The sequence below is a fragment of the Bufo bufo genome, chromosome 1 (genome assembly GCF_905171765.1).
Source record: "Bufo bufo chromosome 1, aBufBuf1.1, whole genome shotgun sequence".
Lineage (NCBI taxonomy): Eukaryota > Metazoa > Chordata > Amphibia > Anura > Bufonidae > Bufo > Bufo bufo.
In genome coordinates, this window is record NC_053389.1 from 549,219,425 (window position 1) to 549,507,782 (window position 288,358).

Here is a 288,358-nt window from a genome sequence, read left to right on the forward strand (position 1 = left end):
CAAAACTGAACCGTTTTGGTCAGATTTTGAGATCCTCTGCCAGATTTCAAAACCTGAAACCAAAACGCATAAGTAAAAGTAGCCTTTGAACAAAAGTCTAACATTTAACCAGCACATGGAACAGTATTGCAACTTAATTTGTTTATTTTGCTACTTAGGCTTTTATAAATGAAGTATTAAAGGATATCACAGAGTGTTCGTTAAATTCTGAAGTCCAGCTGGCTGGCCTGAGACTGGTGATCAATATGTGAGTCACCAATAAGTACCATGAAAAGATGGAAGATTCAATTCAAAATCTACTCAATTTACTAGACAAAGGAAATGACACCACCAAGGTATGGTTTATCCCCATTAACCCCTGAAAGGGAATTTCTCACCTCCCCTGAGCTCTATAAAGTGCGGTGCTACATAAATAGTACTGCCACGACTAACTCCAGATGGCTAAGTTATATGTCCATGCTCAGCCCTGTCCAACCCTCCTGCAAACCAAGGCTGCAGTATATTGAAAGGACTCCTCCCGGAGTCCTCTCCAGTATGTTTGCATGCTCATGAGTCCTCACAGTGGACATGCAAGTTAGTGATCTGGAGTCAGGAGTGGCAGTGCTATTCATGTAGTACTGCACTTTATAGGGCTTGGGGTAGGTGACAGAGTCACTTTAAGGACACAGCCAATTTTCGCTTTTGCACTTTCCTTTTTTCCTCCGCAGTTTCCAAGAGCTATAACTTCCCACATTCTCTGTTTATATGGCTTTTTTTTTTTTTGTGGGGGGAAAAGTAGTATTTTTTTTATGGCACCATTTAATTTACCATAGCTTGTATTAGATAATGGGGGAAAATAATTCTTTGTGGGGTGAAACTGGAAAAAAACGCAATTCCACCTTATTTTTGGAGATTTTGTGTTTAGTGCCATTCACTGGGTGCTAAAAATTACATGATAAACTTATTCTGTGGGTCAGTACTTTTACAGCAATAACAAATTTCTATAGTGTCTATTATATTTTACACATGGGATTTAATCAGGTGTAAAATTGAATACCATATATGAATTGATCATAATGTAATCCAGTCACATCCATGAATGTAGGAATCATGATGTATTAGGATTGGTTCAGGTATCTAATATATAACTATTAAGCCTATTATATTTTACTACATGAAGAAAATTAGAAATTTAAATCTGAAAGCCATAACTTTTTCACAAAGGTACAGAGCTGTATGATGGCTATTTTTATTTAGTTAATATTGGTACCATTTTGGGGTACATACAACTTTTTGATAATTTTTTCATGAATTGCTAGCAGTCTGCGGTAAGGATACCGAGGGGTGTTACCAGTTGGGGGTGTGTACCTACACAGTCTGACAATGGCAGCACTGACTGGATAGAGTCTGTGCAGGTACACACCCCCAACTGGTTACCACCCCTCTGTACCCTTACTGCAGACTGCTAGCAATTCATTCATAACTTTTAGTAGAAATAATAGAGGAATGGCACAACATAGAGCCATAAGAATAGATGCTCAAGAATTGTTATACATTAGGAATGCATGAGGCTATTAAATCAGGCATATCAGGAGTTGCAAAAGGTCCTCTTTAATTAACATTCACCATGTGTCTACTTTATGTATGCTTCATTTTGTAAATTTCATTTTATTTATTTTTTGGACATTGGAAGGCTTAAAATTCTAGAAGCAATTTTAAAACTTTTCAAAAAGATTTCCAAAACGAATATTTTTAAAATTCAGGAATGCATGAAGCTATTAAACCAGGCATATCAGCAGAGGTAACAGGTCCTCTTTAATAACTATTTTACATCATTTTGTCTTAAAGTAGAAAAATGAAAATGTTGAAAATTTCAAATTTTTCCTCAATTTCTTTGTTGGTGTGTTTTTTGATTTTTTTTGACAAATAAAGGTAAAAAATATTTATTTACATTTACTACTAACATGAAGTATAACATATCACGAAAAATCATTTTCAGGAAGGCTTGGATAAGTAAAAACATTCCAAAGTTCTTACCACATAAAGGGACACATATTAAATTTGCAAAAAGGCTTGGTAAGAAAGGTGACAATTGGCTGTATCTGCAAGGGGTTAAAGAATTATCCTGTTATAACAAGTCATCCCCTCTCCACAGGTCAGACCCCCACCGACTATGAGAACCCCTTAACATGAAATGAATATAGAGGCTGGTCAACCATTCATTCTGTATGGGACTGTTGGAAATGGCTGAGCAATGTACTTGTCTGTTTCCGGCAGTCCTAAACAGCTAGCCACTACATTCATTTTGGGGTATCCCAGAAGTCGGATCCTCACCAATTTAATAGTTATCCTCTATCCTGTGCTATAACCGGAATACCCATGTAAATATAAATTACATATAAAATATTGGTGCCTGTCTTGGATTGTGATCTTTTAGTTTATCAGGTATTTCTGTATTTCCCCCATAAGATACACACATTAAAACTTCTTGTGATCATGTCTGCAAATCCTTTGATGACTAGACATGTCCTTGCAAGTAAGGTAAGATTTATTTTGTCTGTTGTGTTCTCTACACTTCAGGGTGCCATCCTTTCCTTAAACTTACATCACACTGACCCATACAATTCAACGAGGCAATACACAATTCCTTTTTTTCTTTTCATGGATCATTTTTGTGAACAAGAGTAACCCTTTCTGTTTTTTCCATGTGATAAAAAAACATCTGCACGGAATTATCCATTTTTTTTAAGGATCTGTTTTTGCTGATAAATCTGGTGCAAGGTTGGCATGTACTCCCAGATGTACACACTGATGTGCCCATAGACTTTAATGATCAGTAAGCTATTTGATTAGGAATAAGTGAAAAGACGTATTAGAGATAAAAGATAATGTAGGAGTAGTTATTTGGAGGATTTGTACCAAAAGTAGTGCAAATGCAAAGCAGAGTAGTAGCCTATGCAAACCAATCAGATTCCAGATATATACAGTACAGACCAAAAGTTTGGACACACCTTCTCATTCAAAGAGTTTTCTTTATTTTCATGACTATGAAAATTGTAGATTCACACTGAAGGCATCAAAACTATGAATTAACACATGTGGAATTATATACATAACATCAGTTGCGTTGAGGAGAAGTCAGGTGGATACACAGCTGATAGTCCTACTGAATAGACTGTTAGAATTTGTATTTTGACAAGAAAAAAGCAGCTAAGTAACGAAAAACGAGCGGCCATCATTACTTTAAGAAATGAAAGTCAGTCAGTCCGAAAAATTGGGAAAACTTTGAAAGTAAGGGCTATTTGACCATGAAGGAGAGTGATGGGGTGCTGCGCCAGATGACCTGGCCTCCACAGTCACCGGACCTGAACCCAATCGAGATGGTTTGGGGTGAGCTGGACCGCAGAGTGAAGGCAAAAGGGCCAACAAGTGCTAAGCATCTCTGGGAACTCCTTCAAGACCGTTGGAAGACCATTTCAGGGGACTCTCTCTTGAAGCTCATCAAGAGAATGCCAAGAGTGTGCAAAGCAGTAATTAAAGCAAAAGGTGGCTACTTTGAAGAACCTAGAATATGACATATTTTCAGTTGTTTCACACTTTTTTGTTATGTATATAATTCCACATGTGTTAATTCATAGTTTTGATGCCTTCATAGTCATGAAAATAAAGAAAACTCTTTGAATGAGGAGATGTGTCCAAACTTTTGGTCTGTACTGTATATTATTTTACAGGTCCTTTGGCAGTGACCTGATTGGTTGTCATTGGCAAATACTCAACTTTGCAGCAGATTTGTTATATCTCCCCTTTTTGTCTTCTTCCTCACGTAATTACCGTGTATTAGTGCCCCATGCCACTAGATATCGGCTTAGATATCCACACCATCCATTTAGAAATATGGAGGTGCAATCACCTCCACAGAATAACAGGGGCTCATTGTGCACTTTCTCTCACTGACTGATTACGGAGCTGTTATCCTTAACCCTTTTATCACTGGGGGATGTTTTAGACATTTATTCCCCAAATTTCACAGTTTTGTAATGCAGCATTATAAAGGTTTAGACAATACTGTTTATCCCCAATCTTATAAAGAAATCGGTGGCCTGGGATAATAATTGCTAGTTGGGGTTATAATTAGGGTTGACACCTTCCCAACAAAATATACTGACCAAGTTAAGCCACACCCCAAACGGGGCGAGGTTGTCGGGTCATGGCTCAACACGGGGTGTTAAGTCGCTGTCATACTGTGGCTCCCATTAGTGCCCCCTAGTAATATTAATACCCCCATTAGTGCAACCCAGAATTAATAATGCCCCCATTAGTGCAACCCAGAATTAATAATGCTCCATTAGTGCCCCCCCAGTAATAGTAATGCCCCCCCAAATTTATGTGCCCCAGAATGAATAATGCCGCCATTAGTACCACCCAGTAATGGTAATGCCCCCATTAGTGAACTCCAGAATTAATGCTCCCCATTAGTGCCCCCGAGTAAGAGTAATGGCCCATTAGTGCGCTCCAGAATGAATAATGCCCCCATTAGTGCGCCCCAGAATTAATGCTGCTCATCAGTGTCCCCCAGTAAGAGTAATGGCCCATTAGTGCGCCCCTTAATGAATAATGCCCCATTAGTGCATCCCAGAGTTAATAATGCCTCCATTAGTGCCCCATAGTAGGAGTAATGCCCCCATTAGTGCCCCCTTCTTTACTTCTGAAAAATAAAAATAAATAAAAGCACTCACCTTCTCTATTTTCTTGCGCTGTGGGGAACACTCACTGCTCACTGGAAGCTCAGGACAGGACCTGCACTCCATCGTGAAGACGTCTCGCAGGTCCTGTCCTCCAGTCAGCAGCAAGTGTTCCCTGCAGTGTGAGCAAATGGAGGAGGTGAGTTTCTTTTTCTTTGCACAAGTGGGGGAGGTAAAGGCTGCACTGATGAGCGCTCCACAATGGAAGCTCTCATTAGTAACTGGCCTTGTAGAAAAATTACCGGCAATAAGAAAAATATTACCGGCACCGTCAGGGCCACTAAAATACCGGCCTTGACAGAGAGATACCGGCTGGGTGGCAACCCTAGTTATAATACATGAATGTATTAATGCATAATTACCTGATGCTCACACAAAATGGATTTGTCATGTTAGAGGGTTGTGCACTTCACTTCTGGGGTATTTTATCTATATTTACATTCATTTATTAGCTACGTCATGCTATACTTTGGGGCTTAGGGAACACATGATGTCTGTTCACTGCATGTCCCCATAAGCAGATCTGAGAGCAGGGATACAATGGTTCCAGTCCATTAAGCCTCATTCACACGTCAGTGATTGTGAGCCAAAAGCAGGATTGGAGCCTCCACAGACATAAGGTATAATGGAGAGATCTGTACCTGTTCTGTGTTTAGAGCCGCTCCTGGTTTTGGCTCACAATCACTGATGGAAATCACTGACCGAACACTGATGTGTGAATCAGGCATAAGATCTTTTATCAGTCATCTGTATACACGGACATGCAGAGAAGGCAAATTGGGAGAAACTCCATATGATCTTAAAATTAGACAGCTCTAAACTAGAGCAGGCAGGAGGTGCACCAAACTTCTCACAGTGGCTCACTCAGTATGATAGCTTTGTGACATCTTACCAGTAATGGGAGACACTTAATTATGACTTACTTCAGACCAATATGTTGCACCAAAATCTTAGTGCAGTTTGGTACATTTAAAGATTCCTAAGCCATGCCTCCTTCTAGACACTTAGGGTAGGTTCACACAGTTTTTTAGAGGATGTCTTGGGACAGATTTTCCTGTTTTGTTTTTTAGCCAAAGACAGAAGTGGATCCAGGAGAAAGGTGAAGTAATCCTTTTGTTATTTCTGATTCCTTTTTAATCCACTTCTGGCTTTGCCTAAAAAACTTACAGGAAAACCCACCTCAAAACCTTCTCCAAAAACAGTTTGAACCAACCCTTAACTATGTAAGGAGGTGCAAAAACACATAGGAGATGATTCATATATGATACATCTCTGTTTAACTGATCCGGTAGAGGAACAGCCTGCTGGAGTTCACCAGATCTGAAACTGCCAAACCCCATTGACTATAATGGGATCTGGCTGCTTTCTTGCATAAGTGCCGGCTTCGGCTGGAGAGAAAGTCCTGCATGCACTGCTTTGTCCATCAGAAACCGGAACATATGCCAGAAAGCGGCCAGATCACCCTTGAATACGATTGGTCAATAAGGTCTGGCACTGCATGGCCGTAGCAAGCTGGATCAGTTAAACTCAGATGTAAATAAGTCCTAATCCGGCACAAGGTATATACACCAGTTGATTTACTTCAAATAGAAGTATTCTAGTGCAATTACCTTAATCTCCTCCAGTGTCTTCTCTACATGTCTTCTAGTCTCGGACATATGGAAGCCCTGCAGCTTCTGCTTGGGAACACAGCACTCATTATGAGCGATGTGTTGAGGGGTTGTTACCAGCATGGGACTAATAGATTCAGCTACCTATTACAGTCCAGGGTTGGCTTCTCGGCATGACAATCTGATCCTGCCAATTGCACAGTGCCCTCAAACAGGGGATGTAAGTAACTGACTAAGGCCCCTGAACTATGGCGGACAGATATCCAGCAAAGTTCATGATCCACTCATAGTTGTAAGAGGATAATAATTGTATCTGGAGCAATAATGATCTGATCTCTTTGCAGGCACCATCATTGTTCCTGTCGCTCTTTGATGGCAGCATTAATAGGGATGTACTCATAAGAGCCCTGAGTTTTACAGCAAATCTTTCTGAGAACCTGGCTAAAGAGCAGCAGTATGATGGCCCCCGTCACCTTAAAGAAGACTCCATCTATGCAGTTCTGTTTAAGGATCCAGCAGTACTCCAAAGAAATCTTGTACCATTATTAATCTTCCCCGACATGGAAATAAAAGAAGAAGCCTATAGATGTATTAGAAGTACTGAAACATTACTAATGTAACGCAGGAAAAGTTCTTCGCTTTTTATCTTCAGTAATAAACTTGTTAGACCTGAAGTGGTGGAAGTGTTAGCATTATCCACTAATGGTACTACATGTCAGCCTCGACAAATACGGAGGTGCAAACACCTTCGCACAATAACCTTGGCTCATTGGGCACCTTCTCCACCCTGAGGCCTCGTCCACATTTCCATGTCAGTGACACATCCATGAAAAAAGTGTACGTGTGTCATCCATGAAGATGTCCATGAAGGATCAGTGATTGGTCCGTGTGTCCGTTTTTTACTATCCGTGTGTCATCCATAATTTACTGATGTTGCTCAGCTAAAAATCAATTTCCAAAGAATGTCCTACCAGTCTTCAGTGAAAAATGGACCCATAGATTCTTCCAGGCATGCTTGGTGCACATCACGGATTTAAGTAGTGCATGTCTCATTTTTTTTAAATTTTTTTTACTGATCCGTGGTCAGTAAAAAAAATAATAGCAATGGAACGAGGCGCAGACATAGTGGAGTGCGTCTTGACTTAGGGGGAAGACCGCAGGCTAGGAAAGGGTTACTGGTTGGAAGTGTGTTGGGGGTCAGGTTCAGGTGAATGGGGAGGAGTAGCAAGTTCGCGGGCAGTATATAGGTTGGGGGTGGAGTTTGTGAGTCAGTTGCCAGTGTAAGTTGGAGTGTTTAGGGCCAGGATGTCGTCGCTGGAGGAGCTATTGGAAGCGGTCCGGGCTGAAGTTCAGGTGCATGGAGCTGAGCGCTTGCAGCAGACCATCCAGGCTGCGCTGATCCCCCCTTCTACGGCGGCCTTACCGGCGCGTCCACACAGGACCAGGAGGTCGGGTCCCCCAGAGCGCCTGAGTCCGGAGCCTACGCCGTGGGTACGTCGTCGCCTCAGAGGCCCCCTTATGACCCCTCCGCTGCAGTCTGTGGAGCCTGTGCCCGGTCCGGCGCCCAGACGCAGTGGGAGGAGTGTATCGGCGCGGAGCAGGTCAGCGGGAGAAGGGCGGGATGGTTCTGGCCCAGTCTCCCAGGCGGCGAGAGGAAGGGAGCGCAGACAGGCGGGTGTCTCCTCACAGGTGCGGCGTGGTGAGGAGCGAACCCAGGCGGCCTTACCGTTGGAGAGGAGGAGCAGCGCGGTCGGGCGGTCCGATAATCGGGGCCTTGTATCGGTCAGAGAAGAGAGGTCTTCTGCGCCGCGGCCGGCGACTTCCGGTCGGCGGCAGGCCAGCGCTGGAAGCAGGGAGAAGCTGAGATGAACAAGCGTGCGTCGCGCCCCCTGGCGGTGGGGCGGCGACATTGCGGCATCGCAGGGAATGTGGCTGGGGCTCAGTCTCCTGGCATCGTGTCGCTTGATGCGGCTCACAGCCCTCCTGCTGTGGGGCCTGTAATTATGATGGGTGGCAGAAGAGACATTATGCGGCCTTGTGATGAGGCCAGTGCGGCAGTCAATTTAGCGGGAGACGGTCAACTGCAGCTGCAGGGTGACGGGGAGCTGTCACCACTGGAAGAGGGAGAAGTCGGCTCAAACGAAGAATTGGCGGCAGGCGCTGTGGACTTTCCTCTGGAGGACGACGCAGTGCCGGGCAGGATGGACGCACTACTGAGGACACCTGGGAGGAGTGCTGCGGCTGCCGGAGAAGCTATCCGGGGACGGCCAGGTGAGAGATCGATGGGTCAGAACATTGTTGGGGGAGGTGGGGTTGATGCTTCTCATAATGCGGGGGGTTCTGATGTTTTAGTGCGGGATGTGTTGTCAGGCATGATGTCATTGTTGTCACGGCTGGGTACGGGATCTGCTGCGTCCCCGGTGCCAGTCTGGGCTCCGTCGCAGGCGGGGTTGTTGGAACAGGGGCTGGTGCGGGGTTTATTGGGGGCAGTTGAAGATCGTGCAGCGGCTAGTACCCAGGGATCTGGGGCGGTTGCGGGTGTTAGGGGAGACATGGGTGATGGCGTTCGGCTGGCGGATGCCGCAAAAGGGGAGATTTATGTATGTTTTGAGGGGCCGCTGGGGGCTCACTTGAAGCAGGAGGTGAAGGATAAGATATGGAGGGATGAATACGTGGAAATCTTTTCACTGCTTCCATTGGAGAAATTTAATTTAGATAGGGGAAAGCCAGACGAAAGTAAGAAGGAGGAGGAAGAGAGGAGGCGGTATAGGCTTATCCCGCGTACCTTTCAAAACTGGCTGCAGGCCTTTGCAATTCTGGCTAGCGTGGTTGGGGAAAAGGCGCCGGAGCACTGCTCCGCACTCTTTTGCTATATGGATGCTATTGGTGAGGCGCATCGGACGTATGGGGGTGTTGCGTGGCTTAGGTATGACGAGCAGTTCCGGCAGCGGAAGGCGGTCAGGCCTAGCATTCGTTGGGACCATAAAGACATTGGTCTGTGGATGCGGTTGATGGCGGCACCTAGGATGGGCCCTCAGCCCTTTCGGGGAACGGCCGGGGGCACCTCGGCCTCGGAGTCACATGGGGGTAATAGGAAGGGATGTTGCTGGCAATACAACGAAGGGCATTGCAGGTTCTTGTCGGATTGCCGGTACAAGCATGAGTGCTCCGGTTGTGGCGGCTCCCATAGTTTGTCGCGATGTTTCAAGCGTGGCAAGGGTAAGGGACCCGAGGTTGTGCAGAAGAGGGGTGACGCCGGTGAGGGTGGAAGAGATGGTGCCCTATTTAAAGAAGTATCCAGATAAGGAGGTAGCGCAGTTGTTGTTGGCTGGGTTTACGGAGGGTTTTGTTATTCCGTGTGGTTTGGTAGGGCCAAAACGGGCACTCCGGAATTTGTCATCTGCGCTGCGCCATCCGGCAGTTGTGAGGAGTAAGATTGATGGGGAGGTCTCTGCCGGAAGGGTCGTGGGTCCTTTTTCTGTGTGCCCGTTGCCGGATTTGTGGGTTTCCCCTTTGGGCTTAGTCCCTAAGAAGGAGCCTAATAAGTTTCGGCTTATCCATCACTTGTCCTATCCGTTAGGGGGGTCAGTGAATGATGGTATAGCGGATGAGTTGTGTTCCGTTTCGTACACGTCTTTTGATGAGGCAGTACGGTGGGTCCGGCGTTTTGGGCAAGGCGCCCTGCTTGCGAAAACGGACATTGAGGCTGCTTTTCGTTTGCTGCCTATTCATCCCGATAGCGTGCATTTACTTGGTTTTCAGTGGGATGGCATTTATTACGTTGATTGTTGTTTGCCGATGGGTTGTGCGATATCGTGTTCATTGTTTGAATCGTTTAGTTCTTTTCTGGAATGGGTGGTAAAACAGGAGGCTGGATGGAGTTCGGTTTTGCACTACCTGGATGATTTCTTGTTTTTGGGTCCGGCTGGGTCCAGAGTGTGTGCTGTTTTATTACATACCATGGAAAGGGTGGCTGCGCGCTTCGGTATTCCGCTGGCTGCGGATAAGACGGAAGGCCCTTCCACGGTGATAAAGTTTTTGGGTATCGAGATTGATAGTGTGGCTATGGAATGTCGTTTGCCTGAGAACAAGGTGTCGGATTTGTTGGATGAGGTTGTGCTCTTGCGGAAGGCGAAGAAGGTTCAGCTTAAGCGGGTTCAATCGGTTTTGGGTAAATTGAACTTCGCGTGTCGCATCCTGCCGATGGGGCGGGTTTTTTGTCGTCGTTTGGCGCTTGCGACTGCGGGGGTTACTGCCCCATTTTACTACTTGCGTTTGCCAGCAGCAGTGAAGGATGATTTGGCGGTATGGGAGACATTCCTGTCAGAGTACAATGGGTGGTCTATGTGGATGGAGGCAGTAATTAGTAATGTGGATTTGGAATTGTTCTCTGATGCATCAGGTTCGTGTGGATATGGTGTTTTTTGCAGGGGACAATGGAGTGCGGGGGCGTGGCCGGCTGAATGGAGGGAGGCGGGTTTTCTTACGAACTTGGCGTTGTTGGAGCTTTTTCCTATTGTTTTGGCTACGGAGTTGTGGGGGGACTGGCTCAGGAATCGGCGTGTTCGCTTTTACTGTGACAATATGGGTGTGGTGCAGGCGATCAATAGCCAAACGGCGAACTCGCCTCCGGTGTTGAATTTACTGAGGCATCTTGTATTGCGGGGTTTCCAGTTGAATGCATGTTTTGTTGCGGTTCATGTTCCTGGAGTGGAGAACTCACTCGCCGATTCCCTTTCTCGTTTTCAGTGGGATCGTTTCCGCAGTTTGGCGCCGGGTGCCGAGTTACAGGGGTTGCCTTGCCCCCAGTGGCTCTGGAGCGTGGCCTTGGGGTATCGGCAGGCTTGATTAGGCAGTCTCTTAGTGGAGGTACGTGGTCGGCTTATTCATCAGTGTGGGCGTTGTGGGAGGAGTTGATCGAGCAGGTAGGTGGTAGTAGTTCAGTAGAGGATTTTAAGACGTTATTGGTTTTTTGGGTAGGTCAGTCTTATGCAGCGGGTTTGTCATTTTCGGTGGCATCTAAGAGGGTGGCGGCTGTCGCCTTCTGGTTGCGCTTGCGTGGACTGGCTGACGTGTCTAAATGTTTTATGGTGCGGCAAGCTTTAAAGGGTTACCGTCGTTGTGCGTTGCGAAAGGATAGTGGTAGGCCAGTTTCGTTTAGTGTGTTGCAGATGCTATGGAGGGTGGCTGAGTCCGTTTGTGTGTCGGCATATGAAGTGTGTTTGTTTAGGGCTGCCTTTGCGTTGGCCTTTTTCGGGGCTTTTCGTATATCGGAATTGGTGGCAGCGAGTCGCATGGGCGGTGGTGGTTTGTTGTGGGAGGATGTTTGGATTGTAGACGGTGCTTTGAGATGTATGCTTCGTAAGTCTAAGACTGATCAGGAGGGTAAGGGTGTGGTCTTGTGGCTTAGGCCGTTATTGGGGTCAGTTTTTTGTCCTGTGCATTGTGTGAAGGAGTTTTTGGAGCTGCGTCCTGGCGGTGCGGGTGCGTTGCTGGTTCATAGGGACGGTTCGCGGTTGTCGCGTTTCCAATTTGTGGCTGTCTTCAGGAAATGTTTGTCTGCCGCGGGTCTTTCGGCTAAGGATTTTGCATCTCACTCATTCAGGATTGGCGCTGCGACCGAGGCTTCCAGGTGGGGTTTGGGGGAGGAGGTTATAAAACGTATCGGGGCGCTGGGAGTCCGATTGTTTTCGGTCATATGTTAGGCCTCATCTGTTATAATGTTGCAATGTGGAGTTAGTCGGTGTCTGTTCTCTATTGATTGGGAGTTTGCAGTGCTATTTTGACTCGGTTTGTTTTTTACAGGGGCGGCGCCTTGCTTGGCATGGATTTTCGGGCATTCGTATGTCTACTGGGGGGCCTTACGAGCGGATGTGCGGTGGAACGGTCGTCAATTGGGTTTTCCGATGGAGGATTTGCTGGTCAGGTGGATTGGTTTAAGGGGGCTTCTTTGGGGGCGCGTTTTGCCCGAGATCCATACCAATGTACTGTTAGATCGCCCGCCTGATATCTTAGTTCTTCATGCGGGGGGTAATGATTTGGGGGTTCGGCGGTCCCGTGATGTGATACGGGATATCAAGTTAGACGTTTTGCGTTTGATGTCGGATTTTCCGGATTTGCTGGTGGTGTGGTCAGAGGTGGTTGCGAGGAGCAGTTGGCGGTTTGCCAGGTCGGTGGAGAGGCTCAATAAAGCGCGGGCCAAGTTGAACAAAGAGGTGGGTCGTTTTGTTCGCAGACAGGGTGGTCTGGTGGTTCGACATCAGGAATTGGAGGCTGCATCGCCTCAATTTTTGAGACCCGATGGTGTGCATCTTAATGATGTGGGGATTGATATGTGGGCGTTAGGCATTCAGGAGGGTCTGGAAACGGCCCTGAGGGTGTGGCGGGACGCCCACAGGTGAGGTGTCATCGGTGGTCGTCTGTGGCTGATTGATATGGGATCCTGGGGGAGCAATACAATGGTTTAAGAGATGCAGGACATGTTGGAGCCTGTGTCTCATGTGGATGGTGATTGCCGAGGATGGGGCTCCTGTTTGGGCTAAAAGGCCTACAGGAGGAGATACATGGATACTTCAAGGATTTGGTGCCCTTGGGTCGGTGAGTGCGGCCAAGGGTAACCTTGAAGTATAAGGAGAGATGTTTAAGGAAGATACCGCTTGTTTGGGTTGCCCTCCAGGATCCTTGTTACGGTACAGTGGCTCATAAGGTTGAAGTATGTGTTAAAATGCTTGTTAGTATTATTGTTATTATTATTATTGTGTGTGTATAATAAAGTTGGCCGTAATGGTCATTTTACCAAACCAAGAAGGTTTCTGTGTGGTTATTGGAAAGGAAGGGGTTTGGTAAGGCCAGCCGGAGGATAATTCTTCCATCCTAGTAAGTCATACTGAAATGTGACAGACACATTTAAATCAATGGGTACGTGTGCTGTCCATGGAAAATGTCAGTGAAAAACAGAAATGTGAGCGAGGCCTGTATTCTGTATACAGAACTGACATATGAAGGTGGAATGACAATGTGGTTCCCCTTTTAATGACTGTGAGGGGCAGACTATGCTATTCTGCCTGCTGGGCAACACAAAGTTAAAATGTAAGCTAAACACCAGTGTGAACACAGCCTCCTTGACAGTTTAGAATAAAAAAAAACACGAAAGTCCCACATGATGATAGATAGGATTTATTAGAACAGTTTTAGCATACAAAGATAATTTTTCTCCACACTTGCTCAGTCAGCAGCTAGTAATTTGGTTGGAATGACTAATAACAGTATGCAAAATATTAATAATCCACATGACCAAACTTGTAAAATAAAATAGGATTTATACACCAGCCAGGTACAGCTTTGGGATAGACTTCATTTAGAAGAGGACCTGTTAGCAGGATCAACCCTATAAAACCAGGCATACTGATTGGTAGGGCTGACCCTGCTTCTTCTAACAAGGTTTGACAAGTAATACGTGGAGATTTTGGTGCGGAAACTGAGAAATCTCCACGGTAATTCTGTTTGGAAGCCAACACCCGTGTGCAGGTAGCCTAAGGCCCCCTGCCCACGTTGTGGAATATGTGAGGTTTTTCTGCACAGAAAAACCTCGGCGTATTAATATTACCAGCAAAGTGTATGAAATTACACAAATCTTATGTACACTTTGCAGATTTTTGTCATGCGGAAATTGACCTGCGTTGTGGTTTTCAAATTTAATAGGATGTCAATTATGTTTGTGGTTTTAGCTGCGGATTTCACCCTTTTCAATGGAAAGATGAGATCTGTGGTAAAACCGCATCATCAAGACCGATCCAAAAATGCTGTTAAGACATTGCGGATTTTGGAGTGGATATGCTGCAGAAATGCACACAGATCCTCACGCAAATGTGTGCGTTCACCCGCACTCGTCTGCAGGTAGCCTCACTGTGGTGCATAGCCCCTATGGGCTACGAGAGGGCGCTGTTAGCTGACCCTGTCGGTCATAGGGAGGGGGATGGAGAAAGTGAGGTTAGGACCTCGACAAGCAATTAGCAAGACTTGTTTTTCATTATTTCTTTATAACTTTCTCTATTACTTCAGTATCGTACATTCAGCCATGTCCATGTTTTTTTTACATACATTCTAATACTACCAAACTTTCCGATCAATCAATAATCTATACATACATTAGTCTGTATTTGCACATTTTTTTCTCCTTTAGAAAGGAGCTTCCATTCTACAGGGACTTGTTATTTATTATCTTTACAGTTGATATACATGAGCTGCCGGCCGGCCTAGGCACTGCTAGGATAGCCTGAAATACCTTTCTGTATGGACAAGACCCTGCACACTGTACACTGCCCACTACTAATAAAGGCCGGTAGTCTACGGAGCTGACCCTTATTACCAATACCAATCTGCATTTATGATGCAACATCAAAAACTAAAGAAAAATGGTTGAATGAACTTAGTTTTATTTGTATTTTACATTTTTGTTTCAACTAATAAGGGACAGGTACCCTTTAAAGAGAACCTGTAACTTCTCTTGGCATGTCTGTTTCTGGTGCATCTTTTCCCATGACAATGTTGTGTAGTTCCTCTACTATTCCTATCTGCAACAGGATTTTACCAGTTGGGGGTGTTTCTTGTCACTGGCAGCACTGACTGAATAGTGTCACTGTGCAGGGGCACATCTCCAACTGGTAACACCCATCTAGACCTTTACTGCAGACTGCTAGCAATTCCTTCATGAACTAGTAGGAATAATAAAGGAATGGCACAACACGGTCATGAGAATAGATGCTCCAGAATAGTTTTTTACATGGGAAATGCAAGTAGTTGCAGGAGAGGTGACAGGTCCGCTTTATAATATTTCCAACATCTAAGCACGTTAGACCATGCGCTTAGATATGTCATATGTACCTGCATTGTAGGAAGGCAGTGACCAACAGTTGTGCAGGCAAACAAAAGATTTACCTGGCAAACCTTAAAGGATGTAAAAATAACGTAAAACCAGATAAGAATTAATCACACTTTATTTCAGAGGAAAGAGCGCACTAGTTAAATATCATTTTGAGGTAGAGGAAAGCTTAGATTCAGTAGTATCATTTTCATTGCTTACCCTGCGCTCATGTCTGTAAACCATCCTAATATATCAGAGGGATGTATTAAGACTTGTGTTTCTAATACCACTCTATATAAGAAAGTATATATATACAGTACAGACCAATAGTTTGGACACACCTTCTCATTCAAAGAGTTTTCTTTATTTTCATGACTATGAAGGCATCAAAACTAAGAATTAACACATGTGGAATTATATACATAACAAACAAGTGTGAAAGTTCTTCAAAGTAGCCACCTTTTGCTTTGATTACTACTTTGCACACTCTTGGCATTCTCTTGATGAGCTTCAAGAGGTAGTCCCATGAAATGGTTTTCACTTCACAGGTGTGCCCTGTCAGGTTTAATAAGTGGGATTTCTTGCCTTATAAATGGGGTTGGGACCATCAGTGGCGTTGAGAAGTCAGGTGGATACACAGCTGATAGTCCTACTGAATAGACTGTTAGAATTTGTATTATGGCAAGAAAAAAGCAGCTAAGTAAAGAAAAACGAGTGGCCATCATTACTTTAAGAAATGAAGGTCAGTCAGTCAGCCGAAAAATTGGGAAAACTTTGAAAGTAAGGGCTATTTGACCATGAAGGAGAGTGATGGGGTGCTGCGCCAGATGACCTGGCCTCTAAAGTCACCGGACCTGAACCCAATCGAGATGGTTTGGGGTGAGCTGGACCGCCGAGTGAAGGCAAAAGGGCCAACAAGTGCTAAGCATCTCTGGGAACTCCTTCAAGACTGTTGGAAGACCATTTCAGGGGACTACCTCTTGAAGCTCATCAAGAGAATGCCAAGAGTGTGCAAAGCAGTAATCAAAGCAAAAGGTGGCTACTTTGAAGAACCTAGAATATGACATATTTTCAGTTGTTTCACACTTTTTTGTTATGTATATAATTCCACATGTGTTAATTCATAGTTTTGATGCCTTCATAGTCATGAAAATAAAGAAAACTCTTTGAATGAGAAGGTCTGTCCAAACTTTTGGTCTGTACTGTATATATATAAGAAATAATGCACCAGCATTATTAGAGGCACATAATAAATCTAGAGCATCCTCTTCTGGAGGGCTGTGTGCCAGGAAATGAAGCTACACCAGCGAGGAGCTCGGCTTCTTTTTCTGGCACATATATTGGTAAATGTATGCGGCCTCATAGGTCTGAGAAGCTTTGTGCACCTATCTAAAACAGACTACACAGACTACTGGAAGATGAGAAAGATCCTAATTTTATCTATTTGGATATATTACAACATGTAAAGGGTTTTTCTGAGATATTTCAACTATTCTCTGAATAGGTCACCAGTATCTGATCGGTGGGGGTCCGACGCCTGGGACCCCTGCTGATCAGCTGTTTGAGAAGGCACTTTTATCATAGGGCTGGCCGTTGTGTTCCACATTTTGTGGCCGGTATCCGTGTTTTGTAGATTTGTAGTTTGTGAACCGCAAAAACGGATATGGTCGTCTGAATGAGCCCTTACAGTGTGAATAGGGCCTAAAGGTACATTTACATGACAGTGATAAAAATGCCCATTTTCTTTCTGTCTATTCATTTTGTTTGGCCGTTATTAACGGCCATTAAAAATGGTTGAATTTCATGTTTAACATCACAACTAGAGATGAGCGAATTTCATGTTATGAAATTCGTTCACACTTCGTTTGATGGTAAAAGCAGAATTGCATTATGGTTTCCGTTACTATGGACTATAACGCAATTTTATGACGGAATGCAAAACGGAATGCCTTTAGAGGCAGGAGAGGACTCCCCTGCATAACGGAAATAGGACGGATCCGTTTTGCAGCCCATAGACTTCTATTATGACGGAATGAATAACGAAATGCCTCTAAAGGCATTCCATTATGCATTCCGTCATAGAATTGCATTATGGTCCGTGGTGAGGGAATCCATAACACAATTCTGCTTTTACCACCAAAGCGTGAACGAATTTCAAAATATGAAATTTGCGCATCTCTAATCCCAACCCCTGAAGTGCCCTCATAATGCCCCCCAGTATAATTAATTCCCCAGTATGGTGCAGTGTAGGAATAATGCCCTCCTTCATGGCTCCTATTCTGCTTATGCAGAAAAAATAAAAATTGTGGGTCACTCGCTCCTCACTGCAGACAGCAGGACTTGACACTCCCTGTGTGATCATGTGAGGTCACAGTGGATGAGGTGAGTATTAATTTTTTTCATTTGAACCCCTGAAAGATGCTTTTTTTTCCCCCTTCTTTTTTACACAGTGTACCCGTTTTTAATGGCAGTTAAAAATGGGTCCATTGATTTCAATGTGGTCCGTCTGGCTATGAAAACAGGAAAAAAAAAAGAAAAAAAAAAAGACATGCCCTATTTTTACATCGACCACTATTTACTGGCCATTAAAAAATGGCCTCACAGACTTTAATTAGTTCTGAAAACGAGTGTGTTACAAAAGAGGTATCACAAGACAAGTACCTGTTAGGCTGGGTTCAGACCTGAGCGTTTTACAGCGCGTTCCTACGCGCTGTAAAACGCCCGACGCTCAAAAAAGTTCTTGAGCTTCTTTGGGGCGTTTTGTCGCGCGTTCCCGTACATAGACTTAGCGGGAACGCGCGACAATAGGCGTTCGCTTGTTCCGGAGCCGCGTATGTCAGACGCCGTAGAATCGCGCATACAGAGCGCGACATCCCGAACGCTCAGGTCTGAACCCAGCCTTAGGGACCAGTTTGTTCACTTCAAAACTGTGTACCAGTAAAACTTGTTCTGTTCATTGAAATGAAAGAGAAATACAGTGCTATTCTGAAGTAGGCGCCCTAGTTAGAGCTGCATTGAGCTCTAGCGGATATATACAGGTACAGTACGGATGATGTCAAGATTACAGCTCCGCTGCAGTAGTATGAGGGTAAAATAGCACAATACAGCTAAACAATGTACATGCTGCATGTGAGCACAGGCAATAACGTACAGTACATGTCACAGAAGGTTCTGTTCTAGAAAAGGCACAATTCTTTTAAAAAAAGTTTAGTCAGAAAGCAATATGCACACAGCTAATGTGCTAGACCAGAGTAAAATGGTTGGAAGACCATGGTTAAGAAATCAAATTATAATTTTTTTTTTATTATTCAAGTAAATCAATGGTTAACTAAATTGATCGATCCCATGTCAGTGTCTAAATACACTTTGGTGTAGGCCATTGGGAAAAAGTATAGCCAAAATCTTCTTAGGATAAAAAACTGCGTCTCAATACAAATCATTTCAGTCGGGTCTTCACTTATCCTTCATTATCACGGTCTGTGTTCAGGAGTCTGGAGTCTCCATGGTTCATGACAAAGAAGTCTTCTGAAGTAAGGCCGTACTGCTCGAGGGCTTCTTTTAGTTTTATTGGCGGGTCCAGGTAATGCTACAAGGGCAGACAAACACTTATTACAAATTTGTTTGCATATATCTAAAATTATGAAAAAGTAAGAGAGAATGTGAATATGTAATAACCTAACTCAGAAACCCCCCATAATAATGCCGTAGTAATCTGATCTGAATCTGTGGATTTACATGCAGAATTAGGGGGCATTCATGCGACTACATGTAATTTGCTGACCACAAAACGCCCGTGTGTCTTCCACATGCTTTCCACATCCGTATGTCCATTCCGCAAAGGATAAAACATGTACTATTCGTGGCTGAAAATGCGGACCACGGGCCCATTGAAGTCACTGGGGGACATTTATCAATAATGGCGTCATTTGCGCCAAAAAAAATACCAACATTACAAATCAAAAGTGGCGATTTGTTTCACCTCATATATCAAAAGGTGTACACCACTTTTAAAATGTGACTTTTTAAAAAATATAAACTTGATTATCCATCTATTTCTCTCGATTTGTGACATTTTAATGCCAATGGCACTAAAATGCGACATTTGAAGCATATTTGCGACATTTCCAATGGTAAAATGAGACTTTTGTCTTAGACTCGGGACGTTTTAGTTATTGTTTTGTTTTTTAATGTGAATTTCCTGATAAAACCCTGTTGTTTGGCTCATTTATATTAGATAAAAATAAATGCATCCTGTTTTATTACTTACCTATCACTTGCTCCCACGATGAGTTGGTTTTACTTTCCATAAATGCAACTTTTTGACAAAAAGTCACATCTTTATGCCATAAACGCGACTTTTTACACAAAACACCACCACATAAGCTGTCTTAATTGTCCACAACAATTTGAGCCATTTCTGCTGATAAGAGGATGATAAATGAGGCGTAATATGCGCCACTTTGTTAGCCCTGCTCACTTTGACATTTATAACTCATTTCTGGCGTGACGCATTCTTTATGGTGAAAATTCGGGAGAAAACTGTTGATATATTTGGCGCCAATCAAAATGCCATTCTTTTGGCGCACTTTACACCATAATTTTGGCGCAACATGCTTAGTAAATGAGTCTGCATAAAAAAGGGATGCAACATGAATATCATACGTATTTTGCAGACTGCAAAATGCAAAGTTGTGTGAATCTACCCTCAATAAAAAAAAAAGAGAGAAATCTAAAAAGGATTGGCAATGCTCTGCATTTAAAATGTTTGCATCAGGTCTAAAAATAAAAGCAGATTTTTTCACTTGATTTCCAGTGTGAACATTTCCTTACCAAATATATACATCCATTCTACAATGTGCTAACCCAGCTTTCGAGTGCTTGCACAGGGCTGTAATAGTGGCAGGAGGCATCCCCTTTAAGGCTTCATTGTGGATGATGACACTGCAGGCATGATGATACCGGGGATGACAATCACTGCATTGGGGAAATCAACCAGGACTGAGTCATCTAGGAGTCAAGGCTGATTGTTAGGGACATGAGCTGGTGGGGCCCCTGTAGAACATCAGTGCAAAGGATGAGAGCACGGCGGGAGGTGACGTCACAAAGTGTGTCAACCTATATGTTAAGCGTCTAGACCTAAAGCTGTCAGAAAATATGAAAGCTACCCCTCTGGCAAGGGGGTTGCACATGCTAGAGGCATGGCTCCATTGGATTGTGAGGCCATGGAGGAAGGCATCATTGTGTTGCCAGGGATAAGGGCAGCTGGACATCTTAAGGGTGGTGATAACACAAGAGGCAACACCAGAGTCCAAATCATGTCACAGGTGAGGGGTGTAATGAGTTTATCACACAGGGTGTGAGTCCTAGGAATTCATCACTGGGGTCTGCTGATGCCAGCCATGCTGCCTTTTGCCTCCTCCATAAGGTGATGTAGCACGATTTGTAGACTAGGGTTGTCATAATATCCAAATTTTGATTTGATTTCGATACCATAAAAAAGTATTGTGAAACTCAATACCATTCGATACCACGTGAAAAATATAAAACACCAAAAAAGTTGCGTGCATTCCGCATTTTATGGAACATCCGACTTGTGATAGAACAGTCCTATCCTATTTTTTGGGGGGACAAGGTGACCAAAAAATGGCGAATCGCAGTTTTGTTTTTTGTTTTTTTTGTTATGGCGTTCACCGCATAGGAGATATTTTAATAGCTTGGACTTTTCGAACGTGGCAATATGTAATATGTTTATTTATTTATTGTTTATATATTTATATGTAAAATTGGGAAAGGGGGTGATTTAAACTTAATATTTTGGTGTTTTTTATTTTTTTTATTTAAAGGATAACTGTCACATTTAGACCCTAATTTCAATTTTCATATATGTAGTTACTAATAACATGATATTCCAGAATCAGTTACTATTAGACTGACTTACCCCATATTTAATAAGATTCAGCCCTTGGCAACCAGTCTGCATAAAAATGTAATTTCACTATTCAGTTAAGATGGCCGCCACTGCCCTCACCCTGAGGCTAATCCCGCCTGCCCTCACTAGCCAGTAACAATAGCCCCCCAAAAGTGTCAGTAACCAGAGCCCTCCCCCCTAAAGGGTTAATCTCCTGCAGCACAAAGGGGTCCTCTTACCACATGTTGCTTTCATTTATACACTGAGCAGATGGCAGATCTCCCTTCCCTGTTGTGCGCTGCTTCGACTCTACTTCTCCAGCTCTGCTGAGTGAGGGAGCGTCTGCCAAGCGCAAGGACAGGGAGAAGTGCACACAGCCCAGGCACTGTTATCAGCTGCTGGGGAGGACCTGGCTTTAATCATTTACCTACAGTCCCTGGCTGTCAGTAATCTGACCTTGCAGGCTGTGTGCTTCTGAGTCCTCCGTCCTTCAACACAGAGGACAGACCTGCATAGCAACCTGATTTTAACCGTCCTTCAACACAGAGGACAGATCTGCATAGCAACCTGATTTTAACCACCTGCCATCTGGGCCATTTGCCCCCTTCCTGACCAGGCCAAATTTTGCAAAACTGACATATCTCACTTTATGTGGTAATAACTTTGGAACGCCTTTATTTATCCAAGTCATTCAGAGACTGTTTTCTCGTGACACATTGTACTTCATGATAGTCATAAATTTGAGTCAAAATATTTCACCTTTATTTATGAAAAAATCCCAAATTTACCCAAAAATTAAATTTCGATTTCTCTGCTTTTAAAACAGAAAGTGATACCTCATAAAATATTTATTACTTAACATTCCCCATATGTCTACTTTATGTTGGCATCATTTTGGAAATGTAATTTTATTTTTTTAGGACGTAAGAAGGCTTAGAAGTTTAGAAGCAATTCTTCAAATTTTTAAGAAAATTGCCAAAACCCACTTTTTAAGGACCAGTTCAGGTCTGAAGTCACTTTGTGGGGCCTACATAGTGGATACCCCCATAAATGACCCCATTGTAGAAACTACACCCCTCAAGGTATTCAAAACCGATTTTACAAACTTTGTTAACCCTTTAGGCGTTCCACAAGAATTAAAAGAAAATGGAGATCAAATTTTTAAATTTCACTTTTTGGGCAGATTTTCCATTTTAATAAATTTTTTTCTTTAACACATCGATGGTTAACAGCCAAACAAAACTCAATATTTATTACACAGATTCTGCGTTTTACAGAAACACCCCACATGTGGTCATAAACTGCTGTATGGGAACACGGCAGGGCGCAGAAGAAAAGGAACTCCACATGGTTTTTAGATGCCATGTCCCATTTGAAGCCCCCTGATGCACCCTTACAGTAGAAACTCCCAAGAAGTGACCCCATTTTGGAAACTAGGGGATAAGGTGCCAGTTTTAGTAGTACTATTTTTGGGTACATATGATTTTTTGATCATTCATTATAACACTTTATGGGGCAAGGTGACAAAAAAATTGGTTGTTTTAGCACAGTTTCTATTTATTTATTTTTACAGCGTTCACCTGAGGGGTTCAGTCAAGTGACATTTTTATAGAGCAGATTGTTACGGACGTGGCGATACCTAATATGTATACTTTTTCTCATTTATTAAAGTTTTACACAATAATAGCATTTTTGAAACAAAAAAATAATGTTTTAATGTGTCCATGTTCTGAGAGCTATAGTTTTTTTATTTTTTGAGAGATTTTCTTATGTAGGGGCTCATTTTTTGCGGGATGAGGTGACGGTTTTATTGGTACTATTTTGTGGGACATACGCGTTTTTGATCACTTGGTGTTGCACCTTTTGTGATGCAAGGTGACAAAAATTGCTTGTTTTGACACAGTTTTTTTTTTTTACGGTGTTCAACTGAGGGGTTAGCTCATGTGATATTTTTATAGAGCTGGTTTTTACAGACGCGGCAATACCAAATATGTCTATTTTATTTTATTTTTTCTATTTTTAACTTTTTTTTTTCATTCCTTACTTGGGGACTTTTTTTTTTTTTACATGTGAAACTTTTTTTTTTTTTCCAACCTTTTATTTTATTTTTTATTATTTTACACTTTTAGTCCCCCATAAGGTCATACAAGACCTCTGGGGGACATTTACTTCACTTTTTTTTTTTTTTTTCAATGTTGATTTCTCCTGTAACTGGGGCTGACATAGTAGCCCCAGTTACAGAAGAAATGCACCCCCCCAGAGAGGCTGTACAGCGTAATTCTGCGCTGTACAGCCTCAGAGCAGGGCTGATCGAGGTCTCTGAAAGACCTCACACAGCTCCTGCACTCTCCGGTCTCGGTGGTCACATGATCGCCGGGCCGGAACAGGAAGCGCATAGCGCTTCCTGCTCTGCATACACAGCGCTCGGTGAGCGCTGTGTATGCAGCGATCCAGAAGGCAGGGACACCTGGGAACTGTCCCTGCCTTCTCTCTGGGTTGCCCTGCTGTCACTGACAGCGGGCAACTTGATCAGCAGCTGCACGATTAGCGTGCAGCTGCTATTTCTGAACGGACGTTTTAAAACGTGCTTTCAGAAATAGAGATCCACCCATAGGACGTTTATATCCTATGGGCGGACGTAAAGTGGTTAAGCAAAGGTAAAAGTAGGCAGTAGAGGGAACTAAACTGTTGAATTAAGGGGAAATTGAATACACAGTGAAAAGTTTAAATAGGGCCACCAAGGAGATATTAATCACCACAATCCAATACTCCATAAAAAAAAAAAAAAGACAGTTATCCTTTAATAACTATTTCCCCCCTTAGGGACTAGAACCTGGGGTATTTTAATCCCTTGTCCTATTCACCCTAATAGAGCTATATTAGTGTGAATAGGACTTCACACTCTGCCTGCTGCCCTGTGCATAGTGCACACAGCAGCAGGGAGATTACCATGGCAGCCAGGGCTTCAGCCATGGCTGCCATGGTAACCGATCAGAGCCCCGCGATTACACTGCTGGGGTTCCGATCGGAAGCTGCCACTGGCAGGCAAATCTATAGACGGTGCAGGAATTTAAATGAATAAAAGACAATTTATACAGAATCTTTCCCACAAAACTATATATCAATCTGCTTAGCTACTTCTCTATAACATGTTGTCCACCAATCAAAACCGTGTTCAACAGAATAGGGTGGGCCAATGTCACTTGCTTTTGCGACTTCATATGTGGAAGTTGACAGAAACATTCTTAAAGGCTAAGGACACCTTTGGGGGGCATTTTGCGCTAAAATCTATTTTTTTCCATCGTCTTTAAAACTTTTGAGCCCCTTTTTTTGTAGAGCCTTTACATTCTCTAGTAGCATGCTCTGTGTTCCGTCAGGCAGCTTAGTTGATGTCCCCTTATCAGTCATCTCATAAACGCTCATTATAGCTCAATGTGGCTTAAAATAAGCTATTGGTAATTTAGAGATGAGGCTTATTAGATGACCGGCGCAAAGTGAAAGTACGATTCTCACAGCTAGGCAGAAGTTATCGCTTTATGACAAATCTGCTAAATATTTTTAGCAAAAGCCAATTGAAAAAATGATTTTAAGGGCCCTTTCACACCTGCGTTCTTTTCTTCCGGCATAGAGTTCCGTCGTCGGGGCTCTATGCCGGAAGAATCCTGATCAGTTTTATCCTAATGCATTCTGAATGGAAAGAAATCTGTTCAGGATGCATCAGGATGTCTTCAGTTCCGGACCGGAACGTTTTTTGGCCGGAGAAAATACCGCAGCATGCTGCGCTTTTTGCTCCGGCCAAAAATCCTGAACACTTGCTGCAAGGCCGGATCCGGAATTAATGCCCATTGAAAGGCATTAATCCGGATCCGGCCTTAAGCTAAACGTCGTTTCGGCGCATTGCCGGATCCGACGTTTAGCTTTTTCTGAATGGTTACCATGGCTCCCAGGACGCTAAAGTCCTGGCAACCATGGTAAAGTGTAGTGGGGAGCGGGGGAGCAGTATACTTACCGTCCGTGCGGCTCCCCGGGCGCTCCAGAGTGACGTCAGGGCGCCCCACGCGCATGGATGACGTGATCACATGGACACGTCATCCATGCACATGGGGCACCCTGACGTCATTCTGGAGCGCCCCGGGAGCCGCACGGACTGTAAGTATACTGCTCCCCCGCTCCCCACTACTACTACGGCAACCAGGACTTTAATAGCGTCCTGGCTGCCATAGTAACACTGAACGCATTTTGAAGACGGATCCGTCTTCAAATGCTGTCAGTTCACTTGCGTTTTTCCGGATCTGGCGTCTAATTCCGGCAAATGGAGTACACGCCGGATCCGGACAACGCAAGTGTGAAAGAGCCCTAAGCCCAGTAAAATGCAATCATAAAAAATATTTACCCCCGAAGGTGTACATAGCGTTTAAGTCTACAGCCTATGGGCATTTTGATTTTCGATGCAATTGTATGGCAATTCAATTTAGAATGACAAATATAGGCTAGGACAAACCTCGTTTGCTAAAGCAAAAGTTCCCCAGTGAATTCCAACAGATTTCTTGGCACGAACATCAGCATGGACTCTTACTGCGTCTTCTGGGTCAATGTGCTGGCTTTTCATAAACCACCTAAAAAAAACAAAAAACAAAAAAAAATATTTCACAACTGCACTGGAGGCTCTGTTTGGGGCTTCAGTCACAGGTTCCGCAAAAATAGGGGAGAGAAAAGTCCTGCATGTTGCAGTCAGTTCTACGTCACTTGTACATCTTCTCTGTAGTGTACATGAGATATGCCTCACTGTCTATGACAATGAAGTGTCAACATTTTTTTCCAGCAAAGAAGAAATCCAACATGCCATGAACAGACAGAGATTAGAAAAATAAAAATGACAAGTTGTACAGAATGTTTTCCCACAAAACACTATATCAATCTGCTCAGCTCCTCCTGCTCTATAACATGTTGCATGCAGATTAGATGCCATGTTCAATGTGGCAGGTTTGGGGTATGGAATGGGAAAGCTCCTGGCACATACACTAAATATATCCATAGACCCCATTCACTCAGCATGTGCCAAATGCTTGTTGTTTGCCAGGCTGGTATACCTCAAATGGAAGGCTCTAGGGTGGCTAATAGTAGCATGGAAGGCCAGGAAATATTGGTTTACAATCCACTGAATAATGGAAGCAATGGCATGACTATAGGGAATGCAGAGGTGCCAGTCGCACCTGAGGGGGCCTAAAGACCCCTGACACATCAAAATTGTAATTTTGCTTTGGTAGCTAGGGGGCCTAATTACATATAAATGCTATGTGTGGACCTCAGCAAGTGAAAACAGTTATATAAAGATAACACTTAGTCCTAAAGTAAATGACTAGACATCAGGTATTCTCCAGAGAATTTACTGAGCACGAGTATCCACATTTACATTGGATGGGCACACTTTCCAGTCCTCCCTCCCTCTTTAAGCCTGCCAGCAAAGGTCACGCCCATGCTTTAAAGAGGCTCTGTCACCCGGTTTCAAGCCTACCCTACCAGGCATATATCCTGGTGGGGCCGATGACGCAGACAAAACCCACACCTTTATTTCTCATGTATGGCCGAAAAAGCAACATTAAAAAAATATGCAAATGAGGAATTCTAGCACTGGGAGGCGGGCTTATGCCTTCCGAGCACTGCTTCTGTGACGCCCCCGTTCCTTGCAAATGCCGGCCTTCTGCACCTAATCACACCCCCATGTGCATTGATTGACAGCACGCACTAGACCCACTGGTCTAGCGCTGATATCATGCACCTGTGCACTCGCTTCCATGATGGCGAGTGCGCACTGTACATACACACAAGACGGGAAGGAAAAGATCCAGTGCGCTTGCGCCGGCGCGGATGTGAGTGCGCAGGCGCGGGATATCAGCGCTAGACCGGCAAGTCTTGCGCTGTCAATCAAAGGACATGGGGGTGTGATTAGGTGCAGAAGGCCGGCATTAGCAAGGAACGGGGACGTCGCAGAAGCAGTGCTCGGAAGGCATAAGCCCGCCTCCCAGTGCTAGAATTCCTCTTTAATGAAGCACCATAGGGACATTTATCTTTTACGGTTGATTTTGTGTCATTTTCAAGTATGTCTTTGCTTTTTGTGTCTGCGCCACATTTTTGAAATAGCGCACCTTAATATATTTGGCATGACTGCAATGTGGTTTACACCTATATATGTAAAAGTAGACCAGGGGGAGTATGGTGTAGGTTGTGATGTTTTTGCAACATAAATGTAGTCTAAATCAGGTGAAAACCCATTCACTTGTCATAAACATAGAACACTGTGGAAAGTGGTGTCAAGTGGCGTGAAAGAGGCAAACGGCACAAAATTTACAAAATGACATGCAACAAATATTCACCAAAAAGAGCCATAAATCTAATAGCAAATGCCCCCCCATGTATATTTAGAAACCTGGCTTTAGCATTGAACGCCATACCTTGGTTCATAGGCTCCAATAGGAATTGCCGCTACGTCAAAAGGACCAAATCTTTTTCCAATCTGTTCAAATGCAGCACAATAGCCAGTATCTCCTGCAAAATAAAACCTATTTGAGGGTCCAAGTACAGACCAGCTTCCCCAGAGAACTTTGTTGTCATCAAACGGTGTCCTCTTGCACCAGTGTTGACATGGGGTAAAAACAAAGGTCACTTCATCATGCCCAGGAACACAATTTTGTTCCCACCAGTCCAGTTCAATTACATTTTCGCAGCCACAGCTCTGCATCCAGGTCAAGAGACCCAAGGGAACAAACCATCTCAACTCAGTACCAAACCGGGCATTCAGGCCCAGTACAGTGCCGTAATCCAGGTGATCATAGTGATTGTGGCTTATCACAACGGCATCTATTTTGGGAAGCTGCTCTATAGTGCACGGTGGCCCTCGAAACCGTTTGGGACCTGCAAAGCTAAACGGAGAGGCTCTCTCACTGAAGACGGGATCAGTAAGAAATACCAAATCATCCATTTCCACCATGACAGACGCATGGCCCAGCCAAGTGATCCTTATGCCATTTTCTGTTTTGCCAGTAAGCTCAGGGTGCTGTACAAAATAGGGTTCAATAACAGGAAGTTCCCGGTCAAGTTCCTAAAAAGAAAAAAAGATTCACATATTTAAATGTATTCAAAATGATGCAAAACATCACATCTAAAATACTATGCTAAACCCATATATTTGAAGAATTAAAAGTACAGAAGAATTTTAAGGGGTTATGTGTAGTGTTGAGCGAACTTCTGTTTTAAGTTCGGCGTCTAAAGTTCGGCTTCCGGTTAGCGAAGAATCCCGATATGGATTCCGAATTCCGTTGTGGTCCGTGGTAGCGGAATCAATAATCGGCCATTATTGATTCCGCTACCACGGACCACAACGGAATTCGGAATCCATATCGGGATTCTTCGCTAACCGGAAGCCAAACTTTAGACGCCGAACTTAAAACAGAAGTTCGCTCAACACTAGTTATGTGGAACACAAGTGGCCGGTATCCACAAGTGTTTTGCGGTCTGCAAAACATGGTCATGTGAATGTACCCTAAAGGAGAAGTTCCAAATTTAAAGGGGCTGTCCAGCCATTAATATTGATGAGCTATCGTCAGGATAGGTAATGAATATCAGATTGGCGAGGGTGTGACACCCGAAATCCCCGCCGATCAGCTATTTGAAGAGGGGGCTGGGCTCCATGCGAGCGCCGCTTCCTGTCCATTACCCTGCACTGTATTTCGGAATAGCAGTGTTAGGCCTCATGCACACGGCCGTATGTATTTTGCGGTCCGCATAAAACGGATCTACAAAAAATACGGATGACATCCGTGTGCATTCTGTATTTTGCGGACCGGAACAACTGGCCCCTAACAGATCAGTCCTATCCTTGTCCGTAATGCGGAGAATAATAGGACATGTTCTATTTTTTTGCGGAACGGAAATACGGACATACGGAAATGGAATGCACACGGAGTACCTTCTGTTTTTTTTGCAAACCCATTGAAATGAATGGTTCCGTATATGGTCCACAAAAAAAAACGGAACAGACACAGAATGAAAATACATTTGTGTGCATGAGGCCTGACACAAGTACCCGCTCCATTCAAGTGCTTGTAATTGCACTACACCACCGCTTCACAGGAGACGAGTCGTAGTGTGATGACCAAGAAGTGGAGCTTGCATTTAGCACTGCCTCGTCTCACAACTAATTGGCGGGGGTGCCGGGTTTCAGACCCCCACTAACAGATATTGATGACCTATCCTGATGGCTGGTCATCAATATTAACGGCTGCACAACCCCTATAATTCCTTACTGCTATGTTAAAGGGGTTATCCCACAAAAAGCATGGCAGCAACGTTGACGTTACTAGCTGTGTCCACTAAACAATGGACAGAGTTGTCTAGTTCCACCGTTGACTTCTGATGCCAGAGGTACAGCAAAACAGCTGATTGTGAGTGATGCAGGGTGTTGAACCCTCGCCAATCTGTTATTAAATGGCTTCTGTCACCCCACTAAACAGTTTTTTTTTTTTTTGGTTACTTAGAATGCCTATAATGCGATTTTTGCATACATACTGTAATTAATCATTTCTGTTCAGCAGATTTTGTTAAAAACGTAGTTTTAAAATATGCAAATTAACTTGCTACCAGCAAGTAGGGCGGCTACTTGCTGGTAGCAGCCGCATCCTCCTATCCTAAAGACACCCCCTCCGCATGCTGATTGACAGGGCCAACGGACGGGATCGTCCTCTGGCTGGTCCTGTCTGCTATCAAGATCTCGCGCCGTAACGGTATTCAGTCGGCGCAGGCGCACTGAGAGGCGGACGCTCGCTCGGCCGCTCCATCCTCAATGCGCCTGCGCCGATGACGTCACATCTACAATGTTTAGTGGGGTGACAGAAGCCCTTTAAAGGCCTATCCTGAGGATAGCCCATCAATATGAAAATCCTGGACAACACCTTTAAGGAATGAGAGAGGCTGTAACATGATTCACCAAATAGAGAAAGACATGGAGGCAATGCCTACATTGTGAGAAACACCTGCCTTAAAACGGTATTCAAACACTTTTGGACAGCCCCCCTTCCCTGCCGAACATTAGCACACATGACCCCTGTCCATTCTAGAAGTTAGCAAGTGGGAACTGGAATGCAGTAGAGGGAGTTGGAACAGTGTATCAGGGAGCAGGTAACAATGCTTCCCTCCATAGGTCCGCTGGACAATATCTTTAACCTCCTAACAGTCATGTTAAAATTGGAAATACCCTCCCAAAAATGTCACTTTTTTATTGTAGATTTGTAATGTGTGTCTGCAGTAAATGTTGTTGGCGCACAACTCCAGGGTCACTAATGCATTTTTAACCCCTTAGTGACCATTAATTTTAGCCTTACAGACCAAAAATATTTTCTCCCATTGTGTTCTAGCAGTCATAACTTTTTAAATTTTTCTTCTAAATTTTTTATTTTGTGGGATGAGTTGTAGGTTTTTTAGGAACCATTTTTGGGGTATATAGTGTGTTAAATAAGTATTTATTTATTTTTTTAGGTGGAAAGATAAAAAAAATAGCATTTATTTTGTGAAATTTATTTATGGCTTTCACCGTGTGGTAAAAATAAAAATTTTATTATGTGGGTCTGTACACTGATTATAATACCACATCACATCTATGCTTTTTTACAGTTTTTTCTCTCCTCCTGCAGCCTGTCAGCTTTATAGCTGCTCTCATTCTCCTCCAGACTGAAGGGGAGGGGGCAGCTGCTTTAGCTGTTCATATCTCTGGTCAGCTAGAGACATTCCAAGCTTTCAGACGATACCAGAATGACAGCAATCTGTTCAGTATATGGGAAGATATCACTGATAGAAATCAGGATGCAGTGAATGAAGGTGAAAGTGAAAGCAGGTTTTACCTGTAATTATTCCCAACTTGATTTCTGACAGTGATTTCTCTTGTTTGGCTGAAACTAATGCTGTCATTTTGGTCTTGTAAACAAGACCAGTTGCATGTTTCTAGCTGCTACCATTCAGGAGATATCAGCATCTAAAGGCAGCGCTCCCCCCTCCACTTTCTGCCCCAGCTCAGCTCAGGCAGAACAGGTAAGAACTTTTCCCACAGCCGGAGCTGGACTCAGGCAAAACAGTTAGGTGGTAAAGAGGACCTGTCATCACTCCTGATCTATCTGTTTTAGTAAATTATTGTATTCCACATGAAATGACAATTCTGGAGCATCTATTCTTATGACCTTATGTTGTGCTGTTCCTCTATTATTATTATTTGCTACAATTGTATCCAGTGGACATAATCCTCTAGGACAGTGGTCCCCAACCTTTTTTGCACCAAGGACCAGTTTCATGTAAGACAATTTTTCCAGGGACTGGGTGGGGTGGGGAGGCCGCGTCATGGGAGGGAGGGATTCCCTCCCTCCGTCTCCACTAATGTTGGCAACATGTACGCGTCGGGCGTGCATGTTGTCTGCGCTCCTCTCTCCTCTGCGGCCCGGCAACATATCTCCCAGGGCCCGGTCTTGGGCCGCGGCCCGGCGGTTGGGGACCGCTGCTCTATGAGATAAATACATCAGCAGCACAAATATCTTTCCTGAAAGTCAGCTGCAATGTATCAGTGTAGTGTAAAATGTGTCAGTCTGGAGTCCAGGCTGTTCAGTAACCCAGCATTGGATACAATCCTAACAAAAGTATTAGGAGAGTAAGGAATGGTGGTCAGTGATTCATCTGTGGTCAACATATAGGGCAACAGTGGCCAATGGTTGGACAAGTTTATGGAGGCATTACCTTTAAATTTGTGCACCCATTGGCCACTGCAGGTGGACATAGGAAATACCTCTTTTGAACTTGGCACACTGCTGTTGTCTTTCTCAGTTACAACCCATTTCATAACACTTCTAAGAGAAGGGCTCTTCCATGTGGGCCAAGGGTTGATGAATCTACCATTTTTACTCTTGATCGACTTGGTAACATCTTCTTCTAATCTGACATCCAGCTTGAAGCTCTTTCTTGAAGAATGAGAGGAGTCACTACTTCTGGAGCTGCGGGTTGAGTTCTGACGTTTCCGTACTGTCTCTTTTGGGTACTGGTTGGTGGAGGTTAAACCTTCATCGTCGTTGTGATCTCCTTCTAACACCTTCTGTAATCTAAGATGATACCGAGTAGTAAGTATACATGTTTAGCTGCCACCAGGGTGGATAAAAATCAATGATTTAAAAAAATAAAATAAAAAAAAATATGATTTTTTTAAATTTAAATTAGGGCTGCACGATATGGGAATTTTGTGTGATTGCGATTAGGGCCCTAAAAATTGCGATAACGATATGCGATATTTTAAGGGAATTGTGCTAGAGGTCTATTTGCTTGGATTTTCCCATATGAGCCGCTGACGCGGCTGGGTATGACATAGTTATAGGGGATCTGTGGATGGCACTGTTATGGGGGATCTGTGGATGATGCACTGTTGTGGGGGATCTGTGGATGGCACTGTTGTGGGGGATCTGTGGATGGCACTGTTGTGGGGGATCTGTGGATGGCACTGTTGTGGGGGATCTGTGGATGACGCTGTTGTGGGGGATCTGTGGATGACGCTGTGTTGTGGGGGATCTGTGGATGACGCTGTGTTGTGGGGGATCTGTGGATGACGCTGTGTTGTGGGGGATCTGTGGATGACGCTGTGTTGTGGGGGATCTGTGGATGACGCTGTGTTGTGGGGGATCTGTGGATGACGCTGTGTTGTGAGGGATCTGTGGATGACGCTGTGTTGTGGGGGATCTGTGGATGACGCTGTGTTGTGGGGGATCTGTGGATGACGCTGTGTTGTGGGGGATCTGTGGATGACGCTGTGTTGTGGGGGATCTGTGGATGACGCTGTGTTGTGGGGGATCTGTGGATGACGCTGTGTTGTGGGGGATCTGTGGATGACGCTGTGTTGTGGGGGATCTGTGGATGACGCTGTGTTGTGGGGGATCTGTGGATGACGCTGTGTTGTGGGGGATCTGTGGAGGACACTTATGTGGGGGATCTGTGGAGGACGCTGTTATGGGGGATCTGTGGAGGACGCTGTTATGGGGGATCTGTGGAGGACGCTGTTATGGGGGATCTGTGGAGGACACTGTTATGTGGGGGATCTGTGGAGGACGCTGTTATGGGGGATCTGTGGATGACGCTGTTATAGGGGATGTGTGCTATGATACATAGGGCCATGAGGGGGGGCCGCATAAGACATATAGCAACTTATGCTGGTCCCCCTCATGGCCCTATGTGTCCCCTCATGTGTCCTAAACTGCGCACATAACTGGCTTTGTGTGTAAAGTATTTTACTAGTGTGTAAAACAAGCTCTCTCCTATTGATAACATGGCCAGCCTCTGTACTCACTGTCACTATGAATGCACTACAGCGAGCGGCAGCGGCGCGTGACTGATGTCACTTAGTAACGCTCCTCCCACTTCAGGAAGCAGGAGCGTTACTAAGTGCCGGCCGGCCCGCTCGCTCGCTGCCGTTCGCTGCAGTGCATTCATCGTGAAAGTGAGTACAGAGGCTGGACCTGTTATCAATGGGAGAGAGATTGTTTCACACACTAGTAAAATACTTTACACACAAAGCCAGTTATGTGCGCGGGGCCCCTTCATATATAATCGCGGCATTTTCGGGCCAGCCAAATCGCCATATCGCATTTGCCGATTATCGCGATTCGATTATTTTTTCGATTTATCGTGCAGCCCTAATTTAAATCAGATTTTTTTTTTTATATAAAATGCTTTTTGAGGAAAATATATTACCATCCAAAGGTTATTCCATCATGAAATAAAGATTAGTTTTTTAATTATGTAGAATAAGGCTGTATATGTTTAATTTTTTTGGTAAATAAATTCCATTAGTCCATTCACAATTTCATGCTCTTCCAGAGGTTTTTGTAAGATTATTGGGCAGTTTCTCTGCCTACAAGATATTATCACAGATGCTTGGTTTACTTTTGCAGTTCTCAAAACTGAATTTGACTCAGCAGAGATCACATGCCTCTTCTTCACAGCAAAAATGTTATAACATGAACAGAGTTGAGAAAAATACCTTAATCCTAACTTCTACAAACCTATGAATACAGAATCAACCTAATCAAAGTAATATGAAAAGTTGTTATTCTACAAATCTTCATCTACTTGCATATTATAAGTTATACCAGCAAGAATTAGTCTTTATGTAGAAAACTATGATTTAAATCAAGCCTTACTGACTAGTGATTTAAATCAAATCCACCCTGGCTGCCACTAAAGGAATGATTGTTCTTTCTAATGCAAATAAATCATCTTAAATGTTTAGCATATCCTTTTTAAGAATCTTTACATGTAGCACCTCAACTTTTTTTTCATAGAATGGGTATAGTCCCTGTAACCAGGGACTATGACGCTCCTAACATGGCCAATCTGGAGGTTGTGTTGACATATTTTATTTAGTGGGAAGACACAATGGGTTCCCAACAAGACGTTGTGCATTGTCAGGTCTTGCCTACTACTAGCAGATGTGACATAGCTTCACACAAAACCTCCATCCCTATTAACATCAGTAACTTATCTCCTCCATGCTTTCTATTCATTCCATGGCAGATTGTGAACACATACGGTAGTAGGAGAACTGGAATGAGTATACAGATGTGAACTGCCATGTATAGTATTCATGCATTACAATGGCTTGAGGTGACACACTAGTACATGTAGAATAGATGAATAGTGAATGCCGCTTCAAAGAATTAGCAACAAGATTTCCTTTTCAGATAAGTGGGTATGCTTAAGCAAGATCAGGATTTACAACCCAAATATTACCGTTATCAGGCATTTTTAAATCTGTTTTCTACCCCTTCAGGCTCAACCTCTAATTGCCAGTTTTCCTAATATTCACCCGGACTCTGCACTGCACTTTGTCTCCCAGCCCACAATATGGTGTCTGCACCTAATGAATGAGTACTGGGTCCTGAATGAGAAGCCTCGTCACCCTTCCCCCACAGAATCACCCGATTTACTAATGTATATGCACAAAAAATCTTTCCAAAAAGTGGTGCAATTTGGTGCATCTAGGGCAGGCATCCTCAAACTGCGGCCCTCCAGCTGTTGTAAAACTACAACTCCCACAATGTCCTGCTGTAGACTGATACCTGTAGGCTGTTCGGGCACGCTGGGAGTTGTAGTTTTGCAACAGCTGGAGGGCCGCAGTTGAAGGATGCCTGATCTAGGGCCTCTATGTTTTTTCTCCTGTCATGTCTGAAAAGAGGTAGGGCTTAGCAGAAAATGGGTGGAGATTGATGGGAATGGGGGCGTGCCTAAGATGCACCATACTGCATAAAAAGTTTGGTGCAATTCTGTTGTAAAACTCTGTCTCAAAGTAAGAAAACCAATAGACTTGAAAAGGGTCTATCCCTGCAGCAGATTTATCGTTCAGCCTAAACCTCTGTGATAACTCTAGCCTGTCTAAGCGTACCCTATCTAAAGGCTTAGTAAATCTGGGCCAGTATCTCTCCCCTGTGTAGAGTGATCCCTCTGTGACAAACTCTAGTGCTTTTAAGTGAGTTCAGAATTACAGTTACAGAGCAGCCAAGTACACAGGGATTTTGAGGTCGCTAATAACAGAAAGACTTCATTTTAACAAGCTATATCACAAAGTTTGTTATCCTTGTGTGTACTATATACACCTTCAGAGGCAATTTTCTTTAATGATTGCATGTTACTCATTTTTGGCTAAAAATAATTTTTTCAATTGGCCTTTATTAAAAATATTGAGCCATTCTGTCAAAAAGGGTTAACTGTTTTTCTAGCGGTGTAACTGGTACTTTCACTTTGTGACATCATCTAATAAGCCTCATCTCTAAACTACTGAGAGGTCATAAACACATTAGAAGGATAAGAACTGAGCTATAATGAGTGTTTAGGAGGTCAGAGAGCAGAGATAAGGAGACCATCAGCAACTGGTCTGACGGAAAAGACAGAAAATCCAAAGGGTGCTACTAGAGCATCTCAACTCTCTACAGAATAAAGGGCTCCTTATTTTTAATAAAGACGAATTTTAAAAAATGCCCCCAAAAGGTGTACATAGCCTTCAAGGAGAAAAAAAAGGAAATGGAAGACAAATTTCCCCTTTTTCTGTCAGTTATATGCTAGTAACATTCTAGCCTTATCCCTTCTCCCACTGCATGAGTGATCTCACTATGGAGATATGTGGGAGCTTGGCTGCGAGTTGGATCTTAGCACCTTTCAGACCGTGTTCACACACCATAGGTAGTCTAGTGGTAGGACCCATGCCACACTGAGATACCTTGACGATGGTGCAAAAGGGCTCCGTTGTGTTCCTGACTGGAATACATTGGCTAAAGTCTCAGTTTTTAACATCAGCCTGAGGTTTAGCCAGTATTGTCAGTTGCATATCATTGTTGCACACCTTTTGCAGTGATTTATGTATTTGTATATATTCATCCACACATTATTCCATCTTGTGTAGGATGCCTTTGTGGTACATGTGGCCCGCTGCCGACATACTCCATTGTATGCATTTTTGCTGGGGATTGCTGCTAGCAATGGATCACATGCGGCGGAATTGCTCCCCTGGTTATAAACACGCTACAGTGTTTGGGTTTTTTGAGCACTTCCTCCCATTTAGGCCAGTTTATTTTAGTGATTTTGGTTATATCCATGGTATTCAGGTATCCACATGAAATACAACATTTTTAGAACTGGCTTAGTTGACCATAGCAACCAATCAGATTCCACCTTTCATTTTTGACAGCTCCTTTGGAAAATGAAAGGTGGAATCTGATTGGTTGCTATCGGCAACTAAGGCTACTTTCACACCTGCGTTCAGTGCGGATCCGTCTTGTATCTGCACAGACGGATCTGCACCAATAATGCAAACGCTTAGATCTGTTCAAAATGGATCTGTTTGCATTATTCATTTAAAAAAAAGTCTAAGTCAAAATGGATCCGTCTTGACTTACATCGAAAGTCAATGGGGGACGGAGCCGTTTTCAATTGCACCATATTGTGTGAGTGAAAACGGATCTGTCCCCATTGACTTACATTGTAAATCAGGACGGATCTGTTTGGCAGCGTTTTGATGTCACCCTCAAAAGCGGAACGGAGACCAAACGCAGCCAAACTGATGCATTCTGAACGGATCCGCTTGTGAGAGCCCTGAAACGGATCTTACAACGCACCCAGAAACGCCAGTGTGAAAGTAGCCTAAGCCAGTTCTACTTTACACCAGTTTGATAAATGACCCCGCATATAAAAGGAAAAATGACATTTCCCGTTTTTAGTATAGTCTTTATCTTCACAACTAGGAAATTCCAAGTAAACATTCAAGATTAACAAAGAAAAGTTACTGAGATGGCAGCATGCAAGGACTGAAAAAGGAAAGAAAAGATCCATTTACATGAAAACGTGAGAGCTGAGCTCAGCAAGCAAGACACCACCAGTATTCTCTGGACTGTTCTACAGAGGAATTTATCTGGAGTGCACAATAGACCTCCTATGAAACAAATGATCAGCCGGAGGTAAAGCAGCAGAGCTAAATACTGACGTTTTATTATCTGCATTACATAATGTGTGTAGAATTACGTATATATTTCATACATACAAAATAATAAGGACTCACAGAATGCCTGCAGTGATCAGAATGGACAATCTGTCTCCAAATCAAGACATTCAAAAGCATTTTAAAAAGATATGCACATAAATATCCTGATACCTACTGTAAAGCACAGAATACCCAATATAAAACAACTCCTTGCTACCCAACCTAGGGTACATTCTCCCTGGTATTTATTATGTAACTAATGTGAGTTTGGATAGATCATCAAAATGAAAACTTAAAAACATGAATGGGAAGTATTCCAGTATTTTAATATTCATGGTCTATCCTCAGGATGGGCCATCAATATCTGGGGTCCGACACCCTGCACCCCCCACCAATCTGCTGCATCAGAGTATCTCCGCCACACAAACTACACAGCTCTGTCTACTGTATAATGAATGGAGCTGGTAACCGCAGTGGTGATCACACTAAAGTAGATGGAAGCAGCACTGCAGTTACAGGCTCCCTTCACTATACAATGTACAATAGTCATGTAGATCCTGCGCTGCTCTGGAACAGGTGATCTATGGGGGATGCCGGGTTTCGAATCCCTGACAATCAGATAATGATGGCTTATTCTGAGGATTGCCCATCAATATTAAAATCCCGGACAACCCCTGTAAGCAAAGTAGGTGCTTAAATGAGTTGTCAAATAAGCTTATTTAGTGTATAATGAAGTTATATGACTTTCTAATATAATTGTAATTTTGCTATGAATTCGCTCATTAGTAAGGATGTAAAATAGTTATTTGTAGAGTAACCCGAGACCTACAGCAACCATGAGGCAGCGGCAGCCGTACAGAGTTGGCTGCAGCCCAGACAACCTCCTTCAAATTAGGGCTGAAACGATTACTCGATTGAATCTAGTAATTCAACACAAATAAGGCCTCTTTCACAAGGGCCTCCCAGATTTGCTCCGGATGCCTCGCGTGTGCATTGCGGGAAAACCGCGCGAGTAGGCACGCAATTGCAGTCAGTTTTGACTGCAATTGCGTTCCGATCTTCAGTATTTTCCGCGCGAGGGCAATGCGTTTTGCACGCACGTAAAAAAAAACTGAATGTGGTACCCAGACCCGAACTTCTTCACTGAAGTTCGGGTTTGGGTTAGGTGTTCTATTCATTTTATTATTGTCCCATATAACATAGTTATAAAGGAAAATAATAGCATTCTTAATACAGAATGCTTACTAAAATGTGGATTGAGGGGTTAAAAAATCTAAAAAATTAACTCACCTCATCCAATTGATCGCGCAGCAGGCATCGTCTTCTTGCTTCTTCTTTCAGGACCTGCAAAAGGACCGGTGATGTCATCAAAGGTCCTTTTGCAGGTCCTGAAAGAAGAAGCAAGAAGATGCCGACTGCACGATCAAGTGAATGAGGTGAGTTAATTTTTTTAAACCCTCAATCCACATTTTAGTAAGCATTCTGTATTAAGAATGCTATTATTTGCAAATGGGGTCCGGGGTTGCTTTCATCCCTATCAACTCCTAGCAACCATGCGTGAAAATCGCACCGCATCCGCACTTGCTTGCGATTTTCACGCAGACCCATTCATTTCTATGGGGCCTGCATTGCGTGAAAAACGCAGAATATAGAACATGCTGCGATTTTCACGCAACGTACAAGTGATGCGTGAAAATCACCACTCATCTGCACAGCCCCATTGAAGTGAATGGGTCCGGGTTCAGTACCTCATCACGCATTGCACCCGCGCGGAATTCTTGCCCGTGTGAAAGGGGCCTAAATCGTTTGTGTCATGTGACCACGGAGCGGGAGTGAAGCGCTTGCTATTACTCACCGCTCCGTGGTCACCCGCCGGCCCGTACCGAGCTGCACTGTATCCTGACACATGATCAGGTCATAGTACACGTAAGCGCACACTATGACCTGACGCTGGTGCAGAGAAAAAGAGGGAGGAGCTGTGGAGCGGTGTCTCCCTACAGGAAAGGTAAGTACTGGTGCTGGGGACATGGCTAGGAGGGGGGGAACATGGCTAGGAGGGGGAGATGGTGGCACTAGGGGGCAAGCTGGTGGCACTGGGGGGGGCAAGCTGGTGGCACCGGGGGGACAGCTGATGGCATTGGGGGGCAGCTGAAGGCACTGGGGGGGGAAGCTGATGAATTTTTATAAAGAAAAACGTTCTTTGAATTCGTTTTTCGTTATTAGAGTACTCGATTAATCGTTGGGTTAATCGATAGAATACTCGATTACAAAAATAGTCGATTGCTGCATCCCTACTTCAAATGGACAATCCATTTTTGTAAGGAGGAATAAGCTGATCACCGAGAGTATTGCTGCTGTCACCTGTGATAGCAGCGATCTGTTGTAATGTGCTGAGGGGTTAATGACGCATTAGGTGAAATCAGTAGTCTTGCCATGTCATACTAACAGTAGGTGAGCAGAGTTCTCCAGAAAGGGACTCTTTTTGTAACTGCTGTTCACAGATAAGGGAACATTCACACGCAGCAGATTTTGTTGAAGAATTTTCCGTGATTGAAAATCTGTTCTATTCACCTAAATGAGGCTTGCAGATCCATGTGCTTTACACCTAATTCTAATGAACGGAACTGATTTTCAGTTGCTGAAAACTCTGCAACAAGATCTTCTGCGTATGAAGGCACCCTATGGGCCCTGAATGTAGTAGATACCACTATAGCCTCATGCACGCGACCGAGTTTTGTGGTCCCCAAACCACGGATCCCAGCCATGTGCATGTCACCATTTTTTAAAATCCTGTAGAAATGTCCTATCCTTGTCCACAAAATGGAGAAGTATTGGACATGTTCTATTTTTTTGTGGGACAGCAGAATGGACAAATGGAAGCAGACAGCACACGGTGTGCTGTCCACATCTCTTTGGCAGCCCTATTGAAACGATCGGGTCCGCTTATGATCCGCAGATGGAAAATATGGTTCTGTGCATGAAGCCTAAGAATTCCCTCATAGACTATTTGAAAATTGGTTTTCCAAATCAGACAACAGCATTTAAGTATCTTTCCAGTGTGCATGGCAGCAGAATTTCCTGTATTTCTGCCCCTATTTTCTCTATATATCACAGCTGTCCTGTATGTGGGGTACATTTGAACAGCTGAGGTAAGTCCTGTTCACACTGATGAGAGACTGGTGTTCAGGATGCATTTTAGCTCACAAAGCATTGGCAAAAAATTTGATTTTGTTTTATTGCAAGTCGTGCTTGTTTTTATACCTCGTGGTTTTGTTTCATTTAGACCTCGTTCACATTTCCATTTTTGACATGTACTGTTCACATTTTCTGCGGACAGCGCACATACCCATTGATTTGAATTTGTCTGTTCACACATCAGTATTATTTTTAACCCTTAGAATACCGGAGTTTTATTCGTTTTTATTTTCCTTCCCTATTTTCCTTGAGCCACTTTTTTATATTTCCGGTCACATAGCTGTATGAGGTCTTATTTTTTTGCAGGACAGGTTGTACTTTCTACTGCCATCATTAATTATGGCATAAAATGTAGTGGGAAGCGGTAAAAAATATTCCAAATGGGTTTACGGGTTTTGTTCACACAGAGTTTTGTTTATGGCAGTACGATTACAACGATACCCCACATGTATAGGTTCTTTATGTCTAAATAGTGTAAAAAAAAAATATATAAAAACTTTGATACATTTTTTTTTTCACAACACCATATTCTGATCCCCATAACTTTTTTAGGGTACTTTCACACTAGCGTTTTTCTTTTCCAGCATAGAGTTCAGTCACAGGGGCTCTATACCGGAAAATAAATGATCAGTTTTATCCCCATGCATTCTGAATGGAGAGCAATCCGTTCAGGATGCATCAGGATGTCTTCAGTTCAGTCATTTTGACTGATCAGGCAAAAGAGAAAACCGTAGAATGCAACGGTTTTATCTCCGGCGAAAAAAAACTGAAGAAGACTTGCTTGAATCCCGGCATTTTTACCAATAGGAATATATTAGTGCCGGATCCGGCATTCGAAATACTGGAATGCCAGATCCGTCCTTACGGTCTGTGCATGCGCAGACCGGTAAAAATGTGAAAAAAGATACAAGACGGATCCGTATGTCCGCATGACAAGGAGAGACGGATCCGTTCTTGCAATGCATTTGTGAGACGGATCTGCATCTTAGCTGTTTAGGGGCTAATTTTTTTGCGGAAAAATCTGTAGTTTTTATTGATACAATTTTTCGGACTTTTTGATCACATTTTATAAAAAAAATTGGGGTAAGAGAAGCAATGAAAATTGACCCTTTTTCCGTTAAGCCATTCGCCTATTTTAATAGTATGGGCGTTTTCGGTCACGATGATACCCATGATATTTATATTTATTGTTATCTAGATATTTATTTTTTTTATATACGGAAAGGGGGGTGATTTAAATATTTATATTTTTTTTTTTTACTTTTTAAAAAAAAAATTGGTGAGGATTTTGCGGCTCATATATGAGCCTATAAATTATGTTTTTTAATTTTGGTCTATCAGAGATTTTTAAAATGCAATTTAAACTCAATTTTGCTCATTTCTTATCCTGGCCTGCCATCTGGTGGCCAAAATATGAATTGCAGCATGAACACTTTCAGCCTCATCAGCAAGGCTGAAAGTGTTCAGCGCTAGTACCGATGCCCCAATTGGCCACACTGGGCATCGGTAGGAAGCCCGGAAGCGCCCGGGTTTTTGTGCATTTACTACTACAATCCAGCGCCGGATTAATGACCGTGGGTCAGTAAAAAAAAATATCGGAGACATACACTACTTTGGTCTATGTTGCGAAGTCCATCCGTGTTGCATCCATTTTTCACTTAAGACTGATAGGAGAGGCTATGGAAATTAATTTTCAGCTGAGCAACATCCATGGATTACGGATGACACATGGAAGATAAAAACGGCACATTGATCCTCAATCGATGAAACACGTATGCTTTTTTTCACAGACTTGAAAAGGACACGGAAATGTGGATGAGCCTACAGGCGTGTGTGAATGAGCCCTAATTATACTGTGCTTCCCGCCCCCCCTCCACGGTGGATCAGTTTTCCATAAAAAGTGTTGTAGGAGCACATACTACCCCAGGAATACTCCTACCATCAGCACAGCTTCATGGCGTAGCTCTACTACTTTAGGGTCCATTCACACGTCCGTAAGTGTTTTGCGGATCCGCAAAACACGGACACCTGCAATGTGCGATCCGCAATTTGCAGATCCGCACATCACAGACACTATAATAGAAAATGCCTTTTCTGGTCCACAATTGCGGACAATAGGACATGTTCTATTTTTTCCAGGAACGAAATTGCGGATCCCGAAAAAACGGATCCCGAAAAAACGGATGCGGATCCAGGAAATGTGGATTTGCATCCATTCCAGCCCCATTGAAAGTGAATGGGTCCGCAAATTGCGGAACGAATGCGGACCCAAATTACGGACGTGTGAATGGACCATTATAATGAAACGGACCTAGCCAGTGGATTGGATCACTGCTGGTCCTGGCTGGGTGCAGTAAACATTGTTAGCTATTTTGGATAATGTCAGCAAAAGCAGTTCCCACCAAGCACTGGTGTCATACGTTAAGGGGGTTGTGTTGCAATACTTACAACTGTGTCAGCAGCTCCCTTTATAAGAGAACCTTTCTGCCTGGCCTTCTGACATAGGGCAAATCTGTGTCAACCCTTGTCCACCCGCTGGCGAGGGCATCTTCTTCTGGTTGATGCATGTCAACCACCCTGTGCTTACATATACTCATCTCAGGCTGCGTTGACATGTTTTTTTATTCTTTCAACAACAACAAAATCAAAGAAAAGGACGCAGCAGTTTTTGGGCATGGCCCAGGGATGCAGTCTAGTCTGTACACTGGTGCAATACTTCTGCCACATCTTTGACATCTTTTAATGGTAAACACTATCCAAACGGACTGAAATTTCACAATTTGTCACCATCCATAGCTGAACTTTTTAGTTATTTTGAAATTTTTGTTTTCTATGTTATGTTCTGGTTAAGTTTTCTACTCAACAGCCCGGTATGGGTTTCATGAGGCAAGGCTGATGTGTGGATCACCAGGAGTGAAAGCAGGAACATGGAATATACATTGTACTGCAGCTGTTATCTATCTGGATGTACACAGGTCAGGGACCGTTCAATGGTAAATACATCTTCTTATCAGTATGTCATCAAATGTTCCTAAAGGTAAAAACAGTAATAAGCTCAAGGACCTTTTACACGGGCTAACAATCGGGCGAACGAGCACTCAATGTGATCACTGCCCTGTGTGAACAAATGAGCAAATGTAAGGTTACGTGCCCGCAGCCTCTGATACGAACACAATATTCTGCTGTCATAGGACAACCCTTTTTAGGACATGCAGCAGAAACAACCACATTTAGACTTGATAAAATGCAGACATTTCTGCAACAAATGTTCTACAGTACATGAGAACATCCCCCAATAAGTCCATCGACACGGAGTATGAACAGGATAACGGAGGCGCTTCCTCCAACTTTAGAGAACTGGAGCTATGCAATCATTTTGGTATTTCTGTTTGCCCTTTGCGTTTGTAGAAAAATGAAAGGTCACCATTTCATTCAGAAAAAGAGTTAATCTAAAGTCTTGTGTACAAATTTGAGGCCTTATTCTGACAAGACCACTAATTAGGCTTCAAAACTTTCTACAAAGCCCAAGTCTAAGAAAACTGCCAGATTCAGGTCAGTAAGTCCTAAAATTCTATCATTTCTTCTGCCTCAGCTTCTGAATTTTACAACACATTTTATCATGAAACATTCCCAAATCTATGAATAATTTACAAAACCTGGCATCCAACAATCACAAACAATGACAGCAAAGCTACACAGGGGAATGACATACATGACTACCATGCGTTAGTTGCTGGTTTTTGATAATAGCTGTACAAAATATAAAACCGTACAGTACAGACGAGATGATTATTGGAGTTCTCTTTTGGATGTTTTACAAATATAAATGAATGTACTTTAATGATGATTAACTTCCGGCTTCATTCCGAGAAAGGCAGGGCACTCCTCCATGGCAAGCTTAAAGGGGTTTCCTGAGTGTTTAATACTGATGACCTATTCTCAGGATAGGTCATCAGTATCTAATCGGTAGGGGTCGGTCGCCTGGGACCCCCGTCAATCATCTGTCTGAGAAGGCACCGGCACTCGCAGCAGTGCAACCTTCTCTCAGCTTTTCTTAGGCCAATGACGACACGTTCATCAGTCACGTGGCCTAGGAGCAGCTCAGCTCCATAGAAGTGAATGGGGCTGAGCGCGATACCACAGCCGCTATACAATGTACGATGCTGTACTTGGTAAGCACGGAGAAGGCCGCGGAACTCACAGGAGCACTGGTCTCTTCTCAAACAGCTGATTGGCTGGGGACCCCCACCGATCCGATACTGATGACCTACCCTGAGTATTGCTCATCAGTAGTAAAATCCCGGAAAACCCCTTTAAAGGGGGCTAGTTTAAAAGATTAACCTGACAGCATCTCACTAATGTGTATGTGGGGGGAGATCTCTGCCCATATTGGAATGAACATGGAAGCAGGGGTATAAGAGGGTCAATATTTCACGTTGGATAGAAATAGTCTCCACACCATAGAAATTGTTTCCACATTTCAAAATCTCTATCTTTTATTTTATTTTGCATTGATATAGCTATAAGAGGACTTTTTTGTGTGTGTGCAACCTATATTTTGTAATGGGGACCTTTTCTTATAGGCAGTGCCAAGCACCTAGGGACACAGGAGTCTGGAGGATGGCCCTGAGCAGCTAGATGAATGATGTAGCACCCATGCCAGCTTCAGATTGCAGTGAGCATGAAGCATCGCCTTGACACTCACTTAGATGCCATGTTTACAGCAGCCACATGCTGCTGATGGTATGGGCTCACCTCCTGAGCTTGTGCTACCACTGTGCCATAATAGTATAGAAACATAGAATGTGTCAGCAGATAAGAACCATTTGGCCCATCTAGTCTGCCCAATATACTAAATACTATGGATAGCCCCTGGCCCTATCTTATATGAAGGATGGCCTTATGCCTATCCCATGCATGCTTAAACTCCTTCACTGTATTTGCAGCTACCACTTCTGCAGGAAGGCTATTCCATGCATCCACTACTCTCTCAGTAAAGTAATAATTCCTGATATTACTTTTAGACCTTTGCCCCTCTAATTTAAAACTATGTCCTCTTATAGCAGTTTTTCTTCTTTTAAATATTCTCTCCTCTTTCACCTTGTTGATTCCCTTTATGTATTTAAAAGTTTCTATCATATCCCCTCTGTCTCGTCTTTCTTCCAAGCTATACATGTTAAGGTCCTTTAATCTTTCCTGGTAAGTTTTATCCTGCATCCAGTTTAGTAGCTCTTCTCTGAACTCTCTCCAAAGTATCAATATCCTTCTGGAGATATGGTCTCCAGTACTGAGCACAATACTCCAAATGAGGTCTCACTAGTGCTGTGTTGAGTGGCATGAGCACCTCCCTCTTTCTACTGGTAATGCCTCTCCCTATACACCCAAGCATTCTGCTAGCATTTCCTGCTGCTCTATGACATTGTCTGCCTACCTTTAAGTCTTCTGAAATAATGACCCCTAAATCCCTTTCCTCAGATACTGAGGTTAGGACTGTATCACAGATTTTATATTCTGCTCTTGGGTTTTTACGCCCCAGGTGCATTATCTTGTACTTATCAACATTAAATTTTAGTTGCCAGATTTTTGACCATTCCTCTAGTTTTCCTAAGTCCTTTTCCATTTGGTGTATCCCTCCAGGAACATCAACCCTGTTACAAATCTTTGTGTCATCAGCAAAAAGACACACCTGTCACTACCAGAGCTTTGGGACGTTCTCACAGCTCTGTTTCTCCACCCCTGTGATGATGTCACTACTAGAGCTGGGAGGAGTTTTCTGTTTCCTTCCTCCCAGCTGTTCCTCCTCCGTTTGATTTCCCTGCCTTTATATTCCCCCTCCTCCTATTGTAGGTGTGGATTATATTTCTCATTTGGGTTGTAGCTCTTGCTTGAGTATCTTCCCTTGTATGCTATCCTTTCACTGGACCTGTGTTCTGCTGCAGCAAGTACTCCGGATATTGCCAGCCTGTCTTTGGATCCGTCTTCACTGCGGCTGCAGCCCTTCAGCTAAGTGTGCTGACATTGCTGTGTATCTGTGTGTTTTCTGACTGGATCCGAGGCGACCACAGTTCCCTCCATATACTGAGCAGGGCACCGGTGGCCGTGCCCCTTCCACTATTGTAGGGGTTACAGTGGTCATCAGTCTTAGGTACGCGGGCATGCCTCCTTCCACCATTTGGATCCGGGCATGGGCTTAGCAGCATAGGGAGAGCTTTTGAGGGTCTGATAGGGGTCACCCTTTATCCTCCCTAGTTTGGGTCCGGTCAGTAGCTCTATTTTCTGTGCATGCTCTTGTTGCTCACATACAGCCGTGACAACACCTTACCATCGAGGCCTTCTGCAATTTCGCTGATAAAGATGTTAAACAATATGTGTCCCAGAACAGATCCCTGAGGTACCCCACTGGTAACAAGACCATGGTCTGAATATGCTCCATTGACTACAACCCTCTGTTGTCTGTCCCTCAGTCACTGCCTAATCCATTCAACAATATGGGAGTCCAAGCACAAAGACTGCAATTTATTGATAAGCCTTCTATGTGGGACAGTATCAAAAGCCTTACTGAAGTCCAGATAAGCGATGTCTACTGCACCTCCGCCATCTATTATTTTAGTGACCCAATCAAAAAAATCAATAAGATTAGTTTGACATGATCTCCCTGAAGTAAACCCATGCTGTATTTTTATCTTTCAATCTATGGGATTTTAGATGTTCCACAATCCTCTCCTCAAGTATGGTTTCTCTTAATTTCCCCACTATTGATGTCAGGCTTACTGGCCTATAGTTGCCCGATTCCTCCCTACTACCTTTCTTGTGAATGGGCACAACATTTGCTAATTTCCAATCTTCTGGGACGACTCCTGTTACCAGTGATTGGTTAAATAAATCTGTTAATGGTTTTGCTAGTACACCGCTAAGCTCTTTTAATAGCTTTGGGTGTATCCCATCAGGCCCCTGTGACTTATTTGTATTAATTTTAGACAGCTGACTTAGAACCTCTTCCTCTGTAAAGACACATGCATCAAAAGATTCATTAATCTTCCTTCCTAACTGAGGTCCTTTTCCTTAATTTTCCTTTGTAAAAACTGAACAGAAGTATTCATTGAGGCAGTCAGCAATTTCTTTATCTTCTTCCATATACCTTCCTTCTTTTGTTTTTAATTTGGTAATTCCTTGTTTTAGTTTCCTTTTTTCATTTATGTATCTGAAGAATGTCTTATTGCCTTTTTTCACTGACTGAGCTAATTTCTCTTCTGCCTGTGCTTTAGAAGTTCTGATAACTTGCTTGGCCTCTCTCTGCCTAATCTTATAAATTTGCCTGTCATCCTCGTTTTTTTATATTTTTTTATAATTACTAAATGCTATCTTTTGTTTTTAATGATTTTACCACAGTGGTCTCTACCTTTTTTTGCTTTTACTGACAAGCCTAATGCAATTATCTGTTGCCTTCAATAGTGCCACTTTTAAGTAGTCCCATTTCTTCTGGACTCCATTGAAACTGTTCCAATCTGATAGGGACTCGTATCCCACTAATCTAATTTTAGAAAAGTCAGTTTTTCTAAAATCTAAAACTTTTGTTTTTTTGTGGTGTGACTCAGTCACTGTACTTATAGTAAACAACACTGACTGGTGAACACTAGATCCCAAGCTTTCCCCTACAGTAATATAAAATACCAAATTCCCAATTGTGAATACTAAATCTAAAATGGCCTCCTTCCGGGTTGGCTCCTCAACTACTTGCTGTAGAGATAATCCCAGTAGGGAATTTAGAATATCTGTACTCCAGGCAGAACTAGCTATTTTGGTTTTCCAGTTTACATCAGGAAGATTAAAGTCTCCCATAATGATAACTTCCCCTTTCAATGTCATTTTAGCTATTTCCTCAACTGGTAGATCATCTAATTCTTTGATTTGGCTAGGTGGTCTATATATCACATCTACACAAGTTACCTTATGATTATCAAGCTGCAACATAACCCAAACTGACTCTAAATTGGTCTCGCTAGCTTGTATTAAATTAGATTTTTTGCTATCTTTCAAATACAGGGCCACCCCTCCCCATTTCTTGCCTTCTCTGTCTTTCCTATATAGAGAGAACCCTGGTATTGTTACATCCCAGTCGTTACTCCCATTGAACCATGTCTCAGTAACAGCCACTAAATCTATATTCTCAGATGCCATTATAGACTCAAGTTCATTGATCTTATTCCCTAAACTGCAAGCATTTGTAGCAAGAATCTGAGCTTGTCATTTCTTAAACTATGTGCTATTGGCATCTTCTGGCATTGTTCCGGGGGGCAGTTGGGCTGCTGGATTATCACTCATTTGCCCCCCTTTCCTAGTTTAAATGCTCCTTAGAAAATACTTTGAACTGTTCACTGAGGACATTCGTTCCCTTGAGAGAAAGATGCAAACCATCTTTCTTGTACAGTTCTTTCCCATTCCAACGAGAGCTAACATCAGACACAAAGCCAAACCCTTGGTTCAGACACCATTCACCAAGCCATACATTGAATTCTTTAATTCTTCCTGTCATGCTGAAGGTTATGAACAGGCAAAACTGCAGAGAATGAAACAGTCGATGCAACCTCCCATATATCATTACCAAGTGTGTGAAAAGCTTCCTTCACCTTTGAAACCTCATTGCAAGCCAGATCATTTGTCCCAAGATGGACAATAAAATCCACCTCCCTTTCCTGCTTTGCTTGCCTAACAATATTAAGGATACGTTGTCTGTCCCTGCTAGCGGTAGCACCAGGGAGACATCTCACAAAACCATTTTCCTCAAACTTTACACCTCTTATGATAGAATCACCCACCAACAGCTGCTTACTATCAGTCCTCACCTTCTCCTTTTTGTCTTTGGCTGCAGTCTTGCACACTTTAGGCATAGTAGATGATTGTTCCTCACCCACTGTGCCTGAGCCATCCTCCATGTTGCTCTTGCGCTCTGAAAGTGCTGCAAATGAATTATGGAGAGCCACAGACTGTAGGACATGTCTTCTATCCACAACTCTCAGTCTACCAGAACCTGCAGTAACCAATCTTCCATTTCTAGGGGGCCTCTGTGGCAGTGGCATTGCAACACTCTCAGCCTGAGTTTGTTTAACAGCTAATTTACAAATCTCAGATTTAAAAAATGCAATTTTCTGCTGCATTATGGAGAGCTGTCTACAGATCAGACAGCATCCAAACCTCCGAAGAGTGGAACCTGAAATAAAAGCACAACAATTCCGGCACAGAAACAGGTCTGCCAAAACGTTATAACTAACCTGTCATTCATCTCACAAAGGTGCCCAAGGGGATGCTCATGTCTTCCAGATGCCGCCCGCACCCGCCGCCGTTAGTGCCCAGCTCCTCCTTTGCTGTCATCAGCGCCGCCTCAGAATCCTTTGCTACGCCTCCGGCTCTCCCTCACTCCCCCGTCCTTCTTCTCTAACATCCCGCGCGTGCGCACAAGCCTCTGACAGGCTGGCGCCAGTGTTCAGGTCATCGGGAGGTTGAGCGAAGTGCCGGCGCATGCGCACTTCGCTCCATGAAGCCGAACTGAGAAGTCCGCACGGGCGCATCAGGCACAGGCCTGTGTTCACGCGCGGGATGTTAGAGAAGAAGGAGGGGGGAGTGAGGGAGAGCCGGAGGCGTAGCAAGGATTCTGAGGCGGCGCTGATGACAGCAAAGGAGGAGCTGGGCACTAACGGCGGCGGGTGCGGGCGGCATCTGGAAGACATGAGCATCCCCTTGGGCACCTTTGTGAGATGAATGACAGGTTAGTTATAATGTTTTTTAGACAAAATGAGCCTACAGATTTCGGTTATAAGACCACATTATGAATCGCTAGAGCTCCATGAACATAACCATATTTTTAAATGGGGGGGTAAAAAACTGGTGACAGAATCCCTTTAATCACCCTATGCTCATTTGCAATCAGACAATAGCAAAAACCTGTCTAACAAATTCCTTACCTGTTTTGAAGCACAGTGTCTGATTAGCCACCAAAAACACAGCTGAAGTTCTGCTGTTCTGAAGCACAGTGTCTGAGTAGCCACCAAAAACACAGCTGAAGTTCTGCTACAGTGGAAAAGCTCCAAGTTAGTCTCCTGAATATCTCAGATGCACTTAGTAATGCTGCACTTTGAGAATGCTGCAAGCTATAATATATACTGTATGGCACAGTACAATGAGTCTCTTCTAACAGCAACATAATAGTACAGCCCTATGCAGGAAGTACCCTAGAAAATGCATTACCAAATATATCCCAGCAATTTCTCCCCCCATCTTCCTGCTTGGTCTGCAGTAGGATATAAACATTTTTAAGGCTAGGCTTATGCCGGGAATTCTCCGCACTGGCTGCTGGAAAGCGTCCAGATCTCCACCGGACCCCATTATACTTAATGGGGCCGGTGGGCATTCAATCTGCATTCCGGCAATGCCTACTGAAAATTTACACCGCAGGTGTGAAACTAACCTAAACCCCTTCGATACGGATTTCTGCAAGATAATTTTACAGATCATGTGAAAATGCTGCAGACTGACATACAGTGGGGATAGGGTTACTTCCTGTTTCTTTTTCATTTATTTCTAGGTTTAGTGTTCACTTAAAACAGCATCAGTCACCATGATCAACCTGGTAGGGTTGATCATGGTGAGTAAAATGAGCCCTCTATTGCTGCAAACAGATGTACCGTTGCAGCATAAGTATAACATTTATTTTTATGCAAATGAGGTGGAGTTGTGCTGCAAAAAAAAAAAACGCACCACAAAAATATACCTGCGGTTATGGCACGCTTTCTTCCAGTAAAGGGAAAACACAACCAAACTGAATCACAAAATAGAGTTACATTCATGTAAATCTGTTGTGTTTTCCATTTGCCACAAGAAAACTCACCATAAACACAGGTATATTGTTGCAAAAACCACATGCATTTTTTTGTGTGTTTTTATTTTTCCGCACCAAGAACACAGCACAGCTGCAACATGTAGCAGCAGCCTTAGGGCTGTATTGCACCAACAGTTTAGGCTACTTTCACACTGGCGTTTTGGTTTCCGTTTGTGAGATCCGTTCAGGGATCTCACAAGCGGTCCAAAACGGATCAGTTTTGCCCTAATGCATTCTGAATGGAAAAGGATCCACTCAGAATGCATCAGTTTGCGTCCATTCCGCTCTGGAGGCGGACACCAAAACGCTGTGTTTGGGTGTCCACCTGACGATGCAGAGGCAAACTGATCCGTCCTGGCACACAATGTAAGTCAATGGGGACGGATCCGTTTTCACTGACACAATAGAAAACTGATCCATCCCCCATTGACTTTCAATGGATCCGTTTTGGCAATGTTAAAGATAATACAAACTGATCCTTTCTGAATGGATGCATGCGGTTGTATTATCGGTGCGGATCAGTCTGTGCAGATCCATGACTGATACGCACCAAACGCGAGTGTAAAAGTACCCTTAACTGACAGATTTTCTGACCAGTTATTTGTGAGATGGCCGTTTACACACACAGACCTTTTGTTATACACACCAACTATTGGTCTGATTGGACAGAAATTGGTCAGATAATCTGTTTGTGTAATACAGCCCTTAGTATCATGAATTTCACCCTTGTAGTCAGTACAATTACTGGCATGCAGACAATCTTGTTATCAGAGCTCAATAGTCCACTTTACGCAATACCTAGATTAACACAAAACCCTCCAGGATTTGCCAGGATGCTGTAATTTAGTAGATTATCTTTACACACAGAACCATAGAGGACTATGGACACATCATCACTGGGTGCCACATAAATAACTCTGCTGTATGGGGATGAATGATCGTTACTGTGATTATCTGCCCCCATCCAGTTTTATTGTTGGCAGCACACCCTTGTTAACACAGGGCAATGTACCGCAGAAAAATGAAGAGATTGTGTGCCGCATAAACAATCGGATCAGCCAACAATTGTTTCCTTTTCTGAATGTTCATTCCCGAGAATCAGGCCAAGTTTTCAGCCTATGTAAGGGTATGAAACGTGGCAGTCATGTGGCGCTTGTGACATAGCCACGCTGCGTTCCAGTATCACTCGGCTGTACGGGCTGCAGCAGGCTCTAGTTAAACTAATGAGACCACACTGTTTCGTCCATCCACCGCTTTGACAATACAATACAGTACAATACAATACAGATCGACTAAACAGTGCGGTCTCGATTTAATTAGAGCCCACAGCAGCCCATACACAGTCCTAGGCACCTTGTGCACTGATTTTTTTATATAAATTTGGATCTGTCTGATAAGACAACAGAAATTCCAGAAATATGTTCATTGCCATGTGTCCTTGCAGCAAAGGAAAGCGGTGTTCACATTGTAATCGGAGGAATCCTCCATCAGAAATTCCTTCATATTTATCCGAAAAAAAAATTACGCAGCATGCTGCACTATTCCAAGTAATGTACCCTAAATCGCTGAATAATGTGCTGTCAGTGTAATCCCGGGGAGAAAACAAATACTACTAACAGTGGGCTGGGAACTCCTTGCAAAGATAAAAGTAACTTTTAATTACCGTAGATAATTAAGATAATAGATCAACAACTCTGCCTAAAATCCATGTTGGGTCAGAGGTATGATATAGGTGGAGGTCTGTAGTGGCTGGATGAGGTCAAAAAAATATCTGAAAGCTTAATGGCGGGTTGCTGATAGCCTATGTAAGCTTACCCTGATCGACCCTAGTCTTATCATGGGGATCATCTGGGTAGTCAGAGCACCCGCCCTGATAATAGCGACCCCCAGCCTCTGGAACCTTGGACCTAATCTTGTATGAGCCTACTAACTAATACACCCTCAGTCCTCCAACGCGTTTCGCCGTGATAAACAGCTCATCAGGGAGCGGCGTAGCGGGTAGTCAGTGTATGTAGTGGCGAGCGCTATGTGCGCTCGTTTTCCTTTTAAGCAAATGGCTCCACCCATCTCGGGGTTCGTCGGCGCTCATATCCAATAGCGTGCGGAGGGTTGGAACCAGCTAGGTCTGCACGGCTTTCACTCCACTCCGCACATGTTATGTAGGTCTGAGCGAGACAAGGGGCGGGATGGTTACCTAGGGGACAGAAAGACGCTTCCCCGACAGGTTTCTTTATACAGCGCATAGCGATCAATTGACACTACGGCTATATCGCACCTTGCACTACTTTAATGCAGTACAACAGGTGAAGTTCAGTTGATACATAGTGTGTATATATCTATACAGCGGCAGAAGGTAGTATTTTATGCAGAGAGCTAACGAAATGTACAGTTGAATATAACACAACATAATATAGCATATAGCACGATCCGTTCCGATCAAGTAACAACATGAGATGATATATGATGAATTCATATGCCCAATAGGGCATCAAAAATGGTTACATAATATCACAGGTAATACTGCCAAAAGACCATAATGTATATAATTCAAAAGTACACTATATATTAATTCTCTAAAAAGAAATCGGGTATATGAATAGTTTAAATAAATGGCTTAAAGGAAAGGACTTCATTCAAGCCGTAAGGGGTGAGACTTTTCAATGTAAAAATCCACCTTTAGGGTCCATTCACACGTCCGTAGTGTATTGCTGATCCGCAAATTGCGGATCCGCAATACACCTGGCCGGCACCCCCATAGAAATGCTCTATTTTCTTGCGAAGCTGCGGACCGGAAGATCGGGAAGGGGGGCGCTTCGGAAATGCGGAGAGCACATACTGTGCTCTCCGCATCTCTTCCAGCCCAACAGAGAATGAATGGGTCCGCACCCGTTCCGTACAATTGTGGAACGGGTGCGGACAACACTTGCGGACGTGTGAATGGAGCCCGATTCTGCTCTCAAAATAATGTTATCCCAATCACCCCCTTGTGCTTTCTGGGATACATGTTGAATTCCTATGAATTAGATGGATAGTGGATTTCCATCATGGATATGATTCACATGCCTGCCTTCAGAAGTATCTTTTTTGTTTAATATGTCATTAAAGTGGTCCCTTATTTTTTGCCTGAATTCTCTCTTAGTCTTGCCTATGTAGTCAAAAGGGCAGCTACATTTAGCTGGATAAATGACTCCACTCGTCTGAAGTCATGAATTTCATATTCGCAATTTGTGTATGTAGATCTAAACGTTTTAGTGACCAAAATTTGGACACAGGCAACACAGATGACACATCTAAACGTCCCTTTCGGACCCAGGAGTAAATTTGCATAAGACGGTGCACAAGTGCTCCCCATAGCAGTGCCCCTGAGCTGGTGGTAATAACAGCCATTGAACATAAAATGATTACGAGTCAAGTTGAATTCGAAGAGATCCAGAACAAACTCATTATGAGTTGCCAGAGCTATATCTCTGGTAACTAGAAAGCTTTTTACTGCTCCAAGTCCCAGTTGGTGACGAATGGAACTATAGAGTGATTCTACGTCTATTGACGCAAGAAGCATGTCATCAGCCATAGAGATTCCATCCAATCTAAGGAGCAGATCCAATGTATCCCTGATGTAGGATGGGAATGCTTCTACAAAGGTCACGGTCACAAGAAGAAGGGTATTATAACAATAGAAGAGCCTAAATTTATTAATAATCAACATACTACATCTATATTTTATTACTTACCAAAAGTGCATAAGTCAGAAACCCATCCGCCAGGGAGACCCATAATATAGGGTATCGGAAGCCTAACCTCTAATTTGTCAAAATATGTGGATGTTGTTTTACAAAATTATGTTCAAAAACTCCCAGCTTATTTGAAGGACACTAAACACATCCTACAAATTCTGGAGACTATAGAGTAGTAATTCTGAAACGATTCATCGATTAAATCAATGAATACGAGGCAAAAAAATCCTCAATGCAATTTCCCTGCATCAAGAAATCGTTTGAATCACATGACCACGGAGCGTGAGTGAAATGAAGCTTCTCACTCACCGCTCCGTGGCCTCCCGAGTCCCAACTCGGCAGGGCGCTGCAGGGCCATGCGTACAGCTGTGATTTGGCATGTATAAAGAGATATGAGAGGGAGGTGGGGGGATGGAGAGGGGTTAATGGGGGTACATGTGATTTGGCATGTATAAAGTTATTGGCGGGGGGGTTAATGGGGGCATCTGTGATTTGGCATGTATAAAGTTATTGGTTTGGAGAGGGGTTAGAGAGGACCTTTCACTAGAATAAAAAATGTAAACTAAGTATACAGACATGGAGAGCGGCGCCCAGGGATCTCCCTGCACTTACTATTATCCCTGGGCGCCGCTCCGTTCTCCCGGTATAGGCTCCGGTATCTTCATATGTTAGGCTCCACCCAGTGGAACCTGCCGGCGTCTCCTTCTCCCAGGCTGTAGCGCTGGCCAATCGCAGCGCTCAGCTCATAGCCTGAGAGAAAAAAATAACTCAGGCTATGAGCTTAGCACTGCGATTGGCCAGCGCTACAGCCTGGGAGAAGGAGACGCCGGCAGGTTCCACTGGGTGGAGCCGAACATATGAAGATACCGGAGGCTATACAGGGCGAATGGAGCGGCGCCCGGGGATAACAGTAAGTGCAGGGGATCCCTGGGCGCCGCTCTCCATGTCTGTATAGTTAGTTTACATTTTTTATTCTAGTGAAAGGTCCTCTTTAATGGGGACACCTGTGATTTGGCATGGAGGGGCTGATGGCAGCGCAATTATAGGGGCACTGGGGGGGACATGGAGTGGCTGCTGATCTGATGGCACTGGGGAAGTGGGGGACATGGCAATGGATGGCATGAGGGTCTGGCTCTGATTGCACTGCAGCAAGGGAGGGTGTGATCATGGTGGCATGGGGGTCTGATTGTGGGCTTGCGGCATGGGGGGTACTTATCTGTGGCTGAGATCTGTGAGTCTGATTTGGGGGGGGTGTAGTTGGATCTGATAATCTGTGTTCTGATGAAAATCAGATGTAATAAATAAAAATATTGTTTTTATAAAGCAATACGCTATTTTAAGGTTTTTCTTATTAGATTACTCAATTAAATCGTAAAAAAATATCAATAGAATACTCGATTACTAAAATATTTGTTTACTGCAGCCCTACTATATAGTGGAAATCTGACTACATTCTAGGCACTTTAGATGTCACATCTCTCTATACCATAATAGAAAAGAATAAAAAGGTAGGGAGGCGGCAGAATATTTTTTAAATAAAGAGAAAAATTACCACATGAACAAATCTAATTAATCGGGGAGTGCATAATGTTCATTTTAAATAATAATTATTTTAAATAGGAGTATACTTTTTATTTAAAAATGTGAAGGACCACGATAGGGACCAGATTCGCGCCGAGTTTCGCTAATATCTATATGGGGAGGTGGGAGGAGCTTGCCATTTACCCCAATGGCGTGCTCTGTGCGAATGTGGAATTTTTTATGGATATAAATAAAAATTACTTATTTACAATTACGCCTACTTTCAGTAAGAAGGAGGTAAATATTTAGGATTTAGCTATATTGATTCAGAATAGCCAAATACATACTCAAATGTATTACAAACCAACAGACAGTAACAGTTTTATCTCATTGGATAGTTGCCATTTACCAATATGGCTTATTAATATCCCCCGAAGCCAATATATCAGATTGAGGAGGAACTGTACGATGGTAGAACAATTTGAATTCTCTTCATAAGAAATTTGAAGAAAAAGGCTACAAAATGAAGGAATTAGAAAAAATAAAATAAGAAGTAAAACAGATTGATAGATTTTATATAAGGTGACCGTGGGTAATGAAAACGAAAGTAAGGAAAAGGATTAAATTGATTTCAAAGTTCCTATAATATTGCAATATAGTGAAAAGGAGAAGGTTTTTTAAAAAATAAAATAAAATGGAAAATGTCACTGGGACATTGTGAAGCAAGATAAGGTGATAGGGGAAAAACTATCCCAATATCCTAGGTTTATTTTTAAAAGCAAAAAATTTGGGGAATTTAGTAGCTCCCTCTATTAAAACTAACATGAATAGAAATCAAAAGATAATCAAAATAACAAAAAAATAAATAAAATAAAATCATAGTAAAAAGAAAGGCTTTTTGCCTATAAAATATGTAAAGAGTGTCCATTTTTTAAATGTAAAAAAACCATTACAGAATAAAAAATGCATTGAAAATTTACAAAATCAATAGTTACCTTACTTGTCATTCAAGTGGAGTTATTTATTATATCAGATGCCCCTGTGAGAAATTCTACGTGGGAAGAACAAATCGGACACTACAAATCAGAATAAGTGAGCATATAAGGAATATAAATAAAAAATTTGACGGTCACCCACATTCACGACATTACAGAGAAAAACATGGAGGGAAGTTTGGGGGTTCTACTTTTGGAGGTACTGAACAAATAAAATCAGATACAAGAGGGGTGGATTATATCAAACTCATGTCTAGAAACTAGAGTAAATGGATTTACAATTTGAATAGTCTAGCACCAACGGGACTGAACGAGGAGATAGAACTGTTTGCCTTTCAGTGAATGTATATTAGTATGGAAAAAGGAGAAATAATATACAGTGGGGCAAAAAAGTATTTAGTCAGCCACCAATTGTGCAAGTTCTCCTACTTAAAAAGATGAGAGAGGCTGGAATGTTTATCATAGGTACACTTCAACTATGAGAGACAGAATGGGGGGAAAGAATACAGGAAATTACATTGTAGGATTTCTAATAAAATAAGTATTTGGTCACCTACAAACAAGCAAGATTTCTGTCTCTCAAAGACCTGTAATTTCTTTAAGAGGCTCCTCTGTCCTCCACTCGTTACCTGTATTAATGGCACCTGTTTGAACTTGTCATCAGTATAAAAGACACCTGTCCACAACCTCAAACAGTCACACTCCAAACTCCACTATGGCCAAGACCAAAGAGCTGTCGAAGGACACCAGAAACAAAATTGTAGACCTGCACCAGGCTGGGAAGACTGAAACTGCAATAGGCAAACAGCTTGGTGTGAAGAAATCAACTGTGGGAGCAATTATTAGAAAATGGAAGACATACAAGACCACTGATAGTCCACCTCAATCTGGGGCTCCACGCAAGATCTCACCCCATGGGTTCAGAATGATCACAAGAACGGTGAGCAAAGATCCCAGAACCACACGGGGGACCTAGTGAATGACCTGCAGAGAGCTGGGACCAAAGTAACAAAGTGTCACGGGTAGAGTCACGGGAATCAAGATAGAGCGGAGGTGCACCCCCTGAGCTGCCACCAAGTCCCCTGTCCCTGCCTACTTGCACCACCCGCCCTAGGTGACGGAGCGCAACTGGGCGACAGTCCCTAACCTACTAAGTGCAAGCAGAGAGACAGCAGGTAAGAGGACAGCCACTGAGAAGTTACAATAAGCGTACAAGAGATAGAACAAAAAGGGAAGGCGAGGCGGGTCAACTAGCGAGGTCAGTCCAGGAGGTCACGTCAGAACAAGGGAGGAGGCAAAGACAAATCCGTAAACAAGCCGAGGTCAAAATCTGAGAGGTAGCGTCAAGGTACAGGGAGCAGGCAGAAGAGGTGTCAAGAGGCGGATCGAGGTTCAATTCCAGAGGTAGCTTAATAACAATAAAGTACACAGCCTATAGGACGAAAATCACAGGCAACCTATAGCCAGCAGGCCGCCTGTATTTATAGTGGGGAGTGAGGGTCATGGGACGTGGCCAGCGTCACATGACCGACAGACAGACAAGTCGAGCACCGAGTGATCAGCTCGGCGCTCAAGGCAGACCTAAGAGCAGGGAGCCTCCCAGCTAGCACAGCCGCCCCCGGGAACGAGGCCAAACACAGATCCTCGCTCCCGAAGCTAAGCAGCAGGTCTGCGGCTGATGGGAGACCGAGTGCGCCTTTGGCGCCCCGTTACACAAAGGCTACCATCAGTAACACACTACGCCGCCAGGGACTCAAATCCTGCAGTACCAGACGTGTTCCCCTGCTTGGTAAAAACTCAACTCGTTGTGTTTGGAGGAGAAAGAATGCTGAGTTGCATCCAAAGAACACCATACCTACTGTGAAGCATGGAGGTGGAAACATCATGCTTTGGGGCTGTTTTTCTGCAAAGGGACCAGGACGACTGATACATGTAAAGGAAAGAATGAATGGGGCCGTGTATCGTGAAAACCTCCTTCCATCAGCAAGGGCATTGAAGATGAAACGGCTCTTTAATCATGACAATGATCCCAAACACACTGCCCGGGCAACGAAGGAGTGGCTTCGTAAGAAGCATTTCAAGTTCCTGGAGTGGCCTAGCCAGTCTCCAGATCTCAACCCCATAGAAAACCTTTGGAGGAAGTTGAAAGTCCGTGTTGCCCAGCGACAGCCCCAAAACATCACTGCTCTAGAAGAGATCTGCATAGAGGAATGGGCCAAAATATCAGCAACAGTGTGTGAAAACCTTGTGAAGACTAAGGGCTCTTTCACACCTGCGTTATTGTCTTCCGGCATAGAGTTCCGTCGTCGGGGCTCTATGCCGGAAGAATCCTGATCAGGATTATCCTAATGCATTCTGAATGGAGAGAAATCCGTTCAGGATGCATCAGGATGTCTTCAGTTCCGGAACGGAACGTTTTTTGGCCGGAGAAAATACCGCAGCATGCTGCGCTTTTTGCTCCGGCCAAAAATCCGGAACACTTGCCGCAAGGCCGGATCCGGAATTAATGCCCATTGAAAGGCATTGATCCGGATCCGGCCTTAAGCTAAACGTCGTTTCGGCGCATTGCCGCATCCGACATTTAGCTTTTTCAGAGTGGTTACCATGGCTGCCGGGACGCTAAAGTCCTGACAGCCATGGTAAGTGTAGTGGGGAGCAGGGGAGCAGTGTACTTACCGTCCGTGCGGCTCCCCGGGCGCTCCAGAGTGACGTCAGGGCGCCCCAAGCTCATGGATCATGTGATCGCATGGATCACGTCATCCATGCGCATGGGGCGCTCTGACGTCATTCTGGAGCGCCCGGGGAGCCGCACGGACTGTAAGTATACCGCTCCCCCGCTCCCCACTACTACTATGGCAACCAGGACTTTAATAGCGTCCTGGGTGCCATAGTAACGCTGAACGCATTTGGAAGACGGTTCCGTCTTCAAATGCTTTCAGTACACTTGCGTTTTTCCGGATCCGGAGTGTAATTCCGGCAAGTGGAGTACACGCCGGATCCGGACAACGCAAGTGTGAAAGAGGCCTTACAGAAAACGTTTGACCTCTGTCATTGCCAACAAAGGGTATATGACAAAGTATTGAGATGAACTTTTGTTATTGACCAAATACTTATTTTTCACCATCATTTGCAAATAAGGCAGGACGGATCCGACAGGCTGTTTACGGATCCGACAGGCTGTTTACCCTGTCGGATCCGTCCTTCCGCTATTTCGCCGTGCCGCCGCTCCGTCCCCATCGACTAAAATGGGGACGGAGCTCCGGCACAGTACGGCAGTTCACGGTGAGAGGCCGCCGGACTAAAAAGTTGTACATGCAGGACTTTTAGTCCGGCGGCCTTTTGCCGTGCTGCGCCGGAGCTCCGCCCCCGTCCCCATTCTAGTCAATGGGGACGGAGCGGTGGTCCGTCGGCACGGCGAAATAGGGTCAACAGCATGTCGGATCCGTCCTGCCGCAAGTGTGAAAGTAGCCTAAATTCTTTAAAAATCTGACAATGTTATTTTCTGGAATTTTTTTTCTCATTATGTCTCTCATAGTTGAGGTATACCTATGATGAAAATTACAGGCCTCTCTCATCTTTTTAAGTGGGAGAACTTGCACAATTGGTGGCTGACTAAATACTTTTTTGCCCCACTGTATATATATATATATATATATATATATATATATATATATATACATATACACTGCTCAAAAAAATAAAGGGAACACTTAAACAACACAATGTAACTCCAAGTCAATCACACTTCTGTGAAATCAAACTGTCCACTTAGGAAGCAACACTGAGTGACAATCAATTTCACATGCTGTTGTGCAAATGGAATAGACAACAGGTGGAAATTATAGGCAATTAGCAAGACACCCCCAATAAAGGAGTGGTTCTGCAGGTGGTGACCACTTCTCAGTTCCTATGCTTCCTGGCTGATGTTTTGGTCACTTTTGAATGCTGGCGGTGCTTTCACTCTAGTGGTAGCATGAGACGGAGTCTACAACCCACACAAGTGGCTCAGGTAGTGCAGCTTATCCAGGATGGCACATCAATGCGAGCTGTGGCAAGAAGGTTTGCTGTGTCTGTCAGCGTAGTGTCCAGAGCATGGAGGCGCTACCAGGAGACAGGCCAGTACATCAGGAGATGTGGAGGAGGCCGTAGGAGGGCAACAACCCAGCAGCAGGACCGCTACCTCCGCCTTTGTGCAAGGAGGAACAGGAGGAGCACTGCCAGAGCCCTGCAAAATGACTCTCCAGCAGGCCACAAATGTGCATGTGTCTGCTCAAACGGTCAGAAACAGACTCCATGAGGGTGATATAAGGGCCCGACGTCCACAGGTGGGGGTTGTGCTTACAGCCCAACACCGTGCAGGACGTTTGGCATTTGCCAGAGAACACCAAGATTGGCAAATTCGCCACTGGCGCCCTGTGCTCTTCACAGATGAAAGCAGGTTCACACTGAGCACATGTGACAGACGTGACAGAGTCTGGAGACGCCGTGGAGAACGTTCTGCTGCCTGCAACATCCTCCAGCATGACCGGTTTGGCATTTGGTCAGTAATGGTGTGGGGTGGCATTTCTTTGGAGGGCCGCACAGCCCTCCATGTGCTCGCCAGAGGTAGCCTGACTGCCATTAGGTACCAAGATGAGATCCTCAGACCCCTTGTGAGACCATATGCTGGTGCGGTTGGCCCTGGGTTCCTCCTAATGCAAGACAATGCTAGACCTCATGTGGTTGGAGTGTGTCAGCAGTTCCTGCAAGACGAAGGCATTGATGCTATGGACTGGCCCGCCCGTTCCCCAGACCTGAATCCAATTGAACACATCTGGGACATCATGTCTCGCTCTATCCACCAACGTCACGTTGCACCACAGACTGTCCAGGAGTTGGCAGATGCTTTAGTCCAGGTCTGGGAGGAGATCCCTCAGGAGACCGTCCGCCACCTCATCAGGAGCATGCACAGGCGTTGTAGGGGGGGTCATACAGGCACGTGGAGCCACACACACTACTGAGCCTCATTTTGACTTGTTTTAAGGACATTACATTAAAGTTGGATCAGCCTGTAGTGTGTTTTTCCACTTTAATTTTGAGGGTGACTCCAAATCCAGACCTCCATGGGTTGAAAAATTTGATTTCCATTTTTTTATTTTTGTGTGATTTTGTTGTCAGCACATTCAACTATGTAAAGAACAAAGTATTTCAGAAGAATATTTAATTAACTCAGATCTAGGATGTGTTATTATTGTGTTCCCTTTATATTTTTGAGCAGTGTATATATATATATATGTATATATAAAAGGAAGAATACCGTGGCAAATACAGGATAGTAAGATATTTTATAGAAAGGTTAGTGCAACTATAAATTGATACTATTTTACCTTCTAATAAACATGTTACATAATGTGGGACAGCATATGTTGATACAGATAAGAGACATGGAGAGCGATTATGGGAGGCTTGTGTCAGAATATTAGTTTCCTATTTCAAAGGTGCTGGTTAGTATTACTATGGAGACGGACACCTATAAAACCTTAAGTTGCAAGAATCACACTTATCCCTGATGAAGGAATTCAAGTATTCCAAAACGCGTTGAAATGTGTGGACTCAGGAGGCATCCGTAGGTACGAGCGTATGACGTCACACTAAAGGCCCGTTCTCCTGTGAACAACAGTGCGGCTTCTCCTCGTGCGCCCGAGCTACCGGCCAGAGCCGTGCGCCTGGGAAGGAGGAAGTTGAAGATTGCGATATCCTCTATCTGTCTTTGCAACATTGAAACTGGAACCAATCGGAACAGGATTCAGACCATATCACCAACGGCAAGTACCGGTTGTGTTTCGTACATTTCTTAGATTTGTTTTATGTCAGCGTGGGTTCGGTTTCTTTGACTATTAGCTTTTTGCAACAGATAGGGTATTGGCAGTTAACCCTTGTAATCACGAACCAAGCAGCGATCTAATTAACACAGTGTGGATTTTGTGGCGGCAGCGCTGGTATTAATTAAAGGGGTTGTTCGGGTTCAGAGCTGAACCCGGACATACCCATATTTTCACCCAGGCTGACGCTGACGCTAAATCGCGCAGGGTACGGACTCTTTTGTTCGCAACACACTGCCGGGCGGAAGCTTCCGCCTGGCAGTGTGTTCGGTGACGTCATTGGCTCTGATGGACGAGCTTTAGCGCTGTCTTAGCCGTTTTATTGGCTAGGGCAGCGCTAAAGCCCGCCCATTACTGCAGGTGACATCAGCGGGCTTCCTGGCAGCCCCATGGAGAGCCCAGTACGTCACCGGAACTCTTGAAAATGCCTTTGCCCTGTGAGATTTAGCGCAGGGCAAAGGAGAGCATCAGAGCATGAACTGCTCCGATGCTTAAAGAGGACCTTTCACCGATTCTTACCCTATGAACTAAGTATACATACATGTGGAGCGGCGCCCGGGGATCTCTCTGCACTTACTATTATCCCCGGGCGCCGCTCCGTTCTCCTGCTATGTCCTCCGGTATCTCCGTTCCCTAAGTTATGGTAGGCGGAGTTATGGTAGGCGGAGCTCTGCGCTGCGATTGGCCAGCGCTAGGGCAGACTCCGCCTACCATAACTTAGGGACTGGTATCTCCGCCTACTATAACTTAGTGAGCGGAGATACCGGAGGGCATAACGGGAGAACGGAGCGGCGCCCGGGGATAATAGTAAGTGCAGTGAGATCCCCGGGCGCCGCTCTACATGTCTGTATAGTTAGTTCATAGGGTAAGAATCGGTGAAAGGTCCTCTTTAAGTAAGGAGGGGTGCCTGGGTGAAAATGGGCATATGTCCTGCTTCAGCTCTGAACCCGGATAACCCCTTTAACTAGTTATAGTAAGTTTACAGATAAGGTTTATTAGATGACTAGCACAAAGTGAAAGGCAGCATTGTTCCCCATCTAGATAAAAGTCCTATTCTTGTCTGCAAAATGGACAGGAATAGGACATTTTCAATTGTCTTTGCGAAGCCGAGGAACGGACTCCCGCCTGTGCTGTTGGCATGGTTTTGTGGCCCCATAGAGATGAATGGGTCTGCATCTATTCTGCAAAAAACGTGGATCAGAAGCAAACTGAAACCACAGAGAGTGCCACAGAATATCGGATTGTCACTTCTATGGTCAGATGTCTGCAGTGACATCTCCATCTGGTGAAGCAAGGATCCGACATGCAGAATTTCCATCTCATCCACATGGTTGCCCCCAAGAGAAGCAGCGCCAGAGGGGCCCGGTGGCCGCTTATCCCACTGTCCAGCACAGGAGTCAGGGGAAATAGCTGACAACTTCCAGCACTCACCTGTCCGCCTCCAGCCCGTCTCCCGCCATCCCCGGCTCCGCAGTCAGGAGGCCCCTTGGATCTGCAGCTCTTCTCTGGGGCGCAGGGCACAAGTCACTGCCGGGCCTGTTACTCTGAAGGAAGCTGTCAATGCGGTGCTTGCCGGTGACAGACACAGCGAGTAACTGCTGCCAGCTCCTCCTCACCACCATGTCACTGCGGCCCGCCCACCCTGGTCACCGGCCCCGGGGAGCGGCGGTTACTTGGAGCACCGGGTGTGACACAAGGTGCTGGGCCCAACCGGTAGTAGGAGGAGTCGGGCCACCACCACACGCATTGCATTTGCACAACATGGAGACTCCGAAATTCCACCTGTAAAACGCGTGCCTCCCACAGCGCCGCCCCTAGAGAATTGACTAAAACAGCTGCACTTGTGGTACACTGGCATAGTGACCCCATAATACAGCCGCAGTGCTTTCCACAGGGCTGCCCCTAGAGAAATGACTGGCTGCACTTGTGGTACACTGGCATAGTGACCCCATAATACAGCCGCAGTGCCTTCCACAGGGCTGCCCCTAGAGAAATGACTGGCTGCACTTGTGGTACACTGGCATAGTGACCCCATAATACAGCCGCAGTGCCTTCCACAGGGCCGCCCCTAGAGAAACGACTAGCTGCACTTGTGGTACACTGGCATAGTGACCCCATAATACAGCCACAGTGCCTACCACAGGGCTGCCCCTAGAGAAATGACTAGCTACACTTGTGGTACACTCGCATAGTGACCCCTAGAGAAACGACTAGCTGCACTTGTGGTACACTGGCATAGTGACCCCATAATACAGCCACAGTACCTTCCACAGGGCTGCCCCATGAGAAATGACTGGCTGCACTTGTGGTACACTCGCATAGTGACCCCTAGAGAAATGACTGGCTGCACTTGTGGTACACTGGCATAGTGACCCCATAATACAGCCGCAGTGCCTTCCACAGGGCTGCCCCTAGAGAAATGACTGGCTGCACTTGTGGTACACTCGCATAGTGACCCCTAGAGAAATGACTAGCTGCACTTGCGGTACACTGGCATAGTGACCCCATAATACAGCTGCAGTGCCTTTCACAGGGCTGCCCCTAGAGAAATGACTGGCTGCACTTGTGGTACACTGGCATAGTGACCCCATAATACAGCCGCAGTGCCTTCCACAGGGCTGCCCCATGAGAAATGACTGGCTGCACTTGTGGTACACTTGCATAGTGACCCCTAGAGAAACGACTAGCTGCACTTGTGGTACACTGGCATAGTGACCCCATAATACAGCCACAGTACCTTCCACAGGGCTGCCCCATGAGAAATGACTGGCTGCACTTGTGGTACACTCGCATAGTGACCCCTAGAGAAATGACTGGCTGCACTTGTGGTACACTGGCATAGTGACCCCATAATACAGCCGCAGTGCCTACCACAGGGCTGCCCCATGAGAAATGACTGGCTGCACTTGTGGTACACTCGCATAGTGACCCCTAGAGAAATGACTGGCTGCACTTGTGGTACATTGGCATAGTGACCCCATAATACAGCCGCAGTGCCTACCACAGGGCTGCCCCTAGAGAAATGACTAGCTGCACTTGTGGTACAGTCGCATAGTGACCCCATAATATAGCCACAGTGCCCACCACAAAGCTGAAGGTGGCTCACAAAAATGCCTTCTTGTTTCTTCCTAGTCCATTCATGAGGAAAATGTCCCCATAATAAAATGCATTGCAGTGAGTTACCCTGAGGTGACTACACATAGGCTAGGGCTACACGCAACATAAGTCGCGCAACATTTTTTGTAATGATAGTCAATGGTGTCTCACTGCGACAAAAAATTTAGTGACTGTTGCATCAAAGTCACAGTATGTCGCAGTGCAACAACATTGGCTGTCAGTACAATGTCGAGTGACACGTCGCTGTGTAGCTGTTCCCTTTATGTCGCCGTGGAGCCCTTGCTTAAGACTCAACATATATAATTGACATACAAAAGGCATCAAAGTGAGCACCCAAGGGTGTAGTTCAAAGGGTTAAATGACTTTGGGCCACTGACACTGCCACCACACAGAAGGAGATGCCCCACATCACATTCATTTAACCACAGCCTGACCCAAACTGGTATTGGGCAAAAAAAAATGGAAGCAAAGTGGGAAGATGGACACTTTGCACTGATTTAAATAAGTGGGGTTTTAAAGGGGTTATCCAAGACTGAACTTTTTTAACAGACCTCCTCAGAGTGGCCGGATGGGATTCATACTTTCCTATCCCCGACACTGGATTCCGGCTGCATCGGCAGGTCCTGGGTCTCTGGAAATCAACCTCCCGTTGAAGAGAGTCACATGACCACTGCAGCCAATCACTGGCCGCAGCAGTAAACTGTCACCCATGCAGTGCGTCATTGGTTCATGCACTGGTGACAGGTCACCACTGCTGCCAGTGATTGGCTGTAGTGGTCACATCACGCCCGTCAACAGGATGTTGATTCTCAGAGAACGGGACCTGCTGAAGTGGCTGTAAAGTGATGGAGTTGGAATTAGGTAAGGCCCCATGCACACGACCGTATGTATGGATCGGCAAAAAGAACGGATGACGTCCGTGTGCATTCCGTATTTTGCGGAACAGAACAACTGGCCCCTAATAGAACAGTCCTATCCTTGTCCGTAACGCGGACAATAATAGGACATGTTCTATTTTTTTGCGGAACAGAAATACGTAAACGGAATGCACACGGAGTACCTTCAGTTTTTTTTGCAGACCCATTGAAATTAATGTTTTCGTATATGGAAAAAACGGAACAGACACGGAATGAAATTATGTTTGTGTGCATGAGGCCTAAGTGTGAACCCCACCGCAGGTCCAGCTGCACTGAGGAGGTCTTTTAAACTTTTTAGTCTTGGATAACCCCTTTTAAATGACTGTGGGCCACTGATCTCACATTATTAGCAGAGGGTTGTCCACCTCATGGAATTCATTACAGGTCAACCAGGACCAAAGTAGTTCTGGGCATAAAAACTGGCATCGAAGTGAGCAGATGGACACGTTTTACTGATTTGAATAAATAAGGGCTTGTTCACATCTGAATTGGAGCCTCCGTTGCTGCTTCTGTCAAACAAACTGAACAAAAAATGTCCTGCAGAACTTTTTTGTCCAGAAAAAACAAGATCCCAAACGGAAACTGAACCGACTCTATTGTAGTCAATGGGGTATCTTCAGCTCCATTCACCTGTTATGTGCCTGATCCGACACGTCCGATATTTTCGTTGTTCTACTCCTTTAATGGAGTAGAACAAAGGAAACCAAGAACGGTGGTGTGAAAGTGCCTTCACAAGGGTTAAAGGGGTTGTCCGGGTTCAGAGCTGAACCAGGACATATGGCCATTTTCACCTAGGCGGCCCCCTTGACTTGAGCATCGGAGCAGTTCATGCTCCAATGCTCTCTTTTGCCCTGTGCTAAATCGCGCAGGGCAAAGGCATTTTCTGGAGTTCCGGTGACGAACCAGGCTCTCCATGGGGCTGCCAGGCGGAGACTTCCGCCCAGCAGTGAGCCCGGTGACGTCACCGGCACTGATGGGCAGGCTTTAACGCTGCCCCGCCCGGCAGTGTGTTCGCAGGGCAAAGGAGCGCCTCGGAGCATGAAATGCTCCGATGCTAACATCAGGGAGGCTGCCTGGGTTAAATTATGGGTATGTATGGGTTCAGCTCTGAACTCGGACAACCTCTTTAAATGGTTCTTGTGCCCAGAACCTGAGCTCAACTGAATATAAAGCGTTGTATCACCCTCGGCATGTCGGCAGTGTGAGATCAGTGCCATTTAAAAATACCAGTCAGGCTACGTTCACATCAGCACTATCACGTTCCATTGCTCTGGCGCAGAACGGAAATAACGGAAGTGCTGGATTCGGCACATAACTGTCAGGAACGGAGCCTACCAGATCCCATTGCTATAATGGGATCTGTTTGGCTTCTGTTCAGGAGTCCTTTTCTGTCCACTATTTTGGATGTACTCTATAGGTCTAGACTAGAGCTACACGGCGACAGTTGTCATGCGACTTCTGATCACACAAAAGTCATGTGACAATTTTTATAATGGTAGTCAATGATGTCGCACGACAGGATGGATTTTTGTGCGACTGTCGTGTCGCAGTGCGACACCATTGGCTACCATTACAAAATGTGCTGCAGTGTAGTTGTACCCTATATGTCGCAGTGTAGCCCTAGCCCAATGGAGCCTCCAATGCAGACGTGGACAAACACTTATTTATTCAGCTCAGCAAAAGACGTCTGTCTGCCCACTTTGATGCCAGTTCTTATGCTCAGAATTTGTTCGGCCAGGCTGGACTCAACTGCGTGTTGTTTGCCCTGTGAGATAAGAGACCCAAGGTCATTTAACCCTTCAGAGGGGTTGCGTCATCTGAGACATTGGTAGTCTATGTCTAGAATGTGGCCCCTAAAGTGAAGGGAAGCACATCACGGACGCATGGCGTGAGCGCCATTCACTTCTATGAGCTGGTGCTGGGCTATTATGGGAAATCCTATAGAAGTGATAGGAGGGCACGTCGTGCATGCACCCTGCACCTACACGTTAGGGGCCCGTTCTAGAGATAGGTGCTGGCCCCTGAAGTGACATTGGTGACATATCTTGGCCAGGTGAAACAACCCCTTTATTGATGATTTTTTTGCCAGTTATTTCTGTTTACACCTCAGGACAGCTCAATGAGGTAAGTTCTCCTTGTAATTCATGAATAAATACATATACACGTGCTGTATGTATATAGAGTAGCCTGCTCCACCCATAGACAGCACTCACGCCGCACATGACTGGAGCAGGAAAGTGCTTTTCCTCAATGACAGGGCAAGTTTCAGGGCGGAAGTTACGTCACGCATCAGCTTAGCGCAAACATGGCGGCGTCCGTGCTGAGACTCGGCAGATCTCTAGGGCGGAAAGTGATAGGCGGCGTGACAGACAGGTCACAGGTAAGGTAACCGACCGGGACACGTGACGCGCGCACTGACCGTACGCCTATTACTACTGAGCGCTGCTGCCCCTCGTACTGTATACACTCAGGGGATTCCGCCATAGACTTGCATGGCATGCTGCATGTGTGATGTGTGTCCCATCCACTACACAGGCGGACAGGACAGTGGCAGATCCCTGATAAGTCAGGAAGGATCCCAGATGTGAACAGAGCCTCTGTCACAGATTTCTCAATGTGTTTATCCTGTAAGGCACCATAGAAGTCAATAGGGTCGGTCAGGTGCCATTTGTGTCCATCATGTGACGGTTCTGTCACCGCTTGTATTCTGTTATTCTGCCCCAGTAGCAGAACAGAAAAATGGAGTTCCTAATGCAGCTTTATATGGTTGGCGATGATTTGGGCCTCATGCACACAACCGTATTTTCAGTTTGCATTTTTTTTTTTTGCAAATAGGATGCGGACCTATTAATTTCAAAGCTGCAGACAGCGCACCCCGTGCTGTCCGTATCTGTATGTCCATTCCACGGCTCGTACTTACCTAATGCTGTGACTACAGTACAGTAGACCCGCGGTCAAGCAGGAACTCGCAGCACCATAAATCATTATGATGCTGTGAGTTCAGCCTGGAAAATGCAGCCACCACATGGAGCGTGTTTTCTGGACCGAAAGCGCTAAGATCTATTTTATTTCTAGAAGGCTTTCTGTATTGTACGTTGTTGGATTAGGGTATGACACCCATGCCTCTGATAATGGTGCGATATCAGAGGAAAACAAACCAAAAAAATGATAAACGCTTCATTGCACATGTTCAGAAGGTTGTCACATCTCCTTCTCCACAACAAAGTGTGGCGAACAGAGTTCTCGAAGCCTGTCATGAGTCCTGCCCAGCCAGAGTGAGTGTCCCTCTCATCAGAAGCTTGCATCCAACTGGAAAGGACATAAGTGAGGAGCATTGTGAGTGGAGATCCGTTAGGCAGCTGCTCTAAAGCAATCGACATCAGTGAGCATGTAAGAGGAACTTACTGGCAGGGCAGACATTTTCATATTCTCTCTGATGACCCTTTCAGTTGGATGTAGGCTCCACTGAGTGCAGTGCTTTTAGTTTGGTATTGGCGTATACAGCATATTAAAATCCAAAGAAAAAAAAGAATTTTCATGTTTTGACACTTTTAGGCCTCATGCACACGACAGTATTTTTTCACGGTCCGCAAAACGGGGTTCCGTTGGTCGGTGATCCGTGACCGTTTTTTCGTCCGTGGGTCTTCCTTGATTTTTGGAGGATCCACGGACATGAAAAAAAAGTCGTTTTGGTGTCCGCCTGGCCGTGCGGAGCCAAACGGATCCGTCCTGACTTACAATGCAAGTCAATGGGGACGGATCCGTTTGACGTTGACACAATATGGTGCAATTGCAAACAGATCCATCCCCATTGACTTTCAATGTAAAGTCAGGAGTTAATATACCATAGGATCAGAGTTTTCTCCAATCCGATGGTATATTTTAACTTGAAGCGTCCCCATCACCATGGGAACGCCTCTATGTTAGAATATACCATCGGATTAGAGTTACATCGTGAAAACTCATATCCGACAGTATATTCTAACACAGAGGCGTTCCCATGGTGATGGGGACGTGGCCCCTCCCCCTCCCTCTATTGTATTATCATTGGTGGCCAGTGCTGCCCCCCCTCCCTCCCTTTATTGTATTATCATTGGTGGCCAGTGTGCGCCCCCCCTCTATTGTATTAATATCATTGGTGGCCAGTGTGCGGCCCCCCCCCCCCCCCCCTGATCATTGGTGGCAGTGGAGAGTTCCGATCGGAGTCCCAGTTTAATCGCTGGGGCTCCGATCGGTAACCATGGCAACCAGGACGCTACTGCAGTCCTGGTTGCCATGGTTACTTAGCAATATTAGAAGCATCATACTTACCTGCTGCGCTGTCTGTGACCGGCCGGGAGCTCCTCCTACTGGTAAGTGACAGGTCTGTGCGGCGCATTGCTTAATGATCTGTCACTTACCAGTAGGAGGAGCTCCCGGCCGGTCACAGACAGCGCAGCAGGTAAGTATGATGCTTCTAATATTGCTAAGTAACCATGGCAACCAGGACTGCAGTAGCGTCCTGGTTGCCATGGTTACCGATCGGAGCCCCAGCGATTAAACTGGGACTCCGATTGGAACTCTCCGCTGCCACCAATAATGGGGGGGGGAGAGGGGAGGCCGCACACTGGCCACTAATGATATTAATACCGGGGGGCGGGGGGGCACACTAGCCACCAATGAAAATATGATAATACAATAAAAGGGAGGGGGGGCACACTGGCCACCAATGATATTAATACAATAGAGGGGGGGGCGCACACTGGCCACCAATGATATTAATACAATAGAGGGAGGGGGGGGCCGCACTGGCCACCAATGATATTAATACAATAGCGGGAGGGGGGGGCCGCACTGGCCACCAATGAAATTTAAAACTGAGGAGGGAGGGGGGTCTGCCCCCTGCTGCCTGGCAGCCCCTGATCTCTTACAGGGGGCTATGATACGCACAATTAACCCCTTCAGGTGCGGCACCTGAGGGGTTAATTGTGCTGATCACGGCCCCCTGTAAGAGATCGGGTGCTGCCAGGCAGCAAGGGGCAGTCATGTACACAGTTCGTAGTATATTCTAACTAGAAGCGTCCCCATCACTATGGGAACGCCTCTGTGTTAGAATATACTGTCGGATATGAGTTTTCACGAAGTGAAAACTCAGCTCTGAAAAAGCTTTTATGCAGACGGATCTTCGGATCCGTCTGTATGAAAGGAGCTTACGGACACGGATCACGGACACGGATGCCAATCTTGTGTGCATCCGTGTTTTTTCACGGACCCATTGACTTGAATGGGTCCGTGAACCATTGTCCGTCAAAAAAATAGGACAGGTCATATTTTTTTGACGGACAGGATACACGGATCACGGAGGCGGATGACAAACGGTGCATTTTCAGAGTTTTCAACTGACCCATTGAAAGTCAATGGGTCTGCAGAAAATCACGGAAAACGGAACAACGGCCACGGGTGCACACAACGGTCGTGTGCATGAGGCCTTAAAGAGAGAGTTCAGAGTGTGACAAGGTTTCTGAGTGTGCATGTTTTGTAGGGAGTGACTGAGCCATATAAGTGGATGTCCACACATTTGGGGAGATCAGTGTGATCGCGGTATATGCTAGAAAGGTTCAGTTAGGTAAAATTTTACTGACACAGCGCCAGCACCTCTGGTCCTGGAGATGTCCTCCAGATCTGTCTGACACTGGAATTAGGTGTATTAAGTAAATAGGTTCACTTGAATGGAGCTTAGGCCACTGATACTAGTCGTGACGTCACTGGGCCTGCGGTAAACAGCGAGAAGGCTGCGGCGTTGCTGCCAGCGCCGCTGCCTTCTCAAACAGCTGATCGGCATGGGTCCCGAGTGTCGGACCCCCGCCGATCAGATACTGATGATCTATCCAGAGGATAGATCATCAGTTTAAAAAAACTGCAAAACCCCATTAACCACTTCAGCCCCCCAGCTTAAACACCCTTAGGCCACTTTTTACACTTCTGACCTACAGTACTTTCACCATTTATTGCTCGGTCATGCAACTTACCACCCAAATGAATTTTACCTCCTTTTCTTCTCACTAATAGAGCTTTCATTTGGTGGTATTTCATTGCTGCTGACATTTTTATTTTTTTTGTAAAAAAATGACATTTTTCACTTTCAGTTGTAAAATTTTGCAAAAAAAAAAACGACATCCATATATAAATTTTTCTCAAAATTTATTGTTCTACATGTCTTTGATAAAAAAAAAAAAAAAAGTTTGGGTAAAAAAAAAGTTTGGGTAAAAAAAAAATGGTTTGGGTAAAAGTTATAGCGTTTACAAACTATGGTACAAAAATGTGAATTTCCGCTTTTTGAAGCAGCTCTGACTTTCTGAGCACCTGTCATGTTTCCTGAGGTTCTACAATGGCCAGACAGTACAAACACCCCACAAATGACCCCATTTCGGAAAGTAGACACCCTAAGGTATTCGCTGATGGGCATAGTGAGTTCATAGAACTTTTTATTTTTTGTCACAAGTTAGCGGAAAATGATGATTTTTTCTTTTTTTTTTCTTACGAAGTCTCATATTCCACTAACTTGTGACAAAAAATAAAAACTTCCATGAACTCACTATGCCCATCACGAAATACCTTGGGGTGTCTTCTTTCCAAAATGGGGTCACTTGTGGGGTAGTTATACTGCCCTGGCATTTTAGGGGCCCAAATGCGTGCAAAGTAGTTTGAAATCAAAATCTGTAAAAAATGGCCGGTGAAATCCGAAAGGTGCTCTTTGGAATGTGGGCCCCTTTGCCCTCCAAGGCTGCAAAAAAGTGTCACACATCTGGTATTGCCGTACTCAGGAGAAGTTGGGCAATGTGTTTTGGGGTGTCATTTTACATATACCCATGCTGGTTAAGATAAATATCTCGGTCAAATGCCAACTTTGTATAAAAAAAAATGGGAAAAGTTGTCTTTTGCCAAGATATTTCTCTCACCCAGCATGGGTATATGTAAAAAGACACCCCAAAACACATTCCCCACCTTCTCCTGAGTACGGGGATACCAGATGTGTGACAATTTTTTTCAGCCTAGGTGGGCAAAGGGGCCCACATTCCAAAGAGCACCTTTCAGATTTCACCGGCCATTTTTTACAGATTTTGATTTCAAACCACTTCTCACGCATTCGGCCCCTAAAATGCCAGGGCAGTATAACTACCCCACAAGTGACCCCATTTTGGAAAGAAGACACCCCCAGGTATTTCGTGATGGGCATAGTGAGTTCATGGAAGTTTTTATTTTTTGTCACAAGTTAGTGGAATATGAGACTTTGTAAGAAAAAAAAAAAAAAAAATCTGCATTTTCCGCTAGCTTGTGACAAAAAATAAAAAATTCTAGGAACTCGCCATGCCCCTCACGGAATACCTTGGGGTGTTTTCTTTCCAAAATGGGGTCACTTGTGGGTAGTTATACTGCCCTGGCATTCTAGGGGCCCTAATGTGTGGTAAGTAGGTAAATGACCTGTGAAATCCGAAAGGTGCTCTTTGGAATGTGGGCCCCTTTGCCCACCTAGGCTGCAAAAAAGTGTCACACATGTGGTATCGCCGCATTCAGGAGAAGTTGGGCAATGTGTTTTGGGGTGTCTTTTTACATTTACCCATGCTGGATGAGATAAATATCTCGGCAAAAGACAACTTTTCCCATTTTTTTTATACAAAGTTGGCATTTGACCAAGATATTTATCTCACCCAGCATGGGTATATGTAAAATAACACCCCAAAACACATTGCCCAACTTCTCCTGAGTACGGCGATACCAGATGTGTGACACTTTTTTGCAGCCTAGATGCACAAAGGGGCCCACATTCCTTTTATGAGGGCATTTTTAGACATTTGGATCCCAGACTTCTTCTCACGCTTTAGGGCCCCTAAAATGCCAGGGCAGTATAAATACCCCACATGTGACCCCATTTTAGAAAGAAGACACCCCAAGGTATTCAATGAGGGGCATGGCGAGTTCATTGAATTTTTTTTTTTTTGGCACAAGTTAGCGGAAATTGATTTTTTTTTTTTTTTTTCTCACAAAAGTCTCCCTTTCCGCTAACTTGGGACAAAAATGTCAATCTTTCATGGACTCAATATGCCCCTCAGCGAATACCTTGGGGTGTCTTCTTTCCGAAATGGGGTCACATGTGGGGTATTTATACTGCCCTGGCATTCTAGGGGCCCTAAAGCGTGAGAAGAAGTCTGGAATATAAATGTCTAAAAGTTTTTACGCATTTGGATTCCGTGAGGGGTATGGTGAGTTCATGTGAGATTTTATTTTTTGACACAAGTTAGTGGAATATGAGACTTTGTAAGAAAAAAAATAAAAATTCTGCTAACTTGGGCCAAAAAAATGTCTGAATGGAGCCTTACAGGGGGGTGATCAATGACAGGGGGGTGATCAGGGAGTCTATATGGGGTGATCAGGGGTGAATAAGGGGTTAATAAGTGACGGGGGGTGTAGTGTAGTGTAGTGTGGTGCTTGGTGCTACTTATTACTGAGCTACCTGTGTCCTCTGGTGGTCGATCCAAACAAAAGGGACCACCAGAGGACCAGGTAGCAGGTATATTAGACGCTGTTATCAAAACAGCGTCTAATATACCTGTTAGGGGTTAAAAAAATCACATCTCCGGTCTGCCAGCGAACGATCGCCGCTGGCAGGCTGGAGATCCACTTGCTTACCTTCCGATCCTGTGAACGCGCGCGCCTGTGTGCGCGCGTTCACAGGAAATCTCGCGTCTCGCGAGATGACGCATATATGTGTGACTCTGCGCAGGGCTGCCACCTCCGGAACGCGTTAGGCGGTCCGGTGGTGGTTAAAGCGTTTTTGGGTGGTGTTATTACTTAATAATGTTCTCAGGTGAGGCTGTTTTGGAAAAATTGTTATATTTATCTAGTGTTTATTACATCTAGTGTTCTGTTCAGGAAGATATGTAATTTTTCTATATCATATTTCTGTGTGCAGCAAATACAGTTCGGTATAAAGAAATACCGATCTACCCAAGCAGCGACACAGGCAATACTGAATGTCCCAGAGACTAAGGTAACCACATTAGAAAATGGCCTTCGAGTTGCCTCTGAAGATTCTGGAATTTCTACCTGTACGGTGAGTTGTTTTCCTTCTTTCCACTCTCTTTCATTTACTTCTATGGGAGTTCCAAAAAGATACAAGTGAGCGTGCTTGGCTATTTCCAGAGTTCCCATAGAAGTGAATGGGCAGCGCACCGTGTAAGTGCGGCCACCTCTCCGTTCACCTCTCTGGGAATTACGGATATAGACGAGTCGGCCTGTGTGGTGAGTCCTCGTTTACTTTGGGGGCTCTGTTGTGGACATAGGTGGATCCCACACCTATTTGACGTTGGTGGCATATCCTAGCGATATGCCACCAGTGTGTTAGGTGATCCAACCCCTTGAAGAGAATGCAACATGTCATGCGTCTCATGTCCATCGCTATTAGATCCTACAGTTGAGATTGCATCGTAATCTGTACATATGATCAGGTCCTTGCCATCTTGGTGTAAAACTAATCTGATCTCTAGGGACTCAAAAAAATAAATGATTCTGGATGTTAGCGGTTCCACTGGTCACAGCTTTGGATAATAAAGTCAAATAAATTCTGGGCTTAAAGGCCAGCTAATAGATTTTCCAGGGAGGTAATATTAAAAGAAAAAAAAAGGACCGGAAATGGTTGAAAAAATAAATAAAATGATCATTACTTACCCTAAGGCCTCTTTCACACTACCGTATGGCTATTTCAGTGTTTTGCGGTCCGTTTTTCACGGATCCGTTGTTCGTTTTTTTTTTGTTTCCGTTGTGTTTCCGTTCCATTTGGCATATACAGTATACAGTAATTACATAGAAAAAATTGGGCTGGGCATAACTTTTTTCAATAGATGGTTCAGAAAAAACGGATACGGAAGACATACGGATGCATTTCCGTATGTGTTCAGTTTTTTTTGCAGACCCATTGACTTGAATGGAGCCACGGAACGTGATTTGCGGGCAATATTAGGACATGTTCTATCTTTCAACGGAACTGAAAAACGGAAATACGGAAACGGAATGCATATGGAGTACATTCAGTTTTTTTTGAGGAACCATTGAAATGAATGGTTCCGTATACGGAACGCAAAGAACAGCCAGCAAAACGGAAACAAAAAACGGTAGTGTGAAAGAGGCCTAACCAATCCCACAGTGTGATGACGGCCCTCCTGATATGGGTGAACTGTTTGTGGACATTAGAGAAGCTGTCTGGTCCTGGTGGTCTTCCCAATTTCAGCTATTTGATGGCAGAAAGTACTTCATCTGAAGAGGCGTTTGCAGGCTTGCAAGAGAGAAGGAAATTACAAATTTTTTCTTTTTATGCATCATTTTAATTAGGTTGGTATGTGGATTGATGCTGGAAGCAGATATGAAAATCAGATGAATAATGGGACTGCCCATTTCCTGGAGCACATGGCATTTAAGGTGAGACTGAAGAAATAAAAATCTTTGGAAAATGTTACAAGCTTTTATTTTTTCGAGGAAATAAAGCTGTAAAGATCGATATACTAAAGTACAGCATAGAAATTTGGGTAGTTGGCTCTGCGCTACTGAATGTTTCTATCAACTGCTAACAGAAGTGATTATTTTACTGACTATGTATTAGGGGATAATACACAGTCCAGTCACATTATTATGACCACCGTGTGCAGCATGGACAGCAGCTAGACGGGCTGGGAGGGACTCGGTAAGGTCCTGGTAGGTTGTCACAGGTATCTGGAGCCATGCTGACGGCAGTGCATCCCACCACTGCTGGAGGGTGCAGGGGAAGGATCCACAGTGCGAACACAACGACCGAGGTGGTCCCGCAGATGCTCAAGGGTTCAAGTCTAGGAAATTGGGGAGCCAGGGTAGTACTTGCAAGTCTTGGTCATGCTTTTCCAAAAGTTCCTATCTGCCCCAGGGAAGACAGTCAGCATGTATGGGGGTATGTGATCTGCAAGGATGGTTTCATACACAAATTGGTTGAAAGTACCTTCCACATGGATGAGTGGGCCCAGAGAATGCCAGGAAAACGTTCCCCAGTCCATAACGCTGCCACCACCACCTTGTGTTCTTCCAGCCATGGTTGCAGGGTGTTTGTTTTCTGATGTTACTCGCCTGACATGCCAAAGGCATATGATTAAGCGGAAAATGTGACTCATCGGAGAAGGCACCCCTTTGTTAATCAGTGGAGCTCCAATTCCGATACTGCTGCAAAAATTTAAGCCTTTTTCTGCTGATGCAACTTTGTTAGCAGAGGTGCAGTGACCATCCGTCTGCTTGGTGCTCCTTACGCAGTAGGGTTCGCTAAACTGTTGTCTTAGACAAACGGCTGGTTACTGCTTCATTTTGGTGGTGAGCTGCTCCACTGCAGCGTGTTCATCTGCCCTCACGGACGTTCACCTCTCACATCAATGGCACGTGGCGCTCCGCAGTTTTCCGCGTCATAAGATAAGATGCCTTTGTCACTGTACAATACAATGTTATACAATGTACAATACAATGAAATGTTGTTTGGAGCAATCCTAGATGCCATTGACAGAGGAAGAAGAACTGACATTTAAACTAAAGCATTACACTAGAAAAACAAAGCAAAACATTGCACTAGAAAGCAATACTATTCCCAGTTCACAGCATATATATATATATATATATATATATATATATATATATATATATATATACACACTGATCAGACACCACTGCAGACAAGAGATCATCATGGGTTCATGAATGCAGAAGTCACTTTCAGTCAGTGGTAGTTTCTATCCCTGTCATTTATTTATAATGGTGCCATTTGTCCATTCACGATACACTTTCACCACAGCAGCACGTGAACAGTGCCCAGTTTCAGAAATAACCGCCACCCTTGGCCCGCAAGCCAACAACCATCCACTCTGATAAATCGCTTCTTTTACCCATGGCCAGGGATATGTTTGCAGACAGCCTATCACACACCATATATACCCACCAAGCCAGCTCACGTGCGACTTCCTTCATGAGCTACGTGCTACCGACATCAAAAGTAGGAAGTGGTCATAATAAGGTGACTGGACTGTGCCGTTTAATAATTCCCTAAGAAACTTTGTAAAATACCTAAAATGTGTTTTTATTCTTTAAAAAGAAAGTGGTTATTTATGAGGACCTGTCGCCTCTCCTGACATGTCTTTTTTACTAATGTATACGCTTTGGAATAGCACACCGTATGTGGCTGCGGTGCGACTAAAAAGGGTTCTTCAACCCAATCAATACTCTAAATAGATTCAGTGCACACGCAACTTTGAGTTTGTAAGTTATGGCTCGTCAAGTGTTTACACATAATTCTTCATTATCCCAGCAGTAGGAATAAATAGTTGTTTCACAAATTATGTTTCTAAGATGAGGCACAATAACGACGTTTCGGTCGTAGTCTCATGTGCGTTTCCTTATGTAGCTGCACATACTGTTTTACTAAATACCTTTATTTCACATGTAATAACAGCTCTGGAGCATCTTTTCTAGGGATAAGCGAATCGACTTCGGATGAAACATCCCCAAGGCCCCCATTCCTCCTCCAGGTTTTTTTATGTGAATATCCCCCATGGAGGCCTACTTGCCTCCACCTGAGGCCTCAGTTTCGGCAGGTGCCCCTTTCCCGGGGAAGGGGGAGACTTCTGCTTATTGCCAGACTTTCTCTAATGGCTCAGTGTGTTATTCGGTTGTTTCCTAAGAATAATGCCCTAGTAATCTGGTGATTAACCAGCATGTGCATTTGGAAGCTAAGCAGGATGTGTTGTTGATGAGAGTCCAACCTGGTGTGGTAATTGCTCTAGCCCCACCAGCTGCCAAAGCTCCGCCCCCTGGCTTCTGATTAACCCCTTCCTTGCCTCAGTGCTACTGTGCTGAGGAAAGCGCTTCTGGGCTCTCTGCTGAGGCTTGCAGTGCTGGTTATTAGTACAGATGGATGTGGGTGCAGTTCCCTTAGGTCTGTTTGGTTAGAATTGAACTGTATGTATATAAAAAGAAAACCAAAAAAAAAAAAAACTATTTATATATTACCCTTGAAGCTATTTGGTCTGTCTGAGCCTAGTTCCCATGCCATTCTGTAGGCAGAATTTCTTTACCCTACTGCTGGATACATACATCCTATAGCGTAAGCGGAATCCTGGCGCTACGGCCGGATACCGCACTCCCTGTAGCTTGCCCTCTTTCTATAGGCGGAGGAATTGCACGTGCTCTGGATGCAGTGCAGCCTGAGGCATTACGCTCCTTACATAAAAGGCGGAGTAATTGCACGTACTCTGGATGCAGTACTGCCTGTAGCATACCCTCTAGGGCAGTGATGTCGAACCTTTTAGAGACCTAGTGCCCAAACTGCAACCCAAAACCCACTTATTTATCGCAAAGTGCCAACATGGCAAGTTAACCTGAATACTACAGTCCAATATAGTATATCTGCCATGTACTTTATCATTTAGCTATAATACCTGGCTACATTCACTGCCTGTGCTGTTCATAGTGCGCGCTGCGCTGGTGAATGGCAGGAAAAGTCTAAGGCATATTACAGGGCGTGGGTGCCCCCAGAGAGGGCTTTGAGTGCCGCCTCTGGCACCCGTGCCATAGGTTCGCCAACACTGCTCTAGGGTGTTTCATTTTGTAATGGAAAAAATAAAATGTTAAATTTGTGCAGACTTTGCTCAGTAATAGAAAAGCTATAAATTTCAGGAAGATTGGATAATATTTAGGGGTTGCACACTTTGAGCTTTTTTCAATGTTAATTACTTTTATTCGGAAAACTAGAAATCGCAAACTTAAAATAATATTAAAACTAGACACTAAGATTAATAGGTAGTATAATAGGCAAAACGTGTTATATTAATCAACTTTGAACGATGCAATCCCTTCTTTTGTTAGCTTGGTGATGACTTTTCTGTGATGCTTGACTACCTTCAACAAGAATTGTTTGTTTTTGTTGCTCGTCCCTGACTGATTCGTTAAACTTTTTTATCAGAGCAATTCCTCTTTCTGCGGTATCATTGACCACCTTAAGAGCATTCACATGGCTTCTTAGAGAATCATTGCAGTATTCTGTCACATCGTGGATCCCAAACAATTCAAAGAACATCTTTGTTTTATTAGTAATGAAATGGCTCAGGTCTTTTCCTTCAAAAACTAGGTTTTTACCCTCTAATCGTTTAATTTCCTTTTTTCTTTGCAGGTTTCGGTTTCTAAATTTTTTGTCATATTCTCCGTAAAGGGAACCTGTTACCGGGATTTTTGTCAAGGACAGGACTTCTCAGGTTAATTTGCATATGTATAAAATCTTTTTTTTTTTTTTTTACACAATAAAAGTACACAGAGCTATGGGGACTGGATATTGCGGATGTACTAGCGGCCATCTAGCAACCCATGTCCTCGGCTCTATACACCAAATCCAGGTGACAGGTTTCCCTTTAGCAGCTTGAGTAGTACACTGCCTGTCCAAAAAAAGTCACCACCTGGATTTAACTAAGCAAATAGTTATGAGCCTCCTATTGGATAATTACTGCATGGGCGATTATCTTTCAGCCGGCAATAAGTTATTTAACCCCAACTGGTGCAATGAGTTGCTTCTCATTTCTTAAACAACCATGTCGAAAGACACATCTCGTGGTCGTGGAAAAGATGTTAGTCTGTTTGAGAAGGGTCAAATCATTGGCATGCATCAAGCAGAGAAAACATCTAAGGAGATTGCAGAAACTACTAAAATTGCGCTAACTGTCCAACGCATTATTAAAAACTGGAAGGATAGTGGGGACCCATCGTATTCGAGGAAGAAATGTGGCAGGAAAAAAATCCTAAATGATCGGCGATCACTTAAATGTTTGGTGAAATCAAATCAAAGAAAAACAACAGTAGAACTCAGGGCTATGTTTAATAGTGAAAGTAAGAGCATTTCCACATGCACAATGTGAATGGAACTCAAGGGATTGGGACTGAATGGCTGTGTAGCCATAAGAAAACCAATATTCAGTGAGGCAAACCAGAAAAAAAGGCTTCAATTTGCTAGGGAGCATAAAGATTAGACTCTGGAGCAATGGAAGAAGGTCATGTGGTCTGATGAGTCAAGATTTACCCTGTTCCAGAGTGATGGGCGCATCAGGGTAAGAAGAGAGGCAGATGAAGTGATGCACCCATCATGCCTAGTGCCTACTGTACAAGCCTGTGGGGGCAGTGCTATGATCTGGGGTTGCTGCAGTTGGTCAGGTCTAGGTTCAGCAACAGTATGTGCTCCAAGAATGAGGTCAGCTGACTATCTGAACATACTGAATGACCAGGTTATTACATAAATGGATTTGTTCTTCCCTGATGTCACGGGCATATTCCAAGATGACAATGCCAGGATTCATCAGGGTCAAATTGTGAAAGAGTGGTTCAGGGAGCATGAGACATCATTTTCACACATGGATTGGCCACCACAGAGTCCAGACCTTAACCCCATTGAGAATCTTTGGGATGTGCTGGAGAAGGCTTTTGCGCAGCAGTGAGACTCTACCATCATCAATGCAAGATCTTGGTGAAAAGTTGCCAGGGGGAACTGGATCGCACATCCACAATGTTATGCTTTGATCTAATAAAACTCTCTTCTCAGCGCCATATTGAAGTGTACAACCCCCTATACTGCATGCTGTACAAGAGTGTACATTTTGATCAAAAGGCATAACCCCACTCCAAGGTCGCCTCTTTAAGTAAAAAGTTAATGCAACACTGGATGTAAATAAATCTTGTGACATTGCAGAAGCTTATCAAAACAATGCCACAGCGAATGCGTGCCGTAATCAAAGCTAACGGCGGTCCAACAAAATATTAGTGTTAGTGTTTTTTTGGACAGGCAGTGTACGTTCGTCCAAAAAAGCCAATCCTACGTTTGTTTCTGACAGATACCAAAGGTCTCTTAGCAACTGTGAGAGCACTTTTTTGACGTCTGCATCTGGGTAAGTGCTCAGAAGCTGTAGCATATCCAAATCATTCTTTGGAGCCCATCAACTTACAATTGCCTCGTACATTCTGTAGCATTACCCTCCTTCCTTTTTATTTTTTTATTTTATTTTTAAGCTGTGATTGTGCCTACATTTCCTTATCACAGGTGGCACTGTGCTAATGTTCTGCCATCACCGGGTGCAATAGATCCTCCAGGCCTTATATGTATGGGGTTCCTGAGGCGCTGGCTGTCAGGTACTCTTATTCACTATAGTGCGGTCATCTGCCCATACCAGGACAGGTTTCAGATGGTGGGTTTGCTCACTTCTCGTGGATATTAGTACGGCTTTCAGTGCATGGTATAACCTGCCGATTTTCTAGGGTGTGGGCTTCGAGCCTTTACAGGTAGTGCATTGCCGCTACCTTCTACTACGGTGACCTCATCAGCAGTGCCTCCGTGTGGTTTTGGGTATGCACTTATTCAGTTTGCATATGTGTATTGTTTGCATGGCTCCCCTCCCTGGGTAGAGCGGTCGTACTGTCCTTGTTGTCACCCCTAGATGCTGGTTCCCTACTGAGCCGCATCAGCCTTTTCTACAGTCGTGGCCAAAAGTTTTGAGAATGACACAAATATTCGTTTTCACAAAGTTTGCTGCTAAACTGCTTTTAGATCTTTGTTTCAGTTGTTTCTGTGATGTAGTGAAATATAATTACACGCACTTCATACGTTTCAAAGGCTTTTATCGACAACTACATGACATTTATGCAAAGAGTCAGTATTTGCAGTTTTGGCCCTTCTTTTTCAGGACCTCTGCAATTCGCCTGGGCATGCTCTCAATCAACATCTGGGCCAATTCCTGACTGATAGCAACCCATTCTTTCATAATGACTTCTTGGAGTTTGTCAGAATTAGTGGGTTTTTGTTTGTCCACCCGCCTCTTGAGGATTGACCACAAGTTCTCAATGGGATTAAGATCTGGGGAGTTTCCAGGCCATGGACCCAAAATGGCAACGTTTTGGTCCCCGAGCCACTTAGTTATCACTTTTGCCTTATGGAACGGTGCTCCATCATGCTGGAAAATGCATTGTTCTTCACCAAACTGTTGTTGGATTGTTGGAAGAAGTTGCTGTTGGAGGGTGTTTTGGTACCATTCTTTATTCATGGCTGTGTTTTTGGGCAAAATTGTGAGTGAGCAACCCCACACATGAATGGTCTCAGGATGCTTTACTGTTGTCATGACACAGGACTCATGGTAGCGCTCACCTTTTCTTCTCCGGACAAGCCTTTTTCCAGATGCCCCAAACAATCGGAAAGAGGCTTCATCAGAGAATATGACTTTGCCCCAGTCCTCAGCAGTCTATTCACCATACTTTCTGCAGAAGATCAATCTGTCCCTGATGTTTTTTTTTTGAGAGAAGTGGCTTCTTTGCTGCCCTTCTTGACACCAGGCCATCTTCCAAAAGTCTTCGCCTCACTGTGCGTGCAGATGCGCTCACACCTGCCTGCTGCCATTCCTGAGCAAGCTCTGCACTGCGGGCACTCCGATCCCGCAGCTGAATCCTCTTTAGGAGACGATCCTGACGCTTGCTGGACTTTCTTGGACGCCCTGAAGCCTTCTTAACAAGAATTGAACCTCTTTCCTTGAAGTTCTTGATGATCCTATAAATTGTTGATTGAGGTGCAATCTTAGTAGCCACAATATCCTTGCATGTGAAGCCATTTTTATGCAACGCAATGATGGCTGCACGGGTTTCTTTGCAGGTCACCATTGTTAACAATGGAAGAACAATGATTTCAAGCATCACCCTCCTTTTAACATGTCAAGTCTGCCATTTTAACCCAATCAGCCTGACATAATGATCTCCAGCCTTGTGCTTGTCAACATTCTCACCTGAGTTAACAAGACGATTACTGAAATGATCTCAGCAGGTCCTTTAATGACAGCAATGAAATGCAGTGGAAAGGTTTTTTTGGGATTAAGTTAATTTTCATGGCAAAGAAGGACTATGCAATTCATCTGATCACTCTTCATAACATTCTGGAGTATATGCAAATTGCTATTATAAAAACTTAAGCAGCAACTTTTCTAATTTCCAATATTTATGTAATTCTCAAAACTTTTGGCCACGACTGTACTTCTTCCCCTTTCGCAGGGCGAGTAGTTGCACTTTCTCCACATACTGTTACTGCCTGCTCTGCTAGTGTTGATAGCCATTGGGGGCTCGTATGCCCCCTTTCTGCTGTGGGGTGCCTGCGCAGGTGGTGTTGGTCCAGGTTTTCTAGCCCTGACTTGTTCATCATGGTCCCGCTGGAGTGTTTTTTTCTCTTCTGGCAGTCTGGTATGGTGTGTGGGGCCTCTGCCTTCAGGCATCCCTACTTCCTCCCCCATGGGGGGCAAGTTTTGTCACATCTGCAGTTCTTTGGCCCTTGATATCCAGACACCATTCTTTTTCAGTGGAATTTGACTTCCCTTTCTGCGTGTATGATGGAAAAGTCGCATGCGACCTGCTACGGTCAGATTTTCTGTGATTGGCATGTCACACTGCTGTGCTTTTGATAATACTTAAAGGGATTCTGTCACCAGATTTAACCCTATTAAGCTAGCTGACATTAGCGATGTGCTCTGGTGAAATCTCGCTCCGTTCAGTATTTGGCGCAGGCACGGTGAGGAAGCTGGCAGCCTGCGAGCGTCTTTCCCTCACCGCGCCTGTGCCGAATACTGAACGGCGCGAGATTTCACCAGAGCACAGAGCCAGCAGACAGATGCGAGCGCTGCCTGGCCCTGTCAATCAGGACTTGGAGGGAGGCGACAAAGGTGGGAGAACTGAGCCTCTAGGAGCAGGAACAACATCGCTAATGTCAGCTAGCTTAATAGGGTTAAATCTGGTGACAGAAACCCTTTAAATGCATGACACATGTTGCCGTGTAGCCCCAGCTTTAAGGTACAACTGGGTATTAACATTTTAGGTGTATCCCTTCATAGTTTCACAGTGGCAACACTAATTGCATAGTGGCAGACTGCGCAGGCACACACCCGCCTGGAAACACACAGGTGCACCTTTATTCATAAACTTATAGCAGCAATATCTGAGGAACGGAACTATGTAGTTAGAAGAAAAGATGCTTCAGAATTGTTATTTCATGTGGAATAAAATGATCTAGTAAAACAGACATGATAGGACAGGTGACAGGTCCTTCTTAAAGTAGAACTCCCACAAACATTTTTATTCTGACCTGATAGAAAGGCTCATGATGTTAACTGTAGTGAAGGTAATCTTATTATCAGTGACTGTATTTGTGAGTTATAACCTCCATTCTGATTCTTAGCTGTTTCTTGTGACCAACTCTCTGATCTCCAACTGACACAGCACAGGAAGTCCGTTACTCCTCTATTCATTCCTATGAGACTGACATTGGGGCTCCCATAGGAATACATAGAGAAATTGGCTTCCTGTCCACACATAAGATGCTGTGTTATTTGGAAATTCTGATTGCTGGTCACATGACAGTGGAGAAGCAGAAGGGAGGTTATAACAAATAAGGCAACTGGTAAGAAAATTATATTCACTACAGATTACATCATGTACCTTTCTAGCAAGTCAGAGGATAAAGATTTTTGCGGGAGTTTTTCTTTAAATGGCCATATAAACTATGTGTGGGAACCATATATTTAACACCAAAATAATAAAAATCTTTTTATTTGGGATCTAATGCTGTTTATGGTACAAAATGTACATGTGCCACATTTTATACACACAAGTGATGCTGTATATCAGAGTAAATTCCCTGCTATAGAAAACTCTAAGACACAAGGAGCTATGCAGGTAGCAATAGAGGTGCTGTAAACTCTGTATTGTGAGGCCTAATATGTACGAATACATGATCGCCCACATCACTGGCTTGTTCTGGTGTGAAGACTTACGTCTGTGTAGTTGCAAATCGTATTTCAATTTAGGCTAAACTCAGTATATTACAATAGAAGAAAATAACCTGAACTGTAATTCTATGCTTTTTTATTATAGGGAACCAAAAAACGTTCCCAACTGGACCTGGAGCTTGAAATAGAAAACATGGGCGCTCACCTGAATGCATATACATCAAGAGAACAGACTGTGTATTATGCAAAGGCTTTTTCCAAAGATCTACCTAGAGGTACTTGATAAACTCATTCACATGTGAAGTGCTCATTTACTGACCACAATTTGCTGCATGTTTTTGCTTTGTGTTTTTTTTTTTTTTTTTTTACTCTTTGCTTGGATTTATGCATACCTGATTCTAAGTGCTTTAGAAAACTGAAATATTTGCTATACATTTCATAAATGTATAATGTATGAAAAAAAGGCTAAAATGTTTAGAATAAGAAAAAATGATTGTAATGTTTTTTTTTTTATTTTTATATATATATTATATATATTTATTATAAATTTTATATTATATATGTAATACGTTTAAAGGATAACTGTCACATTTAGACCCTAATTTCAATTTTCATATATGTAGTTGCTAATAACATGATATTCCAGAATCAGTTACTATTAGACTGACTTACCCCATATTTAATAAGATTCAGCCCTTAGCAACCAGTCTGCATAAAACTGCAATTTCACTATTCAGTTAAGATGGCCGCCACTGCCCTCACCCTGAGGCTAATCCCGCCTGCCCTCACTAGCCAGTAACAATAGCCCCCCAAAAGTGTCAGTAACCAGAGCCCTCCCCCCTAAAGGGTTAATCTCCTGCAGCACAAAGGGGTCCTCTTACCACATGTTGCTTTCATTTATACACTGAGCAGACGGCAGATCTCCCTTCCCTGGTCTGCGCTGCTCCAACTCTGCATCCTCCAGCTCTGCTGAGTGAGGGAGCATCTGCCAAGCACAGGGACAGGGAGAAGTGCACACAGCCCAGGCACTGTTATCAGCTGCTGGGGAGGACCTGGCTTTAATCATTTACCTACAGTCCCTGGCTGTCTGTAATCTGACCTTGCAGGCTGTGTGCTTCTGGGTCCTCTGTAGGCAGTAGAGGGAACTAAACTGTTGAATTAAGGGGTAATTGAATACACAGTGAAAAGTTTAAATAGGGCCACCAAGGAGATATTAATCACCACAATCCAATACTCAAAAAAAAAAAAAAAAAAATGGCAGTTATCCTTTAAGATGACAGTGTTCCATAAAGACAACACCTTTCATGTGCTCTGCTAACACATATTGACATAGAGGAAGCCACTGCAGATGGCAGCGTCCGCTCTGGAGGACTTGGCGCTTCCAGGTATTACATGGCCTCCCATTAATTTAAAAGGGTACTGTGTAATACAACGTTTCACTGCAGGGGAAATATGTGACTGTCTCCAATAACAACAAATGATCACAGGTAACCGTAGCCTCGGCTGATCGGAGGTGGGTGGGGTAAATGTAGAAACAGTTTACTTCAAGCGGAGCTCTACTGTGGATGTGTGGTCATCAAGTGGCTTATTGTGGATGTAAATAGTGTTGCTGAATTATAGGCGGCTGGACTTCATTCATGTGTTATCACTTTTGGCACACATTTGCAGCTGTGGAGATCCTTGCTGACATTATACAGAACAGCACCTTGGGTGCAGCTGAGATTGAACGTGAAAGAGGAGTCATCCTACGTGAGATGCAAGAAGTGGAGACTAATCTACAGGAAGTGGTTTTTGACTACCTACATGCAACTGCCTATCACAACACTGCTCTGGGAAGAACTATCCTGGGACCTACTGAAAACATCAAGTAGGTGGAAGTCATAACCCGGCCATAAGTGGCTAGATTTGTCCCTAATCTGATATATTTCATTACCAGGATTCTAGTTTAAAAAAAAAAAAAGGAATTTTCCACATGGAATAATGTTCAGGTAGCTGCAATTACTGTCTATATGCATTGCTGTACATGTATTTTCACATATAATGGCCAATCAAATGCCACATATTCAGTAAAGACTGTTTCTAGAACCACTTTTCAGAAATTTCCATCAGAGGGAAGAGACTATTTCTGTAAAATAGACATACTAATAGGCCTCATTGTATTTTCTGGTAGTATCAATTACAAGTAAGGGTGCCTCTATATCTCTGTTACTATAAATGTATAAATCCTATATGTGACTTGGTGATGTATACTTATTTCAGTTGTCTTATGATTCCAGATCTATAAACAGAAATGACTTGGTTGAATATATAACAACGCATTATAAAGGACCTAGGATTGTTTTGGCTGCTGCTGGTGGTAAGTATTCTAGGGTAGCCTTCAGTGCCGTATCGCACTACACATATAAAAAGACACATTATGCGATATGTTAAATGAAGTTGTTATGCCTGTAAATATTCTTCATTTCAGGTATCTCGCATGATGAGCTGCATGATTTAGCCAAGTATCATTTTGGTAACCTGCCAGCAACCTATGAAGGAGAGACTCTACCACCGTGCACTTTCACAGGCAGTGAGGTAAGCATTTTGCTCTGCTTCATAATACATCACAATGCAGCCATTCTTCCTTTAACGCCTCACGTCCGCCCATAGGATATAAACGTCCTATGGGTGGACGTCTATTTCTGACAGCACGTTTTAAACGTCCTGTCAGAAATAGCAGCTGCACGCTAATCGTGCAGCTGCTGATCGGGTTGCCCGCTGTCAGTGACAGCAGGGCAACCCAGAGATAAGGCAGGGACAGTGCCCAGGTGTCCCTGCCTTCACGATCGCTGCAGACACAGCGCTCACCGAGCGCTGTGTCTGCAGAGCAGGAAGCGCTGTGCGCTTCCTGTTCCGGCCCGGCGGTCATGTGACCGCCGGGACCGGAGAGTGCAGGGGCTGTGTGAGGTCTCTCAGAGACCTCGATCAGCCCTGCTGTGAGGCTGTACAGCGCTGGATTGCTGCTGTACAGCCTCTATAGGGGTGCATTTGTCCTGTAACTGGGGCTACTATCTCAGCCCCAGTTACAGGAGAAATCAACTGTGAAAAAAAAAAAAAAAAGTGAAGTAAATGTCCCCCAGAGGTCTTGTATGACCTTATGGGGGACGAAAAGTGTAAAATAAAATAAAAATAAAATAAAATAAAAAAAAGGTTCACATGTAAAAAAAAAAAAAAAAAACCCAAGTAAGGAAAAAAAAAAAAAAAAAAAATAAAATAAAATAGACATATTTAGTATTGCCGCGTCCGTAAAAACCAGCTCTATAAAAATATCACATGACCTAACCCCTCGGGTGAACACCGTAAAAAATAAATAAAAAAAACTGTGTCAAAACAAGCAATTTTTGTCACCTTGCATCACAAAAGGTGCAACACCAAGTGATCAAAAACGCGTATGTCCCACAAAATAGTACCAATAAAACCGTCACCTCATCCCGCAAAAAAATGAGCCCCTACATAAGAAAATCTCTCAAAAAATAAAAAAACTATAGCTCTCAGAACATGGACACATTAAAACATAATTTTTTGGTTTCAAAAATGCTATTATTGTGTAAAACTTTAATAAATGAGAAAAAGTATACATATTGGGTATCGCCACGTCCGTAACAATCTGCTCTATAAAAATGTCACTTGACTGAACCCTTCAGGTGAACGCTGTAAAATAAATAAATAGAAACTGTGCTAAAACAACCAATTTTTTGGTCACCTTGCCCCATAAAGTGTTATAATGAATGATCAAAAAATCATATGTACCCAAAAATAGTACTAATAAAACTGGCACCTTATCCCCTAGTTTCCAAAATGGGGTCACTTCTTGGGAGTTTCTACTGTAAGGGTGCATCAGGGGGCTTCAAATGGGACATGGCATCTAAAAACCATGTGGAGTTCCTTTCCTTCTGCGCCCTGCCGTGTGCCCATACAGCAGTTTACGACCACATGTGGGGTGTTTCTGTAAACCGCAGAATCTGGGTAATAAATATGAGTTTTGTTTGGCTGTTAACCATCGATGTGTTAAAGAAAAAAATTGATTTAAAATGGAAAATCTGCCAAAAAGTGAAATTTAAAAATTTGATCTCCATATTCCTTTAATTCTTGTGGAACGCCTAAAGGGTTAACAAAGTTTGTAAAATCGGTTTTGAATACCTTGAGGGGTGTAGTTTCTACAATGGGGTCATTTATGGGGGTATCCACTATGTAGGCCCCACAAAGTGACTTCAGACCTGAACTGGTCCTTATAAAGTGGGTTTTGGCAATTTTTCTTACAAATTTGAAGAATTGCTTCTAAACTTCTAAGCCTTCTAACGTCCTAAAAAATAAAATGACATTTCCAAAATGATGCCAACATAAAGTAGACATATGGGAAATGTTAAATAATAACTATTTTATGAGGTATCACTTTCTGTTTTGAAAGCAGAGAAATTGAAATTTAGAAAATTGCGAATTTTTCAAATTTTTGGGTAAATTTGGGATTTTTTCATAAATAAAGGTGAAATATTTTGACTCAAATTTATGACTATCATGAAGTACAATGTGTCACGAGAAAACAATCTCTGAATGACTTGGATAAATAAAGGCGTTCCAAAGTTATTACCACATAAAGTGAGATATGTCAGTTTTGCAAAATTTGGCCTGGTCAGGAAGGGGGCGAAGGGCCCAGATGGGAAGTGGTTAAAAAAAGAAAGTTTTGATACAAGGTGATTAAAGGGAGACAAGACCGAACGTTGGCCTTTAGAATTCATTAATGATCTGAAAACTACATCCTTGCTGAATTTAAAGGGATCTGCACTTTGTTTAAACTGATGGTCTATCCTCTGGATAGATCATCAGCTTCTGATTGGCGGGGGTCCGACACCCTGGACCCCCGTCGATCAGCTGTTTGAGAAGGCAGCGCCGCTGCAGCAGCACCGCGGCCTTCTCACTGTTTACCGCAGGCCCAGTGACGTCACGACTAGTATCACTGGCCTGGGCGGGGATAAGCTCTGTTCACTTGAACAGGCCAGTGATACTAGTCGTGATGTCATTGGGCCTGCGGTAAACAGTGAGAAGGCCGCGGCGCTGCCTTCTCAAACAGCTGATCGGCGGGGGTCCTGGGTGTTGGACTCCCGCCGATCAGAAGCTGATGATCTATCCAGAGGATAGACCATCAGTTTAAACAAAGTGCAGAATCCCTTTAGGTTGAGGTAGTGGGCCTGTTGTCGTTTGGTTTCTGTCTGCTTTTTACTCAAATCGCCAAACGCATCAATGTCTACATATAGACACACATAACTGTCAGTCATCACTATTCAGTTCCAGTACGACATAGTTATTCTATATTTGGCAAGTTAAAAACTTCTAGAAATTATGGTAGATGTTAAAATGTTTTTTTTCCCCAAGATTTAACTGATGACTTATTTTCAGGATAGGTCATCAGTATCTGATCGGTGTGGATTCGACAACTGGGGACCTCTGCCAATCAGCTGTTTGAGAAGGCAGTGCTGTTTGCAGTAGCACCACAGCCTTCTCGCAGCTTTGCCTAGGCCATGTGGAGTCGCGTTCATTGGCCCCATGACCTAGGCAGAGCTCAGCTCTATTGAAGTAAATGGGTTTGAGCTGCTGTACCAAGCACAGCTGCTATCAAATGGATGGTGCTGTGCTACTGCCAGCACCAGTGCCTTCTCAAACAGCTAATCGGCGGGGACCCAGGTGTTGGACCCCCACCGATCAGATACTGATGATCTGTCCAAAAGATGGGTCATTAGTTAAACAATCTTAGAAAATTCCTTTAAAACCTGTCTTCACCCCTTAATATACTTGTTTGTATTTTTTCTTCTGGTAGTCTTTGTCTGGAGCAATAACCATGACTTTTTGTTGTGAGCTGTATATGCAGATATTATGTTACAAACACTTGCACCTTTAGGCTCCATTCACACGTCCGCAAATGGGTCGCGGACCCATTTCATTTTCTATGGGACGGAATGGATGCGGAAAGCACACAGTGTGCTGTCAGCATCCGCATTTGCGGTAGCGCGGCCCCGATCTTCAGGTCCGCAAAAAGATAGAACATGTCCTATTCTTGTCCGCAGCTTGCGGACAAGAATAGGCATTTCTATAGGGTTGCGGGCGGGTGTGTTCCGGATCTGCAAACACACCACGGACGTGTGAATGGAGCCTTATATGTAGCTAACCCTTTCATCTATTTGCTGAGTATGTTCCCAGTCATAGCATTAAAACATCAATGTCTTTCTATTCTATCGCTGTAGATCGTGTACGCGATGATAAAATGCCACTTGCTCATATTGCTATTTCTGTTGAAGCTGTTGGCTGGTCTCATCCAGATACAATTCCACTCATGGTGGCCAACACATGATTGGCAACTGGGATCGGTCCTTTGGAAGGTGGCGTGGTATGACATTATATTTTGTTTTATCTATTATATATTCATAAAGTCATTGCACCATTAAGCAGAGATCAAGGTTCACTGAGTAATCCATGACAGCATGTCACAGTCTAGTCACCTAAAAGCGTTTTTCCCCCATTATTGATATTATCCCCTATAATCAACTACAATGGGGTTTCCAAGCAACCCATTCCTCTAAGGCTACTTTCACACTAGCGTTCGGGGCTCCGCTTGTGAGTTCCGTTTGAAGGGGCTCACAAGCGGAGCCCCGAACGGATCCGTTCCAGCCCTAATGCCATTCTGAATGGATGCGGATCCGCTCAGAAGGCATCAGTCTGGCTCCGTTTGTCCTCCGCTCAGCAGGCGGACACCTGAACGCAGCTTTGCAAGCGTTCAGGTGTCCGCCTGGCCGTGTGGAGGCAAACGGATCCGTCCAGACTTACAATGTAAGTCAATGGGGACGGATCCGTTTGAAGTTGACACAGTATGGCTCAATTTTCAAACGGATCCGTCCCCATTGACTTTCAATGTAAAGTCAAAACGGATCCGTTTGCATTATCATGAACAAAAAAAAAAAATTATTATTATTTTTTTTTTTTTTTTTTTTTGTTCATGGTAATGCAAACGGATCCGTTCTGAACGGATCTAAGCGTTTGCATTATAGGTGCGGATCCGTCGGGCACATACAGACGGATCCGACCTAAACGCAGGTGTGAAAGTAGCAAGCTGAGCACGTCATCTCCATTAGTTCCATGTGTGACCACCGCTCCATGAAAACGCCTCCTTAGGACTCATTCAGAGGACCATATATTAGTGTCCGCATCCGTTCTGCAATTTTGCGGACCCATTCATTTCAATGGGGCCGTAAAGATGCGGACAGCAAACAGTGTGCAGTCCAAATCCGCCACTTCCATTCAATGCATAAAAGAGAGAACATATGCTATTCTTGTTCCTTTTTGTGGACAAGAATAGGCATTTCTATCATAGGGCTGGCAGTTCCATTCCGCAAAACGCCAAACACCCTGGGCGGTATCCCATGTTTTGTAGATACGCATTTTGCAGACTGAAAAAAACGGATACAGTCGTCTGAATGAGCCCTTACTTGGTTGTGCAGATGAGAGGGAATGGGGGGGTTTGGGGACCTGTTTTAGTGATTGTGGGAGTCTCTGTGTTGAGACATTTTTTATGTGTCCTGATAATGTCAATTGTGTGACGACCCTTTTAAAACTACAAGCTAAGGATTCACTATACTAGATAAATTTACTAGCAAATACCACGTTCTAGGTTTAAAACCTTAAATCAATCTGGCCATGTTTTCCAGACATCAATCGTGATACAACTTTTTTTTTTTTTTTCATTGAGCAGAATTTGTCAGTAAGCTTGCCCAGATTACATGTCATGGGAACTTGTGCCACAGCTTCCAGTCCTTCAATACCTGTTACACAGACACTGGACTCTGGGGCCCTGTACATGGTTTGTGAGCCAAATACAGTGGAAGATATGATGCATTTTGTACAAAGAGAATGGTAAGCTTCATTAAGGGGACGAGCATAGTCTGCTTTTAATATTACAATGGTTACCTTTTATTACATTTCCATATTACTAAATTGCAAAACAGGATTAAATTGAGAAGGAAAAATAGTTCGAATATTAATTGACAGTAATGTTATATGTAGCTGCTGCCAAGGCGGAGTTCACGCTTCCATTCATTTATTGTAAGCCGAAACCAGGGTTGGGTCAAAAAAACCACAGTGCAGAGCTTTCTTTAGGACATTATCTCTGAGTAGGTTTCACCATGTTTTGGCTCACAATAATTGATGGAAAATTAATGACGTGTGATCTCAGCCTAAACCATGGTGCATTAAAGGGGCATAGATAAACATGATGAGAACATACCGTAGTTCTCCTTTTTACAATCAGTAATCAGACTGCCATGGAATATTGTGTACAGTTTGAGGCACCAGTGCACAAAACAGATATTACTTCAAAGATGGGAAAGTAATATGATAAATGAAATGTGTGGACTACAGTACCCCAGGAAGATTACCAAAAGAAGGTTTCTGCATTAACCATAGAAGAGGATGTGAGACTATGGAACTCTCTGCCAGAGGTGGTGGTGAGGGGAGCTCACATAGTTTTACAAGTGAGCAACAATATTACAACTTAGTTATAAGATTACTGGAGATGGGTCATTGATCCAGGGAGTTATTATGATGCCAAATTTACAGTAAAGGTTTATTCCCATATCGCCCAGTGTGGGACCTACACCCATACAAAGAAGCCTGCAAAGTCCCAGAGGGCACAACCATGCATGAGTGGCTGCCCCTCCATTCATTGCTATGGGAGCGCCGAAAATAGCAGAGCGGCATGCTCAGCTATTTTCAGAAGTCCATTGAAATGAATGGCAAGCGCGGCCATTGCTCTTTAGCACCTCTTTAGCAAGAGGAAAATTAACTTCTTCCCAATGTTTTTTATTTTTTTGCCTTCCTTTGGATCACCTTTGTAGGGTTATAAGTAAAACTGGATATATGTGTCTTTTTTCAGCCTTGTAAACTGTTTCTATGGACAGCATGGTCACAGCAGGAGCTAGATTTTAAGTCTCAGCCTTTTCCTGCAGCTTACTGTACTGTATATTGTTGAGGGGAAAAATTAAGTGGCATGAAGATAATTAAGAAATATTCTACATTAAATTACGTGTGTGACCAATCTTTGTATTAACCTATAGGATAAGACTCTGCACAAGTGTTACAGAAGGTGAAGTTGCAGAGCCAACAACCTGCTGAAAACAAATATGTTGCTTCAGTTAGATGGTTCAACCCCTATCTGTGAAGACATTGGCCGTCAATGTTGTGTTATAACCGAAGAATACCTTTGCCTGAACTGGAGGCAAGAATAGACGTAAGTATGAGATTTTATCTCTTCGTGCTGAATTTCACCTTTCAGCCTTTTGTTGACTTCAGTTTACTTGTGAATTTACATTCAGAACACACCTTTTTACTGAAATAACCAGTTTTTTAAATCAGATCTTTTTGTTATTATTTTCATATACAGTACATATACATAAATTGTATAATATGTTTTAGTAAATCAGAGGTACATACACCGGTTTGGGTAATGAATACACATATGAGAAGATATACAGAAATGTAACATTTACATACAGATGTAAAAACAAACCTTAACACACCCCCCCCCCCCGAACCGCACCTAACCTAATGCAGTAAATTTAATTATACCTTTTAACAGTCTCTTATCTTACTGTCACAGTGGTTATAACAACAACAGTGTATGTCCTCCTTTGTAACCATGTTATGTTTTACCCCCCCTTTCCCTCTGAACTCCTTATCTTAGAATTAGGGATCGACCGATTATTGGTTTTACGATATTATCGGCGATATTCAGGATTTTGAACGTTATCGGCATCTATTTTGCCGAATTATACGATAACGTATTGGGAACACAGAACGCGCTGCTCTCAGCCGCTCTCAGTGTTCCCTCAGCAGCACAGGGAGAAGGAAGCAGTGTCTCCTCCCCTGTGATGCTGCTGCCGCCAATGACAGAAGAGGAGACAAGAGGAGGGGCGGGGCTGTGGCCGCTGCGCCACCAATGAAGATAAGTCTTTCATTAATTCATATACAGGAGGCGGGAGCTGCTGCAGAATTACATAGCCGGCTCCCGACCTCCTATGAGCTGTAGCTGCGATCTGCGGTAGTTAACCTCTTAGGTGCCGCGGATCGCAGCTACCGCTCATAGAGGTCGGGAGCTGGCTATGTGATTCTGCAGCCAGCTCCCGCCTCCTGTATATGAATTAATGAAAGACTTATCTTCATTGGTGGCGCAGTGCGCCCCCCAGTATTAATCATTGGTGGTGCAGTGCACCCCCCACCCCAGTATTAAAAACGTTGGTGGCGCAGTGCGCGCCCCCCAGTATTAATCATTGGTGGCAGTGGCCACAGGACTCTCTGCTCCTCCGATCGGAAGCCCCAGCAGTGTAAGCCTGGGGGGCTCAGATCGGTTACCATGCCGCCAGGATGCTATTGAAGCCCTGGCTGCCATGTTCAGCTCCATGCTGCTGTGTGCACAAAGCACAGAGCAGCAGGGGACAGTGTGAGATCCTATTTAACAAGGGTTCTAGTCCCTAAGGGGGCTAAAAGTTAGTAAAAAAAAAAAAATGTATAAATGAAAAAAAGATTTACAAAAAAAAATAAAAATACACGTTACAATAAACATATTAATTTTCAGCAGATTTGTGTAGGAATTATTATATTTTTTTTTTTCAAAAATGAAAATTCCAGAATATCGGTATAAATTATCGGCTATCTGCCTGAAAGTTCACAAATTATCGGTATCTGTATCGGCCCTAAAAAATCAATATCTGTCGATCCCTACTTAGAATGTTACTTCTCTCACTCATAAGCAAAGACGCCCAGACGGTACCACTGACCCCAAATAGATTTAAATTTCTTAAAAGCATTTCTCTTGATATATATTCTAGGGATCGACCGATATTGATTTTTTTAGGGCCTGATACTGATAATTTGTGAACTTTCAGGCCGATAGCCGATAATTATATACCGATATTCTGGTAATTTTCATGATTGAAAAAAAAAATTCCTACACAAATCTGCTGTGAAAATTAATGTTTATTGTTAACGTGTATTTTTATTTTTTAATCTTTCATTTATACTTAATATTTTGGTGTTTGTTTTTCTTTCTCTTTTTTTTTTTTCTAACTTTTAGCCCTCTTAGGGACTAGAGCCCTTGTCCTAGTCACCCTGATAGATCTCTATCAGGGCGAATAGGAGCTCACACTGTCCCTGCTGCTCTGTGCTTTGTGCACACAGCAGCATGGAGCTTACCATGGCAGCCAGGGCTTCAGTAGCATCCTGGCTGCCATTGGTAACCGATCGGAGCCCCAAGATTACATGGGGGAGCAGGGGAGAGGGGATCTGTGGGCCACTGCCACCAATGATTAATACTGTTGGGGGGGCGCACTGCGCCGCCAATGTTTTTAATACTGGGGTGGGGCGCACTGCGCCACCAATGAAGAGAAATCTCTCAATAATTCATATACAGGAGGCGGGAGCTGGCTGCAGAATACATAGCCGGCTGCCGACCTTATGAGCGGTAGCCGAGATCCGCGGCACCTGAGGGGTTAACTACGCAGATCGCTGCTACCGCTCATAGCGGGTCAGGAGCCGGCTATGTGATTCTGCAGCCAGAGCAAGCTCCCGCCTCCTGTATATGAATTAATGAGAGATTTCTCTTCATTGGTGGCGCAGCGGCCACAGCCCCTCCCCTTCTCTTTGTCCTCCTTCTCACTGGCTGCAGCAGCACAGGGGGGAGGGAGACACTGCTTCTTCTCCCCTGTGCTGCTGAGGGAACACAGAGAGCGCTGACAGCAGCGCAATCTGTGATTCCCAAAACGTTATCGGAATATCGGCAAAATAGATGCCGATAACTGTCAAAATACTGAATATCGGCCGATAATATCGGTAAACCGATAACTCGGTCGATCCCGAATATATTCCTCTCTCCATCACTATTAGCGTGTTAATACGGGCAATAAACTCCACCTTGGTAGGTACTTCAGTACTAATCCAATACTTTGCAATCAGTTTTCTGGCATTGTATAGTAATCTACCAATACCAATAGCTACTCCCTCCACCGTTTCATCTTGTAGGAGGCCCAGGATGCAAATTAAAGGACTAGCCTGTCCCAGCGCCACCCTCCCTGTCTACAGTGCCGCTTCCTCAGCGCCGCCTCCGCAATCCTCCCGTCCTATGCCAGATCCGGCGCCCTGCGCACTAGGCTCAGCACTTCACTCAACGAAGTCACTGCAAGGAGTCCTGTAGACAGGGAGGGCGGCGGTTAAGACTGGGAAGGAGGTGCTGGGCACCAGCGGCCTGGGCACCCTGTATTAATGGACGTCCCCTGGGCACCTTCTAGGTAGGCGAATTAACAGGTTATAAAAACTGTTTTTTTGGGTAATAGAGCCACAAGCAGGTTTAATAAGGCCAGTTTAGGATTTCATGTTATTAGTACGGACATGGGCATATGTTTAGCTTATAGGGCTAAATCTCATTACAGAATCCCTTTAAAGGTCCCTCATCTGCACCCCATGCATCCTTAACTTTTAGAGAGAAGCGGTCCTGATAAAATGAGAGCAACACTATAAAAGTGGAAATGGCCCCTTTTAGTATTCCCTCCCCTTCTGATCTGTCCTGCTATGGAGAAACTTTTCATGGTGATATCAGTAACCTTCCCCTGCACAGCCAGCGCATGTCGCAGTTGGAGATGCTGATAAAAACTGGAGTTTCAATTTTAAACTCCTCCTTGAGACGATCAAGCTCTTAAGGATGCCTTGGTATATAATTGCGATAGCCACATCACTCCTTTATCCCTCCACTTCCCAAAGCCTACAAATTTTTTAAGCTCAGGTAAACCATTATGATTCCATAGCGGGGTGAGCGCATTGCAACCCGAGATATCACAAATATCTTTAAATTTTTGCCACACTTGACGGAATAAAAAAATACTCTGGAGACTGGTGGACGTGTATCTGAGCTGAGCTCCAAAATGTAATTTAGTGGCTTACCCCCCCATTAAGCGTGAGACTAAAATACCCACTGAATTAAAAGCACTGTCCCTTGCCCACGATTGGAATTGTTGAGCCTGCGATGCCAAAAAATACAACCACGGATTGGGGATTGCAAGGTTCCCCCATTATCTTTACCCCTTTGTAGCGTTTCTAACCTAATTCTGGGAGATTTTTTATTCCAAATTAAAGACCTAAATAATCCCAGTATTTAAAAAAAATACTTCCTCGGTATCAAAATTGGGCTGTTATGAAGTACATACAGGAACTGCGGCATGAGCACCATTTTCACCAAATTGGCCCTACCTATGATTGAGAGAGGCAGTTTACACCAGCTATTTATTTTTTGTGCTCTTTTATCTATTAACGGGTTCAGGTTTAACGCAATATATTCTTGTGGCCTGTAAGAATTATTTATCCCCAGGTATTTAAACAGGGGCAGTATTTTATTCCTGACATCTTGTGATATAGGGTCTATGGGCAACATAACAGATTTATCCCAATTTATATAAAGTCCCGAATACGAGCCAAAACTCTTATCAACCTCATCACATAAGGTACTGAGATTGAAATGTTATCAAGAAACAACAACATATCGTCGGCATACAGTGCAATTTTTTTCCTCTATATTTCCGTACCGAAGACTTGTCACTTGGGGGTCTCTACGCACCATTTGGGCCAAAGGTTCAATGGCCAACGCAAAAAGCTGCGGCGACAGCGGGCAGCCCTGGCGTGTACCCCTTTCCATGGCAAATGGTTCTGATAGTAATCCATTAGTACGCACCCGTGCCCTCGGTTGGTTGTATAGGAGTTGGACCCACTTCATATATCTAGGCCCAAAACCCATAACCTCCATTACCTCCCATAGAAACCTCCACTCGACGCTGTCGAAAGCCTTCGCCGCGTCGAGTGAGAGAATTGCCCTATTTCCAATAGTGTCTCTAGACATCTGCAGGCGTCTAATATTAATAGCTGTTGACTTACCGGGCATAAAACCCGTTTGGTCGTCGTGAATTAAACCGAGGATAACAGTAGACAATCTGTTGGCCAAAACTTTAGCCAGCAGCTTGACATCCGTACATAAAAGCGATATGGGTCTATGAGGTTGGATCCAAGGGATCTTTACCTGGTTTAGGCAGTACAATTATAATGGCTTCAGCCATAGATTTTGGTAAGGTGCCGTGTAATTCTGCCTGTTTGAACACCGTGAGGAGCTGTGGCAAAATAAAATCTCCATATTTTTTCAAGAATTCCCCAGGAATCCCATCCACCCCGGGTGCCTTTTCGTTAGGAAGCCCTTTTACCGCTTCTTCTAGTTCTTCCAGACTCAAAGGTGCCTCCAAACTATCCCTTTGCTCCGCCGTTAAAACCCGTAATCGCAGGGGTTCTAAAAACGTTTTGATCTAGTCTCCAGTACGCTGTAGTCTGGTGGTATACAGCTGTTAGTCAGAGTATTCAGCGAATATTACTATCTGATACCCGACTACCCCCACAGGAAGGACTCTGCTGGGCTTTAATAATCGTGGCCAACATGTGTCCCGCACTGTTGCCCTCTTCAAAATATTTGTTTCCAGAAAAATCGCTAACGATTTGCAACTTCAAGTTAATTATCCCTATATGTCGTTGCGCTTCGGTCCACCTGGCCCTGTTCACCCCTGTGGGAGTTTCCACGTATGTATTTTCAGTGTTTATCACTCTAGGGTCTGAAAGCTGAAACAAAAGTTTAGACAAATTTTTTTTTTTTTTCTCTTCTCTAACTAACTTTCCCCTTCTATCCCTGCCTAACGGTGCCTCTCCCTCACTAACCCTAACCTACCTGGAGGGCGATGGGTGCAGGAGGGTGATGGATTAAGATTAGGGGGACTCAGGAGCTGGTGCTGGACGGTGCTCGTGCAGAACAGGAAGAGGAGGGGAGAGAGGATGCCCCCCCCCCCCCCACCCCCGGCGTTGTTACAGGATGCGGCATCCCGTTTCGATTAACCCCCGCGGCGCCGGAATCGCGATTTAAAGCCATGACGTACCGGTACGTCATGCGTCCCTAAGGGGTTAAAGGCATCCCAGACTACAGCAGTGGAGGCCGATCCAGTATTTAACTACATAAATTCCTGCATCTCTGTAATCATTCCCGCATCATCCTGCAGTAGGGTAATCCAGAAAGGATTAAATCTCCACTGACTTCTGTTTCCAATAGTGGTAGGGTCTAGGCGTAGTTCCACCATAATGGGGGAATGATCAGAGATGCTTCTAGGCAAGTTTTCCACCTGTTGCACAAACTCCAACATCTGCTGATTTCCGAACGCTAAATCAATGCAGGAAAGTGAGTTATGGGAGCTCGGGTAACATGAAAATTGTTTAGCATCAGGATTGCGTATTCTCCACACATCGCTAAGGTTGGACTCTGAGGATCTTGGCCATATTAGTTCGGGATGGATTTCCGGAAGTAGGGGTTTCCCTATGTCTGTCCAAATTATGATCTAACACCATATTAAAGTCTCCCATTATATTCAAAGAAAAAGACCGGCACTTCACTCCTTGTTCGTGATAATGTTGCTTTATTTAAAGCATAGAAGAGACACAGCGATAAAGCGACACGTGTTTCAGGCTCCAATACGAGCCTTTGTCAAGCTTGACAAAGGCTCGTATTGGAGCTGAAACATGTGTCGCTTTATCACTGTGTGTCTTCTATGCTTTAAATAAAGCAACATTATCACGAACAAGAAGTGAAGTGCCGGTCTTTTTCTTTGAATATTGAAGCGGGTTATTCCTACCCTGGACGCGAGCACCACGATACGTGAGGAGGAGTGCTGACTGTCTGCATTTAGTCTCCCATTATAAGTCCGGGAGTGTTTGGTGATGCCTCCAAAAATGTCAATACATGTTTTAACACTTCGCTCGAGTACAGCGGGGGAACATATGTTGCTACTATTAGCACAGTCACCTGGAATATTGTACATTTCAAGCAGACATATCTGCCATACTGATCTAGGTTGGAATCAGAGCAACTGAACAGAATCTGCTTGTGTATTAACACACTGACCCCCCCCCCCCGTGACTGGAGTTCACTGAGTGGTATGCCTGGCCTATCCATGCTCTTTTCATAACCGCCATGGACTCCTTGGTCAAGCGAGTCTCCGAAAAACAAAAAATGGCCAGTTGAAATTGTTTCAGCAAATCAAATATTGCATATCTTTAGAGGCGTCACCAAGACCCCTAACATTCCATGCACCCCCATCACTAAAACCTCTAAATTGTATGCAGAGGGCTACTTTATCAAACCTTTATCTGGTCCTAAAGAGATATGTATAATGGTTTTGGTGCGGTTCCCCTAAACTGACAAGTAAAACGTTCAAACACGAACCCATACCCCTAATAACACGGGGATTAAACCAGTGAGGTTCAAACAATACCCAGCTACCGTGGGCAACGTGAGTGGATACTGCGATAAAACGATTGAAAAATAAACACGTAGATCAACAGTTCTATCTTCCTGCTTGTTGCTCTCCCAGACTATTCTAGCATCTCAATCAGACATGCATCCCGGCCATTTAACTTAATGCAATGACAGTGTAATAAACATAGAATTGTATGCTTACCTAATCGGTGTAGAACCCTGAGATACAGGAAGCTAACTTTAAAGTCTCAGATGTCCCTAGCCCACTTCCCCTCCCTCCATCCCCAAACTAGGGGTAGATCTGAAAACTACTTATCGTCCCATGCTTGACGGACAAGGAGCAATTATGAATGTTCTCTACGGCATGGATTCAACCAGTGGATGTTGCAGTATCCGCTGACTGATGTGAAGAGTCCAGCCATTGGGCCGCTGCACCCGGCGTTTCAAAGATATGTACTTTTCCTTCTGCCACTACCCTCAATTTAGATGGATACAGCATGGAATATATTATTTGCGTCTCTCGCAGCCGGCATTTCACCTCGGTAAATTTTCCTTTTTTTTGCACCTCCATGGAAAAATCTGGGAAAATAAGCACTCTTGCCATCTATCAGAAGGTCCTCATGGGTTCTTGCTTTCCTCAGGATGGTGTCTCTATACTTGAAATGTAGTAGTTTAAGTAGAAGCGGTCTTAGGGGGCCACCTGGTGGAGGAGCTCTGAATGGCACCCTGTGAGCACGTTCTATAGCAAACATGGAAGATAAAGAATCTGATCCAAATTTTTTCCTTCCCTGTTCCTTGTCTCCTGGCATCATATGCATGTAATTGCATTTTTACTTGTGCTTTGTTACATAATAAAAGTCTAATTTTTACCATTTATTATTTGGCATTTTTGGCTCCATTTTCTTCCGTTGTTTTGCCATTGTACTCGGGAGCTTGTGCCGAGTTATCTCTCAGGGGTGTTATTTGTGGATACATTGGGTGGGCACTGTTCCCCCTCCGCCACTTTCCTAACCCCTGGGGTCTGTTTTGTTTTTCAAATTTAGCAGTTAGCCAATTCTCTAGGAATAACATCGCATTTGTACCCTCAGTTTTCTCCGGTACACCAATAAGCCTCAGATTGTTCCGTCTGAGTCTATATTTTCTAGATCATCCGCTTTAGCCAACAAATATGAGACGTCTCGAGTGATTGTCCCCATTTCTTTCTTTAAAGGAGATACAGTGTCCTCTAAATAGCTAACACGGTCTTCCACCACTTTAATTCTTTCAGATATTTTCTTCATGTCATGTCTGAGGAAGGACACATTTTCACTCAGATTCCCCACGTGCATGGTGAGGGAAGTTAGCGTAGAGCTGCAGGTATTAACTGCCTTCAGGACATCTGAGATGGTGGGCTCTGGTAGTGCCTTTTGGGGCTCAGTGCTCATTGCCTCTGTGGCACACCGTGCAGAAGCTTCTGCCATAATGGTGTCCTCTCCCCCCTGCTGGACAGTTGGGTCTTGCCGCGATGGGGAAGTACACCCAGTGTACAGTGCCTGCTCCGCGGCAGTCGCTATGCCCCTGCTTACAGCCGAGGTACATGTAGGGTCCACTCGGGCGAACTGCTTCAATCACGCCGCCACCTCTGCAGCTCTCACTCCCCCGCCATCTTGCTTCCCACGTGTCACAGGCCCGCTCTTCTTTACCTTCTTGCTGTGTTGGGTCATTTCCGGACCGCTGAGGTCCAGGTACTGTGGGGAGCGTTTCAGGCAGAGATATCAGGATAAATAGCCGGATTCCTGTACAGGAGAGCTCTCTGCTGCGTCCTCTCACATGCTGCGCTAGGCCCTGCCCCCTGAAATAACCCTTTTACAAAACAGGAAGTGCAGCTGTCTAGTATATTTTACTGATGAAATCTAAAACAGTGACTTGAATTGAGTCATCTCACCATGAAGAGTTCTTTACCTGCGAGGGGCTCCCCTGCTGCTTGATTGACAAGGCCAGAGATCTCGCACGTGCGCCACTGCTCTGAGGCTCTGCTTCAGATCCTGGAGCATGTACTGCTACACTTCTGGGTAGCGGTGCATCAACAGTCACTGCTCTGGAAGCAGAGCCTCTACACTTGCAAATAGATTTACACATCTAACAGTGACCCCATATGTAGATCCTGAAATGGGTGAGACAAACTTGTGCGGCACAACATCCATGTCATGGAGGATGGTAAAGGTTTCCCTCTAATATACAGCTCAATCTGCCATTAAAGAGGACACAATTATACCTGCAGCACAGGGCACTGGCAGCGACAGTAGGCTATATACAGGGAGTGCAGAATTATTAGGCAAGTTGTATTTTTGAGGATTAATTTTATTATTGAACAACAACCATGTTCTCAATTAACCCAAAAAACTCATTAATATCAAAGCTGAATATTTTTGGAAGTAGTTTTAGTTTGTTTTTAGTTTTTAGCTATTTTAGGGGGGATATCTGTGTGTGCAGGTGACTATTCCTGTGCATAATTATTAGGCAACTTAACAAAAAACAAATATATACCCATTTCAATTATTTATTTTTACCAGTGAAACCAATATAACATCTCAACATTCACAAATATACATTTCTGACATTCAAAACAAAACAAAAACAAATCAGTGACCAATATAGCCACCTTTCTTTGCAAGACACTCAAAAGCCTGCCATCCATGGATTCTGTCAGTGTTTTGATCTGTTCACCATCAACATTGCATGCAGCAGCAACCACAGCCTCCCAGACACTGTTCAGAGAGGTGTACTGTTTTCCCTCCTTGTAAATCTCACATTTGATGATGGACCACAGGTTCTCAATGGGGTTCAGATCAGGTGAACAAGGAGGCCATGTCATTAGATTTTCTTCTTTTATACCCTTTCTTGCCAGCCACGCTGTGGAGTACTTGGACGCGTGTGATGGAGCATTGTCCTGCATGAAAATCATGTTTTTCTTGAAGGATGCAGACTTCTTCCTGTACCACTGCTTGAAGAAGGTGTCTTCCAGAAACTGGCAGTAGGACTGGGAGTTGAGCTTGACTCCATCCTCAACCCGAAAAGGCCCCACAAGCTCATCTTTGATGATACCAGCCCAAACCAGTACTCCACCTCCACCTTGCTGGCGTCTGAGTCGGACTGGAGCTCTCTGCCCTTTACCAATCCAGCCACGGGCCCATCCATCTGGCCCATCAAGACTCACTCTCATTTCATCAGTCCATAAAACCTTAGAAAAATCAGTCTTGAGATATTTCTTGGCCCAGTCTTGACGTTTCAGCTTGTGTGTCTTGTTCAGTGGTGGTCGTCTTTCAGCCTTTCTTACCTTGGCCATGTCTCTGAGTATTGCACACCTTGTGCTTTGGGCACTCCAGTGATGTTGCAGCTCTGAAATATGGCCAAACTGGTGGCAAGTGGCATCTTGGCAGCTGCACGCTTGACTTTTCTCAGTTCATGGGCAGTTATATTTTGCGCCTTGGTTTTTCCACACGCTTCTTGCGACCCTGTTGACTATTTTGAATGAAACGCTTGATTGTTCGATGATCACGCTTCAGAAGCTTTGCAATTTTAAGAGTGCTGCATCCCTCTGCAAGATATCACTATTTTTGACTTTTCTGAGCCTGTCAAGTCCTTCTTTTGACCCATTTTGCCAAAGGAAAGGAAGTTGCCTAATTAATTATGCCACACCTAATATAGGGTGTTGTCATTAGACCACACCCCTTCTCATTACAGAGATGCACATCACCTAATATGCTTAATTGGTAGTAGGCTTTCGAGCCTATACAGCTTGGAGTAAGACAACATGCATAAAGAGGATGATGTGGTCAAAATACTCATTTGCCTAATAATTCTGCACGCAGTGTATAAAGACTGGCAACATGAAGTGGTTAATAAACTGATGCTACATGGCTTCAGTAATGTATACCAAAAACATAGGGGGCAATTCTTGGCATGTATCTGGCGCAGATTTCAGCGCAAGGGTTATTTGTCACAAACTGACTTTTCACCTCTCACGCCAGCTCTAAAATAGAGGAAGTGGCTTGAGCGGGACGCCATACCCATCTCATTTATCGTTTTCTATGCCTAAAACTAAAAACGTTCTAAATCTACCCCAGCTTACTTGATTTAGACAGGAGGTGGGTGTGCTGAAGTTAGGTAGAGGCCGGCACCTCTACGTAACTTCGGCAGATCCATTATTAAGACCAGCATCTAAAACACCGGTCTTAATAAATGACTCCAATAGTTGGTATAGTAAATTCCAACTTAAGAATATAATGTTTTGTGTATGTGTTACCATAAAAGAATGCCTCTTCTTGAGAATGTAATGTATGTGTAGGATAACTGTGTTGTGCACTATATAAAGCAATTCTATTCCGTGTCATTTAGTTAATTGACGCCCAGACCATAAGGGATGTGTGTACCAAATACATTTATGACAAGAATCCAGCAATAGCAGCAGTTGGTAAGTATCATATCAACCTTTTTATATTTAGTAAAAGTCACCAAAACTAACCAAACCTAAAATGGGTCACACAAAATACCTAAAAATCCCATCAAAGCAATGTGTTCAAACCCAGTCAAAAACTAGACTAGTAATGTATTAGTATGAAGACAGAAGTTTGGGGAAAAAAATACTTTAAACACAACATTAGTGCATAAATAGTTTACTAAAGTATAAGATATATACATACACAAAGATAAAGTAAAATAAGGAGTCACCGCAAGTCATGAGACAGGTGGGCGGCTTCCAACTCGACCAGCGCCCAACATGGCACTTGGCTGACGCCCATATGATACAGAGTTGATGGTAGCAAGACATCTTACCCTGATGATGTCTTCAATGGAGCTGTTCCAAAACTAAGTGTTTTCTACTCTCCTAGCCCCACTTAAACTTTAGTACACATACCTCATACTGCAGAAATGTGGCCAAGTATGGACATCACTAAATAACTTCATGAAGTTAAAGAGGAAGAACCAATTTAAAAACCTTGCTTTACAAGTGATCACTCTAAAACATCCATTCAATAGTAATAAAAAATAAATAAATCATACATTAAAGCATGTGAAGGAATCCACATGACATTGGTTAAAAATAGTAAGAGGGGCAACCAGTTGGAAATCAAAATAGTACACATCCCATAGCGTAGGGTTGGGGAACCTTTTTACTGCTGAGGAGATCAGACCAGAGAATCAGACCTCCAACCTACATCAGTCTCAGATTGGACCCCTCCTCCCCTTTGTCTTAAATGGAGAAAATGGTTTTTAACACATTGTTCTTCTTTATCAGGGCCGATTGGACAGCTCCCTGGATACGACCGGATTTGCAATGGCATGTACTGGCTTAGATAGTGATCCGAGCCTTTCCACTAACATTTATATTTTAAAATCCCATGTGATTTGCAGGAGCTTTTTGTAATATAAGAATGTGTTTCTATGAGCCTTGTAGGTCTCGGTTTGTGTTAGATGCTTATTAGAAAGGTTTTCTGAGATCAGCAAAAATGTACCTTGAAATAGCTATTACTTCCCTGATAAATTCCTCCACCACCCTCTAGTGGTCTACGTTTACTGTGCTGCTCCAATGACATGCCCATGTGACCGATGCAGCCAATCAAATTTTTTTTGCTGATCTTCCAAAACATTTTAACCACTTTCTTGTAAAGTAATGGAGAATTCATGAACATATTTTATGCTTAAATATACAAAATAATAAATAAAAAAAGTCCAACCAAAAAAATTGTGCAGCATTTGCTTATTTTATTATAAAACATGACACACAAACAGATTGACAGGTTCATTTCTTTGCCTTTGTTGCATTAAGTACTTGTTCTTGAGCAGCTTTCTTGGCCTTTACCATTTCTACAAGCTCCTATAAAGTAAACAGTAATAAAAGATTCACATTTATCATCTCCCCCATAGTATCAAACATTACATTAAAGGATAACTGTCATATTTTTATTAATTTTTTGCTAACGTGTAGGGCAAGTGATGGGTAAAAATTTTGCAATAGACTTTATTTTGCCAAAACGTTTATTTTTGGTAGAAAACTAGGGCTGAAATGGCCCTTAGCAGCACTCTTCAAAAGAGCGTTGCTAAGGGCCATCCGTCTGATTAGAAAAGGGGAGACTGGCTGTGCAGACGCTGTGCTTCTGCCTCGTGCTTCCCTGGGAGACAGAAGGCTGTGCACAGGAGTTAAAATTACATTTATATTCCCCCTTTCTATGCAATCTAATGCTCTGTTACATTCACTGACCTGTGATAATAATGGAACATTAGATTGCATAGAAAGGGGGAATATAAATGTAATTTTAACTCCTAAGACTCCTGTGCCCAGCCTTCTGTCTCCCAGGGATGCACGAGGCAGAAGCACAGCGTCTGCACAGCCCGTCTCCCCCTTTCTAATCAGAGACGGATGGCCCTTAGCAACGCTCTTTTGAAGAGTGCTGCTAAGGGCCATTTCAGCCCAAGTTTTCTACCAAAAATAAATGTTTTGGCTAAATAAAGTTTATTGCAAAACTGTTACCCATCACTTGCCCTACAATTTAGCAAAACATTTTTGCATCATAATTAATGTTACTGATGAGGGGGGGGGGGAGAAACACATTCAGTGCATTGCATTTTACCTTATATCGCTTCATGCAGTCCTTCTTGGACCTGCCAGGGACAGCATCTGCAATCTTCTCCCACCTTTCAGGAGTATTCACAGGATACGTTTTCAAGGCTTGCTCTAGAAGTTTTTGTTCTTCAGTGGTCCATGGTGTGCAGGAGTCCGCACCAGGAGCTAAAAATTTATTATTTCTGATATCAGGCAATATCTAATATTGAAGGTAGTCCTGAATTATAAAAATTGGTTTCTAGTAATATATTCACATGCAGCAGATTTGACTTGCCACATGTATCTAAGTGGGCTTGCACAATTAAAGTTTCAAAAATTTCTGCATCAACATTTCCACACATGCCAGAGAATACAGCAGATTTTGCTGTGCACTTCACCCTCTCCATTGCAAAAAAAGGGAAGATGCAGATTTTAAATCCTCTCTGCAGCATCTTTTTTTTTTTTTGCCCAAAATTAGTAAAATACAATCATGAAAATAAAATTGTCCCTAAAGTTGTACATAGCCTTTAAAGGGATTATCCGGGTTCAGAGCTGAACCCGGACATACCCTTTTTTTTTTTCACCCAAGCAGCCCCCCTGAGGCTAGCATAGGAGCATCTCATGCTCCCGTGCCCTGCGCTAAATCGCACAAGCTTTTTTGTTTTCAACAACACACTGACGGGCGGTAACTTCCGCCCGGCAGTGTGTTCGGTGACGTCACTGGCTCTGAGGGGCGGTAACTTCCGCCCGGCAGTGTGTTCGGTGACGTCACTGGCTCTGAGGGGCGGGCTTTAGCTCTGCCCTAGCCATTTTACTGGCTAGGGCAGAGCTAAATCCCGCCCATCAGTGCCGGTGACGTCACCGGGGTTCCTGTCAGCCCCATGGAGAGCCCCGGTACGTCACCGGAACTCCTAAAAATGCCTTTGCCCTGCGCGATTTAGCGCAGGGCAAAGGAGAGCATCGGAGCATGAACTGCTCCGATGCTCATGTCAGGGGGGCTGCCGGGGTGAAAATAGAGGGCTGTCCGGGTTCAGCTCTGAACCCGGACAACCCCTTTAAGGCTAAAATTCGTTACTTCAGATACGTTACAAAACTACAATAAGTGACATTTTTGGAAGGGTTTTTCCAATTTTAATGTGACTGGAGGTTAAAACTGGCCTGGCAGACACACGCTTACCTTCAAACCGCTCAGAAGGCACAGCATTATCCACAGCCTGAGCTACAACTTTATGCTCTTTCTTGAATTTATCAAAAGCTTTCTTGTTAATGTCGTCCTTTTGCTGAGGATCTGCAGTAAGAAAAACTCAAGTTAACAATCTAGCAGTAGACATGTAATGTAAGTATTAATGGGGTAATCTTCTGCCTCTCACTATAGAGTCAATAAAGTTAAATAGGAATATGGAAGACTTCCGGCGCTGTGATCTACAGCTGCACTGCCGAGACCTCCGTCCTGCAGCGCCCTCCCCAACCCACACAAATTGCTTACCCGCAAATAATTATTTATCCCAGCAAGAAGCTGGACAAGAACCAGAGAGGTGGCCAGGGTCTATAGAGCGTTACCTACTCCGCAGTTGCACACGGGCAGAGGTACTGACTACACTACAGAAATCAAGACTGTGGCTGCAAGCCCACCAAGGAGAGGCTAAAGGAAAATCCATTGTTTATGAGGGATGCAGAAGCGCCAGATTCAGAGAGCTTGGATTATAGGCTTCTCGCCTTGGAAGTGGCCAAGAAGTTATAAAAGACACTCTAGCAACCACCATATCAGTCTCCATGCGGCAATAGCAAAGATAATTAGTTGCACATTCAAAGAGACTTGACGAGCTGGAGCATCTTTTGGAGGTCAGCACATCCAGCACCAACACATGCATCAGAGAGCATTCCGGTATGTAAAAGTTATTGCCTATCCACAGAATAGGGCATAACTATTAGATCAGCGTTATAGGGCTCAGAATATGGTGATGAAAAGAGAAAACTTTCCCAATTTTTTCCCCCAGTATTAAAACGCAAGAAAAACTATACAAAATGTGGTATCGCTGTAATTAGTGATATAGCATTACTCCAGAAAACACACGTGGAGAGCTCAGATTTTAGACATAAAGTATAGATTTTAGGTGGAAGAGGTTATGGCTCCTCTTCCTAGGGAAAAAACAGCTGGGATGATCAATAAGACCATGAATATGAGACTGAAGACAAGGGGCAATTGCTCCTCTTAACTCTACTCCCTGCAGTATGGGGCGCCTGTATAATGTATATGGCCCTAACAGCAATAATGCCAACTTCTTTGCCACACTAGAAACACTGCTTCCTTAACCCCTTAGTGACCAGCCTGTTTTGGGCCTTACTGACCAAGCAATTTTCTTCGTCGCGTTCCAAAAGCTATAACTGTTTTATTTTTCCATCTATATAGCTTTATGAGGGCATGTTTTTGCAGGACAAGTTGTATTTTTTAATGGCGCCATTTTGGGGTAACTTTTATTAACTCTTTCTGGGAGGGAAATAAAAACAGCAATATTGCCACTGCGTGTTTACGTTATAAATTTTAAGGTGTTAATTTTTCGGTATAAATAGCATATCTTTATTCTCTGGGTCAGTACGATTACAGCGATACCAAATACATTTTTTTTTTACATTTTACAACTTTTTTGCAAAACCCCCCCTTTTTTTAATATTTTTTTTAAAGAAAAAAATGTTTTTGCATTGCCGCTTCCAAGACCCATAACTTTATTTTTCTTTCTATGAAGAGATCTATCAGGGTGAATAGGACAAGGGTTCTAGTCCCTAAGGGGGCTAAAAGTTAGTAAAAAAAACCCACAAAAATATTAAGTATAAATAAAAATGATTTACAAAAAAAATAAAAAAATACACGTTAACAATAAACATATTAATTTTCAGCAGATGTGTAGGAGATTTTTTTTTTCTCAAAAATGAAGATTCCCAGAATATCGGTATAAATTATCGGCTATCGGCCTGAAAGTTCACAAAATATTAGTATCGGCCCTAAAAAATCAATATCGGTCGATCCCTAATTGGCACTCTGATTGGCCCCGAGGGACAAACTGTAGAGGACCTGAGCAGAATCAGTGGGACACTGGGGGGAGTACTATTGAAAGCTATATTCTGATGAGTATCTACTGATAGCCAGGTCAACATTGTTAGATACGATCAAGCTTCTAAAAAAATCTATTCAAAGCTACTGGAGGGGTTAAATGATCCCATTACACCTGAGGAGCTCAGGGCCACCATTAAGAACTTGAGGCCCTCAAAAGCTCCAGGGCCAGATGGCCTGACAAGAGAATTCTACAGGGCATTAAAGGAGCAAACTACAGATACACTAACGTCTCTTCATTATGGGGCCCTAGGGGATGGGAGGTTACCCCATTGCCTTCTATGTCATATATCAAACTTTTATGGAAGCCAGGCAAAGATCCAACTCAGTCTGGCTCATAGGCCTTTATCCCTTATAAATAATAATGGTGGATAATTTAGCTACAATCATGCCGTCACTGATAGACCCAGCTTCACTCAGGGGTGGGTCACAAATATCAGAACTGTGCTTGCCGCTCTGGATTGGGTTCAGCACCAGCCCCTTTGAAGAGGACAATCAGTTTTCTTTGGAATATATTTTTAGAAATTGGGCAATCTCTAGAATGTGTATAGAGCAGTCCATCTGGCAAGCACAGTAGACCGTAGAGGATCCATCCCAGGATAGAACAGAGGGCTGTGACATGAATAAATCACATCACCATCCACACCCTATGGACGCAATAAATTAGGGGCTGTTAGAAAATATTTTTAGAATATGGCCAACCCAACCCCATTAAATTATGCCTATATACCTAACATGTATGACGAGAGGGATTTTATTCTGACTACTTACCTAGCTTCTGAAGGGATTTGGCTTTATTTATTACATCTTTTGCAGTTCTTTTTATTCCAGAAACAGAGTGCAAGTTCATGTAATTGGCAATGACGTCCCACCTGCAGAATAAAATGAAGTTGAACACGCAGATTTAAAAAAATTACTTGGTCTTGTTATAAAGCATTGTCATCACATTATTTATTCTGTGGGGACTGCAGTTATTTATCTGAAAAGCATCAGGGCTGCTATACATGAAAACCAGTCTCTTCTTGGAACGTTTTTAAGAATATTATGCTGATCCAGAGAAAATAAATATTCAGAGAACAGCATTAGAAGAAAAATGCTGCCAAACTGCAATAAAACCGCTGCCATACTTTAGGATGGAAAAATCTGCAGTGATGCACGGCAAAATCCACATGTGCATTTTGTTGTCAATTTAATAACCCAGAGCTTAAATCAAACATGTTGTGGATTTTGTTTTTGTTTTTTAATCTGCACCGCAGGTCAATTTATGTTACAGATTTTTTTCTACCAACATGTAGATTTGCTAAAATCTCATCCACTTTGCTGGTATTGTCATACGCCGTGGGTTTACCACATGCAAATCCATGATATCATACGTGTTCAGTGTTGACATATTCCTATAGGTACAAGGAATCCCTAAAATTCTATACTTTGGTTTCTCTGGAACCACAACCATCATGCCACTTTTCCGGTTACAGAAATAAATAACACCAGAATTCAATCTTACTGCATTCTATAAGGCCTCATGCACATGAACGTATGTTGTTTCTGTGTCTGTTCAGTTTTTTTTTGCGGATAGCATGCAAACCCATTCATTTCGTCCAGACCCTCTTCCCATTTGAATATCGGCACCATGTACTCTACGGACGATAGCTCTGTATCATAGGAGCTTTAACATTTTCACACTAGGATTGAATATCAGCTACACCTATCATGGGTATTACCTTTGATGCCCTTTACTGCACACTTTCACAATTCATCAGTTTGTGACACTGACGCCCTCTGGTACTGCAGAAATTTGAATTTTGCACGAGTTCATCCTACCTCATTTTCCAGTGACCGTATGTACCTTGCCATTTGGCTTCGATCCATTGATTTATTTATTCATCAGTCTTGGGTCTGGTGTGTTTTTCACGTAATTATCAAAACGCATATATAATTACACATTACTATTGGACAGGGCCTGTGCCATTTATTTCGGGCTCCTTTACCTACCTCGTATTACCCCCTGATGATCCCACTTTGTGGGTGAAACGCGTCGGGGTTGGATTTGTATCTTTTTGTGTATCATTTAACCATTATATTAGTGTCTCTTTGTGCGTATGTTTGTCTGCGTATTTTAACCACTAGGTGCACCCTGTACCTCCTGGCAATTAGTCACGAGGGCATGATACAGTGGACACCTTTTTTCTATATATATTTTTTCTATATATATATTTTTTGTGCTAGTCATCCGTGGAGGGGCCACTTGTACATCATTATCTCCTCACCTGTCACCTTATCAGGGTTAGACAGGAGTTTTAGGTTAGGCACGTGGACAGGGAGTCTCCACCATCAGGAGACGTCCCTGGGCTGAGGACCAGAGCAGGGTAGCAGTGGTAGGGATATCTTCCCCATCACTTACCCTGTATGTCCTACTAGGCTGTGGCCCACTCGACTGACTATATAGAGGTTTATATTATGTATATTTTTTCTCATTAAACTTAGTTATCCATTATTCTAGTAGGGTATAATTGCTGGACTTGTTGTTTTTCTTAATACTACCCTTATTTTCTATAAAGTGATATAATTTCTGCTGGACTTTGTCATTCATTTCAATGGGTCCGCAAAAAATGCAGACAGCACACTGTGTGCTGTCCGCATCAGAATGTCCATTCTGTAGCCCCGCAAAAAAAAATAGAACATGTCCTATTCTTATCCGTTTTAGGCATTGTTACAATGGATCCGCAAAAAACACGGATATCATACGGATGTCATACAGTTTTTCTTGCGGATACGCAATTTGCAGACCGCAAAACACATACGGTCGTGTGCATGTAGCCCAAGTCAGATGTTGAAGTTCTGAGTGCATTTGACCCCTCCAGAGTAACCGCAATCTGTGACCCGCACACTGTTTACATCCCGGCACAAGACTCACTGGGAATGTCTGTAGCATCAGGTCTCTGCCTCTCCTTCCCCTCCCAGCTCGAACATCACCAGTCCAAGCCTGCTTGAAGCCCTGCTGGAAAGACCTCACCCCAAAACAAAGCATCATTGCTGAAATCACATCTACAGGGTCCAGGAGAATAAGCAGAGCAATGCCCTCAGAGGTAAGCTCTCATTGATGATGTGTCTACAGCAGAGGTTGCAACAACACCTGTACAGGCGTCATAGACGCCTGCTCAGGCCATTTTACTCCCTGGAAAAAGACTCATGCGTATTTTTACTCATGGTCTTTTTCTAGTCAGGAACGCTGTATCAGAAGCTGCCAGGTACGGCACACATGAAGCCCCGCCCCTCACGGACATCTCTCTTGCCAGGAGCAGCTCTAGAGTCTGGACTAAACACTACAATGTGGTTACAGGACCTGTGATGATGTCACAGTCATGTGATCAGCCATGTGTGTGGGAGGAGTTAGGGGAACACAGACTCCATGTAGGACTGTGCTGGTGGAGAATAGAGAGGTACTTTATGTATGGAAGGTGTGTATAAAGCAGGGCTATGTCAGTGTAATCAGCCTATTGTACAGTTTTCTGTGTGTAATGTGCACACAGTAGTTCTATCTGTGTAATGGACATGTAGCAGAGCAGTGTGTGCAATGTGTATATAGTAGCGTCAGGTGTGCGCAGTGTATGGCAGCAGTGGTCTTATGTTTAGTGTATGATGTTGGATAAATGTAAAATGATCTACATTTATTTCTGCATGGGAGACTAGCAATGGTTTCCCTGCAGTAATAGCCTGATAACGTTATGTGGGCCTATGCATTATATATACACAGTATGAATTACAGTAAAATTCGTACTCTTCCTCTGCTAAAAATACTCCTCAAAATTGTTAGGCTGCATTCACACGTCCGTGCTGTGTTGCGGACCCGCAAATTGCGGGTCCGCAACACACCAGCCCGACACCCCCATAGAAATGCCTATTCTTGTCCGCAAGCTGCGGACAAGAATAGGACATGCTCTATCTTTTTGCGGAGCTGCGGACCCAAAGATCTGGGCCGCGCACCGCAAATGTGGATGCAGACAGCACACTGTGTGCTGTCTGCATCCATTTCGTCCACATAGAGAATTAATAGGTCCGCACCAGTTCCGCAAAATTGCGGAACGGATGCGGACCCATTTTGCGGACGTGTGAATGGAGCCTTAAGAGGAGTATTTTTACTCTTCTGGAGAAAATGTAGTGCTACCTTTGTTCTACAGAATAGATCCTTACAAGCCTTGCCACACCTCAGATGTAGACATGATGTAATCGGAACAGTTAACCAACACAGCGGTAAATGTCACATGACTGCAATGAAGTGCAGGAAAACAGGGTATTAAAAGATAAACAATCACCATTAGGGCTCATGCACACGACTGTAGTTCTGGTCTGCAAAAGATACGGACAGCACACCATTTGTTGTTTGTCCGCATCCATACGTCCGTTCCGCGACCCCAGAGTATGTCTATTTTGCGGACAAGAATAAGCATTTGTAATATATTCTGAGGCCTGCAGAAGGGGAAAATGCAAGATGCATATGGCAAGTATATGTGCTTTGCAGGCCGCAAAACCGCATACGATTGTGTGCATGAAGCCCTAGTAAGTGATAACGTGTTGCTTCCTGTCAACTAAAGCTGAATATTGCAAAACTGGAATATATCTTTAAAAGAGCACCTGTATGCAGGATCAACCCGATTAAACTAGTAATACTGTGTTGTAGGATTGATTCTGCTGGTTAAAATAATACCTATCTTGTGACAATTGGTTGCGACATTCCTGAGAATATAAAAAGACCTACTTTCTAAATGGAAATTAGGGCTTCAGTGTACTAAGGGTCGGCGCCAGCACTGGAAACCTGAGGTAGGTGCTAGTCCCCGCATCTCAGTGCGCTGAAGCGCTCATTTGGCTGGCGAATAAGTCTTTTTTTCTCAGGAATGCAGCAACACATTTTCACAAGACAAGTATCATTTTAATCAACAGGATCAATTCCACTAGGCAGTATGACTGAGATCAACAGGACTGACCCTGCTAACAGGTGCTCTTTAAGCTAGAGCCCAGGCTGCCTACAGCAGGGCATGGTGGGATTTGTAGTTTTACAACAGCTGGAGAGCCACAGGTTGACCATCCTTGAGCTAGACCATCATAAGTTTCACCACTTACACATAGAACATTTGCAGCTTCAACCAATCATATGTTAGTTTATAAAAAAAGCCTGCTACATGTAAATGCACCCTGAAAGACCAGTTATTGTGATAATGGTTATCACTAATTGCCAAGAATGACTGACCCGAGGTGTCTTAATACTGTAAGACTGATCTCACCTGGCATTAGTTCCAGCAGGAAATAAATTCACAGCTTTTATTAGTAGTTGCAAGTCATCTTCAGACCAAGACTTGCTGCTACCCCCTCCTCCAGAAGAGGACTGCTCTGCAGCTTTTGTGGACTGCCTCATGCGAGCCTCCTCCTGCTCCTTTTCTTTCTTGATCTGTGCATTTACTTCTGCAATCTAAAGAACAGACACATTTAGATGACTCGTTTAGGCTTCACAGTACAATATTTTAACATAATTTTGCTGCGCTCAGAAAAAAGAAAAAAAAAAGAAAATTTTTGCATCAGCCTGCCTGTCAAATAATTGCAAGATAGGGCAGCTCCCACTCGTGGTTTCCGCCCAGCCATGTATTACATAGTTACCCATAGGTTTGACTGGGCGCCATGTAATACTAAGACAAGCTTTCAAATCCAGTATCTCTTATTACTATAACTCGATCTTAAAGGCCATGTACACCTTTGGGGCAATTTTTTTATTATTGCGTTGTACTCATTCTTATATATTTATTGTACTCATTATATATATAGATTTTTAAATTGGTCTTTATTAAAAATATGGAATCTCTTTTTTTCTGTACAGAGCTGACATGCTCTAGAAGCAAGACGGACTCCTTATCTCTGCTCTGTGCCCCTATAAACACTCATTCTAGCTCAGTTTTTATCTTACTGATAAGAATGTGGCTTAAATTCGGGTTTACCACCTTTCAGTAGTTTAGAGATAAGGTTTATTAGATGACCAGCACAAAGTGAAAGTGAAATTACCAGTCACTCAGCTAAAAAAAAAATAAAAAAAATAATGAACCCTTTGTGACAGAACAGCAATATTTTTTTTAACGAAGGCCAATTGAAAAAATGATTGTTAGCCAAAAATAAATAACATGCAATCATTAAAAAAAATTGCCTCCGAAGGTGTACACAGCCTTTAATTTTTAAAATATACATTTCTGTTCAAAAAAATAATTGACCACTTCATATACCTGCTTCTCAACAGCACATTTACTTTCTTCTTTCGAGCTTCCAGAAAGGGCCTCATTCAGAGACTGTAAACTAAGAGGATGACAATGAAAATATCAGTACAAACTGCATAGTAATCACCGTCCTGTAACGTGCACGGGAAGTATATAACATACAAGACTTTATCAGTAGCTCCACAACATCATGCTGCACACCTAACATGTTAGAGCCAAAAAAAAAACATACCTAGTTAGTTCAAGTCGATCACACAACTTTTCTATTTCTTCCATCATTTTCACACCGTCTGCTTCATTTTCAGAGAAGTAATTCCAATTCTGTGGTTTAAAAAAAAAATAAAAAGCATTTTTCAGTCATTGCTAATGATGTATTTTGATAATGGCTACTTTGCAAGGAGACAGCGAGGAGTTGGCTGCAGAACAGGAGACCTGCTGGGAACTGCAGTCAGGCAACAGCATCAATGACAGTGGTAAGATGGAGCATGTTCCCGGAATCAGCAACCTTCAGCACTCCAGCTGCTGTGAAGCTACAACTCCCAGCATGCACACTTGCATAGCTGTTCTTTTACCTCCCATATAATTGAATGGAGCATTCTGGAAGTTGTAGTTTGCTGATCCCTGGCAAAGAACCTTTGGGCCTATAGAGAAGGATCATGCTGCATCCAGTGGCTCCTCAGTGAATCCCCATCTTAAGGGACATATTCAAGGCAGTCAAATAGGATTATTAATATTGCACTGATCTCCCAAACTTGGCTCACCGAAACACGCTTTCCAAAAGGTGCCAGAATGAGCAGCAGTCTTAGAAAGCCATATAAAATATACTGAAGAATAAATAGTGCCTACTCAACAACATTTAAACTAGCACAACACTAACACAGCGCCTTAAACAGACGATTTTGAAAATGTGTTGTAAAAACCTACATCTTCTTGGGAAGTAGTTTTTCTAGCATAGGCCATCAATACCTGAGGAGGGTCTGTCTCCCAGAACTCCACCCCTGATCAGGTGAATGAGGGGGCTGTGGTGCTCTAGTTGCACCACATGCCCCTCAATGTTTCTTTCTGTGCATTTCTTATTCCTAATGTCTTAGAAGAACATATCTGGCACGAGTGCTAATAAAAACAAGCCATGCTTTTAATCGGCTACAAATCCATTTTGTTAACCAACCTTGCATGTAGTGCGAAGCCGCTGGCGTTCTTTCTTTATGGCTTTCTTCTGTATCTCCTTTTCTTTTTTCAGAAGCAGAGCTTGCTGACGAGCCTCCTCTTCTTCCTTCTCCTTTGCTATTCGAGCAGCATCCAGTTCTGCTTGCCTTATCTGTAATCATTTTACAAGTTCATTACACAACCTCGAAATAATCAGCTCAAATAACCGTATGTATTCAGTTCTAGATGACAGACAAAATCTGGTGGTTGCCTGTCTAATTAGGGATATTTACAATGTGGCTGAAGGAGCTGCAACAGAAAAAAATTATTCTAGTATTTGTTTTTATTGTTTACACCGTGGAAATTATTATTTTTTTTTTTTAAAGTCAGTTTTAAAAAAATGTTCAGTTTTGTTTTTTTAACGCATAGTTACATAACTGTACGTCATTTGTGTGCAAGTGATATATGGAGTGGGCTCATTAACTGAGCCTGGGTGCTGGCTATGTAATACAGCTGCCACCTGGCTGCAATGACTAGGATCAGCAATGACTCTGATCCAGGTCATTTAACCCCTCAGTTGCCCACGGTCAATAGCAAATACAGCATCTGAAAGGTTCGATAGAAGACCGGAGCCTCCATGGTCACATGGTACCGGCAATACTGTGTGACCATTGACAATACAGGCTGACTAAACAGTGTGGCCCTAATAAGTTTAATTAGAGCATGCTGAAGCGCATATGGCAGCACGGTACTCGACCGCAGAGCAGCCATATCACGACCGCGCCATGTGGTTATACCCTTGAGATCCCCAGGGCCTAGTAATTGTTATCAAATTTCACTTAATAACACAAACCTTTTCTTTATCTTCCTGTTCTTTTCTCCTTGCATCAGCCTTGGCTTTCTTTTCTGCTTCTTTCCTAGCTTTCTCTTCCTCTTTGAACTTCTTAATTCTGGGGTCACTGCTATATGCATTATCTAGAAAAATAATGGAACATTTAGAGATAAAAAAGGACCTACCAGGAGACAGCCCTACATACTATTTTCTCTATGGACCTAGCAGTCCCATAATGGAAACATAATAAATATGACATTTTAATTTTGGACATGAAAAATATACCCGTGACTAATGTTTTAGTGTTCAGTCTACACTACAATTATAAAAAATATCTAAGAATGTTACTTAAAGGGATTCTGTCACCAAGTTTTGGGCTATAGAGCTGCGGACATGCACGGCTAGATCGCCGCTAGCATGTCCGCAATATATCTGTCCTATAGGGCTGTGTGCTTTTAATTTCTTTAAAAAAGGATTTTATAGATATGTAAATGAGTCTTGTATGTGTCCAAGGGGCTGTACTAACCTTCCTGGAGCCCAGCCGTGCCCAGCCACGCCTGCCTGTGAAGGAGCCCAGCACCGCCTATGTCCTCCGAATCTCCTCCTTTCATCAACTATAGATTGCCGCGAGCTCGCGCATGCGCAGTTCTTTCCCTGAGGCTGATGCCAGCACAGGGAAAGAACACTATACTGGCACTGCGCATCGCGATATTACAGCAATCTATAGTTGATGAAAGGAGGAGATTCGGAGGACATAGGCGGTGCTGGGCTCCTTCACAGGCAGGCGTGGCTGGGCACGGCTGGGCTCCAGGAAGGTTAGTACAGCCCCTTGGACACATACAAGACTCATTTACATATCTATAAAATCCTTTTTTAAAGAAATTAAAAGCACACAGCCCTATAGGACAGATATATTGCGGACATGCTAGCGGCGATCTAGCCGTGCATGTTCGCATCTCTATAGCCCAAAACTTGGTGACAGAATCCCTTTAATGGGGTTGTCTGTGAGATTAAAGAACTCTGAGGAAGAAAGGTGATGCCATAAAGTAAGGTTACTTTCACACTTGCGCTTTGGCTTTCCGTTTGCAAGATCCGTTAAGGGCTCTCAGAAGCGGTCCAAAACGGATCAGTTTTGCCCTAATGCATTCTGAATGGATAAGGATCCGCTCAGAATGCATCAGTTCCATCTCCATTCCGCTCTGGAGGCGGACACCAAAGTGCTGCCTTCAGCGTTTTGCTGTCCGCCTGACAAAGCAGAGCCAAACGGATCCGTCCTGGCACACAATGTAAGTCAAGGGGGATGGATCCATTTCTGGCACAAAAGAAAACAGATCCGTTCCCTATTGACTTTTAATGGTGTTCAAGACGGATATAGAAGACATAATACAACTGGATCCGTTCATGACAGATGCATGCGGTTTTATTATTGTAACGGAAGAGTTTTTGCAAATCCATGACGGATCCCCAAAAACCGCTAATGTGAAAGTAGCCTAACAAAATAGGTACTATTCACGTGGAAAATCTGCCATTGTTGCAGTGCTTCGACCGATGTTTGTTGCCCTCATGGAGTGATGACACTGCAGCCCCTGTAGGTGACCTATGCATCATGCAGCCAATGATTGACCTATGCAGCCACAGACATTGAATGGCTGCAATTGATATGTGCAGATAGCTGCAACATCATTACTGCAGGACAGCAACACAGACCATCGGGGAGATGCAGCACTGGTGCGGTGGAGAGTTTCCAGGTGAATAGAAATTATAATATTATTATTATATACCATTCCCTTTCTTCTTTCAAGTGTTTACATTTCCTGGAAAACACCTTTTTTTTTTAAATCAGATCATTTTTATTAAAGGTTTTACATACAGCCAATTGTTCAGATAAACCGGAAAACACCTTCTTAATATCTATTACTGTCTGTACAATCATTATGGTAAGATGAACTAGATGGCATGCAATCCTATTCCCATCACAACATATCATGATTTAGTCCATAGCCGTTATATTTCTTTATTATATGTCATTTTCACTGAATAATAACATTGAAAAGATTTTTAATACAAAAAATCTTAACATAAAGCAGTTTGAAATAGGGTTGTTGCGGGTATCGAAATTTCGATACCCAATAGATCATTTCAATTTTTTTGATACTGGGCTGCGCTGCTGTGCAGTCTAGTATCTCTGAACATGAGCGCGCCGACAGCAGGGGAGAAGAAAGCAGTCTCTCCCTCCCCCCTGTGCTGCCGCTGCCACCAATGAGAAGAGAGGGGCGGGCGCACTGCTCCACTAATGATAGGACTTTTCCTGGGTCCAGACTTTAAAGCTAGCAGGCTACACAGAGCGGCGCCCAGAGATGTCCCAGCACTTACTATTATTCCTGGGCGCCGCTCCGTTCGTCTGCTGTGCCCCCTTTACTGTCTCCTGTTCCATATGCCAATTACTATCGGAGCAATGGGGAGGAGACATCAGCTTCTCTCCTAGGCGTTCCTTCTCCCTGCGCTGCGATTGGACAGTGCTTCAGCCAGGGAGAAGGAACGCCCAGGAGAGAAGCTGATGTCTCCTTTCCATTGCTCCGATAGTAATTAGGATATGGAGCAGGAGACAGTAATGGAACGGAGCGGCACCCAGGAATAATAGTAAGTGCTGGGGCCAGAGGGGTTAACTGCCGCTGATCTGCTGCCAGTACCCGCCTCCTGTATTAAGGGTTAATTATCATTGGTGGCGCAGTGCGCCCTCCCCCAACCCCCCAGTATCAAAATCATTGGTGGCAGTGGCCACAGGGTCCCCTCCTCCTCATTGGTGGTGCAGTGGCAGCTTCTGATCGGAGCCCCAGCAGTGTAAGCCTGGGGCTCTGATCAGTTACCATGGCAGTCAGGACGCTACTGAAGCCCTGGCTGCCATAGTCAGCTCCCTGCTGCTGTGTGCACAGAGCAGCAGGGAGAGTGTGAAGTCCTATTCACCCTGATAGAGATCTATTAGGGTGAATAGGACAAGGGATTAGAAGATCCCAGGTTCTAGCCCCTAAAGGGGGAAATGGTTATTAAAATTAAAAAAAAATTAAAAGTTAAAATAAAACACCAAAATATTAAGTATGACTCACCCCCTTTTCCAATTTCACATATAAAATATATAAACAATAAATAAACATATCACATATCGCCACGTCAGAAAAGTCCAAACTATTAAAAATGTTAAAAAATCTATGCGGTGAACGCCGGAACAGAAAAAAATAAATACTTTTTTAAAATGCGGAATACATGTGGCTTTTTTGGTTTATTTTTTTCGCGTGGTATCGAATGTGTTGTAGAAATATAAATAGTTGTAATCTGCTCTCCAATGTCTTTATGTAAGGAAAGGTAAAAATCTCAACCGCAGTCAGCCAAAGGTGTTTTCATGTTGAATCCTTGCTGATCAGGCGCACTAGAGACAACAAACGCACGTTCCTTTCATATATTGTTCTCTTAACAAATGCAGCCACGCCAAGCCAATAAATCCGCGTCTTGCGCGGGGGCCCTAGCCGGCGTCCATACATCAGCCAACAAAACACTGCTCTGCTGAACTTATCAGTCTCCCCCAGCCCACAGCCCAGCGCTTAGCACATGGACCATTCGCCGACGGAGACCTCTGCGCCAGGCAGCTGTGACAGGACATACACGGGAAGATATCCACTCCAATGGTTTACCCTGACACTGAGAGACATGATGACAATACACAATATATTAAAGGGAACCTGTCACCAGGATTTTGTGCATAGAGCTGGGGACATGGGCTGCTAGATGGCCGCTAGCACATCTGCAATACCCAGTCCCCATAGCTCTCTGTGCTTTTATTGTGTTAAAAAAACGTTTTGATCCATATGCAAATGAACCTGATATGAGTTCTGTGTCCGGAGATTAGTCCAGCGGAAAGGAGCCCAGCACCGCCCCGCGTCCTCCGAATCTCCTCCTTGCTGGCTGACGTCACAGAGCTGGAGCACCGAAATCTCGCGATGCGCGAGCTAGCGCATGCGTAGTTCGTTCCCTGTGCTGATGCCAGTACAGGGAATGAACATGATGCCGACACTGCGCATGCGCTAGCTCGCCCATCGCGATATTTCGGCGCTCCAGCTCTGTGACGTCAGCCAGCAAGGAGGAGATTCGGAGGACGCGGGGCGGTGCTGGGCTCCTTTCCGCTGGACTAATCTCCGGACACAGAACTCATATCAGGTTCATTTGCATATGGATCAAAACGTTTTTTTAACACAATAAAAGCACAGAGTCGTTTACAAGGTACGGATACCCTCTGACCCTAAAGTGTGTGTGTTGGGATATGTCTCTGTATTGGCCACCGGTCAGGTGCATAAAATAGCTATAGGTAGAGTGTTATATGTTGCTAGAAAATTAATCGCCCTACATTGGATACAGACAGCGCCGCCAACTCTAGGCGAATTCTTAAGTGCGGTTGACACGATGTTGAGTTATGAGCGGATGGTGTACCAGAAGCGTGGATGCCCAGCAAAATTTGAAAAATTATGGGAACCATGGCTGTCGTTTCGACGTCTGAATAGAAATGTCTAACAGTGTGCCTTTGTATTTTGCAGGTTAAGGTGGGGTGGGATGGGAGGGGTTGGGGGGTTGGGTTGAAATTTGATTATTACACATGGTTTGGTATCCTTTTTGTTATCAGCCTTATGGATAATATAATATGTCTCTATGTCATCTTTGTACGTGATATGTTAAAACGTGTATTTACATTATAAAAGGTTCAATAAAAAACGATCTGATTTAAAAAAAAAAAAAAAAAAGCAGAGAGCTATGGGGACTGGGTATTGCAGATAGGCTAGCGGCCATCTAGCAGCCCATGTCCCCAGCTCTATGCACAAAATCCTGGTGACAGGTTCCCTTTAAATACACATCTTAATAAAATTTCCACAACAGTTGGTATCGAGTATCGCAATACTTTTTTATTGTATCGAAATCGAATCAAAAATTTGGTATCGCAACAACTCTAGTTTGAAATACATAAGCAGAAATGATCAATGGAATGCTACTATTATATAAAAGGAGTTCCATACTTTTTTAAAAATAATGTTAAATTAGCAGAGCATTGAACATGCAGATCAATACTGTTCTATGTAAATCCTTCAATTATCCACTATCATCTAGTCTACATCTGAAAGATCGTGAGCGAGGAGAGGACAGAATGTGCTGCATGTTCACGTCAGAAATGAATCACACGTACCAACTAATGTTCTAATCCTATTCATTTCTTCCTTTTTCCTTTGTGCTCGGGCCGCTCGGTTCTGTTTTTCAATCCACCGCCTCTCATCACGGCTGACAACACAAATATGAGACAAGATGCAATGAGGATCTGTATCTTTGCATCATACAAAACAGACTAGATATCAAAATTATTAGTCACCAGCCCTAACATAATGTAGAGCTGGATAAATCATGCACAGAGGCCAATCGTTAAGGAAATGTGCCACCTATAATGTTTTCTGCCAGTTAAAACCAGATGGCAACACACATCCTTTTTTTTCTAATCTGTTTTTATTTTAAGATTGCAGATGTTTTAATTCTATTTCCTTAACGTGATTATGGGGGCAGCCATCTTGCCAAAGTTGTTCTTAAAAGAATTTAGAGATATTACCATAGGGCATAGACACAATAGTCAGGAGGGGACCACACCGACTTCTATGGGACAGTTTTCTAGGTATGCTCTATGACCTGTGCAGGTCAGGAGGAAGCGGACAAGCTTGACTGTTCTGACTTTTGTATAAAGGTTTACCACTAAGTGACTATTTTCAAAAAAAATAATTGCCAAGATCTACTTTGTATTCATACAACTCCAAATTCTCTCTCAAGCAGGGGTGGATTGGCCATAAACCTTCCAGGTAAAATTCCCGGTGGGCTGATGCCCAGGGGCCCGCTTGAGCCCTCCTCACGGCCGGCCAGTGAAAGTTTTTGAGGATGTACTTTATGCTGCTGGCGGCAGTATTTTGTGATGGACTGTGGTATTTGGCTTGGTTGGGGTGGTATAATGTGCCACAATATGGTATTGCTGGCTCTGCCTTTCATCAATTTGGACCCGACTACAAAACGGGGCCACTTTTAGTATTTTTTCCAGGGCCACTTTAAGTTCCCAGTCCACCCCTGCTCTCAATTCAAAATCATCTTACATGGAAAACAACAATAATCCAAGCTGCTAGTTTGAAAATTCCCAGAGACGTCTCTAGTTTCTGCTATATTTTGGCAGTCCTGCTTGTTTCTCAGACATGAGGATTGCTGCAGGCTGACATGACAGGTCAGACACATGGATGAAAAGCCACGTTGCATCTAAGGAATTTAAATAGTAATCACCATTCTGCCTTTTCTTTTTCTTCTTCATCCAAGTAAGAAAATTCTCTCCAGGAATCAAAATTGTACCTAGTATGTGAAAAAAAAACAGGTGTTAAAAGGAACAGCTCATTGATCAGTGAGAATGCACAATATAATGAATTACTATACTAACAAATACAAGTTGATGTTTATTTACAATACAAATATTCAGAAAAGAAATATAAAATTGTACAAATCAAGCCACCACAGGTTTCACAGTGCTCAGGTCTTTTAATTCCACATATGGGAACATACCAAAAAGAATAAAACGCATCTACGTCTTCAATTGAGGTGTTCATGTTGCCAAGTTTTGGAACGTTTTTCTGATTTGACCACCTGGAATGGTTATATAGACATATTACAACGTTATGGTTTTACAATTCATGCACCAGAAAGAGAATTCTATACAAATTATTTGTAAACTTGCCCTAATGGGATGGTACCACCTGAACAAGGACTACTCCTTAAAGTGTAACTGTCATTCTTTTTTTTAATTTTTGTAATTTATAGGGGCAGTGATCCTGACCATTTTTGTAATATACTTTAATTACTAAAATCGTACACTTCTATTAGAAAAATAGCTCTAAAGTGACCCATTTTGAGCCCTAGCAACGCTCCGTCTTCTGTGTACATAACACAGTCACTGTTAGTAAGTCTCCACAGTTGCGTAAACAGAAGACAGAGGAGCGTGGCTAAGGCTCAAAATGGGTCACTTTAGAGCTATTTTTCTAGTAGAAATGTACAATTTCAGTAATTAAAGTATATTACAAAAATGATCTGTATCGCTGTCCTTATACATTACAAAAACAGAAAAAAGAATGACAGTTACACTTTTATATATTCCCCATTAGGCTTTATGAATGTCGCAGAGGGTAGACTCTGCTTGGGACCCCCTTCTGTAAGTGACAGTGGAGAGCTACCACCTCTGCTTGGGAGCCCCATCTGTAAGGGACAGTGGAGAGCTACCAGAAAGAAATGCTTTGCTCCTCTAGCAGACATGATCAAGTATTTCATGTCCATTTCAATACATATCAGGCAATACTGCAGTTCCCTGTAACAGGCATACACATCTTCCCCCAGTGGTAACGGATGATTGTGGGGATCTATAAGCTTTACCAGCAGGTGATGGGCAGAGTAAATGTATAACAACATGTTAATTCACAGTGCAGTGTAGCTTTCAGGATCCCATCAATCTATAGGAGTAAGGCCTCTTTCACACTACCGTTTTTTGTTTCCATTTTGCGGGCCGTTTTTTGCGTTCCGTATATGGAACGATTCATTTCAATGGTTCCGCAAAAAAAACGGAATGTACTCCGTATGCATTCCGTTTCCGTATTTCCGTTCTGTTGAAAGATAGAACATGTCCAATTATTGCCTGCAAATCACGTTCTGTGGCTCCATTCAAGTCAACGGGTCCGCAAAAAAAACGGAACCATCTATTGAAAATGTTATGCCCAGCCCAATTTTTTCTATGTAATTACTGTATACTGTACATGGGATACGGAAAAACGGAACGGAAACAAAAAAAAAAAAACGGAACAACGGATCCGTGAAAAACGGACCGCAAAACACTGAAATAGGTAGTGTGAAAGAGGCCTAAAGGTCATACAAAAATCAGGGCAACAATATCTGATTGATGCACACAGTTTTGCTCCACTTACTAGCAAGGTAATAGACATATTGTCACCTTACATTAATATTCCTTCTCCCCCATTGCTTGATTGATAGGGCCAGATATCTCTGCTGGCCCTGACAATCTTGCGCCCGTGCGGCTGCTCAGAGTAGCAGCGTAAGCACAGATGCACTGCTTCCACTACTGGAGCAGCCACTGTGCAAGGCAGGGGAATCGTTCTCAGGTTCAGGACACCGCGACGCAGATGCTTGATTCACTCATCTCTAATCCTGATCATTTATTGACTTACGATCTTTAAGGGTATATTTATGGAGACCATTTCTGGATATGTATCTTTCTAAATTCCTAGTGCGGGATTCTGGATGACCCCTGTATTTGTTTCAATGTTTAACTGTTGCCTAAAGATTGGATTTCAGACCTTTATATTGCAGTGTGTTCCTTTATGTATGTTTTACTGGCCAGGTGATCTCCTGTGGGTTTCCTTCAATCAAGCTACTGTGACATGGCAAGAGAATCTCTGTCAAGCAAACTAATGTGGCATCACAAGATGGTTTTTTGACAAGTAAGCTACGATGACATCACAAGAGGATTCCCATCAAGCAAACTACTATGACATCATAACAGGGTTTCCATGAAGCAAGCTACAATGACTTCACAAAAGGATTTCTGTCAAGCAAGCACTGTGACATCACAAGTCTGTATTCATCAAATACGGTGCTGTGACATCACAAGTCACTTCCAGCAAGATAAGCTACTATGACAACACAAGATGATTTCCATGAAGCAAGCTACTATGACATCACAAGTCTGTATTCCTCAGGTAAGCTGCTGTGACATCACAATTCACTTCCATCCAGATAAGCTGCTGTGACATCTTAATAAAGTTTCAGATTAGTAAATTACCACAACATCACAAGAAACAGTCAGGTAAACGAATGTGACTCACAAGTGGGTTTTCATCAGGTTAGTTGCGGTGACATTCCAACTGTGTTTCTGTCCTGTACATTGCTGTGACATTCCAACTGTGTTTCTGTCCTGTACATTGCTGTGACATTCCAACTGTGTTTCTGTCCTGTACATTGCTGTGACATCACTACTGTGTTTCTGTCCTGTACATTGCTGTGACATCACTACTGTGTTTCTGTCCTGTACATTGCTGTGACATCACTACTGTGTTTCTGTCCTGTACATTGCTGTGACATCACTACTGTGTTTCTGTCCTGTACATTGCTGTGACATCACTACTGTGTTTCTGTCCTGTACATTGCTGTGACATCACTACTGTGTTTCTGTCCTGTACATTGCTGTGACATCACTACTGTGTTTCTGTCCTGTACATTGCTGTGACATCACTACTGTGTTTCTGTCCTGTACATTGCTGTGACATCACTAGTGTGTTTCTGTCCTGTACATTGCTGTGACATCACTAGTGTGTTTCTGTCCTGTACATTGCTGTGACATCACTACTGTGTTTCTGTCCTGTACATTGCTGTGACATCACTAGTGTGTTTCTGTCCTGTACATTGCTGTGACATCACTAGTGTGTTTCTGTCCTGTACATTGCTGTGACATCACTACTGTGTTTCTGTCCTGTACATTGCTGTGACATCACTAGTGTGTTTCTGTCCTGTACATTGCTGTGACATCACTAGTGTGTTTCTGTCCTGTACATTGCTGTGACATCACTAGTGTGTTTCTGTCCTGTACATTGCTGTGACATCACTAGTGTGTTTCTGTCCTGTACATTGCTGTGACATCACTAGTGTGTTTCTGTCCTGTACATTGCTGTGACATCACTAGTGTGTTTCTGTCCTGTACATTGCTGTGACATCACTAGTGTGTTTCTGTCCTGTACATTGCTGTGACATCACTAGTGTGTTTCTGTCCTGTACATTGCTGTGACATCACTAGTGTGTTTCTGTCCTGTACATTGCTGTGACATCACTAGTGTGTTTCTGTCCTGTACATTGCTGTGACATCACTAGTGTGTTTCTGTCCTGTACATTGCTGTGACATCACTAGTGTGTTTCTGTCCTGTACATTGCTGTGACATCACTAGTGTGTTTCTGTCCTGTACATTGCTGTGACATCACTAGTGTGTTTCTGTCCTGTACATTGCTGTGACATCACTAGTGTGTTTCTGTCCTGTACATTGCTGTGACATCACTAGTGTGTTTCTGTCCTGTACATTGCTGTGACATCACTAGTGTGTTTCTGTCCTGTACATTGCTGTGACATCACTAGTGTGTTTCTGTCCTGTACATTGCTGTGACATCACTAGTGTGTTTCTGTCCTGTACATTGCTGTGACATCACTAGTTGTGTTTCTGTCCTGTACATTGCTGTGACATCACTAGTGTGTTTCTGTCCTGTACATTGCTGTGACATCACTAGTGTGTTTCTGTCCTGTACATTGCTGTGACATCACTAGTGTGTTTCTGTCCTGTACATTGCTGTGACATCACTAGTGTGTTTCTGTCCTGTACATTGCTGTGACATCACTAGTGTGTTTCTGTCCTGTACATTGCTGTGACATCACTAGTGTGTTTCTGTCCTGTACATTGCTGTGACATCACTAGTGTGTTTCTGTCCTGTACATTGCTGTGACATCACTAGTGTGTTTCTGTCCTGTACATTGCTGTGACATCACTAGTGTGTTTCTGTCCTGTACATTGCTGTGACATCACTAGTGTGTTTCTGTCCTGTACATTGCTGTGACATCACTAGTGTGTTTCTGTCCTGTACATTGCTGTGACATCACTAGTGTGTTTCTGTCCTGTACATTGCTGTGACATCACTAGTGTGTTTCTGTCCTGTACATTGCTGTGACATCACTAGTGTGTTTCTGTCCTGTACATTGCTGTGACATCACTAGTGTGTTTCTGTCCTGTACATTGCTGTGACATCACTAGTGTGTTTCTGTCCTGTACATTGCTGTGACATCACTAGTGTGTTTCTGTCCTGTACATTGCTGTGACATCACTAGTGTGTTTCTGTCCTGTACATTGCTGTGACATCACTAGTGTGTTTCTGTCCTGTACATTGCTGTGACATCACTAGTGTGTTTCTGTCCTGTACATTGCTGTGACATCACTAGTGTGTTTCTGTCCTGTACATTGCTGTGACATCACTAGTGTGTTTCTGTCCTGTACATTGCTGTGACATCACTAGTGTGTTTCTGTCCTGTACATTGCTGTGACATCACTAGTGTGTTTCTGTCCTGTACATTGCTGTGACATCACTAGTGTGTTTCTGTCCTGTACATTGCTGTGACATCACTAGTGTGTTTCTGTCCTGTACATTGCTGTGACATCACTAGTGTGTTTCTGTCCTGTACATTGCTGTGACATCACTAGTGTGTTTCTGTCCTGTACATTGCTGTGACATCACTAGTGTGTTTCTGTCCTGTACATTGCTGTGACATCACTAGTGTGTTTCTGTCCTGTACATTGCTGTGACATCACTAGTGTGTTTCTGTCCTGTACATTGCTGTGACATCACTAGTGTGTTTCTGTCCTGTACATTGCTGTGACATCACTAGTGTGTTTCTGTCCTGTACATTGCTGTGACATCACTAGTGTGTTTCTGTCCTGTACATTGCTGTGACATCACTAGTGTGTTTCTGTCCTGTACATTGCTGTGACATCACTAGTGTGTTTCTGTCCTGTACATTGCTGTGACATCACTAGTGTGTTTCTGTCCTGTACATTGCTGTGACATCACTAGTGTGTTTCTGTCCTGTACATTGCTGTGACATCACTAGTGTGTTTCTGTCCTGTACATTGCTGTGACATCACTAGTGTGTTTCTGTCCTGTACATTGCTGTGACATCACTAGTGTGTTTCTGTCCTGTACATTGCTGTGACATCACTAGTGTGTTTCTGTCCTGTACATTGCTGTGACATCACTAGTGTGTTTCTGTCCTGTACATTGCTGTGACATCACTAGTGTGTTTCTGTCCTGTACATTGCTGTGACATCACTAGTGTGTTTCTGTCCTGTACATTGCTGTGACATCACTAGTGTGTTTCTGTCCTGTACATTGCTGTGACATCACTAGTGTGTTTCTGTCCTGTACATTGCTGTGACATCACTAGTGTGTTTCTGTCCTGTACATTGCTGTGACATCACTAGTGTGTTTCTGTCCTGTACATTGCTGTGACATCACTAGTGTGTTTCTGTCCTGTACATTGCTGTGACATCACTAGTGTGTTTCTGTCCTGTACATTGCTGTGACATCACTAGTGTGTTTCTGTCCTGTACATTGCTGTGACATCACTAGTGTGTTTCTGTCCTGTACATTGCTGTGACATCACTAGTGTGTTTCTGTCCTGTACATTGCTGTGACATCACTAGTGTGTTTCTGTCCTGTACATTGCTGTGACATCACTAGTGTGTTTCTGTCCTGTACATTGCTGTGACATCACTAGTGTGTTTCTGTCCTGTACATTGCTGTGACATCACTAGTGTGTTTCTGTCCTGTACATTGCTGTGACATCACTAGTGTGTTTCTGTCCTGTACATTGCTGTGACATCACTAGTGTGTTTCTGTCCTGTACATTGCTGTGACATCACTAGTGTGTTTCTGTCCTGTACATTGCTGTGACATCACTAGTGTGTTTCTGTCCTGTACATTGCTGTGACATCACTAGTGTGTTTCTGTCCTGTACATTGCTGTGACATCACTAGTGTGTTTCTGTCCTGTACATTGCTGTGACATCACTAGTGTGTTTCTGTCCTGTACATTGCTGTGACATCACTAGTGTGTTTCTGTCCTGTACATTGCTGTGACATCACTAGTGTGTTTCTGTCCTGTACATTGCTGTGACATCACTAGTGTGTTTCTGTCCTGTACATTGCTGTGACATCACTAGTGTGTTTCTGTCCTGTACATTGCTGTGACATCACTAGTGTGTTTCTGTCCTGTACATTGCTGTGACATCACTAGTGTGTTTCTGTCCTGTACATTGCTGTGACATCACTAGTGTGTTTCTGTCCTGTACATTGCTGTGACATCACTAGTGTGTTTCTGTCCTGTACATTGCTGTGACATCACTAGTGTGTTTCTGTCCTGTACATTGCTGTGACATCACTAGTGTGTTTCTGTCCTGTACATTGCTGTGACATCACTAGTGTGTTTCTGTCCTGTACATTGCTGTGACATCACTAGTGTGTTTCTGTCCTGTACATTGCTGTGACATCACTAGTGTGTTTCTGTCCTGTACATTGCTGTGACATCACTAGTGTGTTTCTGTCCTGTACATTGCTGTGACATCACTAGTGTGTTTCTGTCCTGTACATTGCTGTGACATCACTAGTGTGTTTCTGTCCTGTACATTGCTGTGACATCACTAGTGTGTTTCTGTCCTGTACATTGCTGTGACATCACTAGTGTGTTTCTGTCCTGTACATTGCTGTGACATCACTAGTGTGTTTCTGTCCTGTACATTGCTGTGACATCACTAGTGTGTTTCTGTCCTGTACATTGCTGTGACATCACTAGTGTGTTTCTGTCCTGTACATTGCTGTGACATCACTAGTGTGTTTCTGTCCTGTACATTGCTGTGACATCACTAGTGTGTTTCTGTCCTGTACATTGCTGTGACATCACTAGTGTGTTTCTGTCCTGTACATTGCTGTGACATCACTAGTGTGTTTCTGTCCTGTACATTGCTGTGACATCACTAGTGTGTTTCTGTCCTGTACATTGCTGTGACATCACTAGTGTGTTTCTGTCCTGTACATTGCTGTGACATCACTAGTGTGTTTCTGTCCTGTACATTGCTGTGACATCACTAGTGTGTTTCTGTCCTGTACATTGCTGTGACATCACTAGTGTGTTTCTGTCCTGTACATTGCTGTGACATCACTAGTGTGTTTCTGTCCTGTACATTGCTGTGACATCACTAGTGTGTTTCTGTCCTGTACATTGCTGTGACATCACTAGTGTGTTTCTGTCCTGTACATTGCTGTGACATCACTAGTGTGTTTCTGTCCTGTACATTGCTGTGACATCACTAGTGTGTTTCTGTCCTGTACATTGCTGTGACATCACTAGTGTGTTTCTGTCCTGTACATTGCTGTGACATCACTAGTGTGTTTCTGTCCTGTACATTGCTGTGACATCACTAGTGTGTTTCTGTCCTGTACATTGCTGTGACATCACTAGTGTGTTTCTGTCCTGTACATTGCTGTGACATCACTAGTGTGTTTCTGTCCTGTACATTGCTGTGACATCACTAGTGTGTTTCTGTCCTGTACATTGCTGTGACATCACTAGTGTGTTTCTGTCCTGTACATTGCTGTGACATCACTAGTGTGTTTCTGTCCTGTACATTGCTGTGACATCACTAGTGTGTTTCTGTCCTGTACATTGCTGTGACATCACTAGTGTGTTTCTGTCCTGTACATTGCTGTGACATCACTAGTGTGTTTCTGTCCTGTACATTGCTGTGACATCACTAGTGTGTTTCTGTCCTGTACATTGCTGTGACATCACTAGTGTGTTTCTGTCCTGTACATTGCTGTGACATCACTAGTGTGTTTCTGTCCTGTACATTGCTGTGACATCACTAGTGTGTTTCTGTCCTGTACATTGCTGTGACATCACTAGTGTGTTTCTGTCCTGTACATTGCTGTGACATCACTAGTGTGTTTCTGTCCTGTACATTGCTGTGACATCACTAGTGTGTTTCTGTCCTGTACATTGCTGTGACATCACTAGTGTGTTTCTGTCCTGTACATTGCTGTGACATCACTAGTGTGTTTCTGTCCTGTACATTGCTGTGACATCACTAGTGTGTTTCTGTCCTGTACATTGCTGTGACATCACTAGTGTGTTTCTGTCCTGTACATTGCTGTGACATCACTAGTGTGTTTCTGTCCTGTACATTGCTGTGACATCACTAGTGTGTTTCTGTCCTGTACATTGCTGTGACATCACTAGTGTGTTTCTGTCCTGTACATTGCTGTGACATCACTAGTGTGTTTCTGTCCTGTACATTGCTGTGACATCACTAGTGTGTTTCTGTCCTGTACATTGCTGTGACATCACTAGTGTGTTTCTGTCCTGTACATTGCTGTGACATCACTAGTGTGTTTCTGTCCTGTACATTGCTGTGACATCACTAGTGTGTTTCTGTCCTGTACATTGCTGTGACATCACTAGTGTGTTTCTGTCCTGTACATTGCTGTGACATCACTAGTGTGTTTCTGTCCTGTACATTGCTGTGACATCACTAGTGTGTTTCTGTCCTGTACATTGCTGTGACATCACTAGTGTGTTTCTGTCCTGTACATTGCTGTGACATCACTAGTGTGTTTCTGTCCTGTACATTGCTGTGACATCACTAGTGTGTTTCTGTCCTGTACATTGCTGTGACATCACTAGTGTGTTTCTGTCCTGTACATTGCTGTGACATCACTAGTGTGTTTCTGTCCTGTACATTGCTGTGACATCACTAGTGTGTTTCTGTCCTGTACATTGCTGTGACATCACTAGTGTGTTTCTGTCCTGTACATTGCTGTGACATCACTAGTGTGTTTCTGTCCTGTACATTGCTGTGACATCACTAGTGTGTTTCTGTCCTGTACATTGCTGTGACATCACTAGTGTGTTTCTGTCCTGTACATTGCTGTGACATCACTAGTGTGTTTCTGTCCTGTACATTGCTGTGACATCACTAGTGTGTTTCTGTCCTGTACATTGCTGTGACATCACTAGTGTGTTTCTGTCCTGTACATTGCTGTGACATCACTAGTGTGTTTCTGTCCTGTACATTGCTGTGACATCACTAGTGTGTTTCTGTCCTGTACATTGCTGTGACATCACTAGTGTGTTTCTGTCCTGTACATTGCTGTGACATCACTAGTGTGTTTCTGTCCTGTACATTGCTGTGACATCACTAGTGTGTTTCTGTCCTGTACATTGCTGTGACATCACTAGTGTGTTTCTGTCCTGTACATTGCTGTGACATCACTAGTGTGTTTCTGTCCTGTACATTGCTGTGACATCACTAGTGTGTTTCTGTCCTGTACATTGCTGTGACATCACTAGTGTGTTTCTGTCCTGTACATTGCTGTGACATCACTAGTGTGTTTCTGTCCTGTACATTGCTGTGACATCACTAGTGTGTTTCTGTCCTGTACATTGCTGTGACATCACTAGTGTGTTTCTGTCCTGTACATTGCTGTGACATCACTAGTGTGTTTCTGTCCTGTACATTGCTGTGACATCACTAGTGTGTTTCTGTCCTGTACATTGCTGTGACATCACTAGTGTGTTTCTGTCCTGTACATTGCTGTGACATCACTAGTGTGTTTCTGTCCTGTACATTGCTGTGACATCACTAGTGTGTTTCTGTCCTGTACATTGCTGTGACATCACTAGTGTGTTTCTGTCCTGTACATTGCTGTGACATCACTAGTGTGTTTCTGTCCTGTACATTGCTGTGACATCACTAGTGTGTTTCTGTCCTGTACATTGCTGTGACATCACTAGTGTGTTTCTGTCCTGTACATTGCTGTGACATCACTAGTGTGTTTCTGTCCTGTACATTGCTGTGACATCACTAGTGTGTTTCTGTCCTGTACATTGCTGTGACATCACTAGTGTGTTTCTGTCCTGTACATTGCTGTGACATCACTAGTGTGTTTCTGTCCTGTACATTGCTGTGACATCACTAGTGTGTTTCTGTCCTGTACATTGCTGTGACATCACTAGTGTGTTTCTGTCCTGTACATTGCTGTGACATCACTAGTGTGTTTCTGTCCTGTACATTGCTGTGACATCACTAGTGTGTTTCTGTCCTGTACATTGCTGTGACATCACTAGTGTGTTTCTGTCCTGTACATTGCTGTGACATCACTAGTGTGTTTCTGTCCTGTACATTGCTGTGACATCACTAGTGTGTTTCTGTCCTGTACATTGCTGTGACATCACTAGTGTGTTTCTGTCCTGTACATTGCTGTGACATCACTAGTGTGTTTCTGTCCTGTACATTGCTGTGACATCACTAGTGTGTTTCTGTCCTGTACATTGCTGTGACATCACTAGTGTGTTTCTGTCCTGTACATTGCTGTGACATCACTAGTGTGTTTCTGTCCTGTACATTGCTGTGACATCACTAGTGTGTTTCTGTCCTGTACATTGCTGTGACATCACTAGTGTGTTTCTGTCCTGTACATTGCTGTGACATCACTAGTGTGTTTCTGTCCTGTACATTGCTGTGACATCACTAGTGTGTTTCTGTCCTGTACATTGCTGTGACATCACTAGTGTGTTTCTGTCCTGTACATTGCTGTGACATCACTAGTGTGTTTCTGTCCTGTACATTGCTGTGACATCACTAGTGTGTTTCTGTCCTGTACATTGCTGTGACATCACTAGTGTGTTTCTGTCCTGTACATTGCTGTGACATCACTAGTGTGTTTCTGTCCTGTACATTGCTGTGACATCACTAGTGTGTTTCTGTCCAGTACATTGCTCTGACATCACTAGTGTGTTTCTGTGAGGTATATTACTATGACATCACTAGTGTGTCAGGTTAACAGCTGTGAGCTTCTGAGAGGGAAACTACCTTGACATCATTAACTTGAAAGGAGTTCTGTTACAATTCCATACACAGTCAGTGGCTGGGAGAACCACTGTGCAAGGAAAAACTGTGATGGGGCAGCAGCGCTAAACCAGAGCTGCAGCTTCTTCAATTCTTATTCTCCTGCCAGTCAGACTCCCTACCATTCAATAAGTGACGGCATATGTTTTCTGTGATAAGAAAACCTCATTAATATAATTTTTTCTTTATTTTCTTTTAGTCAGTATTTACTTTTTACTCTAGTTTTTCTTTTACTCTAGTTTTGATTTAGAACAAAAAAAAAAAAGAACAAACAAAAAACAAACCAGAGCACTTGTGTACAAGGCCTAAGGGTTCTGCTGAACGCCTCATGTGAATATGGTTTCTTCTACATCATTAGTTATGGCTGGTAGTTACACATTTCGTACCTACTATTTCTCTCAAACACAGAAGAAAATACTTCAAAGAAGTTGTCTTTCCCCTCACTTTTTGAAGGGACAGAATTATCAAAGGTGGGATCAATGCTGTTGAAGGCTCGTCTCTTAACAGGATCAGATAAGATTTCATTAGCTAAAAAACCAAAAGGAACACAAAATGGTTAAACATTCAAACAATATATTTCATCATGAGACAAACATAATCCTCTATTTCCTATCATTACCACTGACGTAAAGCAAAGCATATTGCTCAAATGTTGTACAGAAGATATATAGCATACAGGAGATTTGTACGGCTATTGCATGTTTTCACAATGTGCTGACTTGAATCACATGTATTCTTTACAGAAGCCTTATTGTAAATGGAAACAAAAAATGTTTAACCCCCTCAGGACAGGCCAATTTTTGGTTTTCATTTTCTTCCTCTTCACGTTCCAAGCGCCGCAACTTTCTTACTTTTCTGTTCTCGTAGATGTATGAGGGCTTGTTTCTTGTTGGATAGTTGTATCTGGTGGGAGCATTATACTACAGGGGGGAGACCATTATTTAAATGGGTGCACTATAGGGGGCATTGTTAATATTGGGGGTACTGTGTTGGAAACAAGGAGACATACTGTACAAATTCTAGCCCCCATACAGTATAACGAGTCCCTGTGGCCCCCATACAGTATAACGTCTCCCTGTGGCCCCCATACAGTATAACGTCTCCCTGTGGCCCACCACCCCATATAGTATGATGTCTCCTTGTGACCCCAAGTGTTTTTATTCCAAATGGGTATTTATGTATATTGTTATAGAAATACTTTTTAACCTTAGGTAGCCACTAGCATGTGTAAAAAAAATAAAAAAATCTTGTTTACATGTCAAAGGCATCCATAGCAGCTACAGCATCTATAGAAAGCTTACCTTTAGTAATACACGTGAAGTAGTCATTATCGCCTTCAACAATTTGCTCTCCTGCTGCTTTTCTCTTGTCAGGGTGGTGTTTCAGAACCATTGCTTTATCTGAGCACACAAAAGAAATAGCAGTTATTCCACATCCAGATCAATGGAGGTTGCTTTGTTTTTGTGATGCAGACTAGGCACCAAATCCACTGCACGGCATAGATTTTTTAAGCAAGTCTTTATTAAGATTTTTTTAAATTTTAACATGGGAAAAGAGGAAAAAGGATACAACGTAGATACAGTTATCCATATCAACCAATTATATCCATCTGTTCTGCAACAGTCTCTTATTTGTTGAGGTAACATTAGGCCTCAGATGTTACAAACCATATAAATCCAGTTTCTAAAGCTGAAGCAGGATATGTGCAATCTACAGGCAGCATGTTATAGAGCAGGAGGGGTTGAGCAGATCTTTCTGAGCTCAGTTGTACATGGGGGTTGTCTCATCAGTGACTGATAGTGGGCATTCACAGACAGCTGGTAACTTTTTTTTTTACAGTTGACGGAGCTGTATGAGGTTTTTTGTTGGATTTGTTGATGTTTTTATTGGTGCCATACTGAGGTGCGTAACATTTTGATCGCAATTTATTATGGTTTTTGGGAGGCGAGACTAACAAAAAAAAAAAAAAAAAACAACAACGCTATTTTTTATCTGATTTTACTTTTTACTCCATTCACCATGCATGTTAAATAATGTCATTTTACAGATCAGGTTATTACAGACACTGTGATATCACTTATGTGCAGGTTTTTCTGTTATTTTAATGTTTTACATAATAAAACAACGGGAATTTATTTATTTTTATTCTCTTTTTATAAAACGTTTTCACATATTCTTAGTCCTAATAGGGGTTAGAACATATGAAACACTGATCACTAAAATAATACACTGCAAATAGAAATTTCCTACTACCTTTTGGGGTTATTTCTGTGACAGCATTTTGGTTGGCCTACTGGTTCGACCATGGGATATGGTTTTAAAATCAACAGTCACTCAAGGGAACGCTTTGTTATGCCTAGTGCAGGTATTACGACCACCAAAGTCCAGGGGCACCAGTGCATTAGTGTTGGTTAGCTTAGGAGGCCAGCAAAAACATGAACAGTTTACATTGTTTGAAGTAGTGACTGATCCTCTTTACATAAGGAACAGGTTCTTTTACCCTTGAAAATGGGAAAATTGTGTGTTCAGAATGGATATCAGAAAGTCACAAGCAGCCATTCATCCACAGATCCGCAGTTGTTTTCTTTTACTTACGAGCTGCTTTAATCTGTTTCTGCGTAGCCTTGTACCTCAGTTTCTTCAATCCAAGCACTGCATAGTGATCCTGGTTCTAAAAAACAAAACAAAAAAATATTATTTAACTCTTAAAGGGGTTGCCCACAAAAAGTGTTCTACAGTTTTCAAACCAGCATCTGGATCCGAATACTTGTAAATACATGTAATTAAAAATGTTGTATAGTCACTGAGTTATTCAATAAAATCTGTATTGTGCCGCCTGCTGTTTGTTTTATAAGTATTTCTTTGTCCACCTTGGTGATATGGACACACATGCTCAGTTCCATCCTGCAATTGCCTCCTGAGCTGTGATAGGGAGAGAACTGCAGCAGAAGAGAGGTGCCTCCTGAGCTGTGATAGGGAGAGAACTGCAGCAGAAGAGAGGTGCCTCCTGAGCTGTGATAGGGAGAGAACTGCAGCAGAAGAGAGGTGCCTCCTGAGCTGTGATAGGGAGAGAACTGCAGCAGAAGAGAGGTGCCTCCTGAGCTGTGATAGGGAGAGAACTGCAGCAGAAGAGAGGTGCCTCCTGAGCTGTGATAGGGAGAGAACTGCAGCAGAAGAGAGGTGCCTCCTGAGCTGTGATAGGGAGAGAACTGCAGCAGAAGAGAGGTGCCTCCTGAGCTGTGATAGGGAGAGAACTGCAGCAGAAGAGAGGTGCCTCCTGAGCTGTGATAGGGAGAGAACTGCAGCAGAAGAGAGGTGCCTCCTGAGCTGTGATAGGGAGAGAACTGCAGCAGAAGAGAGGTGCCTCCTGAGCTGTGATAGGGAGAGAACTGCAGCAGAAGAGAGGTGCCTCCTGAGCTGTGATAGGGAGAGAACTGCAGCAGAAGAGAGGTGCCTCCTGAGCTGTGATAGGGAGAGAACTGCAGCAGAAGAGAGGTGCCTCCTGAGCTGTGATAGGGAGAGAACTGCAGCAGAAGAGAGGTGCCTCCTGAGCTGTGATAGGGAGAGAACTGCAGCAGAAGAGAGGTGCCTCCTGAGCTGTGATAGGGAAAGAACTGCAGCAGAAGATATGCCCCCTGAGAAAAGACACACCTCTTGAGCTGTTAGCTTGATATAAATCTAGCAGAGCAGTGGGCAGATCTCTGGATCCATGTGAGGTACAGGGCTGGTTCTAGCTTTGTTAGAAAGATATTGTCATGTACTATAAGATGTCTGATTTCCATTTTTTGCATTAATCATGGCATAACGCCTTTAAAAGCAGTGTTCATACCATTATCACCATACCATTTACATCAGCCCCTGATGTAAATAAAGCCACATTTGTGATAATGTTCCAAACAGTTCTGCTACACTCATACACTGCATGCCTATGTCTGATATCTAGGGATACCACACAGTATACTTTATGTATACAGTTGTGCTAAAAAGCAACGTTTACTGCACTTTACAATACAGTTGGGGCTGCTGAATTCCAATGCATCCCAGCCAAGAGTATGTTAAATGGACATTATTTTGGCATATATTGCCAATATTAGATCCTGGGACATGTTGGTGTATACATCAGGAGATTTTTTTCACAGTATATCTCAACAGTGCACCACAGATGTGGCGTGAAACACGCCTAAGGATGTTTCCATTCACTGACAACAAGCAGAGAAAATTCTCTGACTTGAATAGACAAAACATACAGGAAACTTTTCAACATGCAATGATGTATGATTTGTGAACACCACAAAATATAGATATTAACCTTCCAGTCTTTAGGATCAAGGGTTTTTAAAAGTGCAAATTCTTCGAGCTGAAACTCTTCATCCTCAGACTCTTCAGACGTCTCCTTCTCATCCTCCAGCTCCTGAAAGGAGGCGGACACGCTTCTATTCCTGCGTTTAATGAACGCTTCAAACCATCGTCCCACTGGCTCAACCTGGCACAGCAACGAGGCTGCCATAACAGAGAATACACAGGTTAGGAAACAGACACGAGACAATTACATTGTAATGGATCCTCTCCCAGTGTAACAGAGTATGCGCCTTTGATGGAAGCGATTTATACAATGGGCTCACTTTACTGCTTCTTTATGCTTTGGTTCTGGGGAAAATACAGCATTACCTGTAACCGTTTGCACGCTGGAATCCGCCTGGTCCCCTGACCATGCTCTAGACCACTATGGACAGTGACTGCTGCTGTGATGTAAATAGAGACTAGCACAACGGATTGGGTTTTTTATTTATTTTAGCCCACAAGCAACTGGCTTATCTTTTTTTTTTTAAACTAAACAACCACGTCATAATCCGCAAGTAACACATGCTGCGGAAACGTGTGCATGAAGTCTTAACGTAGGTGTACATTATGCAGATTTCTCTGAGATTTGTGTGTGCTGTGTTTCAGCGCAGGGCAAAGGGGAGCATCGAGCATGAAATGCTCCAATCATATCAGGGGGGCTGCCTGGGTGAAAATGGCTCTGAACCTGGACAACCCCTTTAAGAGCAAATGAGACACTACAAGTTAATGGAAAGCACCAGTGATTCAGTCACACGGCCTGATGCACAATTGTTAATGCTGTATATTTTTATGCCACAAACTGTGATCCAGTCATTAGACACAGGGATCCGATTCCTGTCTAGGTACAAAATATATAGCGTACATCTAGGGCTGCAGTAAACGATTATTTGAGAAATCAAGTATTCTACTGATTATTTTTACGATTAATCTAATAAGAAAAAAATGAATTAATAGACCCCCTGCCATGAGTCCCCAACACCCTTCGTTCCCCCCTGTGCAATCAGCCCAAGTTCATCAGTTCCCCCCAGTGCCATCAGCTCCGTTCCCCCAGCTTTCCCACACCCCAGTGCCTTCAGCTCTCCCCAGTTGTTACTCTATAGGGGTGATATAATGTCTTCTGCAGATTACAGGAGGTATGTATTACTCTATGTGGGGTGATATAATGTCTTCTGCAGATTACAGGAGGTATGTATTACTCTATGTGGGGTGATATAATGTCTTCTGCAGACTACAGGAGGTATGTATTACTCTATGTGGGGTGATATAATGTCTTCTGCAGGTTACAGGAGGTATGTATTACTCTATAGGGGTGATATAATGTCTTCTGCAGGTTACAGGAGGTATATATTACTCTATAGGGGTGATATAATGTCTTCTGCAGATTACAGGAGGTATGTATTACTCTATGTGGGGTGATATAATGTCTTCTGCAGATTACAGGAGGTATGTATTACTCTATAGGGGTGATATAATGTCTTCTGCAGATTACAGGAGGTATGTATTACTCTATAGGGGTGATATAATGTCTTCTGCAGACTACAGGAGGTATGTATTACTCTATATGGGGTGATATAATGTCTTCTGCAGATTACAGGAGGTATGTATTACTCTATGTGGGGTGATATAATGTCTCCTGCAGATTACAGGAGGTATATATTACTCTATATGGGGTGATATAATGTCTTCTGCAGATTACAGGAGGTATGTATTACTCTATGTGGGGTGATATAATGTCTCCTGCAGATTACAGGAGGTATGTATTACTCTATGTGGGGTGATATAATGTCTCCTGCAGATTACAGGAGGTATGTATTACTCTATGTGGGGTGATATAATGTCTTCTGCAGATTACAGGAGGTATGTATTACTCTATATGGGGTGATATAATGTCTTCTGCAGATTACAGGAGGTATGTATTACTCTATATGGGGTGATATAATGTCTTCTGCAGATTACAGGAGGTATGTATTACTCTATGTGGGGTGATATAATGTCTCCTGCAGATTACAGGAGGTATGTATTACTCTATGTGGGGTGATATAATGTCTCCTGCAGATTACAAGAGGTTTGTATTACTCTATGTGGGGTGATATAATGTCTTCTGCAGATTACAGGAGGTATGCATTACTCTATATGGGGTGATATAATGTCTTCTGCAGGTTGCGTTCTCCCCTCTCCAGCACGCTAAGCTGTATTTGCGGAGGTACAGCAGTAAATGTTGGGGTAATATATAAAGCGCAGTGTTACAGTGGAGGAGTGGGTGCTAGTGTCTGTCTTGGCTGTTCTACCATCTTCCTTCATTCGGCTTGTGTGCGATCACTGGCCTGTCTTATTGGGGTTTGGATGCTGTTCACACGCTTGACCTCCTGAGAGCAATTAAATGGGCGTGATACAGGATGAAAACTCAGCTCCCCATCTAGTCGCACAGTCTGTAATTAGCTGCGTGGGAAGTGTCTGTCAGACTTACGTTTCCAGCAGGGGTGCCGCCGACACTCCATCGCTCCGCGCTGCTCTGAGCCGGACATCACACAGCGCGTCAGGTCACGGCGTAAGTCAGAAGGTCAGTGCTGCGCGGGACCATGGACGTGCTGTGTAGTGTCCGGAGGCCCCCTGCTGGAAAGGGGAGTATTCCAAATGCATTTCCGTTCAGGATGCATCATTTCAGTCCCTCTTACGTTTTTTGGAATGCTGCAGTTTTCGCTCCGGCGAAAAATACTGAACACTTGCAGGAATGCGGCTCCGGCATTAATTCACATTGAAGTGTATTAGTGCCAAGTGTTCAGGCAAAACTGATCCGGCTTTCCGGTCTGCGCATATCCGTCTCACAAATGCATCCGGATTACCAGATATGGCAGGCAGTTCCATCGCCGGAACCCTCAGCCACAAGTGTGAAAGTACCCTAATCCCCCCCCCCCCCCCAAATGGTGTATGGGACAGGGGGGTGGGGGGATTCAGGAAGAATCATTATCAACCATTTATCAGGCAGGAGACTTTGGGGGGGTCATTTAATAACACCAGTTTGGAATAAAAAAGTAGTGAGATCCCCTTTTTGCGTTTCTTTAAATTCACGTGTGACAAAAAGGTATGCAACATAAGACCCCTGGAATGTCACATGGGGTACACTGTATGCCATCAAAGCCCAGACTGGAGCTGTGGCACAGGAAATGGTATTTTACAATGTTACCAGCATTGACGACCCCTGTAAACGCTGCTGTATGCAGGAGGTGAATTCCTATGATCGCCCCCTGCTTGTGACCTGGCGCCCCCACCGGCCGGCCTAGATCCTGCAGGCGCTCCCGCTGTATGAGCCACGGTAATAACCTGTCGGGCACCACATACCTGCGTTAGGCCTAGCAGTAGACGCCGGCCTGTACCTACCTGCACTGAGCGGCCTGACGACGGCTGTGCTGAGCTCTGGCCGCGCTTCTAGCAGCATGATGCCGGCCTGAAAACGCCAGTCAGCGACAGACTGCGTTACTGCTCCCGGCACTCACCCACAAAGCCGCATGGAGGAAGCGCGGAGGAGCACTTCCAGGTCACGGGTGTCACACTCAATGCTGTCCGGCCTGCAGCAGGTTCCCACCCACACACACTGTGGAGAAGGCGACATGACGCTTATCACTCCCTCTACACAGAGCACAATGCTTGTACAACTGTAATATACCACGTTCACACTCGGCGTCAGTTCAAAACCGACCATTTTTTAACCACTTTTTTAGTACATGTTTATAAAGCTCTAAAGTAGTTTTTTTCTTGGAGACTTCTTTTTTCTATAATACCTAGGGCTATATTTGATGCTTTTTTCATATTACTGTAGTATCTTATGGTGATTTGAGGAAAATGGACAAAAAATATCAGCACAAAAGTGGCACTATGGGTGGATGCACATGGTGTGTAGTACAGTGCGGATGTTCGTCTGTAAAAATCCAGTGTAAGCCCCATTCACAAGAAAAAAATAATTGTCCGTGTCCATTTTGAAATTTTTTTTTTGCGACCCATGTACGGAACCATTCATTTCAATGGGGCAGCAAAAAAAAGCAAATGACAAAAAAATAGGACGTTCTATTCTTGTCCATTTTGCGGACAAGCATTGTTAGGCTACATTCACACGTCCGTATAATGGGTCCGCATCCGGGTGCACCCATTCTTTTCAGTGGGCCTGCTAAAGATGCCACCGTGTACTGTCCGCATCTGTATGTCCGTGGCCCTGCAAAAATATAGAACATGACCTATTCCTGTCCGCATTACAGGGATCTCAAGTCTCCCGGAGGTTCAGGGAGTCTCCCACTATTAGATAGCGGCTCCCTGACACCCCCATGTGAAACAATATATCCCGGAAAGGTTTATCTCAGTCAGACAGCAGAGCAGAGAGATAAGAGAAGTGACAGGACAGAGTTTAGATTACAGGTTGAATTAACCCTTTAGGGTCAAATTGGCTTCTCAAGGAGATATATATGTTAAAGGCATCCCTTCTTCTGTCTCATTCAGTAGCTATAGAACTATTGAGAGAGATGTATTTTTTTTTAAATACATTTACACATTTAACCCTCCATTTTAATTATATTATTTACCCCAGTGTTAAATTCACACCCCCTGGATGCTTGATTTTTTCCCTACAGTGGGGTAGATAATTACACACAGGGTTTTAAAGAATAAACTTCCTGACTCAGACCAAGAGCCGACTCAGCGAGTCAGCAAGTGAATCGAAGCATCCGCGCATGCGCATTGCGCAACCTAAGCTTCAGTTCACTTGCTTCAGCTCAGCGAATGAACCGAAGATTCGATTCATGAATCGGTTCATTTGAATGAACTGATTCAAATGAACCGATTCATGTAAAAGATCCGAACTTCCCATCTCTAGTTTACTCGCAGTAAACCTTTCCAGCAACCTGTAGCAGTGTCCCCTTCTCGGCGCGTGCGCACAGTGCAAGAAGAAGCCGATGCCAGCAGTCCGCAACGGCGCATCAGGCTGAGCCTGTGCACACGCGCGGGATCTCAAAGCAGGAGGGAGGGAGAGGCGGCACTGAGGAGTAGAAGGCGGCGCTGGACACGAACGGCGATGCGTGCGGCCGGGCACCATGCATCCACAGACCTCCCCTGCTTGGGCACCTTAATTCAATGATTGACAGGTTAGTAAAACCTGTTTTTCCGCAGAATAAAGCCACAAATAGCTTTTATAAGGCCACCTTAGAAATCAGAATGCTACCCTGGACATGAGCATATGTTTAGCTCACAGGGCTTATAGGTGGTGACAGAATCCCTTTAATCATGTACATAAATATGATAATTTGGGGCAGTGTAATGAGCCCAGAGTGCAGATACTGCATATGTCTGGAAAATGTAATAAAAAGTTTGTGAGAGAAAAAAAAAGAAAACCTCCCTGAAATGAGGTTTTGCAGGTTGGGATGTCTGGCATTATGGACAAGGATAGGACTGTTCCATTATGGGCCGGACGTTCTGTTCCGCAAAATGCAGAACGCACACGGTTGGTATCTGTGTTTTGCAGATCCTTTAAACAGGCTACGGCTGTGTCCATGAGGCCTAATACAGCACCAGTTTAGTAGATGACATTTTCATGTACATGTTGGGGATTGTAGTACATATTTCACTGTAATCCAGAGGGTGAGATCTGGGGCAAATCCACAACTAACACATGCAGATTTTGGTGCGGAAATGCAGCAAAAGCCTCATAAACATCTGCCAGGAAAATCCACATAGACAACACTGCCGTGTGCGTCCTCTAAAGGCTCTTTCACCTAAGCGAGTTTTCCGCCCAGATGCGATGTAGTGAACATATAACATCCGGACTGAGTCCTGACCAATTCATTTCAGTGGGTATGTTCACATGAGTGACGTTTTTCACACATTATCTTTGCATTCAGGAAAAATCGCAAAGTTCTATATTGTGCGTTTTCCACGCAACTCTGGCCCCATAGAAGTGAATGGGGCTAGCGTAAAAAACGGACGTTATCCGGATGTAATGCGTTTTTCACTGATGGTTGCTGGGAGATGCAGCCTAAGGCCTCTTTCACATAGCGATATTCATTGTGTCAGGATCTATTTTAGAAAAAACTGATGGTTTTGCATGCACTTTCAATCAGTTTTATCTGCGATTGCGTTCAGTGTGTGCGTTTTTTTTCCGTGTGGATGCAAACAGTTTTGATGTATTTTTCACACGTGTGCAGGAAAACTGAAGAATAACAATCTACATCTGCCGCAATTACTTCTATGGGATCAGGGCTGCGTGAAAAATGTATGACAAGGGTACTCAACTGGTGGACCGCGGACGCCAGCTGTCCGGACCCCTGCCATTCCTTTCATAGGAAGTAGCACTTCAGGCTGCTTCCTAATCTGCCAGTGCGCCGGAAAGAGCTGGGGCTCAAGCTCCTGCCAGTGGCGGTATTCTCCTGTACAGACTGTTACTAATTGTGGAGCGCTTATTAGTACCCACCACCACTTGGGTTAATAAAGAAAACCTCACCTCCTCCATTAGCTTGCGCTGTAGGGAACGCTCACTGCTGACTGGAGGACAGGACCTGTGAGACGTCATCACGCTGGAGCGGAGGTCCTGTCCTGAGCTTCCAGTGAGCAGTGAGTGTTCACCACGGTGCGAGCTAATGGAGGAGGTGTTTTTGTTTTTGCAAAAGCAGAGAAGGGGCACTATTCTTACTGGGGGCACTAATGGGGGCGTTCATCTTTACTGTTGGCATTCAGCCCAGACCTTTGCCTGTCTGCCGACCCAGGTATGTGGACCTTTAATAAAACTAGTTGAGTACCCCTGATGTATGATAACGAAATGCTATGATTTTTCCTGAACGCAAAGATGATGCCTGAAAAACTCATGTGCACAGCCCCATTGAAATGAATGGGTCAGGATTCAGTCCAGATGCTATACGTTCACTACACACATCCAGAATGAAAACTTGCTCATGTGAAAAAGCCCTAAAGGTCTCCCTTCTCAGGCCTCGTTCACATTTCTGTTTTTCACTGTCTACATTTTTCACGAACAGCACATGTACCCAATGACTTTAAAGGGCTTCTGTCACCCCCCATTGTGCAATTTTCATTAGCCGACAGTAGCTATTTGCCCGGGGCCAGCGGGAGGAGGAGAGCGCTCGCTGGCCCTGTCTCTCAAGAGGAGATGGGGCGTGTCTAGAAGCGGCAGATGCAGCGGCTACCAGCAAGTACACGCCCAACTTGCTGGTAGTGAAGAAATTTGCATATGATAAAAGTATGATTTTTACAAGAAATAAGCCACAGACAAAGGTAGGACATGTATGATTGCACTCAGCTGACATTAGCAAATAGCTAATGTCGGCTAATGAAAATTGCACATTGGGGGCGACAGAAGCCCTTTAATATACAGTGGGTAAAAAAAGTCTACACACCCCTGTTAAAATGTCAGGTTTCTGTGATGTAAAAAAATGAGACAAAGATAAATAATTTTAGAACTTTTTCCACCTTTAGGCTGGGTTCACGTGGGCGTTGCGGGTGACGTGCGGGAAAAGATGCGGGTGTATTGCGGGAAAATGCACGATTTTTCCACGGGAGTGCAAAGCGTATTAATGCCACCATCACTATTTTACTAAGCATTCTGTATGAAGAATGATATAATAATGATCGGGTCCCCATCCCGATCATCTCCTAGCAACCATGCGTGAAAATCGCACCGCATCCGCGGAGTGTGCACACCCTTAAACTAATACTTTCTTGAAGCACCTTTTGATTTTATTACAGCAGTCAGTATTTTTGGGTATGAGTCTATCAGCATGACACATTTTGACTTGGCAAGATTTGCCCACTCTTCTTGGCAAAAACACTCCAAATCTGTCAGATTGCGAGGGCATCTCCTGTGCACAGCCCTCTTCAGATCACCCCACAGATTTTCAATCGGATTCAGGTCTGGGCTCTGGCTGGGCCACTCAAAAACTTTAATCTTCTTCTGGTGAAGCCATTCCTTTGTTGATTTGGATGTATGCTTTGGGTCGTTGTCATGCTGAAAGATAAGGTTCCTCTTCATGTTCAGCTTTCTAGCAGAAGCCTGAAGGTTTTGTGCCAATATTGACTGGTATTTGGAACTGTTCATAATTCCCTCTAGCTTAACTAAGCCCCAGTTCCAGCTGAAGAAAAACAGCCCCTTGGCATGATGCTGCCACCCCCATGCTTCATTGTGGGTATGGTGTTCTTTTGGTGATGTGCAGTGTTGTTTTTGCGCCAAACATATCTTTTGGAATTATGGCCAAAAAGTTCAACCTTGGTTTCATCAGACCATAACACCTTTTCCCACATGCTTTTGGGAGACTTCAGATGTGTTTTTGCAAAATGTAGCCAGGCTTGGATGTTTTTCTTCATAAGAAAAGGCTTTCGTCTTGCCACTCTACCCCATAGCCCAGACATATGAAGAATACGGGAGATTGTTGTCACATGTACCACACAGCCAGTACTTGCCAGATATTCCTGCAGCTCCTTTAATGTTGCTGTAGGCCTCTTGGTAGCCTCCCAGACCAGTTTTCTTCTCGTCTTTTTATCAATTTTGGAGGGACGTCCAGTTCTTGGTAATGTCACTGTTATGCCATATTTTCTCTACTTGATGATGACTGTCTTCACTGTGTTCCATCGTACATCTAATGACTTGGAAATTCTTTTGTACCCTTCTCCTGACTGATACTTTTTAACAATGAGATCCCTCTGATGCTTTGGAAGTTCTCTGTGGACCATGGCTTTTGCTGTGGGATGCGACTAAGAAAATTTCAGGAAAGACCAACTAGAGCAGCTGAACTTTATTTGGGGTTAATCAGAGGCACTTTAAATGATGGCAGGTGTATGCTGACTCCTATTTAACATGATTTTGAATGTGATTGCTTAAAGGGATTATGTCATGAGATTTTAGCCCTATAAGCAGGTAGGTGATTGACAGGTTATAAAAACCTGTTTTTTGGGCTAATAGAGCCACAAGCAGGTTTAATAAGGCCAGTTTAGGATTCGTGTTATTAGTACGGACATGGGCATATGTTTAGCTTAAAGAGCTAAAATCTCATGACAGAATCCCTTTAATTCTGAACACAGCTACATCCCCAGTTATAAGAGGGTGAGCACACTTATGCAACCACGCAATGGCCATGTGCATGAGGCCTTAGAAAGGAGATTATGGCTAAAGTCAGGAATCTAAAGAACACTTATTTTGCAGGTGTCTGTGTACATCTATTCCAGACCTTTCATGGGTCACCTTACAAAAGAGATTACACCTTTGGCCCTTGCTCGCTTCCTTAAAGGCATATCAAGTTCCCTATCGCTGGGGCTTTCCGTTTTCCGTAATAGCCCATAAAGATGGATGCTCAGCTATACTATGTACACTCACCAACCTTTGCCAATTCTGTGAGACCTTCAGTCTTCCAGCTCCAGACCTATCAGACAGGGAAGCAGGATTGTCACCTCTGCCACCACCTCAAGATTGGCAAGTGGTGCTTTTGCCTAAACGTCAATGTCTCTCATCTCCTTGCTCTACTCCTCCAAGACCCAGTGTGGAAAAATCTCCAACATGAACTTCCCCTCACACCGGTTTTCTTGGCATAGAACAGTGTCATCCTTCTTTGCCAGGACTGCTTTATTAGATACAACAAAGTTAGGGCTTATGCACATAAATATTATTTTTTTTGCCCGTGCCCATTCCCTTTTCTTTGCGGCCTGTAGGCAGAACCATTCACTTCAATGGGTCCACAAAAAAACTGAAATTACTCTGTGTGCATTCCGTTTCCGTATGTTCGTTCCGCAAAAAGGATAGAACGTGTCCTATTATTGTCCGTTTTTCATGTGTTTTAAATGAAGTGATTTAGAAATTGGCCATTTATACACTGCTCAAAAAAATAAAGGGAACACTTAAACAACACAATGTAACTCCAAGTCAATCACACTTCTGTGAAATCAAACTGTCCACTTAGGAAGCAACACTGAGTGACAATCAATTTTACATGCTGTTGTGCAAATGGGATAGACAACAGGTGGATATTATAGGCAATTAGCAAGACACCCCCAATAAAGGAGTGGTTCTGCAGGTGGTGATCACAGACCACTTTTGAGTTCCTATGCTTCCTGGCTGATGTTTTGGTCACTTTTGAATGCTGGCGGTGCTTTCACTCTAGTGGTAGCATGAGACGGAGTCTACAACCCACACAAGTGGCTCAGGTAGTGCAGCTCATCCAGGATGGCACATCAATGCGAGCTGTGGCAAGAAGGTTTGCTGTGTCTGTCAGCGTAGTGTCCAGAGCATGGAGGCGCTACCAGGAGACAGGCCAGTACATCAGGAGACGTGGAGGAGGCCGTAGGAGGGCAACAACCCAGCAGCAGGACCGCTACCTCTGCCTTTGTGCAAGGAGGAACAGGAGGAGCACTGCCAGAGCCCTGCAAAATGACCTCCAGCAGGCCACAAATGTGCATGTGTCTGCTCAAACGGTCAGAAACAGACTCCATGAGGGTGATATGAGTGCCCGACGTCCACAGGTGGGGGTTGTGCTTACAGCCTAACACCATGCAGGACTTTTGGCATTTGCCAGAGAACACCAAGATTGGCAAATTCGCCACTGGCGCCCTGTGCTCTTCACAGATGAAAGCAGGTTCACACTGAGCACATGTGATAGACGTGACAGAGTCTGGAGACGCCGTGGAGAACGTTCTGCTGCCTGCAACATCCTCCAGCATGACCGGTTTGGGATTGGGTCAGTAATGGTGTGGGGTGCAGAAGAAGAAAAAAGATGAACCTGTCTGCCCGACATACGTTCCTACTATGTGGCCTTTCAACTATTTAGAGGTCTATCCCTCCTCAATAGCACTTATAGTGCTCCATATGTGTGTCTTGAGCGCTCTCTGCTCTCCACTAGAATGAAGCGGATTCTCTGGGGGCTGTCCCCTTGTTCTCCGGGTAGTTCTTCTTTGCCACTCCTATGGAAGGGTATGTTTGTTGAGTGGGCCAAGCAGTTTAAGGATAGAACACTTGAGTTTCCCATACCGGGTACTCCGCTTTCCTCTTTACAGTTTTATGTCCATCCGGAAGCCGAGAAGCCCTCAGGTATCTGGCCTCTTTTGGCCGAGATCCCTTTAAGTGAGATTAGGTCCCCGGATGGGTCCTGGATTGGTCGCACGGTCTTGAAATGACCCTAAAGTCAAAAAGCTTCCTTCCTACAGAGTTTTGCCCTGCAGAAGGAAATTAAGATGATTAGCTACCACCCCCACACCACCTCTGGAACCCCCTCTTGGCTGTCCTAAGAGACTATCAGATGCCCGTAGGATCCTAAAACCGCTGTCTACCATATATAAGGAGTTACTCTCAGCCTCCCCTCCTGAGCTACATTTCCTTTCTTCATGGGAAAGGGAATTGTCCATCCACCTTACAGACCCGGAAAGGCTTTTGTCCTTACACACTCTCACGGCTTTAGCCGCTGGATTAAGGTACAAGAAAACTCGTATAAGCTGCTTACGAGATGGTACAAGTCCCCGGAGTTCTTGCATAGGCTTAATGCAGATTTCCCAAGTGAGTGCTGGAGGTGTAGAAAAGACGTAGGCTCTCTGTCACAGATTTGGTGGCACTATGAAAAGATTAAAGCGTTCTGGACCAGTATAGAAGCTCTGATAAATGAGGTGTGTGATAAGCAGGTTAAGCTGGATCCTAAACTGATTCTGCTTTGGTGCCCTAATGACTCGCTTTCCCCCTGTAGATCTGATCTTCCTACTATGCTCATCACGGCGGCGAGACTGCTCATCCCGCTGCTTTGGAAGGATACTGAACCTCCCACTGTTTCGATGTGGAGGGATAAGGTGGATCAGATCTACAGGTTTGAAGAGCTGGCCCACTGGGAATCTTGCACGCGTTCCCGCTTTCTGAAAATCTGGTCGCCCTGGAAGACATATAGGAAGTTCCCCTGACGGAGTTGGGGAAAACTCCCCTACCCCTTCCTTTCCCTCTCTTTTCCTCTTATTTGTGTTATATTTGATTTTTATTGTCTGTCACATTTGATGTATCATTTTGTACAACATGTGTTGCACTGACATGCATTTGTGGTCACTTCCATGACCGATTTGTGACTTTGCCTTACCAGTGATGCTACGATGGTTTGTGATCGATTGATATGCCTTACTTACTTTGAATAAAAATAAATTTGGTTAAGAAAAAAGATGAACCTTTGGATGGCGCTGTCAGCAGGAGTCAGAAGCAGGTAGGTATTGATAACACAATACTTTTTTATTTTTAGTCAACGCGTTTCAGGGGCGGAGAGCCCCCTTCATCAGGACAGTATACAATATGTAATGGTGTGGGGTGGCATTTCTTTGGAGGGCCGCACAGCCCTCCATGTGCTCGCCAGAGGTAGCCTGACTGCCATTAGGTACCGAGATGAGATCCTCAGACCCCTTGTGAGACCATATGCTGGTGCGGTTGGCCCTGGGTTCCTCCTAATGCAAGACAATGCTAGACCTCATGTGGCTGGAGTGTGTCAGCAGTTCCTGCAAGATGAAGGCATTGATGCTATGGACTGGCCTGCCCGTTCCCCAGACCTGAATCCAATTGAGCACATCTGGGACATCATGTCTCGCTCTATCCACCAATGTCACGTTGCACCACAGACTATCCAGGAGTTGGCAGATGCTTTAGTCCAGGTCTGGGAGGAGATCCCTCAGGAGACCATCCGCCACCTCATCAGGAGCATGCACAGACGTTGTAGGGAGATCATACAGGCACGTGGAGGCCACACACACTACTGAGCCTCATTTTGACTTGTTTTAAGGACATTACATAAAGTTGGATCAGCCTGTAGTGTGTTTTTCCACTTTAATTTTGAGTGTGACTCCAAATCCAGACCTCCATGGGTTGAAAATTTTGATTTCCATTTTTAAATTTTTGTGTGATTTTGTTGTCAGCACATTCAACTATGTAAAGAACAAAGTATTTCAACGCGTTTCAGGGGCGGAGAGCCCCCTTCATCAGGACAGTATACAATATGTAATGGTGTGGGGTGGCATTTCTTTGGAGGGCCGCACAGCCCTCCATGTGCTCGCCAGAGGTAGCCTGACTGCCATTAGGTACCGAGATGAGATCCTCAGACCCCTTGTGAGACCATATGCTGGTGCGGTTGGCCCTGGGTTCCTCCTAATGCAAGACAATGCTAGACCTCATGTGGCTGGAGTGTGTCAGCAGTTCCTGCAAGATGAAGGCATTGATGCTATGGACTGGCCTGCCCGTTCTCCAGACCTGAATCTAATTGAGCACATCTGGGACATCATGTCTCGCTCTATCCACCAATGTCACGTTGCACCACAGACTATCCAGGAGTTGGCAGATGCTTTAGTCCAGGTCTGGGAGGAGATCCCTCAGGAGACCATCCGCCACCTCATCAGGAGCATGCACAGGCGTTGTAGGGAGATCATACAGGCACGTGGAGGCCACACACACTACTGAGCCTCATTTTGACTTGTTTTAAGGACATTACATAAAGTTGGATCAGCCTGTAGTGTGTTTTTCCACGTTAATTTTGAGTGTGACTCCAAATCCAGACCTCCATGGGTTGAAAATTTTGATTTCCATTTTTAAATTTTTGTGTGATTTTGTTGTCAGCACATTCAACTATGTAAAGAACAAAGTATTTCAGAAGAATATTTAATTAACTCAGATCTAGGATGTGTTATTTTTGTGTTCCCTTTATTTTTTTGAGCAGTGTATATGATTCTCTATTAAATGAAATTGTGTGAAAGTACAGTAAAGAATACCCTTCTGTTAATGATGAAAATGTCTTTCCTCCAGATGTAGAACATGTACTGCTGTCATTTTTACAAGTCTGGGTATAAAACTGTCATTGTAATCAGTACAGGTTACCTTGATCGTCCTCCTCTGCACCCTCTCTAGTTCAGCTAGTTCCTTCTTATACACAGGTGCCCAAAATTGTCATTTTTTCCCCCTGCACTGCTGAAGCTCCGGCAGTCCATGTGCCTGAAATAGAAACTACTTTAGCCTCTAACTGGAGTCGTTTTTACTCTTTTACTTCTCTTTTCAGGCCCCTATACAAATACTGGTATAGCACTTGAGCCTCTTGAACACAAACGTGTGCGCCCCATGGCCGTGCTGCAGCCCGCAATGCACGAACACCCTCCGCGGGGCAGCCGCAGCGGATCGCGGAGCCATTCACTTTAATGGGTCTGTGATCCGGCCGTTCCACAAAAAGATAGGACATGTTCTATCTTTTTGTGGAACGGAAGTACAGGACGAAACCCCACGGAAGCACTCTATAGTGCTTCCGTAGGGTTCCGTTCCGCATCTCCGGATTTGTGGACCCATTGAAGTGAATGGGTCCGCATCCGTGATACGGAATGCACACAGAACTGTGCCCGTGTATTGCGGATCAGCAAATGCGGTCCGCAATACGGCCATGGAGCGCACACGTTCGTGTGAAAGAGGCGTTAGCTGGTAATAGTGATGAGTGTGTGTACACATATGTGTTGTATTTTGTGTATGAATGTGCCTGCTTCTGCCTATGATGTGACCCTCTTACAGGCTAGTGCTACCTTCCCCCTTGACTTGGCATTTCCCATAGATAACACTAAAAACAAGCCCAAAGATGCAGCTTTCGAGTGACACCTCCACTTGCTATCTACCTACTGTGCAGTATGCGGCTGGTTCTTTCTCAGCGGCTGTTACATCTCCCAACTCTCTCTCTGCTGCCATACTGCATCTCCCCTGAGGTCCTTATGGGCCGTGCTCTACTGTGTGTGGACACCCTAGACATGACCCCTATGCTGTTCCCTGACCAGCTGAGTGTGACATCACATACACATAACCACTGCTGGCCAATCGATAGCCTCAGTGAAGACCTGTGCAGGACCGCACATGACTGATAAGGCCTACTGCTGAAGCCATTGATTGGCTGGTAGTGGTAATGTACATGTAGATAGGAGCTTAGCAATGGACTGAGAACATTTTGAACAGTTTTTTTTTCTTTCAATTTTACACCCTGCCTGACCCCATGGACATTAGTGGGTCCTCATTATTATGAGGGGGCACTATGGGGGCTCACTACTATGTGGAGGTAACTATAAAGGCATTCTTAGGCTGAGTTCACACGGGCGAGATTTCCGCGCGAGTGCTGTGCGGTAGGTGAACGCATTGCACCCATACTGAATCTGGACCCATTCATTTCTATGGGGCTGTTCACATAAGCGGTGATTTTCACGCATCACTTGTGCGTTGCGTGAAAATCGCAGCATGCTCTATATTCTGCGTCTTTCACGCAACACAGGCCCCATAGAAGTGAATGGGGTTGCGTGAAAATCGCAAGCATCCGCAAGCAAGTGCGGATGCGGTGCGATTTTCACGCACGGTTGCTAGGAGACGATCGGGATGGAGACCCGATCATTATTATTTTCCCTTATAACATGGTTATAAGGGGAAAAAATAATAGCATAGTAAAATAGCGCTGGAGGGGTTAAAAAAAAAAAAAATTTAACTCACCTTAGTCCACTTGATCACGCTGGCCGGCTTCTCATCTGTCTCCTTTGTTGAACAGGACCTGTGGTGAGCATTCATTACAGGAACAGGACCTGTGGTGATGTCACTCCGGTCATCACATGATCTTTTACCATGGTGATGGATCATGTGATCACCGGAGTGACGTCACCACAGGTCCTGTTCCTGTAATGAATGCTCACCACAGGTCCTGTTCAACAAAGGAGACAGACGAGAAGCCGGCCAGTGCGATCAAGTGGACTAAGGTGAGTTAAATTATTATTTATTTATTTTTAACCCCTCCAGCGCTATTTTACTATGCATTGTCCCGCAACGCCCGTGTGAACTCAGCCTTAGTGTGTTGGAGCACAAAGGTTGTACTGTTACTGTGAGGGAGACACTAAGGGGCATCACTACTGTGTGGGCACACTACATGGCATCCTTTGGGGGTACTTAGGTGGTATTACTCAAGAGGAGGCACAAAAGAGGCATTTACACTGTACAGAAACACTATTAGGCTCCATTCACACGTCCGCAAATGGGTCCCATTCATTTTCTATGGGGACGGAATGGATGCGGACAGCACACAGTGTGCTGTCAGCGTCCGCATTTGCGGAGCGCAGCCCCGAACTTCAGGTCCGCAGCTCCGCAAAAGATAGAACATGTCCCTTTCTTGTCCGCAGCTTGCGGACAAGAATAGGCATTTCTATAGGGGTGCCGGGCGGGTGTGTTGCGGATCCGCAATTTGCGGGTCCGCCACACACCACGGACGTGTGAATGGAGCCTTAGGCCTCCTGCACATGACCGTATGGCTTTTTCAGTGTTTTGTGGTCCGTTTTTCACGGATCCGTTCCGTTTTTTTGTTTCCGTTTCTGTTCCGTTTTTTCCGTATGGCATATACAGTAATTACATAGATAAAATTGGGCTGGCCATAACATTTTCAATAGATGGTTCCGCAAAAAACGGAACGGAAACGGAAGACATACGGATACATTTCCGTATGTGTTCCGTTTTTTTGCGGACCCATTGACTTGAATAGAGCCACGGAACGTGATTTGCGGGCAATAATAGGACATGTTCTATCTTTAAACGGAACGGAAATACGGAAACGGAATGCATACGGAGTACATTCCGTTTTTTTGCGGAACCATTGTAATGAATGGTTCCATATACGGAACGCAAGAAACGGCCAGTAAACGGGGGGAAAAAACGGTTGTGTGCAGGAGGCCTTAGTGTGTGCTATAGGAAGAGGGCCCTATCACAGTGTGTGAGGGAACTATTACTGGATGTCATACCTCCCAACTTTTTGGACTGTCAAAGAGGGACACTTATGCTTTATTGCGTGAAAGTCAATTTTTTCCAGCAGATTTATAGAGTTTAATAGTTTAGTTAGCGCACAATAGCACAAACATCATATGAATAGAAACATTTCTAAAATCTAAATTGCATCAAATAATAAACAAGGCGGGCTCTAGTATACAGATGGGAACCAGACAAACAATTTCTGGATCAATATTGTAAATGGAATAATGCAAATCTATCCCTCAGATCACAAAGAGGGGCATTTAAGGAGAAAAGAGGGACTTGGGTAAAAAAAGAGGGACACTTAAGAAGTCTGCTGTATGTTACGCACATGGTCAGTGAGTCATTGGTGCTTCTATGTTTTTAAGTCACTCTGTGCCCGCTGCTGCTACTAATTATTTTGCAAACCAAAACCCCTTTTGCACCAGTGAAGCTATAGGGGGTGCAGAGGTAGCAGTCACTACTGGGCCCAAAGACCCTTGTAAAATATAAAACACTGGTATTATAGAAAGGGCATGCTGGTCAAGTCACACCTCTTGCTGGAGGGAAGGGGTTAGGACAAGAATTTGGCATGGAGAGGTGCTGTTTCAATTTCTGCCTCAGGCAGAACAAAACTATGTGCTTCCCTGCCCCTGGCCACAAAGCACTGAGAGAAGGGTGGCCCAAGCTGAACTCTTGCACCAGGAACCATGAGCCTAGCCACGCTCCTGCCCTTTTCAGTACATTTTGTAGGTTAGGCTACTTTCACACTCGCGTTTGGTGCGGATCCGTCATGGATCTGCACCGATAATACAACCGTCTGCATCCGTTCAGAACGGATCCGTTTGTATTATCTTTAACATTGGCCAAACTGATCTGTCTTGAACACCATTGAAAGTCAATGGGGGACGGATCCGTTTTCTATTGTGCCATATTGTGTCATAGAAAACGGATCTGTCCCCATGGACTTACATTGTGTGTCAGGACGGATCAGTTTGGCTCAGTTTCGTCAGACGGACACCAAAACGATGCAAGCAGCGGAATGGAGACTGATCGGAGGCAAACTGATGCATTCTAAGCAGATTTTTTTCCATTCAGTATGCATTAGGGCCGAACTGATTCGTTTTGGACCGCTTGTGAGATCCGTGAATGGATCTCCCAAACGGAAAGCCAAAACACTAGTGTGAAAGTAGCCTTAACCGGAAATAAGGGACGGACAGACGGCAATACGACTGCTGATCAGTTTGTAGTCTGGTACATGGAGAAATCTTCATAGATACTGTAGATACAAAACCTCTGGGGTTTTTATTGCCTAGTTGATTACTTCTCACATTAGATGCTTTGGAACAATAACAACATGGCTGTAAAAGACGATTTGGTCACCAAGACTAAAAGAGCATGTGCATGAAAGGGTTACTAGACAGATACAAGGTTCCAGGAACACCCCAGGGATGTTTTCTGTACCCAGGGTGAATGATTTTCTGGGCCACCACCATGGCGCTGCCCTGCACAGCCACAAACTCGCTCCCCCTAGTGTTCGCTGCACTCGGTCGCTAGAGGCTGTCAGCACTCACTGGCGTGACGCAGTTTCCGGTTCCGGTTGCGCACGGAAGTTGTCTCTAGTTTGCTGTGTAATTGCTGCTGGGTCTTTTTATCTGTCCGTGCCGCTGTGGTAGCTGTCCTGTCACAATGCCGGACTACTTGGGAGCTGACCAACGCAAGACAAAGGAGGAGGAGAAAGAGGATAAACCTATACGAGGTGAGGCCGCACCGGGGGGATTGTGTCCCGGAGGTCCGGCATCCAGTGTACTGAGTAGAGTCAGTGTGATGTTCCAGTCCTCCATACCCTCGGGCATGTGTATACCTGCTGACCCTCCTCCTAACCACATGTACATAAGAACTGTTGAGCCGTTACCCGTAGCAACCATAAATCTGCTGGATGTATCCGCATCTTCACCAGCAAAGAGACCGCTTACCTCAGGGGCTGTCCTTGCTATGCCACAGAATGCTGCACTGAGGGTTCAGTTCTGCTCACCAACTGCAGCAGTGATGTGCAGGGTATATGATGTGACTGCTGCAGCCATCATATACCGCTGAGGACAGTGCTTGGCTGCAGCAGTCATGTGTGTAACCTGTATGTCACCTACAGTCCTTGAACAAACCGCTTTCAGAAAACCCCTTTAAGGCTACTTCACACTTACGGCAGAGTGATCCAGCAAGCAGTTCAGTCACTGGAACTTCCTGCCAGATCCGGCAATCTGCATGCAAACGGACAGCATTTGTAGACGGATCTGGATGCGGATCCGTCTCACAAATGCACAGACCGGAAGGACGGATCCGGCACTAATACATTTCAATGTAAATTAATGCTGAGACCGGCATTCCGGCAACTGATCCGGAATTTTGGATGGAGATAATACTGCAGCATACTGCGGTATTTCCTCCGTCCAAAATGCCTGACAGTGACTGAACTGAAGACATCCTGAACGGATTACTCTCTATTCAGAATGCATGGGGATAAAACTGATCAGTTATTTTCCGGATTTGAGCCCCTAGGACGGAACTCAATACCGGAAAAGAAAAACGCTAGTGTGAAAGTACACTTAAGAGGACCTGTCACCATGAAGCCTGGTAATCTGCAGGCAGCATGTTATAGAGCAGGAGGAGCAGATTGATATACAGGGCCACATTTATCATTAAAATACACCACTATTGGGGCGTGAAAAAGTCTCAAGTTGCAGATTTGCGACTTTTTCAACGGTACTTGCACAAAAATTGTTGAGCAAGTACAGTTTTTTTCATCTGGCCTCGCCACTCTCCTGAAAAGGGGGTGGGGATGTCAGCCCCATTACATTTTATATTAATGAATTGCCATTGGTTGGCACATCCACCTCTTCTAAATGTGAGACAACTTCCTAGATTTCTTACATTTAGAACATTATGCCTAAAACAGGCGTAGAAAATGGTAAATCCCAGCCACGACCCACAATTTTAGACTAACCGTTGCACCGCAATCTGTGCCTGAAATACTCCTAATTTATTTTAGGTGACCCCCAAAGTTATCTAAACGTTAATCTAAAAATGTAACTAATAATAAAATAAAAATGATAAAAAAATAAACGTCATAGGCAAAATGACTGAACTTCTCAAAATTCCCGAACTATTAAATTATAAATGTATTTATCCTGTGTGGTGAAAGCTGTAACGGGAAAGAAAATAAATGACCTATTCGCCATTTTTTTTTCATTGCTTCACCGTCCAAAAAAATAGAAGAAAAAGTGATCCTAAAGTCCCAAACATTCCAAGATGGTATCAATAGAAACTACAGATCATCCCGCAAAAATTGAGCCCTAACACAGCGCCAGTGACAAAAACTATAAACAGTTATAGGGGTCCAAATATGGTGATTAAAAGAAAAATATTTTTTTTTCTTCTTTTTTTTCCAGTATTAAAACATAAGAAAAACTATATAAGTGTGGTATTGTTTTATTCATACTGACCTGGTGAATGAATTTAACAGGTCAATTTTACTGCATAGGGAACGTCGCAAAACAGAACCCATAAAACTGGTGGAATCGTGTTTTTTCCCAGCTTTCCACTACATCGTATGCAATATTAAGCGGTGTCACGTGAAAGTACAACTTGACTGGCAAAAAGAAAAAAAAAAAGCCTTCATACAGTTATGTGAATAGAAAAATAAAAAGGTTATGGACCTGTTAAGGCAGGGAGTAAAAACAGAAACACAAAAACTGAGATCCACAGGGGCTGAAAGGGTTAAAACCCCATTCTCTTTGCGTTCTATTGTGTGGCCCATTGTCTGGTGTGTTGTCACGTTTCTGAGGAGATAGTAATGGCTTTGTTTCTTTTATTCCAGCTCTGGATGAAGGGGATATTGCTCTGCTGAAGACCTATGTAAGTGGTACCTGCTGTATATGTAGGTGTACATGACGGCTGTAGATAGTATGGTTACTCAGCAGTTGCTCCTGAGAAACAACACCTTTAACTTTGGGTCCAAATTCTGGTATTTGGGTCTCCGGGAAGCAGCTTACTTTTGTCTGCCAGGAAATGTATTGTTACGTGCCTAAGGCTCCTTTCACACGGGCGAGTTTTCCGCGCGGGTGCAATGCGTGAGGTAAACGCATTGCACCCGCACTGAATCCGGACCCATTCACTTCTATGGGGCTGTGCACATAAGGAGTGATTTTTCACGCATCACTTGTGCATTGCGTGAAAATCGCAACATGCTCTATTTTGTGCGTTTTTCACGCAACGCAGGCCCCATAGAAGTGAATGGGGCTGCGTGAAAATCGCAAGCATCTGCAAGCAAGTGCGGATGCGGTGCGATTTTTCACGCATGGTTGCTAGGTGACGATCGGGATGGGGACCCGATCTTTATTATTTTCCCTTATAACATGGTTATAAGGGAAAATAATAGCATTCTTAATACAGAATGCTTAGTAAAATAGTGATGGAGGGGTTAAAAAAATAAATAAAATACTTTAACTCACCTTAATCCACTTGTTCGCGCAGCCCGGCTTCTCTTCTGTCTTCATCTTTGAGGAAAAGGACCTGTGGTGACGTCACTGCGCTCATCACATGATCCATAACCATGGTGATGGATCATGTGATGAGTGCAGTGACGTCACCACAGGTCCTTTTCCTCACAGAAGAGAAGCCGGGCTGTGCAAACAAGTGGATTAAGGTGAGTTAAAAAACAAATTATTTTTTTAACCCATTCAGCCCTATTGTACTATGAATTCTGCATTAAGAATGCTATTATTTTCCCTTATAACCATGTTATAAGGGAAAATAATACAAATCTACATAACACCTAACCCAAACCCCCGATCATTGGTGGCAGCGGAGAGTTAGAAGCATCATACTTACCTGCGAGCTGCGATGTCTGTGACCGGCCGGGAGCTCCTCCTACTGGTAAGTGACAGGTCTGTGCGGCGCATTGCTTAATGATCTGTCACTTACCAGTAGGAGGAGCTCCCGGCCGGTCACAGACAGCGCAGGTAAGTATGATGCTTCTAACTCTCCACTGTTTTTTAATGCTTTGTAAATGCTGTTAGAGGGGTTATCCCACCCCTTATAATGACCCGACCCCCCCCCCCAATGCATTGCAGGTGATGCTAGGAAGGCTCATCCCATCGCGGCCTGGCTATTGGCTGCTCCCCCCCCTGTTGCCGGATCTTTTGATCCGCTCGACTGGGAGATGCAGCTGAGGCCGTTCAGGGGATCCGGAGCGACGTTGGTGTCCTGGAGCAGGTAAGTATAATCCATACAAGGGGCCCGGGCATTGGGGGGTCATTATAGGGGTTGGATAACCCCTTTAAGAACAGCTCAGGTAAGATGGCAGCCCCCATAATCATGTTCAGAAAATAGAATAAAAAATCTACAATCAGAAAATAAAAACGGAATAGAAAAAAGGAGATGTTACTATCTGATTGCAACTGGTAGATAATATTTTTGGTGACATATGAATGGCAGAGTCACAAGCCTTCTGTTGTTACAGGGGCAAAGCACATATTCCCGGCAAATTAAGCAAGTGGAAGATGACATACAGCAACTTCTTAAGAAAATAAATGAGCTCACAGGTATGCCACATGGGTTTCATCTGAAGTAATTTGGGGGGAAAAATGCTCAACCGATTTAACTCATGTCCATTCACAATAGGTATTAAGGAGTCCGACACAGGGCTTGCTCCTCCTGCTCTGTGGGATTTGGCTGCAGATAAACAGACCCTTCAGAGTGAGCAACCTCTTCAGGTGGCCAGGTAAGCAGTCTGTAGTTATGGAGGTGCAGGTAACAATGAGCGTAGGACAAGCCTGGACAAATAGCTATTTGGCGAAGCCCATACTATCCCTGGGTATCTGCTAATCCAACCTTTACACATCACTGTCACCCCCTATAACAGTAAAGCATGTTTACAGGGGGCAGTAATGGTGCCACAGAGGGCATACAATACATACTTGTATGTGGATTTGCAATAAGACTGCAGCAGTTACAGTATATATTGTCCACTGGACCATTACATCACATGTGAATGCACAGTGCCAGCATGTACTTCCCCAGTAAATACACTGGCACGACCCTTTACTTCGCTAGTAGTCGCACACAGACACCATCCTTCACTTCTCTAGTAGTCGCACACAGACACCAGCCTTCACTTCTCTAGTAGTCGCACACACACACCATCCTTCACTTCTCTAGTAGTCGCACACAGACCCCAGCCTTCACTTCCCTAGTAGTCGCACACAGACACCATCCTTCACTTCTCTAGTAGTCGCACACAGACCCCAGCCTTCACTTCCCTAGTAGTCGCACACAGACACCATCCTTCACTTCTCTAGTAGTCGCACACAGACACCATCCTTCACTTCTCTAGTAGTCGCACACAGACACCATCCTTCACTTCTCTAGTAGTCGCACACAGACACCATCCTTCACTTTTCTAGTAGTCGCACACAGACACCATCCTTCACTTCTCTAGTAGTCGCACACAGACACCATCCTTCACTTCTCTAGTAGTCGCACCACAGACACCATCCTTCACTTCTCTAGTAGTCGCACACAGACACCATCCTTCACTTCTCTAGTAGTCGCACACAGACACCATCCTTCACTTCTCTAGTAGTCGCACACAGACACCATCCTTCACTTCTCTAGTAGTCGCACACAGACACCATCCTTCACTTCTCTAGTAGTCGCACACAGACACCATCCTTCACTTCTCTAGTAGTCGCACACAGACACCATCCTTCACTTCTCTAGTAGTCGCACACAGACACCATCCTTCACTTCTCTAGTAGTCGCACACAGACACCATCCTTCACTTTTCTAGTAGTCGCACACAGACACCATCCTTCACTTTTCTAGTAGTCGCACACAGACACCATCCTTCACTTCTCTAGTAGTCGCACACAGACACCATCCTTCACTTCTCTAGTAGTCGCACACAGACCCCAGCCTTCACTTTTCTAGTAGTCGCACACAGACACCATCCTTCACTTTTCTAGTAGTTGCACACAGACACCATCCTTCACTTTTCTAGTAGTTGCACACAGACACCATCCTTCACTTCTCTAGTAGTTGCACACAGACACCATCCTTCACTTCTCTAGTAGTTGCACACAGACACCATCCTTCACTTTTCTAGTAGTTGCACACAGACACCATCCTTCACTTTTCTAGTAGTTGCACACAGACACCATCCTTCACTTTTCTAGTAGTTGCACACAGACACCATCCTTCACTTCTCTAGTAGTCGCACACAGACACCATCCTTCACTTCCCTAGTAGTTGCACACAGACACCATCCTTCACTTTTCTAGTAGTTGCACACAGACACCATCCTTCACTTTTCTAGTAGTTGCACACAGACACCATCCTTCACTTTTCTAGTAGTTGCACACAGACACCATCCTTCACTTCTCTAGTAGTTGCACACAGGACACCATCCTTCTCTTACTCTAGTAGTCGCACACAGACCCCAGCCTTCACTTCCCTAGTAGTCGCACTCAGACACCATCCTTCACTTTTCTAGTAGTTGCACACAGACACCATCACTTCATCTTCTCTTGTAGTCGCAACACAGACACCATCCTTCACTTCTCTAGTAGGCGCACACAGACACCAGCCCTTCACTTCTCTAGTAGTCGCACACAGACACCAGCCTTCACTTCTCTAGTAGTCGCACACAGACACCAGCCTTCACTTCTCTAGTAGTCGCACACATACACCAGCCTTCACTTCTCTAGTAGTCGCACACAACACCAGCCTTCACTCTCTAGTAGTTGCACACAGACACCAGCCTTCACTTCTCTAGTAGTCGCACACAGACACCAGCCTTCACTTCTCTAGTAGTCGCACACAGACACCAGCCTTCACTTCTCTAGTAGTCGCACACAGACACCAGCCTTCACTTCTCTAGTAGTCGCACACAGACACCAGCCTTCACTTCTCTAGTAGTCGCACACAGACACCAGCCTTCACTTCTCTAGTAGTCGCACACAGACACCATCCTTCACTTCTCTAGTAGTCGCACACAGACACCATCCTTCACTTTTCTCGCCCATATTCCTTGGGGGACACAGGAAACCATGGGTATAGCTCTGCTCCCTAGGAGGCGTGACACTAAGTGAAAGCTGTAAGCCCCTCCTCCATCAGCTATACCCTTCAGCCTGGAGAAGAGACTGCCAGTTTTTGCTTAGTGTCCAAGGAGGCAAGACACCCCCTGCTTATGCAGGGTTGTTTTCCTATGAATTTTTTATTTTTTGCGTTATTTGTTGTTTTTAATTCGATTTTTTTTTTTCTACCTACAGGGACAACAGAGGCGCATTAGACCCCTCTGTTTCTCCCGGGGTTGAGTTGCGCCAGTGCCGGTAATTCCGCACTGCCGCCTCCCCCACAGAAGACAAGGTGGACCAGGGCAGCCTCGCTCCCCTGCGTCCCGCCAGCTCAGGGTCGCCCGCACGCCAAGTCCCTCCCCCGGCTTCCTGCCACTGCGGTGCCAGGAGCTGAAGGGGCGACCCCCGCTGGATGGACTGAGGCGAAGACAGCGTATGGTGAGAGTGGCTGCTCCAGCCTCCCCTTCCTCCCTCCCACCGCTGCTACATCCCCCATGGCCGCTGCTACATCCCCCATGGCCACTGCTACATGGCCACTGCTACATGGCCACTGCTACATCACCTTGGGGGTTAAAATCATTTTGCCGCGCGCGCGCGGCTCTGCTTCTTCTTCAGCGCGGCAGAGGGGGGGCGGAGCTTCCTACATGCGCTCCGCTACTTCCGGTTTCATCGGGCTCCACTTCTCAGTGCTGCGTGGAATCCTCTCTGCCGTGCGATCCTGAAGCCATTCATCTCCGTGCTGCTGCCTCTCCTCCACAGCCTCCTCAGTCTGTTCCCCTTACCGCTGCCGCTTGCATCATCCGGGTCTGGTAGGACTGTTAACCCCCTCCGTGCCACCACTTTTCTTTGGGGTCTCCCACTTTAAGTGCAACATCTCTTTTCCACCATGTCAGACCCTTCTGCAGCCGCCAAGCCTTGGTACCATGCCTGTACTGCTTGTAGGGAACCCTTTCCCCGGGGGCAGTCTGATCCGCACTGTACTGCATGCCGAGCTCCACCGCAGCCTCAGTTGCCCGCTGTGTCGCTCCCTGCTTCCTCTGACCCGCCTGACTGGGCTAGATCCCTGTCCCAGGCCGTGGAAAGCCTCACTCATGTCGTGGGCCGCCTAATAGACAGGCCACCTACCCCGCAGGACGCCTCTCTGACTGTCGCGCCCTCCGGGTCCACTGCTTCTGCCGCTGCAGCGGGTTCACTCTCTCTTAGTGACCCCTCCCGAGCTAGGCACTCTCAGAAGCGTATTAGAGTAGAGCGAGCCTCCTCCTCTGAGGCCTCACTCTCCCCCGCCACGCGTGCGCACCCAGACGGGCCTCTCCTCTCCAAAGGATTCGCTCTCTGAAGGTGAATTGGCGGTTTCAGATTTGGAAATGGACTCGGCCCCTGCCGTCCAAGCTAGCCTCAGCGAATGGTCAACTCATCTCTGATATTCGTGACACCTTTAAGGTGCAGGATGACCCCCCTAGCTCTGACGCAGCTAGCGTCTCCTTTATCAGACCAGGCAGGCCTCAAAAGTCTTTCCAATCCACTCTGATTTCTCCTCTGTGGTGTCTAAGGCTTGGCTCGCCCGGACGCCCGTTTTGTCAACCCCAAGAAGCTGGACATTTGTTATCCTTTTCCAGCCGATGTCGTGGCCACATGGTCTTTCCCACCCAAGGTGGACCCCCCTGTGGCCCGGCTGTCAAAGAACACGGCCATCCCTGTTCCCGACGGGTCCTCTCTTCAGTCAGCGGAGGACCGTCGCATGGAGACCCTTTCCAAGGGCATTTTTGCTGCCTCCGGTTCTGCTCTCAGGACCGGTTTTTGCCTCTGCTTGGGCAGGGAAAGCAATCTCTGCTTGGGGTGCGCAGCTGGAACAGGAGTTGGACTCGGACGTCCCATCCAGGACCTACGTTCCTTGGCCAGCTTATTATTCGGGCCGGGAATTTTGTTTGTGAGGCCTCCCTTGATGCGGGAGCCCTTATTGCACGCTCCTCCGCCCTGGCGGTTTCCGTCAGGAGGGAGCTCTGGCTGAAGGTTTGGAAAGCGGATGCTGCCTCCAAACGTTCCTTGGCGGGGCTACCGTTTGCGGGTTCCCGCCTTTTCGGGGTCCGCCTAGACGAACTTATTTCGGAGGCCACGGGTGGTAAAAGCACCCATGTTCCTCAACCCCAAGCCAGGGGCGCCCCCCGCGGACGCCCTGGTGCGTCTCGTTTTCGGTCCTCCCGCAGGGCCTCTGGGGCTCCCACCACAGCTGCCGCTTCGGCTCCTCCCCAGGATAAGCGTAGGAAGCCGTTTTTTTCGGGCGCAGCCCTCCTGGCGCAAGCCGCAGGCTGCCCGCACACCCGCAGCAAAGCAGTCCTCTGCCTGAAGGCGCGCCCCCACCCACCCGGGTGGGGGGCCGGCTCCTCCTTTTCAGGGACGTCTGGATGGCTCACGTCTCCGACGCCTGGGCCCTCGAAATTGTGTCCTCCGGATACAAAATCGAATTTGCATCCTTCCCTCCAGATCGGTTCTTTCGCTCCCGCCCGCCGCGGGACCCGAAAAGCGCGGCTGCGTTCTCCGCGGCCGTTCAAGCCTTACTGGACAGGGGGGTGATTACCCCCGTTCCTCTAGAGGAAAGGTTCCAAGGGTTCTACTCGAACCTCTTTGTAGTTCCCAAGAAGGGAGGTTCGGTGCGGCCCATTTTGGACCTCAAAAAGCTCAACCGTTTTCTCCTCCTTCGACGGTTTCGGATGGAGTCCCTCCGTTCCGCGGTGGCTTCCCTGGAGCAGGGAGATTTCATGTCTTCCATCGATATACAGGATGCCTACCTCCATGTTCCGGTAGCCCGGTGTCACCATCGCTTCCTCCGATTCGCCATGGGGGACCTCCACTTCCAATTTGTCGCCCTTCCCTTTGGGCTGGCAACAGCCCCCCGGGTGTTCACCAAGGTCCTGGCCCCGGTTTTGGCCTTACTCCGTTCCAGGGGTGTTTTTCTGCTACCGTACTTGGACGATATCCTCATCAAGGCTCCGTCCCTTTTTCAAGCGGTTGCCAGCGTGGGTCTCACTCTAGAGACTCTGGCGAGGTTCGGTTGGGTCATCAACTTCCCCAAGTCCTCCCTTCCCCCCTCCAGACAACTAGTCTTCCTGGGAATGCTTTTAGACACAGGAGCGGCGGAGGTACGTCTTCCCTCGGAAAAACGTCTGGTCCTCCGTGGGGCGGTTCGGGGTCTCCTTCTCCACCGTCGACCGTCCTTCCGCTTCTGCATGCGGGTCTTGGGGCAGATGGTTGCCTGCTTCGAGGCGATCCCATTTGCGCAGTTTCACTCCCGCCCTCTCCAACGGGCGATCCTCTCCTCCTGGGACAAATCGCCGGAGTCTCTGGATCATCCCTTCCATCTATCGCCTCCGGTGCGGTCATCTCTCCGCTGGTGGTTACAGTCCCCTCTTCTGGGCAGGTCCTTTCTGCCACTCAACTGGTTGGTGGTTACAACCGATGACAGTCTCTTGGGCTGGGGAGGCGTGTTTCCTCCCCGATCCGTCCAGGGCATTTGGTCTCCATCGGAGTCCAAACTCTCGATCAATGTCCTGGAGCTGAGAGCGGCCCTTCTGTCTCTACGACACTGGACTCATCTGCTGAAGGGTCATCCAGTTCGTGTACAATCGGACAACGCCACAGCTGTGGCGTACATAAACCACCAGGGGGGCACTCGCAGCGCTGCAGCAATGCGGGAGGTCACCAGCATTCTCCGCTGGGCGGAAGCCCACGTCCCGGCCCTATCTGCAATTTTTATTCCAGGGGTGGACAATTGGGCGGCGGACTTCCTCAGTCGCACCACCGTCGACCCCGGCGAGTGGTCTCTTCACCCGGAGGTATTCGAGGCCATTTGCCTTCGTTGGGGCATACCGGACGTGGACCTCATGGCCTCAAAATTCAATCACAAGGTCCCCGCCTATCTGTCCAGGGCCAGGGATCCGGGAGCTTGCGGAGCCGACGCCCTCGTTCTTCCTTGGCGAGGCTTCGCGCGCCCATACATATTCCCTCCCATCCCTCTCCTGCCCAAGGTCCTTCGGAAGATCGCGGCGGAAGGCGTCTCGGTGATTCTGGTCGCTCCGGACTGGCCCCGCCGGTCTTGGTATGCCGACCTCATGCTGCTCCTGGCAGACGCGCCCTGGCCGCTGCCCGCCAGGGAAGATCTTCTCTCTCAGGGACCGATCTTCCACCCGCGTTTAGGGTCCCTACGTTTGACGGCGTGGTTGTTGAGACCACCGTCCTGACACGTAGGGGTTTTTCTGCGGACGTCGTCCGCACCATGATCCGCGCCCGTAAGCCGTCCTCTTCTAGGATCTATTATAGGACCTGGAGGACCTTTTTGGGGTTCTGTGCCGATCTGGGGATTCCTCCGCTCCGCTTTTCTCTCCCCACCGTTTTGTCCTTCCTGCAGAGCGGACTGGCCCAAGGTCTGGGCCTTAGTTCTTTGAAGGGTCAGGTGTCTGCGCTGTCCATTTTGTTTCAGCGCCCACTGGCCCCCCTTGGTCCTGTCAAGACCTTCCTTCAGGGCGTGGCTCACGCGGTTCCCCCGTACCGCCCTCCGGTACCGCCCTGGGACCTGAACCTGGTTCTCTCAGCGCTCCAGGCTTCCCCTTTCGAGCCTCTGCGGACGGTTTCCTTGCGACTTCTGTCCTGCAAGGTTATTTTCCTTGTAGCCGTCACCTCTCTTCGGAGGGTGTCCGAATTGGCTGCACTCTCCTGTCTGAAACCTTTCCTAGTGTTCCACCAGGACAAGGTGGTTCTTCGTCCGGTCCCTTCCTTCCTTCCTAAGGTGGTCTCCGCCTTTCATCTGAACGAGGACATCGTTCTCCCCTCTTTGTGTCCTTCCCCTTCCCACCCGCGGGAGAGGAAGCTTCATCGCCTGGACGTTGTCAGGGCGCTCAAGATTTACCTGGAAGTAACCAGCTCTTTCAGGCATACTGACTCGCTCTTTGTGGTCCCGGAGGGGTCGCGCAGAGGGATGGCGGCATCCAAAGTTACTATCGCCCGTTTTGTCAAGATGGCTGTTACTGAGGCTTATCTCGCCAAGGGCAAGGTTCCGCCCCTTGGTGTTACCGCTCACTCCACTAGAGCGGTCGGGGCTTCCTGGGCTCAGAGGAATCGGGCTTCTACGGAGCAGATTTGCAAGGCGGCCACTTGGTCCTCCTTGCACACCTTCACTAAGTTCTACAGGGTGCATACTCATGCGTCGGCTGACGCTGCTTTAGGCCGTCTGGTGTTGCAGGCGGCAGTTGATTGATGCCTCTGGTGTTGGTTGAGTTTGTTCTGGTCCCTCCCTTCTGGGACTGCTCTGGAACGTCCCATGGTTTCCTGTGTCCCCCAAGGAATATGGGCGAGAAAAGGAGACTTTTGTATTACTTACCAGTAAAGTCTCTTTCTCGCTCTTCCTTGGGGGACACAGCACCCGCCCTTCATTTGGGTTACAGTTTTGGTTTCCGGCTTGGTTGCCCCCGTTGGGGCTCGACAGTTCTTTTTCCGGTTGGTGGTTATCTTTCACTACTTGGACACGCAACTGGCAGTCTCTTCTCCAGGCTGAAGGGTATAGCTGATGGAGGAGGGGCTTACAGCTTTCACTTAGTGTCACGCCTCCTAGGGAGCAGAGCTATACCCATGGTTTCCTGTGTCCCCCAAGGAAGAGCGAGAAAGAGACTTTACTGGTAAGTAATACAAAAGTCTCCTTTTCTAGTAGTCGCACACAGACACCATCCTTCACTTTTCTAGTAGTCGCACACAGACACCATCCTACACTTCCCTAGTAGTCACACAGAGACTTCATTTTTCCAGTAGTCGCACAGACACCACTGTTCATCACATCTCCAGTAGTCGCATAAACACCATGTCTCCAGTAGTCTCACAGAAATTACACTTCACCACGTCTCCTTAGTGGTCACTCAGACCTCCCCCCCCCCCCCCCCCCCTACTTCCTTAGTGGTCACACACACACCCTTCCCCCACTTCTCCGTACTCGCAATCAAAAATGGCAGATTTTGTTGTAGAAAACCTGCTACTGAAAATTGATTTCTGCAAGCCCTATTCAGACTAATGGAACTGATTTTCATCCGCAGAAATTTTCTGTAACAAAACCTGCTGCGTGTGAAGACACCCTTACACTTTCTACCTTCGCTAAATGTTCTGTAGTTTGTTTGTGTCTGTACAAGCCTCACCTCATGGAGCGGTAGATGGATATTGCCCAGAAATCTTGTTTGTAACCTGTATATTTTGGATGGTTTACTCACACACTGAGATAAATAGATCGCCATTTCCTCAGTTACTTATGGCTACTTATAGTTTTTAACATTATACGTTTTCCTTGCCCTTTGTTAACAAGGATAACCGCTGTAATATACAGAGAGGTCACATTTATGATAGAAGGCATCATTACGTCATCAAATATATGTGAAGAGCAGCACCACAGACACTCGCTTAAGTCTAAAGCTGAAAACATGTTCAATAACTGAGACTTTCAAGATAGCACTAAATGCAGCCCAGGAAGCTGTTCATTATGGCAGACTTAAGCGAGTGTCTGTGGTGCTGCTCTTCACATATATTTGATGTAATGATGCCTTCTATCATAATTGTGACCTCTCTGTATATTACAGTGGTTATCCTTGTCCTTGAAACAACTACATCTGTTAATTGCTTCTTTTTCTTTTTTCAGATGTACAAAGATAATAAATGCTGATTCAGAGGACCCGAAATATATAATTAATGTAAAACAGTTTGCAAAGTTTGTGGTAGACCTCAGTGACCAGGTTGCGCCTACAGACATAGAGGAAGGCATGAGAGTTGGGTAAGGGTGTTCTTTTTTTTTTTTTTTTTTTTTTTTTTATTAAAGGGGTTGTCCGGGATTAGGGACCATTGTTTAATAAAATTGCACATGCACACACTTTACATACACCCATGTCCTACCTTTTCAGCATGTTTCTAAAGTACCCTTTTTACCAAAAACCTTTATGGCAGGAAGTAACAGATTTCTTTCAGTCAGTGACGTACCGGGTCCCTTGCAGAGGAGGAAAGCTTCCTCTTCCGCTGCTCCGGGAGCCCGGTGACGTCACTGACAGCCTCATTAATTATTCAAAAGTCTAGGAGGGGCAGTAACTCTCCTGGCTAAGCTCCGCCCCTCCAGTCCGTTGCCGATATTGATGGCAGCGGCTCAGGAACGGAGCCGCTGCCATCAGCAGAGAGCGTTAGCTGTAACTGTAACAGCTAACACCCGCGGCATCCAGATCTATGTGGTTGAGAAGGAGGGAGCTCCCTCTCTCTACCATCGTGCCCCTGCTGCTGCTATTGCAACGGCGCGATCGTTGCCATGGCAACCGGACGCCTAACAAAGGCGTCCTGGTTGCTATGGACCTAAGTCTCTCTCTCCCCCTGTGCTGCTGCCCTCGCCGCTGCCAATAAGAAGTGACCACTGCGCCACCAATGAAGAAAAATGACCTGTAATACAAATACAGGAGGCGGGTGCCGGAATCAAATAGCCGGCACCCGACCTCTGTGACAGGGAGCTGCGATCAGCTGCAGTTGAGTTAACCCTTCAGGTGCGGTACCTGAGGGGTTAATTGTAGCTGATCGCAGCTCCCTGTCATAGAGGTCGGGTGCCGGCTATTTGATTCCGGCACCCGCCTCCTGTATTTGTATAAGAAACATTGGTGGCACAGTGCGCCCCCCCCAGTATAATAAACGTTGGTGGCACAGTGCGCCCCCCCCCCCCCCCCCCAGTGTAATAAACGGTGGCACAGTGCGCCCCCCCCCCCAGTGTAATAAACGTTGGTGGCACAGTGCGCCCCCCCCCCCCCAGTATAATAAACGTTGGTGGCACAGTGCGCCCCCCCCCCAGTATAATAAACGTTGGTGGCACAGTGCGCCCCCCCCCCAGTGTAATAAACGTTGGTGGCACAGTGCGCCCCCCCCCCCAGTATAATAAACGTTGGTGGCACAGTGGGAAGTGCCAATGAGGGTTAAAAAAAAATTAACTCACCTCCTCCAGTTGATCGCGTAGCTGCCGATCTCCTGTTTTTTTCTTCAGGACCTGTGGTGACGTCATTGACCTCATCACATGGTCCATTACCACGGTGGTGGATCATGTGATGAGCACAGTGATGTCACCACAGGTTCTAGAGAAAGACTAGGAGACGATCAATTGGAGGAGGTGAGTGAATTATTTTATTTTTTAACCCTCATTGGCACTGCGCACTGCACCACCAATGTTTATTCTATTGAGGGGGGGCGCACTGCGCCACCAATGTTTATTCTATTGAGGGGGGGCGCACTGCGCCACCAATCTTTATTCTATTGAGGGGGGGCGCACTGAGCCACCAATGTTTATTCTATTGAGGGGGGGCGCACTGCGCCACCAATGTTTATTCTATTGAGGGGGGGCACACTGCGCCACCAATGTTTATTCTATTGAGGGGGGGCGCACTGCGCCACCAATGTTTATTCTATTGAGGGGGGGGGGGCGCACTGCGCCACCAATGTTTATTCTATTGAGGGGGGGGCGCACTGCGCCACCAATGTTTATTCTATTGAGGGGGGGGCGCACTGCGCCACCAATGTTTATTCTATTGAGGGGGGCGCACTGCGCCACCAATGTTTATTCTATTGAGGGGGGGCGCACTGCGCCACCAATGTTTATTCTATTGAGGGGGGCGCACTGCGCCACCAATGTTTATTATATTGAGGGGGGGCGCACTGCGCCACCAATGTTTATTATATTGAGGGGGGGTGCACTGCGCCACCAATGTTTATTATATTGAGGGGGGGTGCACTGAGCCACCAATGTTTATCATACTGGGTTGTTGGGGGGGCGCACTGCGCCACCAATGTTTATTATATTGAGGGGGGGGGGGCGCACTAAGCCACCAATGTTTATTATATTGAGGGGGGGCGCCACCAATGTTTATTATTTGTACATGAGCCCTGATGGACTGTTTTTTTAGACAAATTTATGACAGCACACAGGCAGCATTCGTGTTTTTTAACTGCCGCAAAAGGGCTTATTCACGTGCCCGTGCTGTTGACCGCAAATTGAGGTCCACAATGCACGTGCACCGACCGTGGGCCAGCCACATACAGATCATGGACCCATTCACTTGAATGGGTCCAAGATTCATCCGTTCATCAAAAAGATAGAGCAAGTTCTATCCTTTTTCTGTGCAGAGGAATCGAATGGAACCCCAGGAAACACTCCGTAGTGCCCCATTCCAAATCTCATGATTTGCGGATTGGGTCTGCATCGGTGAATCATAATGCAAATGGAACGGTGCACATATATTGCGGATCCACCAATGCGATCCTCAATAAGGCTACTTTCACACCTGCGTTCAGGTGTCCGCTCGTGCGCTCCGTTTGAAGGGGCTCACAAGCGGCCCCGAACGCAGCCGTCCGGCCCTAATGCATTCTCAGTGGAGGCGGATCCGCTCAGAATGCATCAGTCTGGCGTCGTTCAGCCTCCGCTCAGCAAGTGGACACCTGAACGCTGCTTGCAGCGTTCGGGTGTCCGCCTGGCCGTGCGGAGGCGAGCGGATCCGTCCAGACTTACAATGGAAGTCAATGGGGACGGATCCGTTTGAAGATGACACAATATGGCTCAATCTTCAAACGGATCCGTCCCCCATTGACTTTCAATGTAAAGTCTGGACGGATCCGTTCAGGCTACTTTCACACTTAGAAATTTTTCTAAGTTATAATGCAGACGGATCCGTTCTGAACGGATGCAAACGTCTGCATTATAGGAGCGGATCCGTCTGAGCAGACATCAGACGGACCCGCTCCGAACGCTAGTGTGAAAGTAGCCTAAGACTTCTTTCAGACAGGAGATTTAGATCTCACAAGAGGTCTCCAAAACAGATCAGTTTTGCCCTAATGCATTCTGAATTGATCTGCTCAGAATGCATCAGTTTGGCTCCGTTCTGCCTCCATTTCACATTAGAGGCAGACAACAAAACGCTGCTGGCTGTGTTTTGGTGTCCGCATAACCAAACTGAGCCAGACGGATCCGTCCTGACACACAATGTTAGGCCTTCCTCACATCACTTTTCTCAGCAATGCGGGCACATATGAACATGGGATCAACAGAGATGTCTACAGCTGCCAATCGCTCAAGTCAATGGGGACAGATCTGTTTTTTATGACACAATCTGGCACAATAGAAAATGGATCCATCTCCCATTGGCTTTTAATGGTGTTCAAGATGGATCCATATTGGCTAAGGTAAAGATAATACAAACTGATCCATTCTGAGCGGATGCAGCAATTTGTATTATCAGTGCGGAACCATCCATGATGGATCCACACCAAACGTGAGTGTGAAAATAGCCTTACTGTGTAGCAGAGCAAAACTAGGGAAATTGTAAAACATTAGCAATGCTAAGATATATTACTAATAATTGGTTATTGTAATGATGAATGTACACATAAAACTAAAAATACCATTGTGGAAAGATGGAGCTGCTCCCTGTGTGTTCGTTCACTGTCTGCAAACACTGAGCACATGTCATGTGCAAGAGACAGAGGGGGGAGGAGATTATGGGGAGGAATATGTAAGAGGGGGGCGGATCTATGGAGGAGGCTGAATATGTATGAGGGGGAGGGGGCGGGGTGCAGGGAGGTGATCTTAGGCCTCTTTCACACTTGCGTTGTCCGGATCCGGCGTGTACTCCACTTGCCGGAATTACACGCCGGATCCGGAAAAACGCAAGTGTACTGAAAGCATTTGAAGACGGAACCCGTCTTCCAAATGCGTTCAGTGTTACTATGGCACCCAGGACGCTATTAAAGTCCTGGTTGCCATAGTAGGAGCGGGGGATGCAGTTATACTTACAGTCCGTGCGGCTCCCGGGGCGCTCCAGAATGACGTCAGAGCGCCCCATGCGCATGGATGACGTGATCCATGTGATCACATGATCCATGCGCTTGGGGCGCCCTGACGTCACTCTGGAGCGCCCGGGAGCCGCACGGATGGTAAGTATGCTGCTCCCCCGCTCCCCGCTACACTTTACCATGGCTGCCAGGACTTTAGCGTCCCGGCAGCCATGGTAACCACTCTGAAAAAGCTAATTGTCGGCTCCGGCAATGCGCCGAAACGACGTTTAGCTTAAGGCCGGATCCGGATCAATGCCTTTCAATGGGCATTAATTCCGGATCCGGCCTTGCGGCAAGTGTTCCGGATTTTTGGCCGGAGCAAAAAGCGCAGCATGCTGCGGTATTTTCTCCGGCCAAAAAACGTTCCGTTCCGGAACTGAAGACATCCTGATGCATCCTGAACGGATTTCTCTCCATTCAGAATGCATTAGGATAATCCTGATCAGGATTCTTCCGGCATAGAGCCCCGACGACGGAACTCTATGCCGGAAGAAAAGAACGCAGGTGTGAAAGAGCCCTAACACTGTAGAAACCAGGAGCTGCTGAGCTGCACTGGGAGCCACAATGCACTGCAGCAGGAAGTGATGGCACATAAACACATGTATGTACACAGTCTGCTGGGGACTGTAGGAGCCATGCAGCAGTGCAAAAGCTACCTAAAAACATCTTAGGAAGATAGATTTGGCTACTAACAGTGAGTAAGCAGTTTTAAAAAAAAATGTTTGATCCCGGACAACCCCTTTAATTGAGCAGGTCTATATTGGCAAACTGACACAAAACTGTCATGAAATGTGTTCTTATGTACAGTGTGGACAGAAACAAGTACCAGATCCATATCCCATTGCCTCCAAAAATCGATCCCACTGTGACCATGATGCAGGTAATTGTTTTCATTTATTAAGTAAGATACAACTATTAGGCTCTGTTCACACTGAGATTATGGCTTCTAGTTTTATAGAATTCATAACTCTTCATTATGATCTGTCTGACAAATCTATGTTGTTGGTTTTTGATGTTTCTCTTCACATTTACTAATAATGCTCTGCCATTCTGATCATTAAAAAGGAAAAGAAACCTAAAATAAATTAATTAATGCAGGTGTGAACAGAGCCTTGGACTATTTTTTTTTTTTTGCAGTTTATCATAATGCAGTGTTTTCCTATATAGGTGGAAGAGAAACCAGATGTTACATATAGTGATGTTGAGGTTGCAAAGAACAGATAGAAAAATTACGAGAAGTTGTTGAACTCCATTGCTTCATGTAAGTACCTCTATAGTAATGTGTTATGTTGCTGTTTTCTTAAAGGGCTTGTCTGATTACAACAACTAAGTTTATGATCGGTGAGGGTCAGAATGCAGAAGGCAAACATGCATATGAGGTAGCAGAGTACAACTGCTTGGCTTTCTGTTGGCAGTCCTATAGTGTTAAATGGAACGGCAGTAAGGCTTTTCTGGATGAATGGGCAAACATTGGCACAGAGACACTCCAAAGTTTTGTAGGGGGACCAACTCCATATTAATACCTATGCATTTAGAGTGGGAGGTCATAAATGCTTCTGTAGGTGTCCATAAAGGTGCCACATTTGTAAAATGATCATATTATTTACACTGTACGTTAAGCCGTAAAAAAAAAAAAAAGCGAAAAACAAATGCTAGAATTGCTGTTTTTGTTAATCCCGCCTCTCGAAAGACAAACACAAAATTAAAAACTAGTATATAATTGTGTAAAAGTAGTAAAGCATATAGTTAGTGGTATTGCTGTAATTATGAGAACTTTCAGAACAAAGGTAACAGTTATTTATGCCTCAAGGGGAACAGTGTAAAACCTAAAACATTCGGGAAAACAGTGACAAAAAAATAAAGTATGGCTTTTGGAATGTGGAGAAGAAAAGTGAATCGCTAGGGAGTCCCACGTCTGAGACCCGCACTTATCTCCAGAATGGGCCCCCGAAAGTAAAGGAGACTGCACCGTGCATGTGCAGCAGGCTCTCTGTTTATTTCTCTGGGAGTTCCAAAAATAGCTGAGTGGACAGAGGCCACTCTCCGATCCCTTTGGGGGTCCTGTTCTGGAGATAGCTCTGTGACCCGCAGCTATCTGACAGTGGTGGCATATGCTAACGATATGTCGCCAATGTCTAAGATGAGGCAAACCCCAAGAGGTTAAGAGGATGTATGCATGTGTCTGAAGGGGCTAGAGATGCAGATGCCAATAGACTTGGCCATATAAGTGGATGGCCTAGTCTGTTTACCCTGCCTTTTAGGGTACCCTCACAGATGGCAGATTTTAATGCAAAAATTTTCTGCGACTGAAAATGAGCTCCATTCATTTGAATGGGATTATTTTGGCGACATGGATTTCTGCACGCTCATTCAGGAGAATGGAACTGATTGTGAGTTGCTGAAATTTATCGCAAAAGATCTGCTGTGTTAAAGCACCCTTAACTAGTGGATGTCCAGCATGATTCTCTGCACCTTATGGTTTATGGCCAGCTTTAAAAGAGTGGTCATTTTGGAAAGATCTGCATTTTTACACATTTTATTTACTTTTTCAAAAATATATATTCAGCAGTTTACAGGGAGAACATTATTCAAATCAATGCCATTTCGTGTCCTTTATGCACCTGTAATGGCCATTATCCCAATATAATTATTACAAATCTGTTTGGTTCCATGTGTGGTTAGATCTAAAACACCTGTGACTGCCAGGTGACTCTTGCGTCCCTATCTGAGGGCAACTTGTGAGACGAATATTAATCATTATCTATAGTTTTATAGCATTTGCTGCTGTATTTTACATAAATGCATTGTAAATCCTGCCTATACACAGTCCAGTCCCCTCCAACTGCTTATTGACAGCCTTACTTTCATATAGGCTCATGTACATGTAGGGAAAGCTGATTTACAGGGCTTTGATCAAATACTTTATTATTTTCATGCTTGCATGACAGTAACCCGTTTCATTTTCATTTACTTTGCTTGTTTCAAGTGCAGTTTTTGATTACATATATGAAATGAAGGATATTTTCTCGTTCATTCCATTGGGGGACACAGACCATGGGTATAGCTTAGAGATATTACTAGGAGGGACACTATGCAAAAAAAGAAGCTCCTCCTCCTCGGGCTATACCCCCAGGCACCTCCAGGAGAACTTCAGTCTTTGCTTAGTGTCCGTTCAAGGAGGTTGACATTTATTCTTCTCCTGTTTGTTATTTTTTTCTGGTTTCAGATGGGGACGCAGGTCAGCATTGCGCTTTCCTGGCCCCTGTGGAGGGTCTGCCACGGTCTTCTGAAGGTTCCTGGCTACCTCCCATTCCCCCACAGAAGAAAAGTGGATCCAGGCTCGACATGTTAGCTCTGGCACCCCACCAGCTGCTGGGACACCTGCTGCCTACCCTCCACCAGAGCACTGCTCTCCTTGATTGGAGTCAGAAGTCTGAAGAGGTGAATCCCTGCTGGTCTGGACATCGAGGGAGCATGCTGTGCAGATAAGTATTGCCTGCTTCAATCTCCCTCCTTTCCCCCCCCTCCCCCCACCCCTTCATGTCGTCTGTCTGGCGCTCTGTGACCTGAGGTGAGCTAGAGAAGGACCGGCTGGGGGCATTTTTTCCCGTTGGGAGGGGGCCCTTCTGGGGAGGGCTGGTGATTCCACTGATACCTGCCTGCAGCTCAGACTATGGCCGCACCGGCGGCAATCTTGGCACTGAAGGAGTGTATTTTATCTTATGGCCGCTGCGCTCTCTGCAGCTCCCGCCGGCCTGCTCCTCCCGATATTAACCCCCGCTGCGCCGTTTCTGGCGAAGGGGTGTATTTGAAGTGCGCGCGCGCGCGCGCTTATTTCGCGCGCTTATTTCGCGCCGCAATGACGCGTCCAAGGGGGCGGAGCCTCGGCGTCCAGCTCTGTCTCTCCCTACGCCGGAGACTCTGCTGGATTGCGGCCGTGCAGCTCCTCAGTTCTCGGTGACCGGAGACTTCTGCTGTTGCCTGGGTGGTAGGAATTGCAGCAACCTGGTAGGAAATCTTTTTTGGAATACCATCATGCCTAACCTGGGCCCCTAAGCCTTCCAAGGCTTCCTCTCAGGCTCCACTGGAGTCATGTAAAATATGCCTTAGGCCTTTTTCTGTCACTGGTTCCTGTGACTCATGCCCTGCTCCCGGACAGGATCAGCCTCCTTCTCTTGCTCAGCCCGGTCCTCCCTCTGCCCCTGCGGATCCAGCGGTACCCGCCTGGGCCTCCGCCATGTCTAATGCGGCAGCTGATCTGGCCTTAGTTGCCAAGGCAGCCATGTCCTTCATGGAGCGCATGGCGGCTACTACTCCAGTGGCATCCACCACTCCATCCCCTCTCAGCGACTCTCACAGAGGGCGTCTGACTTCTAAAAGGCAGCGTGAGCGGCAGCATTCCTCCTCGGATGACTCCGCTTCTCCCCTCGCCTTGAGGCATGCCCGGTTGACTCTCCCCTCGCAGGGAGCGCAAATCCGATGGGGAATTGTCCGGATCGGACGAAGTCACGGAGCGGGAACCCCTGCCTAAGCTTTCCACCATGGTAAACCGAGTTGGTGGCAGCTGTCCGTGACACTTTTAATATACAAGGGGATTCTCCTCCCTCCACTAGTCGGGAGTTCTCCCTTTTTCCACCCAAGAAACAGGAGTCCGCCGTGTTCCCTATTCACGAGGAATTCACTGCGGTCCTATCAAAAGCTTGGGATCGACCTAATCAAAAATTTTCGGCCACCAAGCGTATGGATACGCTTTATCCTTTTCCAGCTGACACAGTGGAAAAGTGGACTTCTTCCCCTAAGGTAGATCCTCCGGTGGCCAGGTTAGCCAAGAACACGGCCCTTCCCGTCCTAGACGGTTCCTCTCTGCAGGATGCGGTGGACAGACGTTTGGATTCACTTTCCAAGTCCATCTTCTCGCTGGCGGGCGCTTCCCTGCGACCGGCCTTTGCGTCGGCTTGGGTCGCCAGAGCCCTTACAACGTGGTTGCAGCGCCACCACCAGGATCTGTCAGAGCAGGACGCCTCTGCAGATACTCTGGATTTTATCATCCAGATGTCTCAAGCGTCTAAATATCTCTGTGAGGCTTCAATGGACATCGGCTCCCTCTTTGCCCGTATTTCGGCCCTCTCTGTCATTCAGCGCAGGGAGGTCTGGCTGAAGGTGTGGGATGCTGATGCCTCATCCAAGCGATCCCTCGCTAACCTTCCCTTTGAAGGGTCCAGGCTCTTTGGGGCTCAACTAGATGAATTCATTTCTGCCGCAACAGGGGGCAAGAGCACTCATCTACCCCAGCCCAGGACCAAGCGTCCCTTTCGGTCTCGGCCTTCAGGTTTCCGGGGCCAGTCCTTTCGTCGCTTCTCCACTGCCAGGACGCCGTCATCCTCATCGGCAGGGGGGTCCCAGGACTCCCGCAAGAAGCCTTTCTTCAAGCCCCAGCCTTCTTGGCGGCCTCGGGCGCAGTCAGCCCGTCCTCCTGCTCCCAAGCAACCCTCCGCATGAAGGGGTGCCCCCACCCCTCGTGGTGGGGGGCCGTCTGCTCTCCTTTCAACAGGTCTGGAGGGCTCACGTTCAGGACGCCTGGGCTCTGGAAGTGGTGACGTCCGGCTACAAGTTGGAGTTCGCGTCCAGCCCGCCGGAACGTTTTTTCCCTTCTCGCGTTCCGGGGGATCCAGCCAGGGCCTCGGACCTCTTTTTTGCGGTCTCCTCTCTTCTGGACCGTGGTGTCATTTCCCCCGTTCCCCCAGAAGAGCAAGGGACAGGTTTTTACTCAAACCTGTTCGTTGTTCCAAAGAAAGAGGGGTCAGTGCGTCCAATCTTGGATCTAAAACTTCTCAACAAGTTTCTACGGGTGCGGAAGTTTCGCATGGAGTCCCTTCGCTCCGTTATTGCTTCTCTGAGTCCAGGAGAATTTCTCGCGTCTGTGGACATTCAAGACGCCTACTTGCACGTCCCTATTGCAGAGTCCCACCATCGCTTTCTGCGCTTTGCCATAGGGGGGCGTCATTACCAGTTCGTCGCCCTACCTTTTGGGTTGGCAACCGCCCCTCGAGTTTTTACGAAGATTCTGGCGCCTCTCATGGCGCTTCTTCGCACCAGGGGCATCTCTTTGTTACCATACCTAGACGACATCTTGATAAAAGCTCCGTCTCTTCCACAGGCCGAGGACAGCATCCGAATCACGGTTCAATCCCTGGAACGGTTCGGATGGCTGATCAATCTCCCCAAGTCCTCTCTGCACCCCTCCCAGAGACTTTCGTTCCTGGGGATGATCTTGGACACCTCGATTTCTCGGGTGTTTCTTCCAGATTCCAAGGCTTCCCAGATTCGTCTGGCAATGGTGCTCCTTCTACGCTCTCCACGTCCCACCATTCGGGAGTGCATGCGGGTGCTGGGCCTTATGGTCTCCTCTTTCGAGGCGATTCCGTACGCCCAATTTCACACTCGTCCGCTACAACAGATGATCCTTGCCCTCTGGAACAAGAACCCTCGGGGTCTAGACACTCCTGTTCGTCTGTCCCGGCAAGTTCGAGCGTCTCTCCCTTGGTGGCAGTCTCCCCTGAACCTATCGTCAGGAAAGTCCTTCCTTCCGTTCTCCTGGACGATAGTCACCACCGACGCCAGCCTCATCGGTTGGGGAGGTGTTCTCCGGAACCTCACAGTTCAGGGTGTCTGGTCGACGGAGGAATCCCGTCTCCCGATAAACGTTTTGGAATTGAGGGCGATTTTCCACTCCCTCTCCCATTGGACTCCTCTCCTGGCGACTCGCCCGGTGCGGGTTTCAGTCGGACAATGCCACGGCTGTGGCTTATGTCAACCATCAGGGCGGGACTCGCAGTCGGGCAGTAATGCGGGAAGTAGCGAGGATCCTCTTATGGGCGGAGTCTCATGTTCCAGTATTGTCGGCAGTGTACATCCCGGGAGTCGACAATTGGACGGCGGATTTTCTGAGTCGCACCAAGGTGGATCCGGGAGAGTGGTCTCTCCATCCGGAGGTGTTCGAGGACATCTGCCACCGATGGGGCCGTCCGGACGTAGATTTGATGGCTTCCCGGCTCAACCACAAGGTGCCGGTGTATCTTGCCCGCGCTCGAGACCTCACGGGCGGACGGGGTGGACGCGCTGGTATTTCCATGGCAGCGGTTCAGCCTCCTTTACGTCTTCCCTCCGATTCCTCTGTTGCCGAAGGTGCTGCGCAAGATCGAGGCGGAGGGGATACCAACCATTCTCGTCGCTCCGGATTGGCCTCGTCGCGCCTGGTTCTCCAGCGTCGCTCGTATGTTGGCGGACGTCCCGTGGCCTCTGCCCGACAGAGAGGATCTCTTGTCTCAGGGGCCGCTCTTCCACCAGAATTCACGGCAGCTGCGTTTAACGGCGTGGCTGTTGAGACCGCCATCCTGAGGAAGAGAGGCTTCTCTGATGCGGTGGTAAGAACCATGATCAGGGCTCGAAAGCCGGCTTCTTCACGAATCTATTATCGCACCTGGAAGGCCTTCCTGGTGTTTTGTGAGAAATCGGGCTACTCGCCCCTACGTTTCCTCTGTCCCAGTGGTGCTGTCTTTTCTCCAGTCCGGCCTCGACATGGGTCTGTCGCTCAGTTCTTTAAAGGGTCAGGTTTCTGCTTTGGCTATCTTTTTTCAGAGGTCCATTGCCTTTTTGAGACCTGTAAAAACCTTCCTGCAGGGGGTGGCGCATTCGGTTCCTCCGTATGTGCCTCCCTTGCCCCCCTGGGATCTCAACTTGGTTCTGCGCGCCCTTCAGGCGGCGCCTTTTGAACCTCTGAGGGAGATCTCTCTGGTTTTACTCACCTGGAAGGTAGTTTTTCTGGTGGCCATAACCTCCATCAGGCGAGTTTCGGAGCTGGCCGCACTTTCCTGCCGGGAACCTTTTTCTGGTCTTTCACCAGGATAAGGTGGTGCTCAGGCCGGTGCCTTCTTTTTTGCCCAAGGTGGTTTCTCCCTTCCACCTTAACGAGGATCTTGTCCTGCCCTCTTTTTGTCCTTCTCCGGTGAACCCCAAGGAATGTGCTCTCCACTCCCTGGACGTCGTCAGGGCCCTGAAGGTGTACCTGGGGGCTACCGCTTCCTTCCGGCGTTCAGACTCTCTCTTTGTGATTCCTGAAGGGTCCCGTAAGGGCCTGGCGGCTTCCAAGGTCACCGTGGCGCGGTGGATCCGTTCCGCTATTGCTGCGGCATATCGCGCTCGCGGCCACGTTCCGCCGTCGCGGATTACCGCTCACTCCACAAGGGCAGTGGGTGCTTCCTGGGCTAGACGCAATCGCGCATCCGTTTCCCAGTTGTGTAAGGCGGCCACTTGGTCGTCCTTACATACTTTCACAAAGTTTTATCAGTTACACTCTCTGGCCTCGGCTGATGCTGCTCTTGGGCGCAGGGTATTGCAGGCTGTGGTTCCGGTTTGACTACTGGACGTTTATTCCTGGCGGTGTTGGATTTGTTCTTTTTTCCCACCCCATGGACTGCTTTGGGACGTCCCATGGTCTGTGTCCCCCAATGGAATGAACGAGAAAAGGAGATTTTTGTGAAACTCACCTGTAAAATCTTTTTCTCGTAATTTCCATTGGGGGACACAGCTCCCGCCCCCTTTTTTGGTTTACGCCTTAGGGTGTGCTGTGTGATGGTTTCCATAATGTTTTGTTTCCGTTCTCCTTCTCCTACTGCTTTTGCAACGACTGAAGTTCTCCTGGAGGTGCCTGGGGGTATAGCCCGAGGAGGAGGAGCTTCTTTTTTTGCATAGTGTCCCTCCTAGTAATATCTCTAAGCTATACCCATGGTCTGTGTCCCCCAATGGAAATTACGAGAAAAAGATTTTACAGGTGAGTTTCACAAAAATCTCCTTTTTCCATAGGTCTTTCAGCACATACACCTCATCCATTGATGATCTGCATATAAACTTGCATTTTCATTCCATAGTTATGATCCCTGATTTCTCGCTTATATCATTGGGGGACACAGACCATGGGTATAGCTGCTTGCTGCCACTAGGAGGCGACACTAGGCTGAAAACTGTTAGCTCCTCCTCCGCCAGCTATACCCCCTCGGGCCAGGAGAGAGCCTTCAGTTTTTAGCTTAGTGTCGTAGGAGGCAGACCCCTGCTCTGCAGGGTGGCTGCTATTATATTTTATTTTTTAAAGATTTTTATTTTATTTTTATTTTCTCTTTTAGGTTGGGGGTCCAGGGCTACTAAGAGCTCTGCATCCCCGGGGGGCTGACCGGTGACGTTTATTCCACCGCTCTGCCCCCCACAAGAAGACAAAGTGGACCAGGAGGGCTTGACAGGTAAGTATGTCTCTCTGTGTTCTGTGTGTCACCATGGGCTGGACTCTCCTGACAATATGGGCTTGGAGCACTATCTTTGTACCTGGGGACCTCCTGCATCGCACCTTCCCGCCCGTGCACCGCCGGCACGGGGGGGGTTAAATCGGCAGCGGGAGGGTTCCTATGCGGCAGCCTTCCCCTCTGCGGATTCAGCAATCGCGGGCGGTGGCGCTTCATCTTCTGCCCTGGAAGACATCTCCCATTCATAAACCACCTCTGTGCCTCTTGGACCGCGACCCCTTCTCCGCCGGATCGCGGCAGCAGGGGGGGAGGGTCTTCGCCCCGGCGGTCCGTGAGGGAAAGGGTTAACTCTTCCGCCGGGCGGCTGGAGGGTGCGGAGCCTAATTTTCCCGCCGCGCTCCCCTGTCCTGCCTGCTCCTTCCGGAAGTACAGAGGCAGTGCGTGTGTTTTCCACCCTGAGAGGATCGTCCTTCTAGCTGCAGATCGCCTCCCCGCCCTGGGGACACGTTCCAAGGGTTATTCTGCGCCACTCCTCTATACCTCCCTGCTCTCGGTCATGTCGGACACAGCGGATCCCGCGCCCCAGGTCCTTTGTAGGGCTCCCCATTATGCCTGCACTTCATGCAATGTGAAGTTTCCTAGGGGTCAAGTGAACCCCCTCTGTGCCTCATGCCAGGCCACCCAGATCGTGCCACCTCAGTCGCAGTCCACTGACGTGCACCCTTCTGCTGGAAGTATGGAACCGGAATGGGCCAAATCCCTGTCCCGGGCGGTGACTGACCTGTCTAAGATCTCCCAATCCACCCTTTCCTTAATGGGTCGCTTGGTGGAGACGTCGTCACCTGCGCAACCTGGTCTCTCCCAGGGCGCACCATCCAGGAGCAGGCACCCCAGCAAGCGTCCCAGGCAGGAACGCCCCTCCTCCTCGGATGTATCGCCTTCTCCTCCTCCCCCCGGTTCGCTGTCCAGGGTGTCCTCGTTGGTTGGAGACCATTCGTCCAGAGGAGAACTCGCTGAGTCGGACACGGATCTGGATCCGGACCGCTCATCCCAGATGGCTGCCTTGGTGGACAGTCTGGTTTTGTCAATCCGGGACACCTTTCAGCTTCAAGAGGAGGGCCCCTCTTCCAGTCACCAGGGAGTTTCTTTCCTGCGTAGCAAACAGGCTCCCAAGTCGTTCCCAGTACATGACGATTTTTCCGTCCTCACCGCTCAAACATGGGAACAGCCAGGTTCACGTTTCCTGATCCCCAAGCGGCTGGATCTTCTTTATCCGTTCCCCCCGGATTGGGTGGGTAAGTGGTCTTCCCCTCCAAAGGTGGAGCCGCCGGTGGCTCGCCTGGCCAAGAATACCACTATTCCGATTGCGGATGGCTCCTCTCTGCAGGACCCCGTAGACCGACAGGTCAAATCGCTGGCGAAGTTTTTTTTTTTTTTCTGCCACCGATTCGCCCACTCCGTCCCATTTTCGCTTCAGCGTGGGTGGCTAAGGCGGTTTCCGAATGGGCCCTGCGCTTACATCAAGATTTAGATTCAGACCTTTCCCGCACAGACCTCCAGGCTCTGGCGGCCCAGATATCCCAGGCAGGGAAGTACCTTTGTGAAGTGGCCCTGGACGCGGGTTCCATGGTCGCGCGGTCCTCCGCCTTTGCCGTCTCCATTCAACGGGAACTCTGGTTGAAGGCCTGGCAGGCCAATTCTTCCTCCAAACGTTCCCTTCTCTCCCTTCTTTTCGCTGGTTCTAGTTTTTTTGGGCCCAAACTTGACAAAATCATTTCTGAGGCCACGGGTGGCAAAAGCACCCATCTTCCACAGCCCAAACCCAAGCGTTCTTTCCGACCACGTCCTTCTGCGCCTCGCCAGTCCTTCCGCCGCTTCACGGGCACACACCCGGCGGCTCTCTCGACCGCAAGGCAGCCCACCCAGGAGCAACGGCGGAAGCCTTCATTCAAGCCACAGCCCGCCTGGCGTTACCGAGCACAGCCTCAGCGCTCTTCCTCTGGCAAGCAATCCCCTGCATGAAGGTGCGCCCCCACCTTCCTGGGTGAGGGGTCGGCTCCTTCATTTTCAGGAGGTTTGGCAGGCCCACATCTCAGACGCCTGGGCACTCAAGGTAGTCACTTCGGGCTACAAGTTGGAGTTCCAATCCATGCCTCCCAAACCGTTTTTTTCTGTCCCGTCCCCCCAGAGAGCCTGCTGGTCAGGGGAGTAATCTCCCCCGTTCCGGCGAGGGAGCGTTTTTCCGGTTTTTACTTCAACCTCTTCATTGTGCCCAAGAAGGAGGGAGCGGTCCGCCCGGTGTTGGACCTCAAGAGGTTAAACAGTTACCTTTTGTGTGTGCGCCGTTTTCGCATGGAGTCTCTTCGCTCCGTGATAGCTTCCTTGGCGCAAGGGGAATGGTTAACTTCCGTGGATATCCAGGACGCCTACCTGCACGTCCCCATTGCGATCGCCCACCAGCGTTCCACTCTGACAACTACCAGTTCGTCACCCTGCCATTTGGTCTGGCAACTGCGCGAGGGTGTTTACCAAGGTGCTCGCTCCGCGTATGGGCCTTCTTCGCTCCAGGGGCATCACCTTGATTCCGTACCTGGACGACATTCTCATGTGCAGCTCAGGTCCGTCTTCTAGCGGAGAAGGTGAAGGACCTACGCAGCGCGGTGCTCCGCTTGCTTCGGCAGCGCACAGTCTCCATCCGGACTTGTATGCGGATGTTCGGCCTTATGGTAGCCTCGTTTGAGGCGGTACCATTCGCCCAATTTCACACCCGGTCTTTATAGCGAGTGATTCTCTCGACCTGGGACAAGTTCCAGGAGTCCTTGGATTGTCGATTGTTGTGTGTTGTGTGTGTTTTTTTTCTTTTTTTTTTTTTTTTTTTTCTTCTTCCCCCTTCCTCAACAAGTTCGGTCGGACCTCCATTGGTGGCTCTCCCCAACTCACCTGGAGATGGGGAAGTCTTTCCTTCCGATCAGATGGACGGTCATTACAACCGACGCCAGTCTTCAGGGTTGGGGAGGAGTCTTCGGGACTCGGACGGCCCAGGGCGTATGGTCTCAGTCGGAGTCCAGACTATCCATCAATGTCCTGGTGCTTCGTGCAATTTTTCTCTCTGGGCCATTGGTATACCCTCCTGCGGGGCCTTCATGTCCGAGTCCAGTCGGACAATGCCACGGCGTTGGCATATGTCAACCATCAGGGGGGGACTCTCAGCTCGAACGTCATGTCGGAGGCGGCGAGGATTCTCAGGTGGGCGGAGGCCCATGTTCCGTCCCTGTCGGCGGTCCACATTCCTGGCGTGGTCAATTGGACAGCGGATTTCCTGAGCCGGACGACGATAGATCCCAGGGAATGGTCTCTCCATCCGGAAGTATTCTACGCTCTCTGTCATCGCTGGGGACGGCCGGATGTGGATCTGATGGCTTCCGGCCTCAATCACAAGCTCCCGTGCTACTTCGCCCCCGCGCAAGGGATCGCTCGTGGCACCGTGGGACGCGCTCGTGGGACGGGTTCACGTTCCTCTGTCTTTCCGCTATTGTCCCTCCTGCCTCGGATCCTCCGCAGGATCAAGTGGGACGGCGTTCAGACCCTGTTGATCGCTCCAGACTGGCCGCGCCGGGCATGATACTCTGATCTTGTCCTCCTGCTAGGGGACGTTCCGTTCCCGCTCAGGGCCAGTCTTCCACCCGAGTTTAGATACTCTTCGTTTGACGGCGTGGCTCTTGAAACCTTCCCTTTGAAGCAGCGGGGTTTTTCCGATGCGGTCGTTCGGACGCTCATTCAGGCTAGGAAGCCTACTTCTTCCAGGATATATTATAGAACTTGGAAGTCCTTCCTTCGTTTCTGTGAGGAGTGGGACCTATCTCCCAGATCCTTCTCCCTGACGGTCAATTTGGCTTTCCTTCAGTCCGGACTGGAATTGGGCATGGCGCTCAGCTCCTTGAAGGGTCAGGTGTCGGCCCTTTCCATTTTCTTTCAGCGATCCTTGGTGGCACTGGGTCCTGTTAGGACCTTCCTTCAGGGCGTTGCGCACTCCGCTCCGCCTTACCGTCCCCCACTTCATCCGTGGGATCTCAACTTGGTATTAGGGGTTCTGCAAGCTTCTCCTTTCGAACCCTTGCGGGAGGCTTCCCTCCGCCTGCTGTCCTGGGAAGTTGCCTTCCTGGTGGCCATCACATCCATACGCAGGGTTTCAGAGTTGGCAGCTCTGTCATGCCGTGAACCATTCCTGGTCTTTTTATCAGGACAAGGTGGTCCTCCGTCCGGTCCCTTCCTTTTTGCCTATGGTAGTGTCTGCTTTTCACCTCAATGAGGACATTGTTCTGCCGTCCTTTTGCCCTGGGCCCTCCCATCCGAGAGAGGTGTCGTTACACCGTCTAGATGTTGTGCGGGCTCTACGATTTACCTTTTGGCCGTGGCTCCCTTTCGGCGCACGGACGCCTTGTTCGTCCTTCCGGAGGGGTCTAGGAAGGGTTTGCCGGCTTCAAAGGTGACGATCTCCCGGTGGATTTATTCCACTATTTTGGAATGTTACCGCGTTCGGGATAGCACGCCCCCTACGGGGATCACGGCCCACTCTACCAGGGCACTTGGATCCTCCTGGGCTCACTTCCACCAGGCGTCGGCGGCTCAGTTGTGTAAAGCCGCGACCTGGTCTTCCCTCCACACCTTTACAAAGTTTTACAGGGTTCACACACTCACTTCTGCGGACGCCGCTCTGGGCCGCCTGGTCTTGCAGGCTGCAGTGTGATGACTGTCACGAGGTTCTCTACCTTCTTCACTCTGTTTTGTGTTCCCTCCCCAGGGACTGCTTTAGGACGTCCCATGGTCTGTGTCCCCCAATGATATAAGCGAGAAAACGAGATTTTGTGAAACTTACCTGTAAAATCAGTTTCTCGCTTGAGTCATTGGGGGAACCCAGCACCCACCCCGTTTGGGTCCGTTGTCCGTGGAGTTGGTTGATGTTGTTTTATCCTTCTGCTTCTCCTACTGCTTTTGCACAAACTGAAGGCTCTCTCCTGGCCAGAGGGGGTATAGCTGGCGGAGGAGGAGCTAACAGTTTTCAGCCTAGTGTCGCCTCTTAGTGGCAGCAAGCAGCTATACCCATGGTCTGTGTCCCCCAATGAATCAAGCGAGAAACTGATTTTACAGGTAAGTTTCACAAAATCTCGTTATTTGAGCTCTAAGAACTATTTGACACAAATTCGTATAGTAAAAAGCTTGTACGTGTCCTGTGTTAAATAATCTGCATTTACAAGTCCTAGACATAATCCTAATTTCTACTTACAGCCAGAAAGATTTGTTAATCTTGGGATTGAGCCCCCGAAAGGGGTGCTGCTGTTTGGTCCTCCCGGAACAGGAAAGACTCTTTGTGCTCGTGCCGTTGCTAACAGAACTGATGCCTGCTTCATCAGAGTGATTGGCTCAGAACTGGTCCAGAAATACGTTGGAGAAGTGAGTTTGTGTTTTTTTACATTAATGTAACATATTCAATAAGGAAGCAGTGTGGTCATCACAATGTTGTTTTATTTCATTTGTTGCCTTTCCACCCTTCTACGTATTTTTCTCCTTAGGGTGCACGAATGGTTCGTGAATTGTTTGAGATGGCCAGGACAAAGAAAGCCTGCCTTATTTTCTTTGATGAAATTGATGCAATTGGTGGTATGTATTTCTTGTATTCTATGAACTTTACAACATAACATCCTGCCTAAATAGATTTTATTACAGCTGGACATTGTGTTAGGGCTTGGACAGGGTCATAATTTTGGTCTGCATCCAATTCGCATTTTTTGAGGTTCAGATGCGGACCCATTTATCTCAATGGGGCCACAAAAGATGCAGACAGCAAACCTGCATGCTGTCTGCATCTGCAAGTCCGTTCCACTTTTCTAACAGTGAACGCAAAATATGTTATGCTTAGAGGGCACAAGGAGGGCAGAGTACGCCTCGGATTCACCGAGAGTCCCTGAGTCCTGCATCCCTAGGTATAGCACATGTGACTCTTTAAAGTAGAACTGTACTATGGAAATCTTTTGATATGTCAGTGACACATCAAAAGTTTTGATTGGTGGAAGTCTAAGTGCTGAGATCCCCACCAATTGCTAGAAGGAGAAGCACTCGCATAGCGTGCCGCCTCTCCTTGCTGCAGGAAATGGAATCGATATGGACCTGTAGACTTTCTATTGAGTCCATCTTGCTTCCATTTCCTGCAGTTAGTAGAGAGAGCATGCTTTGTGAGTGTTTTTCTCTCTCCTCCTTGTTCCAATGATCAGCCAAATTCTCAGCACTTGGACCCCCATCAATCAAAACGTTTGATATGTCGCTATATGAAAAGTTCACTCAAAGTACAGGGACATTTTAAGTAGCACGAATAACCAAAAAGAAGTGCACTGCTGCATAGTGTCAACAATTTTCATAGAACAACTTTGTGGTGCTTTATTTTACATATAAAATAGAGTAGGGCGAGAGCATTTAGGTACCTTTGTGTTTTCAATGACTTTTTGTAAAATATGGTGACTTTATTTGTTGGCGCCGTTTCCCATTTATAAAGCTGACTGCAGCAATTCTAAACTGTGCTACCCTTGAGTGTAAATTTAGACAAATCTTGGATGCCTCACAATTGCTTTATCCATTGTGTAAAGCAAAATCGAAGAATTGTAAAGTGCTGCGGAATATGGTGGTGCTATAGCAATTATTATTAAGCTACTTAATCTGTTTGATAGAGAACAGATCTGAATGTGATGTGAAAAGAGACTATGGGTGTACAGCTGCCATTCCTTGATAAAGCGGCCCGATAATCTAAATAATGTAGTAATTCTTCTTGGTGCTCTGTTATAAAATCTCATAGAAGCCCTTTTTTTTTTTTTTTTTGCATGATGCAAATCGAAAATGCACGTAAAGGACTTGATGTCTTCTTGTTTTGTTAGGTGCTCGCTTTGATGATGGAGCTGGGGGTGATAATGAAGTCCAGAGAACTATGCTGGAACTCATCAATCAGTTGGATGGATTTGATCCAAGAGGAAATATTAAAGTATTAATGGCCACAAACAGACCAGATACCTTGGACCCTGCCCTCATGAGGCCTGGAAGGCTGGACAGAAAGATTGAATTCAGTTTACCTGATCTTGAGGTAAAGATAAGTAATGTTTTAAAAAAATATGACTTTCTTAGGTCATCTTCAGGCCGTTTTTTTTATTTTTATTATCCATTCCCCTGTGCCTCCTTACCAAATTGTCAAGGCTGACAAACTGCTACTATTTGTATTGCATTATAGTTCCTTAAATCCGGCATCAGTGGGACCTTATGAATGCTGGGTTATCAAATATTACACATGGTGGATTTGCAAGAAAATCTTCAGTAGAAAACTGACACTGATTCCTGCTGCAGATTTGCAGTTTGTCATGCCTCTGATACTCCATCATGTGGCTAATACAGAACATGCCACTATAGTGAAATCCACACTAAATAATACATGTTGTGTGAACATGTTCTTAGGCCTCTTTCACACGGGCGTTGCGGAAAAATATGCCGGTGCGTTGCGGGAACATGTGCGATTTTTCCGCGCGAGTGCAAAACATTGTAATGTGTTTTGCACTCGCGTGAGAAAAATCGCGCATGTTTGGTACCCAAACCCGAACTTCTTCACAGAAGTTCGGGCTTGGGATCGGTGTTCTGTAGATTGTATTATTTCCCCTTATAACATGGTTATAAGGGAAAATAATAGCATTCTGAATACAGAATGCATAGTAAAATAGCGCTGAAGGGGTTAAAAAGAAATAAAAAATAATTTAACTCACCTTAGTCCACTTGTTCGCACAGCCGGCATCTCCTTCTGTCTCCTTCTTTGCTGATTGTAGGAACAGGACCTGTGGTGACGTCCCTCCGGTCATCACATGGTCCATCACCATGGTAAAAGATCATGTGATGACCGGAGTGACGTCACCACAGGTCCTGTTCCTACAATCAGCAAAGAAGGAGACAGAAGGAGATGCCGGCTGCGCGATCAAGTGGATTAAGGTGAGTTAAATTATTATTTATTTATTTTTACTATGCATTCTGTATTCAGAATGCTATTATTTTCCCTTATAACCATGTTATAAGGGGAAATAATAATGATTGGGTCTCCATCCTGATCGTCTCGTAGCAATCGTGCGTGAAAATTGCACCGCATCCGCACTTGCTTGCGATTTTCACGCAACCCCATTCATTTCTATGGGGCCTGCGTTACGTGAAAAACGCACAAAGAGGAGCATGCTGCGATTTTCACGCAACGCACAAGTGATGCGTGAAAATCACTGCTCGTGTGCACAGCCCCATAGAAATGAATGGGTCAGGATTCAGTGCGGATGCAATGCGTTCAACTCACGCATCGCATCCGCCCGGAAAACTCGCCCGTGTGAAAAAAATAATGAACACTAGATCTGTTACAATTTTTTATTTTTTTTTGTCAGTTGCCTCTTCCTGTTAGTGGCTTCAGGTCTTGTGAAAGCTAGAAATGAGCTGAATTAGGGTTCATTCACATGTCCGTAGAATGGGTCCGCGTCCGTTCCACAAATTGCGGAACGGGTGCGGACCCATTCATTCTCTATGGGGCAGTCCGCATCCACATTTCCGGAGCCCGCCCCCGATCTTCTGGTCCGCGGCTCCGGAAAAAAATAGAACATGTCCTATTCTTGTCCGCAATTGCAGACAATAGGCAGTTCTATAGGGGTGCCGGCCGGGTGTAATGCGGATCCACAATACAATACGGACATGTGAATGGACCCTTAATCAGACAAGACCATCAGATTAAGGGCTCATGCACACAAATGTTGTATGGGTCCACATCCAAGCCACACTTTTTTTGAGGCTCTGTTGCGGCCCCTTTCACTTCAACAGGGCCGCAAAAGATGCGGACTCCGTGTGCTGTCCACATCCGTTGTTCTGTTCCATGGTCCCGCAAAATAATAGAACATGTCCTGTTCTTGTCAGTTTTGTGGACAAGAATAGGCATTTCTATTATGGGTGGCCCGTTCGGTTCCGCAATGGGCAGAATCAGTGTTTTGGGGACCGCAAAACACGGCCCGATCGTGTGCATGAAGCATATAGAAAACTGCCTTTATATCCTAAACCAATGTAAACATTTTTTTTTTTTTCAGGGACGGACACACATATTTAAAATTCATGCCCGGTCAATGAGTGTAGAACGAGATATCAGATTTGAGCTGCTGGCCCGTTTGTGTCCAAACAGCACAGGTAAGTCTTTCACTCAGTAGTATATAAATTTTAATATGTCGGGCACAGAAATGTGCGTGACAAAGTATGAATGCCTTCATACATATAACCATGTCTGTGGCCTTTGCTACCTAGGTGCTGAGATCCGCAGTGTGTGCACTGAGGCGGGAATGTTTGCAATCAGAGCACGTCGCAAAGTGGCAACGGAGAAGGACTTCTTGGAAGCTGTAAACAAGGTTATCAAATCATACGCAAAATTCAGTGCTACACCCAGATACATGACTTATAATTAAACTTGACGTGAAAACTCATTGACAGACCACAATTTCTGTCCTAGTGGCTACGGCCTAATGTAGCGTACAAAATATTTCCTTTACCTATGTTATGTGATTGGGGTATTGTGTATTTGAAATAACATCTGAAATAATTTTTCTGTTGTCAACCGATAAAAATAAATAAATAAAAGACATCTTATGCTGTCAAATAATTTTATTTTGATCTGAGAAGTTGTCCATCATCTTAGCAAACATATCTATGAAGGCAAATTCACTTGTAGTATAACATAAAAATATATATCTAGAAAAATAGACTATTTAACATACACTAACATTTTTCAAATAATTCAGTAAACACAATATTTAGAACATTTTGTAAAATGTCTTCAGCACTTTCAGATGTAAATGTAACTGGCTGCGTGTGTGACTGAACTGATGGTAGTATGTAAAGCCTACAGTTTATAATAGAATTGTAGCTACACGGTCCTTGCTTTTTAAATAAGAAAACACCAGTGCTGCTAATGACACAGTGCTTGTCAGTATAACATTTCTTTGTGCTATAAGATCATGATAAAGTCATGTTGTTAATGATTATACCATAAGGACACAGGTAATGCAGAAAGTTGTAACTGAAAACAAGCATTGACCTCCTAAATCTTCATTTTTCTAAAATTAATTGACTGTATTGAGAATCCATTCTTGGCCTAATTATTTCCAATTGTAAATGTGGAATAGATTATAAGACCTATTTGATGATAATACTGTATCTTCTACCTTTAAATTGACTGTTGACCATTGTAAACTTCTACCCAAGGATGGAGGGCTACACGTAATGTTAAACATGCAGAGACTTCCTGTTAACAATTGCCCAGATTTACTAATGTGTTTGCAGCTAAAATCTGTCTAAAAAGTGGCACCATTTGGCGTAACCATGGTTTCTACCCTTTTTTTTCCGACTTGCTCGAAAAGGGGGCAGGGACGATGATGCAACATGTCGTGCCACAATTCTGGCATAAATTGTTTCTCAAATTAAGCCAACCAATAGTTGGTATAGAATTAGCCAAAGATGTCTATAGTAAAAAATAAAGATCATTTACACAGCTGTATCCCAAAACACCCATAAGCAAAAATCAGTTTTCAAAGTTAAATTAAAGCGCAAAAAAGCAACCCCACCCCACCACCCCATACACCTATGTGAACTGAAAAGTAAAAAAGTTAGGGTTCTGAGAAGGGCAGGATAAAAAAGGAAAGTTGCCTAGTCCTGAAAGGGTTACAGTGCAAACATTTGGTAGTTTTACTGTGTAGTGAATACTTGGTTGTTCCTATCTAGAGCTGCAGTACACAAAATGCTTTTACTGTATTTCTATATTAAACAGCTCAGTGGGAGGAAATGGTGTTCTATGCAAATTCTGCAACTTCTCAGCTGTCCACATCCACAGTGACATTGCTTTGGTCACACAAAAATGGAACTGGCAAATTATTTTTTACGTGGATGGACATGGATTGTTAATAATTTCAATATATATTGCTTGCTTTAGTTATCATATTCCTGTACCTTTTGGTATAAAAATGAGTTAGGCGTACATAGCTTGCCTACAAAGTAACCTTGAACACACAGGAACGAAAGAATCATCTAAACAAATTGTACTATTAACACCTAGCAGCTCAAACCAAAGGCCCCATTTCTTCTTGGGAAGACCCTCAGAAGGTCAAGCATTGCAAAGAACATATTTTCATATCAATGTCTCTAGATTATACTGCCCAATGAACTTTATGAGAATGAAACAAAGGTAAGTAAAATAAGTTATATATACTTTCATATATCATCTTCTGAATATATCTTAGTTTATTTAGCTCAGTGCATGATGTTTGTACTAGGTCAGATGTGCTTTAGTGCAGTATCAGTTTTTCTTTTAGTATATAAGGTTATTGCACCAAGTATTCATTTCTGATTGCAGTGGCCAATACCATCTACACGTTTCTGTGATCTTGATCCAGTTTGCTGACATTGGCCACAGCATAGACCACGTTAACATAGAACAGATTTCCCATAGGCAAATCTGCCATGACTTGAGAAATCCAGTTGAAACTGCCACAGATTGGCCAGTCAATTCACATACAGTTGCAATGCTATGGAGCAAATATGCAGCTTTTTCACTGTGGAATCTGTGGGCATTCTGCAACATTTTTCTAAGTGTGCCACAGATATAAAATCAGTCACATGATTACTGGCAAGATGCACGCGGGTTCTGTTAGGTTTCAGGAACAAAATATGTGCCTAAACCTTGACAGAATGGTCAGCAATATGGCCTGAGAATGTTGTGGTAGATTACCACTGACGGCCATCTCTGCAGTACCAAAGCTGTTAGAGCTCTCCTTCTATTCTCGAATTCAGCGGTGGTCCAATATCACCCACCTCAATGATTTATATGGCATATCACAAGCCTTTTTATTGGATTTCTCAGACCTGCAGCAACTTGAATCTTTCACTGGTGCAAGGTGATTTAGGGCTCTTTCACACAAGCGAGTTTTCCTTCCGCATTTGATGCACGTAGCGAACAGATGGCATCCAAACTGAATTCTGACCCATGCATCGTGTTTCAATGATCATCTCTGTGTTCAGGAAAAAAATCGAAGCATGTTCTATATTATTTTTCACATAGCTCTGTCGCTATTGAAGTGAAAGTGTGAAAAACAGAAGGCATCTGGACGCAATGCGTTTTTCATTGATGGCTACTAGGAACTGTAGATTAAGTTTTCAGTTAATTTTTTTTACGCACGTGAAAACCACATGCATGTAATCAGGATGAAAAAAAGCGCAATCACAGAAAAAACTGAACATGTTTGCAAATCAGTTTTTTCCTGACACAATCTGCATCGCTCGTATGAAAGAGGCCTTAAAGGCAGTCATTCATATTGGTGTCACATTCAATAATGCTAAGCTAAAACTAGTACAAAAGCAGTAGTACCGACCATTACAGAACACAAAGCCAATGTGGAACAGACTTGCATCCTTTGTAGAATACGATAGTGCACAGTGATCTAACACATAGTATGCATTTGTAAATTAACCCTTAGGGAGCAATCTATACAATTTTAAATTACAAAATATATATATTTTTACACTACACAAATCTTTATATTTACACAAAAAAAATAAAAAAAAAATTCTCCATAATGCAGATCTAGATTTGGTTTACCTACATCTAATATAAAAACAACTGCGCTGTAACAAACCACATACTTGGGACATGTACACAAACGTATTTTATTTCCGTGTCTGCCCGTTTTTTTTTTTTTGCTGACCATATGCGGAACCATTCCTTTCAATGTATCCGCAAAAAACTGGAAGTTTCTGCATATGCATTCCATTTCCGTATGTCTGTTCCGCAAAAAAAAAAAAAAAAAATAGAACGTCCTATTATTGTCCGCATTACGGACAAGAATAGTACTGTCCTATTAGGGGCCAGCTGTTCAGTTCCACAAAATACGGAAATGCACACAGACGTCATCCATGTTTTTTTACGGATCGCAAAATACATACGGTCGTGTGCATGAGCCCTTATCAGTAACAGCGCAGATCCCTAGTAAGTGTAACAGGCACGCAATATACACAGCTCTCAGCCTCCACACGAATACATTCCCATTTTCAAAGCAGTTACACAAACATGAAAGTTTGTTTTGGTGAGAAGAGTCACAGTCACACGGTTTTAAGGCTTTTTTTCATTTTTGTTTCTCAAAATTAGCAATTTTTGCTTTTTAGTTAAGAGTTTACCTTGGAATCCATTTCTACCAATAAAAAGGTCACCTCATAACCTGCAATGTAGTAAAATAATATACCTAGGTATTGAGGCTGTCATGTAAGGCTAACAACTGCTGGAAACAGAACAAACAGCACATGCTTACAGCAAGACTTAAATGCGGGCATTTGTTGATGTTGAAGGTTGTAGAGGAATCTGATCTTCCACCCAAATTAGCAGGTAGTGCCATACACATGTAAGACTCTCCTCCAATTTATGTTGGGGGAAAGAAGGATCAGGCACAATGAATTTTAACACCCGATCCTTTTCTTCTCCTAGAAGATAAGCAGAGGTGTCTGGCAGTGGCTTTCTACGCTCTCCCCCATCGAAAACACAAAAAACACTCAGCTGAAAGTGTATGTGTATTGGGGAGTCGGGAGACACAGCAGTGGGCGAGGGCTGCCAACAGCCATTGAAGGTGTAAAGGCACCTTACAGGGAACCTGTCACCGGGATTTTGGGTATAGAGCTGAGGACATGGGTTGCTAGATGACCGCTAGCACATCCGCAATACCCAGTCCCCATAGCTCTGTGTGCTTTTATTGTGTAAAAAAAACAATTTGATACATATGCAAATTAACCTGAGATGAGTCCTGTATAGGACTCATCTCAGATTAATTTGCATATGTATCAAATTGTTTTTTTTACACAATAAAAGCACACAGAGCTATGGGGACTGGGTAATGCGGATGTGCTAGCGGCCATCTAGCAACCCATGTCCTCAGCTCTATACACAAAATCCCGGTGACAGGTTCCCTTTAAGTCATACAGTAGACATTTATAGAGCACATCTGACAGCGCAGCTTAGCATCTCCCAGTTCATCCTGTATTGAACATGTACAGTTGTGTTCAAAATAATAGCAGTGTGTTTAAAAAGGGAATAAAGCTCAAAATCCTACTGATAGCTTCTATTTCCATACGCACAAATGCATTGGAAACACTACACATTCTATTCCAAATCAAAACACGAAGAAAAATATCAAATTTGTGTTGTTCCTCTAAGAAAATTGAAGAAAAGTGAATATTAGACTGTTTCAAAAAAATAGCAGTGTTTGTATTCTTCTTTACAAACTCAAATATTCACTATATAAACTGAAAAATGTTTGAAGATTTTGCTTTCCTTTGAATCACTTAAAGAGGACCTTTCAGCAGTTTAAAAACTAAAAACTAACTATATCAGTGGGCAGAGCGGCGCCCATGGGTCCCCCTGCACTTACTAGTATGTCTGGGCGCCGCTCCGTTCGCCCGGTATAGGCTCCGGTGTGTGCAGCTCCCTCTTTTGTACGGGGCAGAGTTTTTGTATTAGGGTTGCCCCTTGCTGCAGCGCTGGCCAATCGTAGCGCACAGCTCATAGCCTGGGACTCCCAGGCTATGAGCTGTGCGCTACAATTGCCCAGCGCTGCAGCAAGGGGCAACCCTAATACAAAAACTCTGCCCCGTACAAAAGAGGGAGCTGCACACACCGGAGCCTATACCGGGCGAACGGAGCGGCGCCCAGACATACTAGTAAGTGCAGGGGGACCCATGGGCGCCGCTCTGCCCACTGATATAGTTAGTTTTTTAACTACTGAAAGGTCCTCTTTAACTAATTTAGTTGTATAACCACTGTTTCTGAGAACTGCTGTACATCTGTGTTGCATGGAGTCAACCAACTTCTGGCACCTGTGAACAGGTATTCCAGCCCAGGATGATTAGACTACGTTCTTTTCTATTTCTTGGTTTTGCCTCAAAAACAGCATTTTTGAGGTCACCCGACAAGTTTTCTATTGGATTAAGGTACCGGGGATTGGGCTGTCCACTCCATAACGTCAATCTTGTTGGTCTGGAACCAAGATGTTGCACGTTTACAGTGATTGATCAGGTAAGTGATGTCTGACTGCTATTATTTTAAACACAACTGTAGTTACCATTAGCTTCTAGCTACCCATTTCATGTGTAAGCCTGGGCCCAGCAGTGAGTACTGTTTGGAAATGGTGTTTCACCAAAATGATTAGGTTTGGGGTAGCAATAAAATAAAATACATGTTTTCAAGTGTTAATAAAATATACTTTTAGGTGATCAGTGTTGTGAACCTTTCATATGCCCTATTAGAGAATTCTGAGTTAAGAGGGGGTCCCCTGTTAACAATCCTCAGCTCTTGCCCAGAGTGGAGATAGGATGTGTCCTGTATTACTTAGGCAGCACATTGATTTGAATAGGAAGTTCTCCTGTGGACCGTGGTGGCACTACAGGGAAAATGATACCCCTTTTCTATGCCGCTCATTGATGTCATATTTGTCTATTATTGTGTAGGTACTATAGGAGTATGTTCCATATTATCTGTTTTTTGAGGGGGGTTAGGGGAGTATCATGGTGCACACACCCATGTAAAAAGATTTGTGTACATTGTGTGTTTAAGTGATTTTATATTCTGTATTGTGTTTTCTATAGAGGTATATTTGTCTGTTTATTGCACTGGTTCATACATTCTGGCTTGATTTGTGATCAGCATATTGTCAAAGCACCGTTCTGACCAGTAGGAATTGTCCAAAGCAGACAGCCCCTTTAAAGAGTAACTAAACTTTTCATTTTTTATTATTTTCTTAAATGTCCCTAATGCCCTAATAATTTTTATGTATTTTATTTATTGATTTTGTATTTTTACCAAAGATATTCCCCCCCCTAAAGCGCAGATTTCCTGCACACTTTAAATTCACTATTTTCCACATCGCTGACTTCTCAGCAGGGTATGGAGTACGAACTGTGCACTGTATCAATGAGTACAGGCAGGAGCACACATTGCTGCTCCTACCTGTGTTCCCCCCAGAGGTTTACTAAATGCTGGCATAGCACATGGGAACCCTGTAACCATGTACTATGCCAGGATTAGCTGAGCAAAGCAGGCTCCTGCCTGTGCCTGTTTGCTAAGCTAAGAGCTTAGCGAAGCAGGCACAGGCAGGAGCCCGCTCTACTCGGCTAATCCTGGCATAGTACATGGTTACAGGGTTCCCATGTGCTATGCCAGCATTTAGTAAACCTCTGGGGGCACAGACAGGAATAGGAATGTGTGCTCCTGCCCGTACTCCCTGCACTGCGGCCCCATTCATAAACTGTGGACTCCGTACACCGCTGAGAAGTCAGTGATGTGGAGAATAGTGAATTTAAAGCGCGCAGGAAATCTGTGCTTTAGGGGGGAATATCTCTAGTAAAAATAAATTAGAAAAAGTATTATTACGGACATTTAAAAAAAACAAAATCATTAAAAGTTTACTTACTCTTTAAAGAAACCCTCAAGTTCAGGGAAAAAAAAACAACAACTTAACATTAACTGGGGATACAGGGTGATCTCTTTTCTTCTTGTCCCAGGCTCCTGTTTTGTCACCCAAGATGGCAGCACTGCTTCTCAGGCTACCTGATGCATACTGTGTATCAGTAGTCCAAGAATTTTCGTGCTCTTACAGCTCTGCTCTGCCCACATAATCAGGAAGTGTCTTCGACTATCAAATGCACAGTATGCATCATGTAGCCTGAGAAGCAGTGCAGCCATCTTGGATGGTAGAAGAGAAGCCCCTAATCGGTGGATCCACAGATGAAAAATAGGTCATCAGAAGTGTTCTGTTTGTTCCCCAGTTAATGTGAATTTTTTTTCTTAAACCAGAGGGACGCTTTAATGTATCTCCTGAATTACTGCATAGGTAAAATTGAGAATAATCTAGAAAATTATTTCTGATTGGCTTATGAACATTTCATCATAAATTTGCAATTGAAAACTTGATCCACCAATGGCCTCTATCCTTACAGAAATCAATATCCTGTTTATAATTATTAATTTAATACAAGATTGCATCACTTATGTATAGGGTAAGTAAACAGAAGTATATTTTTTTTTAATGCACTCGCTCGCTGCTTAACTCCACAGTATGAAGCTAAACCGTAAGCAAACTCCCACCGCAGCCTCAAGTAGAGTCTGTCCACCCACCACGCCAAGAAAGGACATGTCCCTTATTGGCACAGTGGCAGCTTTAAACCGCCGACCCGCAAACTGTAGTGCTGACTCCCCCTGTAAATGGCAGGAGGCTGACACCATGCGGCTGAAGCTGGAATTTTTACGTGAGAAAATTCAAACGCCAAATTCCTCCATGTGAACTGGCCCTAAATGTGTTGAGTCACAGCATGGATAAGGCAAGTTTTCTGAACTACCCTCTATACAGTAACAGTCACGTGTCTAATGATATAATTCCAGCCTCCTTGTAGATTCTTGTGGCACCTACAGAGTTAAAGTGATCATGTGCTCTGAGACATACAACACTGATTCAAAAAAACCAAGGTATCTATAACAGCTTGAAGACTAGAATACAAGATAAGACTTTTATATAATATTCTAATGTTTTTCTACTTGGTTAAGAATAGGATAACTATAAAAGCCCACACTAATTAAAGTAGCACTTGCACAAAAAAATATATTCTCCCCCTGTTAAAAAGGTACATAGTCTAATCTGTAGTCAAGGTAATCTTCGGATCAGTGACTGTATTTGCGAGTTAACCACTTCCTTCTGATCCTCAGCTGTGTCATGTGACCAGCACTCTGATCTCCAACTGACACAGGACAGGAAGTCTGTTACTTCTCTATTCTTTCCTATGAGACTAACATTGAGGCTCTCATAGGAATACATAGAGAAACTGACTCCCTGTCCACACATAAGATGCCATGTTATTTGGAGAGCCAGATTGTTGGTCACATGACAGAGCTGAGAATCAGAAGGGAGGTTATAATTCACAAATACAGTCACTGGTAAGAAGATTACATCATGTACCTTTCTAACAGGTCAGAAAAAAATAAATAAATTGCGGGCGTGCTTCTTTAAGAAAACACTTATGAGATGACATTTTACAAGCTTCTGTTCACAGCATAGCATGCTGCTCTAATTTATCTATTAAATAGATGCCATAAACCATTATAAGGTAACAGAATCAGTCAGGATGTTAACCAAATTGACCTGAAGAAATCCAGCCAGTATAAACAGATGCCATGATGCTAGTGTGAACGGAGGCTTAGGTAATACCATTAATAAAAACAATTATCCTGTCTAGAAAACAACGAGGGGAAACTTGACATCCAGCAGTAATTAAGCACCTCATCTCAGATAATTCAATATCTGATTCCTTCATACTGGTCCCAGCTACTGTTTTATCTAAAGGCAGCTCTTGTGGATAAAAGGTATTTATGCCATTTAGAGGTTTGAGTGGGGTACCAAGAGGCACAGTACGGAATCGTAAAAACGGGTCATATGCTTTATAACTATAAAGCAAGAAAAAGGCTATTTCCACACCTAACTTGAAAGCCTATGCACTGATTAAAGCATTTACAATAAATTCTCCAGACTCAGATTACCTAATCTCTCACAATTATTCAATGTATGTTTCATTGCGCATAAGCCTAAAGAGGATAGGCTGAGAGCACTGTAACAAACTAAGGGAGGTTCTATGTATGTGTAGGAAAATGCAGGGTTTTGTTCTATCTCAATTCTGCATGTGTGGATCGAAATCAGAGGCAACATCTGAAAAGAGTTATTGCACCATTCTCCTTTGGTGAAAGGAAAGATCAGATCTGGCTTGGTGTCTCTGAGCTGAGGACCTGCTCTTCAGAAGAGGCAAGAGCCAATGAGGATGCTAGAAATCTGCAGTGGATCACAGCATCATGAATACTGTGGAACAGGATATCTCTTCTTATAGACTTGTCAAAGAAATTCAGCTTGCTCAAGTCTTGTACAACCAGTCCTGTGACAGAAGCATAAATGCATAAGTATATTTTCAAGTTACAGAACACCACAACATGTTCATGTTTTGTACACTTTATGCACATAAATCTAAGGCTACTTTCACACTGATGTTTTGGTTTCCGTTTGTGAGATCCGTTCAGGGCTCTCACAAGCGGTCCAAAACGGATCAGTTTTTCCCCAATGCATTCTGAATGGAAAAGGATCAACTCAGTTTGCCTCCGTTCCGTCTCCATTCTGCTTTGGAGGCGGACACTTCTTGCAGCGTTTTGGTGTCCGTCTGACGAAACTGAGCCAAACGGATCCGTTCTGACACACAATGTAAGTCAATGGGGACGGATCCGTTTTCTATGACACAATCTGGCACAATAGAAAACGGATCTGTCATCCATTGACTTTCAATGGTGTTCAAGACGGATCTGTCGTGGCTATGTTAAAGATAATACAAACGGATCCGTTCTGAACGGATGCAGACAGTTGTATTATCTGAACGGATCCGTCTGTGCAGATCTTTGACTGATCCGGACCAAAAGTGAGTGTGAAAGTAGCATAACCTGCATTTGAGATGGACACAACCAAAATGTGATCGTATTTGTCACTGTACCAAATTCTTGTACAATGAATCTTTAAGCAGTAATCTTGTTAGCAGTACTCTACTGTATAACTGTTAGTATAAGTGCAGCCACATAATTGCTATCAACCAAACAAAAGCTTAGCAAGCAAGTGCATAGAAACTGTCCTATATCACTGCAGCCACATCAGAGGCAAATCTGAGTGCTCCATGACTTACCATTACAACCAGATAAGAGGATGTCAACACCAATTTCCTTGTATTCTTTGATTAGCTGTAGAAATGAATACAATATTAAGTAGCAAGCTAGGATCACGACGATCGGAATTGCAGCATGAAAAACATTTCAATAAAAAAAAAAAATTGTATTTTGCTTCTTTGTAAGTTTTTACTTAAAGGGAACCTGTCACCTAGAGTTTAGGTATACAGCTGAGAACATGGGCTGCTAAATGGCCCCTAGCACATCCGCAATACCCAGTTCCCATAGCTCTGTGTGCTTTTATTATGTAAAAAAACAGATTTGATACATATGCAAATTAACCTGAGATGAGTCCTGTACGTGAGATGAGTCAGGGACAGGACTCCGCTCAGGTTAATTTGCATATGTATCAAATCGTGTTTTTTTTTTTTTTTACACAATAAAAGCACACAGAGCTATGGGGACTGGATATTGCGGATGTGCTAGTGGCCATCTAGCAATTCATGTCCTCAGCTCTATACACAAAATCCTGGCGACAGGTTCCCTTTAAAGGAGTTGCCCACTTTCTGGCTACTGTCGATGAATGTGTATGTAATATGACTATATGGCACCTACTTATATTAGCTCTGTTGATATTCTGCACTATTTTCTATATTTCATAAGGTATGCCCCCTTGTTGCCAAGTCTTTTGTGCTGTCCACCCAGAGGTCCTGTCTAGTGTTGAGCACTGTCCACAAAGAGGTCATGTCCACAAGATGGCCGCTGATGGAAGGTCATGTGACCAGACACATAACTCTCTCCCCTGCATTCAAACACACTGCACCTGTACTAAACTCTGAACAGTGCAGACAGCAGTTGCAGTGTATCTGAATGGAGGAGACTGTGTGATTTTCCTGGTCACATGACCCTCTATCAGCCGCCATTTTATGGACAGGACTAGTGTTGAGCGAACTTCTGTTTTAAGTTCGGCGTCTAAAGTTCGGCTTCCGGTTAGCGGAGAATCCCGATATGGATTCTGATCCATATCGGGAATCAATAATGGCCGATTATTGATTCCACTACCACGGACCACAACGGAATTCGGAATCCATATCGGGATTCTCCGCTAACCGGAAGGCGAACTTTAGACGCCGAACTTAAAACAGAAGTTCGCTCAACACTAGTCCTGTCCATAAAATGGCGGCTGATAGAGGGTCATGTGACCAGGAAAATCACACAGTCTCCTCCATTCAGATACACTGCAACTGCTGTCTGCACTGTTCAGAGTTTAGTACAGGTGCAGTGTGTTTGAATGCAGGGGAGAGAGTCATGTGTCTGGTTACATGACCTTCCATCAGCGGCCATCTTGTGGACATGACCTCTGTGGAAAGCACAGAAGGTCTGCCAAAGAAGGAGACATGGCTGATGAAATACAGAAAATGGTGCAGACTATGTTAGTAAGTGCCATAAAGTGATCTGATGCGTACTGGTCAACAGTAGTCAAAAAGTGGCCAACCCCTTAAGTGGAGCCTGAACCTATATATTATGTAAAAAGTAGTAAGAACAGCAGCTTAGACAGAAATGCCTGTTTACTCAGGTTTCATCTAGACTATTGTCAACTTACAGATTTTAGCGTTTTCACTCCGACAGAATCTATAAAGTTGACAGGTGTGAAGTCCAGAATTACTGTATGGGTGTTGATGACTGGACTCATGAAATACTCTAACTCTTCAGAAGGTGAACTATGCAGATTTCTGTCCGCTGACCCATTTTTCACATTTCCTGAGTCTGTGGCTGAATCATCATTTATTAATTCATGTTTCACAGCCATCTCCACATCGTTAGTCTGAAAAATATAAAAAGGACATGAGCCCAAAAAAATCTAGCATGGTGAAATCCAGTGTCAAATGCTGGAGAGGAGAGATAAAGACTGGACATGCTAAATAGCAATGGCAATATGCAATGACATGCACATTTGACAGTCCAAACAAATGTGTTCAATTAAATAAAAATTCAGTGGTTCAGATATCTATTGAAATGGAGTAAAATGAACATGTACCCGTGTAACACCTTTAGGACTTAAATTCTGATTATATAATTGTATAGGGGCTGAAGCTCCATTTTTCTGATGCACAGCTCCAGTCACCACTGGGGCAGCAAGTAGCTGTTGTGAAGTTTACTGCAGTAAAATGCTCCCTCTAGTGGTGGCTTCAGCTACTGCCGGAGCTCCAAATGAGAAAAACAGTAATTAGACTTACCAGTAATTCTGTTTCCTTGAATCCACCATGACGGCTACACATGAGATTGACCCCTTGACCTCTATAGGAGGAGGAACACAGAGTTTAAAAGGCCACCACCCACTCTCACCCTCAGTTTACAAATTACCAAAGTGGGTGCAAACCTATATTATATATATATATATTTGTGGTTGTGGCTAAAAGTTGGACCCGGGCAGGCGTGCCCGTCTCAACATCTAACCGGCTGAGTTGTGCCTGGAGCCGGGTACGAGAGCAGCCTATAAGGGGGCAAAAAGGAAACCAAGGTAGTTAATGCAAGGACTTTATTGAATCACAATACCAGAGAATGAAAAGCTTGCGAAATTTCTAACTGTGGGTTTGGTATGTACCTGGTGAAGCATGACGAGCGCCAGCGTCCCACTCTCTGGATGACATGAGCGGGGACCCTGTGCTTGGAAGCTGCGGATGCGGCTCCGATACGGAAGGAATGGCCAGAGATTGAGCTAGGGTCGAAACCTAAGCCTGATGCAAGTGTACGGATGTGACATATGAACTGTGCAGAGGTGAGAGGGCTATTGAGATGAGGTAGCAGTGGGCTGTTAGGGGGAGCTTCATGGATGGCGTTCATGAGCTGCCTGAGGACTTGTACCGGGCACCAATTATTGCTAGGATTGGAAGAATTTCACCTCGACTGGGGGACCTGTCTGGCTTGTCCTAGTGGACAATAACCTGAGCGTATAGTGGCCCTGGCTCCACACTAGTTGCTCCTTTAACAGACCGCTGCGCCCTGCTGAGCTGCAAGTGAATTCACCTGGCCTAAGGAACCCGTAGAAGCCCAGGTACATGGCAGCTTTGATGACCAAGCTGGAGAAGGGCCCAAAAGGGTTGCCATCAAGGGCTGATGACATCCTCCAGGACATCTCGCCCGTGACCGCCTGTCTGCGGGAAGGGGGGTTGACCCTGCCTTTCTGGACCCCACGCAAGGTGGCCTTGACTGCATGCGATGAAAAAATGGAGCCCCCTCTCTGGTTACGGAGCATGGCGTGGTGTTGGACGCCCGCAAGGTACAACTTGATGGTGTTATGTGAGAGATGTAAGTGGTGATGACAATGGGCGATGAAGGCCATGATGTACGGGATGTCCGCTAGCTCGCCCTGCGGGTGGAGTCTGGAAAAATCCTGGTAGGTTATCAGGCCAGATCGGTAGTTCCTGGCCGTTTTTAGGGCGAGTGACTGCTGCACCAGCCCCTTGCTGAGGAGACGAGAGCACTTAGTCCATGGTCAGGGAACTGAATGCCGGGGTGGGACATCTGAGAGGATCGGCTTCGGGCATGACCTGGAAAAAAAGGGGGAAATTAAATCGGGACAATGCGTCTACAGCGATGTTTTGCTGGCCAGGAATGTGGCTGCAGTGCAAATGGAAATTGTGAGAAAGGGCAAGCCAGACCAGCCGGCGCAAAAGTGTCATTATTTTTTGGGACTTAGCCCTACCTTTGGTTAAGATGTCAACTAGGGCCTGATTGTCGGTGACTAACATCACCGGCGTGTTGGCCCACTGATGATCCCAGGCCTGAGCGGCTGCGACAATGGGGTACAATTCCAACAGGGAGGAGGTGCTGATTGATTCGGCATCCGCCAGGACGGACGTGGGCCAATGGTCAACCAGCCAATGGTGACCCTAAATAGCTGCATAGCTGCAGGAAGCGGCTGCATCCGAAAAGATAGTAGGGAAGGAGGGACGAAGAGGGAGATGCCATTCCACCGGGAGAGGAACAACTCCCACATGGCCAGGTCCGCCTTTGCGTGGCTGTCCAATCGGATGACGCTGTCCTGATCGGGACGCCGAGGGAAGAAGCTGGAGTAGCCTCGATACGAACATCCTGCCCTGGGGCATGATCTTAGAGGCGAAATTGAGCCGGCCCAGAAGAGATTGTAACTCAATTTTTTTTAAGGCACCCGGAGGAGGCAGCGTGGGCAATAACCTCTCGGCATTGGGCGAGCTTCTCTTCCGGGAGGCTGGCTTCCATTCTGACGGAATCTAGGATGATGCTCAGGAATGTGACCCTAGTGGTGGGACCTTCAGTTTTGGCCTGGGCGACCGGAACCTCTAGACTGACGAATATCTCAAGGAGGGTGGCGAGATTGCCTGATCTGTCCTGTGGGCCCTCAATGATCAGAAAGTCATCCAGGTAATGGATGACCGTCTGCAGTCCGCAGTGATAGACCAAGATCCAGTATAGCGCCTTTGCGAACTGGTCAAACAACCAAGGGCTGCTTTTAGAGCCTGTTGGCGAAGTAATATTGGCTGGCCCACTTAATGCCATAGTACTGCCACAACTGAGGTTGGATGGGGAGAAGCTTGAATGCATCCACGATGTCCGCCTTTGCCAACCAAGCGCGAAGATATAAACGTACCCGAATACAGAACACCGTAACACGGACTAGCAGGAAAATCGACCAGCCCGGATAGATGAAGAATCTGATTAACCGAGAAACATTGACCCGTTGGGATCGCTGAGGATGTCAGTGAGCACTTACCTGGACAGGACTAACTGGAACCTGGGAAAAGGCTAGAACCTGAAAGAAAAAGGGGGCAGGCGAAAACTTGAGTGCAGAACGAGGGATGACCCCAGACCTGTTGAGCCAGGCGAACTGGCCAGGATGGGGCGCACCCCCTGGAGTCAAATAAATGATCTGAGCGTATCAGATTGGTTATTGACAGAAGAAGGCCACCTGAGCGTACCAGGTGGTAGGAGGGAGAGATTGGAGCGTTGCAATGTGACGAGACAGAAGCTGCGCGTAGCAGCGGCCCACGGAGGGCGGAAGAAATTACATAACGGACCTGTGAGCCAGGTGGACAAAGAGCGTGGAAGAAACCTGAGGACCAGGCGGAAGAGTTGCCCCGTAGGCTGTGCTAGACCAGACAGCAGGACTGCCAGCTGGTGGAAAGGTGCGAGGAGACCCACGTACCAATTGAAGGTGAGTAGGGCAAGGAGGACCTGGGCGTACCAGGAACGAACTGTGCCCTGGGCGAACCAGGGGACGACAATGAGACAAAACAAGACAAGCGACCATGCCCCATGAACAATCAGGGGCCTAGGAAGTGGCTAAGGACACAAGGACAACAGTGAAAAGGCGTAGAAAGAGTGCTTAGGCGATCCCGGCAAGAGGGAGACGACCTGAGCATATCAGGGAGGTGGGTCATTTAAAAAAAAATATATATATATATTTTTTTTTTATAAATGCAACCCACACGAGCTGTAGAAAAGGAAGGTAGGACGATTTCCTGATCTCTATGGAAATTTGAGACCACTTTTGGAAGAAAACCCGGATCTAATCTCTTACTTTTCTGTCCGGAAAAATTGAAAAGTAGGGTTCTCGGCAGGAGAGGGCCTGAATTTCTCCAAGGCGTCTAGCTGATGTTATAGCTATTAAAAATGCTGCTTTGAATGAAAGGTGTTTAATTGAAATGTCTGATAAACGGAGACTTCATTAGTCCTCTCAAGACCAAGTTTAAATCCCACTGGGGAACCCTTGGGGTTAGAGATGGTCTTAGTTTGGAGGCAGCTCTTATAAATCTTTTTATCCATCTATGGTTCGCTAAGTCCATGTCATAGAAGGCCCCAAAGGCGGACATCTGGACCTTTAGCGTACTAGGTCTAAGGCCGACCCCCTCTGGAGAAAATCAAAAATTTTCTGGATACATGGGGGTGACCTATTCGGGGAGATTTCCCCTAGCCAACTACAGTATATTTTCCAGATTTTGAGATATATAGCCGAGGTGACTTTTTTTCCTGCTAGATTTCAATGTATTAACCACCTCTGGACCGCTGTACACAGATTCGCGTTCCGGAGGTGGCAGCGCTGCGCACAATCACGCATATACGCGTCATCTCGCGAGACGCGAGGTTTCGCTCCAAGCCGGCCCGCGCATGCGCATCGCGGGCCGGCAAAATTCAAAGAAGAAGTTCGTCACCAGCCTGCCAGCAACGATCATTGGCTGGCAGGCTGGCGATTTTTAAAAAATCCAATTAAAAGTCATATAACAGATCATATTAGTAAATATGATCTGTTATATGGCTTCTCTGCTCCTCTGCTGGTCCTTTTCGTCGGTTGGATCCAGCAGAGAAGCAGACTGAACTGTGAGTACACCAAACACTTCACTGTAGCCCCTGATCACCCCCCTGCACCCCAATTAACCCTTTGGTCACCCCTTTGATCGCCCCTGTCAATCACTAGTGAAAGGAAAAAAAGTGATCAGTGTAAACTGTCACTTTTTTTTTTTCACTGGTATTGGCTGTTAGGTTTTAGGGATAGTTTAGGCCCCTTGGTTAGGTAGTTAGCGTCAGTTAGCGCCCACCCCACCGCACCGCAGTCACTTTTATTTGCTGAATAGCGTATCGCTAATCAGCATTTGTACTTTTATAGTATCTGTAAGTGATCAAAACTGATCACGGTCAGATCTATAATAGTATTAGTGTCACTTTAGTTCGCCCTCCACCCAAAACGCAGTGTTTGCCCGATCAGGCCTGATCGGTCGCCCACACGTGCGTTCACCCACGCCCGCCCCACCGCAGTGACAAAAAATATATATTTTTTTGATCACTGCACATTCAATTGACACGCACTGCGGCGATAAAAAAATCAGTTTTGATATTTTTTATCAACCGCAGCGGCCTCCGGTACTTCGCTAGCCTCCCCTTTGTAAGACAGGCTTGCTTTTTTTCTTGGGTAGTCTCAGGGAATACCCCTAAATTTAGTAGTCCAAAATGTCAAACAGGGGGTATTCTTCTGAAGAGGCCTACAGGATTCTGACCCAGTCGGATGAGGAGTGGGAACCCTCATCTGATGAATCTAGCGGGTCAGAATATGAACCTGTAGAAAGCAGTGGCTCTCTGACCCAAAGTTCGGACGAGGAGGTTGAGGTCCCTGGCAGCACCAGGCGTACCCGGCCCCGTGTCGCTAGACCACAGGTTATGCAGGATCCGCTTCAAGAGCAGCAGAGTGGGGCTGTCGCTGCCGGATCACGTGGTGAGGCATACACCAGCAGCGCAGCCCTCCCTGGACCTAGTACCAGCACTGCCGTACAACATGGTGATGTGGCGAGCACCAGAAGGGCAGTTGAAGCTGGTACGGTGGCACGTGCACTAGTTACCCCGTCGCAGCCACCGCACAGACAGGCCCGTAGAGCCCCTAGAATCCCTGAGGTGCTGGCAAACCCTGATTGGCAGTCACCAACTTCAGCCGCACCTGTAGTTCCCCCTTTCACCGCCCAGTCTGGAGTTCGGTTTGAGACGGCTCAAATCGGTTCGGCCCTGGGATTTTTTGAGCTGTTCTTGACTGCGGAGCTCTTGGACTTAGTCGTGGCAGAGACCAACCAGTATGCCACACAATTTATATCCGCCAACCCGGGAAGCTTTTATGCCCAGCCTTTCCGGTGGAAACCAGTCCAAGTTTCCGAACTTAAAATTTTTTTGGGCCTTCTCCTCAACATGGGCCTGACAAAAAAGCATGAATTGCGGTCATATTGGTCAACGCACCCGATTCATCACATGCCCATGTTCTCTGCTGCTATGTCCAGGGCACGATTTGAGGCCATCCTCCGTTTCCTGCATTTTAGCGACAACACCACCTCCCGTCCCAGAGGCCACCCAGCTTTTGACCGGCTCCACAAAATTCGGCCCCTCATAGACCATTTCAACCAGAAATTTGCAGATTTGTATACCCCTGAGCAAAACATCTGCGTAGACGAGTCCCTAATACATTTTACCGGGCGCCTTGGCTTCAAACAGTACATCCCAAGCAAGCGTGCCCGGTATGGGGTCAAATTGTATAAGCTCTGTGAAAGGGCCACAGGCTATACCCACAAATTTCGGATCTATGAGGGAAAAGATCAGACCCTGGAGCCGGTCGGTTGCCCTGACTACCTGGGGAGCAGTGGGAAGACAGTCTGGGACTTGGTGTCACCCTTATTCGGCAAGGGGTACCATCTTTATGTGGACAATTTTTACACAAGTGTGGCCCTCTTTAGGCATTTGTTTCTAGAACGGATTTGCGCCTGTGGCACCGCGCGAACTAGTCGCGTGGGCTTCCCCCAACGGCTTGTAACCACCCGTCTTGCAAGGGGGGAGAGGGCTGCCTTGTGTAACGAAGAACTGCTCGCGGTGAAATGGAGAGACAAGCGTGACGTTTACATGCTCTCCTCCATTCACGCAGACACGACAATCCAAATTGAGCGAGCAACCCGTGTCATTGAAAAGCCCCTCTGTGTCCACGACTATAATGCGCTCATGGGAGGGGTGGACTTCAATGACCAGATGTTGTCTCCGTATTTAGTTTCCCGCAGAACCAGATGCTGGTATAAGAAGGTGTCTGTATATTTAATTCAATTGGCGCTGTACAATAGTTTTGTTCTCTACAGTAAGGCTGGGAGAACGGGATCCTTCCTCAAATTCCAGGAAGAGATCATCGAGAACCTCCTTTACCCAGGAGGTTCCGTGGCCCCATCCACCAGTGTAGTTAGCCGTCTACACGAGCGACATTTCCCCAGTGTCGTTCCTGGTACCTCAACCCAACCGTCACCCCGAAAAAGATGTCGTGTCTGTAGCAGGAGTGGAATAAGGCGTGACACCCGCTATTTCTGTCCTGACTACCCTGCCCTATCCTTCCTGGTACCTCAACCCAACCGTCACCCCGAAAAAGATGTCGTGTCTGTAGCAGGAGTGGAATAAGGCGTGACACCCGCTATTTCTGTCCTGACTGTCCTGACCACCCTGCCCTATGCTTTGGTGAGTGTTTCCGGAAGTACCACACACAGGTACACCTAGCATAGGGATTGCATCTCACAGGACAGGCACACAGGGCTATTAGGGCCCTTTTACTCTCAGCTGCTGCAAACCTCTCCTTTCACCTGGGATAAAGTGCATAACGTACTTCGCCACATCTTTGGGCGATTTGCGCTTTGCACATTGTCCCATGGGGAAGGAGAGGTTTGTTCTATAAAGGTAAAAAAAAACTAAACAAAAAAAAAATTACCGGTAAGTAAAAAAGTTAAAAAAGTTAAAAAAAGTTAATATGTTCTGTTCTAAAGTTAATAAAGTTATTGCTTTGCGGCCTGGTTTTTTCTTTTTTGTTTTGTTTTTTTTACCTTCCAGGTGGACCAACCGATCGACCAGCTGCAGCACTGATGTGCATTCGGACAGAAGCATTGCGCTGCTGTCAGATTACACGCAAGTCGGTGTATGCGGCGCTGTAAGACGAGATTTCTCCTCTGCAGTAAAAGATATGTTTGCCGAGGCATATGAGCTGAGGAGGTGGCGGTGTTCATATACTTTGGCAAACACTTTGTATATATATAAAAAAAAATCCCGGCAATGATTTATTCATCCACATCGATTGATGTGAATGGAGAAATCTGGTTTGCCAGGGCATACGAGCTGAAGTGGGTATGGATGTTGGGCGGAGCTCCTATGTCCTGGCAGACGCCTTTCCCCTCCTTTTTCTTTTTTTGGCAGAGATTTTTTCATCCACATTGATCGATGCGAATGAAGAAATCTGTGCCGTTCATTTTTTTCTTTCAGCCCAGAGGCTGAACGGAAAAAAAAAATCTCATTACCCGTATGCTCAATATAAGGAGAATAGCAGAAACTCCTAATGCTGGGCATACATGTAATGATTGCGGAGACCCTCAAATGCCAGGGCAGTACAAACACCCCACAAATAACACCATTTTGGAAAGAAGACACCCCAAGGTATTCGCTGAGGGGCATATTGAGTCCATGAAAGATTGAAATTTTTGTCCCAAGTTAGCGGAAAGGGAGACTTTGTGAGAACAAAATCAAAAAAATCAATTTCCGCTAACTTGTGCCAAAAATTTTTTTTTTCAATGAACTCGCCATGCCCCTCATTGAATACCTTGGGGTGTCTTCTTTCCAAAATGGGGTCACATGTGGGGTATTTATACTGCCCTGGCATTTTAGGGGCCCCAAAGCGTGAGAAGAAGTCTGGTATCCAAATGTCTAAAAATGCCCTCCTAAAAGGAATTTGGGCCCCTTTGCCCACCTAGGCTGCAAAAAAGTGTCACACATCTGGTATCTCCGTACTCAGGAGAAGTTGAGGAATGTGTTTTGGGGTGTCTTTTTACATATACCCATGCTGGGTGAGATAAATATCTTGGTCAAATGCCAACTTTGTATAAAAAAATGGGAAAAGTTGTCTTTTGCCAAGATATTTCTCTCACCCAGCATGGGTATATATAAAATGACACCCCAAAACATATTCCCCACCTTCTCCTGAGTACGGAGATACCAGATGTGTGACACTTTTTTGCAGCCTAGGTGGGCAAAGGGGCCCATATTCCAAAGAGCACCTTTCGGATTTCACAGGTCATTTTTTACAGAATTTGATTTCAAACTCCTTACCACACATTTGGGCCCCTAGAATGCCAGGGCAGTATAACTACCCCACAAGTGACCCCATTTTGGAAAGAAGAGACCCCAAGGTATTCGCTGATGGGCATAGTGAGTTCATAGAACTTTTTATTTTTTGTCACAAGTTAGTGGAATATGAGACTTTGTAAGAAAAAAAATAAAAAATAAAAAAAATCATCATTTTCCGCTAACTTGTGACAAAAAATAAAAAGTTCTATGAACTCACTATGCCCATCAGCGAATACCTTAGGGTGTCTACTTTCCGAAATGGGGTCATTTTTGGGGTGTTTGTACTGTCTGGGCATTGTAGAACCTCAGGAAACATGACAGGTGCTCAAAGTCAGAGCTGCTTCAAAAAGCGGAAATTCACATTTTTGTACCATAGTTTGTAAACGCTATAACTTTTACCCAAACAATTTTTTTTTTACCCAAACATTTTTTTTTTATCAAAGACATGTAGAACAATAAATTTAGAGCAAAATTTCTATATGGATCTCGTTTTTTTTGCAAAATTTTACAACTGAAAGTGAAAAATGTCATTTTTTTGCAAAAAAAATCGTTAAATTTCGATTAATAACAAAAAAAGTAAAAATGTCAGCAGCAATGAAATACCACCAAATGAAAGCTCTATTAGTGAGAAGAAAAGGAGGTAAAATTCATTTGGGTGGTAAGTTGCATGACCGAGCAATAAACGGTGAAAGTAGTGTAGGTCAGAAGTGTAAAAAGTGGCCTGGTCTTTCAGGGTGTTTAAGCACTGGGGGCTGAGGTGGTTAAAGGGCTTCTGTCACCCCCCAAACACCAATTTTCAGTTTTTGACTCAATATATTTGCTAATGCTTACAGATTCGATATATACCCCTCTTACCTCAGGCTGTGGTGTAATTTCAGTAAAAAATCGGACTTTAGTGATAAGTAAATTTCTTCACTACCAGCAAGTTGGGCGGACTTGCTGGTAGCCGCCGCATCCTCTGTCTGAAAAAACGCCCCCCTCCTCCACTTGAATTGACAGGGCCAGCGAGCGCTCTCATGCTCCAGCTGGCCCTGCCTGCAGCTCAAATCCCGCGCCTGCGCCGTACCGAGGACGACGCTCGCTTGGCTGCTCCTTCCTCAGTGTGCCTGCGCCGATGATGTCAGCCCTACACCCGGAAGAGACTGGGTGTAGGGCTGACATCATCGGCGCAGGCGCACTGAGGAAGGAGCAGCCAAGCGAGCGTCCTTCTCTCAGAGCGCCTGCGCCGAATGACGACCGGTACGCCGCAGGATTTGAGCTGCAGGCAGGGCCAGCTGGAGCATGAGAGCGCTCGCTGGCCCTTTCAATTCAAGTGGAGGAGGGGGCGTTTTTTCAGACAGAGGATGCGGCGGCTACCAGCAAGTCCGCCCAACTTGCTGGTAGTGAAGAAATTTACATATCACTCAAGTCCGATTTTTACTGAAATTACACCACAGCCTGAGGTAAGAGGGGTATATATCGAATCTGTAAACATTAGCAAATATATTAAGTCAAAAACTAAAAATTGGTGTTTGGGGGGTGACAGAAGCCCTTTAAAGACTTTTGGCGAAAGCCCTTTACTTTTTAATATTTTGCTTTCAGGATCTAGATAGCTTGAACAGGCTGGGGTCCTGGTGAAGGATTAGGCCCTGTATTTTCCATGGTTCTTCCACAGCCATCTCCTTTAGGATAGAGAACCAGCTTCTCCTGGGCCAGTAGGAGACCACTAGTATCACCGTTACTGGGTCCGTTAATATCTTCTGCAAGACCCGAGGGATTAAGGCCCAGGGAAGAAAGGCGTATGCGAGGTTCCAAGTCCACCTCACTAAGAGAGCGTTGACAGCCCATGGTTCTTCTCTGGGATTTAAGGAACAAAAACGCCTTACTTTCGCATTTGTTTTTGAAGCTAAATAGGTCTATTTGAGGTACTCCCCATCTTTTGTAAATCTTCTAAAAAATGTCTCGACTTAGAGACCACTCCCCTAGGTCTTATGTTTTTCTGCTGAGAGAATCGGTTTCTATGTTTTCTGAACCTTTGAGATGGATTGCTGTAATTGAAAGGACATTCTTTTCTGTCCAGAATAATATTTTTTCTGCCAGTCCCCTCAAGCTTGGAGATCTTGTGCCTCCCTGGTGTTTTAGATAGGCCACAGTTGTATTGTCAGAAAATATTTTCAGATTCTTTTTGAATAACATGTCTTGAGATACTTTTAGGGTTTCCCAGACCGCTCGCAGTTCTCTGTAGTTTGATGATCTGCTCTTCGTCTGACCACTTGCCCTGCCAGCTTGAGGAGGCCACTTTTGTCCCCCATCCGATGCCACTTGCGTCTGTCATAATTTGAATTTCTGGAACTGTTAGCCAGGCTACACCTTTTGACAGATTTTCCCTTTCCTTCCACCAGTTCAAATCAGACTTTACGTGGTAAGGGACGTTTATCTTTTTGCCTAGGGAGGACTGTTTTCTGTCCCATTTCCCTAGAATCCAGGTTTGTGTTATCCTGGTGTGAGCCCGACACCATGCTACGGCTATAATGCATGATGTCATCATTCCCAAGATGCTCATGGCCCCTCTGATAGAGCACTGTTTCTGAGACTGGCAGTTCCTTATTCTCTCCCTGAAAGATTCCAACTTTTCCTGTGGGAGAGATGAAGTCTGGGTAATTGAATCTAGCATTACCCCTAAGAACTTCATTTTTGTCGCTGGAACTAGGCAAGATTTTTTTCACATTTATCAACCAGCCCAATTCTGAGATTTCTTGTATCACGTAATTGGTCTGCCTGGACGTTTCCATTTCTGAATTTCCTACTAGGAGGAAGTCGTCTAAATAGGGAAAAAATTTTGAAAATCATTTCTATTACCAGCTTCGTGAACACCCTTGGGGCGGATGATATACCGAATGGTAGAGAAGTGAACTGGAAATTATTGACGATGCCCTCTTCATCTTTAAATGCAAATCTGAGGTATATTTGTGACTTTTGATAGATGGGAACATGGTAGTAGGCATCTTTTAGATCGATGGATGTCATATATGCTCCTTTTTTGACTAGGGGAATTATTGATGAAATTGACTCCATTTTGAATTTTCTGTAGGTTAGAGATTTGTTTAGCCCTTTTAGGTTTATAATAGTACGGGAAGATCCATGGGGTTTTTGGACTAAAAATAAGTTTGAATAAAAGCCCCTTTCCCTTTCTGGTTCGGGAACTTCTAATACCATGCCTGATTTTTTTTCAAGTCTAGGACTCCCTGCCAAATTTTTGCTAACACTTTCTGACTGTGGGATGTTATTTGAAGTCTTTTTGGAGGGGTTGAGGAAAATTCTATCCTGTAGCCATTTTTTACGATGTCTAAGGCCCAGAGATTCTGGGTTTGGTCTTCCCACGTAGATAGAACATTTCTCAACCTTCTGTTACGGTGGGAAGTGGGGGAAACCCCCCACCGTGCGGTGTCGAATGGTAAAAGGGAATCAGCCTAGCCAAAAGGAGTAATAAGGGAGCAGGTCACCTCCTACAGCATCCCTAATCCTCTCCCTGACTCCTCACCGTATGAGCGGACCCCGATGGTAGGACGACTCATACTCAGGATTCCTAGAGACCCTAAGTCGCCCTGGTAATCCCTCACCAAGGAGCAGGGAAGAGACGACCCGTTTATCCCAGTAATGGAGGAACAGGAGTCTCTATCAGAGGCCAGGCTGCAAGGAGATGACCTGCTCCCTTATTACTCCTTTTGGCCAGGCTGATTCCCTTTTACCCTTTGACACCGCACCATGACAGTATGACCACAAGGGTGGCCCTCACTGGACAGATGGAACAGCCTGGACTGGAGCAGAGCTCCAGCACCAACAACAGCTGAAGTACAATGGACTCCAGCCAGGGAGCCACAGGGGATAAAACCCTAGTGACCACACCCAGTCAGGGAGTTAACCCTTACAGCACCAGACAGAGGGAGGCTACAACTTAAAGGGGAAGTGCACACACAAGCATGCCAAACCACACGTTACCACCGGCAACAGCATGCGTGGCAACCATGTCACGGCAATCACCCAGAAGGCCGAGACACTGCCACCTTATGCTCTCACAGCATCACGTTGCCGCGGGCAACCGCAAGTGTGGCAACAGTGTCACAGCGCAAACCAAAGGCCGTGACACCTTCCTCCTACCCTGGCGTCATTGTTTTTCGGTTTTGTTTGTTCTGAGGATTAACCCTCTGCCTTTTCCCCCTTTACGATAGCTCCATCGTCCCGATTTTCCCTTTCCCCTGTAGGATCTTGATTGTGAACTAAAGAGACGAAAAGGTTACTTCTTGTTCTCTTCTGGGGACCCCTTTTTTTGTCAGCAGCCTTCTCTACGATTGCATCTAGTACTGGCCCAAAAACGTATTCGCCAGAAAACGCACAGTTTAGCTTTGGAGGTTCTGTCTAGAGGAGGATGGAATCAACATTTTAGGTTTTTTGTCAGGAGGCATAGGAGGGACAGACTTGAGGGAGGCCAAAGAGGATTTAATTTCACTTTGAATCATAGATTTAACCTCCATAAGGATAGATGGTTGCTCTTCCTTTACAAGCTCATTAATGCAAGACTGGCAGAGCTTCTTTTTGCGATTTACAGGGAGTCTTTTTGCACAAGTTGCGCATATTGTGTATTTGGATTTAATTTTGGGCTCTTTCACTCCCTATAAAGAGAGGAGCAACCAGGTATCAGAGATTTTAAAAACACATGAAATATGCAAGGTCACAGATATTTTCCCCACAGGGGAACACACGATAGGAGTAGCCGAGGGGAGGGGAGGGGGGGGGGGGGGGGTCTGCGATATCCATCTGGCTTGCAGGGGCATCAGGAGCTGACATTTTATCTCCGGAGCAGGAAACACAGTGGAGGCAGCGGCAGGTTGAATTCACAGCCTCTTTTTCACCCAGCGCAGCGTCTGACGTCACCAGTGTGCACGCGCGCGCTCTCCACGTGATTCTAGACTCTGGCAGTGCCGGGAACAGGGTGTAGACTGTGGCGCATATGAGCAGGACAGCGTGCAGCGTGTTCTTTCTTTTCCGGTCTGCTTCCTCACAGAAGGGAAGGGAGACCTTGTGTTATGGAGTGAAAACAGGCCCCCGCTGTTCAGGGCTGAGAATCTACTCCCGTATATGTCCTCTGCCCAGCTTTAGTAGCAACTGTAGGAGGGCAGAGGGGAAGGAGGACAAGAAGTAACCCTCTCTTCTTAAAGGTATCCGAAAAATTTAATTGGCATAAAATCTTCACCTCCCCCCGGGAGGTCTCTCTGTGAGGTGCTCCATAGGGACAGGAAACACTGAGGGTGAGAGTGGGTGGTGGCCTTTTAAACTCTGTGTTCCTACCCTTATAGAGGTCAAGGGGTCAATCTTATACAGTGCTGCCCATAATTATTCATACCTCTGGCAAATTTTGACTTAAAGTTACTTTTATTCAACCAGCAAGTAATTTTTGGACGGAAAATGACCTAGGTGTCTCCCAAAAGATAATAAGACGATGTACAAGAGGCATTATTGTGGGGAAAAAAAAACATTTCTCAGCTTTTATTTACATTTGAGCAAAAAATACAAGATGTTCCACACTGTGGAAAATCTCAGAGGACGTGGTCGGAAACCAAAAGCGACACCTGTGCTGGCCAGGAGGATAGTTAGAGAGGTGAAAACGAATCCAAGAATCACCACCAAGGCCATCCTGGTGAATCTGGGCTCTGCTGGTGGCAATGTCTCAAGGCAGACAATCCAACGGACACTGCACACTGCTGGGTTCCACTTCTCCGGATAAGGCGCACAAAAGCTCGCTTGGCCTTTGCAAAAGCTCATCTGGACAAAGAAGAAGACTTCTGGTCTTCTGTGTTATGGTCAGATGAAACAAAAATTGAATTGTTTGGTCACAATGATGTTTCCTTCATTTGGCGTAATAAAGGAGAACCCTTCAACCCAAAGAACACCATCCCAACTGTCAAACATGCTGGGGGGAACCTAATGCTTTGGGGGTGTTTTTCAGCCAATGGACCAGGGAATCTAATCACAGTAAACAGCATCATAAAAAAAAAAAAAACAATACATGAGGATTCTCAACGACAACATCAGGCAGTCTGCAGAGAAACTTGGCCTTGTCACCAGTGGACATTTCAGCATGACAATGACCCAAAACACACAGCAAAAGTGGTGAAGAAATGGTTAGCAGACAACAACATTAACGTTTTGGAGTGGCCCAGCCTGAGTTCAGACTTGAATCCAATTGAGAATCTGTGGAGGGAGCTAAAGATCAGGGTGATGGCAAGAAGACCCTCCAACCTGAAAGATTTGGAGCTCATTGCTAAAGATGAATGGGCAAAAATACCTGTGGAGACATGCAAAAAGCTGGTCTGCAATTATAGGAAGCGTTTGATTGCTGTAATAGCCAATAAAGGCTTTTCTATTGATTATTAAGAAGGGTATGAATAATTTTGGACTGGACACTTTTTGCTCAAATGTAAATAAAAGCTGAGAAATGATTTTTTTCCCACAATAATGCCTCTTGTACATCGTCTTATTATGCTTTGGGAGACACCTATGTCATTTCCTGTAAAAAAATTACTTGCTGGTTGAATAAAAGTAACTAAGTCAAAATTTGCCAGGGGTATGAATAATTATAGGCAGCACTGTATGTAGCCGTCATGGTGGATGAAATGGAAAACAGGGCTCTAACCACTATAAAAAAATTAAAAAAAGAGAGCGTGTTGTTTTCAAGGGTATTTTCAGCCTTCCAAATCTGTCTAAAAGTTCAACCCTTGGCATTTCCTGCAATCTTGGATAGTATATTAACATTTGGCTTGTGCCGGGGCCACTGTTATGATGGCACTACAGAAAATATACTAAAGGTTCCTTTACACTAGTAGATTAAGCAGAAGATTGATGGGAAGGAAGCGTTTCTTCCCAACAATTGCCTGCTCATTAGTGAAGTACGGGGAGGAGTGATCGCTAATTCCATTGCTCGTCCCCATACAGAATCATTGTTTGCCAGCAGGAGGGTGCTGTTTAGATGTCATGATCTGCTGCCGGCAAACGATGATTTAGGTGTCTGTACAAGCGATCATATTACCTGATTAATGAGCGTTTCCTTAATCATGTAATTGGGGGCAGCTTTTACACCATCAGATATTCACTAACAAGCGTTCCTACGAACACTTGTTAGCGATTATCCAGCCAATACTCATCCAGTGTAAAGGGGCCTCAAGAATATCTTAGTATAAAGTATGTAGGTGCAGAATGCGCCGAGTTTATAAAGAAGCACAGGCCTCTTAATAAATATGGTGCATCTCCAGGCAGTCTGTGCACCAGACTTTCAAATCTACACCAGCTATGAGCTTTCTAGTGTAAACGATAGTAAATCCGGGGGGCCGTGGGAGGCCACACCCCCTCTTACTAAAACTGGTCACTTTTAAAAAGTGATGAGAAAAGTGAAAAGTAACAAATTATTGGGCAATATAGCGTGTGCATAATTTGCTACTTTTTAGGCCAAAATAGTGGCATAAACACTTAGTAAATGCCCCTTATTGTTTCTAAAATTGCCAAATGCCAATGTCCTGTAGAAACACTAGGCTATGGTATAAACTAACAATTTGACAGGGTCTATTCAATTCCTCCTTACAATATTTTAGTATCCTGGTTGCTTGAGATGTGTACCAGGGTGGGGATTAATGCAGCAACACTGCAGACTTACAAGCTTTAGAACGGCTCTTCTTTGATTTTTAGTCGATTTTTTCACTTCTTTGGCATGTCTCTTCTGGGCCTTTTTCTTTGCAATTAATATTGCACCAGGGTCAATTCCAGTCTTTGAAAGACAAAAGGTAACATATCAAGTGTTTAACTTCACCAATCAAATAACTAAAACACCATTTTATATCAACTCCCTTTACTGTAAGCTAAATCGATATACCCATCCTTCCATCCTATACCTTTTTCCTCAGGGCAGAGACATAGAGATCGCTGTTGGCAAAGTACAAAGAAGTGTTGGCTTGGAATATCTTTATCCCAGGATATTCTTTAATCTGAGAAAAAGAAAAAATGTATTGCTACATTATTGAAATATACATAGGATGAGTTTTATGCACTAATTAAATCAAAGATATAACATAGGGGGTTGGTGGGTTAAATCAGTGCAAGTGAGACCATCCACTGGCTCCTATCTATTCTGCCATTGTGCACCCTAGAGACCCCAGAGTCCCCTGATGAACCTGACACACAAAGAAAGGGGAAACGTGTCGGGACCTTTTGAACATTTACAGGCATTCACCATATGGGAAACCTTATAATAGGAAGGGAGATTTAGTGTACAGGGTGAGCCACCAATAAGTGGGGCCGCCCCTCCCTTTCGGGGCGATCACTCCGCTTTTAGGCACGGACACAGTAGCCATATAGGGATAGTATCCCACTGCCTAAGGGCGGATCTTCACCTATGGATGATACTGTCAACATAACAGACTGATCCATGCTGCAGCACCTTGATATCTAACCAGTGACTGATGTGACTGTGTGAGTCTCCTATATCGTGATCTACGGAACCGTGAGTGACCACTTTGTGGCAAATTTTCGGCTCATCCAGAGATATATCCTCCAGCCTTTAAGTGGATGCCTACCTGTATTATATTATATTTTATTTATGTATTCTGAAGACAGATTCTTTATTTGATGTGGGAGTATCTTAATGTATATTTATTAAATGATATATTTTGGAGGGTAATTTTATTTTCTTCTGTGATATATTTAGGGTACTTTCACACTTGCGGCAGGACGGATCCGACATGCTGTTCACCATATCGAATCCGTCCTTCCGCTATTTCGCCGTGCCGCCGCTCCGTCCCCATTGACTATAAGCCACCGGACTAAAAAGTCAGACATGCAGGACTTTTTAGTCTGGGGGCTTTCGCTGTGCACCGCCGTGCTGCGCCGGAGCTCCGCCCCCGTTCCCATTATAGTCAATGGGGACGGAGCGGCTGTCCGGCGGCACGGCGAAATAGCGGCAGGACGGATCCAACATGGTGAACAGCATGTCGGATCCGTCCTGCCGCAAGTGTGAAAGTAGCCTTAGTTACACTTACCCAACCTAGATAGAATTGTTTCAGCGATTTTTTTTCCGGGTTAAAGCAGTGCTGTAAAGTTAGTCTACCAACAGACAAAAGGTTGAGAACAACTATAAGGCTAAAAAACTGGTGACAAAGAAGGTGGTGAGGGCTGCTGTGAGTATTATGGAACTGGAAGTTACTGCAATTAGCTGGTTTTCTTTCCTATGTACTGTGCACTTTCTGTAAGGTAGGGATGTGATTGCAGCACTTTATGCAAAACAATCAGTGTAAGAAGAATCATAATGGAGGATATATAGGCAATTATTTTATTTTGTATTTGAAATCCTTTAAAAATATTTTTCATTTGAAATCCTTTTAAAATGTTTTTGCAGTCCCAGAAAGCAGCTTTAAAGGTTGACCAGTTTAAGGGGCTAGTCACATCACATTTTTGTCCCACATTTAACATTTACATTGGAGGGGGGAAAAAAGGATGCAAAAGCGTAGTACAGTCCAGGATACTGTATGGCATCTGCCTGTGCGATGCGAGCACAGCCTAAAAAATATCTTCATTCGGTTACAACTAGTCACATAGTCAAAAGTTTATCAAAACTGGCAATTTTAACCAAAACAATCATTTGAAGTGAAGTTTTACAATGAACAATTGTTTTAGCAGACTGATGACAGAATGTTGTTGCACAGAAAGGTCGGCTGGATAGAAATGTTTTTACTGATCTGTAAAACACTGAAGACAGACTCTCCTTAGCAATGCCCAGTTAGAGCTTTCCATAATAAAGTATATTACAAAAATGTTTAACATCCCAGTTACATTTTAACAACCCCTTTAAAGGGGTTGTGTCACTTCTGCAAATGGCATTTATCATGTAGAGAAAGTTATTACAAGACACTTACTAATCTATTGTTATTATCCATATTGTCTCCTTTGGGGTCTTCATTCATTTTTCCATCACATTATACACTGCTCATATCCAGAGGTTACACCTTACAATCTAGCAGCAGTAGCCATGCTTGCACACTATAGGAAAAAAAGCCTATGCGCAGTTCTGCGGTCTCAGCCACCAGAGAGGTCGACACTTTTTCCTATAGTGTGCATGCACGACCACCTCTGCTGGATTGTAGGGTGGTCATAACCCCTGGATACAGGCAGTGAATAATATGATAGAGAAATGAATGAACCCAGGAAAGGGGGCAATATGGACAATCACAATACATTAGTAAGTGCCTTGTATTAACATTGTCTACATAATAATGCCATTTGCTGAAGTGAGACAACCCCTTTAAGAGTCACTGCAAAAGTAGACAACTTGAGATTTTAAGGTTACAGTTTTGGTTGCTCCACGAGTTTACAAAAAAGTACCATCCATACCTCTTCATACTCTTCTATATCACAATAGATATCCGTATTTGGAACCTGTCCAAGAATTCTGTACTTTGAACTGAAAAAGAATGACAGTCATCTTATATTAAACTTAAATCATAGAGTTTTATTAAGGTGATGGCATAAATAGCAGTTCCCCAACATATCCTACAATCAGAATATCTGCTGTTGTTCCATTAATACATATGCATGCGGCTAAGGACCCAAATTCTGCCCTAAGACTCTGTGAGCAGAGTACAGGCTGGAGTTTACAGCAGTCAAGAAATATTCCAACTGACCGCACAAGGGGATTGTATTTGAAAGATCACCATGCCTTAGTAAGTATTATTTCTCTTTGTTTCAATGGTGCAGACATATTAGAAGAAAAGACTCTGGTAACAGCCAAAGAGAAAGCTGCTCCCTGCTTACATAACTGTATGTCAATGCCTCAAGATAAGAAAGCCTGTAGTTTATGTGACAATAAAGGAAGCCACAGCAATCTACGGCCAATCTGTGTCATTTACTGCATTACTTCACAACCACTAAACTTGACTAGCCAAGCTTCCAGTCACTTATCAATGGCTTTTATTACGTATTATAAAAAGTAGATTTAGCTATTAAATTGCATGCTGTTATCTGTAAGATACTTACTTTACAGATATGAACGTACTGAAGACAAAGCACCAGAGACCAGTCGCGTTGCAAGGGGGGGTGCGGACCGCACCGGGTGACACCATTGATGTGGTGACACCAGCAGGGCCGGCATTTACGAGTCATTTGTATTGCCGTCCTCAGGATTCGAACCCACGGCCTTCTGTATCAGGGGCAAAGCACTTACCCACACAGCCATAAGATCTGCCTTGCTACTGACTGAAAAAATATGAGACTTCTACTGTTCTAATACACATGACAGCTGCACCAGCACACTCAGCTCTACTATATCTCTATATATGACAGCTGCTCCAGCAAACCCAGCTCTGCTACATCTATACACATGACAGCTGCCCAAACACACCCAGCTCTGCTACATCTATACACATGACAGCTTCCCCAGCACACTCAGCTCTGCTATATCTCTATATATCCATCTACTGTATAGCAATACTTAGAGATATATATAGATGTAGCAGAGCTGGGTGTGCTGGGGCAACTGTCATGTGTACAGATGTAGCAGAGCTGGGTGTGTTTGGGCTGCTGTCATGTGTATAGATGTAGCAGTGCTGGGTTTGCTGGGGCAGCTGTCATATATAGAGATATAGTAGAGATATAGCACTTTATTTGGATGGGGGGGGAGAGAGGCACTTGATACTGGCACTTTTGGGGGGGGGCACTATGACAGCTGTCCCAGCACATTCAGCTCTGCTATATCTCTATATATGATAGCTGCCCCAGCACACCCAGTTCTGCTACATCTAATACACATGACAGCTGCACCAGCACACTCAGCTCTACTATATCTCTATATATATGACAGCTGCCCCAGCAAACCCAGCTCTGCTACATCTATACACATGACAGCTGCCCAAACACACCCAGCTCTGCTACATCTATACACATGACAGCTGCCCCAGCACACTCAGCTCTGCTATATCTCTATATATCTATCTACTGTATAGTAATACTTAGAGATATATAGATGTAGCAGAGCTGGGTGTGCTGGGGCAGCTGTCATATATAGAGATATATTAGAGCTGAGTGTGCTGGTGCAGCTGTCATGTGTATTAGATGTAGCAAAGCTGGGTGTGCTGGGGCATCTATCATATCTTGAGATATAGCAGAGCTGGGTGTGTTAGGGCAGCTGTCATGTGTATAGATGTACACTTAGCCAGCTATAACAGTAGAAGTCTCATATTTTTTCAGTCAGTAGCAAGGCAGATCTTATGGCCGTGTGGTTAGGTGCTTTGCCTCTGATACAGAACGTCGTGGGTTCGAATCCCAGCAGAAACTTTTCTGAAATACAGGCTAAAATTAGAATACACAAGCACTGACTCCATATATGGACATACAGGGCGGGACACAGGAAGAGGCTGCATCGCATCGCTGACATGGAGTTAAGTATAAGTGTTTTTTTTTTTTTAATACCCGACTGTTACTGCCATGGGGGGAGCGGGAGGCACTTGATACTGGCACATGGGGGGAGGGGGGTTGGCACCTGATACTGGCCAATGGGGGGGGGGGAGGGGGGTTGGCACCTTATACTGGCACATGGGGGGGGAGGGGGGTTGGCACTATGATACTGGCACATGGGGGGGAGGGGGGTTGGCACTATGATACTGGCACATGGGGGGGAGGGGGGTTGGCACCTGATACTGGCACTTTTTGGGGGTGAGGAGAGAGGCACTTGATACTGGCACTTTTGGGGGGAAGGGGAGATGGCATGGCACTATGATACTGGCACATGGGGGGGAGAGAGGCACTTGATACTGGCACATGGGGGGAGAGGCACTATGATACTGGGACATGGGGGGGGAAGAGAGGCACTTGATACTGGCACTTTTTTTTGGGGGGGGGGGGGAGATGGCACTAGGATACTGGGACATGGTGGGGGAGAGAGAGGCACTTGATACTGGCACATGGGGGGTGGGAAGGAGAGAGGCACTTGATACTGGCACATTGGGGGTGTAGATGGCACTATGATACTGGGACATGGGGGGGAGGAGAGAGGCACTTGATACTGGCACATGATGGGGGAGCGGCATCTATGGGGACACTTACTGGCACATTATTGGGGGGCATTATGGGGGACACTAGGCCGGCAGCCTATCAGAGGCCGGACACTGAGGGCATCTACTGGGGCAATATATATGGGGCATTTTATACTGGTACATTATGGGGGGCACTAGCAGGAAGGGGGGAGAGGAGCACTATGGGGGAATTTACTGGGGGTACTATATAGGGGTATTTTATACTGACACATTATGGGGGCACTATGGGGACATTAGCTCAACTGGGGGCATTACAAGGGGGTATTTTTGCACTGTCACATTATAAGGAGAATTATTTCTACTGGGGGGGGGGCATTATGGTGGGCTTTATTACTCCCCCATGGTATGACCCCCTAGTAGCAGCAACAGCCTCTCCCTGCTCTGCTATCCCTCTGCCCCTCCTCTAAATCTTTCTCATTAGGAAAAAACACAACATCAGCTCCGCCGAGCCCCCGGCCAAAGTGTGGAAGTGGTGTCAGAGATCCCCAAGGGCCAAGCCAAGTAACTAAGTTTTCATGTGAAATATGTTTGTTATACACATATAGCCTACACTGTGCCCCACAATATACAGTACACCGCTACACTGTGCCCCACAATATACAGTACACCTCTACACTGTGCCCCACAATATACAGTACACCTCTACACTGTGCCCCACAATATACAGTATACCTCTACACTGTGCCCCACAATATACAGTATACCTCTACACTGTGCCCCACAATATACAGTATACCTCTACACTGTGCCCCACAATATACAGTATACCTCTACACTGTGCCCCACAATATACAGTATACCTCTACACTGTGCCCCACAATATACAGTATACCGCTACACTGTGCCCCACAATATACAGTATACCGCTACACTGTGCCCCACAATATACAGTATACCTCTACACTGTGCCCCACAATATACAGTATACCTCTACACTGTGCCACACAGTATACAGTATACCTCTACACTGTGCCCCACAATATACAATATACAGTATACCGCTACACTGTGCCACACAATATACAGTATACCTCTACACTGTGCCCCACAATATACAGTATACCTCTACACTGTGCCCTACAATATACAGTATACCGCTACACTGTGCCCCACAATATACAGTATACCACTACACTGTGCCCCACAATATACAGTATACCGCTACACTGTGCAGTCGGTTCTATAAGCACCATTGTTTTGTGGCGGCGGACAGAAAATAATCTGGAAGTGCCCCTCCCGAGACCAGGCTCTGACTGCTAGGGGGGGGTCTGCTGAGCTAACGGATGCCCCCTATGGCAGTAGCACCACCATAGCCCCCATATATGGCTAAAAAATTATTGCTTCGGGGAGTGGGGTGACACCATTTTCTACCGCACCGGGTGACACCAGCCCTAGCAACGCCACTTCCAGAGACACCACAACTCTTTATAACTGTCTAATATCATACATCAGCTTTACTATGTGAGCAATCCTAGTGGACAATGTGAGTACTCTTTCCAGCTGTAGTTACCAACATTACTACTAAAATATAGACAGCAAGAAATGAATGAGGCATGCTAACAAAACTAATGAGCGTAATGCAGTATAAACACTAAATATAACATGGTAAACATGTAAATTGAAGCAGATAATATTGTTGTCTCAGAGGATGGGCTACTTCATTTCTGATGTAATACTATATTACTGTATATATTGTTCAGGCCTATTTTTTCTGTATCATGACCTGAAATTTCTGTATGGATTAATGGGAACCTGTCACCGGGATTTTGTGTATAGAGCTGAGGACATGGGTTGCTAGATGGCCACTAGCACATCCGCAATACCCAGTCCCCAAAGCTGTGTGCTTTTATTGTGTAAAAAAACCTGATTTGATACATATACAAATTAACCAGAGAGGAGTTCTGTATGTGAGTCATGGACAGGACTCATCTCAGGTTAATTTGCATATGTATCAAATCTGTTTTTTTTTTACACAATAAAGCACACAGAGCTATGGGGACTGGATATTGCGGATGTGCTAGCGGCTATCTAGCAACCCATGTCCTCAGCGCTATACACAAAATCCCGGTGACAGGTTCCCTTTAAAAGGGGATAGGATAGGTCATCAGTATCTGATCGGTTGGGGGCCCACAGCCAGGACCCCCGTTGATCAGCTGTTTGAGAAGGCACTGGTGCTTGGAGTAGTGCCACATCCTTCTCGCAGATTAGCCTAGGCCAGTGATGGCTAACCTCCAGTTACAATTCCCAGCATGCTCCATTTATTTCTATGGAGTTCTGAGAACAGCCAAGCAAGTGTACATCTTGGGAGTTATAGTTATACCACACCTGGAGTGCTGGAGGTTAGCCATCACAGGCCTAGGCCATGTGACTTCACGTATATCGGTCACATGGCCTATGAGCAGCTCAGCCCCACAGAAGTGAATGGGGCTGAGCTGCAATACTAATGTACAGCACTGTGCTTGGTGAGCTGAGAGAAGGCCACGGCGCTCACAGGAGCTGCGGTGCCTTCTCAAACAGCAGATCGTTGGGGGTCCTGGATGTCTGACTCCCATCAATCAGATACTGATGACCTATCCTTAGGAAAACCCCTTTAGCATGGAAAGCATATATGCCCCAACCTTTCCTCTGACCACTGTTGACATCACAGTCCTAATTATTCAAAATTATCTGTATTTTTTTTTCTGTTAGATATATTCACAAGAGCATTCAATGTTCATTTTTATCATGATGCTCCTTGCGGACAATGAAAAGTGTCATTGTTGCCTAGCAATGGGCCTCGCATGAACCATGCACTAGATAGCAATCACTATTGTGAATGGAAACATTGCTAAGAGCTAGATTTCCATTAACTAATTGTGCCATTAAGATCAATCAGAAATGAAGGACGCATAATGATACTGGTCAGTGTAAACAGGACTTTAGTTTGAGATATAAAACACACCAGCATGTGCACTCTCGAAAAAATAATAAAAAATAAAAAGAAGTGTAAGCTCAAACCTTTGTGTGCGGTAGATGACTGTTATCATGGCAAATGCCACTGCAACAAGCAGACCGTAGTCAAGACCAAGGGAAACTGAGGCCAAAAATGACACCACCCAAATTGCCTGAAAAGTTTAAGAACATAGTATACATTACTGTGAATTTCTAAAAGGAACGTTACAAGTAGAACAGACTCCATGTATATACAGTGGGGAAAATAAGTATTTGATACACTGGCGATTTTGCAAGTTTTCCCACCTACAAAGAATGGGGAGGTCTGTAATTTTTATCATGGGTACCCTTCAATTGTGAGAGACTGAATCTAAAAAGAAATCCAGAAAATCACATTGTATGATTTTTAAATAATTAATTTGCATTTTATTGCATGAAATAAGTATTTGATCACCTACCAACCAGCAAGAATTCTGGCTCTTACAGACCAGTTAGTTTTTCTTTAAGAAGGCCTCCTACTCTGCACTCATTACCTGTATTAATTGCACCTGTTTGAACTCGTTACCTGTATAAAATACACCTGTCCACACAATCAAATCACACTCCAACCTCTCCACCATGGTCAAGACCTAAGAGCACCAGGGACAAAATTGTGGACCTGCAAAAGACTGGGATTGGCTAAAAGACAATAGGCAAGCAGCTTGGTGAGAAGGCGTAATTATGAGAAAATGGAGGAAACAAGATGACTGTCAATCTTCCTCGGTCTGGGGCTTCATGCAAGATCTCGCCTCAAGGGGCAAGGATGATTCTGAGAAAGGTCAGGAATCTGCCCAGAACTACAAGGGAGGACCTGGTCAATGACCTGAAGAGAGCTGGGACCACAGTCTCAAAGATTACCATTATTAAAAACACTACACCATCATGGATTAAAATCCTGCAAGGTCCACCTGCTCATGCCAGCACATGGCCAGGCCCAACTGAAGTTCGGAAGAGACCATTTGGATGATCCAGAGGAGGCATAGGAGAAGGTCATGTGGTCAGATGAGACTAAAATAGAACTTTTTGGTATCAACTCCACTCACAGTGTTTGGAGGAAGAAGGATGAGTACAACCCCAAGAACACCGTTCCAACCGTGAAACATGGGGGTGGAAACATCATACTTTGGGGGTGCAAAGGGGACAAAACAACTGCACCGTATTGAAGGGAGGATGGATGGGGCCATGTATCGCAAGATTTTGGCCAACAACCTCCTTCCCTCAGTAAGAGCATTGAAGATGGGTTGTGGCTGGGTCTTCCAGCATGACAATGACCCGAAACACACAGCCAGAGCAACTAAGGAGCATTTTAAGGTCTTGGAGTGGCCTAGCCAGTGTCCAGACCTGAACCCAATCAAAAACCTTTGGAGGGAGCTGAAACTCAATGTAGTCCGGCAACAGCCCAAAAACCTGAAAGATCTGGAGAAGATCTGTATGGAAGAGTGGGCCAAAATCCCTGCTGCAGTGTGTGCAAACTTGGTCAAGAACTACAGGAAACGTCTGAGCTCTGCAATTGCAAAAAAAAATGATTTCTGTACCAAATATTAAGTTCTGTTTTTCTATTGTATCAAATACTTATTTCATGCCATAAAAAGAAAATTATTATTTAATAATCATACAATGTGATTTTCTGGATTTTTTTTTAGATTTTGTCTCTCATACTTGAAGTGTACCTACGATAAAAATTACAGAGCCAGGTATAAAAACTACTTCAGGCAAGAAGTGCAGGCTATAAAATGATCAGAAGAAGTTTTTGCTATTGGGTAATGCTCCACTTTTAGCCTACATCAGTTTAATGTTTGGTGCATGTTGTTAGTAAATGTGTAAATCCTACCTACATAGTACATAAATATATATGCAATACAATCTAGGCATTTCCAAGCAGCTTACATTCTAAGCACCTGAAGCAAAGGGAGATAAAGTGACTTGCCCAAGGTCACACGGAGCAGGTAGGTATTCAGATTAATCCATACAAAGTGCAATGAAAATCTTTTTAACAGTTTAGCAATACGAAGGATCCTTAGATGACATAGTTAAGGTGTCACTGGACTTAAAAAAAAAAAAATAAAGTTTGATATCTCATAGCAACATAAAGACCCTCACCGATCACTAGAAGGGGAGAAAAGTGCCCACACAGTGCATTGCAAAGTCTATGTGTCCATCTCAATTCCATCTCATGCAGCGAGGAGAGAGTGTGCTATGTGAGCGCATCTCTCTCCTCGTTCTAGAGATTGATGGTGGTCTCAGCACTCAGACCTCCACTGATCACTAAAACGAGCGGAGAAAAGCGCTCACACAGTGCATTGCACTGGATCAACTTGCAGGATGACAGGCCAAACTGGATGGACAAATGTATTTTTTCGGCCTTATGTACTATGTTACTAGAAAAGTGCCCACACAGTGCATTGCAAAGTCTATGTGCCCATCTCAATTCCATCTCATGCAGCAAGGAGAGAGTGTGCTATGTGAACGCATCTCTCTCCTCATTCTAGAGATTGATGGGGGTCTCAGCACTCAGACCTCCACTGATCACTAAAACGAGCGGAGAAAAGCGCTCACACAGTGCATTGCAAAGTCTATGGGCCCATCTCAATTCCATCTCACGCAGAGAGGAGAGTGTGCTATGCGAGATTGGTGGGGCGCTCAGTACTCAGACCCCCCCACTGATCAAAACCTCTGATATGTTGCTATCAAATGTTTTTAAAAGTTCAGTCCTTTAAAACAGATTGATAATGATGCATTTCAGGACCGAGCTTAAGCAAGAAAGACTATTAAAATTCTGTGTGGAAATGTTTAGAAGCATGCTAATTTATGTTCACACTTACCAGTTCTAGCCTGCTTGTTCTCCATAAATGTGGGATATCTGCAAACTGCTTGAACATTCCTTTTAGGTTCACCATCACTATAGCTGCTAAAACTGTCTAGAATAGAAATACACATCACTTTTTTTTATTTAAGCTAAGTTGACCGTAGAAAATAATAAGAAATCAGTCTCACACGAAGGAGTGCAGCAATGTGAAAAGCTGCCCCAGCACAAATTCCACTGGTCAGTGGAGAAAAAAATAAAAAAAGGGCAGCAGCTTATTTCTCTCTCCCCACTGAGAACACAAGCCCAACATCCACGTGTATGAGGGGGTCAGGAAGAATAGTTGTTAGCAGTTCAGCCGACAGATATTAAAGATGTATGCATCATATGTGTTGCTTAGGGATGCATTTGTTCCTCTAGAGGAAGAGGTCAACAGAAATCTGCCATTTCTGACATGTTATATGTATAGGCAGCCTAGGAAGTTAGTATTGTCTTACATGATAACCATTATTATTTGGGTTGTTTTCATAATCTGTCTGTCTATCTGTAGTAATAAATGTGCTAGTACATACAAATTACAACATTTACATACCTAGGGAAATGGTTCAAAATGGTATCCAATAAACAAGAAGACCAACAGCACCAAAAAAAGAGGAACAGTCTGTCTATAGCAGGCATGGCCAAACTGCGGCCCTCCAGCTGTTGTAAAACTACAACTCCCACCATGCCCTTCTGTAGGCTGATAGCTGTAGGCAGGCTGGGAGTTGTAGTTTTGCAACAGCTGGAGAGCTTCAGGTTGGCCATCTCTGATCTATAGTAATAAATGTGCTAGTACATACAAATGACAATATTTACATACCTGGGGCAATGGTTCAAAGAGGTATCCGATGAACAATATGACCAACAGCACCAAAAAGAGGAACAATCTGTCTATCTATAGTAATAAATGTGCTAGTACATACAAATGACAATATTTACATACCTGGGGCAATGGTTCAAAGAGGTATCCAATGAACAATATGACCAACAGCACCAAAAAAGAGGACAACAGACCTGCAATCTAATTGCATATACCGATTACTACAGAAACTGCTCCACAAACAATCTTTACTACAAACCCTTTCAATAAGTGCAAAAGTTCAATAAATGCATACCCATACTTATATTTTCTGTGCATGCTAATGCCTTTTTATATAATTAACTAATACTTGTATGTAACCAGTTCATAACCAAAAGGTCATGGATATCTCTCTGTCCAGAGCATTTCACCATTCAAAATAATGCACTAAGTCTGCACAAATATTTTGTTTTCCTTTTTGCAAAAGAGATGTGACATTCTAATTGTACCAAAAATTATTAAAGGGGTAGTGTCACCATTAAAGGGGTTGACCGGTTTCCTCAGGATAGGCCATCAATATCAGATTGGCAGGGGTCCGATTCCCAGCATCCACGCCGATCAGCTGTTTAAAAAGAATGCAGCACTCCTCTTTATACAAAGTGTAACTGCCCACTCCCACTGAAGTGAATCGGATGGAGAAGCTGTAATCACACTGCTCGCCATTGCAATGTCGGCAGCGAGCAGTGTAAACAGTGAAGAGAAGACAGCACGCGCACGAGTGCTGCCTTCTCTTCGAACAGCTGATCAGCGGGGGTACCGAGAGTCGGACCCCCGCCGATCTGATATCGATAACCTATCCAGAGAACAGGTCATCAAAATAGAAAACTGGCCAACCCCTTTAAGTGCTATTTTAATATAATTAAAATAACAGCACGGTGAACTAGATCATTTATTACAAATGCTCCAGTTGTGAGATATTCTCCATTTTTAATGGTACTTCCTGATGTTTAATCTGTACAGTAATATACAATTCCAATCATTAAGATGGTCGCACACTTCATTCCGTCATTCTACTGCCACCAGCCATATCTACTGTTAGGCGTTGTGACAGTTACAGGGAGAGAGGTGTACCAGAAAAGGGAGAGCATCTAGCAGAACAAGTGGGGCAATGAATTTGGAGATCTCTGGATCTATATGAGGTACAGGGCCAGTTCTAGCTTTGTTAGAAAGAGATTTTCATTTACTATATGATGTCCGATTTTCATTTTTTACATTAATCATGAATGACTCCTTTAAATAGTTGGCTAAAAAACAAAATCAGTCTTCATGGCCTTAGTCCAATTGTAATACTGTTTAAGAAAATGTTTGGGTACAAGGACTATTTTAAGAATGTCAAATGCCAATCTATACCACTTTTTTATTCTGTAACATTTGTATTGGTAAAGTTATACTTTTATTTCTTGAAAGCTAAACTTTTATAAAACAATACATACCTGTGTGTTACCCCCGGTGCTCTCCTGGACCAAACTACGGGACATTGAGCAAGTCACCACAAATGTATGAAAAAAAGAGCCCACAGAATTACACAATCCTAGCGCAATGAGTTCCTGAAAATTGCAAGCAGTTTAGGGTCAGATTTAATAGAAGAAACAATTGTGCTCGATTTACACAGCACCCTCATATTCTGCAGCACGATCAGTACAAAAAAACAGTAATGTCCCCATTGTAACTACAAATAGTATGTACAAACACAGCCTTAAAGTGTAACTGTCATTCTTCTTTTTTTTATTTTTTTTTTATTTATTTTTTGTAATGTATAGGGGCAGTGATACTTTAATTACTGAAATCGTGCATTTCTATTTGAAAAATAGCTCTAAAGTGGCCCATTTTGAGCCTTAGCAACGCTCCTCCGTCTTCTGTTTACATAACTGTGGAGACTTGCTCAACATTGACTTGTGTTATGTAAACAGAGGAGCGTTGCTAAGGCTCAAAATGGGCCACTTTAGAGCTATTTTTCTAATAGAAATGCATGATTTCAGTAATTAAAGTATATTACAAAAACGATCAGCATCACTGCCCCTACATATTGCAAAAAAAAAAAAAGAAAGAAAAGAATGACAGTTAGTGTGTATTACTCATACAGCTTCCGGCCTGTGAGATCCAGGGGGCTGGATTTCACAGGATCGTCACCGGAAGGCAGTGCAGATGCCTAAGGAAGGCATCGCGCTGCCTTCCATGCCATCGGGTCCCCCCCCTCCCCGGCGTTGTGACAGGATGCCCGCTGAATGATTTCAGCCGACATCCTGTTCCGATTAACCCCCGCCGGGCCGCAATGTAATTTTAAACTTAGGACGTACCGGTACGCCCTGGGTCCTTAAGGACTCGGCAAACATGGCTTACCGGTACGTCCTAAGTCCTTAAGGAGTTAAAGAAAATTTTTACTTAAAGCTTGAAGAGGTTATCAAGGAGATAAGCTAGTGCTTCCGCTGCTACATTTAGGTCACAGGTAAGCGCCCCAATATACAGTATTGTTACCCTCAGAGGTGAGCAAGACTAAACCAGCCTCTTAATATGAAAAGAATTAGGGCCCTGATTTATCATACCTTCACTCCAAAATTCTGGTGTCAAAAAGTCGCAAAATATGGTGTTTGTGACTTTTTACACTCACTTGTCACAACCTGTGACATTTGATAAATGTGGCACACAGTACTCCAACAAAGACTCAAGCAAAACTGACTTCATATATTCCTCTCATGATAAATTCCCCACTATGTTTTTATGGCATGTGAAGATGATGGAGGGGGTCCTACTCTTAGGGGAGTTAGAGCAGAGCAGCATACAGGTGAAACTCGAAAAATTAGAATATCGTGCAAAGTTCATTTATTTCAGTAATGCAACTTAAAAGGTGAAACTAACATATGAGATAGACTCATTACATGCAAAGCGAGATATTTCAAGCCTGTATTGGTTATAATTTGGATGATTATGGCTTACAGCTTATGAAACCCTAAAGTCACAATCTCAGGTACCCTTTGCTCAGGGGGTATGGATTAATTAGCTGACTAGAGTGTTACACTTTGAGCCTAGAATATTGAACCTTTTCACAAAATTCAAAATTTTAAGCTGCATTAATGCAATTCCTTTTAATTTGCATTACTGAACTAAATGGACTTTTGCACAATATTCTAATTTTCGAGTTTCACCTGTAGTATCTGCAACTTCCCCAGCTGGCAAAATGGACCCATACGTGTATTATATAGATATTATATAGACAAACTTTAATTTGAATGTAATATCATATTTCCCCTGAAGGGGCTCTTGTACAGCAGAGACAAAGCTAACCAGAATTTCCCCTGGAAAAACAGCAGATTGGTGGGGGTTTCAGAACACGGACCTGCTTTTTTTTTTCAGAAGGGCTGTCATAGTAAGACAACCCTGTTACAGTTCTATTCAGCGACAGCAGGCAGAAATCTTTACAAATGACAATGATGAGGAAGAGAAACAAAATACATGTCACTATACATGTATAGTTATATAAAAAAAAAAAAGACTAACATGACTGTTCTGATATATGTCACTCTAAGGCTACTTTCACACTCGCGTTTTGTGCTATAATACAACCGTCTGCATCCGTTCAGAACGGATCTGTTCATATTATCTTTAACATAGCCAAGACGGATCAGTCTTAAGCACCATTGAATATCAATGGAGGACGGATCAGTTTTCTATTGTGATAGATTGTATCAGTGACTTACATTGTGTTCCAGGACGGATCCGTTTGGTTCCGTTTCATCAGACAGACACCAAAACGCTGCAAGCAGCGTTTTTGGTGTCCGTCTCCAAAGCGGAATGGAGACTGAAGTGATGCAAACTGATGCATTCTGAGCGGATGCTTTTCTATTCAGAATGCATTAGAATGCAAACTGATCCGTTTTGGATCGCTTGTGAGAGCCCTGAACGGATCTCACAAACGGAAAGCCAAAACGCGAGTGTGAAAGTAGACTTAGTTAGAGGGTCATCTCATTACAACTATCGTCTCTATCTGCAGGATAGAGGATAAGTCTCTGATCAATGGGGGTCTGACCGCTGGCACCCTGCTGATCATAATAGGGACCTGTGTTCTACTGTTTAAATGCAGCAGCAGGGCGGAGCCTAGCGGCGCATGGAGTAGGACGCACGCCGCACTAGCTCCGGCAAGAATCCTGTCTAAATACATCTACAACGGTGGCGATATACCTTTAAAACATCCGTAGGAGCGGGGGACATAGCCAGGAAGCGGTCCGGTGAAAGGAAAAAGCATCATGCCTGCAAAGAGAGGCAAAACGCCGAGCCGGCAGGACAGAGAGGCACGATCTCAAGATGGCGCTGAGGAGGAAGAGTGGCCTGACCTGAGGGCGGCGGTGAGTCAGGGAGCGGCAGCGCGGCTAGAGCGCTTCGCTCACAAGTCACACCAGCCCCCCAGTCAGGTATGGGGAGAAGGAGAGGGCACCCTGGCACAAATGGAGGAAGGCTTAGGGGAGCAAGATGGCCCCTGTAATGACGACCAGCAATTCCCAGCTCAGCATGAGGGGGGGGGGGGCGAGTGCCAGCACGTGCAGCACTGGGAAGTGCCTGCCAGTGATCAATACCCCTGAGCCCACCTTGAAAGACGTGATGGCAGCTATTGCTAGCTGCAACGCCACCCTCCAGAACATGAATATTAATATTGGAAGTTTAAAAGCGGACATGTCCATTATCCGTCATGACCTGCATAAAGTGGCGGAACGCACCTCAGAAGTAGAGAGGAGGGTCTCGGATCTGGAAGATGGGGCTGTTACCCTACAGAGAGAGAGCCGGGCTGCGTCAAAGGATATAGCGGCGCTCTATGCTAAAACCGACGACCTAGAAAACCGCTCTCGCCGCAATAATATAAGGCTGGTGGGCATTCCTGAGAAATCTGAGGGCCCAGAGGCTACTGATTTTATTGAAAAATGGCTTGCGGAAAAATTCTGTGATAGAGGACTCTCTGCACTTTATGCTGTGGAACGAGCACATAGGGTCCCCACCAGGCCCTTGCCGCCAGGACGTCCGCCACGTCCAATACTGGCCAAAATCCTGCACTATCGAGACAGAGACACTATACTGAGGGCCGCAAGGTCTCATCCCGATTTAAAAATTAATGGAGTTCAGGTGTCTCTGTTCCCTGACTATTCGTCGGATGTACAGAAAAAAAGAGCTCGCTTTGTGGAGATTAAACGGAGGCTGAGAGATTTGCAAGTACAGTACTCCATGATGTTCCCGGCCAGGCTCAGGGTGGTGGCGTTTGGATCCGCGGTGTTCTTTGAGGACTCGGATGCTGCGGTCAAGTAGCTGGATCAAAATGAGCGTCGCCTTAGGATTCCATCAACAGACACCTGAGACTGTTGGATATTCCTGCTCCTGAGTGAAGTTCTGATGTCCACTGGACCGTCCACCCACCGTTGTGGACATTTTCTTTTTTCTTTAGCCGGTTGCTGAAGAAATTTTGTGGGTAGAGCATACGCCCGAGGTTGCTCCCCACCTTCCTAATGTGCCTGCGTACGGTATCGTGCTGGATGCTGTGCTGCTTCAGGCGCTGTTGGGCCAGGTTCACAATGTTGGCCCCAAGTTCATTACTGAATCTAATTATGCTGCAAATGTTCATTGCCTGGGGAGGGATAGTTGGGTGGGGGGAGGGAGGGGGGATGGGATTAGCGGGGGTTATTATCGTCAAAGGTGCTTATGATGGCAATTCTAAAATGCTGAAACGTACAGTCCTGGTATATTTTGTCCGGGGGGGAAAAAGAGAAGAGATGGGAATCTGTAATCTGGTATTTAACATTGTTTTTCCCTGCGGCTGCTGGGAGGTGGAAAGTTGTAGATCTCAAATGTACTTTTATATATGTATGCATTCTTATGGGACCTGTTACGAGAATACTTAGCTGGAATGTGAGGGGAATGGCGGATGCTACAAAGAGACACGGTCTGTTCCGTTACCTATCTAGATATCAGCCGGCAATAATATGCTTGCAAGAAACGCATATGACCAAACAATCTATACATGTCATGCAAAAGCCGTGGTTGGGTTATTCGGTGCATTCCGTCTTCTCCTCGCATTCCAGGGGGGTTAGTATCCTAGTTCATAAGAATATCATATTTGAATGCCTGAGGGTATGTGTGGATGAAGAGGGAAGGTTTATAGGAATGCATTGTGTGGTCCAAGGGATGAGAATGGTGTTAGCAACAATCTATATACCCCCACCATTTTCCTCGGTACCTTTAAGGAAGCTTATAGAATTCATGGCAGAGTTTTCTGAACTTCCAATGTTAATGGTGGGAGATTTTAATAATGTACTTGACAGTTCGCTTGATAGATGCCAGATCACACCTAGTGGTAATAATATGGGTGAAACCTCGTTTGCAAGAATACTGAGGGAAGTAGGTCTGATGGATGTATGGAGAGAGACCCACCCCCTGGACAGGAAATTCTTGTGTTGCTCCTCGACATATGGCTCCCTGTCGCGTATAGATCTGGGTCTGGTAAATGCTCATATGTTCCCGTTTGTACAGACCTCAGAGTATCTTTCTAGGACCCTATCTGACCATTCCTTATTTAGCATCGCCCTTGATATATCTGTGACAGCCAGGCCGGGGGTTAGATACTGGCGACTAAATGCCTTTTGGTTAAAACTGATGGGTGACCCGTCCGATATGCTTCAATCCCTTAGGGAATATTTCTGTATAAATGAAGGGACTGCGTCTCCGTTAGTCGTCTGGGATGCGATGAAGGCCTTCCTCAGAGGATCCTTTATTAAAACAGTCAGTCGGATTAAATCTAAATCTAGAGAGCTTGATCGGCAGAAACATGATAACATGAAGCTAGCGGAGGAAGCTTTTGTGTTAAATCCTTCTATCATGACAAGTAATACCTTAAAGACTAGGCAGGAGGAGTTGAGGTGTCACCTTTTGGAGGTAGCAGAGAGGAAACGACTGTTTTACAGGCAGCAATTTTTTACTGAAGGTGAGAGTGTAGGCCATATGCTCTCTGTTATCGCAAAAGCGCAGCAAGGATCACAATGTATATCTGGCCTGTTAGATGCTGGCGGCGTCCTCAGGCGTGATACGGATAACATTCTGAATATACTAAATAATTTTTATTCCTCTCTGTATGCTTCCAAGGTGACATGCTCGGATGAAGAGATTGACACCTTTTTGGCCACATTAGATCTTCCTAAGCTTTCCAGGGAAGACAGTATGCGGTTAGAGGAGCCGATTGAATTAGAAGAATTGAGGGCGGCATTAGCTGCTATGGCTAATGACAAGGCTCCGGGTTTGGATGGGCTTCCGGCGGAAGTTTATAAGTCCTTTGCGGAAGTGTTGCTCCCGGAACTTCTGAAGGTATTCAATTGTTCCAAGGAGAAGGGGGGTGCTACCTCCGTCTATGCAGGAGGCGGTAATAGTAGTCATTCCTAAGCCGGACAAGGATCACTCTCTCCCTGACTCATATAGACCGATATCGTTACTCTCCACTGATGTTAAGTTGCTTGCAAAGGTCTTGGCCATGCGTCTGTCTAAGGTGATTTTGTCTATCATACACTCTGACCAGACAGGCTTCATGCCTCAGAAATCAACGTCAATCAATATTAGAAGAGTATTTGCCAGTATTTAACTTCCAGCTGATAATGTTGGAGATAGGGCTATCCTTTCTTTGGATGCGGCCAAGGCCTTTGACAGCATTGAGTGGCGATTCCTGTGGAGAGTTATGGCGTATATGGGATTTGGAGATGAGTATATATCCTGGGTCCGGGTGCTATACTCTAAACCCGAAGCATGTATCAGGGCGAATGGAGGGGTGTCCCCCAAGTTCTGTCTGGGCCGGGGTACTAGACAGGGGTGCCCGTTGTCGCCTCTGCTATTTGCAGTTGCGATTGAGCCATTAGCTGCAGCAATTCGTAAATCAATGGACATCCGGGGGTTCCAATATGGGACAGTTAATAATAAAGTGGCGATGTATGCAGATGACACCTTGCTTTTTCTGGGAGATACTGGTCCAGCGTTGGAAGCAGCTATGAAAATCATTGATTGCTTCGGGGATCTGTCGGGTCTGACTATTAACTGGAGTAAGTCGGCGATTATGCTGCTCGACGGGCAAGTGCAATCACAGACAGTCCGAGACAGAAATATTCCATGTGTAGCGACCTTTAAGTATTTGGGTATCCATATATCCCCGAGAATCCGAGACTTTGGGCGCCTTAACTTTGACCCGTTGGTTATCAAATTTCGTAATAAGACTAAGGCATGGTGTAAACTATATCTGTCGGTGGCGGGAAGAGCTAATCTCATTAAAATGGTGTTGATGCCCCAGCTACTCTATGTTCTACATAACTCCCCGGTCTGGCTGTCAAAGTCCAAATTTGTTCCTATCAATGCTACTTTCAGGGAGCTCATATGGCGGAAGGGGCAACCGAGAATTAAGCTTGAAACGTTGCAATATCCTAAAACAGAAGGGGGCCTTGCAGTGCCAAACCCCTGGGTGTACTTCCTGGCTGCACAATGCCAACATTTTAAGGGGTGGATGGAACTGGAGTCGAGTGAGATGTCGTGTCAGTTGTTTAAACATTGCTTGTCCTCTAATGACCTAATGCTGATCCTTGAGACTAGGGGGGCTGGAAAGAGTGGTCCGATGGGCGATTTGGGACACTTGATGCAGTCCGTATGGAATAAGGTCAAACTCCTGAGGGGGGTTTTCGGCAATACGGAATATACTCCACTGTGGGGCAATCCTGTGCTGCCGGAATTCCTCTCCCTGTCTGAGTTTGGGGCATGGAAAAGAAAGGGTATTCTGAGGTTGGGCCATCTTCTGGAGGAAAAGAAGTTCATGTCATTTGCCAGATTTCAAGAGAAGTATGATCTGCCTAGAACTCACTTTTATAAGTACCTTCAGGTGAGACATGCTTACAACTCCACATTTAAAAGGTACGACTGTGGTGGCGGGGAGAGATGCTGCATTGCACCAGATTCTGTCCAGGGGGGCGAGGAGAGGTATGATCTCCTGTATATACAAGCTGCTGCTTGAGAAGTTTCTAATGTCGCATCCGCTTATGGCTAAAAGTAAATGGGAGAAAGATGTTGGCGAATTAACTGATGACCAATGGTCTGACATACTGGAGGCGATACCTCTCTCTTCCTTGAGTGAAGGACGTAAACTCTCGCAGCCGTTTATTGTCCATAGAGTCTACAAAACACCGTTTTTTTTGTTCCGTATAGGGTTCAGACCCACGGATGAATGTCCAAGATGCTCTGTGGTGTCTGCAGATTTGTTGCATATGATGTGGACGTGCGAGAGGTTAGGGAGATACTGGGAGTTGGTACGTCAGACAATACAGGATGTTTACAAGGTACGAATACCCTCTGATCCGAAAGTGTGTGTGTTAGGATATGTCTCTGAATTGGCCACTGGGCAGGTGCATAAAATAGCTATAGGGAGAATGTTATATGTCGCTAGGAAGTTAATAGCCCTACATCCCCCTCTCCATAACAGCGCCACCCACAGATCCCCCTCTCCATAACAGCGCCACCCACAGATCCCCCTCTCCATAACAGCGCCACCCACAGATCCCCCTCTCCATAACAGCGCCACCCACAGATCCCCCTCTCCATAACAGCGCCACCCACAGATCCCCCTCTCCATAACAGCGCCACCCACAGATCCCCCTCTCCATAACAGCGCCACCCACAGATCCCCCTCTCCATAACAGAGCCACCCACAGATCCCCCTCTCCATATATAATATGATTTATTAAATTCATGAAAAAGAATTATTAATAAAATCATTAAAAAAAAAAGTATTTTAAAAGTATTTGGGTAAAAAGGCAGTTTCGGTTTTCGGTCAAGGGCATCCTGAATTTTCGGTTTCGGACCAGAATTTTCATTTCGGTGCACCCCTACTCTCAATTCATCATGGCAACAAGGGATCCCATTTGCATGATCAGCCCCAGTGCTCGGATCCACGCCAATCAGACACTTATGCCCTATTTTGAGGCTAGAGAATAAGTTGTATGTAATGAGAAAACTCCTTTAATAGAGTTTACCATGCATAGTTATTAAAAAACACTTAACATGACTGTTCTGATGTATAAACAGTTCTCTTTAGCGATAGTAATAGTTTTTTCTGTTTACCCACCTGATTTCCACTAACTGCATATCCATGTTTAAGTGCAAATGTTTTGGCCATTGAAATGGTCATGGAAAATCCAACAATTGCTATAGCCACTGCATCCACAAAAACTGCAGAGAAGATGCTAACATCTGGGAAATCTGGGGAACGAAACCTGCAAAACAACATTCTCATTAATGCTGACATTTACTCAAATATATGCATACAGTGTCAATTAGAATATATGTATTACTGTCTACACATGAATATATTGTTAGCCAGACAAATCTGTTTGCTTGTTGAGCTATACAATGATAGACAGACAGGCAAACAGATAGATAAAAAACTGAGATTGCCAGCACAATGTCTTTGCAAATTTGAAAAGTCCTCTTTTTAAAGTGTAACTGTCACGTTTTCATCAAAAAATCTATTTTAGCAATATGTTACTGCTGCTGCAGCATTATGTATAAAGCAATCTTTAGTCTCTTCACATACCACTGTTTTCCTTGAGTTTTTCCCTTAGTTACGGCTGTTTTAACATCTACAATATGAGGATCCTCTCAAGATGGCTCCCCTGCCAGTTCTCTGAAAGCAAAACTGCATTCCCTCACTTCCCATACACACTTGCTGTAGCCAGCAGTTCCCTGCCAGCCAATCAGATTGGTTTACTGAGAGACACGCCTCCTCACTCTGAGGCCTAATGCAGGCATGCAATGCCCTCTGTCTGGGTCTAATTTAAGCACAATCTTATCATCAGTGATGGCAAGGTATGGTTCACGAATAGAGAGAGCCTGAATCTCTCCTAATCTCTTAGCAGAGGTAATTGCTATAAGGAAAGCGGTCTTGAATGAAAGCAATTTAATTGAACAGTTCTCCAATGGCTCAAACGGGGAACACATAAGGTTATTGAGTACTAGATTTAAGTCCCAGGTCGGGATGCGGGATCTTAAGGTGGGTCTAAGTCTACGGGCAGCTCTTATAAATCGTTTAATCCATCTATGGTCTGCCAGGTCGGCATCAAAGAAGGCGCTTAACACAGAAATTTGAACCTTTAAGGTAGATGGAGAGAGGCCTATATCCAGACCCCTTTGTAGAAATTCAAGAATCTTTTGAATGTTAGGCCCTTCAAGATTTGGATTCTTTTCACCGGACCATGAGCAGAATCTTTTCCAGATCTTCAAGTATATCGCAGATGTTACTTTTTTCCTGGAGCATCTCAAGGTGGCTATGACCCTGTCCGACAGGCCTTGAGACTTTAAGATGGAGACTTCAGGATCCAGGCCGTGAGTTTCAGGAATTCCGGATGAGGATGAAGTAAAGGACCTTGGTATAGGATGTCCCCTCTGAGTGGGAGTCTCACCGGGTCGTCTATTGCTAGTCTTAGGAGTGGAGCAAACCAACTCCTCTTGGGCCAGAACGGGGTGATCAATATCACTGTGGTTCTTCCTTCCAGAATCTTCTGAATGACCCTCAGGATGAGAGGTAATGGAGGGAGTGCGTACGCTAGATCCCAACACCATTTTAGAGAGAAGGCATCTATTCTCCAGGGATGATCTCCTGTATTTAGGGAGCAGAATGTTTGTATTTTCGTATTCTTTTTTGATGCAAACAGGTCTATTGTAGGAAGCCCCCATTTCTGGGCTAGCATATTGAAGACCTCTTGATTCAGGGCCCACTCTGTGTGATCTATTTCTTGTCTGCTTAAAAAGTCCGCTTCTAGATTTTGTGATCCCTTCAGGTGCATTGCTGAGATGGATCTTAGCTCTTTCTCTGCAAAGGAGAAAATTTCCTCTGAGATATACTGGAGGCTCCTTGATCGAGTACCTCCCTGGTGTTTCAGGTAGGAGACCACGGTCGTGTTGTCCGATAGGACCCTCACGTGTTGTTTTCTCATCAGCTGTTTGGCTGAAAGTAGAGCTTCTCTTACCGCATACAGCTCCCTGAAATTTGAAGATTGGACCGATATGAGATGTTTCCAAGTTCCCTGGAAATAAGCTCTGTCGATTTTCGCTCCCTATCCAGATTTGCTGGCATCCGTGAAGATCGTTATTGAAGGCGATTTGATCCATGGAACCCCCTGGGAAAGATTCTTCTCCTTCGTCCACCATGAGAGAGAGATCTTTACTGACCCTGGAATCCAAAGCTTGGAGTCCAGAGAGCCCTTCTTCTTGCTCAAGTGGGACAATAGCCAGTTCTGTATTACTCGACAGTATTACTGTCTACACATGAATATATTGTTAGCCAGACAAATCTGTTTGCTTGTTGAGCTATACAATGATAGACAGACAGGCAAACAGATAGATAAAAAACTGAGATTGCCAGCACAATGTCTTTGCAAATTTGAAAAGTCCTCTTTTTAACCACCTCCGGACCGCTGTACGCAGATTCGCGTTCCGGAGGTGGCAGCGCTGCGCACAATCACGCATATACGCGTCATCTCGCGAGACGCGAGATTTCGCTCCAAGCCGGCCCGCGCATGCGCATCGCGGGCCGGCAAAATTCAAAGAAGAAGTTCGTCACCAGCCTGCCAGCAACGATCATTGGCTGGCAGGCTGGCGATTTTTAAAAAATCCAATTAAAAGTCATATAACAGATCATATTAGTAAATATGATCTGTTATATGGCTTCTCTGCTCCTCTGCTGGTCCTTTTCGTCGGTTGGATCCAGCAGAGAAGCAGACTGAACTGTAAGTACACCAAACACTTCACTGTAGCCCCCGATCACCCCCCTGCACCCCAATTAACCCTTTGATCACCCCTTTGATCGCCCCTGTCAATCACCAGTGAAAGGAAAAAAAAGTGATCAGTGTAAACTGTCACTTTTTTTTTTTCACTAGTATTGGCTGTTTGGTTTTAGGGATAGTTTAGGCCCCTTGGTTAGGTAGTTAGCGTCAGTTAGCGCCCGCCCCACCGCAGTGACAAAAAATATATATTTTTTGATCACTGCACATTCATTTTACACGCACTGCGGCGATAAAAAAATCAGTTTTGATATTTTTTATCAATCGCAGCGGCCTCCGGTACTTCGCTAGCCTCCCCTTTGTAAGACAGGCTTGCTTTTTTTCTTGGGTAGTCTCAGGGAATACCCCTAAATTTAGTAGTCCAAAATGTCAAACAGGGGGTATTCTTCTGAAGAGGCCTACAGGATTCTGACCCAGTCGGATGAGGAGTGGGAACCCTCATCTGATGAATCTAGCGGGTCAGAATATGAACCTGTGGAAAGCAGTGGCTCTCTGACCCAAAGTTCGGACGAGGAGGTGGAGGTCCCTGGCAGCACCAGGCGTACCCGGCCCCGTGTCGCTAGACCACAGGTTATGCAGGATCCGCTTCAAGAGCAGCAGAGTGGGGCTGTCGCTGCCGGATCACGTGGTGAGGCATACACCAGCAGCGCAGCCCTCCCTGGACCTAGTACCAGCACTGCCGTACAACATGGTGACGTGGCGAGCACCAGAAGGGCAGTTGAAGCTGGTACGGTGGCACGTGCACTAGTTACCCCGTCGCAGCCACCGCGCAGACAGGCCCGTAGAGCCCCTAGAATCCCTGAGGTGCTGGCAAACCCTGATTGGCAGTCACCAACTTCAGCCGCACCTGTAGTTCCCCCTTTCACCGCCCAGTCTGGAGTTCGGGTTGAGACGGCTCAAATCGGTTCGGCCCTGGGATTTTTTGAGCTGTTCTTGACTGCGGAGCTCTTGGACTTAGTCGTGGCAGAAACCAACCAGTATGCCACACAATTTATATCCGCCAACCCGGGAAGCTTTTATGCCCAGCCTTTCCGGTGGAAACCAGTCCAAGTTTCCGAACTTAAAATTTTTTTGGGCCTTCTCCTCAACATGGGCCTGACAAAAAAGCATGAATTGCGGTCATATTGGTCAACGCACCCGATTCATCACATGCCCATGTTCTCTGCTGCTATGTCCAGGGCACGATTTGAGGCCATCCTCCGTTTCCTGCATTTTAGCGACAACACCACCTCCCGTCCCAGAGGCCACCCAGCTTTTGACCGGCTCCACAAAATTCGGCCCCTCATAGACCATTTCAACCAGAAATTTGCAGATTTGTATACCCCCGAGCAAAACATCTGCGTAGACGAGTCCCTAATACATTTTACCGGGCGCCTTGGCTTCAAACAGTACATCCCAAGCAAGCGTGCCCGGTATGGGGTCAAATTGTATAAGCTCTGTGAAAGGGCCACAGGCTATACCCACAAATTTCGGATCTATGAGGGAAAAGATCAGACCCTGGAGCCGGTCGGTTGCCCTGACTACCTGGGGAGCAGTGGGAAGACAGTCTGGGACTTGGTGTCACCCTTATTCGGCAAGGGGTACCATCTTTATGTGGACAATTTTTACACAAGTGTGGCCCTCTTTAGGCATTTGTTTCTAGAACGGATTTGCGCCTGTGGCACCGCGCGAACTAGTCGCGTGGGCTTCCCCCAACGGCTTGTAACCACCCGTCTTGCAAGGGGGGAGAGGGCTGCCTTGTGTAACGAAGAACTGCTCGCGGTGAAATGGAGAGACAAGCGTGACGTTTACATGCTCTCCTCCATTCACGCAGACACGACAATCCAAATTGAGCGAGCAACCCGTGTCATTGAAAAGCACCTCTGTGTCCACGACTATAATGCGCTCATGGGAGGGGTGGACTTTAATGACCAGATGTTGTCTCCGTATTTAGTTTCCCGCAGAACCAGACGCTGGTATAAGAAGGTGTCTGTATATTTAATTCAATTGGCGCTGTACAATAGTTTTGTTCTCTACAGTAAGGCTGGGAGAACACGATCTTTCCTCAAATTCCAGGAAGAGATCATCGAGAACCTCCTTTACCCAGGAGGTTCCGTGGCCCCATCCACCAGTGTAGTTAGCCGTCTACACGAGCGACATTTCCCCAGTGTCGTTCCTGGTACCTCAACCCAACCGTCACCCCGAAAAAGATGTCGTGTCTGTAGCAGGAGTGGAATAAGGCGTGACACCCGCTATTTCTGTCCTGACTGTCCTGACCACCCTGCCCTATGCTTTGGTGAGTGTTTCCGGAAGTACCACACACAGGTACACCTAGCATAGGGATTGCATCTCACAGGACAGGCACACAGGGCTATTAGGGCCCTTTTACTCTCAGCTGCTGCAAACCTCTCCTTTCACCTGGGATAAAGTGCATAACGTACTTCGCCACATCTTTGGGCGATTTGCGCTTTGCACATTGTCCCATGGGGAAGGAGAGGTTTGTTCTATAAAGGTAAAAAAAAACTAAACAAAAAAAAAATTACCGGTAAGTAAAAAAGTTAAAAAAGTTAAAAAAAGTTAATATGTTCTGTTCTAAAGTTAATAAAGTTATTGCTTTGCGGCCTGGTTTTTTCTTTTTTGTTTTGTTTTTTTTACCTTCCAGGTGGACCAACCGATCGACCAGCTGCAGCACTGATGTGCATTCGGACAGAAGCATTGCGCTGCTGTCAGATTACACGCAAGTCGGTGTATGCGGCGCTGTAAGACGAGATTTCTCCTCTGCAGTAAAAGATATGTTTGCCGAGGCATATGAGCTGAGGAGGTGGCGGTGTTCATATACTTTGGCAAACACTTTGTATATATATAAAAAAAAATCCCGGCAATGATTTATTCATCCACATCGATTGATGTGAATGGAGAAATCTGGTTTGCCAGGGCATACGAGCTGAAGTGGGTATGGATGTTGGGCGGAGCTCCTATGTCCTGGCAGACGCCTTTCCCCTCCTTTCTTTTTTTGGCAGAGATTTTTTCATCCACATTGATCGATGCGAATGAAGAAATCTGTGCCGTTCATTTTTTTCTTTCAGCCCAGAGGCTGAACGGAAAAAAAAAATCTCATTACCCGTATGCTCAATATAAGGAGAATAGCAGAAACTCCTAATGCTGGGCATACATGTAATGATTGCGGAGACCCTCAAATGCCAGGGCAGTACAAACACCCCACAAATAACACCATTTTGGAAAGAAGACACCCCAAGGTATTCGCTGAGGGGCATATTGAGTCCATGAAAGATTGAAATTTTTGTCCCAAGTTAGCGGAAAGGGAGACTTTGTGAGAACAAAATCAAAAAAATCAATTTCCGCTAACTTGTGCCAAAATTTTTTTTTTTCAATGAACTCGCCATGCCCCTCATTGAATACCTTGGGGTGTCTTCTTTCCAAAATGGGGTCACATGTGGGGTATTTATACTGCCCTGGCATTTTAGGGGCCCCAAAGCGTGAGAAGAAGTCTGGTATCCAAATGTCTAAAAATGCCCTCCTAAAAGGAATTTGGGCCCCTTTGCCCACCTAGGCTGCAAAAAAGTGTCACACATCTGGTATCTCCGTACTCAGGAGAAGTTGAGGAATGTGTTTTGGGGTGTCTTTTTACATATACCCATGCTGGGTGAGATAAATATCTTGGTCAAATGCCAACTTTGTATAAAAAAAAATGGGAAAAGTTGTCTTTTGCCAAGATATTTCTCTCACCCAGCATGGGTATATATAAAATGACACCCCAAAACACATTCCCCACCTTCTCCTGAGTACGGAGATACCAGATGTGTGACACTTTTTTGCAGCCTAGGTGGGCAAAGGGGCCCATATTCCAAAGAGCACCTTTCGGATTTCACAGGTCATTTACCTACTTACCACACATTAGGGCCCCTGGAAAATGCCAGGGCAGTATAACTACCCCACAAGTGACCCCATTTTGGAAAGAAGACACCCCAAGGTATTCCGTGAGGGGCATGGCAAGTTCCTGGAATTTTTTATTTTTTGTCACAAGTTAGTGGAAAATGATGATTTTTTATTTATTTATTTTTTCCATACAAAGTCTCATATTCCACTAACTTGTGACAAAAAATAAAAACTTCCATGAACTCACTATGCCCATCAGCGAATACCTTGGGGTGTCTTCTTTCCAAAATGGGGTCACTTGTGCGGTAGTTATACTGCCCTGGCATTCTAGGGGCCCAAATGTGTGGTAAGGAGTTTGAAATCAAATTCTGTAAAAAATTACCTGTGAAATCCGAAAGGTGCTCTTTGGAATATGGGCCCCTTTGCCCACCTAGGCTGCAAAAAAGTGTCACACATCTGGTATCTCCGTACTCAGGAGAAGGTGGAGAATGTGTTTTGGGGTGTCATTTTACATATACCCATGCTGGCTGAGAGAAATATCTTGGCAAAAGACAACTTTTCCCATTTTTTTATACAAAGTTGGCATTTGACCAAGATATTTATCTCACCCAGCATGGGTATATGTAAAAAGACACCCCAAAACACATTCCTTAACTTCTCCTGAGTACGGAGATACCAGATGTGTGACACTTTTTTGCAGCCTAGGTGGGCAAAGGGGCCCATATTCCAAAGAGCACCTTTCGGATTTCACAGGTCATTTTTTACTGAATTTGATTTCAAACTCCTTACCACACATTTGGGCCCCTAGAATGCCAGGGCAGTATAACTACCCCACAAGTGACCCCATTTTGGAAAGAAGAGACCCCAAGGTATTCGCTGATGGGCATAGTGAGTTCATGGAAGTTTTTATTTTTTGTCACAAGTTAGTGGAAAATGAGACTTTGTATGAAAAAAAAAAAAAAATCATCATTTTCCACTAACTTGTGACAAAAAATAAAAAATTCTAGAAACTCACTATGCCCATCAGCGAATACCTTAGGGTGTGTACTTTCCGAAATGGGGTCATTTGTGGGGTGTTTGTACTGTCTGGGCATTGTAGAACCTCAGGAAACATGACAGGTGCTCAGAAAGTCAGAGCTGCTTCAAAAAGCGGAAATTCACATTTTTGTACCATAGTTTGTAAACGCTATAACTTTTACCCAAACCATTTTTTTTTTACCCAAACATTTTTTTTTATCAAAGACATGTAGAACAATAAATTTAGAGCAAAATTTATATATGGATCTCGTTTTTTTTGCAAAATTTTACAACTGAAAGTGAAAAATGTCATTTTTTTGCAAAAAAAATCGTTAAATTTCGATTAATAACAAAAAAAGTAAAAATGTCAGCAGCAAAGAAATACCACCAAATGAAAGCTCTATTAGTGAGAAGAAAAGTAGGTAAAATTCATTTGGGTGGTAAGTTGCATGACCGAGCAATAAACGGTGAAAGTAGTGTAGGTCAGAAGTGTAAAAAGTGGCCTGGTCTTTCAGGGTGTTTAAGCACTTGGGGCTGAGGTGGTTAAAGTGTAACTGTCACGTTTTCATCAAAAATTATATTTTAGCAATATGTTACTGCTGCTGCAGCATTATGTATAAAGCAATCTTTAGTCTCTTCACATACCACTGTTTTCCTTGAGTTTTTCCCTTAGTTACGGCTGTTTTAACATCTACAATATGAGGATCCTCTCAAGATGGCTCCTCTGCCAGTTCTCTGAAAGCAAAACTGCATTCCCTCACTTCCCATACACACTTGCTGTAGCCAGCAGTTCCCTGCCAGCCAATCAGATTGGTTTACTGAGAGACACGCCTCCTCACTCTGAGGCCTAATGCAGGCATGCAATGCCCTCTGTCTTCTGTTTATACTAAAGAGAAGACAGACAAGCCATAGCAATAGTCTTTTAAGGGACCAGCGGAAAGGGACAGAGGACATTAATGAAAGCTGTTATTATAAGGCAATTACAGAATTTTTGACAATCATTGACAGACTAACTCAGGTATACATGCCTAGCTCTAATAAACTAGCAAATAAAAATAAAAATATGACAGTTACACTTAACACCCCTTAAGGACCCTGGGATTTTCCATTTTTGCGTTTTCGTTTTTCACTCCCCGCCTTCCCAGTCCTAACTTTTTTATTTTCCCATTCACATAGCCATATGAGGGCTTATGTTTTGCAGGACCAAAAAAACGGAATTAGACTTACCGGTAATTCAGTTTCCATGAAATCATCATGACGGCCACAAGGAGATTGACCCATGACCTCTGTGGGGGCAGGAAACAGAAGAGGTTAAATTGCCCCCTCCCACCACCACACCTCAGTGTTCCAAAGATATCAAGTGCCAGAAGTGTATTAGTATTTCCCAGTATTACATCATACCAGAAAAATACCGGTGAAAAAACTTCAAACAAAAGAAAGGGAGGGAATATATGGGCCGTCATGGTGATTTCATGGAAACTGAATTACCGGTAAGTCTAATTCCGGTTTTCCCATATCATCACCATGACGGCCACAAGGAGAGTTATAAAATTACTTATTATGGGGGGGGCAACCGCTTGAAGAACTTTCCGACCAAAGGAGAGGCCAGAGGTTCCAGATAAATCTAAGCGGTAATGTTTCACAAATGTGTGAATACTAGACCAGGAGGCAGCCCTGCATATATCATCCAGGGAGGCTCCTGCTCTTTCAGCAAAAGTAGTGAAGACAACTCTGGTAGAATGTGCTCTAATATTGGAAGGAGGATCCAGATTTTGATTCTTATAGCATAGGGTAATGGTGTCCTTTATCCATCTTGCAATGGAGGATTTTGAGACCTTGGATCCCTTATTTTTTCCAGCAAATTGGACAAGCAGGCTGTCAGACTTCCTGAAGTCCTTAGTGGCTTCTAAGTATGTCAGGACTGTACGCCTAACATCAAGAGAATGAAATTTCTCCTCCTCCTGATCCTTAGGATTGTTGAAGAAAGATGGAAGGAAGATCTCTTGGCCTCTGTTGCGGTCTGAGGCTACCTTTGGCAGGAAACCTGGGTCTAATTTAAGCACAATCTTATCATCAGTGATGGCAAGGTATGGTTCACGAATAGAGAGAGCCTGAATCTCTCCTAATCTCTTAGCAGAGGTAATTGCTATAAGGAAAGCGGTCTTGAATGAAAGCAATTTAATTGAACAGTTCTCCAATGGCTCAAACGGGGAACACATAAGGTTATTGAGTACTAGATTTAAGTCCCAGGTCGGGATGCGGGATCTTAAGGTGGGTCTAAGTCTACGGGCAGCTCTTATAAATCGTTTAATCCATCTATGGTCTGCCAGGTCGGCATCAAAGAAGGCGCTTAACACAGAAATTTGAACCTTTAAGGTAGATGGAGAGAGGCCTATATCCAGACCCCTTTGTAGAAATTCAAGAATCTTTTGAATGTTAGGCCCTTCAAGATTTGGATTCTTTTCACCGGACCATGAGCAGAATCTTTTCCAGATCTTCAAGTATATCGCAGATGTTACTTTTTTCCTGGAGCATCTCAAGGTGGCTATGACCCTGTCCGACAGGCCCTGAGACTTTAAGATGGAGACTTCAGGATCCAGGCCGTGAGTTTCAGGAATTCCGGATGAGGATGAAGTAAAGGACCTTGGAATAGGATGTCCCCTCTGAGTGGGAGTCTCACCGGGTCGTCTATTGCTAGTCTTAGGAGTGGAGCAAACCAACTCCTCTTGGGCCAGAACGGGGTGATCAATATCACTGTGGTTCTTCCTTCCAGAATCTTCTGAATGACCCTCAGGATGAGAGGTAATGGAGGGAGTGCGTACGCTAGATCCCAACACCATTTTAGAGAGAAGGCATCTATTCTCCAGGGATGATCTCCTGTATTTAGGGAGCAGAATGTTTGTATTTTCGTATTCTTTTTTGATGCAAACAGGTCTATTGTAGGAAGCCCCCATTTCTGGGCTAGCATATTGAAGACCTCTTGATTCAGGGCCCACTCTGTGTGATCTATTTCTTGTCTGCTTAAAAAGTCCGCTTCTAGATTTTGTGATCCCTTCAGGTGCATTGCTGAGATGGATCTTAGCTCTTTCTCTGCAAAGGAGAAAATTTCCTCTGAGATATACTGGAGGCTCCTTGATCGAGTACCTCCCTGGTGTTTCAGGTAGGAGACCACGGTCGTGTTGTCCGATAGGACCCTCACGTGTTGTTTTCTTATCAGCTGTTTGGCTGAAAGTAGAGCTTCTCTTACCGCATACAGCTCCCTGAAATTTGAAGATTGGACCGATATGAGATGTTTCCAAGTTCCCTGGAAATAAGCTCTGTCGATTTTCGCTCCCCATCCAGATTTGCTGGCATCCGTGAAGATCGTTATTGAAGGCGATTTGATCCATGGAACCCCCTGGGAAAGATTCTTCTCCTTCGTCCACCATGAGAGAGAGATCTTTACTGACCCTGGAATCCAAAGCTTGGAGTCCAGAGAGCCCTTCTTCTTGCTCAAGTGGGACAATAGCCAGTTCTGTATTACTCGACAGTGAGCCTGCGCCCACTCGACAGAAGGTATACAGGAGGTTAGGAGTCAGAGAAGGCTCATTGCTTCTCTCACTGAGCATTTCTTCCGGTGTTGGAAGTGCCTCACCTTGTTTACCAGGGACTGGATCTTGATCTGTGGTAGGAAGGTCGACTGTGTTAGGGAGTCTAGTGTAACTCCTAGGAACCTCACCTTCATGGATGGTACTAACATTGACTTGGGTTTGTTCACTATCCATCCTAGCTGTGACAGACGGAATAAAAATATTTCCAAGTCTGACAGTAGGAGCTCTTTTGAGTCTGCTATAATTAAAAAATCGTCCAGGTACGGCACTATATTTAACCCTTCTTGTCTGAGTGGGGCTATCATTTCTATCACTAGTTTGGTGAACAGCCTTGGTGCGGCTGAAATCCCGAAGGGTAACGCTATGAATTGGAAATGGAGAATCCGATTGAAAGGGTCTAGGATCGCAAACCTTAGGTATCTCTGGTGATCTGGGTGAATGGGAACATGCAAATAGGCATCTTTCAGGTCGACCGAGCACATAAATGCTCCTAACTTTATCAGGGGTACTATGGATCTTAGAGACTCCATCTTGAACTTCCTGTAAAGAATAAACTTGTTCAGTTGTTTCAGGTTTATAATAGTTCGGAAGTCTTCCTTCTTTTTTACCATAACCATAGGGTTGAATAGTACCCCCGACCTCTTTGAGACGCGGGAACTGGGATTACTGCTCCCTTCTTCACCAGGTCCTGGACCCCCTGGAAAATATTCATGTTGGAGGATCTGGCAGGCATCCTTGTGACGACAAATCTTGGAGGGGGGAGAGAGGTGAACTCGATCTTGTAACCTTGCCGAATGATATCCAAGGCCCAAGGATTTTTTGATGTTAGTGCCCATGGACCTAGGAAATCCTTCAGTCTCCCCCCTACAATGGCGTCATTGTTTATCTTCAAATTTAGATTGGGGCTTAAGAAGGAAACCTCTTCCTCTACCCCCCTTGGGATAAGCCCAGCGGCCTGACTTGCCTTTCCCCCTAAAAGCCTTATTTTGTCCACCGTATGACCGAAAGGACTGGTTCCTTCTAAAAGACCTTTCCTTTTTTCTTATCAGCCGCTTTCTCAAGTATCTTGTCTAGGACCGGCCCGAATACATACTCTCCTGAAAAGGGGATAGATACTAACTTCTGTTTAGAAATTCTATCACCCGACCATGACTTCATCCATAAAGCCCGACGAGCCGCATTGGAAAGTCCAGCCTCCTTAGCACAGAATCTGATAGATTCAGCCGAGGCGTCTGCCATGAATCCTGTAGCTGACTTAAGCAGCGGGATGGACTGCAGGATCTCTTCCCTAGAAGTCTTACTACTTAGGTGGTCTTCAAGCTCTTTTAACCATAAGTACATAGACCTAGCAACAGACGTTGCTGCAATGTTGGTCTTAATGTTATACATTTAGGCCTCCCAAGATTTCCTTAAAAGGGCATCTGCCTTCCGCTCCATAGCATCCCTCAATTGAACAGCATCCTCAAACGGCAGGGCAGTTTTTTTGTTAACTTTCGCCACCTCCACGTCTATTTTAGGGGTCTCGTCGAACAATTTAGACTGAGAAGGGTCGAACAATAATCGATTTTTAAATTCCTTGGATACTCCAAGTCGTTTTTCTGGTTCTGACCACTCCTCCAAAATCATCTATTTTATATGTTCGTTTATGGGGAAGACCTTGGATTTTTTCACTCTAAGTCCCCGAACATTTCATCCTGAATGGATAGCGACCTAGGGGCTTCTTCAATCCCCATTGTCGCTCTGACTGCTTTTAGTAAGTCACCCATTTCTTCTGAGGAAAAATTAAATTTTCTGTTACTTTCATAGATTTCTCCTTCAGAGAGAGAGAGAGAGAGAGATCATCCTCCCATTGCATGGAAGTAGAGGCTTTGTCATCAGCGTCATCAGATCCCGAGGTAATGATCTTAGCGTGCGGACGTTTGCGAGAGGGCTCGCCCTGGGAATCAGATGGAGCAGCTTTAGCGGCCCTAAGTTCTTCCTGAACCACAGATCTGATACTATCCATAAGGGAGGATTGTTCCTGCTGGATCACATCAGAAATACACTCTTTACAAAGCTTCTTTCCATATTCATCAGGCAATCTTTTAGCACAAGAGATGCAGCGAGGAGGTTTTTTAACCTTTTTTTGAGCCTTCTTAGCCTGAAAATAAATAAATATGGAATAGAGGCATCAGAAAATATGCCTAGCAGAAAATTCAATACTATCAATAAGCGGACCCCCAGAGGGATACTTACAGGAGGCAGAGAGGGAGCATCAGGCTCCATAACAGTTTGTAATTCAGGACCTGACATACTCTGGATGTAGGAACAGCATACACAGTACTCACAGACCTAAGATCAGCGTGCCATGGCCGTCCCGCCTTTTATTCAAACCGCTCTGCCTTCAGCGCTTTACTTCCGGGTTGCGTCACATGACCGAACCCGGAAGTGACGTCACCGACGTCGGCGTGCGCACATGCCGGCCGCTACCAGCCCGACCCACTGGGGAGGAGGAGGAGGAAGTTTGCGGCCCGGGAGCAGGCTCCAGACCAGCCAGAGCGAGCCCTCCCGATACCCCCCAGCCCAGCATAAGCACGCGGCCGCCGGCGGACTGGGGGAGCTCCGATGAGCTTCAGGTAAACCAGGAGACCAACCTCGGACCCTCCTGGAGAAGAGAAAAATAAGAAAGGGTGTAGGAAACCAATTTTCCCATCTTCATCTCCCTGCCCGTCCGCAGGGAGACTCTTCTCTGACCCTGGCCACAGTGGGGACAGGAACACTGAGGTGTGGTGGTGGGAGGGGGCAATTTAACCTCTTCTCTGTTTCCTGCCCCCACAGAGGTCATGGGTCAATCTCCTTGTGGCCGTCATGGTGGTGATATGGGAAAAATTTGTTTTTCATAATCATATTCTGACTCCTATAACTTTTTTGTAGCTATGTGTACGGGGCTGTGTGAGGGCTCAGTTTTTGCGGGAAAATCTGTTCTTTTCAGTGATACCAATTTTAAGTGTGTGTGACTTTTTGATCACTTTTTATAAAAAAATTATTGGGTAGTTGAAGTGACAAAAAATGGCAAATTGGCTGTTTTTATTTTTCCCCCCCGCTGAGCCATTTGCCATTAATATTGTTATATTTTAATAGTATGGGCATGATGCCTATGATGTTTATTTTTTTTTATTGGTTAAGTATTTTTATTTTAAGGAAAGGGGGGTCATTTGAATTTTTATTTTATTTTTTGTATTTGTAAAAACTTTTTTTACTTTTTTTTTCGATTGCCCATAGTATTCAGTGATGGCTAAATAGCCATCATTGAAGACTTCATTTGCACTATAGCAGGCATGCTCAACCTGCGGCCCTCCAGCTGTTGCAAAACTACAACTCCCAGCATGCCCGAACAGCCTACAGCTATCAGCCTACAGCAGGGTATTGTGGGAGTTGTAGTTTTACAACACGCCTGCACTATATCAATACAAGGCTGCCACCTAGTGGCCTGTATTGATATATATCTAATTGACTCTGAAGCCTGCTTGAGGCTTCGGTCAATTAGCGCAAGGTAACAGGTTCCCCGATCTCAGCCGGGAAAAGCTGTTACCGGCCTCGAAGCCTACGACTTCCGGTTCCGGTCTGCGCAGATGCCGTGGTCACATTTGACGACGGCATCTGAAGGGTAAGATGTATGCGATCAGCCTTATGGCTGATCGCATACATGTGCCGCGGGTTTCTGCTATTTAAAATTGCAGAAACCCCGCGGCTAATGTGCCCGCTGCATGTGCGAGCGGGCGCCATGTTTAGGGATCGGACCCATGACGTACAGCTAAGTCATGGGTCCTTAAAGGGTTAAAGACTACATCCAAGGATGCTTACCTTCTAATCCCAATATAACACAACTGTAATAACGCCACACATCTCCTCCCATTGTAAGCAGCGCAGTCTTTACTCATCAAATTGTGCAATGTTTGGACGCATCTCTGAGACTGCACTGCTTGCATCACAAATGAGGTGCCATTTTACCATAAACAGATAGTATTGGTACAAGAAAAGATAACATTCAGGGGGCAGCTTCACAAATATCAGTTCCAGCTAGCAAAGGAAAAAGCAGGGCAGTAGATGCATTATGGGGGCAGTTATTGCTGTAATAGTCAGTGATCTGTGCAGACACACTCTGATGGACAAACATGTATGGTGGGCACAATGGTATCAGCTATTTTGTGTTGATGTTACCACTGTGCCGCCTTCTACTATTCCTACTGCACACTGTAGGGACAATCTGCTGTAACTACTACTAAAAATAAATCTGAACAATGTGCTGTGACATATGCACTATGCTTCAGTGGTTGAATCTCCTGAACATTATTGTGGCTCCCAAAAAACAGCTATCAGAGTTCCATACAGACAAAAACCTTACCCAGTTGGGATACTGCCCACCACATCTACTTCATAGGACTTTTTTTAGGTTAAGTGCAGCTGAAACTCCAGTGGAGATTATTACCTTTAAATTACAAAACAGAGTGAAATTTATTACCAATTTATTCAGAAAATACTTTGTATCAAAAATGCCAAGATCATTTCTGTTTTTGTGCTTTAGCAAAAAATATTCACTGGCCTGCTAGAAAGGTGCATGATGTAAATTGTAGTGAAGGTCATCTCAGTTGGAGAGTGAGAGTATCAGTCACTTGACACGGCTGAGGATCACTCACAACCATAGCCACTGGTAAGGAGATCATCTTAACTACAATGCACATCATGTACCTTTCTAATAGGCCGGTGAATGAAAATGTTCATCAGTGTTTCTTTACGATATGTAGAAACGCGTTTCCATTTACAAGCAATTTATGTGAGGTCCCTCGTTTTTTTGGAATCATGGCAAATGAGTGAACTATAATAAATGATGCAGAAAAACACATAGAAACACAGGCATTTGTACCGTGACCGGCTATCATTTTTAAAGAACACAAAAAAAAAAAAAGACAGGGTGCCGGGAACATTTTCGTAGAATTGTGTCTATAGACAACTACTTTGCAGTTTCTACATGCTGAATTGCCAGTAATGCTGTGAGAATGAAAATATGACAAAACTACTATTAATAGGGTATACTGTAGGTAACCACACTGTATGAAAGAAGTCTGAGAAAATCCCATGTGGCATCCGCCCGCTGAGGTAATTTATCACAACAGTAGAAATACAGTATATGACCATGGCTTGATATGCCCAAATAATCCACAGAATATATGAAGGCCACACGTGCCTCAAACTGTGTCAGTAATATTCTCTTTACCTTGTACAATATATAGCCATGATGTGTCGAGATGGGAATATGCCATTGCATTTGACTGCATTCACCATGTCTGGTGAGAAAAATCTGTGCACAACAGGTTCTGTCTCCACATTCCACCTCCAATGACACAGAAGCTGTCCCCTACATATGCTCTGGGGGCTGTATTTCTGCTGAGCAAGCACATTTCACCAGTCCAAGGTTAATAATACTTACAACAATTATTTCCATGGGAATTGGAACTGGCAATTTCTTTTTAAATCGGTCATTGATTTCCTTGGCCCCCAGCAGTAAGACAGTGCATATAATGCCGACAATCAGGGTGGCAATATTGGTTGCTGTAATATTGGACAATACCGCAAATAAACTCTGAAACGGACAAAGAGATGTTAAAGATCTTCAGCCTCTGCCCCAACTACAAATATGCTGGATGCTTTATTCTGTTAGGTCTTTAGTCTTAAGGACTCTAATATTTCACATTTTTGGCATTCTGATACTAAAATGTTTTGTGATATATTCTAACATCAGATAACTAAGGTTTAAAAAAGTTAAAGGGATTTTCTACGCTTTTTCATATTGATGATTTATGCTCAGGATAGATTATAAATATTAGATCGGCGGGTGGTCTGACATCTGGCACCCCCGCTGATCAGCTGTTTGAGGAGATGGCGCGAGCTGCGTGCACGAGCAGTCTCCCTTTCTGTCCACTGCTGCTGTCCCATAGACATACAGCGGACAGCAGGAAGAGAGAAGGGAGTACATTGCGCCATCTCCTCAAACAGCTGATCAGCAGGGGTACAGGGTGTCGGACCCCCGCCGATCTGATATTGATGACCTATCCTGAGGATAGTGGTAATAAAGGGCCGGCACTCGCTGTTCGTAGTCTTGCAAATATTCTTTTTAATGCCAGAAATCTATATCTGTGACGCGTTTCGGCACAAGCTGTGCCTTTGTCAAACAGTTTACTGTTTGGCAAAGGCACAGCTTGTGACGAAACGCGTCACAAATATAGATATGAGGCAATTAAAAGAATATTTGTAAGACTATGAACAGCAAGTGACGGTCCTTTATTACCATTGTTTCTGTGGGACACCAATCCTAGGACACGTGCACCGCCATGCTACACCTGCAGTGCCGACTGATTTACAGGGAACTATCCTGAGGATAGGTCATCAATATGAAAAAGCCCAGACAAGCTCTTTAATTCTATTTACCATTAATGTCATTATCACATACACCAAAGCTAAATGTATTCACCAGGTGAAATTTGCACAATGCATTTCAATATCACAGAACAGACAAAGAAAAAAACACCACTTACATATATCACCGCTAGAAATCCGCTGTATCTTTTTTTAGTTTTAATTCCCAAGAGGTATTTCAGCTGAGAGGCGAAGACATGAACTGCTGCTGCTGTTGTGAATCCTCGTACCAAAGGTTCAGTCAGGTAGATGGCTACAAAGCCAAATCTAAGTATGCCTAGGCACATCTATAACAATACACAACACATCAGTACATGTCCTATACACTGCGTGCAGAATTATTAGGCAAATGAGTATTTTGACCACATCATCCTCTTTATGCATGTTGTCTTACTCCAAGCTGTATAGGCTCGAAAGCCTACTACCAATTAAGCAGATTAGGTGATGTGCATCTCTGTAATGAGAAGGGGTGTGGTCTAATGACATCAACACCCTATATTAGGTGTGCATAATTATTAGGCAACTTCCTTTCCTTTGGCAAAATGGGTCAAAAGAAGGACTTGACAGGCTCAAAAAAGTCAAAAATAGTGAGATATCTTGCAGAGGGATGCAGCACTCTTAAAATTGCAAAGCTTCTGAAGCGTGATCATCGAACAATCAAGCGTTTCATTCAAAATAGTCAACAGGGTCGCAAGAAGCGTGTGGAAAAACCAAGGTGCAAAATAACTGCCCATGAACTGAGAAAAGTCAAGCGTGCAGCTGCCAAGATGCCACTTGCCACCAGTTTGGCCATATTTCAGAGCTGCAACATCACTGGAGTGCCCAAAAGCACAAGGTGTGCAATACTCAGAGACATGGCCAAGGTAAGAAAGGCTGAAAGACGACCACCACTGAACAAGACACACAAGCTGAAACGTCAAGACTGGGCCAAGAAATATCTCAAGACTGATTTTTTCTAAGGTTTTATGGACTGATGAAATGAGAGTCTTGATGGGCCAGATGGATGGGCCCGTGGCTGGATTGGTAAAGGGCAGAGAGCTCCAGTCCGACTCAGACGCCAGCAAGGTGGAGGTGGAGTACTGGTTTGGGCTGGTATCATCAAAGATGAGCTTGTGGGGCCTTTTCGGGTTGAGGATGGAGTCAAGCTCAACTCCCAGTCCTACTGCCAGTTTCTGGAAGACACCTTCTTCAAGCAGTGGTACAGGAAGAAGTCTGCATCCTTCAAGAAAAACATGATTTTCATGCAGGACAATGCTCCATCACACGCGTCCAAGTACTCCACAACGTGGCTGGCAAGAAAGGGTATAAAAGAAGAAAATCTAATGACATGGCCTCCTTGTTCACCTGATCTAAACCCCATTGAGAACCTGTGGTCCATCATCAAATGTGAGATTTACAAGGATGGAAAACAGTACACCTCTCTGAACAGTGTCTGGGAGGCTGTGGTTGCTGCTGCACGCAATGTTGATGGTGAACAGATCAAAACACTGACAGAATCCATGGATGGCAGGCTTTTGAGTGTCCTTGCAAAGAAAGGTGGCTATATTGGTCACGGATTTGTTTTTGTTTTGTTTTTGAATGTCAGAAATGTATATTTGTGAATGTTGAGATGTTATATTGGTTTCACTGGTAAAAATAAATAATTGAAATGGGTATATATTTGTTTTTTGTTAAGTTGCCTAATAATTATGCACAGTAATAGTCACCTGCACACACAGATATCCCCCTAAAATAGCTAAAACTAAAAACAAACTAAAAACTACTTCCAAAAATATTCAGCTTTGATATTAATGAGTTTTTTGGGTTCATTGAGAACATGGTTGTTGTTCAATAATAAAAATAATCCTCAAAAATACAACTTGCCTAATAATTCTGCACTCCCTGTACTGTTACTTTCTCACATTTTCTATGTGAATTATAAGGGTGCACATTCTTTTTAGAGGGAGTCTGTCGCCATGAAATTCACTGTTCATGTCAATCAAGAAGGAGAGGGAGGGGCCGTCAGAGGAAGCAGGAGGACTCATCAGTGGCGGATTAACATAGGTGCGTTCGGGTCGACAGGCCCGGGCCCGGCATCGCTGGGGGGCCCACCGCCGACCCGAAAGCCAACATACTGCGTCGGGGCACGGGAGTGCATAGTTCCCTGCCCCGCCGCCGATCAGTAAGCCTAAGGCCTATGTGGTAGTATAATCCCGGCATAGGTGTGCACGATTAAATCATTGCGCGCCTGCGCCGGGACGCAGGACCATGAAGATAACACACAGGTAAATATTAGCTTTTGTTGTTTGTTTTTTTTGGGGGGGGGGGGGGGGGGGTTTCTGTGTGTACCAACTTTGGGGGGGCAGAGGAGGACATGGGCACAAATCACTTCATGGGGGGGCAGTGTGGGGGAAATTACTATACGGGGGCAGTGTGGGGGAAATTACTATACGGGGGCAGTGTGGGGGAAATTACTATACGGAGGCAGTGTGGGGGAAATTACTATACGGGCGCAGTGTAGGGGAGATTACTATACGGGGACACTGTGGGGGGAAGTTAATATACGGGGACAGTGTGGGGGACATTATTTTTGGGGACACTATACAGGCATTATTACCTGGAGCACAATATGGGGTGTTATTACTGGGGGCACTCTAGGGGACATTATAATTGCTGTAGACACTCTAGGGACCTTTGGGATAATTTATTAAACTGGTGTAAAGTAGAACTGGCTTAGTTGCCATAGCAACAGATTCCACATTTAATTTTTGACAGCTCCTTTAGAAAATGAAAGGTGGAAACTGATTGCTATGGGCAACTAAGCCAGTTCTACTTTACCCCAGTTTGATAAATGACCCCAATTATGAGAAATCTAACGTGTCTGTGTAACAAACTCCGTAGAGACGAGATGCAGCTGAGAGAATTTGTCATGATGGTCTGGGTCAAACGGAGGAGAAGAGGAAAGAGAAGATCTACATGACAGGAGATGTCACTGGATGTAACAGGTATGTGGTGCTGTATTCCCCTATATGTAGAGCTGGCTCACTACTGTGACCTGCATCTCATCTTCTCCAAGTGTTTTTTATTATAATTGTATGTATTTTAAATTTGGCAACTCAAATTTTAATTTGTCACCTGCAGTCCTACGTAACAGCCCAGATAACAGTGATAACTTTCTGTGTGCAGATAATGTAGTAGACGTTCCATACAGTCCCACATAACACAATAGTTCACGGTGTTATGTGGGGTGTTACATAGGACTGCAGGTAACATCTATGACATCTGTACTCGGAGAGTTATGAGATGGTGGGGGTCAGACTCCTGGTACCCCGCCAATCTGCTGTTTGAGGAGACCGCGATGTTCCAGTGAGCGCCGTAGCCTCTTTGCTTCTTACCAAGCATAGCTCTGGCCATTTGATAGCACTGCGCTTAGTATTGCAGCTCAGACCCAATCACGCAGATGGGACAGAGCTGCACCTAGACCATGTGAATGAGGAATGTGATGTCATATGGCCTAGGAAAAGACTGTGGCACTCACGAAGCACCGCAGCCTCTTCATACAGAATTTTTTTTAAACTAAAATGGAGGGAGGGGCCCGAGTTGGGTAGACAGCCCCGGGCCTATTATGCACTTAATCCGCCCCTGGGACTCAGGGGGCACAGAGTGGCTTGGGCATCACGCACACAATGCAGATTATGCGCCATGGTTTCTGCACGCAGATTTTCATGTGGAAAAAAAACGCAGCATAATGCCTTATTCACACTCCATTATACCTTATGTCTGTGGAGGCTCCAATCCTCGTTTTGGCTCACATCACTGATTCAGCACCAGCAAAGTGAATACGTTTTGACAAATCTCTGTACACTTTGTGTATTTTTTCTTTGCACAAATGGTTTACGCAATGCAAAGGGTGAGATCAGGGCAAAACTGCATCAAACTGTGCACAAAAATCCATGCACTCCCCTCTAGGAGGCAGAACAGAGACCACCTCTGTAAAAGTGGCCCCCACTCTAGTAGATTGTGCTGTGCATGTATAACAATGACAACCGTTCATCTGAATGGTCACCATGAAATACTTTCAGGCCGTAGCTTCGCCCCCTGCAAAAACCGCTGTCTGTTAGGGGTACGAGGGGCCGGACCCTGATCACTGCAGCAGCTTCAGTATCATCTAAGTTTAGATGATAAACTAAAAGCATGTGTACACAAGGCATGAGTATAGATTTCCATTTTACAATCAAAATCAAACCAAATGGAGCTTGTTTTTTTGGAACACGCACAGAAGTGACTGGAGAGAGCCACGTATACAGGGGCTGTTCTACAGTTGTGTACAGCACAGCCCAAATACATAAGCACTAAAAGGGTACCTGTATTAGACCACAAAGTAATGTGATGGCCACAGCTACTTTCACTCGCATTGCATCTCTTGCTTCAATGTTCTGTAACAACTCTGTGCTGTTTGTGATATTGGCTTCTACTATATCGAACTTTTCATCTGGGGCTAATCGAATCGCAACTCCCCCAATCATCAGACTGATTACAGCAAATGTACCTGTAATGCAACACCACATTATTTACATATTTCTGTACTATACCAATGAGAAAGTAACCGCTGTTACTAAGGCAAGATAAGACACAGACCCGACCACCAGCCAGCCGGGAAATAGAGTGCTCTGGTGGTCGCTGTTCCAGTAGCTCTGATTGTGGTGGTGCATGAGAGCTACAGTAACAGCGTAACACAGCTATACTGTCTGCCTAAGGGCTCTTTCACACTTGCGTTGTCCGGATCCGGCGTGTACTCCACTTGCCGGAATTACACTCCGGATCCGGAAAAACGCAAGTGTACTGAAAGCATTTGAAGACGGAACCGTCTTCAAAATGCTTTCAGTGTTACTATGGCAGCCAGGACGCTATTAAAGTCCTGGTTGCCGTAGTAGTAGTGGGGAGCGGGGGAGCGGTATACTTACAGTCCGTGCGGCTCCCGGGGCGCTCCAGAATGACGTCAGAGCGCCCCATGCGCATGGATGACGTGTCCAATGCGAGCACGTCATCCATGCGCTTGGGGCGCCCTGACGTCACTCTGGAGCGCCCCGGGAGCCGCACGGACGGTAAGTATACTGCTCCCCCGCTCCCCGCTACACTTTACCATGGCTGCCAGGACCTTAGCGTCCCGGCAGCCATGGTAACCATTCAGAAAAAGCTAAATGTCGGCTCCGGCAATGCGCCGAAACGACGTTTAGCTTAAGGCCTGATCCGAATCAATGCCTTTCAATGGGCATTAATTCCGGATCCGGCCTTGCGGCAAGTGTTCCGGATTTTTGGCCGGAGCAAAAAGCGCAGCATGCTGCGGTATTTTCTCCGGCCAAAAAACGTTCCGTTCCGGAACTGAAGACATCCTGATGCATCCTGAACGGATTTCACTCCATTCAGAATGCATGGGGATAATCCTGATCAGGATTCTTCCGGCATAGAGCCCCGACGACGGAACTCTATGCCGGAAGAAAAGAACAGAGGTGTGAAAGAGCCCTAACTCAGAAACAATATAGCTATTGTAAATGGAGGATCCAGCGTTATCTAGAGGTGCTACAATTTATTGTAACCCTGCCTGTAATGATAATGAGATGACTGCTGTGGAATGATCTCTACAGAACAGGAAGTGTCAGCTTATTTTGAGGCTCAGTGGTCATGAACATGCACAATTTCAGTAAATAATATTGATGCCATATCCACAAGGGGCTGTAACCCATTCTCAGTTTAACCAGTTCCAAACCCACTATGTTAGACCAAAACATCCCTTCAAATACCTTGCACAAAAATGTAATGAAAGCATCATACAAATACTGGATTGGATCACAACAATATCAAACAACACAGCTGAAAGAATAGAATTAAAACACCCAATAAAGACAGGAGATTTATCAAGACAAAATTTTCTACACCATTCTCGATTTCCCCTGCACCACCAGAGGATGCGCTTAATTTATAAGGAGACTCACACCACATCATAAAATTCTGCGCATCCTCCGTCTGTCCCATCCGTCGTAGCTGGGGTAGATTTCCGCCATGATTTACAGGCGAGAACAGGCGTAAATGATGATAAAATCTGCTGGGGCTGATGGCCCTGCCCCCAAGGGGTGAGGGCAGCCTTAAAACTAAATTTGCACATAAATTGCTGTGCAAATGGTGTTTAAAAAGGGTCAAGCCAGCAGTTTGGAATTTTTTTTTTACATTGGTTTTCTTTAATCAAAAATACAAAAAAAAATGTATCATACAAACATCCAATAATAAGAATAGTTGTAATAATAATAATAATAATAATCTTTATTCATATAGAGCCACCACATTCAGCAGAGCTTTACAGTTATGAGGGTGCATGTCCAAAATGCCTGAAAATCACAAATAGAAGGTATTTTTTCTACTAAAGGGACGAGAAAATTAGTAGTTGTCCCTCTAATTACCCTCTGCACCTAATCAGGCTACTTGTCAACAATTTACTTTCATAATCTGCATCTTTCCTTCCTTGAATTACCTGACCAATTAGGACATTTGTTATGGTGTTCAAAAACATGAGTAGTTTGATACCCCAGGTTCTAAAGAACTATCCCCCTCATAGACTACAACAGATCCGTTATTGCTGCCTATAATCACAGCTAGTTTTAGCATATAGAGCTGTGTACATGTGCTGCTGGATCGCCACTAGTATGTCCGCAATATACATTTTCCATAGCTGTGAATGCTTTCATTTAGTCAGAAAAACTATTTTATATATAGGCATATGAGGTTAGAAAGGAGCCCAAGGGGCCATTACCAACCTTTCAGGAGCCTAGCCACGCTCCCACTGTAAAGGTGCCCAACCTACATCCTCCAAATCCCCTCCTTGCTTCCCCGACGTCATACAGTTGAAGCGCCGTAATCTTGCGCATGTTTGACTACGCCGCATGTCAGTGCCGGCATAGTGTTCCTTCCCGATACTGGCATCAGCCTCAAAGAACGAACTGCACATGAGCTAGCGGTCATGCGCGAAATTACCGCGCTCCAACTGTGTGACCTTAGGCTCCTTTCTAACCTCATATGCCTATATATAAAATTGTTTTTCTGACTAAATAAAAGCATTCACAGCTATGGAAAATGTATATTGTGGACGTGCTAGCGGCGATCTAGCAGCACATGTACACATATGCTAAAACTAGCTGACAGAATCCCTTTAATTTATTTTTATTTTTAATCCATTGTACAATCGTGGGCTTCCATAGCACATGCCAGAACTACACTGAAGACTTACAGAATAGTAAGGGATAAGGAGATAAAATTAAATGTCTTTCAGGGTTTGTGGAAAGCGAGGCAACAAACACTGCAATGGCCGCCATTACAGGATGTCACCATCATCTAGAACACATGTAGGAGATGAAGATAAGTAGATGTTGCACAAGAGGACATTTCAGGACCTTGGATGTATTTTTTCATTTTAGAGGGAAACGTTCTTTCATGGAAGGACATTAACACATACAGCTCTTTCACACCGCTTAAATATTAGCAAGTTCAAGATATCGGATATTTACAAGCAGCCGACATTATCACTGATTTCCTGCTCGGCAGCTGTTGTGTGCCATTAGCTAGTGAGGTCGATGATATGCTATCATAAAGTACAGATCATTTTAGGCTACTTGTCCATATGTTTGTATGGTATCTGACAACTTAGAACCACTTGACCTTTTTAAAAAGGACAGTCTTGTAATATGTTGTACCACTACATTACCCAGTGTGTTCTAGGTCATTCTCACCAAATGCGATCCCCTAAATACATAAAAGTTAAACGCAATGAACAAAATATCATATCACTACAAATATCACATGTTCCATACATTACCTATTGATATGTGTCTTGATGTACCAAAGAACGTGTATAAGAACACTGGGTAGAATGAAGAATATAACCCAAACACAGGTGGCACTGCTGCCAGCAAGGCATAGGCTAAACCTGAAAGACAAAATAAACTTCTGTAAACCACAACACAAATACAGGTGCAGCAGTGGCCAACAGCGGTCACATACATCCACATGCTTCATTCACTTCTATGGGAGTTAGAAGAGCAGCCGAGCAGGTTTGCATACTGGCAGTTGTCGTTTCACAGCAGCTGGAGTGCCGAAGGTTGCGGATCCCTGGGATAGGTGGGATTAGTGTAGATTCAAATGAATATAATATACTATTCCAGAGAAACCTACAGAATGAGATCTGCTCTTCAGTCTGTCTTCATATAAATTTATATTACACTATTAGGCTAATTTCATGCAAGCATCTTCAATCTGGGAAACAAGCCCCATGTGATGGCTGCACTTCTGACCGCAGGACTACACATAATGCCATGAGTACAGTACAGTAGACCCATGGTTCGGCAGGAACTGATAGCATCATAAGTCATTATGATGCTGTGAGTTCGAGTCAGAGCAGCAGTGTTCAGTACAAGAAATGCAGCCATCACACATTTCCTGGACCAAACATGCTTGTGGGAAATTAGCCTTATACTTTCTATGAATTTTTCAAAGTTTTCGTGATATTTACTTCATACTGGCAACCCCAACGAAGAACCTTACAGTCATCCTCTCCTCAAAACAAAAGTGTCTCTCTGCATTCCACAATAAAGTGGAAAAAAAAAAACTTAGAACAGGAAATAAAGGCCTTTTTACATGGGCAGATTCAGAAATTCAGGCAATTATCGGGAACAAACCATTCCACTCCTGATAATTGCCTGCTTATAAGAAGAGGTGAAAGCTGCATTTACATGCAGCAGTCATTTCCTCTGTATGGGGACTAGCGATTGCTGCTGTGTTTGCTTGTTCTCATTATCAGTGGAATGCATTTCTGGATTGTATTAATATTACAGGTTATAGTTTTAAAGATTTCTGTAGATGTTGCTAATCCAGGGAGTTATTCTGACTGATTAGAGTCGGGAAGGAATTTTTTTTACCCTAAAATAAGGAAAATTGGCTTCTACCTCTTTTTTTTTTGCCTTCCTCTGGATCAACTTGCAGGATAATAGGCTGAACTGGATAGACGGATGTCTTTTTTTCAGCCTTACAAACTATGTATGTTACTATTGCTTCTGGGCAGCAGCTAGTGATGATCGTAAAACCGGTCATGACACTTTTACCTGATGAGTGAGTGCATGTTCATAGGTGGAACCCAGGGCAATTATTGCCCCGATAATCAGCCAGTGCAAAGAGGCCTTAAACTTTAGATTTAGTGCTCCTTCATATGTGTATCACTCAATAAAACAAATATACTAACCTTGAGGTAACTGCATGACTCCTGTACTCAGTCCTGACACTATGTCTCCTACAAGGTACTCCTTTACAGGATAACGTGGGAGCCATTTCAAAATAGGAAGAAAGCTGCATAGTTGAGATTTGGCTTTTTTGGCAGTACATCTGTAACACAGGGCAGAAATATAATGGTAGTCTAACATGTCATGCTCAACAGATAAAATTTCACATAAATAGTAGTCGGACGCACAGGGTTGTTGATCCACCAACCAGGGTGCCCACGGTCGAGTAGTAACACCCCACTACTCAACAAAGTGAATAATCGATATATAAAAGACCGGGCACACCTAAGACTATTGGGCCTCTAAATTTTAATCAGATACAATGGTGGAACAGCGTATAAAATCACATATGGCTAAAAGGTGCTAAATCAAATAGTGAATAAGATCGATAATGAATAAAAGAGTCGCCTATAAAAGAAACAAGAAATCAGCTCAATGACAAAGACATGCACTATAAAATCCATAAAAATTCATAAAAATTGGGACAGAGTAAATAGGATAAATTGATAGTTCGTAGCAGCGTGATTCTCTCAAAACAATGCTGATCAGGGCTAGCGGCAATGTATAGCAGCAATATTTGCGATCAAAAGCAGCAAAAGAGTTCAGATTTATATACCAGTTCTAATTAGCAGCGGCAGACGGGTGACCAAGTCTCTCACCCCTATGTATCACCAAATATCTTTGGGACAGAAGCACTTAGTCGAGTAACAATGTAGACCAAACTGATGTGCAGCGGCGTCCCGCTAAAGGTGAATATTCTAGTTTGGAATAGTTGTGCCGGCTTCAGTATCAAAACAGTCTTACCAGAAGCTGCGGCCACGGCCGTCCTGCGGACCTCGGAAGAGTGTTCACCTTATCTCCAGCAGGCTGTTTGTATACCGCGTCGGTGGATCTGTGCGCATGAGCCCGCCGGTTCGGCTCCGGACTCAGTATAATGCCACCTTTCACACGGAGCTCCAAACAAATATTCGGCACCGGTCTTTCTTGTTCTTGTAGTGCACTACTTTTCCAGAAGTGGGGGGTCTGACCAGACGCGTTTCGGGGTTGTGAAGGAAGGGGACATCACAAGCCCGAAACGCCTCTGGTCAGACCCCCCACTTCTGGAAAAATAGTGCACTACAAGAACAAGAAAGACCGGTGCCGAATATTTGTTTGGAGCTCCGTGTGAAAGGTGGCATTATACTGAGTCCGGAGCCGAACCGGCGGGCTCATGCGCACAGATCCACCGACGCGGTATACAAACAGCCTGCTGGAGATAAGGTGAACACTCTTCCGAGGTCCGCAGGACGGCCGTGGCCGCAGCTTCTGGTAAGACTGTTTTGATACTGAAGCCGGCGCAACTATTCCAAACTAGAATATTCACCTTTAGCGGGACGCCGCTGCACATCAGTTTGGTCTACATTGTTACTCGACTAAGTGCTTCTGTCCCAAAGATATTTGGTGATACATAGGGGTGAGAGACTTGGTCACCCGTCTGCCGCTGCTAATTAGAACTGGTATATAAAGCTGAACTCTTTTGCTGCTTTTGATCGCAAATATTGCTGCTATACATTGCCGCTAGCCCTGATCAGCATTGTTTTGAGAGAATCACGCTGCTACGAACTATCAATTTATCCTATTTACTCTGTCCCAATTTTTATGGATTTTATAGTGCATGTCTTTATGTCATTGAGCTGATTTCTTGTTTCTTTTATAGGCGACTCTTTTATTCATTATCGATCTTATTCACTATTTGATTTAGCACCTTTTAGCCATATGTGATTTTATACGCTGTTCCACCATTGTATCTGATTAAAATTTAGAGGCCCAATAGTCTTAGGTGTGCCCGGTCTTTTATATATAGATAAAATTTCACAGTTTTTATTTTTGCGACCCTTCTAGAAGACCACAGGAGCACCTACATATAGGGTGTGTTAGGCTACTTTCACACTAGCGTTTCTATTTTCCGGTATTGAGATCCGTCATAGGATCTCAATACCGGAAAAAAATGCCTCAGTTTTGTCCCCATTCATTGTCAATGGGGACAAAATGTAACAGAACGGAATGCTCCAAAATGCATTCCATTCCGTTTGGTTGCGTTCCTATACCGCATGCTGCGATTTTCTTTCCGTCATGGGATGCGGAGCAAAACTGATCCGTCCCCATTGACTTAAATTGTAGGTCATGACGGATCCGTCTTGGTTATGTTACAGATAATACAACCGGATACGTTCATAACTGATGCAGACGGTTGTATTATCAGTAACGGAAGCATTTTTGCTGAACCCTGCCGGATCCAGCAAAAACACTAGTGTGAAAGTAGCCTTAGCCATTGCAGGGAGCATTTATGTTTGGCTTGGTTAGGGAGCACTGCAGGCGGTTCTGCTTTCAGCCATATTGAGGATACACTGTAGAGCTCCACTACATGGTGGTATGTATGGTGTGTTCCCTCACTGTATGCCAAAAACAAAGATCTTGGTGGACACAAGGAGAACCTTATAATATGTCAATGTCTTTCCTATACTGGGATCTAATCCCATTTGTTAAACTATACCAAAAGTATGTGGACACCTGACCATCACACTGATGAGCTTGCTGGACATCCCATACCACGTCATGGGAGTTAATATGGAGTTAGGCCCGTTTGCGGCTATAACAGCCTGCACTCGCCTGGAAAGATTTTCCCACAGATTTTGGAAAGTGTGACTATTCCGCCAAAAGAAAATTTTTTGAGATCAACAGAACATCCCACTCCCAGTCATTTAACCCCTAAGACGCCATAGGCAACAGTGGCCACAGCATCGGAAAGGTTATTCAAATGAATAGGGTTTCCTCTGATCTCTGATCAGCACCCCTGTGTCAAAACGGTCGGGTGCTGATCAGTCATTATGGCAGCCTCAAGCCTTGTGCCAGCAGCAAGCCTTAAAAGGGTTGTGCAGAGGAGCTTCAAACAGCTGGGAGATGGAACCCCGCCAAACTGATATTGATGACCTATCGTGAGGATAATTCATCACGTTTACTCCACTGCACAACCCCTTTAATAGGAAGCCTGTACAAATGCCATAGACTGAAATAGTATACTACTGCAGTCTATGGTATAGCGATCAAATAATCGCATGTTCAAGTCCTCTAAGGGGACTAAAAAAAAGTTTTTAAAAAAGAATAAATAAAATGTCGGAATTATGAGTTTTTTTAAATTTCATCTAGCAAAGATTTTTTTTCCCCTATTTTTCAGCATGATATGGTAAATTAATTGGTGCCATCAAAAAAAATACAACTTGTCCCACAAAAAAATAAGCACTCAACGGCTGGTTACTGTCTGTAAAGCGCTGCGGAATAGGTCAGTGCTATATAAGTGAGTATAATAAATAATTATTATGTGAATAAAACAAGTATAAAAGTTATGGACCATAGAAGGTGGGAAGTTAAAAAATTCAAATAAAAATACGAAAAATTGTCCTGGAGTGGTCAAAGGTGTCTTTATGAACCTCGCTTTGAGCACAGGGACACATTTTTGAAGGAACAGGAAAGAGCTTCCCTCCACTGTTACCCCAAAGTCAGAGGCATACAGTGGGCCAAAATTTCTTTGCATGCTGTTGCATTATCATTGGCCATCACTGGAAATAAGGTGATTAGTCCAAACCCTGAAAAACATCCCCTCAGAATAATGCATGAGACAATCTCAATAAAAAAATAAAGCATTCACAAATTAAATAACCTGACAAATACAGAAAATCCCCCACCCATACATAGTGACTTCATTAATGGATTCCAATAGAGCTGCTTCCCGTGTACTTTCAAGGAGTAGCTGATTAAATAAAAATTGCACAATTACAGAAGATTAGCGTTATATACCTACGCATGTGAAGCTAGTCACAGGGGATTAACTAAGGAAACTCCGATAAACATATCCTCTACAAACTACATGCAGGGCCGGCGCCACCTGTAAGGCGACCTAGGCAATTTAGCAGGGGGCGCCGGAACCGTGCGGTTAAAAAAAATAAAAGTTGATTAAGTGGCCGCCGCCGCTCTGGTAAGCAGGGCCGGTGCTTCCATAGAGTCCTTAGGGGCGCCGGCCCGCAACTAACTATAGGCAGGAGTCGGACACGTGTCACCCGGAGATGAGCGCTTCCATTGTGGAAGCGCTCATCTCCAGTCATCTGTATCGCCGTCCTCAGGACAGCGATACAGATGGCCGTGCAGCAGGGCAGGGGAGGGAGAGGTGTGTCCCTTCCCCTTCCTCTGATAGGCTGCAGGCGCCGCCTGAGCCCTGAGCCGTACAGCGCGGGACACAGACTGGAAGAGGCCTGCATCGCATCGCTGACATGGAGGTAAGTATAAGTTGTTGTTTTTTTGTTGTTGTCAATACTGGTGGCTACTGGGCTGGCACATGATGGGGGGCTCTGGCTACTGGCACATGACAGGGGGGGCCCTATGGCTACTGGCACATGATATAGGGGGGGCCCTATGGCTACTGGCACATGATATAGGGGGGGCTCTATGGCTACTGGCACATGATATAGGGGGGGCTCTGGCTACTGGCACATGATATAGGGGGAGCTCTGGCTACTGGCACATGATATAGGGGGGGGCTCTGGCTACTGGCACATGATATAGGGGGGGCTCTGGCTACTGGCACATGATATAGGGGGGGCTCTGGCTACTGGCACATGACATGGGGGGGCTCTGGCTACTGGCACATGATATGGGGGGGGGGCTCTGGCTACTGGCACATGATATAGGGGGGGGGCTCTGGCTACTGGCACATGATATGGGGGGGGGGGCTCTGGCTACTGGCACATGATATGGGGGGGGGGGCTCTGGCTACTGGCACATGATATAGGGGGGGGGCTCTGGCTACTGGCACATGATATAGGGGGGGGGGGCTCTGGCTACTGGCACATGATATAGGGGGGGCTCTGGCTACTGGCACATGATATGGGGTGGGCTCTGGCTACTGGCACATGATATAGGGGGGGCTCTGGCTACTGGCACATGATATAGGGGGGGGGGCTCTGGCTACTGGCACATGATATAGGGGGGGCTCTGGCTACTGGCACATGATATGGGGGGGGCTCTGGCTACTGGCACATGACATGGGGGGGCTCTGGCTACTGGCACATGATATGGGGGGGGCTCTGGCTACTGGCACATGATATAGGGGGGGGGCTCTGGCTACTGGCACATGATATAGGGGGGGGGGCTCTGGCTACTGGCACATGATATAGGGGGGGCTCTGGCTACTGGCACATGATATGGGGTGGGCTCTGGCTACTGGCACATGATATAGGGGGGGGCTCTGGCTACTGGCACATGATATAGGAAATCTTTCTCATTAGGATAAAACACAACATCAGCTCCGCCGAGCCCCCCAGCCAAAGTGTTGAAGTGGCGTCCGAGATCCCCAAGGGTCAAGCCAAGTAACTGTAAGTTTTCATATAGCATACACTGTGCCACACAATATACAGTTTCTTCTGTAAAAGTCATCAAGTGTCATGGGGGGGCCTTATTGTTTTTCGCCCCAGGCTTGTTTCTTTAGCTATGGCTTAAGTTATGGTAGTTATTCTCCACCATTCTTAATAGGGGGCTTTATTGCAACATATAACTCCCTTTTAATTTAAATGCTGAGAAACGGGTGGAACATATGTGATGTCATGATATGGGTAGATCATATGATAAGGGGGGGGGGGGGGGGGGGCGGCAATTTTTATCTTGCCTAGGGCGGCAAAAATCCTTGCACCGGCCCTGACTACATGAGGACAAGGAGTACACATCAAACTGTCTCATACTAAATACCATCTACATGGAGTATCATTTGATAAAGTAAATAGGCTTAGACATGAACGGTGTGTGTGTAATGCCTCCATGCCAGTGACATCAGCAGCACCCCATACCAGTGACATTAGCGGGCCCTACATTCCAGTGACATTAGCGGGCCCTACATTCCAGTGACATTAGCGGGCCCTACATTCCAGTGACATTAGCGGGCCCTACATTCCAGTGACATCCGCAGCCTCCATTCCAGTGACATCCGCAGCCTCCATTCCAGTAACATCCGCAGCGCCCCCCCATTCCAGTGACATCCGTAGCGCCCCCCCATTCCAGTGACATCCGTAGCGCCCCCCCCATTCCAGTGACATCCATAGCGCCCCCCCCATTCCAGTGACATCCGTAGCGCCCCCCCCCATTCCAGTGACATCCGTAGCGCCCCCCCCATTCCAGTGACATCCGTAGCGCCCCCCCCATTCCAGTGACAGTCACAGCCCCCCATAACCATGACGTCCAGTGAAACCATAACAGTAATGAGAACAGTCACATCCACAGCACCTGCTTAACAGTGACATCCACAGTGCCCCCATAGCAGTGACATCCATCGTGCTCCCATAACACTGACATGCACAGTAACCCCATTACAGTGACATCCACAGAGTCCCTAAAACATTGAAGTAAAATGGCTGGGTTGTTAACCACTTCCCATCTGGGCCATTTGCCCCCTTCCTGACCAGGCCAAATTTTGCAAAACTGACATATCTCACTTTATGTGGTAAGAACTTTGGAACGCCTTTATTTATCCAAGTCATTCAGAGATTGTTTTCTCGTGACACATTGTACTTCATGATAATCATAAATTTGAGTCAAAATATTTCACCTTTATTTATGAAAAAATCCCAAATTTACCCAAAAATTTGAAAAATTCGCAATTTTCTAAATTTCAATTTCTCTGCTTTTAAAACAGAAAGTGATACCTCATAAAATATTTATTATTTAACATTCCCCATATGTCTACTTTATGTTGGCATCATTTTGGAAATGTCATTTTATTTTTTTAGGACGTTAGAAGGCTTAGAAGTTTAGAAGCAATTCTTCAAATTTATAAGAAAATTGCCAAAACCCACTTTATAAGGACCAGTTCAGGTCTGAAGTCACTTTGTGGGGCTTACATAGTGGATACCCCCATAAATGACCCCATTGTAGAAACTACACCCCTCAAGGTATTCAAAACCGATTTTACAAACTTTGTTAACCCTTTAGGCGTTCCACAAGAATTAAAGGAAAATGGAGATCAAATTTTTAAATTTCACTTTTTGGGCAGATTTTCCATTTTAATCCAATTTTTTCTTTAACACATCGATGGTTAACAGCCAAACAAAACTCAATATTTATTACCCAGATTCTGCGGTTTACAGAAACACCCCACATGTGGTCATAAACTGCTGTATGGGCACACGGCAGGGCGCAGAAGAAAAGGAACTCCACATGGTTTTTAGATGCCATGTCCCATTTGAAGCCCCCTGATGCACCCTTACAGTAGAAACTCCCAAGAAGTGACCCCATTTTGGAAACTAGGGGATAAGGTGCCAGTTTTATTAGTACTATTTTTGGGTACATATGATTTTTTGATCATTCATTATAACACTTTATGGGGCAAGGTGACCAAAAAATTGGTTGTTTTAGCACAGTTTCTATTTATTTATTTTTACAGCGTTCACCTGAGGGGTTCAGTCAAGTGACATTTTTATAGAGCAGATCGTTACGGACGTGGCGATACCTAATGTGTAAAACTTTAAAAAATGAGAAAAAGTATACATAATAATAGCATTTTTGAAACAAAAAAATTATGTTTTAAAGGGTTTCTGTCACCCCGCAAAACTCATTTTTTTTTTTTTTGGATAGTTAGATTCCTCATAGTGCGATATAGCAGAATATAATAGTCTTACTTACTTTCATGCGGCCGATTCTTTATAAAACGAACTTTTATAATATGTAAATGAGGGCTCTACCAGCAAGTAGGGCGTCTACTTGCTGGTAGCTGCTGCAGAAATCCGCCCCCTCGCCGTGTTGATTGACAGGGCCAGCCGGGATCTCCTCCTCCGGCCGGCCCTGTCAGTAATTCAAAAATCGCGCGCCTCGCGTCATTCGGCGCAGGCGCTCTGAGATGAGGAGGCTCGTATCCTCAGCACTCCCTCAGTGCGCCTGCGCCAATGACGTCTTCTCTTTCGGTGATGTCATCGGCGCAGGCGCACTGAGGGAGTGCTGAGGATACGAGCCTCCTCATCTCAGAGCGCCTGCGCCGAATGACGCGAGGCGCGCGATTTTTGAATTACTGACAGGGCCGGCCGGAGGAGGAGATCACGGCTGGCCCTGTCAATCAACACGGAGAGGGGGCGGATTTCTGCAGCAGCTACCAGCAAGTAGACGCCCTACTTGCTGGTAGAGCCCTCATTTACATATTATAAAAGTTTGTTTTATAAAGAATCGGCCGCATGAAAGTAAGTAAGAGCATTATATTCTGCTATATCGCACTATGAGGAATCTAACTATCCAAAAAAAAAAAAAAATGAGTTTTGCGGGGTGACAGAAACCCTTTAATGTGTCCATGTTCTGAGAGCTATAGTTTTTTTATTTTTTGAGAGATTTTCTTATGTAGGGGCTCATTTTTTGCGGGATGAGGTGACGGTTTTATTGGTACTATTTTGTGGGACATACGCGTTTTTGATCACTTGGTGTTGCACTTTTTGTGATGCAAGGTGCCAAAAATTGCTTGTTTTGACAGTTTTCTTTTTTTTTTTTTACGGTGTTCATCCGAGGGGTTAGGTCATGTGATATTTTTATAGAGCTGGTTTTTACGGACGCGGCAATACCTAATATGTATACTTTTTTTTATTTTTTTTTTTTTTTTTTTTTTTTTTCATTCCTTACTTTTTTTTTATTTTTTTATTTTCAACCTTTTATTTTTATTTTTTTTATTTTACACTTTTCGTCCCCCATAAGGTCATACAAGACCTCTGGGGGACATTTACTTCACTTTTTTTTTTTTTTCACTGTTGATTTCTCCTGTAACTGGGGCTGACATAGTAGCCCCAGTTACAGGACAAATACACCCCTATAGAGGCTGTACAGCAGCAATCCAGCGCTGTACAGCCTCACAGCAGGGCTGATCGAGGTCTCTGAGAGACCTCACACAGCTCCTGCACACTCCGGTCACGGCGGTCACATGACCGCCGGGCCGGAACAGGAAGCGCACAGCGCTTCCTTCTCTGCAGACACAGCGCTCGGTGAGCGCTGTGTCTGCAGCGATCTAGAAGGCAGGGACACCTGGGCACTGTCCCTGCCTTGTCTTAGGGTTGCCCTGCTGTCACTGACAGCGGGCAACCCGATCAGCAGCTGCACGATTAGCGTGCAGCTGCACTTTCTGAACGGACGTTCTGGAACGTCCGTTCAGAAATAGACGTCCACCCATAGGACGTTTATATCCTATGGGCGGACGTGAAGCGGTTAAAGAAACCTGGTGTAAAACTGTGTGAATGTCAGTGAGGCAAAGACGGAAGGACCTAAACGTTTCTATTGGCTAATACAGGTCATGTAATGGTGCCATAAAAGCTTTTTTGAGAGAGCTGAATCCTGGTCTAAAACCTTTTTAACCCCTTAACCCCTTAGTGACCAAGCCTGTTTGGGCCTTTATGACCAAGCGTTTTTCTTCCTTTTTTTATGGTCTCGTTCCAAGAGCTATAACTTTTTTATTTTTTCGTCTATATAGCTTTATGAGGGCTTGTTTTTTACGGGACAAGTTGTAGTTTTTAATGGCGCCATTTTGGGGTACACATAACTTTCTGATTAACTTTTATTAACTCTTTCTGGGAGGGAGATGGGGAAAAATAGCAATACTGCCACTGTGTTTTTACATTATACATTTTTTGGCGTTCATTTTTCGGTGCAAATAACATAATATCTTTATTCTCTGGGTCAGTACGATTACAGTGATACTAAATACTTATAATTTTGTTTACGTTTTACTACTTTTTTTTGCAATAAAACACTTTTTATTAACCCAAAAAATTATTTTGCATTGCCACTTCACAAGACCCATAACTTTTTTTAATTTTTTTATATGGAATTGTGTGAGGGCTTGATTTTTGAAAGACTACTTGTATTTTTCATGGGTATGATTTTGGAGTAAATGTCGCTTTTTGATCGCTTGTTATTACGTTTTTTTTCGGTGGAAACTAAGAATAAATTAGAAATTCTGTCTTTTTTTATTTTTTATGGCGTTCACCATAGGGGATAATTTATGTAATATTTATGTAGTCCCGGTCGTTACGGACGCGGCAATACCAAACATATGGGGGATATTTTCTTTTTGCAATTTTTTTCATTGAAAAGCGTATTTTATGGATTTTTTTTATTTAATAAATGTGTATTTTTTTTCTATTTTTTTTACTACTTAATAGTCCCACAAGGGGACTATAATATACAGTATTTTGATTGCTTTTAAAATGTAATGCATTATCTCTATAATGCATTGCATTTCAATAGCAATGCTATTCGAACATTGACCAGCAGGCTGCGCCAGAGAGGCACAGCCTGCTGGAAGTAACTGAAGACAGGCTCGGGCCCTCATCGGAAGCAAGGTAAGCTTCCCAGCACATCAGCACCCCGCGATCGCATTTTCGGGGTGCTGATGGGAGACAGAGGGAGTCCGCTCCCTCTGTCACCACTTTACATGCAGCGGGTGCCATTGCGCCCGGCATGTAAAGGGTTAAACAGCCCGGATCGGCACTCCTGTTCCGGGCTGTTAGAGCAGGGACCTGGCTCTCATGTGAGAGTCAGGTCCGCGCTCCCCGCTGCACGGGGGAGCCGCGCGGCGCTTAAACTGTGCCGCCGTAAAAACACGGCGGCCCAGCCTAAGGCCCCTTAGTGACCGCCGTAAAAACACGTATGGGTGGTCACTAAGGGGTTAAGGACTCGGCCCTATTTCACCTTCTGGACTTGGCCATTTTTTGCAAATCTGACCAGTGTCACTTTAGGTGCTGATAACTTTAAAACGCTTTGACTTATCCAGGCCATTCTGAGAATGTTTTTTCATCACATATTGTACTTCATGACACTGGTAAAATGAAGTAAAAAAAATATTTTTATTTATAAAAAAAATACAAAATTTACCAAAAATTTGTAAAAAAAATTGCAAATTTCCAAGTTTAAATTTCTCTACTTCTATAATACATAGTAATACCTCCAAAAATAGTTATCACTTTACATTCCCCATACGTCTACTTCATGTTTGGATCATTTTGGGAAGGATATTTTATTTTTTGGAGATGTTACAAGGCTTAGAAGTTTAGAAGCAAATCTTGAAATTTTTCAGAAATTTTCAAAAACCCAATTTTTAGGGACCAGTTCAGGTCTGAAGTCAGTTTGCGAGGCTTACATAATAGAAACCACCCAAAAATGACCCCATTCTATAAACGACACCCCTCAAGGTATTCAAAACTGATTTTACTAACTTTGTTAACCCTTTAGGTGTTCCACAAGAATTAATGGAAAATAGAGATACAATTTCAAAATTTCACTTTTTTTCCAGTTACAAAGCAAGGGTTAACAGCCAAACTAAACTCAATATTTATGGCCCTGATTCTGTAGTTTACAGAAACACCCCATATGTGGTCGTAAACCGCTGTACGGGCACTCAGCAGGGCACAGAAGGAAAGGAATGCCATACAGTTTTTGAAAGGCAGGTTTTGCTGGACTGGTTTGTTTGACACCATGTCCCATTTGAAGCCCCCCTGATGCACCCCTAGAGTAGAAACTCCCAAAAAGTGACCCCATTTTAGAAACTACGGGATAGGGTGGTAGTATTGTTGGTACTAGTTTAGGGTACATATGATTTTTGGTTGATCTATATTACACTTTTTTGTGAGGCAAGGTAACAAGAAATAGCTGTTTTGGCACAGTTTTTATTTGTTGTTATTTACAACATTCGTCTGACAGGTTAGATCATGTGATATTTTTATAGACCAGGTTGTCACGGACGCTGCGATACCCAATATGTATACTTTTTATTTTTTTTATTTATGTAAGTTTTGAAGCAAAAAAAAATCATGTTTTAGTGTTTCCATAGTCTAAAAGCCATAATTTTTTCAGTTTTTGGGTAGGGTATGATTACCTTGGGTAGGGTATGATTTTTGCGGGATGAGATGACAGTTTTATTGGCACTATTTTGGGGTGCGTGTGACTTTTTGATCGCTTGCTATTACACTTTTTGTGATGTAAGG

General features: G+C 44.7%; 5 protein-coding genes and 1 long non-coding RNA gene across 6 annotated transcripts in view; 3 read left to right on the forward strand and 3 right to left on the reverse strand.

Annotated features, from left to right (window-relative positions):
- LOC120987116 overlaps positions 1-304 on the forward strand; it is a 2,613-nt gene extending 2,309 nt beyond the window's left edge. The window contains exon 3 of the long non-coding RNA XR_005775920.1: positions 159-304. This is a non-coding gene — a long non-coding RNA (uncharacterized LOC120987116). The remainder of the gene's footprint in view (positions 1-158) is intronic.
- A 17,798-nt stretch (positions 305-18,102) lies between these two features.
- On the reverse strand, positions 18,103-65,562 carry NAPEPLD (N-acyl phosphatidylethanolamine phospholipase D). The gene is made up of 5 exons (XM_040412493.1): positions 65,259-65,562; positions 31,925-32,234; positions 27,555-28,201; positions 25,604-25,718; positions 18,103-18,780 (listed from the first exon to the last, which is right to left on the reverse strand). Exons 1-5 carry the CDS (start codon positions 65,447-65,449, stop codon positions 18,652-18,654), a joined length of 1,392 nt encoding a protein of 463 aa, XP_040268427.1. The 5' UTR covers positions 65,450-65,562; the 3' UTR covers positions 18,103-18,651.
- A 4,562-nt stretch (positions 65,563-70,124) lies between these two features.
- PMPCB (peptidase, mitochondrial processing subunit beta) lies at positions 70,125-109,807 on the forward strand. The gene is given in 16 exon segments (XM_040412517.1): positions 70,125-70,241; positions 76,812-76,952; positions 78,227-78,313; positions 87,833-87,962; positions 89,356-89,554; positions 89,964-90,043; positions 90,155-90,265; positions 93,963-94,064; positions 94,067-94,105; positions 95,465-95,562; positions 95,564-95,625; positions 96,825-96,859; positions 96,862-96,939; positions 96,942-96,997; positions 108,467-108,542; positions 109,368-109,807. Coding segments are annotated over 16 exon segments (1,431 nt in total). The 5' UTR covers positions 70,125-70,166; the 3' UTR covers positions 109,430-109,807.
- Positions 109,808-109,814: 7 nt separating this feature from the next.
- On the reverse strand, positions 109,815-147,479 carry DNAJC2 (DnaJ heat shock protein family (Hsp40) member C2). Its single transcript, XM_040412506.1, has 17 exons — positions 147,341-147,479; positions 143,931-144,121; positions 142,217-142,292; positions 140,923-141,021; positions 140,008-140,149; positions 128,632-128,712; positions 128,359-128,424; positions 127,238-127,329; positions 122,035-122,156; positions 121,204-121,353; positions 120,268-120,356; positions 120,045-120,114; positions 119,061-119,245; positions 114,553-114,653; positions 111,850-111,960; positions 110,701-110,858; positions 109,815-109,946 (listed from the first exon to the last, which is right to left on the reverse strand). Exons 1-17 carry the CDS (start codon positions 147,396-147,398, stop codon positions 109,872-109,874), a joined length of 1,866 nt encoding a protein of 621 aa, XP_040268440.1. The 5' UTR covers positions 147,399-147,479; the 3' UTR covers positions 109,815-109,871.
- Positions 147,480-162,312: 14,833 nt separating this feature from the next.
- On the forward strand, positions 162,313-199,579 carry PSMC2 (proteasome 26S subunit, ATPase 2). Its single transcript, XM_040412529.1, is given in 14 exon segments — positions 162,313-162,483; positions 164,599-164,636; positions 166,243-166,324; positions 166,404-166,503; positions 175,524-175,655; positions 180,536-180,608; positions 180,896-180,929; positions 180,932-180,970; positions 180,973-180,989; positions 194,308-194,472; positions 194,592-194,679; positions 195,945-196,147; positions 198,156-198,252; positions 198,367-199,579. Coding segments are annotated over 14 exon segments (1,296 nt in total). The 5' UTR covers positions 162,313-162,413; the 3' UTR covers positions 198,525-199,579.
- Positions 199,580-207,581: 8,002 nt separating this feature from the next.
- The window catches only part of SLC26A5 (solute carrier family 26 member 5), a 113,702-nt gene continuing 32,925 nt past the window's right edge, over positions 207,582-288,358 (reverse strand). Inside the window, 18 exon segments of the mRNA XM_040412541.1 lie at positions 207,582-208,062; positions 208,852-208,906; positions 210,435-210,656; positions 227,169-227,279; positions 227,404-227,496; positions 229,895-229,964; positions 235,588-235,694; positions 238,383-238,478; positions 239,346-239,423; positions 240,695-240,808; positions 249,382-249,529; positions 264,962-265,005; positions 265,007-265,045; positions 266,045-266,197; positions 267,150-267,317; positions 271,374-271,558; positions 274,874-274,984; positions 276,293-276,432. Of these exon segments, the coding sequence (XP_040268475.1) occupies positions 207,887-208,062; positions 208,852-208,906; positions 210,435-210,656; positions 227,169-227,279; positions 227,404-227,496; positions 229,895-229,964; positions 235,588-235,694; positions 238,383-238,478; positions 239,346-239,423; positions 240,695-240,808; positions 249,382-249,529; positions 264,962-265,005; positions 265,007-265,045; positions 266,045-266,197; positions 267,150-267,317; positions 271,374-271,558; positions 274,874-274,984; positions 276,293-276,432 (2,110 nt within the window). The 3' untranslated portion in view covers positions 207,582-207,886.

Coding starts and splice junctions, on each gene's coding strand:
- NAPEPLD (XM_040412493.1), bottom strand. CDS start 65,449: ATGGTGGTGAGGAGGAGCTGGCAGCAGTTACTCGCTGTGTCTGTCACC. Junction 25,719..27,554: donor ATTGGAGCCTATGAACCAAG/GTATGGCGTTCA, acceptor TGTTTTTTTTAG/GTGGTTTATGAAAAGCCAGC. Junction 18,781..25,603: donor CTTTTGCTTTAGCAAACGAG/GTTTGTCCTAGC, acceptor CTGCCCTTGTAG/CATTACCTGGACCCGCCAAT.
- DNAJC2 (XM_040412506.1), bottom strand. CDS start 147,398: ATGCTGCTAGAAGCGCGGCCAGAGCTCAGCACAGCCGTCGTCAGGCCG. Junction 144,122..147,340: donor CGTCAGGCCGCTCAGTGCAG/GTAGGTACAGGC, acceptor CTGTTATGGCAG/CCTCGTTGCTGTGCCAGGTT. Junction 110,859..111,849: donor GCCTTCTGAGCGGTTTGAAG/GTAAGCGTGTGT, acceptor ATAAATTTTTAG/CTCCTGGTGCGGACTCCTGC.